The 288,358-nt window shown below is 34.9% G+C and overlaps 1 long non-coding RNA gene across 1 annotated transcript; it reads left to right on the top strand.

Annotated features, from left to right (window-relative positions):
• Positions 1 to 118,880: 118,880 nt before the first annotated feature.
• Positions 118,881 to 254,097, top strand: LOC131394881 (uncharacterized). Its single transcript, XR_009216242.1, has 3 exons — positions 118,881 to 118,944; positions 253,712 to 253,749; positions 253,867 to 254,097. It is a non-coding gene; the product is annotated as an uncharacterized LOC131394881 (long non-coding RNA).
• Positions 254,098 to 288,358: the final 34,261 nt, after the last annotated feature.

The raw sequence follows: 288,358 nt of genomic DNA, 5'->3' as shown, positions 1-288,358 counted from the left end.
GCGAAAAAGTTATATACTATATAGCGTGGGAGATGAGTGAGGAGAAGCAGGCATTCATACACTTTTGGTGGAATTGTAAATTTGTATGATCTCCAAGCTAAGTAGTTATTCAACATTTTTTTAATTAAAAGTACACATAGCCTTTGATTTAGCAACCCACTGATAGGAAATTATCCTAGTAATAAAGTCTTGGATGAACACAGTGATGTATATCGATGTTGACTGAAGGGAAGTTCATGATGATAAAATCCTGGAAACAACCTCAATTGCCTTGAAGAAGAAACTGGCTAAATAAAGCATGCCAAATCTCTGAAGAAGAATGGGGCAGATCAGCCTCAGTTTCCAAAATATAGATACTAGAGAGTATGTATGGGATGATAACATTTGTATAAAACAAAGTTTAGAGAGATAAATAGATAAATTGATAGATGACAGATGATAGTGGAGCAGACTCCTACACAGATATGACATCTATCCCTCTGCACACCTATCCCTCTGCACACCCATCCCTCTGCACACCTATCCCTCTCCACACCCATCCCTCTGCACACTCATCCCTCTGCACACCTAACCCTCTGCGCACCCATCCCTCTGCACACCTATCCCTCTGCACATCTATCCCTCTGCACACCCATCCCTCTGCACACCTATCCCTCTGTACACCTATGATTAAAGTATTTAAAATATATACATCTATATGTATACGCAAAATTAAAGTATTTATAAAAGACATTCAAAAGGCACACAAGAAAGTCGCTAATTATGTCTGTCTTTGGGGAAAACCGAATACCTGGGGAGAAAAGAAAATTAATATGACATTTATCCCTTGTTAAAATATTTACATTTTTCCCACGTACATGTACTACTTTCATAATTTTAAAACAAATATTTTAAGAAAATTTTGAATTGCCTTCTTTCTTTTTTTAACTTTGACTTAGGGGTTCTAGTGAAAGTGCTGGAGGCTGCTGCTGCCTTACCTCGGTGTTTCAGTTTCCCATTGTAGAGTTGCCAGGTAAAATGCAGAAATAACAGTATATCCAGTTCACTTTCAATTTTAGATAAACAATGAATTTTTTAAGTATAAGTATTTGCCAAATATTGCATAGCATATGCCATTTGCTAAATATGGCAATCCTACTTTCAGTTCGGCATATAATGCAAGAAATATGATTGTATAATTAGGGTGATCATATAATTGATTGTACAAATCAAAACACTTCTGAGAGTAAAAGTGTTACTACGTATAATTACATCATTCAACAGACTTAGACCAGAACTCTACCTTGCAAACTGGATTATAAGGGAATCCTAAATATAACTCTTCACTAGAAGAGTTAGGAAGAAGAAAAGAAGGAAGCTTGAAAGAAGCTTGCCAAGGTGAAATATCAAGCATTGACTGTCACACTCTCTTTTGAACAAAGCTACTAGTGGACATTGCCTCCACTGCCCCTACCACTAACTGGAAGGATCAGAGTTTCTCTCTGCTGAAGACAGCTACTCTCTAATAGCTGTGGAGGATGGGAAGAAAACAAGTGACTAATAGCAATTATGTGTGGAAATCAATTTCTTAATGTCACTGTCAAAAAAGGAAAGTAAGAGAATCAAAAGGAAACAACAAAAAAATAACTTTCTCACTGTTTTCAATCTTTAAAAAAAAATGTTGTGATTACATAATCCATGTCCCTATTGCGCAAGTTTGCTGTATACTGGGAGAAGCGCCACGATTTCTACTTATTGTACCACAGGATATACAGCCACATTTTAACAGACTAGACCTAAGACTGTTAAACTATAAAAACAGCATGACAGTTGCAATCCAAGACCGTTTGAAGAGTATTTAAAAGAAGACTTTAAAAAGGCAGGTTCCTGGAGGGAGTTGTACTTTAAATGCAGTGACCTGTGAATAAGTTTCTTCTCTTTAAATCTGTCTGCTTCAAAAGGTTAATAGATTGTGAAGAAGAAAGAGTACAATTTGTGTTTGTTTTATTTCATATTTGAATACCTTACTTAAAGATCTAAAGAGAAAGGAAACACCATGATCTATCACTTTTTTTTTTTTTTTGGTGAAGAAGATTAGCCCTGAGCTAACATCTGTTGCCAATCCTCCTCGTTTTGTTGAGGAAGATTGGCCCTGAGCTAACATCGTGCCCATCTTCCTCTACTTTGTATATGGGATGCCTGCCACAGCATGGCTTGATAAGCGATGCATATGTTCACACCCAGGATCCGAACCCGCGAATCCTGGGCCACCAAAGCCGAGTGTGCGAACTTAACCACTACGCTACCAGGCCGCCGGCGCTGTCTATCATCTTTTTGTTCTGTGTATCACATAGATTAACAGAAGGAAGAAAAATCAGCTGGAGAAGTTATGTTAACAAAGTAAACTGCATTTAGCTAGTATTTAAATGCTGCTTATTTATAGGATATTAAGTTTTATAAATCATTCAGCCCTATAAATGGCCATTAGATGATCTATCAAAGCCCCAATATAAGTGGAGTGCACAAGCACATTAGAACAATATTACAACAGTTATAAAGGACCTGTGTAAAAATGTGTGGCAGGAGGTAGCAAAACCAAAAAAGATAGCATCAATCCCCGAGGATAGTCGCCGAAGCCTGAAGGACAAAAAGTTCTGTGAATGTTCTGAGTTGTTTTTTCTTTTTTTCCAGTAAGATGACTACAACCCTCTGGTGAGGGACAATGCCAGGCTGATGACCTGGAGAAGAGGCAACCAGTGGAATAAATATGCTGACCTCACCCTCTAATCTCTTGCCAGGGCTTCCTGTTGGTCAAACTCTATGGGAATCCAGAGGACAAAGGGTATAAGTGTATTAAGTGATATAAATCAGATCAGTCTTCTGGAATAGAGAAGATGGTGGAGAAGAGCAGAGAGCAGCTGGAAGGGAAACAGAAGAAGATATTTGACATACTAACTCAACCAACAAATAATAAGAGCTCAGTATACACAGGAAATTGTGTGAGGTGCAGGACCAAAATGAACAGAACAGAATTAAGTCTTTCAAAGAAGAAAAGCTTATTACAGAGACTTTAAAATTGATTAAATATGGAAGAGAAGTGGGAAGAACTAAACACGTCACGCATCGTTTCCTTCCACATACCCAACAACCCTTGCTTGTTTCTACACCTTCAATTATCCAGAAACTTTAGTTTGGGGACAACTAAGGTTTATATTTTCTTATTTCTAATATCTATCCACTAGAATTTTTCATATCTCTTACCATATAATGATTCTATGTCATTTCAAGATGATATTCGGTTTCTACCTAGTCATGACATCAAATATTTTAGCAACAAGGACATCCAGATTTCAATATTTGCAAAAGCCCCAGTACTTTGGTAATAAACCATCCTCATCCCATTTCAATTAATTCACAACAGAAAGTTGGTGTCCTGCTAATTGCTTTAAATCTATTTCTACCTCTCTTTCATTTTCATAGTTTGAACGTAAATCTCAATTTTAATCTTTTCCTTATTTCTCCACCATCTCTCTCTGTCTCTCCCCCATCTCTGTGTCTCTCTGTTCAGAAATAAACCTATACATCTATGATCAATTGATTTTTAACAAGGGTTTCAAGTCCACTCGTAGGAAAAGATGAGTCTCTTCAACAGATGAACAGATGGTACTGGGAAAACTGAATTTTCACATGCAGAAGAATGAAGTTGGATCTCTCACTTCAAACCATATATAAAAATTACCTCAAAATGGATCAATAACCTAAATATAAGAATTAAAATCATTAAACTCTTAAACAAAAACGTAAGGGTAAACATTTATCACCCTGGATTTGGTAACAGATTTTTAGACATGACACCAAAAGCATAAGTGACAGAAGAAAAAATAGATACATTGGGATTAATCAAAATTAAAAAAAAAAAACAAAAAACTTGTGGATATCTGATGGTTAATCTTATGTGTCAACTTGGCCATGCCACGGTACATAAATATTTGGTCAAACATTTTTCTAGATATTTCTTTGAAGATATTTTATAGATGAGGATAATATATAAATGAGTAGACTTTGAGTAAAGGAGATTATCCACCATAATGTAAGTGGGCCTCATCCAGTCAGTTGAAGTACTTATTAGAAAAAAAGACCAAACTCTTCAGAGAAAGAAGGAATTCTACCAGCAGAATGTTTTCAAATTGGAATTGCAACTCTCCCCTGAGTCTTCAGCCTGCCAGCCTACTCCATAGATTTTGGACTTTCCAGCCTCCAAAATGGAATGATCCAATTCCTTAAAATAAATCAATCTCTCTCTCTCTCTCTCTCTCTCTATATATATATATAATATAGCATATTAAATATTCAGAAAATATTCATTTTATACATATGCCACATGCACATCCACCACACATATTAAATACGTTTAATACATATATATATTAAGATAGTTAAGATGGTAGTTAAGATGATGGTTAAGATGATGGTTAAGATATACAGATTCAAAACAATCCATACCAAAACTCCAACAGCCTTTTTTGCAAGTTAATAGGATATATATATCCTATTGGTTCTGTTCTCTGGAAAACCCTGACTAATACAGCATCAAAGGACATTATCAAGAAAGTGCAACACAACCCATAGAATGGGAGAAAATACTTGCAAATAATATATCTGATAAGGGTTTAATATCTAGAATATGTGGAATATCTATTCTAAAACTCAACAACAAAAAGACAGGCTAGTTTATAAAATGGGCAAAGAACTTGAATAGACCTGTATCTAAAGAAGATAACACAAATGGCCAAAAAGCAAATGAAAAGATGCTCAACATCATTAGTCATTAGGGAAGTGCAAATCAAAAACACAATTAGATACCACTTCACAACCACTAGAATGACAATGATTAAAAAAAAAAAAAAAACAGAAAATAAGAAGTGTTAGAAAGGATGTAGAAAATTTGCTGGTGGGAACATAAAACGGTGCATCCATTGTTGAAAACAGTTTGGCAGTTCCTCTAAACATAGAATTACTACATGACCCAACAATTCCATTCCAAGGTGTATACACAAAGTAATTGAAAACAGGGACTCAGATACTTGTATGCCAATGTTCACTGTAGTGTTATTCACAACAGCCAAAAGATATAAACAACCTAAGCATTCATCAGATGAGTAGATAAACAAAACTTCCATAGAATGGAGTATTATTCAGCCGTAAAACGAGATGAAGTTCTGATACATGCTACAATACAGATGAACCTTGAAAACACGCTTGGTGAAATAAGCCAGACACTAAAGGACAAATATTTTATGATTCCATTTATATGAATATCTACAGTAGGCAAATTCATTGATCCATAAAGCTGTTTAGAGGTTACCAGAGGCTGAGCGGAGAGGGGAATGGAGAGTTATTGCTTGATGGTTACAAAGTGTCTGTCTGGGCTGATAAAAAAGTTTAAAAGTAGTAGTGATAGTTGCATGGTGTTGTGATTGTAATTAATGCCACTGAATTGCACACTTAAAATGGTTAAAACTTTATGTTTTATATATTAATATATATTATAACATATGGTATACATTTTAGATATATATTTGCCAAAATAAAATGAAGTAATGATTCTTAGCTTGTGATGGAAGGGGGGTTTGGAATTATAATAAATTGGTCGCTAGCCTCATTAAGAACATGATTGTTGACAAAGACATCAAAGAGTTGGAGGTATTATCCTCGTAGAGAGTTATCTGGTAAAATAGTGTCCCTAAAATAGGAGCCTACTCTGTAGCTTCTGGAAGCTCCTATGGTTAAAGTGGAATGAAGGATGAAAGGCAAAAATTAAGGTCAGGGCCTGCCCGGTGGTTTAGCGGTTAAGTGCGCGTGCTCCACTACTGGCGGCCCGGGTTCGGATCCCGGGCGCGCACCGACGCACTGCTTCTCTGGCCATGCTGAGGCCGTGTCCCACATACAGCAGCTAGAAGGATGTGCAACTATGACATACAACTATCTAGTGGGGCTTTGGGGGAAAAAAAAAAAGGAGGAGGATTGGCAATAGAAGTTAGCTCAGAGCTGGTCTTCCTCAGCAAAAAGAGGAGGATTAGTATGGATGATAGCTCAGGGCTGATCTTCCTCACAAAAAAAAAAAAAAATTGAGGTCAAAGAGTTAAGAAAGGCAGATAAAAAGAGCAATCCATGTAATAAGAGCATCCTAATAGAAAAATAAGATATGATACAACTTTATTTAGTATGGCTCATGCAAAAGCAGAAGAGCTTGGTTGTGCTAAATGGGAAGCAAAGCTAAATTTTTCATCATGATCCATTAAAAACACAATGAAAACATCGTGGCCATTCTTCTGGGAAAGCATTCAAAACAGCTCTGCAAGACAGATTCTATTTTTCAATCATTAGTATCATTTCTCATTTACTCCTCTAAGGAAATGAGCAGACAAAATATTTAAAATATTTTTCTGAGGTGTTCAAAGTCTTCCAAATGGACGTAGTAGCCTCCTCTGCCCTGAAGTTGCCCTACAGAGCCTTTGTAGCACCCAAACACTCACATACACTCACACAAACAATGCACAATAATGCATTTGCTCCCAGGGAGTGTATAGATTTACTATTTACATAGTTTCATGTACTTCTTTAGGATACTTTCTGCATGTTTGGGAATTAGGCTCAGCAGAAAAGCCTCTCAAATACTGGGGGGCACAGATAATCAATTAAACAAATTTTTTTCTTAGAGATATTTATCTTGTAAATAATAGTGTTCTATTTTTTCCTGTAACCTCTTACTTAGCAGAAACATTAAAGGTTTTCACTTAGATTGGCTACCACAGTTTTCTTTACAAAGTAAGCTGTGTAAAAAGACTTTCAGATTGAAAAAAAACTATTTTTTTTTGTTTTTAGCATCTATTACTTCTATAAAATTTTCTTTATTGAGGAATAGAAGAAAAAAAAATTATCAAGACACCTTATACATGTCCATAGACCAAGGGAATAATATTTGTAAATCCCCATGACTTCGAGAGTGGCAGTCAATGAGAGGCCACAATTCTACTCTTCCTCTCTAGAGAATAAAAAAAAAAAAGTAATAATAAGAAAAAGCTTCATTTGTTGTCCATTATTCATTGATAAAGTATTTGGTAATATGAAAGTGAGTTGTCCTTTCTTTCAATACGCATTTAGGTTGGCAAAACCTTTTAAACACATGTGTTAACTGTGTAATAGAGACCTAGTGCTTCTAATTTCCCTGCGATTTAGAGCATCTTCTATAGGTGCCCAAGAAAGGTCATTGATTGTGTGTTAGAGAGATCACAGTAAAGTTCAAACAAGTATGGACATGAAAAATAACAACACCTGTCATCCTCACTGAACCCTCAATTTTTTCATTATTTTGAAATAGAGCAATAAATCCAAAAGTGACCTCAGATAATATCCAGTGCAGCTCACTCACTTTACAGATGAAAAGCGGAGCCCCACAGAGATGAAATGCTTCCTCCAGGGAAAAGGCTTGTAAGTAACAAATCTGGTCCTAGAACATTTCAGTGTTCTTCCCAACATACCACACTCTCTCTGACCTGCTTTTTAGTCACTCTGCCTGTAAGGACAAATGCAAATCAAAAATGAGAGGCCTAATTCTCCCTGTTGAAAATGAGGGAGGAGATTCCTCTCCCCTCCCTTTCCTTTAAGCATTTATTTTAGCATTATTTTAAATACTTATTCTTCTCTTTGAAATGTACATAAATACTGTTGAAGACTAGACTGACATTTTGTCAGATTTATGACCTAAAAATGCCTTCCTCAAGAGCCTGGGAGCCGTCTCTGCAATGTAAACATCAAGAGAGATGGCACTCCTATCTCTAATTTCCATGGAAGGGTAGGAGCCCGACATTGGTGGACAGCGCTTTGCTCCAAATTGCAAATCTACTTCCTGTCACAAAGATATGAGAAGTTTGTTTTTCCTCTACATAAAGCCAATTAGCTAACATAACCCACTTACCAGGTAGAGTTAGGATATACTACGGGTGACAAATGGTGCTGTCAAGTCTTCTTACTTGAGAACTAGTTTGTCTCGAAAACATGTATGTAACGGATTGTAGCTGCTTGGCTGTATAAAAGGGTGAGATTTCAATCTCAGCAAGATTGCCTGTGATGGGCATCATGTTCTGGTTTTACTGCTTATTCAAAAATAAAAGTGTTTTCTTTCTCTACTACCTTTGCAGAGAGGATTTCTAGGTTGGGAGAAGATTCTGCTTTTAATTATATTTTCCCAGTACACGAAAATTAGTCTTCCTTTCTTCCCTCCTCCTCTCTTTCTTACTTCTTACCCTTGATTCTTTCCTTTAACCCTTCAAAAAATTGTGAGTATATATGTCAGGAACCCCACAAAAGACAATTAACATTTGTTAAAATTTAATTCAATTCAGCAACCTTTTATATTGCACTGTGGGAAATAACTACTATGATAGGCATTTATTTGCACAGAGATGAGTAAGATGGGCCATTGTCTTCAAGAAACTGACAGAGGAGAAAGACAATGAACAAATAATTGTAACACGATAGGGTTAATGGAGTGATCACAGTGTACCTGAGGTTCCCTATGGTGTAGCGGTTAAGTGCAGAGATCCTGACCCCAAGCACTCTGAATTCAACTCAGTTTTACCACTTATAAGACTGACTTTTGCCAAACCTCTCTGTGCCTCAGTTCTTTATCTATCAATGGAATAATATTACCTACCATGTAGGGCTCTTGTGAAGATTAAGCGACTTTCTGTACATAAAGCCGTTAAAGAGTGCCAGGCACATCAGAAGACCTTTACATGTCCGAGCCATCTGCAGGAGTCTGTAGGAAGAACATTAATAACCCATCCCGGACGGTGGTTTCCTTGAGTTCCGAGGATAAACAAAGTAGAGGCATGAAACAGTACTATGTATGTGGAGAAGCATTTGCAGCTCAGGGTTTTGGGGAGTTAAACTGCAAAGCACAGAGTGGGGTCACCACGAGGACTATCTTTGCCATTCTTAAGAGGTTACTCATTAGTATGGAGTTGCAGAAGAAGTTTAACAAGAAGTACAATAACCAAATTTGCAGTTAGACGTAGCATGATACTAACTTAGAAGATGAATTTGAGTCATTGGTAATAGATGGGGAGATAAGAATAAGGTAGGATACAACAATTTGATTGCCTGATGACCTGAAACTCCTAAATATACTTTTAAATTACACTAATTAATAATATAGCTTATAAGTCCATTTCGGAGAGTTGAGTGGGCAGGGGATCTAATTTCCCTTGTTTAATTCTCCTGTATCTTGACATAAAGAAAAATTATGTTTTTCCTCTTTTACCTGTTTAATTTTTATGTAACACGGTGCTGTTAATGTTAAAGTTAATCATCAAATAGATGTGTCGAATTTTTTTCTTAATCTACTAAAATGGAAGACAGGGCCGCCCCGTGGCTTAGCGGTTAAGTGCATGCGCTCCGAGGCTGGCAGCCCAGGTTCAGATCTCAGGTGCGCACTGACGCGCTGCTTCTCTGGCCATGCTGAGGCCGCGTCCCACATACAGCAACTAAAAGGATGTGCAACTATGACATACAACTATCTACTGGGGCTTTGGGGGAAAAATAAATAAAAAAAAATTATAAAATGGAAGACAATTTGTATAAGGAAAGAGAATCTTGATATCTCATTTCAATTTTAAAATATACTTTTGAAATGGAAAGAGTCTGGACTGCTGACATTGATGCTGGCCCCAATGTCAGTTCCCCTACATTAAACCCAATATATACGGGGTTAAAACAAGAAGCCCTCATCCCCTTTCCCTGCTTCTCTAAGTTGCATTCATATGTAAATATTGGTTTTTAAACCTTTATATCCCTGAACTTCACAAGACACATAGAAGTTACAAATTGTTAAAAGCCCAGGTGACCTAATGCTGGGCTGATGCTGAAGCTTTGGCTAATTACCAGTTCTTGTGGTTTGTTACAGGTAAACGGATGTCCAGAGAATATGAAGAAGATGAAGCTTCCCAGACTCCAACTCCTTGGCTTCCTGGCACTGGAATCCAGCCTCCACCACGGAGGCAGCCAGCCAAGGATGCACACCTGCGGATTCCCTTATCTCTCTACCGCCCCTCCCTCCGGGCAAGCGGCCTCACAGGGCCAAACTCAGGCTGGTGGGGAAGCTCCAACCAGCAAGGCCACAGGCTCCCCTTCCCTACAAGCAGCCACATTCCTCGCAACCTTTAAAACCCCTTATCTCCCATCTTTCAGCGAGACAGGACAAATTTGAGGGCTCACTCTCATCTCCCGGCTGACGTCCGCAGAAATAAAAACCCTTTCCTTGCCATAAGCCTGACGCTCCAGTTTTTATTGGGCCCCTCTTGTGTGGCGGGTAAAGAACCTGTGTGTGTGTCCAATAACAACATCTTTATGCATTAGCATCCATTATAGCCTGAAGGAGAAAAGCATTGTATCCATATGTTTAAGCATGGATATTATTATTAGTGATGATCAAATTTCTGTCTAAGTGATAAGATGACTGATTTAGGAGAACATAAAGAGCATGCACAAGATTCAAATTATTAGGCTTATTTACAAAATTTACACTGCCAAACTGACATATTCTACACTTGGTTCTTGATTTCATAGCAAAGCGGCCTCTTGTGTGTAGCCAGGTCAGAATAAAGAAGAGCTCTGATTCTGTCGTTTGCCACTTGATGGAGTCTTTACTCCTGTATCCAATCAGCCTCTTCATACGCACACGTACAGCTAGTTGATATTAATCATTCACCTGCTGAAATATTACTCGCCATATGTTTCTAAGAATTTTCAGCATGCATAGATCATCTTAGACAAATAGGGACATTTTTTGTAGTCATCTTGTAGATATTATTTGATACCTGTAAAATACTCGGGAGCAGGCTCCATCCACAGCTTCTTTATAGCCAGTCGCATTTCCATGTGTATTTTGCCTACCACCTCTTGGCAGAGGAGAGATTTTCTCTTAAGTATAGCAGACACACACAATATATAGACACCATGCTATTCATAGATAATCAAGAAACCTGGCACAGCAGATGCACATGCTCAAATATCGTATCTGTTCCCATCGCCCTTAGAGCGCTTCAACGTCTAACTACTATTTTATGAATTTCAAAGAACTTTAGGCTGGAAAGATGAATAGCTCCAATATAATTAAAATAATATTTGTATGAAAAATTGTCATGAATTCCCCCAATGTTTTACAATGAATTACTATATTTTAAATTATGTGAATCTGCATGCTATTATCTTTGCACCTTGTCATCTTTTGCCAATTCAAAAATGTCTTCATATCTTTGCTTTGATGTGTTTTCCTTAAAGGGAAAGTAGATAAATGTACATGATGAAAAATTAAGAAATAGGCAGTGTAATAAAAATATAATAGCTTACAGGACCACAAACAGCGAGATACAGAAAAGAAATGAAAATGAACACGGAAAGAACATTACAGTTGAAGAACATTATACAAATACTGAGACAGCAGAAGAAAATAGGTTTTTTTCAAAATGCCCGTGTTATCAGTAAACAAAGAAATGAGAAAATCACATTGAAAATAATACCAGCTACATTCTAAAATACAGATGTGAGGCTACGATAAGTTCAGAAAAGTAAACAGTTTCCCTGGTAGCCAAAGTTAGCATCAGCTTTTCTATTACCTTGCTTGTAAAATTTCCTATGGAAGAGTTGTGGTACATTTTTGCATAAACAAAAATAATCTCAAATTGGTTGAGGAAAGCTAGAAAAAAATATACTATATTGTATTTAAAGTAATGTTATGTTTTAATGTTAGAATTTCATACTTTGGAAGCATATTCCAATTTTTATAGTCTCAGTATTGTAAATAATATATGTTTACGTTAAAACTACTTTTTCTCTACTCACTCAATTCTTAAAAAATGCAAATATATTTGAATGACTAATACTAAGTATATGTCATAAAAGGACTAATTTGCAAATTTCTATACTGTGAACAATAATGAGGTATTCCATGTTATGTGGTGTATTGACAAAGTACTACTTTAGATCAATTTGTCTAAAATTGAATTACTGGTATGTTCCCCAAACCTACCCATTTCACAACCTTCCCTATCTTTGATAGTGACAATTACATTCTCCTATTTGCATAGGGCAAAAATCTGGGTTTCATTCTTAAAGTTTCTCTCTCTCTCACATCCAAAAACAAATCTATAAACCCTGACACATTTACCTTCTAGCACCAGTCTAGTTCAAGCCAACCTCATCTTTTATGTTATTGCAATAGCTTCCTGTGAGGGGAAGGATTCAACAAGTATTTACTGAATGAGTTAATAAATTAATGAATATGAACATTATTGGTCTGAAAACCTCCTGGCCAACTAGCAGTCTTCAGTATAGAAATACCCTAGCCTAATTTGTGCCAAATATTGAAATACCGTGTGTCCACTTATGTGTAGGTCATCTAGCATCATTATCTAGATAGCAGTTACTCTGATTCCGTAGTGCTGCTAAAGATAATGCTGTATTGCTCTGTCACAATCGAGGTTAGTTAAAGCTGACAGCAAATTAAATAACTACTTATCATCGGTTGAATTCAAGCAGCAGGATAATTAAAAGCCTGCAAATTCACTTTCAGTCAAACACGAGGAAGGAAGCAAGAAAAGGAAACTTCAAGAGAGATTCTAATTTTTCCTGAGCTTTGTGAGCAGTATTCATACATCAATTTACAAAAGAGTATGTTTTCTTTAGAGAAAACAGGGAGGTATGGTGTCAGTTGCATTCATGTAATCTGTTAATTATTTTTGAGAAATATGAAAAGCTTTACCCTAAATAGTTTTAAAATGTACAGCATTATATATTTGAAATCATTTGTGGGAAATTTGCGTTAAACAATTTGCTTCATTAAATAATCATCCATTGATTATCAGCTTAATCTGTGGTTCTAGAAATGTGATTTTAATATTCAGAGGGAAGTAAAATCAAATTTGTTTGATTTTATTGACAACTTTACCAAAGTGAAATTTTAAAAAATGCAGTTTGAATTTGGTTGGTAGGGGTAGAGTTTCCAATCTTGCTAATATTTTGCATAATAAAATTCAAAAATCTAGGGGAAAAAATAAAAAAATATGAGAGCAGAAAAGGGTATTCAGATGTTGTGAAATCTTGGCTTCTTATTTCACAGACCCCGAAAGGTTAGTTGTTTAAATAATGTCGTCTTTGGTGCCACTCTACTTCAGCTTTACCCCATGTGGACGGACACTGTGCTGTGCTCCCTAGATCCACTTTGATGAATGTGGGAATTATTTCCCCAGCTACTGGGAGTGCTGCCAGAAGATGGCCCTTAGCTTCCTGCCATTTTTTGGAGATTACTTTGGCTAAAAAAGTAGGTCTTCCCAAGGTCATCCTTCCTTCCATGGGCAGCCTACATCTAAAAACTGATCAATGTGGAAGTTAAAAAGCCTGACCCTTTTCCCCCAATGTGAAACAACTCTGAAGCCCATTCCAGTTCCAGAATTCCCCGTTGAATGAGCGAAGGCCTTCTTTGGGACTGTATTGCAATTCAACTTCTCTTTGACCAATCCTCCTTCCTTCCCTTCTCTTCTTCATTGCTGATCCCAAGAGCGCTCCCAAATAACTTCCACAATCAGCATCTACTTCCAGTGGAATCCAAATAGCAAGACCCTAGAATACCTAGTATGAGGCTTTACTCAAGGTGGTCTCTTTTTGTGGAGATTAAGGAGTAGAGTTGGAGCTGCAGATCCAAAAGAAACTGAGTAATATGGACATTTGGATGATGAGTTCAAACTGCATAAATGTAGCAGGCTATAATAAACATCAAAACATTTGAGGCTATGATAAGTAACAGGCAAACAAGAATTCCTCAATAAATAAAGTTGAATCAATTAGTGCAGGAATAGGCTTTCCCTATCCAGTCTACCACTAACTCTTTGACAGTTGTGATGGTCTCATGATCAATCTCTGTACCTTGAACCCACTCCTGCAGCCTTTTAGAGCCTATTATGAATGATGCATCCACAGATTAGTGAAGGTGACATTTTCATGATATCTCCAATCTTGTGAAACCCTAAATTCCACATCAGTGAGACATCTATCTGACCCTTGCTTCTGACTCCCTCTTGTATTTATTTTTTCTTTGCTAAAGAACATTTGCCCTAAGCTAACATCTGTTGCTAATCGTCCTCTTTTTTTGTTGAGGAAGATTTGTCCTGATCTGTTGCCAATCTTCCTCTGTTTTGTATGTCAGCCACCACCACAGGATGGCCACTGATGGATGAGTGGTGTAGGTCCACACTCAGGAACTGAACCCGGGCTGCTGAAGCAGAGCATGCCAAACTTAACCACTAGGCCTCTGGGCCTAGCCCTCTCTCTTGTATTTTTAAGGACACTGGTGATTAGATTAGGTCCAACTGGATATCCCGGGATAATCTCCCTATCTCAAATGCTGATTATCAGCAATTCTAATTGCACCTGCAACCTTAATGCCCTCTTGCCATGTAATGTAACATATTCACAGATTCCAAGGATTAGGACATCTGTAGAGAGCCATTTCTCTGCCCACTATCTGGGGCTACTACTAAGATTGGCTACTAGGCCAGGTGAAACTCTGACGTAATCCAATACAGCATTTATTATGCATATCTGCTCAGCTGAATTTATCGTTCCTTGGGGCCTATTTGCTCCTGTGAGCCCTGGGCCTACCTCACTTGGTTCTATATGACACCCTGAGTCTTTCCAGAAACACAGGTGCTATTCATACCTGCCCAGATTCTCTTTATTTTCCTTACATTGGTCTTCCTCTGCTCAATCCAAATGGTAGTAGATTTAAAATACCTATAATTTCAATCAATTAATGTTTGATGGAAGACCTAAACTAAAAGCATAGTTTCTGAAATATTTTTCTCCTTTCCCTTTATCCCCTGTATCCCAATGGCATCTATTTACTCTTTTTCTTGTCTTTACCCTGTTCTACCTTAAAATGAACTTATTTATAATTTTATGTTTATATTCCTACGATAAAGAAAATCAATTGGCTGAAATTGTTTTTTGTTTTATTCCTCCCTTTAGTATCCTATGCATAGTAGGTATCCAATAAATATTTCTTAAATGGAAATACCATTGAATGTTAAAACCAACAATTTGAATCTAGTGCTTTTACTTGAGGTAAGTGCTTATTGAATACAGAGTCCTACCTTTGAAAATCTACCTGTCAGCAGGATGTATATCTTAAAAGTTGCAGGCTGCACTTACACAACCTTAATTGCTGAGCCTGCTGTCCTCCCCAACCTATTCAAAGCTTTGAAAGTCAACAGTGGACTTGACTCCCATACATGATCAACAGTTTGATTGCTCAGAGAGGTTCACATTCCTCTGACTTTCCCTTGGCTGATATTTATAGATGTTTCCCTTATCCATTTCCTCTCCAGCAAAAAAAAAAAAAACACACTCAATCCATTGCCATGTATTACTTGCAAGCTTAAAAAACAATAGTGAAGAGGTGTCAGTATGCCATTGTAAAAAAACTAGTCAATGTTGCAAACTTCTCAAATAGCTTGATTATTTAACAAAAAATAGATATGCCACAAGAAAATGCACAATAGACTTGTAATTGCACTGCCAATATAATAAGGCCTAACGTTATTAAGTTCATAAACCAAGTTGTACAAACTTAACATTTAAACAAAAGCTTTTTAGATGTAGTCTCAAGCTGAAATGATAAACAGGAACCATGTTTTCTGAAAAAGGCAGATACTTTAATGATTAGAACACTGAAATAGAGATGCAATATATCTTTTTGGACTTAACAGTAAAATCTTGTTTCTATGTCTTGTGTAAGTAAGATCATAATTAAATCTTTATTAAAAGCTGTCTCTAATATATTGTAAATTTGTATGAGGGGCTATTTTTTTTTTCTAGAAGTAATATTCTATGATAGGGAAATGGTGAGGGGTAATTGTATAATACAAATAAGTGCTTAGCACAGAGTAACATAAGTCGAAGTTGTTACTTGTTATTACTAATCTTTATCTCTTTCTCTGGCCTTAGTACAGAAACTAGAATTAACATATCAGGCAATCCTTTAATGTCTTAGAGGTTTCTGTGAAAATACAATTGTTTTAAGAAAGGATAATTAATGATATACATTTTAACCATTAGTGTTTTATCTCAAGTTAGACTAATTTCTACCTTTAGCAAAATGCCCCCAAAATTAGAATAATATGGGGCTGACCTGAAGCCACAGTGAGCCCTCGAGCATAGAATATGCACTGGATACTGTGAAGGCAGGAGATGGGATAATTAGCATGCACTGGAAGAGACAAGGGATAATTGGGGGGTATTCATATAAATTGTCTTTAGCACACCCAAGCCACTCAAATAAACTGTAATAAATTGTGGTGTGCTGGCTATATATAGAAAGCTTCAAGACAAGTCACCTATGCCATATCTTGTCCATTCAAATTGTCTGTGGCCTCCATTAGAAACACGTTCTAAAACCCTTGCTATCATTCCAATAAAAATTGACTTTAATAATTAATGCTAGATCCTAAAGAGTGCTTTAGAACATGACATGACTCTAAATATTCTTCAAAAGCATGATTTGCTGTGCTGGCAACAAGCCACATTCAAAAAAACTATGATAGTACAATTAGTAAAAATTTGATGATTACAAGATTATGAAATGATGAGGAACAAAAATAGTGCTGATAGAGAACTGTTTTAAATAAATATAAAATATTTAAGAGGACAAAAGTCTCATTGTGGAAAGAACAATATAAAGTATATAAACTCTAACACTCTTTTCAGTGGGTTCAAAACTGTCTACCACAATTAATGAACAAGAGAAATAAAACTATAAGTCTGCATGAAATTATTTTCCTCTTCCACCAATTAAATAAGTAAGACCAACATAAAGGGACGAGTGTTCATAAATTATGCTTTTAAAAAGTACCTTCAGATCTCCTCAAAAATATGTCTCATAAAGCTGACTTTTTGAAGTTTTTCTATTTCTGATACATTCTACTGGTCAAAGCAGCAGGGACACGAAATTGCCGTTAGTTCCAGCTATTAAAGAAAAAAAGAAGCAATAAACTGCCATCTCCATTAGTCACATCTCAACGTCCAATCAGAAAATAGGGATTATCAGAAGGCAATCATCAGTTTAATAGTTTGAGAATTTCAATTTCTTTTAATATCTACCACCAGAGAATTGTTGGAAGCAAATTGGTTGGAGGCAAATATGTTAATTAATATAAAGTGCCCATCAGTCACTAATTTTTGTACAGAAGATCGGAGTCCACATTCAAATCAAAGCCAAATTCAAAATAGCACTCTGCCTGCTGTGAGCACTGAGAGGTGACGTGAAATGGATTTGTGATATGCACACACACAGAAAAACACATTCTGACAAATCTTGTCCATGGCTTTTTTTTCCTACGTGAAAATTTATTTAAACCTCCAACAAATTGAGCAACAAATGACAATTTCTGAAGATTCATAGCTGTTCTAAGACATTTACCCTGAGTTTGAGCAAAGCTCTATCAAAAGATTACCAGAGGGGTAGACTGTGTGGTGTTGATCCTTAATTCTTAGGGAAATGAGGCTCAATTCTGATATTTTTGTTCCACTCCTTTAATTTCAGTTCCTAAAACTGACCCTGTTGTTGTTATAAAGTCACTCAGACTTTCAGGACTCAGTGGGGGAAAATGGAATTTTTAAGTGTCCTATTTATCATCCTCTGAGCCAAAGAATAGAGGGCATCAGGGCAAATCCAAAACTTTTTTTTTTTCTTTTTAAAGCAAATAACCATGTATGTAAGCTGCAGTGGCTAAAAGCACAGACCCTGGAGCCAGAGAGTCATAGTTCAAAATTAAACTCTGTGTATTTGTGTAACCTAGAGCAGGTTACTGAACCTTGTACCTTAATTTCCTCATCTCTAAAATGGGAATGATAATAGTACATAACTGGATTCTGGCAAGAATTGATTATCCTTTTGAGAATTGAGCAATTTATTCCTAATATATTCCATTCATTATGATCGGTGGTAGCACATGTAGAACTGTTCATTAAAATTAATGCCTCCGAGAAATTCAACTATGCCCTTCAAGTCAGTTCATATAACATCACTAAGGATCATTATCTCCCTTACACACGTTTTTTCTGTCTTTATAACCCAACCTGAGTACGTGTCATTACTGAATACTGAAATATTGAGGTCAAGATCGGTTATACTCAAAAGTGATTAGTGGTTCAAAGCGCAGCCCTTTAATCATATTTTTCTATTACATACTGTCCTAACCTTCATTCAAAGTTGAATGAGAGGTTTATTTGCCTTTATCCTAGAAACATACAGCTAATGAAATAGTTTTCTTTTCCTAGGGTTATTGTGAGAAGTAAATGAGCTAATTCATGTAAAGTCTTACCCATAACAAAATAATAGTTCTTACTGTCATCTAGCAATCATATTCCATTGCTTATAATTCATTTCTGTTGGTCTAAAATAAAATACCAACATTCTGAATATTCTGAAGCTAATATTAATTAAGGCCATGAGAAAAAAATATCCACACATGCATGTAAAAAATCCCATAAGAATATGCCCTACACATTTTTATCAATGAACATAGGCACATGGAGAGAAAAGTTATCAGAGAAAACCTCTATTAACAAATCTCTGAAATTGAATGTAAGATTCTGGAGAAAATTGTATTATTGAAAGAATAAGTGAAACTTCTCTTTATATCTACACATTGAAACTTAGAGATAGTTTTCATACGAGTAGATTTTCTCTCAGAAAAGAAAATTTCAACAGGATACTTAAATGATTCCATTGTCATATTATATTGCTCCTTTTTACATTAACAATTTTAAAATTAATAACAAATTTCAGAAGCCATGGAGTGAATTAATATACTGTTTGCTTAAGAAAATATTTGAAACAAAATTCAGCTTTATATTATTGTACATGCCTAACTATAAATTGACAATAAATATAAAATGACCACTATCTTCCCAATGAAAGATCACTACAAAAGTTTTTTGGCCAACTTGAAGATATAAAGTTTTGGATATATGGATAAAATAATATGTCATATATTAAAAATCACACATAATACAAAATAATATATTAATTATACATATCTCTTTTTTCCCATGTATTCTTCATGAAATGACATCATTCAATCTCCACAATGGAGCTTTGACATCACTCTTTGTCAGATTTGGACTCCTTAAGTAATTTAGCATAGTCTTCCAGAGAATGTCATATTAATTTATAAGTTGAGATATAACATATTTTGACTCGACTCATGTATGACACTATTAGCAAATATTGTATCCAACTATTTAAATAGCTATTCCCACAAATTTAGGACATTTGTTTTTGTACTTTGTTGTTTGTTTTGTTTTGTTTACACTGTAGATCATATGTATGCTCTCCATCAATGTGTCAACTGCTTATTAAATTGATTTTAAAGTGATTTTTTTAAAGTCTTGTTTACAAAGGCAGCCAACATCTCACCCAAAGAATTAATGATTACTAAACTAACCAAATTTAATAAATAATTAATACATTAATACATTTATTTAGTACTTTTTTTCAAAAACGCTATCAAGCGAACACTCTCAAAAGTGTCCCAAGTTGAGATCATGTCAGACAAGTGTGTTTTCCCCAAAGATTACACTCATTTTTTGTTTGTTTTTTCAAAATAAAGGAATTGAGATTTTCACTTGCAGGAAGACGGACTAGATGTACTTTTCCCTATTCTTTTTCCAAGTACAATTAAAAACTCTGGACATTATATTTTAAAAAGTATAACTAACAACAACAAAACATAAGAAGACTCTGAAAGGTAGAGAGAAAAAGGTGAATTGGCTAGGGAGCTTGGGATCCAAGGAACAATACAGTGGTGAGTTCTCCGGGTTTCTTTTCTGCTTCATATATCCCAGACTAGTTGCTGTAGAAGTGAGTAATCTGGAAATGCCAAGAGGTAGACACACAAAATGCCCCCAAAAATGTCAGCTCTCTCAGCCAGAGAACCAGGAAAAGGACAGCCTAACAAGACAGAAAAATCTAGATAATTGATAATAATTGCTTCTATATCTAAAAGATATAGAAAAAACTGTGGCCTTACCCAGCTTACATCAAGACTGAGTGGGGAGCCCAGATTTCCACCCTCATCAGGTTCTAATGAAGTGCTTCAACCCCCACACTGGGTGGTGTCAGAGAAGGCCAAGAAGGGAGCCAGGACTTTAGTCCTTGCCAGGCAGTAATGATCCCTCCCTTCTCTAGATGTCAGTGGAGACCACATGAAGATCCTGGACTTCCACTGGCACCTGGAAGTAAAGAGGCATCTGATACATCACTGTTGGGAGGCACAATAACAAGACACTCCTGCCCTTCCAGCCACAGAGGGATCAGCAGGAGCATAGTGATGAGCTGGAACTCCCACTCCTGCCCAGAAGTAACAAGGAGATCCCTCCTTCGGATATCAGTGGAGACCAAGTGGGAACCTAGACTTCCATGCCACCTGGCTATAACAAGTTGGTGATCCCTCCTTTCCCCTGGTGCATATAATGCTGTTTCAGTAATGACCTTTCATCTGAAATCTTTGAATCAGCCAATCAGATGCAGTATAACTAGTGTGACAACATGCCCCAGTTTTACCAGGTCTGTCCCGTATTATGATGCCTGTTGTCCTGAAATAATTATATAATTAATTAATTAAATGTATACTCTTAAAAGTTTTCTGGCTAGATGATAAATTGTATAGTCAACCTAAATATCGCTTATAATTACTACTTTGCTTCTCTATCAAAATAGCCACGACTTTCCTTAGGTGAGCAAAACAGTTTTGAGATCTAGCCATTTTACAATTCATAAGGTTGGAATTTACTGCCTATTTGATCTTGTCCGGCTGAGACAAGCTATACAGGATGGGTATATACCCAACAGCTGTGTCTTATTGGTATACCAAGCCTTCCCCAGCTGCAGCACTCTGACTGCGGCCTTCTTTACATCCTTTAATATAGATTTATGTGGTATATTCACCTTATGCCTGCAATATTATCAGAAAGGAAACATTGATTAGCAAAACAAAGTTATCATCATGTACATACTTGTCCTGTCAACATCACATTTGCAAGACAAATTGGGTCTAGGTCCTGAGTTTAACTTAATTCTATTATTACAATTGAATTTGCCATGTCTTTTGCTTTTTAGATAGAATTATTCTCCTCACCCAGATAGCTCTGCTGTTTTTTTGTCATTTAAAGAACAGTTTCAACTTCACTCCAAAAATCAATCATTAACGTATCTGTAATGAGAAGTGAGCTTTCTGAAGGCAAAGCTGGGGCAGATCAAGTTATTTCAATGGGAAAGGGCAGTGTTAGGGAGATGCTGAAGCTGCAATGGTTCAGTTCTAGCTTTTTAAAGGAAGTTTGGAGTGCCTATAAGATAATTCTGGAGGAAATCTAATAGGCAAGTGTTTGGTCAAAGTAAACTAACTGGAGGTAGTGGTTAAGCTCAACAATCAAAGCTCAGCGATTTCAAAGTCCCACCTGTCGTATCACCAAAATCTAGGACCATGTAGAAGACTCCTTACCTGACGAGAATTAGTGGAAGGACTTAGAATCTGGGGCAAGGGGGACGGGCAGAATGCATGCGTGGTCCAGTCTCTTCAAACATTAGGGCGTGGGATCAATTACAGGGGCAACAACTTGGTTAGCTAGTTGTGAACGTAATAGGGACTGATCTTGATAATAAGATTAAAACCCCATTGTCAGCGGTAAAAATCTTTACATTTGTAACCTTGACTCTGGATGATAAAATAAAAGCCCAGCGTCAGCAGTAAACCTTCCTAAAGTATAGCTTTCATCATTCGAATGTTTCTTTAAAAGTCATACATACACAAATGAACAAATAAATTTTAAAGGCCTTCTAGTTCCTAATTCACTAACTTAAAATCACATTGCTTAGCATTCAGACAAAATATCCCCTGACCTCACCATCTGCATTTTGCCCTAATTTCTAATATCTTTAGTCTGAAGAGTCTCGATATTTTCCCACAGACTGCCACATTCAAGAATAATGACAGCCGTTACCTAGAATGCTTTTCTCTCTGTGATTGTTATCAGCCATCATTCAAAGATTACCTCTGTCTAGTTTCTCTCCATGAGTATTTTCCTTCCATGAAAACTTTTTAAAATGCTGTAATCTCTACTGATCCTAATCCTTCTAAATTCTAATAAAACATATAATGTATATCATATTATTCTGAGCTTTTAAATTTTTAAAAAATTGCTTTATCTCATGCTTTTTATTTATTTATTTTTGTACTTTAAGAGGAAAGAATTTAATAGTTTACAATCATAGAAACACTGACATTTGACTCAAGACTTTATAAAATAATTTATATACATGCTAGCATCTATAGAGAGAAATGATTTGCATTTGTGGATGTGTGCAGTGAATGGCATATTTTAAATTTTTAGGTAATAAAATAATTTACAAGCAGTTCATGCAGTGGTCAAAGCAAGGGATGGCAGGTCCTTCAAGATGTCCTCTATCTTTTTGTTTGTTTGTTTTGTTTTGTAATTTTTTTTTCTTGTGGTAACATTGGTTTATAACATTGTATAAATTTCAGGTGTACATCATTATACTTCTATTTCTGCATAGATTACATCATGTTCACCACCCAAATACTAATTACAATCCATCACCACACACATGTGCCTAATCATCCCTTTCACCCTCCTCCCTCCCCCCTTCCCCTCTGGTTTTTTCCAGATGGAAGCATAAAGTTCTAGGAACACATGACTCATATCTTGTGTTTTATTATCTATATTTATCTATAGCATCTAGCAAAGTTTTGAGAATATACTGTGTATTGCTACAAAAAAATAATGCTGTCTTTCATAAACAGGTTGTAAGTCAATGTATAGTATTGGGCTTTGAGGCTCAAGAAACTCATTCTAATTACCTTTAATAAATTGATATATACAGGCTCTGGAAAGCTAAGCTTTCTGGAGGTAGTGCTGGTGACTCAAGATGTTTTTATCCTTTTATCTTAGTTCAAAAAATATTTTTATCAAGGTATACCTGGTTCACTCTTCTTGTCTTCTCCCAACTAATATGGTTGCCCTCTACATTCCTTGTTATAAAATCTGGAGAGAACCAGCACGACTTGTTCATACCTCTTTTAGGCAAAGCCAATCCCATGAGGCCAATAATCACCTTCATCTAATAAATAGTCTTGTGCCAACTATCTCTTAGCTCTTTATGAGTTGGGGTCTCTAGACTGGTGGTTTCCTCTAGAATATGTTATTGGTAACCGATAGGTCTTGTGCAATGCACCATTATGGAAGCTACTTGATTGGGTGGCAAGGGAAAGATTTGTGGTTCAGTTTTATTCTTGAGAGTAACAAGATTTTTCCTTTAATACGCTAAAAGGGGGAGAAAAAGACTAAACATTTCCGTATCTTACTCTTCTATCATCTACCAATAAGTGACACGACCTACCTGGCTCCACTCTCACCTCCACAAATGTTTGTTACCTAACTTCTGGGCCTCTCCCACTCACATTACTATTAAAGGAATGCACCAAGATTGTATTGGAAAGTTCCCCTCTCCCTCCTCCCATATACTTGTTTACAAATATAGATAGATACATACATACATATATGCATACATACAAACCCATTTCTGAAATATTACATATACTCAGTTAATCATATCAAAAAGAATGCGGAATTTTGGCTAAATTTTTTAAAATTTTGTCCCTTTTTGAGAAAATACAAAATTGAAAGATCTCAGAGAAAGGCTTTATTAATTAGTTGTCATCACATGGCATAACTTCCTAAAATAATTTACTTTGAGTCCAAAAGAGATAATGGTGACTATCTATTTGATGAATTATTTTTTCTATTTGAAACATAACTTTTAGTCTAGAATTCATAAATCTCCAAATGCTTAGTGTTATTCAGTTGTCTGGCCTAGAAAATATTTGATAATGTGCCTATTTTCCCTGTCCCTTACCCCAGCTCCCCACACCACACACAAACATTCCCCTGTTTATCTAGTGCAGAATAATGTAACCATAGCCTAATTTTAGGAGGTCCAAGAACAAACTAGAATTGATTTCATTAGCCACTGTCAAAAAAATAACATACTATATGGTCCAGCAATCTCAATTCTGGGTATATATCCAAAGGAAATGAAAACAGTATATTGTAAAGTTATCTGCACTCCTATGTTCATTGCAGTATTATTCACAATAGCCAAAATACAGAAACAACGTGTCTGTCAACAGATAAATGAATAAAGATGTAGTCTATATGTGTATATATATATACAACAGAATATTATTCAGCCATGAGAAAGAAGGAAATCCTGCTGTTTGCAACAGCATGGATGTAACTTGTGGGCATTGTGCTGAGTGAAATAAGTCAGACAGAGAAAGACAAATGCTGCATAATCACACTTATACATGGAATCTGAAAACACCAAACTCATAGAAACAGTAGAATCGTGGTTACCAGGCGATGGGGTTTGGGGGAAATGGGGAAATGTTGGTCAAAGAGCATAAACTTCCAGTTATAAGACGAACAAGTTCTGGGAAATCTAATGTACAACTTGGTGATTATAGTTAATGATACTGTTTTATATACTTGAAAGTTGCTAAGAGAGTATATCTTAGATGATCTCACCACAAAAAAGAAATGATAATTATGTGAGGAGATGGAGGTGTTAGCTAATGCTATGGCGGTTATCATTTTGCAATATGTGTGTATCGAATCAACATGTTGTACATCATAAACTTACGCAACATTATATGTCACATATCTCATTAAGTTGGAAAAAACAAAAACACCCCATAATTCTCAAGTAATCATTTTTGCTATGATCCTGAAGAAACAAATAATATATTTTATCAATTTTGCAAATCAAATGTCTTCACATTTCATTATATCAGAAATTCGGATGTGTCCTATATTTTACAGCTTGTTTTGGTTTGATGATGGTATTTGTTCCCTCCATTCTTAATGGTATATGCAATAACGGCATGAATCACAGCCAATGGCAACTTGGACTGATCAAAAATACATTATCAAAACCAGGGAGAAATATCATTAATATACTTAATACATAGGCCACATTTAATAAATATTTCACAAGTAATTGTTGAGTGTATTTTGGCAAAAGGGGGAATAGTTATGATAAGTAATAATAACTTGGAAATGTTTCTGGAATGAACTGTTGAGAATAATAACCAGGAGAAGTAAAACAAAGCAGTTTTTCTAAAAATCCGTAAATCAAGAAAATAAGGTGTAACGCAGTGCATAAAGAGCTCAGGGATACTTGTACATGAGATGTATTATATAGAATAGATGAAAGCCATTACCTTCATTACCTCTCCCATGAATATACAGTTGATGTGATGTTCGAGAGCCATTAATCTATCACCTCTAATGGGCATTAAATCCCAGTTTGACTAATAAACAACTATGTTACAATCATCAAAAATTAACACACCATGGACTGTTTATCCTCTGAATGACATGTCATATGTGGAAAAAGCTTTTGATGTATTTTTCATCTACAGAGACTGTTCACTTGTAATTTCTCTCATGAATCAGAATTGTAGCCCATTTAGCCCAGAAGCTTCAAATAAGTAGCAGTGCATAATATCCTTCTTTGTCATTTTTGTAGCTATGGTTTCCCTCCATGTGAGTTTACAATAAATGAACTAGATTGTTAAGTAGATGGGAGATCAAATCGGGAATTTGTGTCTCTGAGCTCTTCTATTCTATCCTACGTAAAAATTTCCAGTGAAAAGCACTAAAGTGAAAATTCTATGCATTGTTTTTGCAAATGAACCCATGAATATGCCATTAAAAACAGGAATTTTAGTAGTGTCAAGTCATGGCTATGTGCCAGATTTAGACATGCCACAGATGACAGTAAATACCGCCTCACTTTATATATTACATTATTTAAAATAAATGATAAGGCAAAACTTACTCTCCTGTAATTGGAATCACTTACATAGAACTTAGTATGTGCAAGGTGCTGTTTCAAGCATGTAACAATTATTTAATCTTTAAATATTTATGTGAGATGGGTAGCATCAAGACCTCCATCTTACAGAACAGAAAAAGATAAACAAGCTAAGTATAACTTGCCCTGGGTATCACAGATAAGGAGTGAAGAGTCAGTTTTCACAGGCAAATGGTCTGACTCTGAGTTCATATGCTTACCAACGATGCTGTATTATCTTTACAGGTATAACAATGCACTTGTTTGGAGATTTCTTTGTTTATGCCCAAAAGTATGAAGTTATCTATTAATTCTTAGCCAGGTATAAGTATACCTATATTATCCAGAATACAACACCCAGGCCAGTTGGTTATAGGATTGTTTTCTTTAAAATATTCTTCTAAAAATATATGCCATTAGAGTATCCTGTTAGTACACGGTTTTCACATTCTCTAATAGCTGATTTAAAGTCTCAGCAGTGAAAAAGAGGGAAACACATTATTGACTATTATCAGACAGTAACCCTTTGAGCACCATGCTACAATCCACTCAACCTCTGAGAGCTGTCACCCACCATCTTGCATTCAGTATCTTGGTAACACGCGGTGTGTGCTATGGGCTCTCCTCTCACCATTTATGCCATGCTCTTGAGAATAATTATAACCTATATTGGATAACAGATTGTGACCAAGTGATATTAGAAACTTGATGTTAGAATGCAGATTTTAGTAGCACAAGAACTTTGGGGGATATGGTAGAGAAAAAGAGGTAAAGATCAGCAAGCGATTGGAGTTTTGGGGAAGCCCGTTGGCATAAAGTGCATTACAAACATTGAATACAACCTGGGAGAAATAAACAATAGTTGTACAAATGAAAGGTGGGAGGAAGTACAACAGAGAAATAGCATCTCTTTGGGGGATTTGAAAATAATAGAAGGGTGTTTTCCATAATTTATAAAATCTACCATTTCTATGAAGATACCTCCCCTGTTACTAACAGAATATGCCTATACTAAATAATAAGAATGAGTCTGAAGTAAGCTAATAGGTCTAGTTAGGGCTAATTTTAGGATTAAACTGGTTCCACAAATTTGGGGAGAAATGGGAATGTAAGTGTGTTTGAAAGAGAGAAACAAGGGAAATAATATGCCAGTGAAATGGAAAGGAATTTGAAAATGAAAATACGCCCCTTTATGGAAAACTGTGATAGAAATAAGTTCTAAGATTCCTGACTCAAATCCATGAGGTGATTTTAGAGACTAGTATTTATAAACTCAGCACGTATTACCCTGCAAGTATTTTCATATTATGGATTATGTGAAGTTTAATTTCAAGTTGCAAATTTGCTCTGCCATAATTCACTTTGGTAATAAGGATTACTTACCCCTCATTCTTTTGCACTGCTACCTATTTACCCATTTTCTGCATTATAGGATGATCTGTCCTTCGATTTATGATGTCTAAACCTGCCATTACTATTTTCCATATGTTAATATCATTTGTGATGCTCTATTGAGCATTAACATTTTGGGGTTAAATAAGGACACTGTGACTAGGCTATTCCTCTCTTACATGAGATGAAGGAAGAGGGTAAGATCACTAAGACCAAGATGAAAAGAAGAAATGGGAATGAAGAAGACTGTATTTTTTTGTCTGCATCTTAAAAATAAATTTCACAAATTATTGTATTTCTCTATCCTTGGTACCCACCTGCTTTTCATCTCTACATTTTGGCTTTTACATGATTTACAGCTTATGATAACACCAGTATTTCTCACTGGAGTTACAATGATATTACATACCATTGGAAACACATAATTCTATTACTATCAATGATAGTCATGCATTGGACCAGAAATACGGTACCATACTCCAGACAGACATATTTGATGTTTGGTGTTTGATACAGTTTTAATGTTACTCTATCACCATTATCTGATATTGTGTAATGCACTTGAGAAAAATACTGTCAAGCAGCTAAGAAAATATAATATGTTTTTAAATGATGACAAGGTTCATCATTTATTGGTATACATGGAAGGAAAAAGTCATATTTTTTACTGGAAGAAAAAGAATACCTATTATTATGAAATCATCTTGGGAGATATGATTTTTTAATGAGGTTAATATAAAAATTCAATAATGTTTGACTATATAAAATAAACATATTTAAGTATATAAACTCACAATCCAAATTTCCAAGTAAAATGCAGAATGTCTTTTGAAAATGTAATTTCCTTTTTAAGAATCTCAATGAAAAAATTTTTTTAAATCCACTTATGTCTCTATATAATTAAAATAAGATTTTCATCCTTACACTTTCATCAAGTTTCTATGTGACAAAAGCAAACTGCTTAACTTGGCATATATAAAGCAATTCACATGTTTTACTATTAGTATTGCAAGTCTAAACAAAATTTTGACAGCTAATATAAGTAGTTTATTTCACTTATGTATTTTTCAGTTGTCAAAATAATTTGTCATATAGAAATACCAGAAAAGAAGATGATGTTAATGCTAATTATCAGAGTCTCTTAAGATAAGAGTAATTATCAGTTTGGGACTATAAAGGTGAATATTAGAAGGATTAATAACAGGTCTTTAATATGTGTAAGTAATATTTTATACTTTTCAAGGATATATACATATACAAGGGAATATATTAGGCATACTAAAGTGTCAGGGATGGGTAACTATATATTTTAAAGGTATACAAATATACAAGGAAATAAATTAAATACACTGAGTATCTGGAGATAAGAAAAGGAGAGAAATGAAGTGGAGTCTTGCATGCATTAATTATTATTTCATACCATTAATAGAGATGATGAACTTATTTCTCTGATCTTAAAAAAATATGTACAGAGAGGTAAGTGTGTGTTACATTTTTTTCACAGTTAAAAGGTAGACCTGTTCTGGGGCTGGCCCGGTGGCGCAAGCGGTTAAGTGCGCGCGCTCCGCTGCGGCGGCCCGGGGTTCGCTGGTTCGGATCCCGGGCGCGCACCGAAGCACTGCTTGGTAAGCCATGCTGTGGCGGCGTCCCATATAAAGTGGAGGAAGATAGGCACCGATGTTAGCCCAGGGCCGTCTTCCTCAGCAAAAAAAGAGGAGGATTGGCGGATGTTAGCTCAGGGCTGATCTCCTCACCAAAAAAAAAAAAAAAAAAGGTAGACCTGTTCTTTTTTAATATATAATTTTTTATATATGTCAAATTGAAATGATTGGTACATTTCCTGAAAACAAATAATTGCTTCCTACAGATTTCAAGTTATTTAAAGAAAATGATGATGGTAATTTTTGGTCCCAGCCATTCTGGAGTATTTGGAATTGGACTTATTCTCCTGTTATGAAGAAATGGAAAATTGGAATAAATACATGAAGGAGTGTTTTCAGCACAGAGATGTGATCCTTGAGGACAGGGAAGTACACGAGCCAAGCACCACAATCACCACAGCTGGAAAAAATTTCCAAAACTTTGTAGGTAAATGGAGTCAAAGCAGAGAGTGATGGACTCATTGGGTACAGGGAAAAAGTTTGAATTTTAGAATGGTGCAGAGGACTGAAATTTGAAGAACTGAGTAATGGAAGAGAGATGGCTGCCAAGAAGTACTAGCAATCTGGGTCATTGAAGAATCTTGAACAACACATGTTCAGAGTAAGACTCTCCAAGGCCCAGCAGAGAACAGCTATTGGGGGATCTGACTCGGGTGAACAAAGACTTCAAGGTTGCTGAGTGCAGGGAAGATGTTGGAGCCTTGACTGATCCAGAGTGGAGAGATCTTGGTGAACACTCTGGATATTCAGTTGACTCCCAAATTGAGACCCAAAAATGTTCATTTGCAAAAATCTTATTTATTAAGATGTTCTCTGCAAACTTATCTGTAGATTTGATGCAATTCCACTCAAAATCCCAGGAGGACTTTTCTGTTGTACAAATTGGCAAGCAGATTGTAAAATTCATATGAAATACTAAAAACCCGGAATACTCAAGAAAATTTTGATGAAAAGTACGTATTTGTAAAAATAACAACATCTGATATTAAGATATTATAAATGAACAAAAATTAAGAATATGTAGTATTGGCATAAGAACAGACAATAGAATCACATATATGGTCTTTTGATCAATAACTGTGCTAAAGGATTGAATAGGAAAAGTAAATAACATCTGAATATTTGTATGGAAATAAATGAACCTTGACACCTTCCTTTAAACAAAGAAAAAAATTCATTCAAGATGGTTCATAGGGCAAAATGTAAAGTCAAAACTATGAAGATGAAGGAAAAAACAATGAATATCTGCCTTGCCTTAAGGGTAGGAAAATATTTTTAGGACTTACAAATCTTAAAAGACCTGTTATTAATCCTTCTAATATTCACCTTTATAGTCTCAAACTGATAAGCGTAGGAAAATATTTTTAGGACAAAAAGCACTAATTAGAAACGGAAAATTTGATAATTTAGACTTCACATAAATTAAAATTTTCATCTTATCAAAAGTCACCATTGAGGAAATGAAAAAAATTTGAGAAGGAATATTTGAAATGTGTTTATCTGTTTGTATCTATAATCTACAAATAACTACTAAAGTTAATAATCAAAAGACAAAAAACCACTTGGAAAAAAAAGGTCAAGTCACTTGAACAGGAACTTTGCAAAATAAGATATTGGAATAAACATAAAAATGTTTCTCAATGTAACTTTCCATCAGAGAGAAATATTAAATATTAAATTATTTTAAAAACAAAATGGGATGCCATTGTATACTCATGAGTATGGTAAAACTCAAAAAGAGTAATAATACTAAATGTTTGTAGAACTCTTGCGAGAGTATAAAATGGCACAACTTTGAAAACTTATTTGGCAGTTTCTAATAAAAATAAACACATCTACCCTATGACATATGATTCACTGTGTAGGTATATGTTCAAGAGAAATGAATACCTATGTCCTCAAAAAGACTTGGGTAATAAAGTTTATAGCAGTTTTATTCATAATAGCTAATAACTGAATGCTTATAAACAGGGGAATGAATAAACAAAGTATGGTTGATTTATACAATGGCATAATACTAATCAATTTTTTAAATAGTACTTGTGCATGCAAGATGGATTAATGCAACAATGTTGAATAAACTTATGATACATTAATTAAAACACTGATACATGCAACAACATGGGTTAATTTCAATAAACTGTATGTTGAGTAAAAGAAGTCAGACACAAATATACTCTTGGATTTCATATATGTTAAGTTCAAAACAAATCTCTGTTTATAGATGTCAATATAGTGGTTATTTTTAGGGATGTTTTCTAGGAAGAGATAAGAAAGAACTTTCTGGAGTATTCAAAACGTCCTATATCTCCATTAAACAGGTGAATATATTTGTCACATTTATTAAGAAGTACATTTAAATTCATATATTTTATTATAAATTAAACCTCTATAAAGTATTATCAAAATAAAAATATACAATAGAAAGTAATGGTATGGATTTAAGTTCAAAGTATTAATGAGTGTATTTAGTTTAGGGTCTAAGAAGGCAGCACGCTATGACTGTTAAGAAAAACAGTCTCTGATGTTAGGTGGCCTAGGTTCATACAGAGACTAGATACTTTAATGACTTTAACGTAATTTATCTTTTATATAAAATATGAATAATTATCAAACTTACCTCATAGGTTTCTGTAAAAAAGAAAATGATTTAATAATAATCATTAGTCCCAACACAAGGCAAATGATGGGAACTCTATGAGTTTTAATTATTTTATTTGGATAAATTGATATGAACATATTGATCATCTTTCTAATGACTTATGAGATCACTAAATTTTTTGGACTTCCCATATAGTAAGATTATTCTTAAAGTAAATTTGATTTTAAACTGCCATTAAATGGCTCATTACCCCCAAATGATGAGGGCCTTTAGCTATATAATTTGCTTAGGGAATATGCATTTTGAAAAAAAACATACCAAAATATTTATCTTTTTTCAAGATATTTATAGTTTTATAAATATGAAGAGATATGTGATTTAAAAATTAATTTGTGAAAACTTTTGTATTATTGATGAAACTTAACAAGGAGAAATAATCAGAAAGGGAGTTATCATGTAAGGGAACTGTTGTCAGCTATTAAAAATTGCCTGTTAGATCACGTCATACTTTTAAATATTTAAGAAAATCTTCTATATGATAAATATAATCCCTTTAAAATGTTATATTTAATAATGCATGTGTTGGAACTTCTGCTTCTGGCCAAATAGAAAAACAGGAACTGGATTTACACTCCTGCCTGAAACAACTAACTGGATAAAACATATGAAACAATATTTTTCAGGCATTGGACAAGAGACAGTGCAGAATAAACATACGGGGTAAGCACTACCATTGCCCCCAGATACTGTCTGAAGAGAATTTCTGGGGCATAACACAGAGAGTCCTGTCTCTCTGATTTGAGGAAAGAGAGCTGAGCATCTTTGGGGTGGATGCAACTACAGTAGAATATTAAAGCAGAGTACCAGATATGAGGGAGCAGAACAAAGGGAGAAAGAGAGAGAGGAAACAGCTGAGAAGAGGGATTCTCTAGAGTCTTCAGCATAGCACATAGTTTTGAGAAACTGCCCAATATCGGGGAAACAGCCACCCCAACAAACATAGGACACAATTCTCAGAGCTCACACAGGGCCAGGAAGTTTATTTCCACCAGTTAGTGTGGAAAAACTACATAATACTGAGGGCATTATACAGAGAACTCAGAAAAAATTGCCTCAAGTGTGGGGAAAAATTAGTCCTCAAGGCTGCTCTGTTCTTGCCTTAAAAAAACTTTATCCTAGGGGCCGGCCCGGTGGCGCAAGCGGTTGGGTGCGCGCGCTCCGCTGCGGTGGCCCGGGGTTCGCTGGTTCGGATCCTGGGCGCGCACCGACGCACTGCTTGGCAAGCCATGCTGTGGCGGCGTCCCATATAAAGTGGAGGAAGATGGGCACAGATGTTAGCCCAGGGCTGTCTTCCTCAGCAAAAAAAGAGGAGGATTGGCGGAGGTTAGCACAGGGCTGATCTCCTCACAAAAAAAAAAAAAAAAAAGCTTTATCCTAGAACAAACTTCAAAATCTTATGTATACATATACACACGTGTGTGTGTATATATACAATCATGCATCACTTAAAGACAGGGATACAATCTGAGAAATGCATTGCTAGGCAATTTCATCCTTGTGCAAACACCATAGTGTGTACTTAGATGGTATAACCTACTACACACCGAGGCTATATGGTACTAATCATATGGGACCACCATCATATATGCAATCTGTCATTGACTGAAAGGTCATTGTCTGGCACATGATTGTATATATGTATAAAGAGAGAGAGAGGGAATATTTTAAAAAGTATAACTATGTTCTTTATGTTCAAAAAGATAAAAAATACTGGTCATGTTAAGCAGATGCATAGATGATATAAGGAAGACCCAAATCACATTTTAAGAGATGAAAAATAAACAGTCTGAGATGAAACATACATGGGTGGCAAGTTCAATAAATTAGACAATGCAGAAAGTAAGGTTAGTGAACTTGATAGTAATTGAAACTTGATTATAGTTAATTTGTGAGTTTAGCAAATTTTCAGTATACAAGTTCCATATCAAAATAACAGTAACCAAATCTATTGCATTTCCATATTCTAGTCATTGAAAAAATGGAAATTGAAATGAAAAAGACCATTAAATATAACATCAAAGAAATGAAATACCAAGAGATAAATTTGGTAATGATGGAAGTTCTGACACTGAGAACTTGAAAATACTGCTAAAAGAAATTGAGAAATAACTAAAAAAAATGACTAGATATATTATGTCATTGCATCAGAATACTCACTATTGTTAGAATATTTATTCCTTAATGTGTGTCTCTAATCTAACAACAGATGCTGTATATAAACAAACAATAGCAACAAAAGTCATGTCATAATAGTACTAAAAATAAAATGTCAAAAGCTTTTCTCAAGAACGGTAAAAAAAAAAGTGTAGTATAACTGCTAATATCTCTCTGTTCAACATTGTAGAGGAGGTCCTAGTCAATGAAATAAACCATGAAAAATTTTAAAAATTTATATAGATTAGCCAGAAAGAGCTAAAACTCTCAGTATTTTAGAGTAATTATAATTATATACAAAGAAAAATGTTCAAAAGAATTGGAAGATAAATTATTATAATTAGGAAATATGCTTATAAAAATTGCTGGTTACAAAGTAAATGTACAAAAATCACTTGTGCAGCACAAAAGTACCTAAGAATAAATCTAAGGATAGGTGAAAAATATAGGAAAATCTAAGATTCTATTAAGAAAGAAAGAGGTCTAAATAATAAATGCAAATGGAAAAAATTTCCAGGGCAATTCTGAGAAGTTGGACGTGTTACTCTATTAGATAAAAAAAGTTAGCATTAAATCATAGTAATTAAGACCATATGTTTCTTGCAGGAATAATTAATCAAATCAAAATCCAGTTACAGACTCCTATGTATAAAAATAGGTTATGACACAAAAATGTCAGCGTAACATTTCAGAAAGAACAGTCTTTTTAAAAAATGGCTTTGGGTCAATTTTGCATAAAAGTAAACATATATAAATTTGAATTCTTTCTCACATATGCATATACAAAAATCCAACTCTAGAGGGATGTATATCTAAATGCGAGAGGCAACTCAATACAGCTTCTAGAAAATAACATAAAGGACTATTTTTTGATGTTGAATTAAAGTAAGTTTATTAAACAAAACAAAAAAATATGCTTACTATAAAGAGAAGACTGACACAATATATTCAATATTCATCAAAAGACATTATTAAGAGAGTAAAAAGATATAACCTAACAGTAAAATAAAATATTTTCACCCAAAAAACCGCACAAAGTGTTCATTTAAAAAACCTCTTACACATTACTAATTAATGTGGTGGCCCACCAAGATACTTGAACAGAAACTTTATAAAAGAGGATATGCAATACCTAATAGACATATGAAAAGTCTCAATTGTATTAGTCTTAGGAAAATGCAAATTAAAGCTACAATAGTATAATACTATATACCCACTCACAATACCACTTGGTGAAAATGTGGAGCAATGAGAACTTTCTAGGTGCTATTGAGACTTTAAACTTATACAACTACTCTGAAAAACTGTTTAGTACTATTATCTTCTGAGATTCAGCATAAGCATAGTCTGGAATCCAACATTTTAATTCCTAGGTTATGTAATCAACAAAATGAGTGCACATGTTTATAACAGCATAATTCGTAATAGCCTTAAATTTGATAAAACTCAAATATCAATTAACACTCTATTTATGTATTGCTATACAGCAATAAAGCCAACCCTGGTGGTCTAGTGGTTAAGATCCAGCACTCTCAACACAGTGGCGCCGGTTCATTACCCCATCAGGGAACCATACCACCTGTCTTTTGGCAGTCATACTGGGTGTTGCTGTGATGCTAAAAGCTATGCCAGTGGTATTTCAAATACCAGCAGCATCACCCATGGCAGACAGGAGTGTCCAGAGCTTCCAGTCTATATAGGCTGGGCAGAAGAACCTGGCCACTGACTTCTGAAAAATTCTGTGAAGAGCAGGGGAGCATTGTCGGTACGAGCGATGTCAGGCGAAAGGATGGCGCAATAAAACCGGGCAGGGTTCTGCTCTGCTGTACACAGGGTTGTTAGGAGTCAGAATCGACTGGACAGCACTAACAACAATAAAAAACATACAGCAGTAAAAAGAATGTATGAACTACAGCTATACAAAAACATAAATGATTGAATCTCAAAACATCATGTTGAGCCAAAGAACAACATATCAAAAAATGAGGAAAAAAGAAAAGAAAGAAAAAACAGACTACATGATTCCATTTTAATAAAATTCAAAATATGGGCAAAACTTGTATTGTTGACAGTCTAAATGGTGGCTAACTTTGAGAAAAATGGGATGTTTTTTGATTAAGAGGGGCACGCACAAGGTGGGCCGGTAATGTTCCATTTCTTCACCAGAGTAGTGGTTTCATGACGGTTTTTACTTTGTTAAAAATCACTAAGATTCATTGTTATAATTGGTCCAGTTTCTCACCATATATTACAATTCCATAAAAAAGCAGAATAAAAGAAAACACCTTCATTTAAAAAATGGTGTTATTTATTTAGTTTCTTCCTAACTCTTAGTTCTTACAGAAAAAAAAATGGTAATTTTATTGATCTAATATTTATTGAGTAACCATTGCAAGAGTATAAGAATGAGGAAAGGGGTAGTGAGAGAGATCTGCCCTGGCCAGGAGTGATAGTTTAACCCTGACATTGCGGAGAACTGCCATGCATAGTAATAGTAGAAAAGCAAACTTTTAGTCACTTTTATTTTTTATTTATTTATTTATTTTAATTTTTTGTTTATTGCAATAACATTGGTTTATAACATTGTAAAAATTTCAGGTGTACATCATTATACTTCTATTTCTGCATAAATTACATCATGTTCACCAATTTGTAAAGGTACATGCACCCCTGTGTTCATTGCAGCGTTATTCACAATAGCCAAGACTTGGTAGCAACCTAAGTGCCCATCAAGGGACGAATGGATAAAGAAGGTGTGGTATATATACACAATGGAATACTACTCAGCCATAAGAAACGATGAAATCTCCCCATTTGTGACAACGTGGATGGACATTGAGGGTATAATGCAAAGTGAAATAAGTCAGAAGGAGAAGGTCAAATGCCGTATGATTTCCTTCATTAAGTAGTAGATAATAACAACAATAAACAAACACATAGAGACAGAGATTGGATTGGTGGTTACCAGAGGGGAAGGGGGGAGGGAGGAGGGTGAAAGGGATAATTGGGTGTGGTGATGGGTTGTAATTAGTATTTTGGTGGTGAACATGATGTAATCTATGTAGTCACTTTTATTTTTGTTTCAAAATTCTCTGCAGATAATTTCCTCAACTCTACCTCACATTCACCACTGGGAAACTATATGTCCAGTGCACGCTGGTATGTGTATCTGGCACTTATCAACATATTGGGCTCACAAAAGTCATTGTCTACTCTGGACGGGCAATAGACCAGAGTTACACAGCATAACTGGGATCTGAATAAGCACCATTTGCTTTCAAATTCTCGTTTCCTGCTGCACCTCTTGTTATCTTGCACTATTTATATTATTTGAACCTTTATATTCATTTAAATTCAAAATTTCAAAGACATTATTTTTATTCTCCTCCCTCAATTCAGTTCACAAGCATTTTGTAGGCATTTATGTTTTGCCAGGTTCTGTCTCGTTACTGGAAATGGAAATATAAAAAGGAAATTATCCTTTGAAAAGAAGCTTATAGTCTAGTGAAATAGTAAAAATGAAAGATGATTGTTTAAATTTAACACGTATAAATGGTAATTTTCATAGTCAGTTAAATATACTTCTTTAATGATTTCTTCTTCATTCTCACTCTCACTATTTATCATTCTGTGTACCTTCTCACTCCAAAAAGAGGCACTATTCACTGAAATGTGAATAACTCTCCTTAAAGTATATTTCTGATTATGTTTTTCTTTGCTCAAGGACCTTCAGGTTATCCCTTCTCCAGCCAAAGAAAAGCTAAATACCTTAGCTTGGCCTTAAAGTTTATCGTACTATTTTTCCAGCAAAATCTTTCACCACTGATAAACTGTATAATAAATAAAAAGTTAACTCTTTGGTGCTCCATATGCTCAGCTTTCTTTGTCCTTCTGTTAGACTATAACCTCTAGACTACAGGACTAAATCATAATTAACTGTTGTATTTCTCAAATATTTGTCATAGTACCTTGTTCATATTAGATGCTTAATAAATAATTTCACCAAAATAATGGAGTGTGACGCTGCAAAGAGTTCCTCAGAGAAAGAGGCCAGAAGTGCAAAAATAAGAATGTAAGTTTCCTGAAAAGTATGTAATAATTTGTAATCAAATTTCTAAATTTTTTGTGGTGACAGATACAAATAAAGCTTGTAGATTAGATAGACACTATGGCAGCTCTGGAAATCCCAACATTGAAATAACAGCACAAGAGGCCTTAAAATTAAATACTTCTCATGTGTAATAGAGATATTATCTGTGTCTTTCTTTTGTGGAAAACTGGATGTCCATCAGATGTAATTGCTAAGAAGTAGAGACTTGGAGAGACAGATAGGGAATGACTTTAGCTATATCAGTCAGTGCTATCCTTTGCCAAATCATCTTGAGCACATACTTGTTTTGGGTCTTGACTTGGAGAAATGAAGTTGTAAAATAGGGAATTAACAAAGCCAATGCTTTTATTCAGCCTGATCATTCTTTCAGAAGTGCCTTATAGTCATAAATATGATGTCAGAAAGCAAATTCAGTAACTGAAAAATGCCCACCAAGTGAACCGTTGAATGCAATGCAGTCAGAGTTCATTATTTTCATAACTCTAAACCTATTATTTTTTCATCTGAACTCAAGCCCAGTACTATATCCGAGGGCACTGGGACGGCTTAGTAATTTAAAATTCAAAACTCTATAGAATAATACTTTAGTGCAATCTTGAATGACATTTTTACATTGAGAATTGGTTATATTTTACTTTATTTTCTTAAATTTAAGCTACATCATAGACAACATTAACAAATGACATCTTTTTAAAGAATGAGACAAAATTTTAATATGGTCTTTAAATATTTAATGCTGAATAAGAAATTCAAGCTTTTCTATCCTCATAGTTCTACATGCCCCCGAGGTGGAGAATGTTAACAAGTATATTTTCCATTTGAATTTATTGAATTATTTTGAAGACTCAGAAACCCCTAATACTTGTCATAAAATAAACAATGTAATTTAGTCAAGATCCTGAATTCTCTCTGAGTATAAAAAGAATATCAAATGTTAAAGGACGTTTTTTTTTTACCTCTAATAACATCATCCTGGTTTCACTAAGTGAACAGAGAGACTAATTTAGAAGTCACACTATATCATTACAATTGGTGTAATCTTTGTTTACCCTCAGTATTGAAAGAGGGATATGTTTTCAAGTTTCTAATTATATGCCACCAAGTATTTTATTCCAGATTTGTAATCAGACAAGCAGACATTTTTTACATACTTGAAAGGATTTTAAAAATTAAATTTAAAATGTATTTTCCAATGCCTAAATTACAGAACATTATAGGGAAATATAAAGAAGAAAAGTGAATAATTCGTAACTCATCCTCCTATCTATCTATCTATCTATCTATCTATCTATCTATCTATCTATCTATCTATATCTCTCGCTCTCTCTTTCCTGTTCTCCCTCTCCCTCTCTCTATCTATCCATTATGCCCTTATTCACCAATCATTGTGAGAGTTTTCTTTGTAAACATCAATTTTTATTCCTCATAATGTCTGACTGCATTTATATATGGAACTTTGCCTATTTACATTTATATATTTTTACTTTTATATATGCAACTACAATATATACACAATATACACATGGCAATGTATATGGAGTCTCATATACTTAGGTCTAAATATTTAAAAGTTTTAAATCACGACATAACTATTGTCCCCACCCCTTCCCCAGCCATGGACCTAGCCTCCAACTCCCCCTAAACACCTCACCTGATACCCCAGAGACTCTCAGGGCACATTTCCCCCACGGGCAGGCCAGGAGCTAGAAGCCTGAGGGGTGGCATGAGTTTAGCTGGGGCTGGAGTGGGCGAAGCTGGAACTATGTCAAGGACTCCTGAACTAGGATGAGACTGACCTGGTGCTAACACCAGAGGGCTGGGTGGGCTCCTTGTCTGTCCCACTGAATAACCTTACCTGCTGTGGTTTTCCAGGCAGTTAGAAGGTCTTTCAAATTAAGACCATCTAAGTAGAGGGAAGAAAGGACACATACTATCTATTTGGTCACACATTTAACTGATTCAGGTGGCCAGCTTAAAACAAAAGCAGCCAAATTTCCCAAGGCCAAGGCTATGCCTTTCTACTTCTTGCCGCGAACACATACACAAACACACACTCACTAACACACTGGTACACCCTCAGACCTATATCCTTTCAACAGGAGAACCTGGTTTAGCTCACACATCCCTTTCCTATATTTAATGTGTACTCAACGGATTGCTAAAAATCCAGAAAACAGTTTTACCAGGACAAAAAATCAAGGATAGAACTACCATATGATCCAGCTGTTCCACTGCTGGGTATTTATCCAAAGAACTTGAAAACACCAATTTGTAAAGGTACATGCACCCCTGTGTTCATTGCAGCATTATTCACAATAGCCAAGACTTGGAAGCAACCTAAGTGCCCATCAAGGGACGAATGGATAAAGAAGATGTGGTATATATACACAATGGAATACTACTCAGCCATAAGAAACGATGAAATCCAGGCATTTGTGACAACATGGATGGACATTGAGGGTATTATGCAAAGTGAAATAAGTGGGAAGGAGAAGGTCAAATACCATATGATCTCACTCATTGAGTGGTAGATAATAACAACAACAAACAAAGACATAGAAACAGAGATTGGATTGGTGGTTACCAGAGGCGAAGGGGGGAGGGAGGAGGGCGAAAGGGATAATTCGGCACATGTGTGTAGTGATGGGTTGTAATTAGTATTTGGGTGGTGAACATGATGTAATCTATGCAGAAATAGAAATATAATGATGTATACCCGAAATTTATACAATGTTATAAATCAATGTTCCTGCAATAAACAAAAAATTAAAAAAATATATATACTTCAATGTTTGTGGTAGCCAGAATCTTCTAAAGCACGTAGCCAAGGACAGCAATCTCTCTTTTCCTAAGCCTAAAGACATTTTTTAATGTAACTATTAAAAATATAAATAATCATAGAGGTTTAATTTAAGTACCGAATTACAATGTATCCTTAGTGTGCGAAAAACGTGAGTTTGCTCTCACCTCTGTTACCTGGTAAGGGTTATAGCCTGTGCATACATTTGCATAACAGATTTCTTATCATTTTCATAATTTTTTAATACATGACTCCATGAATTTTTATGATCCTGTATATGTTTCAGAATCATCAGCACCCCTGTTATATAAAATGTAGTTAACGTGATATCTTCAAAGCATAGCCCTGGGCTTACTGGTTTTATTTTATTTTGTGAAATAGTGAAAGATGTGAAAAATTTCTGGATCAAATAGGATCACAGTCCTCTTCTTCAGCTCCTTTTGTTATATAAGATGTCAAGGCGACTAGAGAAGATAACCTCTTGGAGGACCCTGGAAAATTCACGCAAACTTGTAGTTGAGGAAACACATAAAGCCTTGTGAAGTGTTCCTGTCTCTTAACCAAAGGCATGCTGAAGCCTATGAAAATTTATATCAATACATATTCTCAGTATTCAGAAGTTCTCCTAAGACTTTTAAAGATATGAGTAAGTAGACATTGGAATGTCTAATAAGAAGAGATCTAAGGAGAAGGTTACTGTGGGCATTTTAAGATAGGATTAGAAGTCATAGTGGAAACTTGATATAGCCATGAGACCTCACCTAGTCTAAGGAACTTTGAAGTATGGCTTGACTAAGTGACAATGAAAGTAGTATCTAAAAGATGAGTTAAGCAAAGAGGTAAAAGGAAAAACATTATCCTACGCCAAAATAAATTCAAAGGTCCAGAGTTAAGAGAATGGGTATAATACTCAAGGAAAATGAGGTTCACTCGAAGATGGCTTCACTAGGTTTTAGAATTCCAACTTTTCATTTGCTCAAACGTTTACATATTTCTTCTTTAATTATTTATCTTAAATTGAAGCTAATTTAGACAACCATGCTTATACTCTTCTATGCACTTACCATTTAGTTCAACAGGAACTTTGGGAATCATTGACCCACTGCAAGTGATTCAGTGAGGGCTTTGGTTAATACCAATATACACATCATGCTGGCTGGTATTGTCACTCTGAGGGTAACAGTCCTTTCCACTTGCCTTTCTATACCCTAAAAGGGATTCTAGTTTCATTTTTTATTTCCTCTTCCTCCCCCATCAATTTTTGAAACTTGACATGCAATTTATTTTACTTATGGGAATTGGCATTCGGTCACCAGCCTGCTGCCCTAATGCACTCTTCATCTCTCTCTGCTGACTCCTGATCTACATCATTATTTTTGCTTAGTCTCCAGTGTAATGCAGAAATGAAAAGATAATTAAATGTTCATGATTGCTTTACTTCTGGACTAGAAGTATATAAGCCTATTTTTGAGTTAGCATGGATGAATTTGAGAGTGAAATGTTCATATGTAAAAAAATCATATGATTTATATAAAACCAAGTTAATATTTTGTGGTGATGGCCATGTATCAAAACTTTAATAAGCAAACAGCAGAAAAGTGAATTGAGTCATTTTTTCCAATTAAATTTGTCCATATTTTATGCAAGCAGTCTATTTTCTAACGTGTTACCTATGACCCTCTCCTGGTGCTGTATTTTGTGTAAGTATAGGAGAACACTGCAAAACATAAGGCAGAACTGGCACACATGATAGAAAACTAAAGGCATTAGAAAATCTAGAAACTAAAAAGTTAAGAGTTTGAAATATGTAGGGGCCGGCCCCATGGCGTAGGGGTTAAATTCAGTGCGCTCCACTTCAGCAGCCTGGGTTGGTGGGTTCAGATCCCGGGGGAGGACCTACACCGCTCATCAGCCATGCTGAGGCAGTGACCCACATATAAAGTAGAGGAAGATTGGCACAGATGTTAGCTCAGGGCTAATCTTCCTTAAGTAAAAAAAGAGGAAGATTGGCAACAGATATTAGCTCAGGGCGAATCTTCCTCACTAAAAAACAAAAAGTTTGAAATATGTAAAATTATTACAGACGAGACAAAGCTATCATGGCCTATACAAGATGCCTAAATATATATGCCTATGCAAATGAATATTGTTTCTTATCTGATGTTATTTTTCTGTCTTTCATTATTATGTAATCTGGTTGAAGTTTTGAGTTTTTGAAAAGTTCTTGAATTTAATTCTAAAATAGGATTTATTTACTTTTTCCAAATCAATCTAATATTGCCTTTTTCCCCCTAGTGGTCTGGTATGTAGTTCAGGTAGAACAAAAAAGCTATCTTGACTCTGCAGCTTAGGTATTACTGACCTTGTCAAACACGAACAGGATGACAGAAGAGAGCACACATTTTTCTGGGATATAAGCTGATTATATTCAGTCAAGTTGACATTTAAGAATCATTTCTAATCACATTTAGAGTTGAATCTCATGCTACTCTTGGTAAAGCTTTTCTGAACCTTAGAGCCTTTTGAACTTAGGAAGGAATAGTCTGATCCTTGAGAAAAGTGCTTGTCAATTAGGAAAAATGGACATTGATGAAGGAATGGATCACAAATTCAAATATGAGCAAGAAAAATCTCTATTGGATTTCTGTTTCTGATTTTTTTACTTTAATTTAGAGGGACTTTAATCTACTATGAGAGATGTGATAGGAGATTAGGCATATGCAATTGGCATTTAAAAAAAAATGATTTCTTTTGACTGTCCTCTTTTTATCATTTGTATACAATGGACTTTTCGTTTTATTCGTGGATTAGATTCTAAAGTCATACTCCCAGAAGAAAAATCACAATGTAATCAAAATTACTCTTGATAACCCTACAAATCATCTTTTAATTTTCAAAACCTGGGACCTCGGATCCTGAAAAGAATACGCATTGTATTTATGGCTTTCCCCCTTGAAAGAACGGAAGTCAAGATTTTGTTTGGACTAAAAATTGTTCTACCTCTTCCTTCTTTTTACCTCTCTCCCTCTCCTCTCTCTCTCCTCCAATCTGACCTTTACTTCTACCTTTACCTCTATCTCAGTCTCTTCTCTCTCAGCCATATTGTTGCAAATGAGCAGGTTAAATGTGCATATGATGTGATTCCATTGTACTGAAATGGATGGAGCTGATATAAATCAAATATTATAACAAAGTTATGAATAACTATATATAAATGAAAAAAGTTACAATTCATCTGTGAAGAAGTCTTGCCACATATCTTCCCAGCCTCCAAACTTGAGTAAGATGTGAATGTAAGATATCAGTAAGGACCCTGGAACACTCTGAGTTCTATTATTTGTTCCACACTCAACATCTGAATTAAGCTCTCTGGATTGTTCATTTAACTTTGTAATAGCTACTATTTATTCAGTCAAGCATTTATCCATGTTACCCTTACCCACATACCTGTCATGACTCTGTTTCTTCTTGCAGTGGGAGATTAGATGGTTCATAATACAACATGCATCATACCGTTCTCTCTATAATTGGCTTAGCCTGGAAAGCCAGAGAAGGAGATAAATGAAATTCCTAAACTGAGACAATGCAATCATACTCTTGTGATTATTTAGAGTCTTTAACTCTAAATAAAATTTTAAAATTCTCACTAAAATTTTTGACTTGAGCATCAGTGTGTGAAATTGTAATACATAAGAGTGGGTTGCTATTAAAATAAACCTTTCCAGAAAAAAAAGATATTTCACCAAAGCTAAAGAGTAATTGGCAATGATACTTGGTCTCTACAACTTCAAGATAGTCGAAAGTACAATGAAAATATTCCCCAATCCGCACTCCAAGTTGATTTTTGTTTTTTCGTTCTGCTGCTATTTAATTGCCTACATGATCTGGAATTCAACTGTGAATAGAATAAACACAACGTCTGGTAGATATATTTGATTTCTGCTTAAAAAATTTGCTCAAGAAATGTTGGCAAAAATATTCCTCCTGTAGAATTTGGGTCAACACTTCTTAAATCTGACAAATATTTTCTAAGGTTGAAAAGGAGTAGTTATAAAAAAAGGTAAAACACAAAAGTAGTTATTGGAAAACATCTGTTTTCTAAAAAAGTAATGATAATAAAATTCCTGAATACAATAGTAAAGAACTAAAGGAATCACAGAATGTGAAGTTCATGGTAACTTCTTTAATATGTCTGACCTTCCCTCCTCTCCTTTCCAAAGATATTTTCAAGTTCAACTGTCTGATATAAAATAATCCTCTTCTTGATCTTTTATGGCCATTTTCATTTAGGCTTCATAGTACATTGAAATTAGTTGACATATCTGGTTCAATCTATTAGGCAAAATGGATAGTTTAGAGAAACTAATGAATCCAACTAACATTAGCCTTATTTTTGGTCCATTCTACTCCAACCTAAATTATTAACTAATATATTTTTAAATAAACATGATATTTTTAGGGATCACTTAGCTAAACTTCCTGGTGCCTAGAGTCTTTTTGTTAATATACTGGAATAAGAATTGTGGATTTTTACCTGACAGGATAGTTAACTTTGTGCTAGAATAGACTGATTGCCAAACCAAGTCCTCATCACTCATCCAATAGGATGTTTTCATTGTGTTCTATGTTCCATCCAATATGACAAATCGACCAGAATGGATGAGTTAACAAAAACATTGTCCATTCCTTTTAACCCTATTTGGTTATTGTTAAAATACTCTGGTGAATTCTCAGCAGTTAGTTACAAGGAAATATAATTTTAACTGTGTGGATTAAGTTTTATTTTTTGTTAAGTTATTATTGTCCATAAACTGAGTTCCGTATTTTTTATGCTTGACAACATATTTCAACTATATTAATTTAGTAAACCTGACTTATTAAGTGAAACTTTTTCATTACTTTTACTTTCTAAAGTACATGATGTATAAAGTTAACTCTAGTAAAAAGAAATATGTGTGAGATGGAGAAAGCAAAATATTTTCCTTTTAAATAAAAAATTCCATTAATGTGTACAGCATATTTTTCATTTCTGCAAGACATTTTTTAGCTACTTTCAATGCTCTAAGCCTATTTTCCATTTGAATAGTTATGAATGTTTTATTTTTGTAATTCATTCTTTAAACAATGGCTAAATCATTCACAATGTCTTGACTATAAAAGAGAAAAGCATATTTTCTAGCAGTAAATGACTATATTCATTCCCTTGAAATAAATGTGCATAAATATTCTAATAAAATGCAAGTTTGATATTTATTTTTAACAAAAAATTTTAATAAAAACAAGAAAATTCAAGTTGCTACTTTATTATGTAAATTCTGAAGAAATAGATCCTGTTAACTAGGTCTTGCTCTCTGGATCAAAGAATTCAATTCTTTTGGTAAATGTGTAAGCTGTATTAAAGTGATCTATTATTACAGTAATCTATTATAACAGTTATCCATAGTAATGTTATCTATAGTAATCTATTATCTATTTAGATACAATGATGGAGACTACTTGCTCCCCTCCAAAGGTTCAAGACCCTATTTATAACCCATTTACAATATTAAGATTATGTGCATAAACAAATGTATGTTATTATGGAACTGTGTGATGATTATATTGCTTCATTATTTAATATTAACATTAAAATATTTTAAGTATGATTTTGAATCAGCCATGTATAATGTATGATTTGATTTGATTTGATTTTAATTTGTGTATATTTACTTCAGATGCGAAAATATGTTAAGAGCATAGATGTATCTATCCATAGTCATTTGCCGTAAATTATCATTGAGTTTTTTTAGGCGTGAAATTTTCCCTGGCAGATATATTAAGTATTAGAGTAGCTGCCAATGACAAAACTTCAGCTAGGTGGAAATTCTGTACAAGTGTGGAGGCATGCAGAAAATTACTTATTCCATGCCATTTTATTTCAAATAAACGTTGAAGTTTTATATTCAGAGGAGAGGGGAAACACACAAGGACTTCACAATTATGCCAATCAGTACTTCTCTAACCTTTAATATTATCTATACTGTGTGTGTCTATGTGTGTGTGTTTTGTATAGGTCTTAGTGATTATAGCTTGCTAGTGTGACCATAAAATATTCTAATTTTTTTTTCTAGACTACCATAGAATAAATAGAAAAAGTATTTGCAACAGCAACCTGTTTTGTGGCACGTCTAGTGTTGTATTATCCTGTTTTACAGTTATCTCACCAGTACAAAAAGCTCCTTGAAATCAGGACACGTCTTACAAAACTGTATGTTGCTGAAGTTACCAGCAGAATACCTTGCTTACAGCAGATGCTCAAGAACAGTCTTATGATTGCTTTGAGTTTAGCACCATGAGAAATATAAAAACAGGGGTGATGGAAAGACATCTTTTCCCACAGAATTTGTATAATATACTGTGGAGATGTGGTCATATATGAAAGTTTCAATTATAGCATAAAAATATATGATCCACCATTAATACACTAAGGCAGATACAAGTTTATAGATTGGATTAATGAAAAGCAATTCTAGAATCCTGGTGTAATCCATTTATTTATAGAATGCAAGTTCCCTAGTTTCAAAATACAGAGGCTATTTGGACTAATTTTGCAGAGAAAGACATTGATGAACATATATTTTCCAGCTTACAGAATTGGTGGGAAGCTATAGACAAAGTCAGAAAATTAGCAGAAAGAAAAGGAATCCAGGCAGATGGATTGCAGCCCTGATCTCAGCATGACTTAGTCTTGCTGCCATGGCTAGTGAACATTGGATATTAGCATCTTCACTACCACTAAAACTAGACATTGGACTGAGTTATTGATAGCTACTCTGGTCCCTGAAAATCAGAGGTTGCTGGCATTTCGCTTGACCCTGCAATGCTGCCCTCTCCCTGCTTCACTGCATCAGTAGCCCAAATCCAGAGCCCCTAAAGATATATGACTGCTTGGCCGAGTCAAAGTCCATGTATCCATGACCTGGCTGAAGACAGGGGTCAAAGTGAGTATATAGCATTTGAATGTTTGGCTTCCACTGTGGTAGGTTTGGAATTTCCCAGTAATAGATAGGGGTTCATCTCCTGAGCAGCCAAACATCAAGAGACATCTCAACAACTCTGCTTCTCATTTGCAGGTAACATCTAAGTGCTTGTGTCTCTATCTGTACTTGAGGAGTTTTTTTATAGTTCTATACCCTAACACTCTAAATAAAGGACATTTTTATAGGTTCAAATTAAGAGGTCATGACCCATTTTAATGCCAAGATATGATTCTTTTTTTTTTTTTTTCTTGAACTGGTTCACTTTCAAAAAGCAAGCAGGGATGGGGGGAAGGGGAATCTTACTTAATCAAGAAACAACTAATTATGAAATGCAATTTCTTATATAGCTCCTGTTAGACCATTGGTAATCACCTTTCTACTTCTACAGATTAGTGTAGTGTAAGGCTCAGAAAAAGATGCACCATAAAAGGTTTTTCTGGTGTGGGATTTGGTAGACTGTGGCTGCACAACATCCGATCTATTTTGGAAGTTATTAAGGTTTACTTGTGGTGTGATATCAATTTTATTTTGTAAGTACTCTTGCAAAATTTCAAAAGAGGGTATATTCTCTGAAAGTTTCATATTCAAACATGTAAAATCAAAGCGATTCTTTTTTTATAATATATTTAATTAATTCTATAACTTTTCCTCTAAAGGTTATTTTCACTGCATCACACAAATTTTAATAAGTTGTCTTTCTTTTTCATTTAGTTCAAAATATTTTTTAATTTCTCTTGAGATTCTTCTTAGGACCATGTGTTATTTAACATTGTGTTTTTTAATTGCCAAATATTTGGTGACTTTCCAGCTATTTTTCTATTATTGACATTTGTTTTAAATCCTATGGTGATCTGAGAACAATTATATGACTTATATTCTTTTAAATTTGTATTGATGTGTTTTATGTCCCAAAACGTAGTCTTTCTTTGTGAATCTTCCATGGGAGTTTGAGAAGGATGTGTTCCGCTGTTATTGGTTGAAATAGTTTATAAATGTCAATTAGATCACGTTGATTGTGATTTTCAGGTCATCTACACACTTACTGATTTTCTGTCTGCTTGACCTATCTGTTACTGAAAGACGGGTGTTGATATCTTCAACTATAATAGTGTATTTGTCTATTTCTACTTTCAGGTCTATCAGTCATTGCCTCAGGTGACTTGATGCTTTGTTGTCAGGCACATAGACATTTAGGGTTTTCATGTCTTTTTGTTAGATTGACCCCCTTTATCATTATATAATACCTCTCTTATACTTGTTAATTTTTCTTGCTCTTAAACCTGCTTTGTCTGAAATTAACAGTTACTCCAGCTTTATATTGATTACTGTTAACATGTTATATTTTAAACATTTTACTTTAACCTGAGTCTTCATATTGAGTATGGACTCCTTAATATAACTCAGAGTTGGTTCTTGATTTTTTTTTAACTACTCTGACAGTCTTTGTTTTTTAATGGGTATTTATAGATTATTCATGTTTAACATGATTATTTATATAGTTGAATTAATATTATCATGTTTGTAATTGTTTTATATTTGGCGCATTTGTTCTTTGTTTCTTTCTTCCCATTTTCCTGCTTCATCTAGTTTAACTTAGCATTTTATATAATTCTACTTTATCTCCCCTCTTAGTATATCAATATCCTCCTTTTTAAAAATTTTTATTATGGTTTCCCTAAAGTTTGCAATATACAATTTTAACTAATCTAAGTTTACCTTCAAATAACACTCTATTGCTTCATGTATAGTTCAGGAACCTCACAATAGAGTACTCACAATTCCTCCTTATGCCTTCTGATCCTTATGACATTGCTGTCATTCATTATACTTACCCATAATATCCAATAATTGTTACAATTATTACTTTAAATAAAGTTACCTATTAGATGAATTAAAAATAAAAAAATATTTTATTTTACCTTTATTTATTCTTTATTTGATGATCTTCCTTTCTTTAAATATATCCCAGTTTCTGATAGATATCATTTTCCTTTGCTGTGAAAAATTTCTTTTAACATTTCTTAGCATGCAAGTTCTGTTCTGACAATGAATTTCCTTAGGCTTTTTTTTTTTTTCTTTGTTCTGAGAAACTCTTTATTTCTCCTACACTTTGGAAGGATAATTTTTGCTGGATATAGAAGTCTAGGTTGGTGGTTTTTAAATTTTCTTTCAATACTTTAAATGTTTTGCTCTGCTCTCATCTTTCTTTCATAGTTTCTGATGAGAAGTCTGGTATAATCATTATCCTTGGCATCTTTCGAGATTTTCTCTTTGTGATTAGTTTACTGCAGTTTGATTATTATATGCTTAGGAGAAGAAATTATTTTTGTTTATTGCTTCTCTCTGTAATTCTTCTGTTTGCTATTCTCTGAGCTTCCAGGAATTGTGGTTTGGTGTCTTTAATTAATTTGGAAAGTTCTGAGCCATTATTGCTTTAAATAATTCTTCTGCTTCATTCTCTCTTTCTTCTCCATCGAGTATTCCAATCACAGGTATGTTTCAAGTTTGGTATTTGCCCCACAATTCTTGGGTTTTCTGTTCAATTTTCATTATTATTTTTCTTTTTTTTTTTTCCACTGTGTATTTCAATTATAGAAGTTTTCATTGCCTATCTCCAAGTTCATGGCTTCTTTTCTTGGCCATATCTAGTCTACTGATGAGATAATGAAAGGCTTTCTTCATTTTTGTTATTAGACTTTTAATTTCTAGAATTTTCTTTTGTTTCTTTCTTAAAGTTTCCATTTTTCTGCTTCCATTACCCATCTGTTCTTGCATGTTGTTTACTTTTTCTATTTCAACCTCTAAATATTAATTATAGTTATTTTTAATCCCTTGTCTGATAATTCCAAAATATGTGTTGTATCTAGGTCTAGTTCTGATACTTGCTTTCTCTTCAGACTGTGTTTTATTTTCTCTTTGGTATGTCTTTTAATTTTTGTTGAAAGATGGACATTTGTATTAGGTAGTGGGAAATATGCTGAATAGGACTTCAATGTGTATATTCACATTAATTTGGCTACCAGTTGGAATATGTTTAATATTTTTTGTACCTGTAAGTGCCACAGGCTTAAAATTCATCTAGTATCATTATTTTTTCTCTCCTCTTGACTCTAAGCTACACTAATACTACTCCTCTGAGAGAGTCTGCATCTTGCAGCCCTTTCAGGAGTAATCTGTTATTATAATGGAGCCCTGTTGGTGTGGTGGTAATGTGTGATGTAGGTGAAGATTTCTACAATTTTACAACTAATTTCAGTCTTTTACTGTGCCTGTGCCTCTGGGCTGTGACATTCAAGAGTGTTTCTATTATAGTCTAGCTCCCCTATCCCTGCCACATTAGTTGACATAGGAAGGATAGAGAGAGGTGGACTGGCAGAAATGACTTTCCCTGCCCCATCTGGAATAAGGCTCTGGCTGTGGTGAGTAGACCTTTGTTGTGGAGTACACTCTGGGCATATTTCGCGATAATTAATCTTCCTCTCAACCTGTCAGAGCCATAAGGGAATATTTCTCACATCTTCATTGTAAGAACTTGGTGGGGTTTGGTGTGGTTCCTGTGTGTAAACTGATCAAAATGTGGGGGCGGCCCAGACTGCAACCTCCAGAAGTTTCTCACACATGTTAGTCTACACTCAGCCTCCATCGATTCATCAAAATTACCATTCATGGTTCTGCCAATTGATGGCTATAGCAGCTTCTGCTCCAAACAAGCAGATCTCATATTTTACTCTCTGGATTCAACTGTCTGATGTTTGTCCTCAACCTGTTTTCTGACAGGAGCAAGAAAAGGAAGACATTGATTTTCAGTCTGTTCAGCATTCTTCTTTTTGTGAGGATGAGAGTAATGACTTGAATCTCTTTACATGTTGTAGCTGAAACATGAAATTGGTACTTATTTTTTATCACAGCAACTGGAAAACACAAACTTCTCAAAGAGATTACATCATAAAAATTGTAGCATGATCTAGTATTGAAACTGTGAAGTATCTGGAGCTAGTAGTTTGTGCTGTCTGATAAGTGTTCATTATCATCATATGCACCTCAAAAATTTGAAATATCTCATAGTGACCGTGAGTTCATTGTGTTGCCTCAAGCACCTTCGAAACTGCCAGTCTGATTGGTCTGCAGCACATAATGGTAGACAAGGGTAAAGAGTGCACAGGGAAATCACACACATTCTCAACCACCCAGGCCATGCTCCAATAGCAAGAATTAGTCACATGGTCCCATTGGAAGAAAGAGGACTGGGAAATGTTTTCTAGCAGAATGCAAAGTGGGTGAGAATATAGATATTAGGCTATAAATATTTGCTTAGCTACGTATGGATAGTTTTTTTTCTCTCCTGTAACAAGAAGCTGGATGTTAAGCTGTCAACTTCAGGTTAAGAAGCTCCATCTTCAGAAACTCATATTCCTTAACATTTCTGTTCTGTCATATGGAAGATGGTATTCTTGTCTTACTGGGCCAACCATTAGAACTGCATTCCACACAGGAGGAAGGGGAATGAAGTCAAGGGGGAAAAGAAAGACACTAGTAAGATTTTGTTTTTTAGAAGAATGTTTCTGCTTATATCTCATTGACTAAGACTTGGCCTCCAGAGAAGGTGAAACATGCACATCCTTAGTTGGGCACATTATGAAGAGAGTATGCATGCTGGCTAGAGAATTAACAGTATTTGTCTTAGACTCATTTGCTTAGCCAATAAAAATATATTCAAAAGCACATATTCTGCTATATAATTATGTTGGATTTTTATAGAAATAAACAACATTGCATCCTTGACTGAAAAATACTATCAGAAAAGCTAGTTACTTGATCATCATTTCTAGTCACACTGTGGTTTCTGGTAAAGAAAAATAAATTGATCATTTTTAGAAAGTATAGTGTATGCCATACTATTTTATATATATGATCTTATGCTATCAAAAATAATCTGATATAGCATTGGGATAATTTGGCTAAACTTTCATAGTATAACATAGATTATCAATTTGTTCATCTACGGAAATGTATTTTTAATTTTATTGCATATGTATTGCAATATGAACTTTAGAGAAATAAAAGTCATTTTTAGAAAGCTACGTTACTCTTACAAAGAAATATCTTTTATTCATGTTTTCGTTTTTCTTCTTGCCAGTAGATTCTACAACATAATGTAATCTCAATTACAATTTAATATAATTCACATTATGTCCTGTTAAGGAATAAAACAAATTTGCAGATATACCATTTTTAGTTTTAAGGAGTTTAAAATGAAACTGTTAAAATCACACAGAAAGGTATCTATTTTTGAAAACTTCCATAACCAATCATTATTTGTGTCTTCAGTTGGTGATAAAATTGGAACAATCTTATTAAATGAATGTCCTGTAGATGGTAAAAAAACATTTGCCACTAATGCCAGAAAAGCTATCATATATCTGGAAATATTATATGTTTAAATTATGTGTGTTTGACAGCAAAATCACCCCATTCATTATATTTCTAGGTATATTATATGTGTTTTTTTAATTAAATATATGTTGTATATGTGTACTAAAATGATTTGATAGAATGAGAGACTATGGTTAAATCATCAATATTTACAAGTAATGATAAGGTGAGGGTCCATAATTATATTCATTATCTTAGTCACTAGTGACAATTATGTACAAAATAAAGTTTTAACTTCACTGGGAAAGAACTCAAAATTTATGGTTATTTTTTGACTTATCTCTATCTAAGCTTCACATCTTAGTCCTGTTACTAGACACGTAACAATGAATGAACCACTTAAATTCTTTAAATCGTAGATTCCTATTCTTTAAAATTGGAATGTCAATTTTATTTATCTATATGTTATTTTGAGGATTTATTAAAATCAGCATAAATCAGTTACAGTTCCTGGCACATGATAATTTTTTTATAAATGTTAGTTAGCCATTATCTATTATTTTATACTTTATGTTCTCTTTCTCATTTTTATTTTTGTACTTCTCAGTATTTTATTATTGCTGCAGTCATTAATGTCATTATTTCCATAGTCATTTAAAGCTTCCTGCCCAGCTGTTATTTACCTACAGGCAATAGGAAATATTCATGAAAAAAATCTAGGCTTAGTGGACACCTTCATGATCAGCTATCATAGAAACCAAAATAAAGTCTCATAATCAAAATCTTACAAACCATAATTCATAAATTATAACATAGAAATTTGACTCAAAATTAAAAAAACTTCTTCCTCTCTCTGGTACAAGTCATCTTATGTAATAAAATTGAAATCAATTGAGATAAATATTAAAAACACATGTAGGTTTAACATTCCATAATTTCTATGAAGAGAGATTGTCAAGACTTGACTAGCATTTATAGAAAATTTAACATTTTTATGACCTGAGATATTTATCTCAATGAATATAAAACATGGGAAAAGGACCTAGAAACTATCTTTTATTGTTTCTTTTTTTCTTGTAATCCCAGCAAGCATCAGGTGGACCAATGAATAAATATTGCAGGAAAAGAGATGTGTTTTGAAATAAGAAAAAAATATTTCACACCAATAGAATTGTTTGAAACTGAAATGGCCTAAGACAGTAATTGAAGTCTTATAAAAATGTTCAAGCAAAAACTTGAATGGAAACAATAACTTCTGAATCTGGTGTTTTGAATTCTTTTCAACACAAACTTAGATTCCTTCTTTCTTAAAAGCTACATCTACAGTCTACTTGAAGAGAAAAAGTATCCTTAAAGCAATAGCATAAGTAACATAAAATTTTCTGTCAGAGGAAAACTTTGATTCGGACTTTGGGAGAAAATACAATAACTCACTAATATTGAGCAATTATGATTACCAAGTACTTTTGCTCTGTCACATCCCTTGCATGCATTTTCACTTCACCTTCCCCCAAAACTAATGAGGTAAGTATTATTATTGTGCTATTTTACAGATAGGTAAAAACAGAGTCATGCAGATAAAGACATCCAATTGGTTGCATTACCAGAGACAAAATGAAGACAATGATACTACAAAGTTATGCTTTTGAGGAGTTAAGGGTATTATGGATGAGGGAGTAGCACAGACATTGGCAGAGAAAGATGGGAGTTAGCGTGAAAGGTTGGGGACAGCCAGGAAGTTGCCTAAGAGGGTTTGGCTGTGGTGCAGCCAGATTAAAATGCACAGAGAAGTCAAATTGTGGAACTCCAAGAAAAGTATAAAGAGGAGCTTAAGGTAATAAAATAATTAGTGAAGAGAATTCTAGACCATGACAAGGCAAATTAAAACGTTAGGAAATTGGAAAGAAAATGAAGAATGGATTGAAGTAAAAAGATTATCTAAAGATAATAGCTTTGTTAAACACTTCTAGCAACTAATCAACAAGTGAGAACACAAGAATTATTTTGATTGAATTCTCAGCAAGAACTGAAAATTTAAAATTATTTTCTGTTGAATGATGGGCAATCTTTATCAACAATTTATCTATAGAGAATGAAAGGGAAAAAAAGCATTATTTTAAAAGATACTTTCTGGTTTTAAGTATTAATACAATAAAACTATGCTTCTTTGTAACTTCAAAGGTAATTCCGGGGTTTTATGGAATAAGAAGAGGTGGCACCAATTTTATAGCAGCTCAAAAGTTCACCAGTGTTATGGACAGTTTGATAACTGTAACATCAAGAACACTGTGCTTGTCAGCTAGTTGAAGTTTCTTCTAAAATATAGTTTATATAGAGAAACAGCTAAATAAAATGAAAGAATGGTAGGTCATAAAAGTCAAACAAGATAAGGAATAAAATTTTATAACTCACCTTCAGTCAGTCCAACTAAAAAGTCAAAGAAAGGAAAAGTGAAGATTGCTTACCATGGCTAAAGAATGGCAATGGTTGGTAGTTTATTCTCAGATAATTGAGGATTTATTGTGAAACTGGACAACATACGGAAACATTTTAAAGATTATAAGTTGGTTACTGGTGTAACATGCTTGCATGCAATAGATTCTGTTTATAAAGTACGGATTTATGTGGTTTTTTATATATATATATATATATATATATGAAATAGTGGATATAGGGCCTTATGAACAAGCTAGATAGTTTGGGGGAAAAAACGAATCTTTCATAGTACGGCAAGGACAATTCAGAGTTCACTCAAAATATCCATGAAGAAAGAAAATGAAATAGAAAGTCTAATCCAAGCTGTTCAAGAGAAAAGAAAACTTGCCTGTGTGGGTTCTCCTGTCATGGGAGATGAAGCATATGCGTGACTTGAATAATTAGAATGGGATGATGATAAGACACATTGAAGTAAGTTGTACATTGAAATTAAACGTTGCATGACTGGAACTGAGAAGAGTTAGAGTTTAGGAGATGAGGTCCTGATAAAGAGTTGGAGGCAGGAAAAGGAAAAGGCTACACATAAGAAAAACTTCTCTGTGTCTAAATCTCTGTCTGCCTGCGGTTGGTTATGGCAGTTGAGTTGACCTGAGAGTTGAGTCCTCAGGAGGAATAAAGTAAAATAGTTCTTGCTTTGTTGTCTCTGACCTTTTATGAGAGAAGAAAGCTAACTGTAGAAATACTAGAAAATGCTCCTGATGGTAGAATTTAATTTGGTGCTATGATTTTAGACTTTGTTAAAATGCATTACTTGGTTCGAGACTACCTTTTTTTTTACGAGGTTCCAGTCCCAGAGTCAACTGGAGCATTGCACTATTCTCGATGTTAATGTTTAGGTCCTCCAACCTTCTGGATAGATCTAGAAATTATAATTTTACACTATGAAGATGATGTTCTAAACTCTATCATATTTCTTTTTGAATAAAACTTGAAAAATATATTTAATAATTGTATGCTTTTCATGTAAGATTATGAAGCATATTGATCTGCTTGAAGGTGGCTGTCTCTAAATGGGTCATAATATCCCTGAACCGAAGACCACAGACATTGCTATTTTCTATGCCCTGCAGTTTTGATGGATTGATTAGCAATATTCTTCTCCTGATATAGTTAAGAATAAGAGTTAAAAATCAGGTACTTGGTTGATATTCCTAGTTGATGATTAGTGGATGCAGAATTGTGAAGGGTACTTGTTCATCATTATCAGAAACCTCTTCATAAGATAATTTGAAAATATAAATTTTCAACTTTCTAATTTATTTTAGTCATTTGCTGAGTGAAATATAGCTGCTAAAATATTTCATGAATTTCCGCTGAAAAGAATAAATAAATACAAAAAAGCTCCCTTTATTCCACTATAGGAGTCTGCCTTGGGAAAGCAGTTTGATGGGATGATGAGCAAGCAGTCAAATACGCCAAAAGGAGCAGGAATATGGTTGCTCCCAATATGCAATGGCCGGTTTATTATAGAAATGGACATTGATGAGTGACAGAGATAAAAGAAGGGATAAGATGGAAAGATAAGGTTTATTAAAGAAAGTTTCAAGAATATAGGAACGAGGAGTTGGGGAGCCAACGGATATAGTATTCATTAATATACGAAAAGCAGGAGTATGGAATAGCGAAGGCTGACCCAAAAAATAGTATTTAGTCTAGGGATCACATTCTGGAGTAAGAAGGATTTTCTCAGATTCATCCCAGAGAGGTAAATATATCTTTCCAGGAATCAGAATGGTAAATTTGTGTGTGGAGGCAGGGGGAGAAGTAGATCAACTTTAGATCTTGTATTTCAGGGTGTGATCTTGTAGTCAGTGAGGATGATACTCATGACATACTATTCCTCTACTGATGGGTATGGAGGAGCAGGAGTGAAGGGGCAGAGGCGGAGACACAATGTTTCTGCCTGCCCAAGTTCCAAGTTAACCAGCCAGTGTCCCAAAGCTATAAAAGTGGTGAATTTTATATCATTGTCCTATTCAGTTGTGCAACAGGACAAACAGTTTTTTTTATCATGATAGGAAGAAAATTATAAGAATGGAGACATCTACCATTATTTCCCAAACAAGACAGTGCTCCTTTAATCTCTGCGTCTATATTGTGGGAGGGAGAGTTGGGTTTTGTGATGCACCTCACACCCTCACACTACAAACATGTTTTCCTCAAGGAACGTCTTACTGTTTTTACTACAGTAAAACTGTGTTCTTCATCCACCTACAATTCTTAAAGACAAATAAAGTAAATAAGAGAGCTTGCCTGGGGTAATCTGGGATGATGAGTATTACGTCCATTTAATGGATTTCTTTTTTGTACCTTCCTTTCCCATAAAATATGAGTGTGCTAAGCTTAGCCTTATATCGTCTGTATTAAAATGATTTTTCTTATTTTTGGAGAGATAGGGAATCCTCAAACCCTACATTAAAAGCTAAATTATAATTTTATTGTATCATATGCTCCAGTGATATACTCTTCTAGATATAAGTGGAAAAAGAGATGTTTCTGGATTGTCTTACTGTGATTTGAATAACAGAGAGGGAAAGAATATAAGGGGCATAGGAAGCTATCACAAAACCCTGGGATTACTGCTAGGTTACCATACGTGTGCTGGAACCCACAGAGGAATTTCACACATTTCCAAATATGCAAACTATTTTTAGTTGCTTTACTATTCATCTTCAAAAATGTTTTGAGTCCTCTACTTCTACAAGCCTTGGATATCTTCTTGCCAAAATATTTGTGGAACATACACACACCCACCCATATGTTGCTGATTTCTAGTACTCCCTGCTCCCCTTTGCTGCAGATGTGCCCACCTTGTCCTTGACATTATGTGTTGCCATTTGACCTCTGGTACTCCAAGATCCCCTCTTCTCCATTGAAACGAGGAAGTGTATCTTAATCGCAGCATCCCCTACGTTCACACCTGGGCTACAGAGAAGAGCAACCAGTTAGCAGTTCAAGGATGTAGGTGTCTCTCTCACTAATGAAAGTTTAGAGAAGAGTGTCTTCTGGGCCTTCTCATGGAATGTAGTTGGCAGTGGGTGTACAGGTCACACACGACAAATCCAGTCCAACTTTCCTATGTCCCCAACCCTTTTGTTTCCCTCCTCCTTATCACACTATTGAAGCACTGGAATCTCAGCCCATTAAACGTAGGCCACCACTAAGTCAAGTTTTATTCAATCTGCTAATATTAGAACTACCTCTAGCTGTTCAAGTCATCTCTAGCTGCAAGAGCTAAATTAATTACACTCATATAGGTAAATACGACCCAATCTAGTGTTATATCCTGCCGTGTTTGATCCTTGGAATCCACTCCCACACGTCTCCAGCTTTCTGCTGATACGTATTAGCAAAGACTTGCAATTCTTTTGCTGTGTAAGGTTTTTCTTCCTGTGTCATAGTGTGAGGGAGGCAGTGTGTACCTTTTTCTCTGGTACCTGATGAGATTTGACCCTATTTATGAGCTAATGGCAAAAGGGGGAAAGGAGGTTTATAGTGGTTATTGAAGAGAATTAGCGTCCCCTATTCTGTAATCTAACATACACGAAGTCATCACAGAATTTTCCAACAAAGAAAGGCTAGTCTCAAAGGTACAACAAAACTAATCCCCAAATCCTATCATTGAGGGTCTATCTCTTGGAAACACTCCTGGTACTATTTCAGAATCAGGTTCAATCAAAAGAACCTACTTAATAATTTGAACAAGGAAATTTTAATATAAATAATTATTAAATATAATAGGAAATAGTAATAATGTGGGATTGACTAATAAGAAGTAAGGAGAACTCTAAATAATGTTAGGAATGGCAAGTATAAAGACTTGCCATGCCCCCTAAGGCTGAGATAGAGCATCCCAAGGAAGACGATTTCCTCTTCTGGGCTGAGATCCAACTGTCATTGGAGAGAGTGAGGCTGTGGTTTACCGGATGTGGAAAAGCTGCAGAGGTACCATACAAACAGAACTTGCTAGAAATGTGCTCGTGCTATAGAAGCCAGGTGCTAGAGAAGCTGCACATGGAGCAGAAGTTGTATGTACTGCAAGACTCTGGTGCTGGAGAAGCCACCTGTGCTGCAGGAGCCAGAGGGGCCATGCACAGTCCAGGCACGTTGTGGAAGGAGAACACTGAAACCAGGAAGAGAAGCCCCTTCCTGCCCGAGAGTCCTGGTAGTGCCTTCTACTGTCAAAGCTGCACATTTTGCAGTCTGGCAAAGGAGAAATACTAACATAGTGTAGCTTCATTCGTATAGAGAAGGCAATGAAGGGTGGATTTGGAGCCGAGAGGCAGTACTTTGAAAATGGGTACAATTTATATTATCATAATTAATCTTTAAGTAGAATTAGAGAGTTAGCTTTCAGTCATTGCCCTCATTACCCTGATAACTAGTGGTTGTGTGCTCAGGAAGAAGAACAAACTAGTTATAAAAAAAAAAAGTAATTACATTTTCTGTTCACGTCTAAGTTGTAGTGTGCTGAAGAAAGGAAAAATGTGCCTTATTAACGAAATGTGTTATATATTCTAATCCTAAATTTATAGTTAGATTGATTGAACAAAGGGTCATGTCTTATTTTGTCAACTCAGATTACATATTTTAATGTGGCCTAAGGAAAGGGTTCCATTTGTTTTGTTTACTGTATCCATGAGCATATTTTCCAACCTTTTATTTATGCTGTTACCCTTGAATATGGTTGAAATGAGCAGGCCTATACTTTCAGGAATTTCAAAGCAACAAGTCAGCCACCTTTGACACCACAGTTTCCTTCTACCTTTATAGCTATATGGAAATCAGATAAAAAATATTGTTTCTCTCTATATATGCATATGGCAGCACTGTTCTCAATTATCTTGTTGTTTTAATGTTATTGTTTTGTAATTCTTGTTGATTTCAATAATTCACTATGAGCCATCTGTATAGCTTCTTAGGAGCTTTGAAAACCATGGTGCAATTGAGCATGCTATCCATATAACCTACCCAAATATGACATCTATTGACCTTCTTCTCAAAAATATACCAGGTGACTTCCCCGTATGCTTTTCTATATGTTCATTTTTTCAAAACACATAATACCTATTTATTCATCTCCATTTATGCATCTTATTTTATTTGACTTTTCCCTTTATTCACTTAACTTCTTCCTTCAATTTTTCTTTGTCCGTTTTCTTCACTAGAATAGCCTAAAGCTTAATTTTAATATTTCTCATTATCAATTTCAATGGAACAATTTTTCTCCTCCTTAAGTTTTGTTTTAACTATTACATGGAGTTTCCAGAGAACAGTGTGTCAGCAATTCTTTTGTGACACAGCTTGACACTTTTAACGATACCAATGCCACACTTCACTAAACTATCCCTCTCTTGTCCTTCTGTGCAGAGAATATCTACAAACACAGACAAGCTGACTTCCAATTTGTCCTCGCTAATAAGTAACATCATTAGACCTCAGAAGATGTACTTTGCAAAGCATATTTGAAGTGTGCTCTGAAGACATGACTAATGATATAAAAACTGCATGAGATGTTTAAAATTATTATTATAATGCCCATTAATAACATTATCCACAAAGTGATTTTTTTATGAAGATGAAAACAAAAACATAACCCTGAAAACTTCTCTTTCAATAACGGAAAATCTCAGCTCTGATATTCTAAAACAAAGAATGCAACTTAAAAGAATGTCCACTGGTGTAATAGTGCCCTTCTACTTTTTGTTTATATTATGTATCCCCAGTAAATCTTACTATACATTGATCTTCTAATACCCCCACCAAAATAAAAACAGACAAACCGAGACTAGCTGATGGATTTGGAAAAAGAACAGAAAATTATTGAGACTTAGCATAATTAATGCTTTAACTTTCCTAAATGACTCTGAAAAATCAGAGATATTGAAAATTCCTGTTATAGTTTGATTAGTTGTCTTTTATTATAGAATTTTTAGCTTTATCTTTGAAATCTTATGAATAATTGTACGTGCTGTTGTAGGTCTCAAACATTTTGCTTTGGAATCACATTGTCAATAAATAATTGGGCAATATTGCATGTAACTTTGCAGCTCTTCTATATACAAAGTTTACAAATAAATGTAACATAAACTGAGCAACAAGGTAAGGAAAGTTGGTATGTTTCAGTGATTAACCAACTATTAAATCATTATAAGTTATTTTTGAATTTTTTACATTAAAATAATGTTATTGAAAATTATAATCTTCTATCTTAAAGAAAAATATTAGAAACATGCTGGAAGTTAAACGTGCTGAAACTCAGATTGATTCTGGTAGAAATATGGTGGATGTCAACTTTTTCCCAAAGAAAGATCGACACAAAAAATTTACAAAATATGAACAATGAAGTACATAATTTAGGAGTATACATTTTCTAAATTATGGAATTTTATCTTTATTTTCAGTTTCTGAGGCTCAGTTACATTCTGTAAAAAAAATTCAACGCAAAATATGTAGAAAAGAAGAGAAAAGTTACATTTAGTGAAATATCAAGAGCCATGACAAGTACCTGTCCTATACTGGTTTAGTTATTCTTACAACTACTAATTTAGGATAATGAGAATCATAGAATTAATGTGCGCTCACATCTCACGTTGCTGTGTGTAAGTGGGTAGGTGGAGTTGAACCGAGGCCAGTCTAACTCAATTTTTTGCTGTATCCACTATACATTTAGGTATAATTTGAAGCAAAATCATTTTTAAAAAACAACTTTGAAAATATTTGATGCAATTTAAAGGAAACTGAACTCCTAAAATTTACTATATTTATGCATCAATATGTTAAAGTTTGCAGAAAGTCATTAAATAGAGCAAAGATCTGTCAAGAATACAATCAATAATGGAAAAAACATCTTCTACAGGGAAAAATAAAATAACTCATCCTATCCTTAACTCCATTTCGATATTCAGAGATGATGGATAGTTTATATAGTTTGTTGATTTTATGGATGAAGTGGCTTCTATTTATGCTAGATATTATTTTGCCATCAAATATATGGAGAATTAATCTATGGCAATTAATTGTTCCTAATACAAATTTTCCTTTACCAGTTATTGAGACTGGAATCACAACCATGGAAATGTGACTGAATATTATTCGATTTCTGCACTATCAAATGCCATTATAATAACCAAAGTGGCTATTATAATAATAAAGAAGGAGCTGTGTCAACATTGAAAATAGTATCTCTCCACATCAAGCATTTCAAGGACTTTTTGAATATCCAAAGGAAGTGCTTCTTTTGACAAATGAAAGTAAAAACTTAGAAATGACACCTATGGTTGCTTCCAAGTCTTGGCTATTGTGAATAACGCTGCAATGAACACAGGGGTGAATATATCTTTACGCATTGGTGTTTTCAAGTTCTTTGGATAAATAGCCAACAGTGGAATAGCTGGATCATATGGTAGTTCTATCCTTGATTTTTTGAGGAATCTCCATGCTGTTTTCCATAGTGGGATGGACATTGAGGGTATTATGCAAAGTGAAATAAGTCAGAGGGAGAAGGTCAAATACTGTATGATTTCCTTCATTAAGTAGTAGATAATAACAACAATAAACAAACACATCGAGACAGAGATTGGCTTGGTGGTTACCAGAGGGGAAGGAGGGAGGGAGGAGGGCAAAAGGGGTAATTTGGTACATGTGTGTGGTGATGGGTTGTAATTAGTATTTGGGTGGTGAACATGCTGTAATCTCTGCAGAAATAGAAGTATAATGATGTACACCTGAAATTTTTACAATGTTATAAACCAATGTTACTGCAATGAACAAAAAATTGAAAAAAAAAAAAAAGAAATGACACCTATGTGTCTGCTCTCTATGGCCTACCCCTCAAAAGGGAGAAGCAAGACGAAACTAAAATGAAACTCTTGCAGACTCCACTATCACAACCTGACTAGGCCTGGAGACATTAAGAAGCATCAGGAAGCAACCTAAGTGCCCATCAAGGGACGAATGGATAAAGAAACTGTGGTATATATACACAATGGAATACTACTCAGCCATAAGAAACGACGAAATCCAGCCATTTGTGACAACATGGATGGACATTGAGGGTATAATGCAAAGTGAAATAAGTCAGAGGGAGAAGGTCAAGTACCATATGATTTCCTTCATTAAGTAGTAGATAATAACAACAATAAACAAACACATAGGGACAGAGATTGGATTGGTGGTTACCAGAGGGGAAGGGGGGAGGGAGGAGGGTGAAAGGGCTAATTCGGTACATGTGTGTGGTGATGGGTTGTAATTAGTATTTTGGTGGTGAACATGATGTAGTCCATGCAGAAATAGAAGTACAATGATGTACACCTGAAATTTTTACAATGTTAAAAACCAATGTTACTGCAATAAACAAAAAATTAAAAAAAAAAAAAAAAAAAAAAAAGAAGCATCAGGAAGGATCTCAACCTTATTCCTTTGTACCTTGTGGACCAGCAGAGTTTGTATCCCTGCTTTAAAACTGAAGAGCCCCAAGGTTATCTTCATAATGTAAATAGTTAAATCAAGAAGAGTTGGGGCCAGCCCCATGGCTTAGCAGTTAAGTGCGCATGTTCTGCTACTGGCGGCCCGGGTTCGGATCCCAAGGTGCGCACCGAGGCACCGCTTCTCTGGCCATGCTGAGGCCCCGTCCCACATATAGCAACTAGAAGGATGTGCAACTACGACATAACAACTATCTACTGGGGCTTTGGGGGGAAAAAAAAAAAAAAGGAGGAGGATTGGCAATAGAAGTTAGCTCAGAGTCGGTCTTCCTCAGCAAAAAGAGGAGGATTAGCACGGATGTTAGCTCAGGGCTGATATTCCTCACAAAAAAAAAAAAAGAGTTGGTTTTGCTTCTCGAGTTATTAGCGTACTAAAGAGTGAACGGAGCATGGCTTCTTGACTGGCAATTCATCTACATATAGAGCAGTCCATATACACCTTCTTTTTACTCTGATTGGTTCCTCCCCACTAAATTTCCTTTTAGGCTCTGAGGTCTCTGAATCAAGTATTTAACACTGGGGACTTATTTGTTTCCTCTTTTTTTTGGTCTGAACTTAGGTATTCTTAGCAAAGTTTGAGCATGGAACCCATAACAACCTTTGACTTTTGAGGACTGTAAGAATAGGCATGATAAACATACTACACTTCAAGAGATGGCAGCCATCCTGAGGATTGAGGAATAGATATAACGTAAGAATCATGATATTATATAGAGACTATCTAATTTTCATGATCAACAAAATTCAAGAGACATTGATAACATTTTGAATTGTAATTTGCAATCACAAATATAAAAATTCTGAGATCCTCAAGAATTAGATAGTAATAAGACAGACTACAAAATTTTTTGAATTACAGTGAATCAGAGATAATTAATGAGAAATCATAAAAATTTTGAAATGGAATAAGTAATAGAAATATATAAGAAACATGTATGTTAGGGGCCAGCTGGGTGGCATAGTGGTTAAGTTCACGTGCTCACTTTCCCAGCCTGGGGTTCACAAGTTCAGATCCCAGGTGCAGACCTATGCACCACTTATCAAGCCATGCTGTGGCAGGCATCCCACATATAAAGGAGAGGAAGATGTGCACAGATGTTAGCCCAGGGCCAATCTTCTGCAGCAAAAAGAGGAAGATTGGCAACAGATGTTACCTCAGGGCTAATCTTCGTCATAAAAAAAAAAAAAAGAAGAATGAAATGTGTATGTTAAATATGCATAAAATCTTCAAATAAAACTTACTATTGGGAAGTGAAATGGCAAAAATCAAACTACAGTAGGAAAAATTTCAAACATACTATCAAGTAATTTAATGGGGTTAAAGAAATACAAAATACAAAGATTAATCAGAACCTAAACACGAATATGACACCTTTGAAGAAAGGTATTCTCAAAAATAACCTAAACTTTCAATAATAGAAAAGAAAAAATTAAAAGATAAACCTTCAATTTTATAAACTAAAAGCAGTACAGAAGGAAGAAATATAACAGCAATGATAAAAGGAAAACAATGAATCTTTTGATGTCAGTATTAAAATCTAGTAAGATGTGTCTCAAAAAGTAAAAAGAAAACCTAAGATAAATAAACTTCTGGCAAAAAAAAAAAAATCAATTTATAAAAAGACTGAATTAACTGCTGTTGACAAATATGACCAAAAAACTATACAATATATTGAATAATGTTTATTTTATTATTAATTTAAATAATCTCCATGAAATTTTGGAGCCAAGGAATGAATTAGAGGGTATGAAGAACAGATAAAAGGAAGAAATTTTCATTTTTTTCTATTTTAAACTAGTAACTTTTAAAAAATGCTATAAGAGAGCCTATTTGGGCTTTGGTAAATTTGTGGTAAGCATCAGGTGATCTGATTTGAAGGGACTTTAGGATTTTAAATGCAGAAGCTGTGCCTTTAAATTATGCAAATTGTATTAAATTAAAAATAGACAAATTATATGTTTAATATAAAATTTTTCTTAATAAATTCACCAATTTTCAAAGGAAATCTTATCAAACACAAGTTTTGTTAGTGTTGACCAGGGGTCGGCAATTTTCTTTCTGTAACAGACCAGACAGTAAATACTTAGGCTTTGTGGATCAGATGGTCTCTGTGATAGCTACTCAAACCTGTCATGTAGTCGCAGACAGTAGTAAAGAAATGAATATTGCTGTGTTCCAACAAAACTTTATTTACCAAAACAGGCAGAAGGCTGAATTTATCCAATGGGCTATAGATTGCCAAACCATGGTCCAGAAAATGATTTAATGATATTTACTTTCTTCAATAATTTTTGTTCCAGATTATTACATGGATGGGAAGAAGGACGGCAAGATAGAGCAGTACCAAAATAGGTATACAGAAGCTACCACCTGGGACTCCATCGCCTGGAAACCTAAGCAAAAATCTCCTTTGAATGACTAAGTGAAAAACTCCTAATTAATTCTCTTCAATAGTTTTTAAATTGCTTGAACTTTTTTTACATTCTTGCGATCTTACACACATACGCGCTATGGACTTGAACCTATGTGAACAAATGTCAATCTCCTCCCTGGGTACCCGATAAACCGACAGTCAGGCAAGTTTAAACGCCTCCTCCTATGCATCCTTTTGCTTTCCCATTTCCTCTCCCTTCCTATTTTCCAAATTGTTGCCCTCTCATTCATCTCCTCTATCATACGAATATGAAAGTAGCGGCCCTTGGGCCAATTTACACAAAGAGTGGATATCTACGTCTTTTTCTTTCAAGCATTTATCAGAAAAATCTCCCCAGGACAGAAGAACACAGTGGTTCTGGTAGTAACATTATGAATGTTTCCACCACCCTGATTGAGAGGGATGAATAGATACCTACATGGACAGATGATAGATAGATAGATGTATAGATAGATAGATAGATAAATGGGTAGATAGATAAATAGATGTAAAATGCTTTATCTGACATTCTAGTGTTTGCAACACTTCCTTGAGAACCATTATACCTATGGAACAAGTAATACCTCTCCTTTGCCTGTTCAGACACTACAAACCAAAAAAGTTCATAGCATGTGAGAGTAGCTACTATTTTTGTTTGCAATTAAATTGCCTTTGAAGTGTATCACATGAAAAATTAAACCTAATCCATTTGTAGTTGACATTTTTCTGTTTCTACTTAGTCAGATCTGACATTTTTGGAGAATGATGAAGTCGTATATAGAATTATCTGTGTGCACCTTGGTTATCCTTAGGAAAAAAAGGTAGTGTGGTTGGAAAAAAGGAATCTGCTTTGAAAATTTGACTTTAAATGTTAATTTAGTTATTGCCAGAGAACTAGCTAACACTATAGCTTGGAATAGAATTTCTGAATTTTTTTTTTTTGTGGTGAAGATTGGCCCTGAGCTAACATCTGTTGCCAATCTTCCTCCCCTTTGTATATGGGATGCCACCACAGCATGGCTTGAGGAATGGTGCATAAATCCGCGCCTGGAATCTGAACCTGCCAACCCCAGGCTGCCGAAGCAGAGCACGCAAACCTAACCACCACACCACTGGGGCTGGCCCCTGTGTGTTATTTTTTGAAATCAATATTGTATCTTTTTCCTCTCATGTGTCATGATAATGCATAATATCATATACAGTAAAGTCAGAATTTAAATATTGTTTTTTAAAGTATGTATATTTCTCAGAAAGTCTTAGTAAGTATGAGTAATCAATCATATTTTCTTTTATAACCAAAACCTTCCAGAGGTTTTTAGCTCTAATCCTGAAAGTTCAAATAAGCATCTTAAAGGAACTGCAAGTAGATTAAAAGAAATCTGGTAAATAGCAAGAATAAATTTTGTGAGATGCATTTTCACAATACAGGTAAAAAGATGGCATTTTTATTAGTTTTCAGAACACATAGGTAATAAGAGATCATCTAAGCAAACAAAAAGTGTATATAAATGAAAAGCTTTATGATTAAATATGTATGAAAATAATACAGAGGAGCTGGAAGTACAACTTTAAAACAATCAAAAAAAGGAAAATGTCTTTTGCTTTCTAAAAGAATTAATGATGAAATAATTGATCATTAAACTCTCGTGGGGAACATAAAAGAAACTGTTCTCTGTTGCATTGTACATTTACCTTTTTCATTTTATGTTATTAAATTATTATACAAAGTTTTTGTTATTAAAATTATTGAGAAAGGAAACATTTAAAATATCTTTAAAATAATAAAGTTGATCACATTTAAAAACTAAAATACTTCAAGCAATATATTGCAATTGTAAAACATTTCTAGGGTATATTTCCTGTAAAAGCAAGGAAGGAAACAGCTGTTAATCTAGTTCAACAGGCAATTTAAAATGAATCACACATATTAAACCAACAAATGCAACTGATGAGATTTGCACTTATAATTTCCTATAAAACTCACATTTTTTAATTTACTATAATCTTTGTATGTTGCCCTTCATCTTTGGAGGGGTAAATGAGATTGTCTAAAATAGATCAATGAACTCTTTCTGTTTTGCATGACAATGAGCTGCTGGGAATGAAGTTTTTGTGTGAAACTCTGTGGAAGGGCTGCCCTCAAACTCGATTTCCCGTAGAACCAATGGTGTTCTATCAGAAGTGGAAGGAATTCCAAATTCCCATAGAACCTCCATAGATCCCAGGTGTTGGGCAGCTATCTTTATCCAGAACTCTCTAAAACAGATGATATCTAAACGCAGACTTTTCAGCACCCCCAAACACAAGATTTTTACCCACTTACACTAAGGCCACTCTCAGGTTTATTCTCCATAAAAAGAAGAGCAAAAGGGGAGTGGAGTCTCTCTCCTGTGCAGCACAACCCTGACACACCCAGCACGCCACAGCCTAGGCTTGTCACGGATGAATGCTTGTCACGGATGAATGCTTGTCACGGATGCTAAGTCACCGGGGAATCTTCCTTTTCATCTCTGTGGGATAGTGTCATTCTGCCTCATCCATCTTACCATAATCTATATCTTGTGATTAATACCCACGATCAAACTTTATTGTAATTTTCTAAATAACATTTTCCCTGTATACTCTATCCAAATGCTAATGTACTCAAAATCATAAAAGTAATGGTTCATTTTATTATGAGATTAGTTAATTGAATACAAGTTATCCAACACTAAAGAATCAAGTCACATATGTATTTATGAATGGAAGTAAATTTCAATAACGTTGAACTTGTTTCATTCCTTTACTTTATGTGAAAAACATTTGGCATCTGATTTTGGATTAACTGCAAACTTCTTGGATCAAATATACTCTTTGGCTCTCTAAAGAATTCCATGTAGTTTAATTAGCTAGATTTGTATTATACATGCAAATTAAATTTTCCTTTATTCAATGGATAAGATAGTTTTACTAAAGTAGCATTCAGCTTCTTTTTAAAATTTAAGCAGAAATGTTTTCAACCTCATTTACATGAAAATTATTACCAATGAGTAGGAAGTGGATTCTATGACCATGGAGAACAACTGCCTGTGGTCTACCTAATAATTTATGTCTTGAGTCTTTAAAAAATATAATATCCAGAAAATATATTAATAATAACTGTTGGTAATAATATGGAACAATGCTCGTCCCAACCTTTATATCAGATTATATACCAAATATTATTTGAAAACAAGATAGCACTATGGAAGTATTTATAGAACAATAACAAAAAACATCAAGATGTGAACGGACTTTTATGTAATATTTAGATCTAAAGATATACTGAGATACAAAGGCTAATTTATATTTCAAATAGGAAAATTTCAAATGGGAAAGAAAAAGTCAAAATTGAAACAAATAAGTCAACAAAAATCTTAATGGACCATCTGCTTTATATTTCTACAGCCTGGGGAAATAATAATATCACAAAAGCACTAACTAAACAATATTTCTCATTTGTACACACTACTTACTAAATTATAGAAACTATGGTTATTTACTCCTCTAAGTACCTATAAACGGGTTCTGGAAATATCCAGTAGTTTTGCACAAGTACGTGAAAATGCAAGTATGTGCCCACGCTTTCCGGGTTTTCTGCTCTAGCTGGCTTGGAGAGTGGAATGACTGGTCCTGACTTATTGTCGTGTGCCCTCTACTTCTGGGTTCTATATAAATCAATCATATCATGGAAATTAGAAAAAAAAAAGCAAATGATATATTATTTTTCTGTTTAGTTTAATACTAAGATTTAAGAAGCTCCTTAAGAGCAGGGACCTTGCCCTGCTCGTCTTTGATTGTCTCACATTTTAAAGTTAACCTAAGTATCTTCTACTTCTTTCATTTTCAAAATTGTTTGTAGAGATGCTTGAGTTAAGTAACAGGGAATTAGACATAAATACTATATTTTAATCAAAATTCCCAGTCACTTAAAAAGAAGAAAATGATTGGGCAGGATAATTAGTAGATAATGTAAAGACAGTAAATTTTTGAGGGAAATAGGAAATCTTTATGTCAGGGTGATAAATGAAAGCAAATAGAAAGGAAGTGAAATGGAAAGCAAAAATATTGAAAAAACGTGAAAGCAATAAAATATGATTTTGCAATTAAACAAGCGTTTCACCATTATGTGACATCAATTGTTGCCAAACAATGGGCATATTAAGAAGATATCCCTATTAAAATTGATTTATCAGTCATAAAAGAGAAGTGAACGGGCTGATGTAATTGGCATCAATACCTGAGTTTTAGCGTGCAGTATGCTATTGATTATCCTGCCTCATCCTGCAGGTATTGAGCCCTGATAGCTATAAATGTAAATAGCTGGAAATACAAGGAACATAATTTACTCAGCCTGACAGAAAACCAGCTGGTTGCAACTTCTCTGTTCAGTTTAATGCACTCATTGTCAAGAGATGCAGAACAATATGTAATTAAAATATCTGGAAATCATACCAATGCCAGGCACTAAAACTTTGATGGACCAAAATCTTCCTTTTCTTCAGTGAACTTGAGTTGACTGAACTGTTTATCCGAAATTGGAAAACTTCTGCCACAGCCATGAACTTGGTTGCCTTGTTTGTACAGTCTCGCCCTGAGGGTCTGACAAAAGCAACATAAAATGTTACCAGAAAACTGACTAAAAAATTACAGAAGAGTACACAGATAATGTGACTAAATAGTGATAACTGTGTATTATCAAACTAAACATGAGCAACTTTATACCAGAGCAGCTACAAGGTGAAGATGACAAATGGAGATCCTGACATAGCATTACAGGAACAATAGTCATAACTGAGATGTTCTTGGGGCCAAACTAATACTTATTATAAATTGCATTATTGGGAATTTTTCAAGACATGAGTTACTGTTTATTTAATTACCAATTCAGTATGAAATGTGTGCTTTATAAGACTATGTACACTTAATATAAATACAAAATGGTACTTGAGTCTAAATTATCTACATTGTGCTTTGTCTCATTTGCACTCAATCCATTAAGAACAACCTCTTTTTCACAAAGAAAGTATATTTTCCTTGTACTTTATTGTCTTGGTTCTTTAAAAAATATAGTGTTTTCTTTTTTGATCAAAATACATATCCAAAATATTTGCACCACCCAGTGTCCTCTACTTATTGGAAAGCAGGTGTTGTGACTATGATGCGTGATTTTGCTTTCTGCAGCATGCTCCCGTGATTTCAAGCAATCTTTCCTGGTATAAGTTGAAAGAGGGGTTTTCTGGGACTATAGATGCCTGTGAGAAATTCTTCTGAAATGCCAAATAAACTCCCTTTCTATCAGTGACTCTGGAGTAACCCCTACCTCTAGGCCATATACACAGAGGCAGATTTGATGAGTTTTGGGGAATTACGTATTGCCAAAATGTTCTTCACAGCCTGTGACAATTTATACCCCTATCCCATTAGCAGTAAGAGGCATCTCACCGATATCTTTTGAAATATGTGGTATTGTCAGCCTTTACATTTGCTTTTTCCTTAGTTGATAAGCATGGTATGCTAGTCTCTATTGTGCTTTTAATTTGTATTTTCCTAATTACATGTGAGAGTGAGCATCTTTTATGAATTTATTGGCTCTCCGGCTTCCTTTTTCTTTCAATTTTCTGTGAATATTTTTTACCCATTTTCTATTGTCTTTTCCTTTAGAATTTTGGCATTCTTAAGATTTATACATAGGTATTTTTTCTAAGGTTTTTGCATCACAAATATCTTCTTCCCATCAGTGGTTTAACTATGGCTTTTGTGGAACAAAATTTTGTTTTCCTTTTTTTTCCAAAAGTACTTTCATGTTTTTTTCTGTTGTTGCTGTTTAAGATTGTAGTTGCCTGTAAACGTTATGATTATGATTACTATAAATTGGATTTTTCTATTTCAGTTTTTATTTAATAATTGTAAGTTAATATAAAGGAGCATGGCTATTTGTAGTACATCCATAACTGGCTAAACTTTTTTTCATGAGTTCTAATGGGTTTTTTTAAATTTCCAAATAATGTTGCCTGCTCTTTTCCAATTTTATATCATTGATGTATTTTATAGCCTTTATATTACCTTGTTTAAATCTCTCCATACAATATTAACAAATGAATAAAAGAGACCGCAGTGGATATGCCTATCTTAGCCTGATACTTTAAAAGAACTGCTTTGAGCATTTAACCACTGTTCCTGTTGTTGTTTTTAAGCATGAACGAGTGTCATATTTCATATGTTTTTCTGTATTTCTTTATGATAATCACTATTTTCATCGTATTAGCTAATGTGGTATTCTATGTAAATATAATTTCAGGAAATGAACTGTCTTTGCATTCATGAAATAAACCTGTTTAATCATGGTCCATTTTTAAAAATAAAATTGCTTGATTAAATATGCTGAACTTTTACTGAGGTTTTAGCGTTTGGCTTAAAAAAGTTTTTAGTCCTTGATTTTCTTTATTATAATGTGATTATATTATTTTCACAAAATAAATTATGTAATGTTAATTTTCTCTTCAAAAAAGTATAAATTATCTGTTCCTTGAGAGTTTGGTAAAATTTATTTGGAGTTGGCGTTGTGTTAAGGCAGCAGAAGACATTTTATTACATATTTAATTTCTTAATGATTGCTGGGTATTCAGTTTCTTAATAGCTAATGAGTAAATTTTGAATTACTTTTTTGAGAAAATAAAATTTATCTAAGGTTACATATGAACACTTTTAATGGGAAATCACATAGGAGTTTTATTTCGTGTTTTCAGGAAGAAAGGGGAGGTTAGAGTGCTCCTCTTGCATCTGCTGTTTTTCAAGTGCCTTTTGCTTAAAATAACCCTTATGCCCAGGTAGTGTATTTTAAGGTGGCGTATTCTGCCACCCTTCTCTTTCTATCTAGCTAGCTAGCTATATTTTACTTATAACTTTGTATTTCTAAATCTATCAAGATTTTTAAATTTTCTTATACATGTTCTCTTTTATGAATGTTTGTCAGCTTAAAATTGCTGATTCAGGTCTCTTAAATTGCTGAGGGTGATTAGAGTTTTGTACTCAACTTTTCCTGTTTTGTGCTTTCTTTTACCTATGTATTCAAGTTCTTGAATAATAATCAAATTTTATAACAGTAGGGTGGGGCCCCTACTACGACAGTGATGATTTGGGTTCAGTTACTTGGCCAGTAATTGAAAGAGTGAGAAAACAAATGTATTTGTATTCTTTGTATTATTACACCCTTGACCCAAGTATACAATAAAGTCACAGTCAAATGAAGGATAATGGTAGCACATTTTAGCCTACTTTTGTAAATGAGAATGACCCAGCCTAAGCCCTGGTGTCAAACAGAAATACTGGCCCTGTTACCCCATTACACTTCAGAGGACAAATGCATGGCGATCACTCTTTACCTCAGGACCTAAAGCTAGCATAGACCATTTCACATACACTCACACTTTGGTTTGCACTTTTCCGTTTATGATCTTGGAGCTTGGGTTTTGCTCTATCTAGCACTCAGTGTTTGATTTTCTTGCTTTATACTTTAACTATCATTGCTATGTCTTTAGGTCAGAGACCTAGGTCAAGAAACCAAATGACTATGTCATCTCAAATTCAAATCTCTTAAAGATTTTATAACAATTGCAATTATTTTTGTCAATACCTGTCCATTCTTCTCAAGCAATAGTTATAAAATGTCTTAAAGCATAAGGAATTAATATGTTTTCATACCTCATTACAACTATTTTATTTTCTAGTACATCTGTAAAGAAAGATATTCAGGTAGTAAAAATTGGTTGTGGCAGTTAGAGCCAAGTACACTAAATACCAGAGGTTTTGGTAGAAAGAATTGTGTACAAATAACCAGGCCTATTACTGAGATTAAAACATTATTTAGGTGGTCTGTACAAGTATAATAGAGCTGTAAATGCAGAGTAAAGCTACAAATGGCTCAGACAATTTTTTTTTTTAGTATTTTTATTAAAACTCCTCCATTTTTCACAGATATTTAGTTATGCACAATTAGGCAATGTTTACTTCTACAAAATCAACCAGAATCAAAGGTTCTTGCTCTAAAATATCTACCATAATAACTCGCCCTGGTGTGCAGAATTTTAATATTCTATATTGATTTGTTTTCATTAAGACATTATTTTCTATCAAAATGCAAATACTCTTAAGGTTTATACTTAATTTGTGTGATATCTAATTTGTGTGTCATATACAGCCCAGAGGAAATTTAAGATTCTACAGAGATAATTTTGGTGTTGGTGTGGAAAGGAATGTGCTAAAAGCAGACAGGAGGGCACAAGAAAGCAAATATTATAGGGTGAGTGTAGGATCACATCTCAAATTTTAGGAGGTCTCAAGAACATTAAAATAATTAGTGGAATTAGATAATGCTCTCTAAACGTGCAAGAACTTTTAATTTGTACTTATCTGTCGGGTTGAAAAGATTGCTTAATATATGAATGTTTCTGCCTTCCCACAGTCCTGTCATCTACTGACCACAAAAGGAGAGTCTTTATTCAAATACAGTAAAAAGAGAACAAGAAAAACAAGAAACGGAATTTCGACATGACCAGGGGTTCTAAGTCAGAACAAAATAAATTTTAAAAATCAAAAGTTACATGAAGCTAGATAGCGAAAGAGTAAGGACTTGATATGTGAGTTGGTCAATCTTACAGCAGATTCGGATTTAAGAAAGAGAGAAGGGAGATTCTGAAGATGTTTCTTTGAGTGGTTAAAATGAGCCGCCCTTAATGTGCTTCGAGAAAAGTAAATACAGATTGGATTCCTTTCCAATTAGTATTTGGTGTTAAATGATGCCTCCTTAAATGCAAATTAGAGTGTAATATGAACTTCATGGTGCCATAGCTTAAATCTGGGTCACAGTGTCCATTGCTTTAGTTAATGTACAGTAAAGTGTAAAGTAAACCCTGAATTTGAAAATGAAGCAAGAAAATTTTTTTCTTTGTGCTCATTTATTTTTACTCACAAGCAATGAAAAGAAGTGTCACATATGGAACACGGAGCCCTTGTTTCTGGAATTGAGATGTGTGTTCTGAATTTTATTTATCAAAGAAATATAGCTCAAATGTAAAAGGTTTATGTCTCTTCCAGGGAATGTAACTATCTAATAACTAACACTATCTTGAAAGAACATGATTCAGAACAATAAGTTGATTTAAAAAGTATTATCAGGTTTGGGGCCGGCCCGGTGGCGCAAGCGGTTAAGTGCGCGCGCTCCGCTGCGGCGGCCCGGGGTTCGCTGGTTCGGATCCCGGGCGCGCACCGACGCACTGCTTGGTAAGCCATGCTGTGGCGGCGTCCCATGTAGGGTGGAGGAGGATGGGCACGGATGTTAGCCCAGGGCCGTCTTCCTCAGCAAAAAAAAAAAAAGAGGAGGATTGGCGGATGTTAGCTCAGGGCTGATCTCCGCACAAAAAAAAAAAAAAAAAAAAAAAAAAAAAAAAAAAAAAAGTATTATCAGGTTTATTTGGAAAACATATAAAATAGTATAATTGTGTTGGGATTTTATGAGAAATATCTGAAAGTTAGCACCAGAATGACTTGCTGTCTTCTACATTTAGGGATAAAAAAATACCCTGGCCCTCATTTCATTGCTAGAATTAGAAATAAAATTAGGCCAAAGTGGGAGAAGTTTATATTTGAACATGGACATCAAAGTTAGCCCTTGTAGGTATACATCCCGAAGTCACTCAGTCTTCTAACCTGGAATAATCTCAGAACTGTCCAACTACTAATACAGTCTTCTATACTCTAAACCAAAATAGTTAATTATTAATTTTGATGTTATCCTAATGACTCATTTTTAAACCTCCTAATTTCTTATTTTCAAAATTGATATAAACTTGAATTCTAATGTGTTACTTACAATATAACATTTAGACAGCAATTTTTCAGTAAGTGGATATAAACAAAATATTTCACTATTCATATCACAAAACTATAAAATTAATGTGATGTAAATAGATTTGAATTCTATATGTTAATTTTTGAATAAAAAGGGATACAGTTTGCACTTGCTATTAAGATGTTTGGTCCAAATTTAAGTTTGTATAGCTCTGAATTTACTATAATTTTAATTTATGTTACATAATATAATTATCAAGGCATTTACATTTTATAAGTAAATTTATTATTTAAATTATATTAATATAGGTCAATAGATATTAGCAATTCATTTTGTAAGTTATTGGTCTGGTGTTTTAAAAAATATGCTCTAGAAATTTGTTATTTTCTAAAGAAATTTATGCTTAACAAATCCTTATTATAGGATGCAACCTTTTATATTACTAAAGTTTTTTTTCCACATATAAGATTAACTATAGAGCCAGCCCTGATGGCCTAGCAGTTAAAGTTCAGTGTGCTCCATTTCGGGTTTGGTGCCTGGGCAGGGAACCACACCACTCATCTGTCAGTAGCCATACTGTGGTAACAGGTCACACAGAGGAACTTGCAACTAGACACAACTATGCACTGGGGCTTTGTGGGGGCGAGAGGCAAGGGGAAGGCAAGGAAGGAAGAAAAAGGAGGAAGATTGGCAGCAGATGTTAGCATAGGGCAAATGTTCCCTAAGAAGATTTAAAAAAAAAAAAAATTAATTCTAGAATTCATATTGCTAAATTAAACAAAAAATTGCCTGTTGTGATGACTTTCATTACAGTTCAAAGACATGTGCATGTATTATGTTGGTTCTTTGTTCTTATCAATGATTGATGACAGGTTTTTCATTTAAAGTCTTTAGCAACAATATAAAGAGATAATCTTTTATGTTTCACAATTCTAAGTATATTCTAAATCTAAAAAGATTTAAAGTCTACAAAAGAGGAACAATACCTCCTAAGCCTAACTTTCATGTTGAGATGACACTTCCTTCACAAAGTTAGAGTTAATTAATAATAAACATAAAGCATATTTAAGGTAAATCTGTATTTAATATCCTAAGAATTTATTTACTGATTTACAAGATCAGAGTTATTTTAAATGCTATTTATAGTTAAAATGCAAAGAAATCGTATGCAAGGAGATCTGTATCTGGGGAAAAACAAATCTGTACTTTAGGACAAAAATGTCAATCATTGATATTTTGCTGAAATGAAGTGTTAAAAAAATCTGTTTCTCCTTTAGGCAAAGCTTAGAAGTAAAAAATGTAATGTTCTGTCCACTTGTGGACATAAGGAAAGTATGGAGTTCATGAACTGTGACACCAAGACAATTTCATTCACATTATATACCATGTTTCAGTTAGAAGTGATTCAATTTCTGGTAATATAACCTTGACCTACACTATGATTGTTCCTTATAGCTCTACAATTTGAAAAATATTATATAAAAAATAAACAGGGGCCAGCCCGGTGGCGCAAGCGGTTAAGTGCGCGCGCTCCGCTGCGGCGGCCCGGGGTGCGCTGGTTCGGATCCCGGGCGCGCACCGACTTGCTGCTTGGCAAGCCATGCTGTGGCGGCGTCCCATGTAGAGTGGAGGAGGATGGGCACCGATGTTGGCCCGGGGCCGTCTTCCTCGGCAGGAAGGGGAGGAGGATTGGCGGATGTTAGCTCAGGGCTGATCTCCTCACAAAAAAAAAAATAAAAAAAAAATAAAGTACAAACAAAACACAATGATGTATTGCCATCTTTAAATCACAGGTTTATATGTGTCTTCTTCAGCTGTATAACATTTGTATTGTCCAACAGAATATTTATACTACCACTAGTATCTCCATGTAAGTTATCATTTAGATTACAAATAATAGTTTGTATTCCCTCTTGAGAATCTTCTTTAAGGAATTAAGGACAAAATAGAATTAAAAATAAAGGCATGCATGAATGTCATATATGTTACTTATTGTTTTAGGCAATATTTTTAATATAAATGCTGCTTACTATAAATCCAAATACCCCTCCAATAGTAATTCTTAACTTCTGAATTCAGTAGAGTTTTTTTCAAATATATATTTCTTTGTGAACGTTGGAAGATTTCAAAATAATAACACTCTAAAATATGTTAATTAGTCAGATATGCACATCTTGGTTTATTTCAATATCATGACAGAGAAATATAAAGAAACTCCCTTTGATTATTGAGGTGGTTAGAATTCCCTGACAGTATATTTTAGTCACTGATTTGCTTTTTTTTTTGGTGAGGAAGATTGGCCCTGAGCTAACAACTGCTGCCAGTCTTCCTCTCTTTACTTGAGGAAGATTGTCTCTGAGCTAACATCTGTGCCCACCCCCTTCTATTTTTTGTATGTGGGAGACTGCCACAGCATGGCTTGACAAGCAGTACGTAGGTGCACACCTGGGATCCAAACCCACGAACCCCAGGCCGCGTGGGAACTTAACCACTACACCATGGGGCTGACCCCTCACTGATTTGTTTTTGAGAAAGATAAAGCATCTCTTTAAAATTATAAAGAGTAAATAAGATGAAATATTTTAAGAAGCTTGTTGCAAAGTAGATGTGGTGATTCTTGATCTCATTTCACCCCAGTAGAGTTCATTAAATCATGTTGATAAGCAGATATTTGTTTAGATGTATACAAAGACACATTACTTAAGGCAAAATCTGTGTTTCCAATTTATAACTTCCACAGCACGTATCATAGTTAATTTCCTACAGTACATCCTGCATAGATACATGCTAAATGAGTCAATATATAAGCCAAACAAAGATATTTATTATTGGTCTTCCTTTTGGTATGGAGAATTTTGATTACTGTTGCTGCAGAAAAGACTAATTCTTCAAGACCCATTTTCTTCACACTATAGGCAAATGAAAAATGTTTTTGGTTGAAAACTATCATTTCTCTTTATAAAATGTATGATTGGTTCTTAATCTAGCTTTTTTTCCATGTGTTTCACAATCCTTTCTTATATAACAGTTGCCAATTTAAATCCACAGATTCTTGTTCTGTTGTGCCATTTCTTACTCAAGGCAATGAACATAAGGTGCACTATACACTGGTTGAAAGGAATGCTGGATCATGGGTCATGGGCCTTAAAAAAATAACAGGAACGAAAATATTTATTCATAATTCAAATACATTATCTCCTCACATTTAAAAAATATTTAGTTTTGCTATTCTTTTTGCAACATACTGAAAGGTACTTGTGCTGATGTTTTTTACATTGAAGATCTATGAGTATTGGCCCTGAATTAGGTTTCTTTACGAATTGAATTTAGTCAGTTTCATACTAAATACTCAGCAATGTGCTGGAGATGTTTTGCACCAGTTATTTGCCAGATAGATACCTAAACATAGTCTACACATACACACACACATGCCAACGGGCACACACTAGATTGTGAGATGGGAAGGGGATAAAGAACAGAGGAGTATTGAAACTCCTTTCAGAATGGTGAAGTGTGGTTTTTGTTCCTAACGAGAGTAGCATTATCATCAACTCTGCAACATTTTTGAGTTTCTCCAATCGTTTTGAGTTTTTCTATTCTCCTGTATTGTGGAACTCTCTTCATATGTCTGTATCTTGTTTTGTTAAAGGAAGTATGTACTTTTACTATGTCTGTTGAAAACTTTCCAACAATCACATAGTTGTTTTGCTGTGAAATCCCAAAGATCGATGTTAGATATGATATTAATACAAACAACATAGACATGAATAGCTAATCTATTTGAGAGAGATTTAGAAAAACTTTGGAGGAATTTGATGTTATATTTCCAAGATGTATTCAGACCATATTTATTAAGAACAAAATTATTTGTTCTGAATATCTGAAAATAACTGCTTCAAAGGAGTGGACCCACTGTCCCCTGCATCTGAGTTTGGCTTTCAAAGTGGTAACCAGTTATATGCTCTGTACATATGTACGTGAGTGTTCATTCACTTAAAGACAATAATATGTTTCTGGAAAATCACATTCTTCCCAACAGGAATGAGTTATAATGGCTAATGTAAAATCCAAATCCCCAAACAACTAAGACGTAATAAAGTGCCTGAAAATAAACAATAAACCACCATCACATTAGTTTATAAACCACTTTAGTTTATAAATGTTGTTTCCCAGCTATTAAACAGTTGTTATTCTTGTTTGTGAACAAAAGCTTTGCATGCATAACATCTTCTCTTTTACTGTATTAACTTTACTCACTTTCCTTCATTTGCCACAACTTCCTTTTTAAAAATCTCAATGAGATAGTGTTTGTTGTAAAATTGGGCAAATACAAAAGCCAAATATGGCACATATTATATAAAATGTTCAGAACAATCTGAAAATGGAAGAGAATTGTTCAAACTGACTCTAACAATGTTCAGCCTCTATACTTAGTATTAGCAATTTCCAAGACTGTTCCTTATCTTTAACACTTTTTACGTGTTTCTAATATCTACACATTTGATTCTGATGTTATGTTCAACGAATTGAATTTGGATTGTAAATCAAGACTGTTCACTCATATAATCCTTTAACATTTTGTTTAGTTTTGAGGTCGTACATATAAAATATCCTTCTATAAACACTGGCTAAAAAGCTACACTGTTTTGAAAGATATGTACATGGCGGCTAAACTATGAAATAAAATACGAAAATTAGGCACTAAAATCATAGATCTATTCTACTTACAGTCTAAGAAGGACAGACTTAAAGTTCACTGGCTATGTCTATAATTTAGAACTATAGTGGTATAGAAAACTGAGGCATGATTTGAAGCAATTCAGCTTGAATTAACAAAACTCAAACAACTTGATAACAGTACTGAGGAGAGTGTGGAAAAATCAACACCCATACATATAATTGAGCAGTCAGTCTTTAAATTGAGTTAAACTATGGGGAACGACTTGGCAATGTCTAACAAAGTTAAAAATACATTATCTTTGATTTATAGAAATGTTTTTATGTTCATGAATTGAGTATGTAAACTGCAACATTGCCAAACACTGGTAATGATCTAAAGGTAAAATATCAAGTGATTTTACTAATAATAGGGTATTTATTAAACATAATATCAGGAGCTGTTAAAAATGTACCAACCCTGTATGTTTCATAAGAATAATCCCTAAGATATAATTAAAACTGTAATTAAAAAGGCAAGATTCAGAACAGTGAGTGTACCATTTTATCCTTTGTATGCAAACCATGTTATCATTTGAGTAAAAATGTATTATCTTGAAGTATATGGAGGAATATATGTGGGTTATCCATGGAAGTCCTAAAGCGTACACAAAAATCTACTTCAGTAGAAAGGGAGGTTCTGAATGGCTGAGAGATATGGTGGAAAGGTGATATATATTTCATTGCATGTGTATATATTGCCTGTTTAAAAATAAGTTTTAAAATATTTTTAAAACATATTTCCAACACACTTCCAACTTTATCATCTCTAAGATCGTATTGCATATTGTAAAAAATAAAGCCAATGTTCTGCATTAAATGAATATTTATTAAACTCAGAAGTTGAGATGGATGAATAAAACTCTTGTTAAGCTTTTCAGCATGTAGCTTAACAAAGTTAAAACTGAACCATTCACCAACTATACATAAAAAATTTTATCACCCTCAGCATGTGTTAATTCAGCTGAATGAATTGTGCTTTCTCAGATTGGGCAGTTACATACTCTCTGTATTTGTGTAGCAAGACCTTTTTCTTAACTATTGCAGACTCAAAAGATTTCAACAAAACTTGAACATCGAATTCCAAGATCCTCTGAATTTACTCAAATTGGTTGAATAACAGAGGAAGAGAACTACCCTCCTCCTGGGTATAAATGAATGAATCAATAAATGTGTTTGTATATGTGCTTGTGTATGTGTATGTATGTAAACATTAGATATTTTAATATAATTTTACAGGGCTTAATGACAAATAACTTGTCAATTGCAAGTTAAGGAAATGTAAACTTCTAAATAAAAGAGATAATATGTAAGGAGCCCAAATCCCATTGCTCATTCAATAAGGAGAATGTCTAAATTCCCTCCTGGGGTGGTGCACACACAGTCAGAGGTGTATTTGGCTTGACCACTTGTGGAGCTCTATTAATCTTCCTTCTCTGGCCCATTTTTACATTTTACAACCTAGAAAACATCCCCCCATGATTAAGACCTGTGGACTGTGCCTGTCAGTTATGAATCCTACGGTGTTGAGAACTTTATACCTCTGGTCTCAGGTACCTAGGATTTATTCCTTTGGAAAAGGCAATAACTATGTAGTTAGTGGAGATTTTGCCCTCATAAATTCTTCATAACATCATTCATTGCCATAAAACTCATAAAAGTAGTGGGGGGTATTCTGATTTATGATCTGATTCAGCACAAAAGTTCGAGGACTAGAATTCAAATATACAGCACATAGTAACGTGTTCAAGGAAACATGTATGATAAATTGATTGCTCTTTAATTTTTTTTGTCTGAAATAATGGAAAAATCACATAATTTGATTCAGTAGGCAAACTGTCTTTAGGAGCGAAATAATAAATTCAGTGCCCTGTCACCTCAAATATTTATTATTGTGTCTTATTTGTAAAACTTAAGGGTATGAAATTTATTATTCGTTTGGTGAATGCTTCCTATGGGGTGAAAGTATTTAGATGCCACACACACATAATTCTCATTGCTCTCTTATCTTGGTGATTATAGACTCAGTGAAGATTTGTGTCTCTGTGGTAAGCTTGCACAGCCTACATTAACTGTATAAAGGAAAAAGGACTCAAGAACATTAATTCCAAACAACTTTAAATTTTCGAATTGTGCATGCCATTAAGTACAACGTTTTCTTGGGATGACAGTATTGAATTCTAAAAGCAAAAATATGTGAACTTTCAGAAATTCTGAGAACAGTCAGGAGTGGAAAGATAATACTTGAAAGAAAAGAGAAAGGAATACTATTGAGTATCAATATTATATTTTGAATGCCCTACAAGGTTTTAAAATGATTTAACTATTTGAAGAAGATGTATAATGTGAAACATGACTTTTTCTTAAACTTGAATGATTCACATATTAGTACAATGGTCTCATATAGGATGTACATCCCTAGGAGATGCACGAGATAGCTGTTAGGGTGATGAGAGGAATCATTAGAACTTCTATTCAAATTTTAATTCACCCTTTTTAATCAAAATATTTGTATTTCCAGCATACATAATATTAGTGCAGTAGAATATGTGTATCTTTTCCTTTACTCTTGATTTTTTTTAAAACTAGAAGGCATAGGTGATTAAAACATGTATGGAAGCTGCCAAATTGAGTAACTGGAAGACAAGATTTTAAAAAAGAAAAGCAAAGAAACATAAAACTTAGATTCAGATTTACAATTCTTGATTAGAGGTGAGCAGCAAAATATATGAAGTGATACTCACAAAAATATAAGTATCCCTACACTTCATTTCTTTTTCCAGGTTTTTCCATCTTTATGTAAGAATAATAGGAAGAAAACCTTCTGTGTGTACCACCTCTGGATTATTCTTTTTTGCTTATGTTCTGTATTAGTCAGTTTGGGCTGCTGTAGCAAAATATCATAGACTGGGTGGCATAAACACAGAAATTTATTTTCTCACAGTTCTGGAGGCTAGAAGTCCCAGATCAAGGCACTGGCCTGTTCGGTTCCTAGTGAGAGTTCTCTTCCTGGCTTGCAGGCAGTTGTCATCTTGCTGTGTACTCACATGGCTTCTTCTTGGTGCGTGCACATAAAGAGTGACAGAGAGAGAGAGCTCTGATGTCTCTTCTTATAAGGACACTGATCGTTTAGGATAAGGGCCCCACCCTTACGTCTTCACTTAACCTTAATTAATTCCTAAAGGCCCTATCTCCAAATACAGTCACATTGAGGCTTGGGACTTCTACAGATGCATTTTGGGAGGATTCAATTCAGCCCATAGCATGTTCCAAGAGAGGATTAAAAAACGTTTGCTGGATTTCTTATCCAAATAATTTAAGACAACCATCAAATGCAATTTTTTGGTATATACATTTCATTTTCTTATAAGAAAAAGAAGTTAAAATAAATATATTTATAGTATATAATTTATATGGGATACTAGAATGTTATGAATAAATACATATAAGTAACATATGTTTGAAAAAATAGTCTTTATATATTTGAAAAACAGGTTTAGTTAAATTATAAAATAATTTATAATCCACACAATATCTTAAAACAAAAAGAATATGTACTTCTCTCTGTGAAGAAGCCAAGACTAAATCAATGAATTGTATTTTTGTGCCTTCAGTAGAGACCACTCTATTTCTTACTATCTGAGGACTTCTTGGAAGTGGGGAGAGCAGTAGCTTATACTATGCCTTGAGCTCAAAGGAGAGTAATTTCCCTGTCGCATTCCCATGGCACCCCTCAAGCCTGTCATCTGCCAAAGGAGAGGGGAAAGACAAAGAGCAGCCCAAGGTAGAGGAGTCACCGCATTTTTCTAATGCGTTACCCTTGTGATTTTTAGTGTTGCTGAAACGTACATTTTGATTCTGACATTGATGAAAATAGCCCCACTCCAACTCCCCCCATACAAAAAAGGCAATATCTTATGCATTAAAAAAAAAAACTGTCAGCAATAGTCTGCTTTTTGAATCTGGAAAAAGGACTATAACACAAAATTCTGTCCTAAAGGTGAGAAGATAAGCAGTGCAATCAGCAGGGAAGTTTTTTAAATGTTCGTTTTGCCGCAGACCCAGTGAAATTCCTTCCGTGGAATATAACTGACCTCTGACTAAGTGGCAAAACATTTATAAAAATGTCAACTGTTCCATCTTTCTATTAAACTCCATTGAAGTGACCCATAGATTTAGAAAAAAACACAAAGAATGGTTACTATTATTGCAACTAGTGCTGATCTTGTACAATTTTGAATTTTGTGTGCTCGGGCACTAAAAAATATCTCAGACACATCAGATTCTATCATAATTGTAACCCATCTATTTTATTCTTACGTAATAACACCTTGAAATCTTTAGAGATTTGTTCATGAGAGAAAGCATTAGAAATATACTAACCCAGGCAAATAAAACCTACTCACCCAAAGGAATATCTTTATAATGAATTATACTTACTGTAACGGAATTCTCTGGAGAATTAATAAGGTTATTATTTCCAACTTTGGGCCAGTTGTTACAATACATTTTATAGCACTAGGAAGATTGAATTATCATCAGTAAATAATATCTCATGTGAGTCCTTTTTTGTTCTAAGAGTAGCAACTATACATAATGATAGATTGTCAAAATATGCATCATGCTGCAAAATATATGTCCCGTAAAATTTAGAAAGTGTAATAGGAATATGATGCTTTCCAATTTAAACATCAACTTTCATTTGCAGATCAGAAAATTTTACACAATTAATTGCAAGTAATGGACACTTATAGTAAGTTTTTTATATTTTGAGTATTAAATAATAACAAATAGTAATGGTATCTTATCAAACTTTCTTCCCCTTTGGCAGCTATAGATGCCAGAATGTGAAAAGAGAGCAGAAAACACCGCAGAAAACCCTGCCCTACTCCTTAAATACAGACTAAAGACCCCGATAAGGCTAAGTAAGGAATGTCTTTTGTTTGTTCATTTTGATAAACAACAAAAGCATTATCTGAATCTTACTTTTGGTCACGTCTTATGCTTGGAAATGTACATAAATTATTTGGCTTAATTGTCACAATCATACAAGATGGTGAAATTATGAGGAAGCTGAGGTTGAGAGGCTAAGGACCTTACTAGAGGTTATGTAAGATACCTCTGTTCCCAAGAGGTGTCTTTGGTTGCAAATAAGAAAAGTAACACCAAAATACCCTATGCAGAAAAGAGAAATTAATTATTAAGGCTCAGAGCCATCTTACACAATCCATGAGAATAGACTCAATTGGGCATCAAAACCTGTCTGTTACCTGACATTGTACAGTTCTCTTTGGCCCAAATTGATTCATTCTTCTCTATCTCAAAAATTATTCATTCTTCTCTATCTGCCTTAGCTCCCATATTTTCACGGTTTAATTTGAACAAATTGCACATAATACAGCTTCAGCAACCTGAAATTAATGATTATTTCTCTGTCTCAGCTTAGTTAAGATGTACATTCTTATACCCATCACCTTACAACAGAAGGACATCCCATGATATGAACCTACTCACAGTTGTACCCAGGGAGAATGAGAAATTAATAAGGCCATCTAAAAAGTGACTACTACAGGAGCAGAACTGGCACAGTACTTAGGTCAGGGTTAATTGTTTCAAAACGCTTGAGCTGAACACTACTCGGGTTTCTTAAAAAAGTCTTTCACATTTTGCGCTTGTACATTCCCGTCTACTTTTTCCCCAGACAGCACTAAGTAGTTGCCGTGGTCTATAGCTGTCAGCAGCAACCTAGACTGCACAAACAATTGGGTTTCAGAAATATTACTCTGGTAAGGGAAGTCCTATATTACAAGAGGTTTAGTACTTGGCTTGTAAATGACTTTAATGGATGAAGATTTGATTATTCTTCCTATTCTCACCTAAGGGGACGCTTTTGTGTTATTTCTGCCACCTGGAACTTTGTACAATAAAGACACCTGGAGTTTTAAATAGTGGTTTCTGCAGGCTGGGAGTGGAGGAAATGGGGCAAAGAGTACATATTTCCAGTTATGAGATGAATAAGTTCTGGAGATCTAGTGTACAACATAGTGATTATAGTTAATAATACTGTATTATATACTTGCAAGTTGCTAAGAGACTAGATCTTAAATGTTCTTGCCACACACACCAAAAAATTCAGTAATTATGTGACTTGATGGAGATATTAGCTAATACAGTGACGTTAATCATTTTGCAATACATAAGTGTTTCAAATCAACATATTGTACACAATGTTAAACTTACACAATGTTATATGTCAATTATATCTCAATGCTGAAAAAATATAAAACATTAAAAGGAATCTAACTATAAAATGCAAAAATAAATAGTAGAAGTATGGTTTAGAGGAAAGAATAATGAAAGCGAGATAAGAATGTCCGAGTCTATTCCCAGCTCTGACATGTAGACCTGAGTTATTTCAGGTAAATTTAAAGCCTTGGTTTCAGATGTCTTCATCTATAAAACAAAGGAGTTGGTCTAGATGATTTCTAGTCGTGATGGATAAATTTTAATTTTCAATATTTTAAAACCCATTTGCAATTTTTTTTTTACTTCCTTAATAAAGTTATTTAAGCTCAGCTGCTTTGGTTTGTGAAGCAAGTGAAAAGATTTAGCTGTAAAAGCAAGTGAAAATTCAAGAGCACAGGAAAAGTGTACAAAGCAGGAGACTATCTTTACCAATAGCATATGATTATTAGGTTTCTTAGGGTCCCTTAAAATGTCTATATGTAGATCTTTATCGTAAAATTATGAAGATTTAGCCTAAACCACTGCTGTGACAACTGAACGAAAAATGCCAAAAGTTTATTCCATGTGATAATCTGAGCTAAAATACACTTCTGTGGCTAATGAGCAGTGTAGACCCAAGGCATGTAAAATTTGACAATTGGACATGCCCCATAACAGTCACATTACACAAACTATAGCATTCTGGAAATCTAACATTTTCATCCACATTTTGCAGGTGCCCAAATTGTACTATCTTAAAAAATATTGGCTCATAATATACAAACATGGATTTTATGAGATATGATATCATTTTGCCAACACATTTTTCCCTCTTGGCCCAATGTACATTTCTGTGAACACAGTAGTTCTAAAAAATATATCCACGTCTAGAACATCCCAGTATAATAACAAGAAGGAAAACTGACAGTTTCATGATGACTGACAGCATGAAGATTTTAGAGGTACAAATTTATCTTACAAATCAGTGGAAATTATTAGCACATAATATAGTACATGTGTTTTGCATGAATAAAATCCCAAACTGAAATGAGTCAACCAGCCTGTGCAGATGGATGCCGTTCTAGCTAGACAGATTGCTTTGGAATATGGAGGACGTTGCAAGTTTATGGGAACAGTTTCCTTTGCTAGCGCTTCACAAAAGGCAAAATATAAAACAGTCAAAAGAGCATCTTCAAAATTTTAAAATTCTGAATTATTATGAATAAATAGTATGTTTACAAAAGAAGCATTACAAAAGGACTTTTTAAAAAATTAAGTACAAACAAGTTTGGAAGGGTTTGCTCTATTTTCATCTCTATATGTGCTAATAATTCTAAGTATCTAACTACTTAATACTCTTTCTTATACACCATGGCCTTCCAATGAGATTTTGGGATTCCTAGTATTTCTAATAAGATGTGGTAATGTTGGAAATCTTTACTTGTATGTAGTCAGTTCCCTGCATTGGCTATAACAACATCCCTTCAATATTTCAAGGGGAAAAATAAATCACCCACTGCGGTGGGCAAAGAAACATGCCACCCAAATTGCCAAAAACGAAGGCCATTATGACCTGCTGTGGGGAGTACAGACAGCAGATAGTCCCAGCTGTGGGTTCTGTTACCTCCGCGGAGGAAATGCCTCCTCCAAGGCCACACACCTCCTAAGCAGCCTGCACCTGGTGACTGAGCAAGGTGGAGGTGTAAATGCCTGGCCATTTTAGCCTGACGTAGGAGAACTGACAGACATTATTAGTTCAGGAACTCCTGGCAGGATCGACCAATTCTTTGTCATCATAGTTTGACATCTCCCTCCCCTGGATCTTGTCTTCTATTTCTTTCACTGGTGGTGTTGCCGCATAAACATCTTGCACCCCAAACTCTGTCTCAGCCTCTATGTTGGTGTTTGTAGAACTCAATCTACAGCACACATTCAGAATCAAGTCAAGATAGAAACATAATGGAAGAGTTTGTCCATGCCACTTCAAGGCATGGTGTGTAAATGTGCAGGTAAAGAAAGGAGGCAATTGGAACATTGGTTCAGCATTTGCTAATTCAGTGTTCGTGGAGAATTTATAGTTGATAACTATGACAAATAATGAGAATTGACTGTATATAAATTGTTTATTTTGCAATTCTGTATAGACACACTTTGTTCTCCCTCCTAAAATATTCTGCTAGAAGGCAAAGATGGATATTTAAGGGTAATACATTGTACTAAACTTGTTTTAGAGCTTTATCCTAATTTCCACGAAGCCAACTTTCTTTGATTTTATGTTTATGATTTTTTCCCCAACCACGCTAAGAGTCCATTAATATGTGTCCACTTTTGCAAAATGAATTACCATGCCCTGAATAGACATATAAAAATGTAAGGAATTTCTATATGATCCTATAAAACTTTCATTGCCGGCTGGAGAAACAAAGATGCCCTCTTAGAGAGACAAGTGAGAAAAGGCATGTGCAAATGCTCTGAAAGCTATATATGTGAGCACAAATATAGATGCTGATGATTATTTATATCATAGACATTATTGCCACATTCTCAGAAGCAGTGTTTTGGATCATATACATTTATAAATTAGCAACTTATATAACTATTGATATGAAATTTATTTTATGAAGTCAATGAAAATTATCCATCCTGAACGCTAAGTTCATATATATATATATATATATATATATATATATGTATTTTTTTTTTTTAATCAGCCATCAGTTTAGTTAATGGTCCAAATGTGGTATTCTTATTGAGGGAGCATTCAAAATATGGTGCTAACAATTAAAAATTCCTTTGGTTTGATGTGTTTACCAGTGGGAAAGATTTGAGAGCAGACCCTGTGTAAATTTGACTCTATTACTCTATCACGGCCAACTCAAATACATGTGCATTATTCTGTTTCATTCGGGAAATTGGTAATTAGAAACAATTTCAATAGAGAAATATACAGAAAACCATTTCTACATCCTTGGAATATGTGACAGACCTACAATTTAAACGCTCTGGCTGTATTGGCCTGGAGATATGAGAAGTGAGCCAGTATCTGCAGTGAGTACCGAAGGGCTACCCTTCATTCCAACTGATATGTTTCAGCTACTGTATAACACAGTTTTTCCCTGTAAACATCTGTTAGTTTTTTCTGCTGCACCTTTGGTCTGGTTCCTTAAAATCGAGGAACATGTCCAGACTTTACTCTTTTTTCTAGGCCCCAAGCAAATCCACCTCCACAACACCTCCCTCAAAGTCTTCACCTCAAAGAAATCTCTCTTTTATTTGAATTTTAATTTGGTTTTATCTGTCCCTTGCTAAGGGTACTGATTCCATATTAATAGAATAAAATGTTTTTATAAACGTTTATTATTTTGTGAACATTTATTCCTATACTTCGTGTGTATGTTAGTACCCCACATTGATATAATTATATAATTGCAATTTTAAGCAGTTTTAAATATAAGTAATTTAGTGAATTATCAAGAGAACAATTTCTTTGCTTATGCCAGGTGGATGTCAGATGAAGTGGGACAGTGGATTTCCTGTTAAGGACTCCTAGACAGACCTTCCAATTCCTAATTTTTCATTACCTCTACACGTGGCCCAGAAAGGAAATTAAACTCATTTAACAAACAGTTGTTGGAATAACAATATATAAGCAAAAGTAGAAAGAGAAACTATTTCTCAAATCTCAAATCTCTTGTTACCAAAAACTATACCCCTACCTAGACATTATTTTATATGTAAACAGTAGATGGTTATACAGATAAAAATATAATCTTTTTTATATAATTATAAACATGTATCTACACTTTCTTCCTCTTTAGTTCTCTCAAACCCAGGAGAACAGGAAAAGGGTTGAGTTTGCCCAGCAGTATTACTGTGTTGCATATTAAAACAATTAAATTTGAGACTATAAGCTCAGAGGAAATGTGTCTGTTTTTCCTTCCCATTTAGAAGCGTTCTAACTCTACTGCCCCAAACTCTAATAGGAGGGTCATGTTACCTTAGAATATTTAATATAATAATAACTCTTAGCTTGTTAATGTTTTTCATAAGACAATTTTATACTTGAAAAAAAATTAGTTTTCAAGTGAACCTTGAAAGTATGTCTCGTGATACGGGTAGGTCAGCCTACGTTATTTCTTGCATGACTCAGTGAGTACCTGAAGCGTGGCCTCAAATCCTCAAGCAGCCCTTGGTTGAAACAATTTTAGAATTTTAGGTATTTTTCAAATAGAATAGTCTACTTACAATAGTAGCAATAAGTGACCCACTGGGCCTGGAGTGTTCATTTGAGACAAGCAAATGCTTCTTAATCTTCAATGTTATAATAAGAGTAGAAAATATCCATCTACTTTTAAGTGACTATAATGTATTAGGGTCTATATAAGTAATTTCATGAAACGTGAACGGTGATTACTAGATTAGAGTAGTCAAGCGTGGTAACTCTCTGCTGTCCTTCTCCTGACTGTCCCTGTAGTCACACTCCTACAAAAAAGAGGAATTCATGGCCTGCAGACGTATGCATACAGATTAGTACTGAGTATAATCAGACTGCATCATGACTTACTGAAAGCCATGCCATGATTTAACCAAGTGAATCAAGTAAATCATAATTCCGTGATTTGACCATAGATCTAGACAATTTTTACAATAATTTATTTTCAAGTATCAAAGCCGTAAGATGTTTAAAAATGCATGTTAAAATCTCTGACTTTTAAGAACACTTTGAATTTTCAAATTTTGATGTATCAGTTGAAAATGCACAAAATGCCTACCAAGAACGTTTTATGTTAGGAAGACACTTGACTATTGAGTTAAAATGTGTGAATTTCATAGCTTCACATCCTAGTATCCTTCTATTTGGCAAACTATTGTGTGAAAGAGTTCTCTTCATTCTAGTCACATGGAATATAATGAAAACAATTTAATTTGTATTTTATTCCTTTACATTTTATGATGTTGACAATACTTATTTGGTAACTACACACGATTGGTGTCTTTTGGCCAAAGATATAAATGATTCTTCTTGTGGATATGGAAAATTAAATATGTTGAATATGTAGATGTCAGTGTCTTTGCTATGTATTAAAATGTAAATTATTAAAATGTTAAATGTTCTTAAAATTAAAATGTAAATTATTTTCACTTTTAGTCTTTCAAGAAAGAATCTTCAATTATATTTGAATGTATTGAAATTCATATGAATTCCCTATAGCCAATAATTGACAATTTTAGTCTCCAGATTTTAAATATATTTTTTAAAAATATACTCATATTTTCATTTTGTTACCATTCATAAATAATTTGACCCAATTTATAAGAAATACTTTCTTTAGTGTGGAACTACAGAGTATAAAGAAAATGGTATAAAGATTAATAAATCCTTCCAGTGTTTGTACCAATTTCCTTATAGGTGAAAGTGAGATTAATACATCCCAAACTATATCTCATAGCATTAGTTTCTTGAAAAAGGAAGTTCTCTTGCAATATGAGTTTGAGAAATTTTGGATTAAATGCAGAATATCAGTTTATTTACCAAAGGACTAGAAGGCTTTAATACCCAAATGTGCTTTGACAAACCCCATGGGAGATAAGGAATGGGAGAAGTTGAGGGTAGGGGTGCGGGGAGACAAGGTATGAAACTGAAATCAGTCAGGGCGATTTGTTGCAAATATAAAAAATCTTTGGAAATTTATACAAACCATTAAACACTATTGTGAATTCAGTGGTTCATTATTTTCCTTTTAATGAGACACTCCTCTAGGGTTTAAGATTTGTACCTGTGTCATATATTTGCATTTTTCCAGCATCCATAACAATGACAAGCACACAATAAAGTGTTCACTATATACTTTATTAAATGTTTGAGTGAAAATTTTAATGTAATTGTGGAAAAGAATTTGGGAAAATTCTTATTCCAAACAAACTTTAGAAACTGTGTAGAATGTTTAACTCAAAGGTAATAAAAATTAACACTGAAAACTGGAGGTAACATGAGTATGAGTGATAGAGAACTCTGTCTGTATATTCCTGAGCAGGCATGTAAATACGTAGCAACCATTTTCTTTTTTTGAAATAAAAAATAATAAACTAGATAGCTTCTGCAATAGAGTCTCAAAATCTAGTTTACATTAAAAACTGAATCTTGTTCAGCCTTCACGGTTAAGATGCTGATGCATTTTTCCTTGAGGAGACATTCTACAGGAAACTTTGTTGCTGGCAATGTTTATACCATCTTGAAATAAGTAAACAGTCCATAAACTCTCTACTAGCAGCAGCAGTAAACAATCAATCTCTGAAACAGTCACTAGACCAGAAAAACTTCTGAGATACCAACTAATTTCTTCAAAGCCTGCATTCGACCCATGTGTCTAGCAGAAATTCGTTCAAAATACCTAGGTTAGAGAATATTTGGTATCTTATTAGAGCTGGAGACAATCATTGCAGCAACATTTAGCTTTGGATATAATGTAGCAGTCTACGGCTGCAAAACCAGTTAAAAACAAGTCAATCAAAGTTGACTTGACTTTCAGCAGTGACCTTGCAAATATCTCATCTTGAAATCTTGTTGAATTTAGTCCAACTTAGTTCAACTTGCTCTCATTTTAATGGCCCTAACTATCACTATTCAATAGAAAAATAAGGAAAAATAGCAAAATCCAAGAACTGTAGGGATATCTACATTTACAAGTAAAATTAAAAAAAATAAAAGTTTGAGTAATGTTATTCTGGCTCTATACCTTTCATGGCTGGCTATTTAAATAAGATCTGCATCCTGTTAAGATTTCTGAACTATTTTGAGTAAAAGCACATATTATGTCCAGAGAAACTCATACTTTCCAATACATACTAACCTTTGAACGTAGATATATTCACATTTGCTTAGCTTCAGTCCAAATAGTTTTTTCTCAGTTAAATAGTAAATCCACATCTCAAAGGCAGATATGAAATAACACAATCTGGCTAGTAAATATATAAACAAAACAGTCTAGGTAATTATTTTCAAAAGTTATTTACCAGTTGACTTTTTGATATGTTTCATATTATATGGAGCCATAACAAATCTATTTCATTATTGCTTTCTCTATATTTTATTGAGGTACAATAGACAAACAAGAGACTCAGAATCATAAGTGCTCAGCTCAACAATATCCCACAAATTGAATACACTCATGTGACAGCACCCAGATCAAAACAGACTACTACCAGCAGACCCTCTTCTAGCCACTACGCACCATAATGAGGGTAACCCCTATCCTGACTTCTAACATCATAGACTAGTTTTGCCCATTTTAAGACATTATATAAATAAATTACACAGAATTAATTCTTTTGTGTTTTTGGCTTCTTTGCCTCAAAATCAGGTATGTAAGATTCACCCATGTTTTTGAATACAGTTATAGTTCAATCATTCTCTTTTGCTGTAGAGTAGCCCATTGTGTGAATACACTGCAATTTATTAAAACATTATTCTGTTGATGAGCATTTGGGTTTTTATTGTTTTACGACTTGGAAGAAAAAAAACTGCTATGAACATTCTTTTCATGTCTTTTTGTGAATATGTGTACAGATTTCTTTTGAGTATAGTCCTACAATTGTGTATCTACCTATTGGGTATTCCTATAGGATATGTGTACGGATAGTTTTCCTAGATATTGTCAAATAGTTTTCTCACATGTAAAGTTCATGAGGTTGCTGTTGCTCCACCTTCTCACCAACTAGATATTGTCTGTATCAGACATTTTTATTTCATTCATAAAACTCTTTGGTGTTATATAGCATTGGTTTTTAAGTTGAAGTTCTCAAATGAAACAAAATAAATGCGTTTATTTGCCATTTTAACAAAACGCATGTTTTATGTAAAATACTCAAATAGAAAGGCCGTACTTACAGGAATGTATAGAAAGATAGCAAAAAGACATCTGAATGATGAACAAAATGCAGTATTCACAAAAGGATAGTTAAAGAATAAAAAAATTAGGGTTAGATACTATTATTAGAGTCTCTCTTTTTCTCATCTCTTCTAGTGTGTGGCTATAATTTAAAGGACTGTCTTGAGGGGCCAGCCCTGTGGCTTAGCGGTTAAGTGCGCGCGCTCCGCTGCTGGCGGCCCGGGTTCGGATCCCGGGCGCGCACCGACGCACCGCTTCTCCGGCCTTGCTGAGGCTGCGTCCCACATACAGCAACTAGAAGGATGTGCAGCTATGACATACAGCTATCTACTGGGGCTTTGGGGGGAAAATAAATAAATAAATAAATAAATAAACAAAAATTTATAAAGGACTGTCTTGGTTGGTTCTGTTTCCCCTAAAAGAATACCTTTTTGATCATATGTCTCTAAGGAGATACACTAGGTGTTGGGAAAGGCAGTCCTATGCGCGCAGTTTTTTGACTCCCACTCAGCTACATAGAAATGAGTGTTGGGCCTGGAACACTTTCTTACCAAGAGGTAAAGTGCCCAAACATCCTGTATCATCTTGTTTGGGAACATCTTTCCCTATTTCAGGCACAATGAGGGCTCTTTTGTCTGTGCTTAAAGTATGTGTATCACATGGAACCTAGTCAAACCCACTATAAAATCTGTGCCATGTGGGGAGCAGAGCAGGTTCCTTCCACTGTGGCCCTGAGAGTGGTGTGTGTAGGTCAATTGCCCTGTGTTGGCCTTCCATCACTAAGGGACCCACTGGCTATGGGATACCCACTATTGAAGCAGATCTTGCTCTGTCACTCCTCCATGTGTGTAAAGTGTTGTTCCATATCCAGTGCTTGACTGTGTTATTTTCCTTGGCAACTCAGATACCAAGATCCAAAGGGAAGAAGTGTTTGGAGTCCTCCCCTGGGATTGGTAACAGATGCATGGTTCTCTGCTTGTGACACTAGGACTAGATGAATTAATGCGAGAGCCCATAATTTATTATTGGCATCAAAGTGTCAAAGGCTAAGCCAAAGGTTGTCATACTTTAGTGTACATCTGAATCACCTGGAGGGCTTGTTAATGCAGATTCCTGGGCTCCTCTCTCAGAGTTCCTAAGTCAGGAGGTTTGGGAGGGGCCTGAGAATTTGCATTTCCAGCAAGCTGCCAGGTGATGCTGAGACTGTTGGTCTGGGAGCATCACATTGAGAACCATTGTTGTAAGAAAATAGACCAGAGTGGTTAAGAGTACTATTTATTTTTGTTAAGTTATGCGAAACAGGTTCAAATCTCCACTCTGTTCCTAATCAGCTGTGTGACTGAGTTATTTCACACCTAGGCTTTATTTCTACATTACTATGATATAATCATTTTGTTTTCAAATTCAGCAGAGTAATGTATTTTTTTCCATATAACAACATTATGTGTGGGCTCTCCCACGTGCTAGCTGGTTCCAAAGGAGCATGACATGACTGCCCAAGAAAAGCTGAGTGCAACTGTTCCATCCAGTGATTATTTTGTGTGTGTGTGTGTGTGTGTATGAGAATGTGTGTTGTCTCATTGTATGGGGGCATAAAAATAGCAAAAAATTTCTGGAGCCACTGAGCATGTATAGACATATACTAGCTAATGAATATTTTAATTCCTTCAATGGAAAAATTAAGCTTTGCACATATAAATGGGTATTTTAATTGCTTCCCTGTGAGTTGGTTCTTACATCTTTGATGATTTGATGTGGAAACTTTCAATTTCATCCAAATACTTGGAGTTGTATTTATTTAATGACCTTTTTATGTTTCAGTGTGAAATACATTCTGAATAAACTGATGTCAAAAAAAAACATATACAACTTGTTTCCTTCTGTCTCTTCCTCTTTCCTTCTCTCCCACCATCCCTCTCTCTCTTTCACAATGTCTCCACCTTTCCCCTACAATGGGTTTTACAGTACTCTTTCCTCCATCTGCAGACTGGCGTTTCTTTATATTTTAGCAATTTTGAATAATATTTACAAGCTTTAAATTTTAAGATGAAGTTTCTTTTTATCCACGGTAGTATAAAAAATATTTTCCTTTTGTGGTATTTTTCCTCTCAAATAATTTCTCTCCTGATTAGGGCTTTTAAATATTAAAGATTTACCTGATAAGTCTTTTAAACCTTCAAAATTATCACATATGCAGAAACATTTTGTGGTTCTGAATACTGTAAATATATTTAATAAAAATTTAAGACATTTACTTACTAATCAAGGCATATTGGCAACTATTTATCTTTTAGATCAACATAGCATCTGTTTCTCAAAAAGTATGTTTAAAATATCCCTGTTTGTTATTAGCACAATCCATTTATATCTCTAAATATATTGTGAAATTGTTATATATTTACATTATTGGTTATTTTCATTCCTAATACTATAGGCCAAACTCAAGCTGAAGAAACTTACCATCAGAATAAGCGCTGCAGTTGAATGAGGAGACATTACTCAGTGTGTGTCTTTAATCATTTTTGTCATCACTCTTTTTAGTTTTACTACATATAAACAATATCCTCCACCGTGTTATTTGATATTTTTGTAGTATTTATATTTGTTATTTTTATTTTTTTAAAAGTTAGTAACTTAATTGCACTAAGAATGCAAAAAATTCAAGGTGTGGTTCCATTCCAAGCACACACACAAAAATAAATATTGTTTTATTTACTTTGCATTTCAATTTTCTATTGGACTACACCTTTGGATTTTTGTTTTTGGTATCTGTCAAATGTCTATTAAGAGGCTACCCTTTATTTTAGATGCTCACTTTTAAAGCATTTGCAGCAATAAAATAAATTATGATGGGGCTGGCCTGGGTGCATAGTGGTCAACTCTGCGTGCTCCACTTCGGCAGCTCAGGGTCGGATCTTGGGTGCGGACCTACATACCGCTCATCGAGACATGCTGTGGTGGCATCCCACATACAAAAAATAGAGGAAGATTGGCAGAGATATTAGCTCAGGGACAATCTTCCTCAAGCAAAAAGAGGAAGACTGGCAACAGATGTTAGCTCAGGGCCAATCCTCCTCACCAAAACAAAGAAATAAATAAATAGAAAGGCAGGAAGGAAGGAAGAAAGAAACGTGAAATATAAAGCAGAATAATAATGATTAAAAAACAAAACGGAACATTTTCAGTGCTATTCAGCTGAGAACTCATTTCCTATACCTTCCCTGATTTCCTAAAGAGATAAAACAATACCTAGAATTTTGCTTTCATTAATCACCTGTATTTTTTTTAAAAATATGTCCACGCATCTGGTATCCCTAAAGAATATATCATTTAGTGTTTCTTGGCTTTGAGCTTTAAAAAAACGGCATCATATATATTATCATATTGTATGTAATGTTCTTTCGTTCAACATTATGTTTCTACAACTCATCCATGTTGGTGTTGTAGTAGATTATGCATTCATTTTCACTGCCTTAAATATTCCATTGTGTGCAAACACTATCATTCACTTATCCTTTTCAAATCAATGGATATTTGTCTTGTTTCTAGTTTTTTAATTTTTTATTTTTTGTTCTTATGAAAAGTACAGGTAAATATATTTTGCACATCTCTTAATGCATACAGAATAATTTTTCTAAGCCAGATACGTAAGAGTAAAATAACTGTGCAAGAAGTTTGTAAAGCTGCATATTTACAAGATAATTCCAAATTATTTTTTAAAGAGTTTGTACTGATTTAGACTCTCATTTTCACAAATAAAAATTATCCGTGTTCCAATTTTTTTCCTATACTTGGTATCATTAGACTTTTTAATTGCTGTCAATATGGTGAATATAAAAATGTATGCCTTTGTAGTCTTAATTTGCATGTCCCTGTTTTGTAATAGAACTTAATTTATTTTCTAGCCACAAAAAGCCCTGAGATGATATAGCACAGGCTTGTTGAGGAAGGACTTATACCATTGAATCATGTCAACATTTTAGGAAGTAACTGACTTCTTCTCTCCCTGCCGCCTTCCTTATTCAACTCATTTTCACACCAATGAAAAATGAGTTCAGGCTTGTACAATCAGACTAAAATTAGCATTCTCTTCCTCATTCGTCTGTCATATTTTTACTCCTTTGCATGACCCAGCTCAACCATCTTCTGAGAAGTTTTAAACTGCTCAATACTATGTATTTTCCTATTATTAAATGTATTATATTCTAGTGTAAATCGTGTATGTTTGACAATACAGTATGCATCCTAAAGTCAGAACTGTGTCAAAATAGCATTAAATTACCCATGTACACCAGGGCATTTCTGTCACTGTATGCACTTATTAAAAGATAGTTACTTTTGTATTGACTCTTTAATAGAAGCCCTTTGAATAGCATTCATCAATTCAAGGAGTGACTCTTAACTTATTATACTCCAGTTGGGGAGATGAAGGACAACGTTTAAACAGCTAATTTTACTAGAGGTCAATGAAATACACCCTGAAATAACAAGCCACAGGCTATGGGTTGCAATGGAAAAAGTAAGGGATACGTAAGAGAAAGAATGAAAAGAGTCAACATTCACATTTTTCTTTAAGGGATTTGTATGGATATAAAGTGAGAATAAAACTAAGGTCATTCCACACTGATGAAACAGAAAAATAGTATGGCTTGTTCAGAAATGATAAATCAAACTTTACCTGGACTATAAGATCTATGCAAGTAGTGATGGGTCATTAAGCTGGGAAGTAGAGTGGATAGCTTATCGCATTAAAAGGAATTGATACTTTATTCTGGATTTTTAATTGAATGGCTTAAATTTAATTATTTAGAGGCATCTCTTATTTGGGGAAGATAATTGTAGCACACCAGAGAGAAAATGTTAAAAAAATAATTGTACTACATTGAAGAAGACATGGCAAAGGGACACAGGAGACATATGAAGCATTTCCTGATGGCCAAGGTGGGAAAAACATGAGCAACAAAATAAATAATGTGGTATTAGGTTATAACTCAAAGTACAAAATAAATATCCATCAGTCCATAGTGACATAAATAAATGATTGAATCAATAAATAAATTGAAAAAGTAGCAAATTTCCCATGCAAAGAACTTTAAATAATTTATGTAGATACTATGCCCTAAATAAGGGGGAGCATAATTCCCTACTCCTACAGTGTGGGCTGTGCATAGTGACTGCCTTCTAATGAGCACAGAATGGAAAGATGGAGAAGTAGAAAAACCTGAGAAACACTACCTAATCCAGGTGATCAAGGTCAACATCAACAATGAAAAATTATGTTGCTATCTTGGTATCATATTTATACACTGGATATGATATGATAAAGATGGCACTTTACCTCTGAGGTATTCCTCCGCAAAACCCATAACCCCAGTGAACCATGAAAAAAACCCCAGAAAAATTCCAATAGATATGCACTCTACAAAACACATGACCAGTCCTCAAAATTGTCAAAGTAATCGGGAAAAAGGAAGTCTGAGATACTGTCACAACCAAGAGGAACTTAAGAACACCGGATGACTGAATGTAATGTGGTATCCTAGACATGATAGAGAAACAGCAAAAGGACGTTAGGCGAAAGTAAGGACATTTTAATAAAGTATGGACTTTAGTTAATAATAATGTACGAATAGTGTTTCATTAATTATAACAAATATATCATACTAACATAAGATTTTAAAAAGGGGGGGAGTTAGACACAGAGTATATGGGCACTCTCTCTACTATCTTCTCAATGTAAATCTAAAACTCTTAAAAAAGAATCTGTTAAAAATATCAGCAGAAAATTAAAAATGAAGACTTGGTCATTTTTTTCAGAATATCTACTCCATAGTATGAGTAAAAACTGAATCCTCCTACTACATCTTCTTCATCTCTGTGCATCAGACTTTCAATTTCTGACTTACAATCTGCCACCTTTAAGATTTTACTGATCTGCTGTATTAGTTTGCTATTGTTTCCTAACAATCCATCCCAAAACCTAGTGGCTTAAAACAATGACCATTTATGATTACTCTGAATCTGTGGTTCTTTTGCTCCTGCCTAGGCTCCCTCGTGCATCCACTAACGATCAGCTAAATGGCTCTGCTCTGGGAGGCAGCGTGGTATTGGCTGCTTTGATTCTTTCCCATGTCACCTTATTTTTCAGAAGCCTAGCCGAGTCTTGTTCACATGGTTGCATGGCCAGGTTCTTATAGAGAGTGGAACATGTAAGGCCTAGGCTCAAATAGGTACAAAATCACCTCTGCCGCATTCTATTGGCCAAAGCAATCACTAAGCCAGTACTAATTTGAGGGGTAGAAAAATTAACTCTACCTGTTAATGGGAGAAGCTGCAAAATCACATTGTAAAGGGACATGGATAGAGACAAAGAAATAATTACAGCCATCTGACGATCTACCACACCTGCCCGTGTAGAACTGATCTCTCAGGGTTTGGATTTCTGGAACCCTTCGTAACTGACCTTGTATTATATTTTCTGCTAGATTTGATATCAGAAGACAGATACAATACCTACTTTATTTTATAGGACATGATATTTCTTTGTAAATTAGTAGTTCAATAAATGTTAAATTTAAGTGTTGTCAAATTTTTAAAAATGCAGGATTAAAGTGTATTTTTCTAATTTCCTCAAAAAACTAAAAATATCAAACACTTTTTACTAATAATAGAACCTTAGCATGAAAAAGCTACACTGTGATCCATTCATCCCCGCACAGAGAGACAAAATCCCTGTCTCTTTGAGGTCTTGGTTTACTATCTTCAGTGTGGCAGTAGTTGTTATTGCTATGTGTCCAAACTATATTCTCTAAATGGGGAAAATCCCACACATAACTTTAACAATTTGAATTGAAAAACAGATAAGAATTATATGGATAACTATTTAGGCATCACTCTCTACAATGATTGAATATCTGAATGATTATTCAGCATCCCAATTCCATTTACCAGCATGCAACAACTTGTGATAACATTACACTGGGAGTGAAGTCCCAGAACCATAAATAGGAACATTAGGAATTTCTCCTTGAAACATTTAATCATTTGACTGTCAGTCATGGCAACACACATGTCAATTATTTGTCAATTTATTCCATTTTATAAATTAAGTGGAAATTTAGAAGTCATGGCTGTGTGAGAAATTAAACTACCAGAACATAATAATAATGTTAATGTATGTTTTTAAGGATTTTTCTGATTTTTCTAGGATTAAGACACCTTTTCATTAGATGATCATATTCTTTTAATGCTCAGACTAGTATTCTTGGTTTGCTAGCTCTGCTTCAAGTGATGACTTATTGAACAGATTATTAAATGTCAGCAAATTCTAGTTTCATTAACTATATAATTTTTCTATACCTAGTGGAGACACTGTTGGTTAAATATCTGAAACGCTTGTAGTGGCAGTACAAATGAATGACTAACCCAGTGTCATATCTGTCCCTACATTGCTAACTGATTATACAAAACTTCTTTTGATGACTAAGCTGAGAAACTGTCATTAATATTAAATTAAAATAAAATGTTAGAATCCAAGAAAATTGAATTGGCTGATGAATAGCATTCTGAAAGTCTCTTCAAGTGTTATGAGTAATTATAATAGGAGAACTCTCTGGCACACAGCAGCTTCTTGCAAAATTAGGAATGATTAAGTTTGTTTTGTCATGTAGGAAGATAAAACTGACATTAGTTTAGCTATCATGAAAAGATAGAAATGTTCTTTATTTAAAAATATATTCTGTTTCTCATGATGAAAAGAAAAAATAAAAGGAACTTAAGAGACCTTTATCTAGATTTAAAAGATAAAGGAAAACTTCTGATTCAGTATTTTCTGTCCTATATAATTTGTTTAAAATTTTTCTGTAACCGTATGTCACAAGTTCTAATGCATAGAACATACCATTTGTAATTTAAATTTTCATTTTGCACTCAATTTTCTTTTGGTTTATTAGTCATGATAAATAGTATGTTGGAATAAAAATGGATAATGTTAGAATAAATATTTGCCTGGCCCAAGGAGTTAGAGACCAGGAGACTAGTAACGGCTAACACAGATCAGTCTCAATTTTCTCTCTTGATGAGTGGTATTGATTTGGTGATCCTAAAGTATGATAAAGGCAGTTTTGTTTAATAGAAAAAGACAAATTTTGAGAGGAATGTGTGTTTAAGTCTTGGTATACTGCTTACCTGGGTAAATGACCTTGGACTAGTCATTTAATCTCTGATCCTCAGTATAGACAGCAGTAAAATGTGGATATTGAAAACATTTTCTCACCTAATGCATTTCGGTAGACCTTAATAAGAAATTTGCTGTGGAGAACAGAGGAGATGGTATATGTTAAAGTGCCTTGTAAAATCAAAATCTTTAAATGAATATTAGTTTTCCATGTCTATGTTATTACTATTTATAACCTTTGTATGCTCCATATTTTCTATCTTCATTGTCACCCGATCATACAACTTCTGAACTTATAGACCTTATACAGAGTTTATTAATACAATTATTTTTATTTCAAAAAAATGAAATTAACCCCTAGTTTTTTCTTTGACAACCAATGGTTAATTGATCCCTAAGATCCCACTTGTGAAGTGTCTTCATTTTAATCATGTACTCAGAACTTTGAAAATTATTTCAGTGTCACTGTTGAGATTTTAACTCCTATGGAACTCCAAAGTATACATCAACACAAACACTTGAGTGTCCAAATATTTTTTTAAAGTATATTCTGTTTCTTCTCCTTACATGTCCTGAAACGACATGTAAGTTGAGTACCATTTAAAAAATTTTTTCAAGTAAATTTGACACATTAATGAACATCATTTGATAAATGCTGGCTCAATTTCTCCTTTTCTCTCTTAAATTAATAAGTGAAAAATAAAGTTGTTTTATTTAAAATAGATGCTATTTAGGAGCAAAAAGTTCTAGTCTGTAGTGTAATTTGATTAAATTTCTGTAGCTTGATAGAAAAGAAGTTTTATTTGTTTGTGTTTATTTTATTTATTTATTAATTTATTTGCCCAAAGAAAGGCAAATTAGAAGAAACTATTTGTTATATGTTTTATATTTTTTTATTTGTCTGGGATATGACTATTTAAAAACCTGATGTTTTTGTTTTTTTTAATGATGAAAATTGTCTTTAATGAAAATCACTTCTCTTGTTACCAGTGATACATAACACCCAGAGACAATTGTCTCTCTTTACCATAATGCCTCAAACAAATCACATCAATATCCATGGCATCTCCATTCTGGACTAATAGACATTTCTGACATACTCACCAGTGAGTTGGTTTTTATCAATAAAATTTAGCAAAGTTATAACACTATTTAGATTGTGTTATAAAAGACTGACAAATAAAATGTACTTGAATTATTTTCTATTTGGAAAAATTTAAAGAGCAAAATTTTATTTGTATGAGTACAGCTCTCATTATTTTATTTTATTTTTATACTTCTTCCCATGAGATTGAAAGGTAATATTGTTTTTACCTATATTAAGAGAGTAGTAGCAAGTGTGACAATTGAAATCTGTAACAAACAGCACAGCATAAGGATTTACCAAACTGTTTTGAAAAAAATGATGTCCAAATTTGCTTTTAATCATCCTCACTTTTGCAAGATTTTCTAGAAGTCAATTTTGTTTTTCCAGTTCCATAGTCCTAGAAGAATTGAGGAATGAACTGTGAAATTGTAACTGCATTTCTTCATTTTCCAATACACCAACACACACAATTTAGACAAGCTTCTTAATATTTCTTCTCCAATAAAATCTAAGTTGAAGTTCTGTCTGCAAAATGCTACTATTATAAGAGGCCCTGCTCTATGGAAGGCAGACTAGCATGAAACTAGATTTTTTTTTAGCTTTCATTTATTACTTACTAAAAAAAAAATGCCCAGAGAGGTAAAAAAATCCCCCTGATACTCAAATATCTATTTATCTATCTATCAACAATTTAGATTATTTTCTAAATTGAGAATTGAAGATTTTAATTATATATTATTTAATTTGTTTTAAATATATAACATTTAATTATATGTTTAAATACATATGTACATTTATATACTTTGTGTTCTAATTAGTGCATTGTGTGTTAATCTTCTTTAATGTAAGTTGCATGAAGGATTCTGTAGCTTAATCTTCAATACTTTTGTAAGCAATCAGACACCAGAAGATCATTAAACAATGAATGGTGTCACCCAATGTTTGTCCTGCATAAATGCACTAAGGATGTGTAAATGGCACAACAGAGGTTTGGGCTTTGGCTTCATCTCCTGGAAGGTAATCTCTAAACCCTTGGAACGTCCTGCCTGATAAGGGAGTCCTTGTTTACCTGGAGGCTTTGGGCTATGTCAGATAGTCTATGCCAACAATGTGATTTGTGGTGGAGGGCCTTCAGCCACATGGTATCAGCTCAACTTCTGAAGGGAATGGTGTCTAAGATCAGCCATAGGGGGTCAGCCACCTATGTGACTCAGTTCCAATAAACCTCTGCACACCAAGGCTCAGGTGAGTCTCTCGGATTGGTAATACGCTGTGCACATTGTTACATGTCATTGCTGGGAAAAACAGGTGCTGTTTGCACAGTTCCACTGAGAGAGGACAACTGGAAGCTCCAAGCCTTGGTGTCTCCAGACGCTGCCCTATGTGCATCTTCCCTCTCTGATGTTAACTTATCCTCTTGTTTTAATCAACCATGACCATGGGTATAATGGCTTTTCTGAGTTCTGCGACTACTTCTAATGACTAATTCAACCCACCTATTGCCTTGGAGACTCCCAAACTTGCAGTTGGTATAGGAAGTCAGAGTGGTTTGCTAGACTTTCAGAACTTCACAAAGAAAAACTAGGCAAATTAAAAATGTTTAGACAATTAATTAGTCTCATTTTCATTGAAATATTTGTTATCCTTAGTTTATTTATCCCTTTAAAACATTCAAAATTTTATTTAGATATATTTACTGTTAGTAAGTTAGTAAAGAGAAAAAGCCTTCAAAATGGTACAATCAATCGGAAATTATCCATGTTTGCCCATGGAACAATGATTGCGCTGTGATGATGTCTATGATCCAGGGTCGTGCTTGTCTTGTCCACCGCTGTATCCCTAATACCTAACACAATACTTGGCACGAAAGCCTCATAGAGTGTCTAAGTCTGTTCAGGAGGCTATGACAAAAATACCATAGACTGGGTGGCTTAAAGGGCAAACATTTATTTTTTTCCAGTTCTGGAGGCTTGGAAGTCCAAGATCAAGGTGCCGGCAGATTCAGTGTTTAGTGAGAGTCCACTTCCCAGCTCATAGGCAGCCGTCTTCTCACTGTGTCCTCACAAGGCAGAAGGGGCTAGAGAACTTTCGGAAGTTTCTTTTACAAGCTTACTAATCTCATTCAGGAGGGCTCCACTTTCCCAAAATCTCTGCCTCCTAATACCATCCAAAGGCTAATTACCTCCCAAAGGCTCCACCTCTTAATACCATCACATTAGGGGTTAGGATCTCAACATATGAATTTTGGGGGGACACAAACATTCAGTCCATAATATATAGCTAGAACCAGAACAGAATTATGATAAATTAGTTTTTCAGACATACTAAGTTGGAAGGATCTATGCTACATCCATCTAATTATAATTATGTCTAGAAGACAGTTGTACATATGGACACTGAGATCAGGGCGTAAAAGTTGCAAAAAGGGTAGGGAGATACTTGAACACCCACATGTGAAGGAGGAATGGATATGGATGAGGTTATCCTAGGCAAGTACACAGATGAAAGAGAAGATGGGTAAAAGATGGGACAGGCATTACACTCCATCGTTTGTTGCCATGTTTCCTTGAAATCTGAAAATAAGATGAAAAAAAAAGGCAGCTAGGTCATAACATCTGTCATTTTCATGTACGATGGAATATCAAGTACTCTGCTGAAGCCTCCATTCCTAGTTTTTATTTAGAAGTAACATGACAATATATCTCTGAAGCCAAGAGATCACCTACTGAGAGAGGGGGAGAAGCATTCTTCATCGATCCCTTTCCCAATTCTCTGTTTCATACCTGGATGAATTGTATTAAGGTCTTAGAAATAATTCTTTATGAGAATGGACAGAATTAATAGCCCATTCATCCCTCTCAGTTCAGTGTAAAAATACATAGAGTATTTAACTCTTTGGTGTTACAATCTAGGACTACACCAGGCTGTTCTAACACCGTTTAAAAAAGCAGTGATTCCACACATCTTATGTACATCATCTCTTATAAATAAGGACTCAGTACACTGTCATGTGTTTACATCAATGATCACTTCAGTGAAGCAGGTAAACTCAGTGCTTAGAACTTATGTTGATTATAATCAATGTAATGAATGAAACAAAAGCAAAGAAAATGAGGCTGGATATAACAAACTATATTACCAAGTTAGTATTCTTTTAAAGAAAGTATGATGAAATATTTAGCAGTATTACTTATTCAAGTTATTGAGGTAAAATTTACATGACATAAAATTAACCATTTAATATGGAACAATTCAGTGGCGTGTAGCACACTTCCAACATTCTGCAATGACCACCTCTATCTAGTTCCAAAACAGATCCATCATTCCAAAGCAAAGCCCCTTACCCATTAAGCGTTTTCTCTCATTCCAGACTACCCCCAGCCCATGGTAACCACCAATGTGTATTTTTTCTATCTGGATTTATCTATTTGGATATTTCATATAAATGTAACCATACACCATATGGCATTTCACGTCTAGTTTTCATCACTAGAACAGAACGTTTTGGAGGTTCATCAACATTGTAGCACGTGTCAGTACTTCATTCCTTTTTAAGGCTGAATAATATTCTATTGTAATTATATACCACATTTTGTTCATCCATGTACCCGTTGATAGATACTTGGGCTGTTTCTACCTTTTGGTTATTTTGAACAGTGCTGCTATGAACATGTATGTACACGCACTTGTTTGTGTATCTGTTTTCAACTTTGGAGGGGGATATGTGAATTTAGGGGTGGAATTATGGAGTCACGTGCTAATTCTATGTTTGACTTTTTGAGGAATCATCAAACCGTTTTCCACAGTAGCTGTGACTGCACCATTTTGCATTCCCATCAGCAACGTACTTTTTAATTATTACCATCACAGTGGATATGATATGGTACCTAATTGTAGGTTTAAATTCCATTTCCCTAATGACTAATGATGTTGAACATCTTTTTGTGTGCTTGTTGTCCATTTGTACATCTTTTCTGGAGAAATGTCTATTCTAGTTTTTTGCCTATTTTTTAATTAAGTTGCCTTTTTGTTATTGAGTTGTAAGAGTCATTTATATATTTTGGATAATAGACCCTTATCAGATATATAATTTGCAATGTTTTCTCTCATTCCTAGTTTGTCTTCTCACTTTATCAATAATGTCTTTTGATGCACAAAAGTTTTAATTTTGATGAAGTCCAATTTATCTATTTTTTCTTTTGTTGCAAGTGCTTTTGGTTTCCTATCTAAGACTCCATTTCCATACCCAAGGTCAAGAAGATTTATCTCTATGGTTTCTTCTAAAAGTTGTATGGTTTTAGCTCTTATATTTAGGTCACTGAACTATTTTGAGTTAATTTTTGTATATGCTGTGAGGTAGGGGTATAACTTCACTGTTTTGCATGCGGACATCCATTTGTCCCAGCACCATTTGCTGAAGAGAATATTCTTTACCCATTGAATGGCTTGGTACCCTGGTTGAAAGTCAGTTGTTCAAAGATGTATAGGTTCATTTCTGGAGTCTCACTTCTATTCCATTGATCTGTATGCCCACCCTCATGCCTCATACTGTTCTGATTACTATAACTTTGTAGTAAGTTTTGAAATTGGAAAGTGGAAATATTCTGACAGTTCTTTTTCAAGATTGTTTTGGCTATTCAGGACTCCTTTCAATTTATAGGAATTTGAGGATCAACATTTCCATTTCCGCATACAGGTCATTGGAATTTTCATGGGGATTGCATGGAATCTGTAGATCGCTTTGGGTACTAGTGACATCTTAAAAATATTCTGTCTTTCAATCCCTGAACACAGAATGTCTTTCCATTTATTTAGGTTTCCTTAATTTCTTTCAACAATATTTTGTATTTTCAATGTATGTCTTTCACTATTTTGGTTATATCTATTTCTAGGTATTTTATTCTTTTGGATGCTATTGTAAATGTAACTTTTTTTTACTTTCCTTGTCATATTGTTCATTGATGATGTATACAAACACACTGATTTTTATGTGTTGGTCATGTACTCAGCAAATTTGCTGAATTTATTTATTAACTCTAAAAGATTTTTGTGGGTTTTTGGGGATTTTCTATATATATCATATTACTCTCCTAGTGCTACCGTAACAAGGCACCACAAACTGACTTAAAACAACAGAAATTTATTCTCTAAGAGTTCTTGAGGGCTGAAGTCTGAAATCAAAATTGTCTGCAAGACCATGCCCTCTCGAGGCTTTAGGGAAGGATCTTACCATGCCTCTTTCTAGTTTCTGGTAGTTGCTAACAATTCTTGGTGTTCCTTGTCTTGTGGCAGCACAACTCAAACCTCTGCCTCCATCTTCACATGGCTGATATCCCTCTGTGTCCTTCCTCTATGTCTCTGTTTTCTTTTCTTGTAAGGAAAATAGTCATTGGATTAGGGCCCATGCTAATTCAGTATGACCTCATCTTAACTAATCACATCTGCAAAGGCTGTATTTCCAAATAAGGTCATGTTCTGAGGTTCTGGGTGGACACAGTTTTGAGGTGGACACTATTCAACCCAGTATAGTTTGCTCTCTGGCCTCCAAAATTCACATCTAACCTGTATGAAAAATGCATTCACCTCATCCCAACAAACTGAAAATTCTTAATCCATCCCAGTGTCAAGTCTAAGTCCCAAATCTCATCTAACTATCACCTCAAAAAACCCTCAATCTCATCATCTAAATCAGATATAGCTGAGACTTTGAATATGTTCCTTCCTGGGGCAGATTTCTTCTCCATCCACAGATCTGTGAAACTAGAAAACGAATTACTTGCTTCCAAAGTTAAAGAGCGGGGCAGCATAAGATCAACATTCTCATGCTAAAGTAGAGGAATGGGAAGGAATGAAGGTGTTACAGGTCTCAAGCAAGTTTGCAACACAGAAGGGCTAATTTCCTTAGCTTTCAAAATCTTAGAGGAATCCTCTGTGGTGTAGTACTCCACCCTCTTAGTCCTCTGGGGTGCCAGCCTCACACTTTTGGTCTTCCAGGGCAGAGCCCTGATGTTTTTGTCCTCCTGAATGGCAGCCCCAGTCTCTGAGCCCATGGAGGCTTCACCAGACCAGGCCTCTATGCCCTCATAGAACCCTTCAGCCCTGGCTTCAGGGACCTTGGCTGTGTCTAATCCAGTCTCTGCATCCATGACTATCCTGGGAGTCATTCTTAGTTCATTTTGCTCCATCTCTGTCCCTTTCAGTCCAGGTTGGCAGTGTTTCTTCTGGTACCAAATTCTCAAAAACCTTTTCAGCCTTCAGTGGATGTCAGGGGCATCCTTACGGTTAGACACATGAGTTCTTCATAGATCCTTCCTGACTAATCCCATCACTAGTGCTGGCTTCTGCTGCAATTGTTGATTGGATCCATAAGTCGTGTACCCAATCTCTTTAGCAAACAGTTGTTCAGCCTCATCCTGGGCTCTGTCTTAGACCAGGTGTTCTTGATAGGTTAAAAAATTTTCAGGTTATTAAGCACTAGTTTCTTTTTGCTTAACAGTTCCTTCCTCAATTCATCTCTTTCCTCTCCCATTTCTCATGTTTTACTAAAAGAAGCTGGGAGAAAACAGGTTACATCTTCCACACTTGGTTTGGATATTTCCTCAGGTAAATACTCAAGTTCAAAGCTTGTAAATTCTACCTTCATACAACAGTAACACATAATTCAGCCAAGCTCTCTCACTTCATACGTACCACCTTTCCTCCAGTGTCTAATAACATGTTCCTCATTTCTGTCTGAACCTCACAAGAAGCACCTTTGATGTTCACATTTCTAGCAACATTCCATTCATGGTGATATACGTATTTTCTAAGATGATAGAAGTTTTCTCTCTAGATGTTCTCACTTCTTTCTAAGATCTCACCAGATTTGCTTTGAACATATATATTTCCACCAACAGTCTCTTCCAGGCAATTTAGGGTTTTTCTATTGTGCACTGCAAAATTCTTCCAGCCCATACTCATTACTGAATTCCAAAGCCACTTTGCATTTTTTAGATATTTGTTACAACAGCACCACAATTCCTGGTACCAAAATCCGTATTAGGTGGATATATGACCTGTATATCAAAACGTGTGTGTGTGTATGATGGTTAATTTTATGTGTGAACTTGGAGAATGTTATTAAATGAGATTAACATTTAAGTTGGTGAACTTTGAGTAAGCATATTGCTTTTCATAGTGTGAGTGGGTCTCATCTAATCAGTTGAAGGCCTGAATAGAACAAAAAGACTGGCCTCCTCTAGCAAGGGGGAATTCTCCAGCAGACTACTTTCATATTTACTCTGTACCATCAGGTCTCCTGGGTCTCCTCCTGTTGGCTTTGGCTTGAACTGCACCATTGGCTCTCCTGGGTCTCCAGGCTGCCTGCTTTCAGACTGGAACTGTACCATCAGCTTTCTTGGGTCTTAAGCCTGCCAGTCCACACTGCAGCTTTGGACTTGCCAGTCTCCATAATCATGTGAGCCAATTCCTTAATTCCTTATAGTAAATCTCTTTCTGTATATGTATACATCCTACTGGTTCTATTTCTCTGGAGAACCCTGATCAGTACTTTATTTGTGTGTGTGTATAACAGTAAAGCATAATTCAGACAGATAGATAGATAGATAGATAGATAGATAGATAGATAGATAGATAGATAATCATATATATCTATATCTATCTAGAGAGAGAGAGGTTTATTTTAAGGAATTGGCTCAACTGGTTCATGTGATACTGGGGGCTGACTGCAAGTTTGAAATCTGTTGGGCAGGTCAGCAGGCTGAAAACTCAGGTAGGAGTTAATGCTGACGTCTTGAAGCAGAATTCCTTCTCTTTCAAGAAACCTCAGCATTGACTCTTAAGGCTCTCAATTAATTAGATGAGGCCCACCAACACTACTGATGGTAATCTTTACTTAAAGCCAAATGATTGTAGATATTAACAACATCTACAAAGTACCTTTACAGCAACATCTAGATTAGTGATTGATTAAATAACAGGGTGCTATAGTCTAGTCAAGCTGACACATAAAACTAATCATCCCACGGAGGATCATGTCATCTTCAGATTGAGATAGTTTTACCTTTTCCTTTCTAATTTGGATGCATTTTATTTCTTTTTCTTGCCTAATTGCTCTGGTTAGAACTTCTAGGAAAATGTAGAATAGAAGAGGGGGTGAAAGGGGGTGACCTTGTCTTGTTCCTGATCTTAGGGGGAAAGCTCTCCGTCTTCACCATTGAGCATGATGTTAGCTGTGGGTTTTTCATAAATGTACTATATCATGTTGCAGAAGCTCCCTTTTACTCATGGTTTTCTGAGTCTTTTTAATGTGAAAGGATATTAGGTTTTGTCAAATGATTTTTCTACCTCAGTTGAGATCATCATGTGTTTTTTTTGTCCTTCATTCTCTTAAAATCAAGAATTCTCTTAATTCTCTCTTACATGGATTGATTCCCTTATGTTGAAACACCCTTGCATTCCTGGGATAAATCCCACTTGGTCATGGTGTATAATCCTTTTAATATATTCTTAGATTCAATTTGCTACTATTTTGTTGAGGATATTTGGATCTATATTCATAAGGGATATAGGTCTGTAATTTTCTTTTCTTGTGCTGTCTGTATCAAGCTTTGGTATCTGGCCTCATAGAATGAGTTAGGAAATGTTCCCCCCTCTTCTCTTTTTTGGAAGAGTTTGAGGATTGTAGTTAGTTCTTCTTTAAATACTTGGTAGAATTTGCCAGGGAAGTAATCTTGTCTTGGACTTTTCTTCGCTGAAGTGTAATTTTTTAAAATTATGCAGAAGAATAATTTTGTGTGTGTGTGTGTGAGGAAGATCAGCCCTGAGCTAACATCTGTGCTAATCCTCCTCTTTTTGTTGAGGAAGACCGGCTCTGAGCTAACATCTATTGCCAATCCTCCTCCTTTTTTTCCCCAAAGCCCCAGTAGACGGTTGTATGTCATAGCTGCACATCCTTCTAGTTGCTGCATGTGGGACGCGGCCTCAGCATGGCTGGAGAAGCAGTGCGTCAGTGCGCGCCCGGGATCCGAACCTGGGCTGCCAGCAGCAGAGCGTGTGCACTTAACCGCTAAGCCATGGGGCCGGCCCCAGAAGAATAATTTTTTAAATTATTGATGCAATCTACTTACCTGTTATAGGTCTGTTCAGACTTTTTTTTGAAGAAGAAGATTAGCCCTGAGCTAACATCTGTTGCCAATCCTCCTCTTTTTTGCTGAGGAAGTTTGGCCCTGGGCTAACATCTGTGTCCATCTTCCTCTACTTTATATGGGACACTGCCATAGCATGGCTTGATAAGTGGTGCATAGGGTCACGCCCGGGATCCGAGCCTGCAAACCCTGGGCCACCGAAGCGGAGTACATCAACTTAACTGCTACACCACTGGGCTGGCCCCTAGATTTTTTATTTCTTCTTGAGTCATTTTTGGTAGTTTGTGTGTTTCTAGGAAATTGTTTATTCCATCCAAGTTATCTAATTTATGGCAGACAATTGCTCATAGTCTTTCTTTGTAATCCTTTTCATTTCTATAAAGCCAGTAGCAATGTCCTCAGTTTTATTTCTGACTTTGGTTATTTATGTCTTCACTTTTTTTCTTTTTCTTTCTAGCTAAAGTTTTACCAATTTTATTTGTCTTTTCAAGGAAACAACTTTTGGTTTTGTTGATTCTCTCTATTGTGTCTTTGTTTTTTTTTTAACCTCTGCTCTAATCTTATCATTTATTTCCTCTGTAAGCTTTGGGTTCAGTTTGCTCTTGTTTTCCTCCAGTTCTTTAAAGTATAGAGTCAGGTTATTGATTTGAGATTTTTATTCTCTTTGAATGTAGTATTTACTACTATACATTTTCTTCTGAGCACTGCTTTCAATGCATCACATAAGTTTTAGTATGTTTGTTTTCATTTCATTCCTCTCTAAGTATTTTCTAATTTCCACTGAGATTTCTCCTTTGACTCATTGATGTTTTGTGTTATTTTACTCATATTTGTGAATCTTCCAGTTTTTCTTCTGATATTAATTTCTAGTTTTGGTTAAATGTGGTTGGCGAGGATACTTTGTATGCTTTCAGTCTTTTAAAGTTTAAGGAGAATTGTCTATCTTGGAGACTGTTCCATTTGCACTTGGGAAGAATGTCTATTCTGCTGTTGTTGGGTAGAGTGTTGTCTATGTGTGTTAGGTCTAGTTGGTTTATAACGTTTGTGTCCTCTATTTTCGTATCAATCTTCTATCTAGATATTCTACCCTTCACTGAAAGTGGGGTATTGATGTCTCCACTACTATTGTGTTTGCTTCTTATATTTTGGGGCTCTGTTATTTGGTGTGTATATTTATAATGATTATATATATATTTTAATGAATTCCTCTTTTAATGTCCTTCTTTGTCTCTTGTAAAGGATTTATATTTTGTCTATTCTATCTGATATTATTATATCTATCTTGGATTTTTTGTAACTATTTTCATGGAATATGTTTTTCCATTCTTTCACTTGCAACCTATCTGTGTCCTTAGATCTAACATGAGTCTCTTGAAGGCAGTATATAATTGGATCATGTTTTTTCTTTTTTAATCCACTCTGATAATCTCAGCCTTTTGATTGGAGAGTTTACATTAAAAGCAATAAATGATAAGGAAGGACTGACTTTGGCCATTTTGCTATTTGTGTTCCATATGTCTTATACCTTTCTTTCCCCTCATTTTCTCTATTACAGCATTCTTTTATGTTTAGTGTTTTTTTTTTTTTTTTGCAGTTTTCTGTTTTAATTCCCTTCTAAAGCCTTTTAAATCATGTAGGAAATAAAAAGTGGAGTTGCAAACTAAAAATACATGATAGCAACTTTTATATTTACCTACATAGTCACCTTCACCAGACATCTTTATTCCTTTGTATGGCTTTGAATTCTGTCTGGTGTCCTTTCATTTCAACCTGAAGGACTTTCTGTGGCATTTCTTATGGGTCCTCTGGTAACAAACTCCACTTTTATTAATCTGGGAACATCTTAATTTCTCCTTAGGCTCTGTTCACTTTTCTTTATTCTTTTTTTCTTCTGCAAGTCAGACTGATTAATTTCAATTGTGTTGTTTTTGAGTTCACTGAGTTCACTTTCTTTTACCTGCTCAGAGCTGCTGTCGAGCCCCTCTAATAAAATTTTCTTTTCAGTTATCCTACACTTCCTGCTAGCACTGAGTCTAGAAATCAGGCAGAGGTATAAGCTTAGAGACTCGCAGGTCTTTTCTGAGCTAATGCATCCAGATATGGACATGCATGTGGTTTTCTAAATTCTCCAGTATACATAGGCACTTTTGAATGCCCTAATTTCCCAAAGAATATCTCTTCCCAGCTTTTCCTACCATGTTTGGACAGTCTATTTTATGTTTCAACTGTAATCTTTTGCCCCTGGTGGCTAGAGGTTTTTCATTCACCATACAATGGTTTCTAACAATGCCCACCACTTTTCTGCCATTAGTGAGTTCTGAGTTAGGTGGAACAGAGATGAGCGCCTGGCATCAGTTCTTCAGGTAGCCCCCATAGAGCTTAGAACAAGGTAACACAAAAATTTGCAAATAAGGCTGCTCTGCTCCCTCTGCAAGGACTTTTTTTGCCATTATTCTCTGAACTAACAGAGTGTTAATAATTAGAAATAAACATCTTTCAATCCCTGCTGATTAAATATGAAATGATTTTCCAAGATGCAGATATTTTAAGTACCGTGTGCCATTAAATTCTGTAATGATTAATCCTCCCAAGAGCTTTTTTTATTATACCATTTTACTGATGCACAAAGAAAGGTGTTAGATTTAATTTATTCTAGCACTGGTTCAATTTTCAATTAGTCACGTGCACTAATTAGATACGACACTGGATTTATTTCTGTTGCTTGTGCTTTCACCTGTTTCTTTTCCTTTCACTCTTAATAGTATCTGCAATCTAGCAGAAAAAGTCAACCTATTTTATCTACTCTTTTTGTTTAAATTTCCTTGATTGAGAGACAGGATGTAAATTCACCGTAACTAACATCTCTCTATATTTCTAGCAAGACATTCTGCAATTAGTTCTAAAAGATAAAGATAAAGTTCACTTCCAGATGAAATCTATTATCCATTTCAGACAGCTTGCTTATTAGTCAACATCTAGACTCCCTCTCTCTCAAGCTTTTGTTTTATCCCCAATGTCTGTGTCATTTAGCCATTAAAGGAGAAAGCAAAATTTTCTACATGGATTGGTCTAGAAGGTTTATAGCTGGTATTAGGGACTTAACTACCCCCCACCCCCACCCCAACAACCTTCCTTCACTCCACCAGACTTACATAAGAATTAAGCAAAAGGGGAAAAAAAGCACATTTACTTTTTCTCAATATTATCTTCTTGTAGGCTATCCTGCTATGCTTCAGAAGTCCCTATTAAACTCACCTAATGGGCAGCTAAGCACAGTTATCATAACAAAAATAAACTGTCAATTGTTTCAGTGTATATAAGGAATACAGAGATTCCTTATTTAAATGGTTCATTGTGATGGGGCCATTATCCTTTAGGAAGTCATGAAACTCAGTCCTACACCAAGCCCAATGCAAACACTTAGCTGGAGACTGACTATTTGCACAGCACAATCTAATCTCTGCATTTTTATTTGAATACCTGAGCCAGGCAAGTGGACCCAGGAGAGCTACCCTGCCGATTCAGCCAATGATTCCCAACCAGATCACCCACCTGTATAACAGCATGGCCACTTTTACAACGGCTCAACTGCATTGCCCCTCTGTGCACATCAGGAACTTCCTTCCAAAAATGCTTCTATAACTGCAGGAAGGAAACAGGCTATAGTGGCCTACTTGCAACTCCTTCAGTCAATCTACTCTTTTATAGAGCATAATAAATTAACTGTAATTAGGTACCAACTGTCCCAAAGGTCTTTTCCGAGAATAACTTTTAAAAGTTTCCTCTGTCTTTACCAGGATGGGATTTTCTGCCAGTCTCTCTTCTTCCACTTCCTTCCTTAGGAAGGCTATCTTAGCATTCTGCCTCCTGTAGTCCTGGTCAGTACTAAGTGAGAGAAAGCAAAACAAAATGTCAGGTTCTGTAGTCATAATAACAATGGATGTTATACTATGAAGGAGGGACACTGTAAGAATTAGCAAAACAAGAGTGTCTTAGTCCTATAGACTTTCATTCTCTGAGTGAAGTTGCATCATAAGAAAGCCTCTCTTTTAACCCATCTTGCTTTTTTTCCTCCCAAAGACTACGGGGTCTGTGTAAAGGAAAAGCTACATCTTCACCTCACCCCCACACCCCTATGACCAGATCCATGTAGTTGAGAATATGATGTAAATAATTGCCTGAAAGCCAGAACTAGAGGCTAAAAGGAAAATGAGTCAGAATCATGAGCAGAAGAAAAAAGGTAAATGGTAGCAATGAAGGCGAATCTTAAGGGAGGAGGTACAGATGGAAGAAGGCTAGGAGAGTCGTATTTTTGATCTTGTTGCTTTTGTAAAGCAAGTGTGCATTTGTGATTTCTCAATGAACAATCCAATTCAAACTCACATGGTACAGCATGTTTAAAGCATCTCTTCAGAAATCTCCAGCACCTTAGTTGTGATCTCATGAAAGCCTCAAGTCATTCAGTGAGTATTTCTAAACTTGCAACTTTGTTTAGTGCCATCCTTGTGGAAATCACTCTAAGATTGTACTATAGGACCTATAATTATGAACGTTCTGCCTTTTTTACCAATGGAAACGTCAAGGCTACCTGCTGCTTAGAGGAAAAGATGTACCACTTGCTGGAGCCCCTGAGCATCAGATGCACCTTTTCCCCAGAAACTAGAATATCAATAAATGTTCGTGGATTGGATGGATAAATGAATGAATGTTGCATCGTTTACTCTTCCACTGAGAATTTCCTGGATTAATTTAGACAACATATTTCAGCCTTATCCAAAATGTAGACGGTCCTCAGAAGTAATTAATATAGGATTTCAGCACAACCACCTTGGAGGAACAGTGTGAAAACTAGTAATTGCTCCAGTTTACTTAACAGAAGAAATTTGAATATTTATATTGATATGACTTCTTTATATCTTTCATTTTATTCTTGAAACAACTGATTGCTATTATTCCAGTATTAGCCTTCTAATGAAAAGAAAGTGTCAATACATCAAACTGTGCTAGATTAATTGAGTGATAAAATGCTAATTTTCTTCTGCTCAATATTTATCCCCTTTCAGGTGTATGCTTGTGATATAGAAAAACAGCTAATTGAAATGAGTCTTTCTAAAACTGAAAATATTTCTAAATGAGGTCTTTTAACACTAAAATTTCATATCTCGAACAGATTTGCCTCATGATGAGAACCTGCTGTGTATCCCGTACACAAGGCTCTTACGGATGGACTTCAACTCATGGTGAGTAGTGATTTATATAAGTTTAATGCACACAACCTGAGTCCAAACATTAATATTATATTTTTTTGAGAAAAACACAGTACATATCTGGTAGCATATTGATTTTATTTTTTTATTTAGATGTGATTATTTAATGCATTATTTTTTTATCTTCTTTCTCCAACTAAGTTATTGTAAAGTGCCAAATGATTAGTCAAGGGATAGAACAACATTTGATGAAGTGATCTAGTAAGGCTCATGAAGAATATGAGCGTGAAGCCAGTCCTTGAAGAGGAGGGTTTAGATAGGCAAAGATGGCATTGTTTAGACTTTCAGGCAGAGGACAACATTCTATGCCACTTTGCAGAGTTTTATACGAAAATCAGCTGAGTTTTTTTCCTATATTTTTATTTCATTCATCCATTTACATATTCACCCATTCAATAAGCATTCATAGAATGCAACTGTTCCAGACACCACTCTAAGCCTTTGGGATACAGAATAAAATAATGCACAGTTATCTACAGTTGTCTCCAAACAATTCCATTGTGGTCATGACATATGTGGAACAGACTTAATATACACCTGCATTGTGCATTAAATCCTCACAATCTATTGAAGCTCAACCATAAAGCAGGCTGTTGTTGAGCAGATGCTGTAAACAAATGATGTAAAGCTAAGTGAGGAAGCACTGACAACTCTTGTGACTTACTGAGCCATTTAAAATGAGCAATGAGCCAAAGCAGGAGTCCTACAGAGAAGGAATCAATAACGAATACATTATCATGCATATTTCCCTAAGACAAGGGTAATAATCATGTGGCATTCACTTCTGTTACTAAATAATTTTAAGGAGCCTTCCTTCCCCTCCCCATGGACTCTAACATACCTATTTCCGATACAAAATAGAGAGATCCCAACTGCTGTTAACACCATAACTCGGTTAGACTTTAGCTGCCAGTGCATTTTTCAAAATCCATCGGCTCATTTAAACCTTCAGAGAGAAAATGGCAATTGAGCATGAGTTTTATATTAAAGCAATACTGCAATGACTAGAAGCAATGTGGCATTCCACCATTTCATCAACTGTGCTGTAGCCTGAAAACTTACAAAGGATAAATAAGTCAATTCCTTGTCTTCTCTCTCACCTTACTTTCCAATCCTAAATGGAACACTAACCTTATTTTTATTATATTATTGAAAGGATTATTTTCATATCCTTTTAAATTACATCCTTTAGAAAAATGTTAAGTTTTATCTTTATCCTACTACCTACCCATGATTTTTATTACTCACTATTGTCCTGCTCTAGTATTTCCTTAATATAGTACTATTCAGTAGGAAAGTTGTATATATTCAATAAATGGTAGTGTTTTAAAATTCAACGACATTCACCAGGGGAAAAAATTAAAAGAGAAAGAAAACAATAGTGCAGGTTGTTCTGGCTACCTTTTTACTCACAAGGTTTATCCCCTGGGTTGAAATTAAAAACAATATTGCTATAACCTTAGTCAGTTTAAGTTCCCTCATGCCTTTCATAGGTTGAGAATCAAATCTAGGCAAGAGTACATCCTAGTATATGTATTTTAGATTGACAAAATGTTGATAATTGTTGAAGCTGGATGATGTGTACATTGGCCTTCATTGTATTATTCTCTGCATTATGGTATATGTTTTCAATTTTCCGTAATACAAATTAAAACTTAAAATAAAAATGCATGCACACTCAGATGGTCCTCCAAAGAATAAACGATTATTACAAAAAAATCTGGAGAAAATCAAAATATGGTTTTCATCCTACATGGTCTCTAAAATAAGCCGTCCATATCATTAAGTTGTTTCTTGGAAAAAATATAATCTGTTCTATTGTTGAAGGAAATAACAATTGTGATGATTAGATTTATGTGTCACCTTGGCTAGGCTATAGTCTCCAGTTCTTCAATCAAACACTAATCTAGGTGTTGCTGTGGAGGTATTTTGTAGATGTGATTAATATCTATAATCGATTGGCTTAATAAAGGAGATTATGTTAGATAATCTGGGGAGGAGGGTTGATTCAGTCAGTTGAAAGGCCTTAAGAACAGAATTGAGGCTTCCCTAAAAGAGAAAGGAATTCCACCTGCATACTCCTTCAGCTCATGCCACAGACTTCCGGCTGCACTTTTCCATGGCCTGCCATATGGATTTTGAAGTTTCCTAGGCACCTCTTACAATCGCGTAAGCCAATTCTCTAGTTTCTAGGATTGCAAAAGTGAGGAAGCATTATAAAGCTTTAGAGATTTTATGAAGTTCTTACATTTTTGTTTGCAGATTCACACAGCTTGGACTGTATTTTAGATGGAGTTAGGCTGGAAAGTCTGTGTATGGGCCCAAATCAAGTATTTTCAAATCATGCAGAGTACACATTTTGTATACAAAAATAACTCCCATAGTTTAAATGCATGCTGAAGTTTAAGAATAATGATCTAGGAAAGGAGAATTAAAAAAATGTTTATTGACAGAGGTCTGAATTTTCAAAACATTTTGCCTTTAAGATAACTTTTATTAAATCCCCAATAGTGACTAGATGATATATACAGAACTATCAACTTGCATACAGGGTTCAAACAGTTCTTTTTAACATTAAGTCTCTTTTACCTTAAGGTAAGGTACATTACTTCTACCTAATAATACATATTAATAGAATTTGATATTATGAGGATTAAGCAGAGATGCATCTTACTGAGACAGAAGGAGGGATAATTTCTAATGTTACCAACAGAAGATGAAAATATTTATGACTTGACCTCATAGTACCTCCTGATTTAGCTGATGACAAGAAATGAAACAGAGACCTCATTTTACTTTGGCACTTTAATTCCTGAGGATGAAACTCATCACAATGCACTCCTCACCACCCAGCTTCAAAGAGAAAAGAAAAACTTCACACATTTATGTAAATCTTTCTTCAGCATTAGCAGGCATTAAAATAAAATTTAACAGAATAAACTGCCCCCTTATCACATATGGCGATTGGCATCTCTTAGGGCCTATAAACCAACACATTCTCTTCTACTAACTTGGCATCTGGTTATTGTAGGCTCAAGAAATAAATGTCATTCTTTCCTATTAGCCATTGATTTTACTCGATCTAGGCAATTTTCCATCCTTCTCTCTTGGGACTAACTCCTCAACATGCCTCCAAACTCTGGACAAGATGAGGATAAGTCGCATTACCTTTTACACCTCATTAGCTTTAACAAATACGTAGCTGGCTCTTACACAAACACCATCTCACCTGCTGTTCTGTTCCTCACTATATTGCTTTCCTGCTGTTTTTACAGGTGGCATTTAGGCAGTGCTATTCTGAGATATATCATCATTACTACATCGTTGTCACAGACTTGCAAACACAAACCTCGGGACAAAAGTTAACTTAGAAAAAATTGCAATCAGAATATCAGAAGTTCACATAGCACAACATGGAAAATAAGTATGTATTTAAGACTACCAACACCTACCAAAATCATTGGAAAGGTATCACCTTTGCCTTCTTTCTACCCAAATTATTGTTTTGCTCTTAAACAGTTTAATGTGAATTTGGCATATTTGTTAATGCACTGAAGTTCTCTCTCTTTTTTAATAAGCGTAGAGTATGCTATCATCAGTACTAAAAGAGTACACTTTGCTCCACTTTCACATATCATTTTGATGTAGGTGTTTGGATTTCTGCCACTGCTTAGTGTTAACCTCTAATGGTTATCAATAGTTGAAAACAAATTTTAAGGTGTCTCTTTTTAGGGTTAGAGTGAAAATTTAAAACCAGGCATTTAATTTGAAAAAAGATGAAGCGAGATGCAAAGTTAAATGGAGATCAACCCTTTCCAAAACAAACAAGCAACAAAATGAGTAAAATAAACTCCCTTCTCTTTCCTTTGATCAATTAACTAATTCATTCATTAAGTAAATAATTATTCCTATCATGTGCCTGGCCCTGGGAATCCAATAAGGCAGATATGACCCATTCCATATGAAACTAACTCCTTGAAGCAGTGGGTTGAAACTGTGGAAGTGAGATTAGTGAAGTTAGGTCAAGCTTCCATTGTTAAGGGAAGGACAGTAGTAAAAACAAGCTGTGCCATAGGCATATAGATTACGTTGTCGTGGTCTTGCTGGTAAGATAGCCATCATTTCCATAGTTAAGTTCAGAGTTGAGTGTAGGTCTCGCTCTGGCCAGCAGTCTGACATAGAAATAGACAAGGATCTGAATAGAGACTGAGGCTCTGAAGAACTATCCCCCACCTCCCATCCTTTCTCTTTCTTCTCCTAAACACTCTCCTCTGGGACTCTCTGTCGTTAGCACATAGGGAGAATTTTCTGGGAAAATATTGCATGGCCAGCAGCATCTCACCCCTGACAGAGGGTTTCTGGACAGATATCATGCAACCCAGTATAACTTAACCAACTCAGCTGCCCCAGTGTGTGAAACCCGTTAGTATTGTCTGCTGTAATTAGAACTTTAGATTATATCCCTTGCATTCTGCATGATCTCTCAGCTTTCCTTTTGTGCCACATGCTAAATATGACACTACTCACTTGCCCTCATCAGGGAAAATACCCATTTCTCCTTTATTTTAAATGCTTCTCTGACAACGAAATAGGAAACAAAAAAGGAATGAGTGAAAAGTGCCCAAAACTTGTCCTTGTTAAATTGGCCCAAGAAAAAATCAACATGATGGAACTTGAAAACAACTGGAGTCAAATGACCATATTAAAAATTCCAGTTTCTTCATTTCCAATGATTCCATGCAAGTCTAGCTGAAGGTAAATTCTAATTTGAGAAAAACAAACAAACAAAACAAAAAAACACTGCTGTCACAGCTAGTTAATGCATGCCATTCCATTGAATATTATTTTGTGTGTTAGCTAGAAATTAACTTTTTGTCTTTGAGTGTATAAAAACAAAAAACCCAAAATGTTCCTGCTGCCCTTCTGCCACTTGAGATTAGGTGGTCTCCATAGGAGTTGTCAAACTTACCACCCCCCTCACCCCCTCCAGCGCCATTATCTCCAAAAAATCAAGCACATGTCTTCGTCCTTTTCTGGAAGGAAGGAACATGCCATTTTCAGTGTCTGTGAATTGCTTCTTCCAAAGAGCAATCAATTATTGATTGTGTGAGATTTCATAAATAAAGCCAAATGTAAGCAGGAGATTAATCATTCATTTCTAGTTCACCTTGAGAGAACAGTACAATGATAACAGAAGCAAAACATTGACTGTGTTTCCTGTTCATTCCGTGCAAGTTCAGCAGGTGCATGCTCTATTCGGTTCATGAGGATTCTTGCACTGTCAGCTGAGACATTTGGTGTGGAAAATCACTCAGGTAGGGAAAAAAGGACAGCTTGAGAGTCCCTACTATGGATCAGCAGCTTTGTATACTTATATGGGTTACTGTGTCAAACATCAGTTCCTCCTTCTGTTTTTAAAAAATAAGGCTTACCTGACTGCTTCTGATTCTGATCACATTACGTCCTTGCCATGTGACCTTGGGCAAATTTTTTACCCTCCAAAATGGGGATATTACAGGAAATTATTTCATAAGATTGTTGTGAGAACACACAACACATATACTTTATCACTCAGGGCTCAACTAGAGAAGCAGAACCAGTAGGAGATATAAACATACATATATATTAATGCATTTGTTACAATGAATTGGTCTTACATAATTGTAGGAGTTAGTTAAGCAGTCCCTGTAAGACTGTTGTCTCCACATCTGATGCCAGAGCTCACAGACAACAGGGCAGGCAGTCAGAAAAGAAGATGGATGCAAAGTGGGGAAGATCAAGGGCAGGCTGGAACCCACAAGCACAAGTTGGAGCCCCACTGGGGCCCGAGTCTAGTCTTATTGCCCGGACCTTGGTGACAAGGGTGTCTTGCATATGCTGGGGCCCTTTGTCACAGAGATAAACACACACACCTGGTCTAAGAGTGAGAGAAGCTGATGGCTGATCCCGAGAAGGGAGAGCGATTGCACGCCCAGCTGCTGCTTCACAACAATGAGGCGCATCCGCTGACCAGCAACACTGTGTTCCTGTGCTACGGAATGGCCGCTCTTCTCTTTTGCTTTCCAGATCTCCCAAGAACCTCCTTGTGGCCTCCCTGAACCAGAAATATACAAGAATGTGAATTCCAGGAAATGCAGTTCATCCTAGCCAAGTTGACACATTATAACAGCATCTCACACATGTGCACATACACTACATTTACAAGTATGTTCTGGTATTTGGGATTTTTTTGACTAACCCGTAGTGTCTGTTGCATTATTGTTTTTTTAAATTTAGTTATTTTCACCCAGGAATTTAGTAAGATTCAGAACAGATTTTACGAGTAAGAGGTGATGGAGAAGGGGGCTTGTCAAATTAAGCAACAAGGTAGTCAGACTTAGGACAACTATCAGTTGCCGTAAAGTCACTACTTATAATGGATTTGTTATTTAAAAGAAACTTCAAAGTTACCAAAAATCCATTAAAAGTTGAAATTTCTAATATTTGTAAATCAGAGGCAGTTTCTGCCTCTCTACCAATTAAGAGAAAGTGTACCCAAGAAATCCCACTTTTAGCTCTCTTACATAGCAAGTCCAGGAATGTAGTTCCAACTTCTGAGTGCTTATTTTCTCAATCATTTTCCAAGTGGATAGATTTTATTTTGAGACAGAGATTCATTTTACTCATGGATTCTGTACAGAGCCACTTTATTCTTGCTGAGGGGAAGAGTCCTTTGCTGTTAGAGACAGAGTAAACTTATCGTTAACTGCTCAATTAAGTTTATCTTCAGTTGAACAAGTGTAAATTCAGGTACTCTGACATCGTGTTAAACCGTTTAACCTTTCATGACTGTTAGTTTTATTCCTCAATGAACAGTGTTAGCTCTTGTTCTTTAATAGTAATATAGTGACTCTTTAGTTCAATTCTTCTAATTTACTCTTAAAATAATATCTGCTGCATTTTGGCCCATTGTGCTTGGGGATCCTCATGGACTTGAGGAAACTTCACAGTCAAAAGCCCTGAATGCTTAGAACAGAGTTTCAATATAGTCTCTATAACAGCAGCTGAGATACTTTTTAAAAAAAAAATATTCAGATCCTATAGGATGGGCTTAAGATTTACAATACATTCTATTATGGAGACCAGGGTCTGCATTTTTAACAAACCCGAGGTTTTTTACGACTACATTCTGAGAATATTATTTTAGAAAATAGTGTGTTGTCAAGTTAGGGCTGGCCACAGAAAGAGAGAGAGATATGTAGATGTGTATAGATGCAGCAGCAGAAGGGAATTCCCAAAGAGAGTGTGAGGAATGTCCAGGAAATATCTTTCTCTATCACGAATTTTTGCCTAACAACCTTTGACATCTGCTTGCTTAGTGCATTTTGAGTTGCAGAATCAATTGGTAGTAGACCAGGCTTGGTTTCTGGGAGTCTACTAAGAATAATAACTCAGACAGTATTTGTTACTGAACAATATTTGCTCTTAGCAATTTACAGAAAATATATTCTTGCAGAGGCCAGAGCTGTTGAACTATTGCACAAGAAATGAGTAATCGTCGTGTTTAGATAGTCAGGGGTCATTTAGGTCAAAACTGGAAGTTACTCAAGGGCTTCGGTTTTGTTTACTTCTTGAATGTAGCAATTTACAATGTAATCTTTGTGTACTTTTCCAAACTTTTTCTTAAGGCCTATCATTTTCTTAACTGTTAAGTTTAGATATATTTACCATCTCTCATTTTCAATTGTTCATTATACTTACTATAATGGTTTCAGGAGAAATATGGTATGAAAATATAAAGCAAAGCCATTTGAAAATACAAACTCCTGTTTATAGTGATTTAGGAGAAAAGAAAAACAAAATAAAAAAAAAAAACATGCAAGCAAATATCCATCAAATTATACCACTGCTTAAAAAATTCACTAGATATATTGTTTAAAGATCTGATTTTTATGCAGCATATTATGACTCAGAGAATAGAGATAACAGTTTCCACTAAATGAGAACCAATGAACACATATGGGACATTTCATTCTTAAATAGTTTCTGTTATGCCCTTGCTTATAGAGGTTTGTCTATTGGAACTAGTCAGACACTTAAATTGTAAAATAAAGGTTAAGATGTTATATTATGTATGATTTGAAGCAATTTTTTGAAAAAGTTTAATTTAACTGCTTTCTACTGTTTTAATATCTTTTATTATTCCATTTTATACGTATCCAATATTTTTGAATGCTCATTATTCTAGATAATTGCTGTGTCATATGTTTATTACTTTATTTAATCTTCACAGCACCCCAGAAACTTATGTAAAGAGGTACGTTCACCCATAGCCACGGTATAAATAAGAAATAATAAAATAAACTGAAATAAAATTATTAAATACCATATAAGCTTTCAAAGTTTTACTAATATGTATTTTCATCCTGTTTGCTTAAAAATAAGGCTTTGAGTAATCACTTAGTCAAAGTAATGAATATCTTTGCTCTTTTTTTTAATTCTTTTTTTATTCTTCGATCTCTAGTGCACAAAATTAAATTAATCCTACTCCTGGAATCAGTGCTTATTATGAACAGTGGTCTGAGCAAGGCCATGCTCTTACTTCGTTTTTCTGTGCCTGTTTGTCTCTACTCCCATTCTAATTTTTTTTCTGTTTCTTTAGGCAGTTATTCTAGTATACTTATTATGTATCTTTTAGTTTATATATATTCTTGTAAATTGTATCTTATTTCCTATTCATATGCATTTATTCTGGTAAATGATATGTTACTGATCTCCTTTTCCACTTTTTCTCCACTTAGTATTATGTTAAAAAATTCTATCCACCTATATTGCTATGCCTAAAGTGAATCCATTGCTTGTAACTGTTCCTAATACTCCATGTGTTTGTCTATAGTATTTTACCTTTCTGCTATCTCATTGGTGAACACTGAGCTTTTTTTAACTCATCAATACTACAAATAATTCTGCGTTGAATATTGCTGAGTATATTTGCCTTTGGGGCATATACTCTAAAGCCAAATGCTGGGTTGCAGGCTATCTTACAAGATGGTACTAGATGGCTCTCCAGATGACCAGCCTATATTCCCACCTACAATCCATGCTAGTTTCAGTATTCCCACTTCTCCTCAATAAATAATATTTTCAGCTTTTTAATCTTTACCAGTTTAAGAAATCTAAGGTGATTCCTCATTTTTGTTTTGATTTGCAGGTTTATTATTAAAATTATAAGCACTCCTTCATATTCTCATAAGCCTTTTGTGTATCTTCCTCAGTAAATGTCTTGATCATACCTTTCACCTGATTTTCAGTTGTGTTTGCTATTTTATTCATGTTGATTGGCAGGAGTTCATGTATATTCTAGATGTTAATCTTTATTTTATATTTGACAAATATTCTCACCCATTCTCAATTAACTTTCTTATTAAGAGGTTTAGAATTTTCTATTTGTAATCAATGTACAAAAATTTTGCTAGGGGCAGGCCCTGTGGCTTAGCGGTTAAGTGCGTGCCCTCCGTTGCTGGCAGCTTGGGTTCGGATCCCGGGTGCGCACCGAAGCACCGCTTGTCAGGCCATGTTGTAGCGGCGTCCCATACAAAATGGAGGAAGATGGGCATGGATGTTAGCTCAGGGCCAGTCTTCCTCAGCAAAAAGAGGAGGATTGGCATGGACGTTAGCTCAGGGCTGATCTTCCTCACAAAAAAAAATATAAATAAAAACAAAAATTTTGCTATATATTTAGGTTTTTCCTTCTCTAGCCCAACAGGGGGGTCTATGAACAATTTAGTCTAAGATCTTCAAATTTATCTAAATCTGGCAAATTTTTACTCCATAATTGCACTATTTCTTCATTTCTATTGTTATTTTTCTCTTTAAGATTTCCATATTATTTGGATATTTATGCTTCTGTTCTCTATATTTTTAAATTTTTCTTTTGTTTTCTATATCTCTTTACTCTATCCCAACGTCTTCTGTGAAATTTACCCCATATGATCATTAAACTCACAAATTCATTTTTCAACTATATCCATCCCACAATTTATCTTTTCTATTGTTATTCATTTCATTAGCATTTAACATGCTAATATCTTCCTTTTCCTCATTACATATACTTATCATGTTTATTTTAAATTATTTGTTCACTGCTTCTGGAATTCTTCTTCAAGTGATATATATTGTCCGGTTTCTGTTTTTCTTTTGAAGTACTTGTATTCTTCACTTGTCTTGTATTTTGTCCTGTGAGTTGCTATTCTCCTGGAGATAGCAGCTTTTCTCTTTTGGTAATGTGTGTTGGGAAAGGGCTAATGACACACTTTGTTCATTTGTGCAAAAACGTTTAATGTTAATATGTGTTATAAAGGAAAACTAAATTTTAATATATTCTAGGTGTTTTTATTTTGTTTGGCAGTTTTAATTTTCTGAACTGGTAGATGTCTTCATAGTAATATCTGCTAAAGAAGGTCAGAGTATCTGTAACAGGCCTTGTGCTAAGGATTTAATCTACAATATCAACTAGGATTGTATTTAATGGCAACAATCAAATAACTGGCTAGTCCAGACATAAATAAGTAAGATAGTTATTTATTTAATACAAAAAATTCTGCAGGTAGGCTGTTTGGGGCTTGTGCAAGCCACAAAAGTTTCAAAAAGGGACTTTGTTCCTTCTGTCTTCTTATTCCAATTTAGCTTTTAGCTTTCATCCACAGGATGATAAGATAGCCTCTGAACTTCTGTTAGTCAAACCCATTTTTGATATTTCACATGGGAATCATGGAACAGGGCTAATGATAAAGGGCCAAATGAGATACCAGGTGAGTCTGTGCATTATATAAACTTTCCTGGCAATGTTACTGAATATCTTTATCTTATATCATGTTGGCTAAACTTGAGTCACATAGCTACTCATACTTGTAAAAGAAACTTGGAGGACCAAGGCAGCAAGGGAGTATCCCTACTTTTGTTACCAATGAAAACACAAGAGACTGGGGCTTTGCAAGACTCCATAAATGTTACCTCACTGGATCCTTATACAAACTTGGTGAAGTATGCATGTAGCATCTACATTGGTGCTATGGATTTTTGAGTGTTAGAATACTATTCTTTCCCATTATTTTATTATCCTACAAAGACCAGCATCAGGAATAATATCATAAATATTGAATTTTTACTTGTGCGTGGGTCTAAGAAGCGCAGAATGGAAGTGGGAGAGACTGCTTTACCACAGGAACCGTGGAGGAGATTCTCTTTGATTTTACTTTGAAAAGCCGATATGAGAGGAACTGAATAAGGTGTGATGACTAAATGCAATGTACTATCCTGGATTGCATCCTGGAACAGAAAAAGGACATTAGGTGAAAACCAAGGAAATCGAAATAAAGTGTTGGTGCTTTGGTTAATAATAACGTATCAATATTGGTCTATTAATTGTAACCAACGTACCATACTAATGTGAGCTGTACCATACTAATGTAAGATGTTAACTCTCTGTACTATCTTTTCAATTTTTCTGTAAATCTAAAATTGTTCTAAAACTAAAGTTTATTTAAAAGGAAAAGTAGATCTAGAGGGAGCTGAGGTTGAACTGTGGCAGCCATAAGATGTGCCTTGAATTCTTCCACCCAGGCTGAATCACCCTGAAACCCATTGCTCATTTGCTCCCAGCCAGTGCCTGGGCATGGCAGGGATACTAAGCAGTCTAGGAGACATGGGACTCTTCCAATGGGAGACATTCATCTGAGAACTCTCTGATGGCCCAACTCAACTTTCTTTAGACTCTACTACATTCTAGGACATTTCTACTTAATCTTCTATCCATCTCTTTTGCACACAGTGTCAGACTTGTGTTGCCTGATGGTTCTTTAGATCCCAGCCTTCTCTCAGTTTTCTCTCACTCATAGGTATCTTAATAAAATCTTTGCGTACTTAATCCTATCTTAGCATCTGCTTCTCAGAAGACCTGTCCTAGCACACAGAATAAACCACAAAAATCACGCGATCGCTTCATGAGATGAAAAACAACAAAAATCTACAAAATTCAACACATGTTAATAAGAAAAACTCTCAGAAAACTAGGATTTTAAAGAAACTACTTCAACCTGATAAAGGGCAGCTGTAGAAACTTAAAAGTTAGCATCTTATTTAATGGCGAAATATTGAACATTTTCCCCCTTTGATTAGGACTAAGGCAAGGGATATCTACTCTCGCTATTTTTATTCAGTGTTGTAATAGAGATCCTAGTTATTGTAATAAGGAAAGAAAGAAAAGGATTAACATCAAAAAAGAATAAGCAACTTTTTCTCTATTTGCAGACAGCATGATTGTTTGCATAGAATATCCTTAAGAGTGTACAAAACTAGTACGAGAACTAATATTTGAATTTAGTGAGTCACAGGATACAAGGTTAATGTAAAATACATCAGTTGTGCCTTTAAATACTAGCAGCAAAACATTGGAAAATATAATTTTAAAATATTTACAATTTTACCAAAATCACAAAATAATTAGGAATAAATTCGAAAAATATTTTCAGGACCTTTATACTGAAAATTACAGAATAGTACTGAGATAAGTTGTAAAAGGCCTAAAGAAATAATGTGCAAAGGTATGTAGAAATGCAAATAAATTAGAATAGCAAAATTAATTTTCCAAAAAACAAAGTTGGAAGATTTACTTAGTTTCAAGACTTACTATAAAGGCATAGTAATCAATACGGTGTAGTGTAGGTGAAAGAATAAGTGTATAGATAAATGAAATAAAATGAATATTCCAGAAATAGATCCAAACATTTGTGGTCAAGTGATTCTTGACAGTTACTAAGGCAATTCCATGGGGAAAGAAAAATCTTTTCAACATATGGTGTTAAAATAATGAGATATTCATTATAGAAAAAATATATTATCGGCCATTGTTGTAGGCAGAATAATGCTCTCCCAAAGAAGTCCATATGCGTATCCCTGGAACTTGTATGTTACCCTGCATGACAAAAGAGACTTAGTGGGTGTGATCAAGGTTAAAGACCTTGAAATGGAGAAATAATCCTGGACTGTCCAAGTGGCTCAGTCTAATCACATGAATCCTCAAAAGTGAAAAACTTTCCCTGCCTGAGTTGGAAAGAGATGTGACATGCAAAGGACTCCACTTGCCATTGCTGGCATTGAAATTGGAGAAAAGGTGCCATAAGTCAAGGAATGTGGACATCCTCTGGAAGTTGGGGATAGTCCTCAGCTGAAAGCCAGCAGAGAGACAGGGACGTCAATCCTATAACTACAAGGAACTGAATTTGACCAACAATTCAAGTGAGTAAGAAAACATTTTCACCCAGAGCCTCCAGAAAGGAATGCAGCTGTGCCAAAACCTTGGTTTCTACCCAGTGAGATCCATGTCAGATTTCTGACATTCAGAACTTTAAGATAATAATTTTATATTGTTTAAGCCACAAAATGTGTAATATTTTATTATGACAGCAATAGAAAATTAATGTAACCATACTAAAAAAGTTAATTTGGAATGTATCAGAGAACTAAATACAAAATAAAAAACACTAAAACTCTTAGAAGAAGGCATAAAGGAAAATCTTGACATATTTGGATAGGCAAAAGATTTCATAGACAACAACAAATGCATGAAACCTAAAAGAACCAAAATAACAAAATTCAGATTTATCCAAATTAGAAGTGTTTGCTCTTCAGTAGTTAACATTAAGAAATCAATAACTCTCAGATTTGTAGAAAATATTTACAATACATATATCTGACAAAGGATATAAAAGATACTCAATAACAAGCCAAAAATCAATTAAAATAGTAAATTATTTGATCAAAAGACGTACAAGATGGCCAGCAATTGCAAGACAATATGCTTAATCTCATTTAAATTTCATGGATTTGAAAATTAAAACCATGATGAAATACCACTACACATCTGTTAGAATGGCTACAATTAAAGAGAGTGACCATGGCAAATGTTGGTGAGATGTAGTGGAGCTGGACTGTAATGCATTGCTGGTGAAAGGTAAAATGGTACAACCACTTTGGAAAACCCTTTGTCAGTTTCTTAGAAAAGTTAAGCATACATCTACCACAGGACCCAGCCATTCTCCTTTCTAGGTATTTCCCCAAGAGAAATAAAAACATATCCACACAAACACTTGTACAGAAATGTGTACAGAAGCTTTATTTAGAATATACAAAACCAAAAACAATCTAAATGTCCATCAATAATTGAATGGAAAAATAGAATATGATATCTCCATACAACTGAATTCTCCATACAACTGAATACTCCTCAGCAATAAAAAGGAAACAGCTATGACACAACATGGATGAATCTCAAAATCATTATGCTGACTGAAAGAAGACAAAACATGAAAATATATACTATACAATTCCATTTATATAAAACAAAAGCTAATATATAGTGATAGAAGCAGATCAGTGTTTCTTGCTGCTGAGGGTGAGGTGGGAGTTATGAACCGAAAAGGACTATGAGGAACCTTTCGAGGAAGATGGAAAGGTCTGTATCTTTATGGTATATGGCTGTAAGAACCCCTCAAATTGTACATTTTAACTGGATACAGTTATGGTTCCCTCAGTAAAGTTGATATGGAAAAAAAGAATAGACTGAGCTAGAAAGAAGGTAAATTCTGGGCAAAAGAGTTTGCTGTAGTGGAAAAGCATGAACTTTAGAATCCGGTAGGCCTGAGCACAGAACTTACCTCTAAAACCTATTCATTTTGAAACTTTAGAGTTACTTAACTCTCTGATTTTCAGCTTAATCATTTCCAAGTAACATTGGAAAAATAATCTAGCAGTGTTGTTTTAAAATTTAAATAAGAACACATGTTAAAATACCTAACAAAGAATCATGTATATACGGGTACTTATAACATTTTTGTAAACTTGCCTTATTTTTACTAGGTGGGTGACACAAATTGTATATGATTTCAGATATGAATTTGCTTAATTTATAGTTTTATATAATTTAAATCATTTAAAAATTAAAAGAGCTAATTCACTTTCATTATAAACCTCACTAACATTTTATCTATGTTTAAATGAACTTGTAATTCATTCCTCTCATCTTCCAGTACACTTATTCCTAATTTTCTTATATTCAGCTGCCAAGATCTTATTTGTTTCTATTAGAATGAAATAAACTTAGTCACCTTGATCACTACCATGATCAATGTCAACCTTGTATTATTTATCTCATATATTGGCATCTGCTAAGAATTGGAATTACAAGATTATTTAAATATAAGAAAGGGTTGGATATTGTAAGCAATCTGTTAAGCAAGCATTGCATTACCATCTGAGCTGCTGTATTCAATAAACATGTTTCTGCTCTAAGAATATGATTGTCCTATGAACTCAATTTATTCTACCCTATGTAGATTATTAGAGGACACCAGGAGATTTGTACTTTTATTCTATGATTGGGATCTCACAGGGACATCCATTAAATTATCTTTCAAGGCCCAATTTAAATAACAACTTCTCTTGAAACTTCCTCTGGCCTTCTCTACAAAAAGAAGAAAACACTGTAATTTAAGTACTAAGACTTTAAAGATGTCTAATCCATTTCCTTTATTTAGGAAATATCTTTAGAGAAGTAAAATTATTTGTCCAAAGGAAAACAGCCATATTACGTCAAAGCTAGGACTGGGATACAAATTCATTATGCCCAGTACAATCCAGTATAATATTAACTCACTACACCATACTGACATTTTTACATCTTCTGAAGTAATATAGCCATTTGCTTTTCCATTTATTTTTCTACTTAGCATGTACCTTATTTAGAATACATAATTTGATGTTGTAAATAAGAAATGCTCCAAATAGTGACTTAAGATAGCTGTTTATTTCACTGTTTATTGAAACTCATGTTTCAAAACAGAGGTGAGATATCTGGGGCTTGTTAGCTGATGACCCTGACCTCGCTCACATGTGTTTTCAATTTTGGAGTCCAAGATGACTATTTGACCACTGTCGTAGCCCAAAGAGTTTGAAAGGATAAAGATGAAGTGACAGACAAGCAATTGCCTATAGGGTGACCATGCAGAAGTTGCACACGCCACTTTGTCTCATATTCTGTTGGTTGCATGGTCACAACTAGATGGAAGAGAAGGGACAAATGAAATCTCCAGCTCAGTGATTGATCTTTAATAAAACCAGGAATTATATCATGACAAGAAAGAAGAATGCAAAGTGACAAATAAATTAGCAATGTCTATCACAGAATTCTGTATATCAGTGACCTTCAATCTTTTTTTGTGGCAAAACTCTGAAAGAATTTTGAAAAAAAAAGAGTACCTTTATCACATTTCTAAGTTAGCATAGAAAAATATATCATAAATTTACAGTGTTGCGACGGTTATAAATTCCAGCATATTAGAAATACTGACATTTAAATAATGTTTTGATATTCAGTATCATCCATTTAAAAATACTTGTCAAAGTTCTCCTTTAACAATCAACATTTTATATCATTTTTCTCCTTGAATTTATATGTCTATTCTACCTTTACCATAAAATCATATTCTAATATATTTATATTTTCAAGCCTTTTACTAATCACACTTTATAGTTTATTATCAAAAAACTATATACAAACTTTGAATTTTTTTTCTGTGCTCATGTGGTTCAAAGTTCAGTTTTTTCCTAGGATATCCTAATCGTTATTATAAGTACATAACTGATTAAATTATGCATTGCTATAATTATTAGTTATAAAAAAGATTTTAAAAATTTCTCAGTTGAATGGAGTTATTTTCCTTTCTAAAATTATCTGTGGATTAATGTCACTTATTGCTCAATTGAGACATAATTCAGGATCGATATAAATCCTATTTTTACATTGTGTATATATTAATAATTATAAACCATTTTAGCAAAAATGTAGATGAAGGTGGAAAGAATGTTGTTCAAAAGCAATGTCACTCAATTCTTTGGACACCTCAGTTATATGCCAAAAAATCCACATTGTGACATATTATCACATATTTTGAATAATCTATCAATTGAAAAGTCTATGAGGTACTTTCTTAATTCATTGAAAGCAAAGAATCTGGAAACCACATGATATATAAAAGTATTTGTTACCAGTCATTACTATCATTTACTTCCTGAACACTACGCTGAAATGTCGTATCCCTTTTTATTTCTACCCTGGATAGATTTTATGTAATAAGGCAATTTATGATTGTGATATTAATTATCTTTTGAAAAATGGATGAAGGAGACTGCTTAAGGTGAGAAGGGAAAGAAGAAACACTGGCTTGTTCTCATGAAGGTTAAGTTTATGAAAGCATACATGTGAGAATCAATGGTCTGGCAATGATTTTTTGTTCCCTCAGAAAGTCTTCATGTAACCCCAGGTTACAGGTACACTAATTTGAAGATTATTACTTCATAGTATATTATTTATTTACTATTTTTTTAGTGGTCTGTTTCAAAAGCTTTGCACATGCGCATGCTTCTAGTCACAAAATGCTTGCCATTTGACACTTTATATACCTGATACAGCATGTCCAACCAGGATTTCCCGCTAGCAAGTGAGCCATTATGTCAAGGAAATGGCTCTTTATCTCAGCCTAAAGAAGTTGAAGAGCGACTGCAGCGTGAAAAGTAATGGACAAGAATATAAAGTTTTCAGGATCCCTTGCTTTTCTCTGGATGGCACATTGAATTCCATATTATCTCTCTTTTTTTCTTGTAACCCAAACATTGTTAAAATGGGAGCAGCCAAACCCACACTTGGCCTGCTGCCTGCAATTCTAGCCAAAACCAGACTTGTTACTATATTTATCAGAATTATGATGTCCTTTGTTTTGACTGAAAAAATAAAGAGTAATCAGGAGTCATTTTGAATGGCATATTTCAAACTCTTCAAGAACTACAATATTTACATGCGCCAGGAAACTGTTGGGGTTTTCAGAGTCAAGATCTATAAGTATGTCATCTCACTATCAAATAACCAGCCTCTGAGATTCCCTCATGGCCATACTGCAAGGCCAGATGCTAGCCCCTTGATATTTCTCCAAGTGAGATAAGAAGAGAGGGTTGCTCAGTGAGACCCTGCTAATCTATCAAGGCCACTGGTATCTTATCTTTGCTTTACCTATTGGTTATCTCGTAACACGTGTTCTTTTAACTAAAAGTAATACATCTTCTCTTGTTTAACTGACAAATATATCCACCCACAGGGAATAGAGGGTAGGGGAATAAGTAGACTTTAAGAGAAGAGCCTTAATTCCTTAACAGAAAGTCCTCTACAGGCCATAAAATGACATAAAACTTTATTTGCTCCAAAAGGTTTAAAAATGCTTGAGGAAAGAAACAATTTTATGCCTTTGGTTAGTTAGTTTTCTTTTTTTTGTTTGTAAATTTTTTTATGCTCAACAAATACGTATTGACCCAGGCCTTTTCAGAAACTAAGAATATAACATTAAACAAATCAGACAAAATCCCTGACCCATGGGGCTTAGCTCTAGTGAGTTTGTGGAGACATCAGAGAGCTAAATGAATGGATCCATGGATTCATAGACATATATTTATTAAAAGCCAAATGTTTTGTATATGGAGTTGTTTAATGGTAAAGAGAATACTGTTTTACAGGGACAAAAGAGAAGAGAGATACATAAGGAGAGTTTTCCAGGCAGTCCTAATTTCAAATATTTAATCACTTCTATAAACATGTTTAAGATCATGTAATTTATTTGAAAAATAATGAATATGTATATATGTATGTGCATATATAAAGTATAAAGATTACCCTAGTTATCTCAGTTATATATTGAGATCTGCCAATTTCCACCTATGATGGTCTTGTGTAAATCTCTTCTAAGCTTTGTTTTTCTCATTATGTGAAATTAAAATATTAAGTCAACACTATATACCGGTATCATATATACATCTGTATGTATATATATAAATAGTCATATATTGCTTAACGACAGGGATATGTTCTGAGAAATGCATCCTTAGGCAATTTTGTTGTGTGAACATCACAGAGTGTACTGAAGGAGAACAAAATTTGCTACCCCAAAATGTGTCTCTTTAACATCTTCATGTTATTTAGGCTGATTATTTTTAAAAAACAAAAGACTCAGAAACTTTTTCTTGTTACCTCTTCTTTAACTGCCTAAAAGAATTCAGATAAAAAAATCCTGTCTCAGGAAGAGAGCTATCAGCTTAGCATAACATGAACCAGGTGGTAGACAGTGAAGAACCTAGAAAAGCCTCTTTGTTGGGCTTCCCTCTGTGTTCTTCTGTTTCTGTGTGGCCAAACACTTGTTTTCCAAATCTTTGCTCCTTTTCACCTACCTGTGAATTGCCTTCCTTCCCTTTGAAGTCCCTGACTCTCTCCACCCCCAACATCTTCTTTTGTCTTTAGCTGAGGATGGTATGTAATGTGAGGGCCTTGGTCATTCTGGTGAGTTACTCAGTTTTCCTGGGTTTCTCCCATGTGTACATGTTATTAAACTTTTGTTTTTCTCCTGTTAATCTATCTCATGTCCATTTAATTCTTAGACCAGCCAGAAGAACCTAGAAGGATAAAGGAAAGGTTCTTCCTCCTCTACAGTACTTACACAAACCCAGATGGTTTAGCCTACTACATACCTAGGCTATATGGTACTAATCTTATGCGAGCACCTTCGTATATGTGGTTCATTGTTGACTGAAAGATCATTATGTGGTGCATGACTGTATCTCCAAATACAGTTACATTGGGGGTTGAGGCTTCAACACATGAATTTTGGAGGAACACAAACATTCAGTCCATAACAACTGGCACTAAATAGTACCATTGAAATGTCAACTTGTGGTCATCGAAGTGATGTGTATCCACAGATACCATAGCTCCTGATGAGAGGCTTCCAATGAAAAAAGTCAAACAAAGCTTAGATTTAAAATACAGATGTAAATAACTGGTATCAGAATGGTATTAGATTTTTTTTTTAATTTGGGAGAGGAAAATATTAAGAAAAGTAGGCAGGGAAGCAATGGTAAAAGCATTGTAAATCTCTTACCACATAGCTCTGTTGGATTCTCCCTCACCACTGGTTAGTGCTTCTAGTTTCATGGTTGGGTTTCTCATCAGGCCAGCAGAGTTTTGAAAAAAGAAGATAGTGGTTTATTACAAAACCATGGTAAGTAATCTAAATATTTACCAACCTGCATGCTTAAAATAATTACAATAATTTCTACTACCACACAGGCACACCAAAAACCCAAAAATGTAATACTTCAACCTAATGGGAATATAGTTTTGTAGACATTGAAAATAATTTTAAATATATTTAAGAACACAAAAAATACTTCTGAGAAAGCGCTAAGTGACATAGTAGGTTATTATGAAATATGTTTATATCGTCTCAATTTAGTTAATCATGTGGCATGAGGCATGACTTGTCTCATCCAGAGTTACTTTATTTCAATATATTAGACCTTATTTAAATTTAAACCTGTGGACATGGTTATAGTTTTGAATTGATACAGACATAGATAAATAGATACATTTTACAAAGAATGTATTTGATTATTGGTTTTACTACTCTAGCACCTCTCACCGGAGTATAAACAAGTTGATGGAATGGAGTTAGAGAAGAGGGTGGTGAGGATTTAAAGAGATTCTTTTAGAGAGGGAAGAAGGAGAGGTTGAAGCTACCTCTTTCACAAGCTTGGTGATGAAAACTCCCAAGGATTCCTAAAAGTGTTTGGGATACTTTGTCCTCAATAAGAGGACACAGAGGTCTTTTTCTTGACTTGTGCCATGGAAAGCTAAAGCTGCAAATGGAAACAGGACAGAGGTGGCTGGATTGGGAATGGCTTCTCAAATATTTTCTTTTCTTTTTTTTTTTTTTGTGAGGAAGATCAGCCTTGAGCTAACATCCATGCTAATCCTACTCTCTTTGCTGAGGAAGACCGGCTCTGAGGTAACATCTATTGCCAATCCTCCTCCTTTTTTTTTTTCCCCAAAACCCCAGTAGATAGTTGTATGTCATAGTTGCACATCCTTCTAGTTGCTGTATGTGGGACGTGGCCTCAGCATGGCCAGAGAAGCGGTGCGTCGGTGCGCGCCCGGGATCCGAACCTGGGCCGCCAGTAGCGGAGCACACGCACTTAACCGCTAAGCCACTGGGCGGGCCCCTCAAATGTTTTCAAGACAAAGATTACATGAGTGTTTCTCATAGACCAAATGTGAACCTCATTTGAGGGACAAAGCCTGCACGAAACCGTTTATGTCCTGCCCAGAGGAGTGTGAGCATGGGTGAAGAGGATGGCCACACAAACCAAGATATCAAGGTGGACTCACAAAAGTATGTATTGTCTAAGCCAAGGTGGTTTGAGAGCGAACACAGAAATACCTATGGTTAAAAAAAAGGAAAAGAAAAAATGCCTCAGCTGAAATATTTTGCACGCTGAAAGAGTGAAATGTTAAACAGTCAAGTAAAAATTTTCTTGTTCCCCTACCACTCCTTCCTTTTACTATTTTGAAAATGTTAGAATGGTAAGCAGTAAATATGGAAAAGACAAAAAGGTGAAAGGAAAGGGAGAGTGGAATCTGACTATATCCCGTTTCTCCAAACTGGGGAACTGCTTGTTATAAGTCGTAGTCAGGGAAATGATAAGAGAAATATTTCCTTTGAATGAAGTTTGGGGTTTTCAATAAAGTTTTTTTTTTTTTTTGATTGCTTTGTGCAGGTGTTCCATTTTCCTTTTTCATTGATGTGAAATTTACATAAAATGCAAAAATCTTAAGTGGTTTAACGATTATTTGATCAGTTTTGAAAATTTTTTAAATAAGTGTAACTACCATGCAAAACAAAATATAAACCACTTCTGTTACCCCATAAAGTTCTCTCATGTCACTGTTTAATCAATTCCCTCTCCCTGTCCCCAGAGGCAATCACACTCTGTTTTTTAACTTCCCTGTGGTTGAACTTCATATATATAGAACCATGCAGAACCTTTGTGCCTGGCTTCTTTTGATCAACATAGTATTTTTGGGAATTTATTCATATCCATAATTATCTGTAGTCCATTCCTGTTGATAGTTGAACATATAACTATGTAATCTTTTCTTCTGCTTATGGACATTTGCATTGCTTCAAATTTGCTTCCACTATGAATAAGACATATACACTCTTGTGTAAATCATTTTGTGGACATGATTTCATTTGCCTTTGATGAGCAGAGAATTTTTTTATCGTCAAATTACAGATACCAAGTGTTTCTTTATGTTAGCATTTTTTGTTTTGTCTTTTAATTTTTGCCTCACTCAAAATCAAGAAAATATCTTCCTATGTTTTCTTCTAGAAGCTTTATATTTCTAGCTTTTTCATTTATGTGTACAATTCATCTCAAATTAATTTCTGTGTCTATACCAAGATTGAAATTGAGGTTTATTTTAATCCATACAGTTGTCCAGTTTTTCCAGCATCATTGTTAAAAAGCTTTTCTATCCCTGTTGAATTGATGCTGTCCTTCATTATAAAACATTATAAAACAATTGATTCTGTATATGTAAGTCTATTTCTGAATTCTCTGTCCTATTCCAATTATCTCTTTTTCTTGGTTATTGTAGCTTTATAGTAAGTCTTGAAATTAAGTCGTATAATTCTCCCATTTTTTTTCTTTTTTAAGATTGTTTTCACTATTATAAATCCTTCCATTTTCATATAAAGTTTGAATTCAGTCTGGGAAAATTTCTATAAAAATTCTACTGAGATTGCATTGGGTTGCAGTAAATGTATCAGCTGATTTGGAGCGAATTGACATTTCAAAAGTATTGAACAATTCTTAGCCATTACTTTTTCAAATATATCTTTTACAAAATTCTTTCTCTCTTGTCATTTAGAAAATCAAATAATCCGTATGACCGTTTGATCTGATCCCGCAGATCTCAGATGTTTTTGTATTTTCTCCACTCTTTCATTTGTTTGTTCATTTCAGTATAGACAATTTTTATTGACTTGTCTTCAAGTTCTACTTGTGTTCAAGTAGAAACTTGATTCTACTTTCTCAAGGCCTCTGTTAAGTCTATTGAATAAATTCTTTATTTGTGATATCAGATTTTTTTTAATTTTTAGAATTTCCATATGGTTTTGAAAAATACTTTCTATATTACATCTGGCATTCTCTATCGTTATATACATAGTTTCTAACTTTTCATCATTTTATTTAATGCATTTATCCTAGTTATTTTAAAGTTTCTGTTACTTAATTTCAACATATATACCAACTTTGGGTCTGCTTCTGGGCCAGTGACCAATTTTTGCCTCTCTGCTCCAAATCCACCCTTTATTGTTCTGCTTGCGATGTGGAAGCTAGAACCTATAAACATTTCTCTTTTGCCAACTGACATGATGGTTGGGCAGCATACTGAGCACCCAGCAGTGTTCACCTGGGTAAGTAAGTTTCACTGCACTACCACAAGCATCTTCCCAATGAGTTCTGCAAGCATTGCAACTATCTTCCCCTTAGCTCAGCCGCAACGCTGTGGGCAGCTTCCTAGAGAGTTTCATTGACACCTCGGCAGGGAATTTCCTGCTTGCCTGCTTCTGCCTGCAGTACCACAGGGAACTTTTCTGCCATCCAGTGGCTACAGCTGCGCCACCTCCAATGAGATCTGAATCTAAACCACGTGTAGAAGAGCTTCCTTCAAAAACTTTCCTTCCTTGAGTATTCTGCCTCACCCATATTGGTAGTGGCTATTCCCTATATCTGATATTTCTTTCTTCTTTAGAGTTCTATTTACACCTTACTAGTTAACCTCTGTTACCAGTTAATAAATCTCTATAATAAACTCTTCCTATTGAAATGTACTGTGTGGTTTCTATGTCTTGACAGGACCCTGACTGATACAGAATTCGTAGTAATAGTGGTCCCAGGAGGTAGACCCACAGTGGTGGGATTTGGGGATTGGTTTTGTTTAGGCTTTACCACACTGCTAAATTCCTTGATAATTATAAATGGAATGCTAATAATCCAGGACATTCAGTGGCATCATAGTTAATTAAGCTATCATCAGTGTTTATTTCTGGTGAATTGCCAATTAAAGCAAGTGCCTTGGGGGTCCAATAACTGTTCATTTGACTATTATGGCAGTAGTGATGACTACAAGAACCTATGAGGACAGTGGTATCAGATAGATTTTTCTGTATGCACCGTGGGACTTGTGGAAATCAAATGACATGCTCAGGTCCCTTAACTCTCAGCTCAAGTCACGGTATGAAAAAATAGAGCACTTCTTTGAGAGGGTACAGATCTCATTTTGCCCAAAAATCAAAGACAAAATGTAGATATGGAAATCAAAGACAAAAAATGAATTGTGTGGCATGCTGAGTTACACAGTTAGTTGAACTCAGTCTCACCAATTTTCTGTGTTAAAGTTAGGGCATAGATTGGGAAAGACTAAAACTGGGAATGGGAACATCCAGTAGACCTAGATGAAGTGGACACTCTTCATCCCCTTTGTCGCTCTGAGCCTTACTTGTCAGTGGAAGTAGATTGCCCTCCTGTGTCTGAGGAGACTGGACTTACTTTACTTGCAAATCCAGTGTCCTTAAGAGGGAATGGATGACAGTTCTACTCAGAACATATCACAATCACTCCCTGTTACCATTAGACCCATACCTAGTGTCAAATCGAACAATGTTCCAGGAGGCAAGATACACACTATGACCCAGAAGGATATAGCTTAAACACCAATAGAATTTCAGGACTTTGCTCTTATATCTGCAGAAACCTGGAGAACATGTTAGATAAATAAAGGAGGTAACAGATACTATTTATGTAAGCGAACTTACTGGAGATTCTGAATTTAACGTATTGCCTTGTGTACTGGAGGCAACTCAAGTGGCTTAATATTTGATTGACTGAAACTTGGACTCAGTGTGGCCTACACTTAATGAACTTGAGATGCTAGAACTTACTGGGTATGATGTGAACAAGGGAATCCAAAGACTTAGGCATATGAGAATGTGGGAGTCATGATGTATGACCTGTTCTATAAGAAAGAACAGAAGACACTCCCTTCACTAAAGTATTAAAAATTCATCAATTAGCGGAGCACCTACATCCTTGAAAAACCCTCTAGTTGCTGTATTTTGTAGGCCAGATATGATCATTTGGGATGCTGGCTATTTGGGATGCTGGCTAGATATGGGTTTTCTGATTTTATTGTCGTCATGGGTTCCTAGAACAGCAGAGGCCAAGTGGCAACATTTAATTGTTGAAATTAAGGTGGCCTTATCTACTGCAGAAGCTTACTGGTGATAAGAATGCCTCAACTGGAAGTATATTTTCCAGTGTCTAATTAATCATTACATCAATAGGAATGAATTAGATGGTAGCCTAGTAGTGTATCAATAATATATAGATAGATATATCAGACGTTTTAAAGGATATCTTAAAATCTGTTTATAACCATGAGAAGATGAAACTAAAGCATATTTGGGATAGACATGGGCTGTATGTGAAACTAATTGATTTTGTTGCTCAATATCATAACAAGAAACTGTAGCAATAATATCTTGTTCAAATTAAACAGATACTCACTGAGTATGATGCATTTAGCACTAAGGCGCATGATATCCAGTGTATATAAACAACAAAATCCATAGATTCTGCCCTCAAGAATTGTGCATTGTATTCGAGAAGATAAATCTAACCAATAAAGTACTGTCATTGCATATATATTATATTTTACACATTATATATACACATTTACATATATTTGTAATACAATCATGACATATATACTATATACGTACACACATTACGTGTCATTACATACATGAGTATATATGTATGTACTTTCATCTCTGCTACAGCCTCACACTATATTAACAAATTACACAGCAGATTATTATCTAAGGGAGAAGGGAGAAATTAAAGGTGATAGTAAAACAAAACAAAACAAAAAAGCCATAAAAAAGTATTTTAAACAATATACACTTGGAAATTAATTGAAAAAAAAGTATAGAATTAACTTGATACCAGAGATTCATCATCACTTGCACGACAGTTACTGGAAAAAACAGTGAAACAGCTCAGCTTCTGTCTGGAATAATAAAAGACTATTGTATCATTTACTGTAGTCAAATTTGTATAGGAAGCTATGTTGATTGAAGAAAAAAGTTGCTAAGGTATTTATAACCTTAAGACAGTAACTCTCACTCTATGTGTGTTGTTTCATATTTATCATATAACATTGAGAATTACTGGTTAATTTTGTATTTATTTTTCTTCCCATTCAGATGTTATGTGATAGTGGAGACCACATTTCATAAATATTTGCTTACTGTAGTAGCACTCTGCACAGTGACTTGCTTTCAACATATTCAATACATTTTCTTCATTTATTGTGTATATGTATTTGGCAATGAAATAGATACACTAGCTGTATTGTGGGAGTTAAAAACTGTATAAGCTTTTAGTTATTGGAATTAAGAAAGCTTGATTTCTAAATACAAAAATATTAATTTAATGATAATAATTACTGTTGGACTTCACGGTTAACCACAAAAGCAAACTCAAGACCAAATATTTTATAGCCTGTCACCATGCTTTCTTTTTATGAAAGATTTCCCATCATAGGAGGCCTTTCTTTCTATTGGAGATTTTTAGGTAAAAGGAATGAATACATGAATATCAACAATCTCTTATAAGTAATAAAAAATACTTATTAGCTTTATAGAAAGTTTGAATTCATTCTTAAAACAGCACTGTGTGTTCTTTGAAATTTTCTAGTTTTCGGAAAGAACTCCTCAAGACCTGAGATTTTCTCTAAAGTAATTCAGTGAAGTGACCAAATACCCCTCATTTTAATGGACTGTGTCAGCCTCTTAGGAATTTTCGTTGGAACATTAACTCGTCCCTTTATATCCCTATTCTCAAATAGTAATTCTTGTCCTCTTTCAAAAAGTCAGCAATTGTGAAAGCATTTTCTTATTAGGAGTTTTTTCCAGTTTTGTAGAGACAATATTTTTAAAGCAATATTCATTGTTTTTGAGGATTTAGCTTGTTGAGATAAAACAAAACTATTTTTAGAGTAATTGTTACACATAACACTCCCATTAGTAGATAGTCAATAATTTTCCAAATAACTGTTTTTCTTGTAATTAATAATTTTATGGATATTGATTGACTATCTGATATATCTCAGAGTGCTAGCTACTGGCATTGTGGAGATAGATTAAAATAAATGTCCTGAAAATACAAAGAAATGAAAATAGAACACATCGTGGATAAAGAAGTATAGAATATACGCAGCCAAATCACAATAAAAGGAGTGAAAACTAACTGCCTGAGAATTGAGTAAAGCGTGACAGGACTGTAAGAAGAGATATCTGAAATACGTCGTGAAAAATGAGTGAGAATCATAAATCGTATAAAGAGAAAAAGAACCATATTCTAAGCCAAGGTGAATGTGTAAAATATCAAAGAAGACTCAAACAAAGACCAGTGAGAAACCCTGGGCACAATTCAATAATAGTGTCATGTGGGAGAAGGGAAACCAGAACACACAATTGAGTAAGATTTTGTTTGTTAAGAGAAGATATTGGAATGCTCTTGGCTCTAAGTAACAGAAAATCTCAATTCAAACTTACTTTAAAAATAGTAAATTTATTGTATTTCTTAAAAAGAAATTCAGTTTCAGAAGTAAGAGCGTGTCTTCAAGGATCAGTGTCATCATCAGACAGATTCTGGCGTCACTTCCAGACACAATAACATACAGAGATAGGAAAATGTAGAATATTTGTGGTAGTCCTTTAAGACAGACGGCATGTGGAAACAATGAATAAAAATTAATTTTCAAATAGTTACTTAAAAAATAAAACAATACATAGAAATATACAAAAATGAAATTAAAGGGTATTGTTCCAACCTACTGTGGGAATATATATATATATTATTGTGATTCAGCTGCATACATATACAAATATATGGACAGAGAAAGAGAAGGGAGAGACTGTATAGAATCGACTTATACAAAATCCCGTTATGTAATACATAAAGCAGTTAAGTGAAAATACAATCATATCCAGAGATAGAAGAGGTCTTCTCTGCTTCAGTATCTTTCTTAGCAGTAAAGAATCTTTCTCAAGGATTTCTTAGCAGGTTTTCCCAATTCCTTAGCCAGAATTGGGCATATACCTTTGGTAATTCCAATCTTGAGGAAAGAATAGGACCACCAGGACTGATTGAGATTAATCGGAGAAAATACCTAGAATCTTATTGGCAGTCATCTTGCATGTTTTGTTTTGTTTTGGTTTTGTTTAAGGAAGGAAGATGGGGAGAGGACTGTATGGGTGACCAACTTATTCTTTACCGAGAACAAAGGAAAATACCTATATCTTTAATGACGCTAATAATGTTTGTTAAATCAGTGAGATTTTCTCAGGTTTATAGCATCAAATGAGCATAAAATGTGGGCATTAGGTTCCAGAGTGATGTCCTGAGTGAAGCTCATATGGTTTACAAAAGATTAGACAAATACCTCTATATTCTTCTTTTCTTTAATATTATACTATAAGTTTGAATTTAATAAATGAGAAGCCAGCAGAGGTTCAATGTAAGAGTGTGTGATGAATTTTTCTTTTGAGAAGCTAATGGTAAAAAGGATAATGGATAATATAAGACCTCATAGGTTAGAAGCAAGAAAACCATATTTAAAACATTGGAACGTATCAGGAGAAACACTATGTAGGGCTTAGTTAAGAAAGCGGTAATGATATTAGAGAAGAGTGAATATTTTCTACATGTGTCTGTGGTTAATATTTATAGGATTTATGGAAAATGAAATGTTGAAATAGGGAGAGAAAAGCTTTAAAAATGATACCCAGATTATTCTAGGACAACCCTAAATAATAGCAAAACTGAATAAGGTAAGACGTTCAGGGAGGGAACATTTCGATACACTATTTTGAGGTTGTTGATGAGCTATCCTAGAGGCCACCTTCAGTATGTAAGTGGAAATATGCATCTGAAGCACAAGAATCATGAAATCAAGAGCTGTACCCAAACAGTCATAATGAAGATATGGGAGATCATCTGGAGAAAGTATAAGGGATGGAAATAAATCCACTGGTACCTGGGCAGGTCTTTACAGCTTTTCTCTTTTTTAATCTTCCCTCATGCCAGTCAACACATAAGAATGACCTTAGTGTGTTGGATTCTAGAAATCACATCTTTTCCAGGCTTCAAGATCTTTGCAGAGAAAAGAAGTATATTGCAACATTAACAATATTAATCCATACTGTCTAGAAAATAGGAGACAGTAGTCTCCAAGGTAGATGAATGAATCCTTTTTGTTGCAAGAACTCTGTAATATCTATTTTATCTGCTTGAATGTTACATACCCTTTGTTCTCAAGTTCTAAAAAGTTGCTCAATAAATGATATTACTTCACGTGATGCATTTTTAGATCTTTATTTGGGAATTATCCATTGTGTGATAATGTTATCTATTTATTTTTAAGGACAAACCTCTCCAAAGCTATTGTTTTATTAAGCATTGAATACAGATATAGTGTGGTAAAGGAAAGTCAAAATGCCAAATGTTTAGTACATTATGCTTTATAGATCCTTTGCCAAATATATTTGCTTATGCTACAGAATGTTATAGTATTCTTTTACGACGGATAACTTCTGAAACAAAATTTTGCAGTAGTTACCTTATAAAATTTGTACCTAGAAATATATGAAAATAAAATACAGGCAATGTTGTTCTAACCCCAGCATGAATAAACGTATAAAAACCATATCAATAAAATCCCATATGTATAAAAATATTTTATATAGTATATAAAGCAAATAAAGTAAAAATACAGTCTATCTTCATAATTTTCTATGCCACTGCTAAGTAAAATGACTGGATGCAGGTCTAATCTATCTAAAAAAATATAAAAATTGGGCTGGCCCATGGCTTAGTGGTTAAGTGCACGCGCTCCGCTACTGGCGGCCCAGATTCGGACCCGGGCGCGCACAGACGCACCGCTTCTCCGGCCATGCTGAGGCGGCGGCCCACGTACAGCAACTAGAAGGATGTGCAACTGTGACATACAACTATCTACTGGGGCTTTGGGGGGAAAAAAAAGGAGGAGGATTGGCAATAGATGTTAGCTCAGTGCCGGTCTTCCTCAGCAAAAAGAGGAGGATTAGCACAGATGTTAGCTCAGGGCTGATGTTCCTCAAAAAAAAAAAAAAAAAAAAATATATATATATATAAATTATTCAAATGGTCTGAATAAGGAAAAATTTTTACTTTGTAAATACCTCTTGATTCACTATCATTTTGAGATTGAGCAGAGACCCAGAGAAAGTATAGTGAGTAGCTAGGGAAGAGGTATTGTTGCATTCCAGAGATGACTGTGAGGAAAGACCCTATAATACAGGTAGAATGGTGAGTTCATGAAGCTGAAATAGAGACAGTATTGTTGAAATTCAGAGAATGTAAGAAGCAGAGAACAAGAAAGGACTGTAAGGGAAGTAGGGGCCAGACCATGGTAAAGTAAGACATTATCATAATAATGGATTTTGGTCTTTATTTGAAGAGCAATAGGAAGTCATTGAAATGTTTTAAGCCAAAGGATGACATAGTAAGATGTGCACTTGGAAGACATGACCTGTTGGATTCTGGAGAAATAATTGGAGAGTCTTCATAAGAGAACCAGATAGAATGCCTTTGCTGTCGTCCATATAAGTCATGGCACTAGCTTGCATGAGATTGATGACAGTAGACTTGAAGAAAGGGAATAGGTTTGAGAAATATTCCATTCATACAGCCCAGATGTTAGTAATGAATAATCTCTGGGGAGCGTTGGATAGCCAGGTAAAGCGATGACACCTAGGTCTCTGACTGCTGCAAGAGAATAACTAGTGCCGTTTTCAAAGATAGAGGAATAAAACTAGGAAAGAGCTAAATTTGGGAGGAAATATTATAAATTTGCTTTTGAGCATTTGATTTTGAACTGCCTAGGTTCCAAAATTGAGCATCTGAGTTTAGAACAGAGAGTCCACCAAAGAAAATTATGGGTTCATTTTCCTCTACCCAGCCACTCAATTTGGGAGTTTTTCACTTTGGCATCCATAGGATTCTTCCCTTCTCATTGTTTAAATCTGTGCAGTCTCATAAACACGTAGCTGCAATTACCACAAACATGCAGATGACTCACAAATTTATAGTTCAAGTTAATAGTCTTCTATCTCACTCTGTATTTCCTCTTTAGGCAATCTCACACATATATAGCCTCAATTACCAACAAATTTGCAAATGACTCACAAAGTTATAATTATAGTTGGGACTGCTCTGTTGATAATAAGACCCAAATATGTCCTATAGCATCTTGATGTTTTTTTTCAAGTGTCTCAAAGTCATCAAAAAATTTTAAAAATGAAAGATAAGAAGATTTCAGAAAGAAGGAACAAGCAACTATTGACAGGATAATTTAAAAAACTAAAAATTACGCTGGTACTGATGTGAGCCTTGTGAGATTCAAGAACAATTTTAGTGCTTGATAAGGATCGAAGACAGACTTTATTGGGTTGAAAAATGAATAAGAGATGAAAAAAATAGAGACAATGAGTATTGAAGTTCGCTTGTAAAAGGAGGGTACTTATTACTTTTTAATAAAAGAAAAGAGAAAATGTGCAAAAGCCAATAGCCAATATACTGCTGTAAGGGGAGAGGTTGAAAATAAAAGAGAAAAAAAGAATACTCAAAAGGATATGTAAATTTCCTGAGAGAGTAGAAGGGAATAAAAATGAAAGCAAACACGGAGGGATTAAAACACAGATTGCTGGGCTCCAGGCCCAGAATTTGTGATTTAGTAGGCCTGGGTGAGGCCAGTAATTTGCATTTGTAATGTGTCCCAAGTTGATGCAGATGTTGCTGGTCCATAGACCACACTTTGCAAATCACTGCAGTAGAGAATGGGAGATTAAAATGAGCAAAAAATGCAGCAGTATTACTGGGCACTGTTGAAGGTTAATTTGAAATCGTGATCATGAGCTTATAGTGTTACCAATCTACCCTAATATTTGAGTATTTCTCTAGCAGCCCTTGCTGCTAGGGTGCTTACTCATCGAAAGCATGTACGCCTTGGGTACAGTCAGAGTTAGGGTGCAATGAAAAGGTAGAGGGAAAGATGTTCGTGGATGGGTGAATATATTTTTAAAATGATAGACTTTAAAATCTTAACTAAAGATTTTAAAAATTGTTCTGTAATAATATAATGGGTGAACACAATTTATTTCCTTTACATTTGTACATTATTCAGTATATTCAGGAGATAGTACCTTAAGTCAAAGATACCAGAGCAGACCACAAGAGAGCGAATTCCATAAAAGGAAGGTTTTGCATTATTTCATACGGGGCTTACAATCCTATTTTAGTCAGATTTTTTCAGAAACTGCTTTATAAACTGTTTTCAAACCTATTAGGAAATTACAGCTTTTTATTTATTTTATTGACACATCACATCTTCAAGAGATTTTTGAATATTTAAGGCTATTTTATAATCATTTTTATCTTAAATTAATCAAAATACAAACAGTAAAGTCAATACATTTAAATTAAATAATTTCTGTAGCGATATTTAAAGAAAAAGAAATAAAGGAAGACTTTAGATTTTCTTAGCCATGGGGTCTCCTAAAGCCAACTAGTTTGGCTGTCTGAAAGTTGAGTGAATCATTGAAGAAATATCTGTAGTTAATTTGTATGCACTATTCTATTTATATCTATTAGCAGAATTTTAAAGTTGTTTTCAGCAGAAAAACTTCTTTACTTTTTTAAGAGAGAATTCACTGGAGTCCTTTCTTGGAATTAATGTAGTTCATTTTTCAAAAATTTCATCTCCAAGCCATCAAACAGGGGCCACTAGAATAGGCAAGGGAAAGTTGAATTTTGTTAGAGCTGTTCCACTTTTTTCTATCCTATTCATTCAAGTCCACATAAAATTATTATATATGACATAAAAATAGGTTTAGACACTTTAAAACAAAGCTTGAAGAATGGTGTGTGGGAGACTAGCTTCAAGGTCACTGAGGAGTGGCTAATGGTAGGGTTTGTCAGAGTTGTTTAAAAGAAATACTCATGCGGCTACAAAAGTACACACACACTTAATATATATGCATTACGGTAGGATTATTATTTTAACTTTCCTCAGTTTCTTCATCTATAATGTGCAAATACTAATAGACTCCTGTCAGTATAATGACTGGCACATAGTATACTCACAATTATATTAGATATAGAAGACTTTTTGAATGAGGCATTCTTCCAACAAATTTTTGCATTCAAAAGGAAGTTTTTCTTTTTTTTTTTTTAATTTTTTGTTTATTGCAGTAACATTGGTTTATAACTTTGTAAAAATTTCAGGTGTACATCATTGTACTTCTATTTCTGCATAGATTGCATCATGTTCACCACCAAAATACTAATTACAACCCATCACCACACACATGTACCGAATTATCCCTTTCACCCTCCTCCCTCCCCACTTCCCCTCTGGTAACCACCAATCCAATCTCTGTCCTTATGTGTTTGTATATTTTTGTTATTATCTACTACTTAATGTAGGAAATCATACGGTATTTGACCTTCTCCCTCTGACTTATTTCACTTTGCATTATACCCTCAATGTCCATCCATGTTGTCACAAATGGCTGGATTTCATCATTTCTTATGGCTGAGTAGTATTCCGTTGTGTATATATAACACAGCTTCTTCATCCATTCGTCCCTTCATGGGCACTTAGGTTGCTTCCAAGTCTTGGCTATTGTGAATAACGATGCAATGAACACAGGGGTGCATGTACCTATACAAATGGGTGTTTTCAAGTTCTTTGGATAAATACCCAACAGTGGAATAGCTGGATCATATGGTAGTTCTATCCTTGATTTTTTGAGGAATCTCCATACTGTTTTCAATAGTGGCTGCACCAGTTTGCACTCCCACCAGCAGTGTATGAGAGTTCCCTTTTCTCCACATCCTCTCCAACACATGTTGTTTCCTGTCTTGTTAATTATAGCCATTCTGATGGGCGTGAGGTGATATCTCATTGTAGTTTTGATTTGCGTTTCCCTGATAGTTAGTGATTTTGAAGATCTTTTCATGTGTCTGTTGGCCATCTGCATATCTTCTTTGGAGAAATGTCTGTTCAGGTCTTTTGCCCATTTTTTAATTGGGTTGGTGTTTTTTTGTTGTTGAGATGCATGAGTTCTATATATATTTTGGAGACTAAGCCCTTATCAGAAGTATGGTTTGCAAATATCTTCTCCCAATTGTTAGGTTGTCTTTTCGTTTTGTGGATGGTTTCCTTTGCTGTGCAGAAGCTTTTTAGTTTGATGTAGTCCCATTTGTTTATTTTTTCTATTGTTTCTCTTGCCCGGTCAGACGTGGTGTTTGAAAAGATGTTTCTAAGAGTGATGTCGAAGAACGTACTGCCTATGTTTTCTTCTAGAAGTTTCACAGTTTCAGGTCTTACATTCAAGTCTTTAATCCATTTGGAGTTCATTTTTGTGTATGGTGTAAGGTAAGGGTCTACTTTCATTTTTTTGCATATGGCTATCCAGTTTTCCCAACACCATTTGTTGAAGAGACTTTCTTGTCCCCATTGTATATTCTTGGCTCCTTTGTCAAAGATTAGCTGTCCATAGATGTGTGGGTTTATTTCTGGGCTTTGGATTCTATTCCATTGATCTGTGTGTCTGTTTTTGTGCCAGTACCATGCTGTTCTGGTTACTAAAGTTTTGTAGTATATTTTGAAATCAGGGAGTGTGATACCTCCAGCTTTGTTCTTTTTTCTCAGGATTCCTTTAGCTATTCGAGGTCTTTTGTTGTTCCATATAAATTTTAGGATTCTTTGTTCTATTTCTGTGAAAAATGTTGTTGGAACTTTGATAGGGATTGCACTGAATCTATAGATGGCTTTAGGAAGTATGGACATCTTAACTATGTTAATTCTTCCAATCCAAGAGCACTGAATATCTTTCCATTTCTTTGTGTCTTCTTCGATTTCTTTCAGCAATGTTTTATAGTTTTCGGTGTACAGATCTTTCACCTCTTTGGTTAAGTTTATTCCTAGGTATTTTATTCTTTTTGTTGCAATTGTAAATGGGATGGTATTCTTAATTTCTCTTTCTGCTACTTCGTTGTTAGTGTACAGAAATGCAACTGATTTTTGTATGTTGATTTTGTATCCTGCAACTTTACCATATTCGTTTATTACTTCTAAAAGTTTTCTGGTGGATTCTTTAGGGTTTTCTATATATAAAATCATGTCATCTGCAAATAGTGACAGTTTCACTTCTTCCTTTCCAATTTGGGTCCCTTTTATTTCTTTCTCTTGTCTGATTGCTCTGGCTAGGACTTCCAATACTATGTTAAATAGGAGTGGTGACAGTGGGCATCGTTTTCTGGTTCCTGTTCTTAGAGGGATAGCTTTCAGTTTTTCACCATTGAGGATGATATTAGCTGTGGGTTTCTCATATATGGTCTTTATTATGTTGAGGTACTTTCCTTCTATACCCATTTTATTCAGAGTTTTTATCATAAATGGATGCTGTATCTTGTCAAATGCTTTCTCTGCATCTATTGAGATGATCATGTGATTTTTATTCTTCATTTTATTAATGTGGTGTATCACGTTGATTGATTTGCGAATGTTAAACCATCCCTGCATCCCTGGAATAAATCCCACTTGATCATGGTGTATAATCTTTTTAACGTATTGTTGTATGTGATTTGCCAGTATTTTGTTGAGGATTTTTGCATCGATGTTCATCAGTGATATTGGCCTGTAATTTTCTTTTTTGTGTGTTGTCCTTGTCTGGTTTTGGTATCAGGGTAATGTCAGCTTCGTAGAATGAGTTAGGGAGCTTCCCCCCTCCTCAATTTTTTGGAAGAGTTTGAGAAGGGTAGGTATTATGTCTTCTTTGAATGTTTGGTAGAATTCACCAGGGAAGCCGTCTGGTCCTGGACTTTTATTTTTGGGGAGGTTTCTGATTACTGTTTTGATCTCCTTACTGGTGATTGGTCTATTCAAATTCTCTACTTCTTCTTGATCCAGTTTTGGAAGGTTGTATGATTCTAAGAATTTATCCATTTCTTCCAATTGTCGAATTGGTTGACATATAGCTTTTCATAGTATTCTCTTATAATCTTTTGTATTTCTGAGGTGTCTGTTGTAACCTCTCCTCTTTCATTTCTGATTTTACTTATTTGTGCCTTCTCTCTTTTTTTCTTGGTGAGTCTAGCTAAAGGTTTGTCACTTTTGTTGATCTTTTCAAAGAACCAGCTCTTGGTTTTATAAATTTTTTCTGTTGTTTTTTTGGTCTCTATTTCATTTATTTCTGCTCTGATTTTTATTATTTCCCTTCTTCTACTGATTTTGGGCTTGGTTTATTCTTCTTTTTCCAGTTCCTTTAGATGCATTGTTAGATTGTTTATTTGAGATTTTTCTTGTTTGTTGAGATAGGCCTGTATCGCTATAAACTTCCCTCTTAGAACCGCTTTTGCTGTATCCCATAAATTCTGGCGTGTCGTATTTTCATTTTCATTTGTCTCCAGGTATTTTTTGATTTCTTCTTTGATTTCTTCGTTAACCCAGTCGTTGTTCAGTAGCATTTTGTTTAATCTCCACGTATTTGTGGCTTTTCTGATTTTCCTCCTATAGTTGATTTCTAGTTTCATACCGTTGTGGTCAGAAAAGATGCTTGGTATTATTTCAAATTTCTTAAATTTATGGAGACTTGTTTTGTGGCCTAATATGTGATCAATCCTGGAGAATGCTCCATGTGCATTTGAAAAGAACGTGTATTCTTCGGTTTTTGGATGGAATGCTCTGTATATATGTACTAGGTCCATCTGTTCTAGTGTGTCGTTTAAGGCCAATGTTTCCTTATTGATCTTCTGTTTGGATGATCTATCCATTGGTGTAAGTGGAGTGTTAAAGTCCGCTACTATTATTGTGTTACTGTCTATTTCTCTTTTTATGTCTGTTAATAATTGCTTTATATATTTCGGTGCACCTACATTGGGTGCGTAGATATTTACAAGTGTTATATCCTCTTGTTGGATTGTTCCCTTGATCATTATGTAATGCCCTTCTTTGTCCCTTTTTATAGCTTTTGTTTTAAAGTCTATTTTGTCTGATATGAGTACTGCTACCCCAGCTTTCTTTTCATTGCCATTTGCATGGAATATCTTTTTCCATCCCTTCACTTTCAGTTTGTGAGTGTCTTTAGGTCTGAAGTGGGTCTCTTGTATGCAGCATATATATGGGTCTTGTTTTTTTATCCAGTCAGCCACCCTATGCCTTTTAATTGGAGCATTTAGTCCATTGACGTTTAAAGTAGCTATTGATAAGTATGTACTTACTGCCATTTTTTAACTTTTTTTTTTTTGTTCTCAGTGTTTTTGTAGTCCTTCTCGGTTCCTTTCTTCTTCTATACAGAATTGATGGTCACTTTAGTTTGACCTCTGTCTGAAAGCTGTACTCTTTAACTCCCCTCCTCCCTCCTTTTATGTTTTTGATATCATATCTAACCTCTTTTTTGTGCATTTGTATCCATTACGTTCTAATCATGGAAATAGATAATTTTTCCTATTTGTGGTCTTCTCTTTTCCCCTTATATCAGTCCCTTTAACATTTCTTGTAGCACTGGTTTCTTGGTGACAAACTCCTTTAATTTTTGCTTATCTGGGAAAATTTTGATCTCTCCTTCCATTTTGAATGATAACCTTGCTGTGTAGAGTATTCTTGGCTGTAAGTTTTTTCCTTTTAGCACTTTAAATATATCATGCCATTCTCTTCTAGCCTGTAAGGTTTCTGCTGAGAAGTCAGCTGATAGTCTTATGGGGTTTCCTTTGTATGTAACTTGACATTCTCTTGCGGCTTTTAGGATTCTTTGTCTTTAATTCTGGACATTTTGATTATGATGTGTCTTGGTGTGGGCCTCTTTGGGTTTATCTTGTTTGGGGCTCTCTGTGCTTCCTGTACCTGGATGTCTGTTTCCTTCCTTAGGTTAGGGAAGTTTTCATTTATTATTTCTTGAAATAGATTCTCTGCCCCCTTGTCTCACTCTTCTCCTTCCGGGACACCTATAACACGGATATCACTGCGCTTGATGTTGTCCCAGAGGTCCCTTAGACTGTCCTCACTCTTTTTAATTCTTTTCTCTTTTACCTGTTCACCTTGGGTAATTTCTTCTAGTCTTTTGTCCAGCTCACAGATCCATTCTTCTGTATCTTCTACTCTGCTTTTGAGTCCCTCTATTGAATTTTTCATTTCCAGTATTGTATTCTTCATTTCTGAATGGTTCTTTTTTATATCTTCCATTTCTTTGTTGACATTCTCGCTGAGTTCATCCATTCTTCTCCCCAGATCAGTGAGCATCCTTAACACTCTTAGTTTGAACTCTCTGTCAGGTAGGTTGCTCATTTCTGTTTCACTTAGTTCCTTTTCTGGGGTTTTGTCCTGTTCCCTTACTTGGAATGTATTCTTTTGCCTCCTCATTTTGCCTCTTTCCCTGTGCTTGTGTCTATGTATTAGGTAAGTCAGCTACGTCTCCTGCTCTTGGATAGGTGACCTTATGTAAGTGATGGCTTAGGAGGTTTCCAGTGTGCTTCCCTCAGTTCTCAATGCTCCAGGGGTGACCCCTATGTGGGCTACGTGTGTCCTTCTGTTGTGGCCTGTTTGCTCTCCCTGTAGGCACGCAGGGAGGCCGAGTTATGCTCCTGGCCAGCTGTTATAATGCTCAGCTGCTTGTAGTTGTCATGGGCCCTTCAGTCTCTTTATCAGGTGTGGGGAGCCCCAGCACAGTTGGCTGCAAGTTCTAATACCACACTTGTGTTGCAGTATTTCTTTTAAGTGAGTAGGCCCCCAGTGTGGCAGGTTGTTAGGCTCTGGGCCTTAGAATTACTGTAAGCCCCTAGCCTATTAGGTCACTTGTCAGCTCTCTGAGGATTGCAGCTGGGTGGGGCTGGCCTCAGGCACAGGAGCACCCAATTGTTTCAGTCTCTGGAAGGTGGGGCAAAGCTCCTATGTGGGTCTTTGAGAAGCACAAGTCTTCTGCAGCTGACAAGCCCTGCCGCCCACAGGTCCACACACACAGTCAACACAGTCCTGCCCCGTGTGAGTGCCCCGACCTCCCCAAGTGGACCCAGTGTCTCCATGGCAGGAGCCCCACACACCTGCCACCGCCCCACACTCTCCACCCGCTCCTTGTGCACACTCTGCCCCACTCAAGTGGGCTCAGTTGCCAGGTTGCAGAGAATCCAGTCACCAATCTATGCAGGCCCACAAGTTGCCTGAGGGCTTGTTGTTGGGTGGGGCCAGTCTCTAGGGTGGGCTGCCTGCCCTGGCTGAGCTGGATTAAATTGGTGCTCTAGCGGGTGGGGCAGACCCTGGGCTAGCAGGCCTCAGGGAGACCTCCAATGGCGTCTGTGTCATCACGCTCGCACCAGGCCACAACAATGGCCGCCGCCAATGTCCCAGTCCCGGAGAGGTCTCACCCCTCACCAAGATGCACTCAGGGCCTATTAGGTGAGTCTCTTGTCACCAAAGCACTGTGCACCTTTCTTTCTGTTGATTTTAGGTTGCTTTCTGAAAGGGGTGAGTTTGTGCATGGGCCCTTTAAGAGCCAGTTTTAGTTTCTTTGTGAACTGGGTTTTCTGGGGGTGCTCCCCAATGTTTTAGTAGCAGGGAAAGTCAGATATTATGCCACTTGTCTCGATTGTGCTGGGTCCACAAAATACCCACAGCGGGGGCGCTCCGCGACTCAGGGCCCCGCTCCTCCAGGGAGGCTGCATACCTGTGAGCTGCTCCCGGAGGCCGTGAACTTGGCGGCTTGTGAAGGCGGCGTTTTTCCTCTCCAGAAGGGAGTCTCTGCCTCTTCCATCTCAGTTAGGATTGTCCGTTGTTGCAGGAGTTCCTTTTATCCAGTTTTCAGTTCTGTCTCAGGGGTAATTTTTCCACGAGTAGTTGTAAATTGGCTGTGTCCACGGGAGGAGGTGAGTTCAGAGTCTGTTTACGCCGCCATCTTGACTCCGCCTCGCAGGAAGTTCTTCTTCTAGGTAGTACTTCTTGCACTCAAATTTTTATTGCTCTCTGCCTGGAACATATTAATATATATGTGAAAATATATATCTTATATAATTACATATGAGTGGCACTTGCCTGATGCCTGGTATAGACTTTAATAGATGCTTTAAGAAGAATGAAAAACAGTTTAAAAAAACAGTAAGGAGACTAGCTTACATTCACTGTAAAAGCATAATTCCCATTAACATATTTCATATGCTTTCTATGGACTTGAAATTCACTAATGGAAAATCTGCACCTCTGTACTAAGCATAGAAAGAAGGCCAGAGGAAAATTTAGGCATTTTTACTGGCAAGCTGTAATAAAATAGGCTTCTAAGGCCACATAAATAAAATTATTCTTTAATATTTTCTGTATCCCTAATGTAATATGTGAAAATAATTACTCACTTTTCTTTAAGGATAACCAAATTTGGTTCCCAGTTGATTATTTCCTGATAAATAATGCCAAGTTTTAGGTAGAAATATGTTGTCAAGATCAGATGGATGAAATTATTTTCAGAAATAAATTTTGTAAATATATGAATAATTTATGAACATTGACCTTGAGGATTCTATAACACCATTCTCTGTACAGCATATCATACTGCTGTTGAATTCATAGGCAAGTAAGCAAGAGAACTGTTGGGTAAATGAATTAACACTCAAAGAGTCTCATATAGTAAGGCAGTTATGCTAAACTCCAGCCTCTAGTCCTTAGATTTGAACATTTTTTTGTTCCCCCCGCACAAGTGTGTGTAGAGTTGATTGGTGACTACGGGATAATTCACATTAACCAACCAGTTTTTTTCAAAACTGCACTTCGTAATAATAGTAGTAATATAATAACAACATCTGTGACAGAGACCATTAGTGGTCATTGAATATCCATGTGCTAATTGACATCCAAGCCACCCTTGCAATTAATCTGGAGCCGTGTTATTTGTTCTTTCAATGCAATCTGAGCAGAAGTGCCGTATGTGCCTGCAGGACCGAGTCAAAAAGGCAGAAATGTGCCTCCTCCATACATCTCTTCCTTCTTGGAAGCAAATGTGGAGGTACAGCCACAACACCAGTTGCCCTGGATAGCTGTTAGGCCCACATTTCATTTCGTGTGAGTGAGATAAAAATTTTACTGTTTGAAGCTTCTGAGATTTGAGGATTATTTTATCTCAACATATCCTAGCATTACCTTGATTCGTTAGTATTTCAAACAGCATGATGTGCTTGATCCTTCTCTAACTGCAGTTTTATAATATTGACGTATTTCCCTCCCAGTACTCTAGTAACCTTTATAAAAATTGGAGAATTCACAAATATTTTGTCACCAGTTTGTTTATGGTGTGCTATTTCCATCGTTGCTAAATCCCACCTGTTGTATGTTGTTGATTAAAAGAAAAAATTTTTACTCTTGTAGGGTAAGCTTTCTTTCAAGAATTTGCTTCCTTGTTGTTATTTCCATATTCATACCATATCTACTAAAAGAAAAAAGTTTACATGTTTGTTTTAATGCTGTATTAAGTATTCAATGTTACTTAAGGGAATATTCCAAATAATATCTATCTGTGTGGAATTTAGGTAGGGATTGTGTTCACAGGATTAGAACACTGGAGTCATGCCTATGCTATAGCAAATATGGTTAAGGGCAATAACCACTACATTGAATTGTGGGTGCTTATTTCTATCAAGTAAAATGATTTTTTGCCTTAAGAAATATTTTATTTGATTATTTTGATCAAAATGAGTATTGTTGCTAGATATCAGTCACAGTGACTTACTGAAAGTCACCGAATGTATAAGCCTAATATTTAACATTTTTTCCTCAATATAAAAAACTATTTTTAGAATTAGCACTTTCCAAAACTAGAAAAACTTGGATCATAAACATTTTGCCCAAAATATCAACATATTAAACAATCACTGGACATGAGAGATGATTTATGAATATAATTTTTATTGTTTAAAAATTTATACGTATAAGAATATTTATAGTTTATAACAGCATAAATCATAAGATGACATACTTCCTAGAATGTTGTTTTCTTCTTGCAGAGCATATTTTATACCAATATCTCAATATTTGCCTATATGTACATATTGTATATATATACACACATACATAATTAAAAGACCTTTTTGAAATATATAAAGACATAAATTCAAGTGAAATATACAGATATATACATACATATTTCAATAAAGTCTTCTTTATGTTGGTATATAAATTTCTAGTTATTAAGAACAATGGAAAGATAAGTAAAAAAAGAGGTCATATTTTATAGATTTTAAGTAGGTCTGCCATGTCAATTTAGGGGGAAGAATTAACTCTTTCTAGTTATTAAATTAATTGCTATAGTAACGTGAATCTCTAAAGGCCAGAGAACAAATAAATTAACTATTGTCACCCTTCTGCTCTGGAAGCTTCAGTTTCTCTACTTTTCAGGAAATGATAAATGTCAGTGGCACAGTTTGTTTCAGTGGGTTGCAAATGTTCACATAAATTAGTTATCTGGGACAGTGATAGATATCCTTTCAAAATTTTAGTTAGAGAATAAATGTCTAAAATAACATAAATTTCAATGAGAAAAGAATTACTATGTTCTTCATTATTTATGACCTAAGGACTTTCACATGTGTTGCTTCATGTAATCTTTAAAATATTATATGAGGAAAGTTCCATTACTTCTATTTTAGAAAAAATAACTGAAATGTTACATATGTCAACCAAGACAACATATTAATAAATATCAAGGTCAGTATTTGTCTTCTTTTTCGAGTTTCAATAAAATGTTCTTATAAATGTACCTCTTGACACCTTACCTTTTTATTTTATCCCTGCCGTATAGCCCAAGGAAGCAACTGTTAGTACTGGGAATGCAGCATTAGTGTGTCAGCACATAGAATATGAACAGGAAATTGGGAGGATCTTAGCATAGATATGTAACACAGAATAGGATGATCATGGGTGACTATATATAGCCATTGAACTTATACCAGAACCATTATGAATATGGATATTTTGGGGGCCTAGAGACTTTTCAGAGTAGTCTGTGATCCAAATAATTACTGAGTGACGAACTGTTCTTGGTGCAAATCAAACCATTTATTAAGTTTGTAATCAATTTTTATTCTTGTCCACACCTGTATAGTCAATAGAGCTCTGGACCATCAGAGATGTTGTGTAATGCTGGAGACATAAAGCCATGATTGTCTGTTGAGGGGAATAATTCTTTAATCCATATGAAAACATTTCAGTTAGTCATCATCTCTGTTAACTTTTAGAGACACCCACCTCCAACAGGCCATTTTTATAGAAATGCACAATTAACTATATGTTAAGTGATTTTTAAAATTTTGGTAGGAATAAATAGACAAGAGTACATCTGTTTTATTTTCAAAAATTTTTCTTAAATTACTCAAAAAGACATCAAGTTGAAAAAGGAAAAAGAAGAAATGTAGTGTCAATATTAATAACGGCATATCACCAGACTTCTTGAAAGAGTGTGCTTAATATTTATTATTTCTGTTTTCTTTATTATAGTCAAATTTCACTCATTTCTATGCAGCTTTCAATTTTCCTTGTCTACAGAAATGATCTCACAAAGGTGATCCACAATCCCAAAATTAGATGACACATCTTTTTTCTTAGCATTGCTGCTGCTTCTCTATTCAAGAGCTCATGGAATGTTCATCAAGATGGTCTGTATGGTGAACAATAAAACAAATGTCAAAGCATTTTAAAATTATTGAACTTGAACATACTATGTTCTCTGATAATAGTGGAATTATATTAGAAATCAATAAAAAATAACACATCTAGAAGAAAAATAACAATCTGTGAAAGACCTCTACACTGAAAGCTACCAAATACTTTTATGACCTTAAAGAAGACCAAAATATATTCAGAGGTATGCCAAGTTAATGGACTGGAAAAATCAACAGTGTTAAGATGTCAGTTTCTCCCGTGTTTAATTATAGATTCAACATAATTTTAATCACATTCCAGTAGACATTTTTTCATAGAAATTGACAAGTTAATTCTAAAATATATGTGGACATGCCAAACCAATCTTGTAAAAAATGAACAAAGTTGTAGGACTTATATTACATGATGTCAGGATTTACTATAAAGCTGCAATAATCAAGACAACATGGTGTTGGCATAGGATCTATAATTAGATCAATTGAACAGGGTGGAGATCCTAGAAATAAACCCCAAATTATATGTTCGTTTGATTTTAGATAACAGTGCCAAAGCAATCTAGTAGAGATAGGCAAGTATTTTCAACAGATACTGTTGGAATAAATTAGTATCCATTTGAGAAATAAAATAAACCTCACTTCCTATATCATACTGTGAAGAGGCATGAGGGTAGATTTTGGGATGAGTGCAATGTTCTATATTCTGATACATTTGGTGTTTCATAGATGTACATTTGTCATAACTTAGAAAACAGACATAAGATTTATGCATTTCATTATACATAAATTTTACCACAAAAGAAAATAAAATCTCAAAAGAAATACTTGCCTCTAAACAATATGAATGTTACTATAATCAAAAAACATCAAAATTATCATGGATTATTAGGATATAGAAATAGATTATTGATAGATATGTGATAATGCAGATACAGGAAAACTTTTTACTTTTCTTTTTTTGTGTGTGTGTGAGGAAGATTGGCCCTGAGCTAACATCTGTTGCCAATCTTCTTCTTTTTGCTTGAGGAAGATTGTTCCTGAGCTAACATTTGTGCCACTCTTCCTCTATTTTGTATGTGGGATGCCTCCATAGCATGGCTTGATGAGCGGTCTGTAGGTCCACACCTGGGATCCAAACCCATGAACCCTGGGCCACTGAAGTGGAGCACGCAAACTTAACCACTATGTCACTGGGCCGGCCCCATGGAAAACTTTTAGTGATATAATCTAAGCTGTGTTTATTTGAGTACTCATTGAAAAATTCTTTCAATTTCTCCATATATTGAAAATTTTCATAATAAGGGGTTGAAAATAAAGAATACTCATGCCAGGAATGGCTTAGCCCTCTTTTAAAATATATTCTTGAAAATGTGGACCAAGAAACACATAAATTTTAAAATCATACCTAGAAGAGGATAAAGATTTTACTTTATTCTTATAAAATATCCTTAGAGAGATTGTATATTTTGCTTACAGTTTTGGGGATATAGAAAATAAAGTGTTTGAAATCATCCTCAATAAATGTTACATAAATCAGACAAAAACTTATTTTAAAAATCAGAAATTAAAACTTATTTATAGGTAATTACAAAAACTGGGCAAAATAATTTTCTACTTTTTCTCCTGGAAGCACAGTGGAGGCAAAATATTTTCTTAGGAATAATCGTTGTGAAAGACTAACATACAATTATGGAAACATTTTTTTCTTTCTTTCTCTCTCTTTTTTTTTTGTGTGCAACAAAAGAGATATAACCAATATTTTAAACAGCAAACAAAACAATAGTGATAGTATAAATAAGATGAATAAAACTGAAAATATCATATTTCCATATATTAAAATTCAAATCTCATTTTCACAAAAATCCACAGAAAGGAAAAACTAAGAAAAAGTTATAGACTATTTTTACTTTCCACAGATAGCTTATAATTTATCAATTCTGTATAATATTATATATAATTTTAATAATGTTGTATTCTGAACTTCCCCAAAGTTGGAACAATAACACACACAGAAATATACATATATATATACATACATATATATAGCTTTGAATTCTATTCTACTTATTAGCTTGTGACCTAAAGCAATGTACTCCTGCCTTCTTAGCCTCAATTTCTTAACAGAGTTCTTCTTTTTTCATTTATTCAATTGATATCTCTATTACAATGAAAAATACAGTCATATTTCATCCTTTCAAGACTATATATTGTCCAAATCTAAGAGTTGGTTGTGATTCTCCATGGAGCTCAGGGAAGCCGGGCAGGTACTTCTTCCACCTTCTCCCTGCATCTCGCTCCAGATAAAACTAATTCACTAGTATCTCCATGGAAGGAGCTGGTCCACACATCTAGTGCCCCAACTTTTACAGCTGCCTTCTAAAGGATGGATCCTCATATTATCTAACTCTGATGGCCAACAGAATTTGCATTCATGAGACCCACAGGACTATAGCAAACAAAGAAGCAGTTTGTAAACAGGTGCAGGAGCACCATGCCTGCAGCTATAAACAAAGAACAGAGCAGAAATAAATGAAACAACAACTAAAAAGACAATAGAAAAGATCAATTAAACTAATAGCTGATTTTTTGAAAAGATAAGCAAAATTGACAAATCCTAAGCTAGGTTAACTAATAGAAAAGAGACTCATAAAGATAAAATCAGAAACACAAGAGGAAACATTATAACTGATAACACAGAAATACTAATGATCATAAGAAACTGCTATAAATAATTATATACCAACAAATTAGATAACTTAGAATAAATGTATAAATTCCTAGAAACATAAAAGCTAACAAGACTGAATCATGAAGAAATAGAAAACCTGAACAGATAAATTACAAGTAAGAAGATTGAATCAGAACTCAAAAACATCCAAACAAAAAAAAAAATGTCCAGGAACAATGGTTTCATTGGTGAATTCTACCAAACATTTAAAGAATAATTAATGTCAGTGCTTCTCAAACTCTTCCAAAAAATTAAAGAGGAGGGAATACTTCCTGAGTCATTTTAGGAGGCCATCATTACCCTGATTCCAAAGTCAGACAAGGTCACTAAAAGAAAAGAAAATTTCAGGCCAATATATCTGATGAAGATAGATGCAAAAATCCCCAACAAAATATTAACAAACTGCATTCAACAGCACCATGATCAATTCTTGGAATGTAAAGATGGTTCAACATCTGCAAATCAATCAATCAATCAAGTTGACTCATCTAACTAACTGTCAAAAAAAATTCTTGAAAAGCTAGATATAGAAAGAAAATACCTCAACATAATAAAGATCATATATAACAAGCCCACAGCTAACATCATACTCGATGGTAAAAAGTGAAAGCTTTTCATCTAGGATCAGAAATAAGACAAAGATGCCCCATTCTTGACATTTTTATTCAACATAGTACTAAAAGTCCTAGGCAGAGCAATTAGGCAAGAAAAAGAAATAAAGGGCATCCAAGACAGAAAGAAGTAAAATTGTCTTTGCTTGCAGATGACATACTGTGTAGAGAAAACCCTAAAGACCACAAAAAACTGTTAGAACTAGTAAATGAATTCAGTCAAATTACAGGATATAAAATCAGTGTACAAAAATCAGTTGCATTTCTATACACTAACAATGAACTCTTATAAAGAGAAATAAAGAAACCAATTCCATTTATAATAGCATCAAAAATAACATACTTAGGAATAAATTTAACCATACTTAAGAATAAATTTAACCAGTAAATGTAACCAATAAATTTAACCGAGGTGAAAGAACTGTACACTGTTCTTTGTACAATATACACTGTTCAGTGTACGCTGTACATTGATGAAAGAAATTGAAGAAGACAAAAATAAATGGAAATATATTCCATGTTCATGGATTGGAAGAATTAATATTGTTAAAATGTCCATACTACCCAAAGTGAGCTACACATTCAATGCAGGCCGTTATTGAAATTCCAATGGCATTTTTAACAGAAATAGAAAAAAACAGTCCTAAAATTGCATTGGACCACAAAAGACCCCAAATAGCCAAAGTCATCTTGAGAAAGAACAAAGCTGCAGGCATCACACTACCTGATTTTGAACTACGTTACAGAGTTATAGTAATCAAAACATTGTTTTGGCATGAAAACAGACACATAGCTCAATGAAACAGAATAGACAGCCCAGGGCCAGCCCCGCGTCTTAGCGGTTAAGTGCGCACGCTGGGCTACTGGCGGCCCGGGTTCAGATGCGGGCGGGCACCGACACACTGCTTCTCTGGCCATGCTGAGGCCGCGTCCCACATACAGCAACTAGAAGGATGTGCAGCTATGACATACAACTATCTACTGGGGCTTTGGGGGAAAAAAAAAAGAGGAGGATGGGCAATAGATGTTAGCTCAGAGCCGGTCTTCCTCAGAAAAAAAGAGGAGGGTTAGCATGGATGTTAGCTCAGGGCTGATCTTCCTCACACACACACAAAAAAGAATAGACAGCCCAGAAATTAACCCATGCCTGTATGTTCAATTAATTTTCAACAAAGGAACCAGGAGTGTACATTGGGGAAAGGATAGTCTCTACAATAAGTAATGTTAGAAAAACTGGATAACCACATGCAGAAAAATAAACTGGATCCCAATCTTACACCATACATAAAAATCAACTTAAAATGGGTTAAAGACTTGAACCTAAGATCCCAAACCATAAAACTCCTGGAAGAAAACATAGAGGTAAGCCTCTTGACAATGGTCTTGGCAATGATTTTTTGGATTTGACAATTAAAAACAAAGGTATCAAGGGCCGGCCCCATGGCTTAGTGGTTAAGAGCGCGTGCTCCGCTACTCGCGGCCCCGGATCCCTGACGCGCACTGACGTACCGCTTCTCTAGCTATGCTGAGGCCGCATCCCACATACAGCAACTAGAAGGATGTGCAGCTATGACATACAACTATCTACTGGGGCTTTGGGGGGTAAAAAAAAGGAGGAGGATTGACAATAGATGTTAGCTCAGAGCTGGTCTTCCTCAGCAAACAGAGGAGGATTAGCATGGATGTTAGCTCAGGGCTGATCTTCCTCACAAAAAAAAAAAAAAAGGTAACAAAATAAAAATAAACAACTGGGACTATATCAAATTAAAAAGTTTCTTCATAGCAAAGGAAATTATCAACAAAAAGAAAAGTCAACCTACAGAACGGGAGAAAACATTTGCAAACCACATACCCAATAAGAGGTTATTATCTAAAATATACAAGAAACTCATACAACTCAATAGCAAAAAACAAAAAAACTCCAATTAAAAATATGGGCAAAGAACCTGAATAGACCTTTTCCCAAGTAAGACATATAAACAGCCAACAGGTACATGAAAAGGCGCTTGACATCACTAATCATGGAAATACAAATTAAAACCACAATGAGATATCACCTCACACCTGTTATGTTGTCTATTCTCAAAAAGACAAGAGGCAAAAAATGCTGGCAAGGATCTGGAAAAAAGGAAAATCTTGTACACTGTAGCTGGGAATGTAAACTGGTATAGCTACTATAGAAAACAACATGGAGTTTCCTAAAGAAATTAAAAATAAAACTGCCATATATTCCAGCTGTCCCACTTCTGGTTATATATGCAAAGGAAACGAAAACAGGGCATGACAGACATAGCTGCACTCCCACGCTCATTGCAGCGTTATTCACAATAGCCAATCTATGGAAACAACCTAAGCGTCCGTCAGTGGATCAATGGATAAGAAAACATGATGTATCTATAAATATCTATATCTACATATAAAATATCATGATATATACATATATTTATAATGGAATATTATTCAGCATTAAAAATGGGGGAAATCCTGCCATTTGCAACAACATAGATGAACCTGGAGAGCAATATGCCAAGTGAAATATGACAGACAGAAAAAGATAAAAACTGCATGGTATCACTCGTATGTGGAACCCCCCAAAAAAAAGACGAACTCATACTCAAACAAAGAATGGGAGTTACCAGATCTGGGAAATGTGGGAAATAGGGAGAAGCTGTTAAAAGGATACAAACTTTGAGTTATAACGTAAATAAAGTCTGGGCATCTAATATATAACATGGTGAATATAGTTGATAATGCTGTATTGTATATTTGAAACTTGCTAAGACAATAGAACTTAGTGTTCTCACCAAAAAAAGAAAAAAAAAAGCAAATATGTGAAGTGATGGATATGTTAATTAACTTACTGGTGGGAATCCTTTCTCAATGCATACATATATCAAATCATCACATTGTACACTTTGAATATCTTACAATTTTATTTGTCATTTAAACTCGGTAAAGCTGGGGAAAAAAGATTATGTATTGCCAACTTACCATCACAGTGACTGGCACATAGTAAGAGCTCAATGGTTTTACTTAGCAATTAACTCCTTTTAACAAAAGTATAAGAAGCTTCAAAATTTACAGTTATTTTTAAGACTCTATAAAATATGTTATATTAAACATTAAAAAAATGTTTGAACTTGGTAAGGGTCAGAGCAAACGTTCTTAAAAATTCCAATGGAAATCTTCCTTCCTTCTAAAATAGAATAATCCGGAAATGTAAAGAATGTAAATTATTTATTAGGATTAAACTTTGAAATTAAAGATACAAGGAAACATAAATAGGAAGCTGGATACTTGAATCAAGTGTATACATAATTAAGCAAATAAAAATAATAATTTAAGGTTATGCTTTCAGTATTGCTCGTTTTTATCTTAGCTGAATTTTTGTTTTTAATATTCAAAAATAATCAAGTTCAACATTTGAACTTTTCATATTTTTCTTTTTATACGCAAGCCATTTTCCATAAAACTATTTATTCTTATAAAACAGGTTACCAAGTGTCATTGACTCTGTAGTGATCATGAGAAGGAGTCAGTTGGCTTATCTGAGTGGCTTACTGAGTACCCACATTAGCAGGGAGTAGATGTTTTATTTTGAACCAGAAGACAATATTGTACAGGGAACATTAGAACAATACTTGTAGAGGGGTAAATCAAAGGTAGAGCTACATAGAAGTAATATGTCAAGACCAAAGACACAAAACCAGTTCCAGGTACGTGGACCAGTCCCAACTTGAGGGTTATACAAATAGCAAAAGGATCAAAATAATTTCTGTAGGGGCTGTAAAGAATACAGCTGAGGTTCAAACATTAAAAAGTGCATGGTTGTAGTTTCTCAGAAATTTTAAGTATTCAGAACCATCTTTCAATTGAGAGTTCATGTATAGTCGTACGTAGCAGGAGGGAGTCAGATGAAATGATCCCATGTGGAAATTGCCATTTCTATATTTCAGTCCGAGTATTCACATAAACTAGAAACAATCTATTCAGTCTCAATGATCTGTGAAAAGGATATGTAAAGCAGGGAAAAAGGACTTAAACCAGATGGATGGGTTAACAATAGAACGTTTTACAAATTGCCAAGAAAATAAAAACAAGAGGTAGGAAACCACAGCCTTGACAAGAACATTTCCTCTGATCTGATAGAAGCCGAGATAAGTATGATGCTACATTTCTAGCAAACATAATCGTTGTGTTCACTATAAGAACCAATTGTTCCTAGCCATGTGGAACCAAAATTAATTTCTAAATTATGAACCAACAGATTGCAATGAGCTTCCCCATCATTTAGGAGTAGAAAGACCCAGATAATTGAATTTATTGTTACAGTGTTTAGTGAAAATGCTTAAGGAATATAAATTTTGCATATTATAATAGGATGACAGGTTTCAATGATGATTTTTCAAGAGTAAAGAAAAAATAGGGAAGGTGATGTCAGCATCATGGCAACATGAGGGTATCCTTGTTTTGTCCCCACCTCAGCAAAAAAAACTAAGCATCCATCCATGGACAAAAATTGTCTTTGAGGAAACCATATGATCAGCTCCATACACCAAAGGACCCGAGGAGGAGTCTCAACCACCTGTGCTTCAGGTAATAGACAGACAGACCTTGGCCCTGGCTATAGAACTACAGGCCTGTGAACCCGCTTCAGCCTTTCTCACCTGTGGTCCAGGAGCCCCTGGAAAACACTGTCTTAGATAATTACACATGGACAAGGGAGCTTTTGAGGATATCTAGTTTTCCAAAGAAGTTCCAGCACCTCATTGGAGCAAACAAAATGAGTTTAGACTCATTGGTGTGGGTAAGAGAAACAGTTTGATTTTATGTGCATCATCCCTCCCCCAAATCAGCATAGCTTAGGGCCATGAAGGATCCTCCTCAGCCTGTGCTTTCTCCTATGGAGGAAAGGAAAAACAGGTAAGTGATCACCCAGCTTCTCCAGCTCTGTGGGACACTGCCAAATGGGTTCATTTCTCTCTTGCTCCATCAAGAGTATTGAATCATGAACTATATGATTGGGGTCAGCAAGAGGCTGGGAGAGCAGCAGATAGGATCCTCAGAGAGCATTAAACAGATGTGGATACTACTAACTGTGTTGCAGACTCCATCAAGAAGATTGCCCATGAGCCACTGGGAATGCTTCACCTTCAGATCCCCCTCCAACTGGTCCACAGGCACCTCCAGTGCTCCATGTGCCTCACCCACACACAATTCCACCTCTGACTGGCTCCCTGTACATATGCAAGACTGTGGCAGTGAGAGTGAGCTTTGGCACATAGCTAGTGAGCATGTGCAGAAAGCTGGCCCAAATCTACAGGCCAAGGAGAGGCCACAAACTTAGCTTTAGTGCCACCTTTGGGAAAGCAAAAGAGATGCTGTCAGCGCTCAGCCTGGTGTGTTGCAGGATCAAGAGAAGTCACAAAAGTTTAAGAATTCTGCCACAAGAAAAAGCAAGAAGCATGGCACAGGTGTATCTATAGACAGGCTCAGAATCTCTAGTAGGGCTAGTGGAAGGTATTTCTCTCCTGAAGGCAGTGAGTAAAGACTGCTACTTCAGTAGCAGAAGGAGGAGGAGATGACTCAGGAGGAGATGTCTGCTACTTCAAATGTGAAGACAGCATTGCAAAACTTTAAGGAGCATTAAAAAATCAAGGAAACATGACACCACCAAAGGATCATAATAATCTTCCAGCAACTGAATCCAAAGACATGGAGATCTGAAATTCACCCAGTAAAGAAATCAAAACAGTTTTTTTGTTTTTGCTGAGAAAGATTCACCTCAGCTAACATCCGTTGCCAGTCTTCCTTTTTTTGTATATGAGCCACTGTGACAGCATAGCCACTGACAGACAAGTCATGTAAGTCCATGCCTGGGAATCAAACCCAGGCTGCTGAAGCAGAGTATGCTGAACTTAACCACTAGGCCACCAGGGCTGGCCCAAAACAGTTGTTTTAAGGAAACTCAATGAGCTACAAAAAAACACAGAAAGACAATTCAGCAAAATTGGGAAAACGATATGTGAACAAAATGAGAAACCTAACAAAGAGAAAGAAATCATAAAAAAAAACAAACAGAAATTTGGAAGCTAAAGAATACAATAATGAAGGGAGAAATAGACAACATTAAAATAATAGTAAGGGACCTCAATACCCCTCTTTCAACAGTGGATAGATTATCCAGACAGAAAGTCAATAAGGACACTTTGGAAATGAACTACACTTTAGACCAAATGGACCTAACAGATATAGACAGAAAATTCAATACAACAGTAGCACAATACACATTCTTCTCAAGTGCACTCAGAACATTCTCCAGCATAGAACATAGGATAGGTCACAAAATAAGTCTTAGCAAATTTAAGAAGAGTGAAATCATACTGAATATCTTTTCCAATGATAATCATATAAAACTAGAAATCAAAACAGGTGGAAGGCTAGAAATTTTTTAAAATATATGGAGATTAAACAACACATTCCTAAACAACAAATGTGTCAAAGAGGAAAACAAAAGGGAAATCAAAAAATATCTTGAAACAAATGAAAATGGAACCACAACATACCAAAACCTATGGTATGCTACAAAAGCAGTTCTAAGAGCAATTTATAGCAAAATACCTGTATTAAGAAGGAAGAAAGTTCTCAAACAACCTAACTTTACACCTCAAGGAACTAGAAAAAGAAGAAGAACTTAAGCCCAAAATTAGCGGAAGAAGGAAATAACAAAGATCAGAGGAAAAATAAATGAAATAGATATCAGAAAAGATCATGTTTTGAAAATACAAGCAAAATTAACAAACCTTTAGCTAGACCAAGAAAAATAGAGAGGACTCAAATAAATAAAATCAGAAATGAAAGAGAAGACATTACAACTGATTCCACAGATAAGCAAAAGATCATGAGACTACTAAGAAGAATTATATGCCAACAAATTGGACAACCTAGAATAAATTCCTAGAAATAGACAATGCACCAAGATTGAATCATAAAGAAATAGAAATTTTGAACAGATTAATAACTAATAAGGAGATTGAATCAGTAATCAAAATTATCCCAACAAAGAAAACCACAGGACCAGATTGTTCTCTGGTGCATTCTACTAAACATTTATAGAAAAATTAACACCAATCCTTCTCAAACTCTTCCAAAAAGTTGAAGAGGAGGGAACACTTCCCAACTCATTTTCTGAGGCTGGCATTATTTTGCCACCAAAGCTAGATAAGGTCACAACAAAAAAGAAAACTACAGACCAATATTCAGGTGCATACAGATGCAGAAATTCTCAACACAATATTAGCAAACCAAATGCAACAGTACATGTGGGATTCATCCCTGGAATGCAAGGATGGTTCAACATACAAAAATCTATAAATATGATACATCACATTAATAGAATGAAAGATAAAAATCATATGATAATCTCAACAGATGCAGAAAAATCATTTGACAAAATATAACATCCTTTCATGACAAAAATTATCAACAAATGGGGTATAGAAGGAACATACCTTAACATGATAAAGGCCATATATGACAAGCCCACAGGTAACATCATACTCAATGGTGAAAGGTTGAAAGCTTTTCTTCTAAGATCAGGGACAAGCCAATGGTATCCACTCTCACCAATTCTATTCAGCATACTACTGGAAGTCCTAGCCAGAGCAATCAGTAAGAAAAAGAAATAAAAGGTATCCAAATAAGAAATGAATAAACAAAATTGCCTTTGTAAATGACATGATCTTATATATTGAAAATCCTAAACTCCACCAAAAAACTGTTAGAACTAATCAATGAATTCAGTAAAATTGCCAGATGCAAAATCAATATACAATCAGTGTATTTCTATACACTAACAATGAATTATCCAAAAAAGAAATAAATAAAATAATCCCATTCAAATTAACATCAAAAACAATAAAATACTTAGGAATACATTTAACCAAGTAGGTGAAAGAAAACTACAAGACTTTGATGAAAGAAATTTGGGAAGGCACAAACAAATGGAAAGATATTCTATGTTTATGGATTAGAAGAATTAATATATTAAACCGTCCATACTACCCAAAGCCATCAATAAATTAAATGCAATCTCTGTAAAAATTCTAATAGTATTTGTTACAAAAATAGAAAAAAACAATCCTAAAATTGTGTGGGAATAGCCAAAGCAATCCCGAGAAAGAAAACAAAGCTAGAGGCATCACACTCTTGATTTCAAACTATATTAAAAAGCTGTAGTAATCAAAACAGCGTGGAGTATCATAAAAATAGACACATAGACCAATGGAACAGAATCAAGAGCCCAGAAATAAGTTCTTTCATTTACAGTCAACTAATATTTAATGAGGCAGCCAAGAATGCTCAAGGAGAAAAAAAAGACAGTCTCTTCAACAATTGGTGTTTGGAAAACTGGATAACCACATGAAGAAGAATGAATTTGGACTCCTAGCTTACAACAATCACAAAAATTAACTAAAAATAGATTAAAGACTTAAATATAAAATCTGAAACCTTAAAACTAGAAGAAAACATAGGGATGTAGTTGGTTGACATTGGTCTTGGCAATGATTTTTGGATATGACACCAAAAGCATAAGCAACAAAAACAAAAATTAATAAATGGGACTATATCAAACTAAAAAGCTTTTGCACAGCAAAAGATACAATCAACAAAATGAAAATTCAGCCTACTGAATGGGAGAAGATATTTGCGAATCATATATCTGATAAGGGGTTGACACCTAAAATATATTTTAAAAAACTCATATGACTCAATAGCAAAAAAATACAAACAATCCAATTTAAAAAATGAGCAGAAGAACTGAATAGACATTTTTCCAAGTCAGGCATACAAATGGCCAACATGTACACAAAAAGATGCTCAACATCAGTAATCAGCAGGGAAATGCAAATCAAAACCACAATGAGGTATCACTTCATTACCTGTTAGGTTGTCTATTATCAAGAAGATAAGAGATAACAAATGCTGACAAGGATGTGGAAGGGGAACTCTTGTTAACTGTTGATGGGAATGTAAATTGGTACAGCTACTATGGAAAGCAGTATGGAGTTTCTTCAAAAAATTAAAACTAGAACTACCATATGTTCCACCAAACCTACTTCAGGTATTTACTTAAAGGAAATGAAAATAAGATCTCAAAGAGATATCTGCACTTCTATGTTCATTGAGGCATTATTCACAATAGCCCAAATATGGAAACAAACTGTCCAAAAAATGAATGAATAAAGAAGATGTGGTATATATATATATATACAATGGAATGTTATTCAGCCATGAGAAAGAAGGAAATCCTGTCATTTGCAACAACATGGATGGACCTTGATGGTGTTATGTTAAGTGAAAAAAGTCAGAGAAAGACAAATACTGTATGATATTACTTACATGTGGAATCTAAGGAAGCTAAACTCATAGAAACAGAGACTAGAATGGTAGTTACCCGGAGCTGTGGGTTAGAGAAATGGGGAGATGTTGGTTAAAGAACATTAACTTCCAGTTATAAGATGAGTAAGTTCTGAGGATCTAATGTACAACATGATGATTTTGGTTAATAAGACTGTATTAATATGCTTGAAAGTTCTTAAGAGAGTAAATCTTATATTTACTTTCCCACCACAAAAAAGCTATGTGATGAGATGGAGGTGTTAGCTAACAGTATGGTGATAATCATTTTGCATTGTGTAAGTGTATCAAATCAACACGTTGTACATGTTAAACTTAAACAATGTTGTATGTCAATTATAGCTCAATAAAGCTGGAAAAATATATAATAAATGTGATGCTTATAAACAAAAACAAGAAAACTTCTGGAAAAAGAAAATTTCATTAAATTTAACAAGTATTATTCTTGACCAAAATTGGCCATTGTAAACATAGATTTTTTTATCTGCCTATTGATGAAGGAATTCTCCCATCTTTCCAACTTATTTTTTTCCACTATATTTGTCAAATTGTAATGGCAAAGTGTCTGGAAGAAATTATTATTATACATGAAATCTTATAATACATGGATATAATGAACAGAGATTAGTTAAATGGACTTTGGCATACTAGAATTAGGAAACACTCTAAACATAAGGGAGCTAAGTTTAAGATAAATAAAGATATACTAAGTATTGCTATGAAACATGGTGACCCAAGTAAACCATTGGGTCAAGTGTTTTAGAAATTTTAGAAGTATTTTTCTGTCTTAGAAATAAACATCATTTAAGAAAATTTGGATATGTGAGAAATATATTTCTATCTTGAAGGGGTTATCAAAACGAAACAAAAAAAGGACTAATGTGAGCTTAATTAATACATAGGCCAAAATTGATGGGTTAGGGTATTTTCATAGTGTCACATTTATTTTGTTAATCCCCAGGGCTGGATCACTACAAATTTCTTTTCTTTTCTTTTCTTTTTTTTTGTGAGGAAGACCAGTCCTGAGCTAACATCCAATGCCAATCCTCCTCTTTTTGCTGAGGAATATTGGCCCTGGCCTAACATCCATGCCCATCTTCCTCTACTTTATATGGGATGCCGCCACAGCATGGCTTGACAAGTGGTGCGTGGGTGCATGCTTGGGATCTGAACCTGGGAACCCCAGGCTGCCACAGTGGAGCACACCCACATAACCGCTGGGCAACCAGGCTGGCCCCTACAAATTTCTTAATATGTTGTTACATGATATACATCATCACAAAATTCAGAACATATTTATAGCAATCTCATATGGCTAGTTTATGTTGATTTAAAATTTAGCACTAGAATCAGAAGAATTGCTTTCAAAGTTAACTACACACGCCAAGGAAATAGCAGCAATCTCTAAATGTTGGTTAGACACCTCTCAGGTAGAAATATAGAATGCACACTGAAATATAAGAGTCTCTAGTCCAGGGGAGAGGTCTCACTGGAGATAGATAGGAGATGATGACTTCTGAGAACCAAGCCTTGGGCATGCCAATAATTACAACATAGTAATTATTGCTGTGTTTTGCATTTTTTCTTTGTTAATTGCTCTATTTATATTCAGTTCACTTTTAGTATGAAAATTTGAATAGTTCGTTATACATATTGTATCTCATTGCTGTTCTTTTCTGGAAAACCACTTTTGTTGATGAAATGAGTCTCTTTATTTGTAGTTTTAACTTTTTAAATCAAAAAACATGTTATGATGTGTTCATATTAATGACAAAATTAAAGTAAAATTACAACATTCATTTTGAAATTATCAAGGAGTAAAAAAAATGTCTTCATAGTTCGTCATTTATAGTTTGCTTCATTAGGCCCTGCAGCATAGACATGAACTTTAAAACCCTTATTATATTCATTATGTGACTTAAATAATAGGTGACTATATCCATGAAGCTATTACCAGTTTCCAGCATCCTGAAGGATTTTTCGTCTCATGTAAGTGATCAGAAGTTAAATGTTTTTAATTGAACGTTGGTATTTAGTTTGCGTTCTTTTTTTGTCCCTGTGGAATGACTTTTAATTCTCTCTACCTGTGCTAATGCAACCTGTAACAACAAATCCAAAAGACAGGAAGCCGACCCTACAGGAGGAAAACAAAGTCTTTTGAAATCTGCTTCCTTGGAAGGGATGTGCCCCTTACAAAAAGAGTTACTTTTGGAAGTTTGGCCTATGGTTTTGGAATGCAAGAGAAAAGAAAAATCTCAGCAAATTAACAATCAGTTTTGCAAGATTTTTTAGAAATAGCATTTTAAATAAAAGCAGCTAATTTTGCGAAGCCCTTACAGGTACTAATCATTGTGCTAAACCCTTCATGGAAATGATTTCATTTATCTTTACAACACCCTATAGTGTGGATATGTGGAAATAGGCCAATAATCCAGAGATATTCTTGTGAAGAAATTCAAAGTAATTTATTTAAAATACAGACACTAGCACTGTATATTTAATTTTCATCATGGTAATTGGTTAGTGTTATTGTCTATAAGAAATATATTGTTTAAATATGTTGAAATAAGTATTTTTAAAAGGAGCCTAAATTTATTCTTTGAGAATTCAGGTCATACATTTTATTAGAAGTAGATTTAAGATATACTTTAATTAAAAAAAATGAAAACTTAAAGATTGAACTATTTGGCATAAGTGATATACATAAGGTCTCCAACTTATAATCATTCAATTTACAATTTTTTTATTTTACCGTAGTTCAAAAGTGATACACATTCAGTAGAAACCCTACTTTGAATTTTCAAATTTGATCTTTTCCCAGGCTAGCGATATATGGTACAATACTCTTTGTTGATGCTGGGCACTGGCAGCACAGCTCACAGTCAGCCACATGATTGTAAGGATAAACAACCAATATACTTAAAACAATTCTGTACCCGGCAGCCATTCTGTTGTTCACTTTCAGTACAGTATTCAGTACATTACAGGAGATATTCAACACTTTGTTATAAAATAGGCTTTGTGTTAGATGATTTTGCCCAACTGTAGACTAATGTAACTGTTCTGAGCACCTTTAAGGTAGGCTAGGCTAAGCTATGATGTTCAGTAGGTTAAGTGTATTAAATACATTTCTGATTTATGAAATTTTCAACTTATGATGAGTTTATTGGGATGTAGTCAAGGAAGATCTGTATACCTATTTATATAGATATTTCCAAAAAAAATTCATGATTCTTAATCATTACCAAATTAAATGCTTTTCACATCTAACTAAAATATTTTATTCTCCAGCATTAGATACTCATCGCTTTAGGTTTAGAAAGATATATTTTGTAAGTATAAGTAAATAGACTAGGGAGTTGCATCAGAGAAATTAATGGAATCAATGAGAGAGATATAGAGTTATCAGATATGATGGTATTGCTTATCTATCCTGCATCCAACTAGGATAGTATGGTCCTAAGAAATAGGACTCACGTGAAAGGACTGCGGAGTTTTCTCAAATTGAAAAGCTCCTAGAATTAAACAAGGAAAGTCATTAACATATCTAAGGACTAAATGAATTAGAAATCTGATTAGCTAATATAGAACTCCAGGTTATTGCTGCAAATTTTATTTGGCGAATGAAGAATTGGGTAAGGTATAACTTGACTATAAGAATTTGGGACTACAGGACCATCTCCTTTGGGTTATGAAGTCATTGGTATAGAATGGAAAACAGCAGGGTTCAGTTACCCGATCAGAATAGCCTAAAAAATCCAGGCAGCAGCATAGATTTTTAGGCAATCTCAATCAATATCCACCAAGCCCAAATTGTTTGCAAGGATGTAACTATTACCTTAGTGTGCTAACATCTTTGCAGCCTAGGAAGATACAGAACTAGGTACAGGAATACATAAGAGAGTCACAACTCCCTGTTAATATTACCGTTAAGAAATCTTTGCATTTTCAAAATTTTCGATTTTAATTTAAAAAATTTTAGCAGTATATACTCTTTTGTGACTATTTCTTTCACGTAACATCCAAGAGAAATTAGTGCACACAAATATCCATAGCAGTTTTATTAACAATGGGAAAAAACTAGAAGGATGTCGATCAAGATAAAAATTTAAAAAGTTGCGGTAAATTCATGTAGGATACTCAGAGAAATAAGAAAGAAAACTAGTAGGCAACATCTTGGAGTAATTTTATTGATTGGTTCTTTTATGTTGAAATTTACTAATTTATATACTATACAGACATATTTAAAAGACTTTATATTTATCATATCTATAAGTTTAGTTTATAATATTTATCAAAGTACTTGAGAAAGATGTTAATTTAAATATTCAAAAGAAATTAAATATTTTAAATATGTAAAGATTGTTGAAAATTGTTGAAAGCATATGAATTTTCTAATGACCCCAAACATTTACCAAAGGCTACCTAAAACGTGGTTGCTAAATTTTATAGTCCTCATAACCTAGAATAAATTTTACACATCTAGACTTTAAAATTTGTAACTTCAGTAAATTGAAAATTAATTAAACTAAACTCCCCAGTGCTCATTTCTGTGAGCAAAACTGCCCTCCATAGCATCAAAACAACAAAAACCAAAAACTCTTAAATGTAGCAGCAAGCAGTTAGCACAAATTCAGCTTCAAGATGAAAAGAGATCACACTAATGGTCCCTTGGATTTTAAAAAGATTTTATGAGAGAGCACTTTGATCTGAAATATTTCGTAATGGTCTGTGGGTGCTAGTTTAGAGTTCTGCCTCTTCTGGTTAACTGTTTTGTGCCTTTTGTAAATGTGCTCATAAATGCACAGATAATGATGCGCTCCTTATTGGCATGGATTCTGTACAGTTTAACAATTTTTAAGGAAATATACTTTGTAATTTCTTCTGCCTTATAGTTGTATACTGAGATTTCTTTTTCAAGTTATTCTTTTATCCCCTCCAGTTTGTTTCTCTTCTTTTCTATTCTTGTATGTAATATAGTAAATAAATACAAATCTCAAGGGGATAATTTATTTCCCTTAATTATTACTGCCTTTTTGTTAATTTTTACAAAAGCACATACTGCACCATAATAATGGTAATAATAAAGTAACCTTAATTATTCACCTGGCATTCAGCTTGAAAAGAAAGGGTATGAAGAAGGAGAGTCTGAAAGATAAGTTAATGAGATCATTATCAGTATGTCTCTGTGTGTTTTTACATACTTCCCACCTCCAGGCTTTATAATTTCATAATACTTCATCATGAACATGAGTTTCTGTATTCTCCTGAAAAAAAGTTGTTTCTCCTAGCAATTATAATAAAATAAAATTTTAAAAAAGAAGAAGCTTTTAATGGAATTGCTTTAACATTCCTAAGGCTCCCTCGACTCCTGTTAGCAGATCTTATTCTTAGTATCTGTAGTAAAAGCACATTTCTCTCTTTTTGTTATACATTTCTAAATTTTCATTACTTCCTTGTAAACAATTAAATCACAAAGTAAGCAAAGCCACTTGAATGGTGGCTGAACAGCCATCACTACTACACAGCATTCAAAATTGAAAATGAACACAGTTTAGTTTTACCAGCTAATTTAGTTAGGTATCACCCTAAGGCATCAACACAATTTATCACTATCACTGCAGCCTGGCATGAAGGCACAATCACCAGTAGCTTTTACAAAGCAAATTAAGAACTTTCTAAGTCCTCTTTGCTCAGAAAAGGAAAACAAACATTTAATATTCTTTATGTATAAATCCTTGGTGTTCAACTCCAGTGTCAGGATTAGCCTTAACATTTGGAAGTAAGAAGTCCTAATACAAAAATACTCTGCTGTGTGTAATTATTTATGGTTCTCAGATTCCTAAAAATTATAGCCTTCAAAAGGCTATGTTTATGTTGAAAAATAAATTTTGTTCAAAATAGACAGGAAACTCTACTATCATTCTTGCTAATAATTAAAATGTAATTACCTTTATTCATTATTTATCTTTTCAAACTGTTTAATTCTTATAAAATCATGTATTGAATGCTGCAAATTTCATTTATTTTTTTAATAGACTTCAATTTTTAAGAGCAGTTTTGGGTTCATAACAAAATTGAGAGAAAGATACAGAGATTCCCCATATACCCCCAGCCCTTTCTCATGCATAGTCTCCTCATTATCAAATTCCCCCAAAAGAGTGGTACGTTTATTAAAATTGATGAATCTACATTGATGCATCATTATTACCCAAAGGCAATAGTTTACATTAGGATTCCTTTTAGTGTTTTACATTGTGTAGGTTTGGACAAATGCATGATGACATATATTTACCATTATAGTATCATACAGTGTAGTTCCACTGCCCTAGAAATCCTCAATGCTCCACCAATTCAGCCTTCCTTCTCCTCATAGCTCTGGCAACCACTAGTCTTTTTACTATCTCCATGGTTTTGCCTTTTCCAGGGTGTCATATAGCTGTAATCATGCAGTATGTAGCATGCTCAGATTGGCTTCTTTCCCTTAGTAATACGCATTTACGGTTTTTTTAAATTTTACATGGCTTGATAGCTCATTTCTTTCTAGTGCTGAGTAATATTCTATTTTCTGAATGTGCTGCAGTTTATTTATCCATTCACCTACTGAGGACAGCATTACTGTAGCATTACAGTAAGTACCGAAGCAAGGCAGTGTTAGTACTCTAAATTTGCTCTCCCCTTTCAATATGGTAGGGGAGGAAGACAAATCCTCTACCCACTCTAGGTCCTTCTGGCTGGGCTATGAATTAAATGGACATGAGACAGAGTAACAGGAGAAAATCAAACAAAGATTTATAACCTCTATACGTGGGAGAGACTCAGGAAAAGTGAGCAACTTGCCAAAATGGCTGAGCTGCCAGCTTAAATATCATCTTCAGCTAAAGACAAAGGAGGGTGTCAGGGGTAGTGATTTGGGACTTCAAAGGGGAGCAAGGCAATTAACATGGAAATGGAAAAGCAAATGTTTGGTACATAGAACTTGGATAAGAATGGGCTTAGCAAGGACCCTTCCAGTCTACCGATACCCAGAGTTATTTATCATGATGGCCCATCCTGGGGACAAGTGTTTTATCTTAAATTCTTTTAGGCTGTTAGGGGGAAGGTCAAAGTTTCTTTCAGAGTCTTTTGTTCTTAAAAATAATCAAGCCAGGGGGCCGGCCCGGTGGCGCAAGCAGTTAAATGCACGTGCTCCGCTGTGGCGGCCTGGGGTTCACTGGTTCGGATCCCAGGCGCGCACTGATGCACTGCTTGGCAAGCCATGCTGTGGCGGTGTCCCATATGAAGTGGAGGAAGATGGGCATGGATGTTAGCCCAGAGCCTGTCTTCCTCAGCAAATAAAGAGGAGGATTGGCAGATGTTAGCATAGGGCTGATCTCATCACCAAAAAAAAAAAAAAAATCAAGCCAAAGAGATACATTTTGGGATGGCCAATTCTGATCTCCCATAGTCCCACCTTTGAAATTTAAAAAAATTTCATAGGGCCAGCCCAGTGGCTTAGCAGTTAAGTGTGCATGCTCCGCTACTGGCAGACGGGGTTTGGATCCCGGGCGCGAACCTACGCACTGCTTCTCCGGCCATCCTGTGCCCATATCCCACATACAGCAACTAGAAGGATGTGCAACTATGACATACAACTATCTGCTGGGGCTTTGGGGAAAAAAAAGGAGGAGGATTGGCAATAGATGTTAGCTGATAGCCGGTCATCCTCAGCAAAAAGAGGAGGATTAGCATGGATGTTAGCTCAGGGCTGATCTTCCTCACACAAAAAAAAAAAAGATAAAAAATGTCATAGTCCAAAAGCTGAGTTGGTAGATTGTTCCATCTCAATGATCACATTTCTTAGTCTTGATAATAGATTAGTCCGCTTCAATTCATTCCAGAAGGCCATGATGTAAGTGGGCTCCCAAAGCGAAGCCTATATTGTGTAAGTAAGGCATCGAGTATTTAATAAGAAGTATTTCTGGGAAGGTTGCTGGAAACCTTGTAAACAAGGTATCAGGCCAATATTTCCAAGTGGCTTTATTCCATAAAGTATGATTTTTGTTCCTCAAAAGCTGTCTGGTCATATCTGAGTTTATGCCTGTTTCTCTCAAATATGACATTCCAGTCAAAGCTTTGGTAATATAACCATTGTTTCCAACTGTGTCCTGTTATAAGGAGAACAGATTCTTATTGAACTTATGCAAATAACTATATTGCCATGAAATAAGAATATTCAATTACTAAGAGTTTCCAAATTCTGGAGAGATCAGGTAGAGAGAAAAAGATAAATGTTTCAATTCTATTTACAAAAGTATAACTTAACAAATTGCTATAAGTTAAAGTTAGCTTAAGAGAAATGAGAAAAAGTTTTCAGTAAATCTGAAAAAAAATTTTTAAAAATCAGCAATATTTCCAACAAAAGTCATAAAAATTTATGATCATCTTCATCAGTTCATTCAGTCCCATGTAATCAACTTCTGATCTTGATCTTTTGTCATCAGTTTCTCCATTAAAGTTCTGTAATTTCTTACCAAGTTCAGTTTTATAATCTGAAAATTTGTCAGTGTTGGGGAAGAGGGAGAATCCCCTTCTGCCTGTTCCCTTAAGGTTCTTATGGCTGGCCAAATAATTAAAAGACAGGTTAGCAGGAGAAAATAATACCATGTTTAATAACATGTATACATGGGAGAAACCAGGGAAATTGAGTTTCTCAACAAATGGCCAAAGCCACCACCTTGAATACCATCTTCAGCTAAAGACAAAGGAGGATGTTGGGGGTGGGGCGAGTCAGTTATGGGAGATTACCAGAAAAGCACAATAAACAAGAGTAAGGTTATTATGCAGATTTAAGGTCTCACCTTCCACATTGATAAGTTTCTAGAAATGAGGTCATCCTCCCTCTTCCCAGTACCTTTACAAATGAAGATTTCCCTTATAAATGTAAATGCTTTTCTGACAACCCTTTGCAGGGCCACCTAGAGAATGTGGCCTGGGAGAGACAGAATTTTTGATAAGATGGGCTTGGTGGTGCCTTTCCTATTGTAACATCTATTTTACATTATATTACTGCCATCATATGATAGTGGCTCCTTCCTGAAACAGGTCTTTTATGTTAAATTTTTTAGGCAGTTTGGGGGAGGTCAAATGTCCATCAGAGAAAATAATCAAGATAAAGAGACATATTTCAGGGTGGCCAATTTTGATCTCCCACACCAGAAACCTGTATTTTAGAATAAGTGTCAGAGTCCTTTTCATGAATCTCTCTCTAAAGATGAAAACATTTTAAAAGTAGAATAAAACATAACTGTAAATGCCAAAAGACTTAAAAATGACAATTGACAAAGAAACTTGGCTATTTCTGAGATATACAACTCTTCAAGATAGTAACAAGAGTATTGCTGATAACCAGGACAGATCAGAATTTTAGGAATGTCATATAATTTTTAAAACACTATGTCAATATATTTACCCACACAATATCATAGGTCACCATGAAACAGTGCTTAGTTATCCATTTAACCATGGTGACAATTAAAGATGTTTAGCCGGATGCAGAAGATTAAATAGCTGTAAGAAAAACCTTACCACCTGTGATTAAAACCTGATAAAAATGATACAGGAAATTTATTTTGATAAAACACAAAATGCCTACCCTTCTGTTAGACTGCTCAAAGAAAAATATCTTTTCAATCTCTATCAAAAGCAAACTAAAAGTTCAAGAAAATTATCATTTTAAGAGAGAGAGAAGACCAAATTCTAATTATGCACCAGCTTACTTTTGACATGAAATCTCATTTACTTAATTAGATTTATTTTAATCTTAGCTAACTTGACCACATATAAAACTCTTTCCTCAGGATTCCTCCTCCACAAACCTTCTATATAACTTTCTTTTTTTCACATTTAGAATTTGTCCCATGCCTTCTTTTTCTTTTCCTTCTTTTAGTACTTTAGGACAAATTTATCTTTTTTTTAATCAAACAAAAATATTTCCATTCATATCATCTTTACTGACAACATATATCTTACTTTCCTTGAATACAAACATATTTTCCTTATTAATTTCAAGTAGCTTTTATCACATATTAGAAGTTTTAACACTTAGAGACCCCAAATTCTAAGTAAAAACTAAATAACCAGTTATAAACTTTCTTTACCGTTAGCATTCTGTGGCTTGACAAATTTATAAACAATTTTCATAATTTTTAGAAACATTACTTTATAGTGCAATCTTTTAATAAAATATAAAACGTGTTTGCCTATAGACCCCAAAACCTTTTAGTTTCTTTGTAATAAGAAGCCAAAAGTAGATAAGCTTATATTTAGTAATTAATGTCTAACATTTTATCTTACTTGAAAATGATCTAAATACTCAATGAATTTTTATCATTCAGATTAACCTAGCAAAAATTCAAAGTTTCAAGTTACCAAAGAGATTAGGAACTTATCTTAAGTACACATGTCATAACACATAATTATTGTTAAAAAGGTCATCTAACACTCTTATCTTTTCCACATCTACTTAGTTTACCTGTTTCCAATGATTACTTAGGTTGCCTATAAAGACTTTGAGGCATCAGACAAAATCAGCTATCATTTTAAGTTATTATTTTAGTTAACCACTTTTGTAATAAAGATAACATCAGCTTATTTGGCCAATAAGTATAGAATAAAGGCTGCGTGTCTGCATCATATCGAATGTGGATAACTCTGAGGACATGTCCATCTTAATCAAACCAATAATCTTAAATAAGCTTTCATTTACCAAAGATTATTTCATATCACTTTAACTTGAAAGACATGTAAGCACTTACTTTAAGTCAATTAAACAGAGCTCTTAATTTCGGCCATACCATCCAGAGATAAAAATATCACACTTATACAATGTACATAGAGACACATATAAACACAAATGTAGACACGGAGACTTTAAGTTTTTGTTGTGAATCAGGTACAATACAAAACTCACTAGTTTCTGAGAAACATTTGCATTTCAAAGAACGGCTCTTAGCTTCCAGAGAAGATGTGAGCAGAAAATCTACATCATAATGGCACAGAGAAAGCAGTCAAATTTTCTGAAGGATGGAGTATCTGGGCTTATTTGCCTTATCTGTTTCTAATGTCTCAATCAATATCTAGGAGCATTTTGAGGAACAGGTGAGACTTGGGGATTGGCAAAAGACCAGTGAACTTTGAACTGATTTCTAGAGTCATACCTCCAGCATTGCAGAAATTTGCAAGACAAAGATGGTTGCTTCCAGTTCCCTAAAGAACTGGATTGCAGCCTGACAAAAGAGGCTGATCTACCCCTTCAGCTACACCCTTCCAATTGCTTCTTTATATCAGGGAAATTTTTAGCTTAAGAGGTGAATCAAAAGATTTGTATGTTCTAAAACTTCAGGACAATGTATCATACCTTTAAAAGTCTGCACAAAGCATTTAAGAAAGACCCTCTTTCTAAGTGTACCATTTAACCCTAGACCGATTTACCTTGGGGGGAGGGGCTTTTATTATGCTTCTTTATTAGCACTTGATGTTAGCCTCTAGTTATTATCTCATACTGTGTGGGCTCAGGCAACCCTACTGACTTCCCTTTAGTAAATTTAATTAACACTGTCTGAAGAGTAGATTTATATGCTGTCTTACAATCTGGCAGGGGAAGTGTTCCGTTTCCCCACTGAGACACAATGTTTATCCCCACAATACAGTCTATAATACAATCAGGCAAAAAGAGACACAATAACTTCACATAAAGCCCTTAAATATATCAATTTTTCTACAGAATTTCATCTGAATTCCATCACGTCTTACACCTCTAATCATAGCCTTCATTAGTACTTTATCAATAGGTCTTGGTCTTATAATTTTGGATAGTGGAAGCATTTCCAGTCTGACATTTTAAAACGTACTCAGGCAAAGTTGATATAACCTCTTCATATAAAATTAGCTCAAGCATTCCAACCTTTATAATCTTATCAACACTTACAGTTTTACATTATCTCAATTTAGTTGTAACATGAGTCAGGGTCTTAAGGCTAGTCATTCATTCTTTTTAATTTAGCCTTTTCATAGGTACCAATAAAACAGTTATGATGGGAGCTCTCAAAAAAAAATTTTTTTTTCCAATTTAGAAGTTTTTCCAATTTAATTGATCCGTCATCTGGCCACATTGATGAGTAGAATCTTAACAGCAACTCATACCAATAAGCTTAACCAAGGATGCAAGAGGCATCCCCAAAAGAGATACAGAAAATTCACTACCAAAAATAGTCTAAGAAAGCGAAGGCCATCATTGCACAACAAGCAACGGAAGTTGAAATGACAAAGGCCCATTATGAAAGAAATTGGAACCCCACATGACAAACTATCCTGTGAGCTGATACAGCTGGACAAAGAAAGTGCTTTTCCCAGAACCCCAGTCTATTCGACTGGCCCCCAACATGCATGCTGGTAGATGCATCCTCCAGATGGCAGACACCAGAAAAGTCACAAAGCCAACCTCTGAAGACATAGAACAAGACAAAAGAAAAAATATACACATTAACAACTTCAGCTGTGCCTTGGGTCTCTTAGAGCAAGGATAAATATCTAGAAGGGAGATATTTGCTGCGGGGGTTGGGGATCATGTGTGCTTTACAGAGTACCTCGTTGTTGCACAGACATTTTCTTGAAGTTGGCGGGGGGACTTGTGTCATCTACCCCATTCCGTGGCCCAACTTATCCTTCCATGGGAGACTTCCTGAGGTGGTGAGTGCCCTAATGGATTTTAACTGCTTGACCCCTACCCACCAAATTTGTGGTCTTTTTGGCTTTTAAGATGCCCTTAGCAGCAGCTTTCACCTCATGTGCATATTCCCAGACAATAGGCTTATAGAGATGCCTGTGTCTTATGACAAATGACAAAAAAAGACAGAGACAAGGAAAAAGAGTGACTATTTCTGGGAGGAAAAAGATCAATAACCAATGAGTAGTCAACCAAATCAGAGTCACTGAGTCCAAGAAGCTGGCTTCACCAACATTTTCTCCTGCTAATCTAAATTTAGAAAAGCAGAAAAACTCACCACTCTCACTTCCATTGGACCCTGCAGATAGAGATCCAGGAAATTGATATGGTAAGAACTCTTACATCCTGCCAGCTCTTGTCAGGGGTCCAGGATCTCTCGGCTGCAGCAGTCCAGGAGTGAGCAGGGTCCAGCCAGTGAAGTTTTATCCCATCCAAGTCACCAAACTGTAGGGGAGGAAGACAAATCCTCTACCTACTCTAGGTCCTTCTGGCTGGGCTATGAATTAAATTAACATGAGACAGAATAACAGGAGAAAATCAAGCAAAGCTTTATAACCTGTATACACAGGAGAGACTCAGGAAAACTGATCAACTTTCAAAATGGCTGAGCTGCCAGCTTAAATATCATCTTCAGCTAAAGAAAAAGGAGGGTGTCAGGGGTAGTGGTTTGGGACTTCAAAGGGAGGGAAGAAAATTAACATGGAAATGGAAAAGCAAATGTTTGGTAGATAGAACTTTGATAAGAATGGATTTAGCAAGGACCCTCCTAGTCTACTGATACCCAGAGTTATCTATGGTGATGGCCTGTCCTGGTGATAGGCCTTTTATCTTAAATTCTTTTAGGCAGTTGGAGGAAGGACAAAGTTTTTTTCAGAGTCTTTTGTTCTTAAAAATAATCAAGCCAAAGTGATACATTTTGGGATGGCCAATTCTGATCCCGCATAATATTAACTTGACTATTTTGGGTCTTTTGCCTTTCCATATAAACTTTAGAATCATTTTGTCAATATCCACAAAATAACTTGCTGCAATTTTGATTGATATTGCATTGAATCTGTAGATCAAATTGGGAAGAGCTGATATCTTGACAATATTGTTTTCCTATCCATGAACAGAGAATACTTCTCTATTTCTTTCATTCTTCTTGGATATGTTTCATCCAAATTTTGTAGTTTTCCTCATATAAACTGTGTACATATTTTGTTAAATTTATACCTAAATATTTTATTTTTGGAGTCCTAATATAATGGTGTTATATCTTTAATTTCAGATACCACATGTTTGTGGAGGTATATAGGAAAGCAATTGGCTTTTGTTTATTAATCTTATATCCTTCAACTTTGCTATAATTGCTTATTATTAGTTCTTGGATTTTTTTGTTTGTTCTTTTAGATTTTCTATAATAGATAGACAATTATGTCATCTGCAAACAAAGACAATTTGATTTCTTCATTCTTAATCTGTATACCTCTATTTCCTTGTCTTGTCTTATTGCATTAGCTAGGACTTCCAGTATGTTATTGAAAAGCAGTGGTGAGAGAGGATATCCTTGCCTCATTCCTGAACTTAGTGGGAAAGAATAGAGCTTCTCACTATTAAGTATGATGTTAGCTGAAGGTTTTTTGTATATCTTCTTTATCAAATTGAGGAATTCCCCTCTATTCCTAGTTGACTAGTTTTCTGTCATGAATGGATGTTGGATTTGGTCAAGTGCTTTTTCTGCATCTATTAATATGATCATGTGATTTTTTTCTTCCTTAGCCTGTTGATTTGATGTATTAATTACTTGATTTTTGAAAATTGAACCATCCTTGCATTCTTGAGGTAAATAGCACTTGGTCATGCTGTATAATTCTTTTTATACAGTGCTGGATTTTCTTTGCTAATATTTTATTGAGGATTTTTGCATCTATGTTCATGAGAGATATTGGTCTGTAGTTTTCTTTTACATTTAGTATTAGAATACTGTTTGTTTTGGTATTAGAGTAACGCTGGCCTAATAGAATGAGTTAGGAAGTATTCCCTCTGCTTCTATCTTCTGAAAGTGCTTGCAGAGAATTGGTATAATGTCTTCCTTAAATAATTGTAGAATTTACCACTGAACCCATCTGGGTCTAGTACTTTCTGTTTTGGAAGGTTATTAATTGTTGGTCAATTTATTTAATAGATATTGGTCTATTGATCTTCTCTGTTTCTTCTTGTGTGAGTTTTGGTAGATTGTGTCTTTCAAAGAATCAGTCCATTTCACTTAGGTTATAAAATTTATGGGCATAGAGATTTTCATAGTATTCCTTTTTATCCTTTTAATGTCCATGGGATCTGTAGTAATGCCCCTCTTTTATTTGTGATATTGGTAATTTGTGGACTCTCTCTTTATTTCTTTGTTATCCTTGCTAGAGGCTTATCAATTTTATTGATCTTTTCTAAAAAGCAGCTTTTGGTTTTATTGATATTCTCTATTGATTTTTTGTGTACTATTTCATAGATTTCTCCTCTTATTTTTACTAATATTTTCTTTTCTTCTCCTTATTTTGGATTTATTTGATCTCCTTTTTTCTAATTTCCTAAGGTGGAAGTTTAGATGATTGATTTTAGACCTTTTTCCTAATATATGCATTCAATGTTATAAATTTCCCTCTAAGAACTGCTTTTACTGCATCCTCTACAAATTTTGATGTTTTGTTTTCATTTTATTTAGTTCAAAATATTATTAAATTTCTCTTGAAATTTCTTCTTTGACGCATGTATTATTTAGAAATGTGTTGTTTAATCTCCAGGTATTTGGGATTTTTCAGATATCTTTCTGTTATTAATTTCTAGTTTAATTCCATTGTAGTCTGAGAACAAAGGTTATTTGATGTCTATTCTTTTAAATTTGTTAAGATGTGTTTTATGGCTCAGAATGTGGGCTCTCTTGATAATATTCCATGTGAGCTTGAGAAGAAAGTGTATTCTGCTGCTGTTGGATTAAGTAGTCTTTAGTTGTTCATTATATCCAGTTAGTGTTGCTGGGTTCATCTACGTCTTTAATCATTTTCTGCCTGTTTAATCTGTCCATTTCTGAGAGAGGGGAGTTGAAGTGTCCAACTATAATATTGAGTTCATCTATTTCTCTTTGCAGTTCTATCAGTTTTTGCCTCATGTGTTTTGACACTCTATTTTTGGGCATGTGCACATTAAGGATCATAATGTCTTCTTGAAGAATTGAACCCTTTATCATTGTGTAATAACATTCTTTATCCCTGATAAGTTTCCTTACTCTGAAGCCTACTCTCTCTGACATTAATATAGGTACTCCTGCTTTCTTTTGATTAATGTTATCATGGTATATCTGTCTCTACTCATTTACTTTTAATCCATATTTATCTTTATATTTAAAGTGAGTTTCTTGTAGACTGCATATATTTGGGTCTTGTTTTTTGATCCACTCTGATAATCTCTGTCTTTTCATTGGTGCATTTAGATTATTGCCATTTAGTGATTATGGATATAGTTGGAATAATATCTACCATATTTTTTTACTGTTTTCTATTTGTTGCCCTTGTTCTTTTTTCCTATTTTTGTCTTCCTCTCTTTTTCTGCCTTTTTTAGTTTTAATGAACATTTTGTATGATTCCATTTTCTCTCCTTTCTTCCCCTATGTTTTACTTCAAGGCATGTCTACTGACAACAAATTCCATTAACTTTTTTTTGTCTGAGAGATTCTGTATATCTCCTTCACCTTTGAAGGACAATTTCTCAAGTACAGAATTCTGGATTGGTGGGTATTTTTCTCTGCACACTTTAAATATTTCACTTTTCTCTCTTCTTGCTTGCGTGGTTTCAAAGTAGAAGTTAATGTAATTCTTATCTTTGCTCCTCTATAGGTAAGATGGTTTTTCCTCTGACTTCCTTCAAAATTTTTTTCTTTATCTTTGATTTTTCATAGTTTGAAAATGATGTACCTAGGTTCAGTTTTGTGTCATTTATCCTGCTTCGTGTTCTCTGAGATTCCTGGATGTGTTTTGTGTCTGTCATTATTTGGGGAAAATTGTCAGTCATTACTGTTTTAGATATTTACTCTCCCTTCCTTCCTTTCTCCTTCCCTCCCTCCTTCCCTCCATCTCTTTCTTTCTTTCTTCTCTTTCTCTCTCTCTCTCTGTACCCCTTCCTCCCTCCCTTTCTTCTCTCCTTGCTGCCTTCTCTTCCCTTTGCTATTTCCATTGTATGTTACACTTGTTGTTACATAGTTCTTTCACAGTTCTTGAATATTTTGCTCTGTTTATTTTGGTCTTCTTTCTCTTTGCTCTTGAGTTTTGGAGGTTTCTATTCAGATATCCTCAAACTCAGAGATTCTTTCCTTAGCTGTATCCAGTCTACTAATGAGCCCATCAAAGACATTCTTCATTTCTGTTACAGTATTTTTTATCTCTAGCACTTCTTTTTGTTTCTTTCTTAGAATTTTCATCTCAGTGCTTACATTGCCCATTTGTTCTCACATTCTGTCTACTTTATCCATTAGAACCCTTATTATATTATTCATAGTTGTTTTAAACGTTCAGGCTGATAATTCCAACATTCCCACCATATCTGAATCTGATTCTGTTGCTTGTCTATCTATTCCAACTGTGATTTCTGCTTTTTAGTGTATTTTGTAATTTTTTCTTTTTTTTTTGATAGCTGAGTGTGATGCATTGGGTAAAAGGAATTGTCATAAATAGGCTTTTAGTAATGTGATTCTAAGGTGTGGGAAGAAGGGAGGTGTTTTATAGTAATGAATAGGTCTCAGACTTTTTGTGAATCTGTGCCTCTGGACTGTGACCTGCACATGATTACCAGTCCTCCCCTAACCCCACTTTAGGTTGGACAATATGGCTAGGGTGGGCTGGAGTTGAGTACTGTATTTTCCTTCTCCCGTGTGAAAGGTAAGAGCCAGCTGGAGCTGGACATTTCCCTTCCCCCAGGTCACTTAGGTTCTGATAAAACCCAGGCAGGCTAGACTCTGGTTAAATAGTTTCTCCTGAAGGCAGACCTTGTTAAGAAGGCAGACCTTCTTCTGTTAAGAACAGAATGCCCAGGTGTATTTCTAAATGTTTCTTTTTCCCTTCCCCCTACTGGAAGCACGAGGCGATTTTTCTCTGATATTTACTGTGAGAACCTGGTAAAGATTCAGGAATTAAAACTCACAAATTATGGGGGCCCCTAGACAACTGGATCCCCCTAGTGTTTTTAACTCTCAGAGTTGTCCACGTTGCGTCTCCAGCAATTCATCAATTATAGTTCAGATTTCCTCACACTGGCACTGGTTCCTGTGGCAGCTGCTGCTCCAGTAAGTTCTGCTTCTCTATGTGCCCCTGTCTTTCTCTCCAATTTTGGGGGCAGTGATTTGGCCTGTGACCTCACTTCTCTGACAAATATAAGAGGGGTTGTTAATTTTTTATTTTTTTCAGCTTTTTGTTGGTAGGATGGAACGGAAGCTTCTTACGTGCTAGAACAGAAACCACAAGTCCTCATTCATAGGTCATAAACATGTTACATTCAAGTTGGCGATGCAATACTCAATCCAGCCTCATAGTGAAGATTTCACAACAGATTTAGAGATAGTAGAAGCAGTTCTTGATTTTTACAAACCATTTACAATAATCAGAACTGAATGATTAAAGCCAAGTTTGGAAAAACAAAATTGTCTAGTTTAGTGCTCTTAGTTTTCAATAAGGAACATGAAAGACAAAAGAATTAAGATATTTGCCCAAAGTCTGTAACAGAGTTTAAATTGCATAAGTCTGATATGGTGCTCCTAATTTTGTGTTCATCCTATTGCAAAACATATACTTTGTAAAGTTTGTAAAATAAAATCTTGACTACTTTCAAAACCCTTTGACATTATCAGTCAGGATTTGATATGCCTTGGAACTACAGAAAATGGAAAACCTCAAAGGCAAATAGTAACAGTTACCATACAGGCATTATCTTGAGAAATTTAAGCTTTTGGTCAACCAATTTTAACTCTTTTATTGGCATCCTTAACTTCTAGATGGACGTCAGGTTAGATAGCCAATGGGCGTGTAGTCTGCAGGTACTGTTTACAAGATCATTGCTAATGAAAAGTGGATGCACCCCACTATCATCTAGCCTGTACTTTATACATTTAACTTATCTAACTCCATTGTTCTGATTCCATGTTCATTCAACATACTTCCACTTGCCCTAGATTAGCTGCAGGAAGGGCATAGGAAGATTGTATAGGCATCCAGTCCTCTGGCAGTTATTTCTACTGTAAATGAATAAATTGTTAGTTTGCTAGGTAAGAATTGTTTAGATATTAATTTTTGGAATACTTCTGTGAGTTTCCAAAGTTGGGTTGGTTCCCGCATAAGCACTATCATAACACATTGCACATACTCCATCATAGCCCCTCCTATACTTTGATATTTATTTGTTTACTTTTCTGTCACCTCCGCTATGCTGTGTCTTCCTTGAAGACAATAAATATGTAATATTTGTTGTTTTATTACCAGTACATAGAACATGGTGGCATTATCAGTTCATAGCTTGGCACATAACAGTTTCTCAATAAATATTTTAGATGAATGAATGAGTTATTGGCTGAATTCTAGATTCCAGAAGTATGAAGTTTCCAGAAGACTAATATGAAATAGCCAATATCTCAGTTTAAGTGTTTTGAGTATAGCAGTTTTTGCATAGTACCAATTTGCAAATTTCAAAGTCGTAAATAAGCTTTATTGTAGTTAATAGGTAAAAATAATATTGGCTAATGCAATGTTTAATTTCAAATAGTATACATTATATTTTAAATACTTTTTATGTAATGTGATCAATTTTTATAGGCCATGTACTTCAGAAATGGAAAGCTTTCTTCCCAGAAAAGTAGGAACTGTATGCAATCATTTATCTGTCAGATCCTTGGTTATCTTTGATATGCAGATTTATAGCCATTATTTTTTTCCATAAATATATAGTAATTCAAAATATCAAGCCAGGCAAATCCCTGGTTGTTGCACAAATTAGAGGTATGTACACGATGACATCCTGCTACTGAAAACAGCAACCTATTCTTGTGAATCCAACACTACACTTAATAGTTCCTATTTTAACCTTCTGTCCTTACTTTACTAACTGTACTGCGCAGTGAAAGCTAGGCATCACAAAACGTGAAAATGAACAGAGATACGCACTTTCACACATACATACACACCAAATCCTGTACGTGTGTCTCATTTCTCCTATTTATTTTGTCTTCCACTTGTAGAATTTAATCTCTTACTGGATGGCAACTTTTTCTGTTTTATTATCCTTTATTTTCTCTGTCATCAAATAAGGACCTTCTTTTCATTGAATTTAAATTCCTCCATCACAGACATTCATAAACTTGTGAATACACCATAACTGTTACTGTCTAGTGAGAACTATTCAGGATGATACATAAATAATGGTTACCAACAGTGGGAGAATAAGGGGAAGAATATCTAATCAATGTGTCAGGTACCTTGTCAGTATGTACTTGTATGTCAATAACTAAACCCCTAATGCCTGATTAGGAAATGAAGCAGATCACTCAGCATGGTTGACATTGTCATTGTTATCATCAAATAATTTGCAAGCTTTTTCTAGTTCTAAGCTAGTCCCTGAATGCTATATTAATTCGTAAAGTCTATCAGAGCCCTATTCAGTAAATAATTGCTTCACTATTCTAAATTTGTCCCAGTGGCCTGAACTCTGGGATGAATCTATACAGTAAACATTGGTTAATGACTTTGAGTTCATGCTGTTCTTGTGTAAGATTTATTGAGCTCAGATGCAAAATATGATTTTATGAGTTCACTCTTTGAGATTGATTTGTTCGTGATTTCAGTGTGATCCTGTTTCTTCCTAACCTTATTACCTAACTCTTCAGTATACAAGACATTTACTGATGGATCCCATAAGCTCATGATGCCTTGAAACACACTTTACTAATCACAATAATGAGTCCAACAACTAAAATAGCAAAAATTTCTGTTATTAGCTTTTAAAATAAAGTGCTCTTGGCTTATATGGAACTTTCCTAAAGTTCCAGGACACAAGTTATGCCCTTTAGCACTTCTGTAATAGCTATGTAGAATATTAAGAAACATTATAAAATGAAATATTTTGCACACAATAGAATCCTTTCTCCTACTAAATAACTCATTAGCTCATCATTGCTCGTGTAGCTTGTTTCCTAGGAAAGCACGCAGCCTTTGTGTGAGGAACACAGACAGACTGAGAAAACACACAACTGTCACATTATTGTTTGAGTGCAATGTCTGCAGTAGGCCTCATTCATCTTCTCTATGCCATGCTGCTCTCTACCTAAGAGGTACATAAAAACTCAGCTGTGTCTATTAACCCAGAGACCTGATAAAAAACAACTCCGATCTCATAGCTTCTAAATTTTGATGACTGCCAATTCTTCAGGTACATTGGTGAGGAGACAAATATATCAAACAAGTAATTTATAAACTTATTTGTTTAAATACATTTGAATAAAATAAGAATCCAATGTTTACATAAACTCTGAAATTCTTAGAAAATCGGTCTACCAATTCATATTAAAAGTGCCATGTTTTGGGAGAGCTTCATTTAAAACGTCTACCAATCTAAAAATAGCTATTATTTATATTTATTATATAACATCATTTTCTCTCTCAGCTAAGAGTAACATGTATATATTCGCATTTCATTAATCAAGGTAGTTATATACTATAACGTTGCTGCAAACAATGAATTAGTGAATGGGGATCACTGCTCCTAGGGTAAATACAGGCTTAGGTTCCTGAGAGACTGGTCACATTTTCATCAGCCACCCAATACATAGGTTTGTTTTATATGTTTCTGTTTAAAGACACCTTATTTAATATATATTTGTTACAGTAATTAATTGCATGGTCTTTAAATGATTCAAAGCCAGGGGCTTTGGAGGCCATTTGCATTACATGGGTTCATTTGGCGATGTCTTCATAAAACAAGCCAGTCTTCTCAGTGTTGAAAAACCTTCTCTTCCCTATTAACCTTTTCCTCTATAACATATAGCAAGTATTTTAAAAATTATTCCACAGCCTCTTGATCTGCAGAACCTGCCTTGCATGCAAACGTAAAATTTTTATGCTGTATCACCTTTTAAAATGTGCAAACCAACTATCACTAGTCAAGAAGAGTTCAACATTTTCCTGATTCTGGGCAATATGACTATAAATTTCTTTGACTTTCAACCTCACAACAATGCTGTCCACTACACTTTTTTAAATTGATCATCATCTCCTGAATTCACAAATTTAGCTGCTTTCCCATCTTTTCCATAGCTTCATCAGGCACTGTAGATGTTACACTAGCACTTTCTGTGATGGCCGCATGCACAGACCAGTGAACTTCCTCTTCCTTTTCCTGGGTGTGCAGATTGTTGATTCATTAACATTGAGCTCACGGCCAACATCACTACAGGGCATGCCTGAATGAAGATTATCTAAACATGTATTTTCTCCATAAGGCACATCACAGTCTTCTCATGGTTAGGAACACTAGACAGTACTTCAGCACTACACTAGAGGGCCATTTTAAACAATGAAATCACCAACAAAAAGCACCAAAATGTGAAAAAAAATGGCCCTAAGTAGTCAGCAAAATCCTCTCTTGTCTAAAAAATCCTCTCTGTCTATAGTATGAAGGCTGAGACAGAGTGCGGCCCTGTTCAACCTAAACTGGGATGGTGTGTGTCAGGTGCCCTCTGCACATGTCTGTGAATGACCACAAAAGCACTGGGAGTACTGATTTTGGAATTATAAATAAATTTCAGCAAGTAGCAAAATTCACAAATATAGAATGCATAATGAATTTCTGTTTGAAATATTCCACTGTGAGTAATTTTACAGATTTTAACTTTAATGGCTATTTCTTAACTTCAATTTATCTTGGTGAACTCCTTATGGGAGAGTCAGAGAAAACAAACTCATTCCTTCTCCTCTTCAATGTTTACTCAACTGTGTTCTCCTCAATGGAAATATCCCTTTCCACTTTTATCATTAAAGTCCAATGAGACAAACAGATCCACTATCTTGGACCTTGGTTTTCATAGTTGGTGCTGGAGCTTGAAGGCTGCTGTGCAGGCAGTTAGAAAAGAAAGACAGATAAGGAAGGAAAGATGGATAAAAGAGAGAGCAAAGATAAACCAACACTTGTGCAAGAACTGGAACCCACAGGATTAACTGGAATCCTTTTCAGTTCTCATTGCTTCTGACCATGACGAGACTGGTGTCCTACATGAGAAGCTGCTGCCACTCTTCATGGACCTAAACACACATCTGGCCCAGGATCCACAGACACTGAAGGAAGATCTAGAGGAATGTATATTCCTTGCAGACCTGCTGCAGCCACACCTGTACAAGTTCAGCCAGCAAAAAGCATCATGTGTGAGCTACAAAAGTGCCCAACGACCTTGCTGTAGCCTTCTGCACATAAAGATGAATAGAGTTGCTGCTTCATTTCTGCCCCCCCCAAATCTTTGCAAAAATGTCTCTTATGGCCTATTCTCATCACAAACATACAAGTAAGAATATCCCAAGAAAAGTAGTTCAGCTTAGCTAAATTAACACGTTACAAAGCCAAGGCAGTCCACCTTTTGTCACTTAGTATCCATATATATTTCTTTAAACATACTGATTTCCAGTAAAAACAATAATAAAGTCATACTTCCCCCTAACACAGTACAACTTTTCCATTGTCTTTAATTACAGGACTTGAGGGTATTAAGAGACCTCCCCAGGGTTTCACCTGTCTTCCAGACATTTTATTCTGAGTCTGCATTGTGTAGCAACAACCCGCTATTCCCTTAATTGTCAGAGTCAGTTACCCAGCTAGAACAGTATTCCCCTTCTTTGTCTGTTGATTTGATTTGTTTGTTTGATTGAGGAGCTAAAAGTGGTTAGGTTGGCGTCTCAAATTCCAGTTCAATAAAATCATTATTTTTTCACTGATATAAGCATTTCTCCTTTTGGATTTAAGACTTCTAGACCATTAGAACCTAAAGTCATAGGGAAATGAAATATTTTTTTTCCCCTAATGGATCACTCGTGGTAATAGCGAAAGGAAGTACTTCTCATTTCTCCCCTTTGATTCACAGATCCATGAATCTTGGCTATGGGAGAAACATCTCCATGTATAGACTGCTTATTTAGAACATATATCACATCCTGGAAAAAATTGCCTCACATCTACAAGGGTTTGCAACCAAGATATAACAATAAGTAAGAATTCAAAAGGTCATTGCACTGTTTTATCATCCAGCTATTTCAAGGTAATGTGGAATATGCACATTCAGTGAATTTCATGGACCTGAGCTCATTGCCAAACTTCATTGGCTAGGAAATTAATTTGGCTGGTCAGAAATGATGTTGTGTGTAATAACAACATGGTGAGTATGGCATTCTGTAAGTCCATGGATAGTTACTTTGACGGAAGCAGTGTAGACAGGGAAGGAAAATCCATATCCAGGGTAAAAGTCTACTCCAGTGAGAAAAAAATATTGCCTCTTCCACCAGTTGAGTTGGCTGCTAATCCCAAGGAATGGTGCCAAAACAGGGGCTGAGTGTTGGTTTCTGCTGTGGACATATTGGCACTCAGCAGTGGCTGTAGCCAGCTCTGCCCTGGTGAGTGGAAATCCTATATTCTGATCCCATGTATAACCTCTATCATTGCTGCCATGGTCACTTTGTTCATGAGCCAATTTGGCAATGACAGGATTGGCTGGGAGCAGGATGATTGACACTCAGAGCAATGGTCACCTGATTTTTCTCCATACCACCTACAATTGTCCAACATTCCGTATTTATTTGTCTATTTGTATTTATTGGCTGTTTTGCCACATTAGAATGTAAACTCCGTTGATGGCAGGGTTTATTGACTATTTTGTTCACTGATGTATTCCCACGACATAAAAAGTATCTGAAATGTAGTGTATATACTCAAAAAAATAGTTGTCAAATGAAAAAATAATTAAACTTTATAAATAGCTTATGTATCACTACTATTTTTATTCCTAATTTATAGATAAGAAAACTGAGTGTCAGAGATGTTGTCACTTGCCAAATGCCATTCATCTATTAAGTGGTAGAGCTGGGATTCACACCCTATTTGTCTGACTTACAAACTGTACATTTTAATGAGGATGATATATTGCCTCTTGTTTTGAAATATTGGATTTTTTGATGAAGTAAAAGTGTCAGAAAGAGTTTTCTATTTTGAAATTTTGGTGTGATTTTGTAGAAGCCCTGCATTAAGTCAATCAAAACTGTGACCACTTTTGGTATCATATGAGCTTTAAGAAAAAAGATGCAAGTATTTTGGATCCATCTGTGGATTTTTCCAGGGTCTGACAGTATTAAAGAGACAAAGTTTGCATTTCAAGACCTGCCAAGGCTAGAAGATATTAGCAAACACCTTGTACTATCATTTAGGGCTCTTGTAAAGTTATTGTCCAGTAGGGACAATAAACCACAATTAGGCAAGTTTTTCTTTTTTTTCTTTTTTAAATGCAACTCAGCCACCAGTCAGCTTGGTGTGATTGGATAAAGATGAGGTGCTACCTGTGGAGAAAGAAAGATAACATATAGAACCTCTATATTTTTCATTTAAAGTGTTTTTCATTCAGTCAGAAATCAAGTGAAATATTAAGAAAATATAGCCAAGAGGAAAAAATCAGATAATAGAAACAGACATAGGGATGACCAAGTTATTACCATTTTCAAATATGGACTTTAAGTTAACTGTGATTAACATGTCTAAGAAAATTGAAGAGAATGATTTTGCCAGAGGACAGTAAATTATGAAAAGAATCAACTGGAAATTATGTTTCTGACAAATGCAGTAACTGAAATTAAGAAATCAATATAAAGTATTAACTAAATTGAACAGAAAAGAAGAGAGGATTCATGGACTAGAAGACAGGTCTTTAGAAAATATTCAATCTGAAGTACATAGGTGAAAGACACGGCACATGCAGAAGGGAGAGGCGAGACAGAAATCAGGGCAGAAAAAATCTCCAGAGAGTTAATGGCTGAGAATTTTCTTTTATCAACAAAAGCACATCAATTTACATATTCAGAAAACATTATGGAACCCAAGCAGGATGAATGCAAGGTAAAACACATTTACACATATTATAGAAAAAGTGCTGAAACCAAAGAAAAAGAAAAAATATCACAAGCAACAGACAAAAAAGACAACGTTCAAAGGGGCAACGATAATATGGACAGTAGAATTCTCAACAGATCAGTAGTACCCAGAAGAGGAATAAAGCTGGATGACTACTGATGAATACTTTATAAAGCTACCATAACTATAAATATGTAAAGATACAATAATAGATAAATAAACCAAGGAAACAGACTTGTTATACAAGAAAGACCCATACACGTACAATCATTTGATGTATGACAAATGTGTCATTACTGTGCATCTGGGAAAAATAACCTTTCCAATAAATAACAAAGTCAATTTTATATCCATGTGGAAATTTAAAAGAATAAAAAAATCACAGATGAATTTCACATCAAAATGTGGAACATGAAACTATAAAACTTCCAGAAGAAAATGTAGGAGAATGTCTTTATGAGTTGGGATAGTCAAAAATTTCTTTAAAAGACACAGAAGGTACAGAAAATTTGATGAATTGTACTACTTTAATGTTAATAACTTCTGGTCTGTCAAATGACCCACTGCTATGAGTGAAAAGCAAGTCTCTGAGTTAGAAAAGACAATTGCAATATATGTACCCAAAATACAGGACTTACATTCATAATTTAAAATGAATAAATAAAAGTCCAGACAAAGCAATAGACAAAAAAAATTAAATAACTACTTCACACACACACACACACACACACACACATACACATGGATATCTATGTCTGTATCACTATCTCTATCTCTATATGTATATCTTCATTGGGGATGTGAAAGATAAAATGATGATGAGGTACCATTATTCACACTAAAGTGGCTGCTGTGGTGTGAATGTTTGTGTTCCCCCCCAAATTCATATGTTGAAATCCTACCCTCAAAAGGTGATGATATTAGTAGGTAGGATGTTTGGGAGGTAAATAGATCGTGACGGTGGAACCCACATGAATGGGATTAGTACTCTTATAAAAGAGATCCCACAGAGCTCCCTGGCCCCTTCTTCCAGGTGAGGACACAGGGAGAACGGTGCTGGCTGTGAACCAGGAAAAGGACCCTCACCTGACCATGCTGGTGCCTCTATCTTGGACTTACCAGTCTCTAGAACAGTGAGCAATAAATTTCAGTTGTTTATAAGCTACCCTGTCTGTGGTGTTTTCTTCTAGCAGCCCAAACAAAGTAAGACAATGGCTAACATTAAAAAGTATTGCCTGAGATACAGAGGAACTGATCCTCTCATACACTGTTTTAGGGAGGTTAAATTGGTACAATTACATTGGAAAATATTTGCCAATGTCAACCAAAGCTGAATGAATGAGCTCATATCCTATGACCTAGAAATTCAACTTACAGGCACATACCTAGCAGAAGTGCATATATTTGTTCACCAAAAGACATGTATAAGAATATTCACAGCAGCATTATTCATTGTAGCGCCAAACTGGATATAACCCAAATATCCATCAATGCTAGGATGGGTAAATCATGGTAGATTCACTCAGTAGATTACTGATAATGAACATTCGATTCCACACATCACAATGTAGATAGATCTCATAAATATGATAAGTGAAAGAAACCAGGCATAAGAGAGTAAGTTCTTTATATTCCATTTATATAAATTTCAAAAATTGGCACAACAAGTCTATGGTTATAGAACTTAGGATACTTTTGGTGAAGTGTAGTGAGTGGAAACGTGTGAAGGGAGCCTCTGGTAATGTTTTATCCTGTACTAGTTTCATCAGTGTTAACTTTGTAAACATTCATTGATCAATCCGATTATTATTTGTGCATATATTTTATACTTTAAATATTAAATATAAAATTTTATTATTTTTTACATTTAATTTTTTTAAATTAAGAATAAAAATGGGACATCCTATGCCATAGGAAACTCTGATATACAGCTTAGAGAGATATTTTTAAATTATGTATTAAAATGGATTATTGACAAAAGACCACAATAACAAATTGGAAAAGTCAAGTCTATTTCAACGATTACCCTAAAGTAAATTTTCTAAAGTTAATTTTGCCTGGGAGCTTAAAATATGGGAAGAATAAAAGATGCCTTTCTTTTTTTCTTATAATTAAAAATATAGTGAACTACTGTTAGTTCTTAAATTAATGCATTGGCTAGGAAAGTTTGTACACACACACTGTAAAGCCAAATCCAAATTAAAAATAAGAAACTTAATTCTCCCTGCTGAAAATAAGGGAAGAGACTTCTCCTAGCTCCCTTTTCTTTCTCCCTTTTCTTAGTGCATTCACTTTAGAACACTTGTCTTTATAACTTCTTTCTGTCTCTTTGAAATGTATGTAAATCCTTTTAAAAGCTAAGTAAAGATTTATGTCTGTTATAACTTAGGAATGCTTTTCTCAAGAGACTGGGAACCAGCTTATTGCAATGTAATCATTAAGGAAGTTAGAGTCCCTATTACCCAGTTTCTATGGGAGGATAGCAGCTTATCAGCAGGCCACCTGGCTCCAAAATGACCTCCTGTCATAAAGATGTGAGAAATTTATTTTTTCTTTGGATAAAGCCAATTAGCTAACACAGATGACGCCTCAGTGAATCTAGGATGAACTATGTAAGACAAATGGTGTTGTCAAGTCCTCTTACTTGAGGACCAGTTACTGTCCTTGACAACATGTATGTAGTGAGTTGTATCTATTTGGCTATATGAGAGGGTGGGATTTCTTTCTGTCTTTGCAATCTCTTAGCAGATTGCCCGTGATGCACATCACATTCTGGTTTAATTCTAATTTAACAATAAAATTGTTTTCTTTCCCTTATACCTTTGTGGAGAGGTTTTCTGTGTTGGTAGAAATTTTTTTTTTTTAATTATATCTCTCCAACAACACACATATGTGAAATAAGTATATAAGTATTTGAAATAAATATCTCTCAAAAAAGTCTTTCAAACTTCAGCCCTTTTCAGCAGCCTTTATAGAAAATAAATCTACATCCCCTACAAAGATGCCTTTTTTCTTCATTAAATATTGCATTACAGTTTTTATTTTTATGAAACTTCATCTAAGTAAGTAATGAAAACAATTTTGAGTGCAAAAACGTTCCTTAGAAGAAAAGTAGCCATACATGAAATTTCATTTGTTAATTTTAATGACAGAGTATATGGCTTCAGAGCCATCATTGATGAGAGATTCATGAATATTGGGAATAGAAAATTATCATGTAACAAATGAGAGGACGGAGAAATAGTATATTATAATGAATTTTGAAAATAATAAAAGAAGGTTAATTAAAGAAAATTAGAGTTAACATTGACACCTGAGAGGAGAAAATGAATCAAGGTTGTTTTAAGGAATGTGATTGACATGTGCTTTACTGTGAAATCTATCCATGATAAGTGACATGGAGACCCAGACGTTCCTAGGCATCATCTCAACACATTCATCCTTGATTACTGAAGAGGTGGTGAATAAAATGTGGTGAATCATAATCAGTCTATTAAACCTTCTGCCCATACCATTATATATTTTTTGGCCAAAGCACACTGTGGGGAAGATAGGGAGCCAAAATATTTGGTGAACAGCACTAATGACTACAGTAATATTACTAAATTTTATCTTCCTAAACAAGAAAACGCAGATGAGCCGATGATTATTAGACTTCTAATGACCCGGCATTGAGAGTACAAAAGCCATTGAATAAGCTTGTGATGGAAACAATCTTAAAAAGCAGTCTTATTTTCACATATTAAAATGCACCATCCAATCTAATGTTAAATTTTATTCTCTCATTAAATTAAAAATGTTAGCCTCCCCTCTTTCTCCACTCCCCCTCCCCACTAAACCCAGTTAGTGCTTTCATGCCTAATCCATGGCTCACTGAGAGCCACAGGAAAGTGATGGCATGATCTACTCTTTCACACACCTCTTACCACTTCTAGGACCTAACCCTCATCTGTTGACTTTAGCTCCTCCAGGATTGAGCAGAATGGAGAAATTTCAGAACCAGGACAAGGGTCTATTAATTTAGGTTTTTTTTTCTTTTTTTCTTTTTTTGTAGTTCTCTCTTGGCTGAGTCAAATACATTTCTCAAATGCTGGTTATTTTGAGGAACATATAGGTTGTTCTTTCAGAGAAAATTAATGGAGATCTCTCTGGACTTTCTAACCACTTTCTAACACAGGCGATGTATTCTCCAACTGACTTTTGTCATCTTCCTTCAGTTTTGACACAGTGGTGATCTCTTTTCTCCTGCTGTCCCCTTCTCTGGAAGATAGTTCTCTTGAGCAATAACTCAAACTCACTTACCTTTCATTGCATAGAAATGGAGCGTGGAAACTCATACACCCTTACTCACTACCTCAGAAAGCAGCTGGTCCTCTTTCTAATTTCCTTACTATTTAGGGATACTCAAGTCAGCCTCTGCCTTCAGACTTCCATCAGTCAGGTACCAATCTCTGTGACTCACCCCTAAACATCAGAGGGTTCTTATTAATTCTCCCAAGAATCTCTTTCATTCTCCTTTCCAGTAGCTGAATGGCTTATGCCTCTCTGCCACTCATTCACCATTCAAGTAGACAGTGAGATGTTTATTTCTCCTCTTGTAAACCATCAGAATCTCTATAACTGCTTCTTTTGAGTACCCCTGCAATTGGCTTGAATTATAGGAGATGCAGTCTTTTTCTATCCTCCATAATTTAGAGAGAGAGGAAAAAAGAAACACACCAGAGTAGTCATGGGTTCTGAAATTCCCTTTAAAGAAGCTCTTCCTCTACTGAATTGCTATTCTTCTCTCATATACACATCTCTCTCATGAGGTTGATGATCACTGGACAATTTGGCTATCTCTTTGTCCTTTGAATACGTGACTATATTTGTTTTTAGAATGTAGGGACATATATCATTAATAATTTCTGACTTTGAGTCTTTAACTGAAATTCTTAGAGAATAGGAAATGTCCCATTTTACATTCCATTCCATTTGAAAAAAACAGCACAGTCAAGAAGTGTCAGTTACACCAGCCACATCCATCTCCAGGAAGAAGGTTCGGCCATGAAAACGCCCTGCCTTCCAACAGGAAGTAGGATATAGGAGAAGACGGACCTTGATGCTACTCTGCCACTTTCTTTTGTGATTATTCTGTGTTTGTGTGTATACATGTATGTGTATATGATTGTTAGATAATCTCTTAAAATACTAGTAACAGCATTAAAACTTAATTCATTAATGTCCATTAATGTGCCTCTCAAACAATATGGACTCACTGTTCAAGAATTTCTCTTGTTCTGAACAATATTAGAAATGAAATGAGAGTAGTCAAGATGGCGGCGTAGGCAGACTCGGAACTCACCTCCTCCCGTGGACACAACCAATTTACAACTACTCATTGAAAAATTACCCCTGAGACAGAACTGAAAACTGGATAAGAGGTACTCCTGCAACAACGGTCAATCCTAACTGAGGTGGAAGAGGCAGAGACTCCCTTCTGGAGAGGAAAAACGCCGCCTTCACAAGCCGCCAGCGTCACGGCCACCGGGAGCAGCCCACAGGTACGCAGCCTCCCTGGAGGAGCGGGGCCCTGAGCCGGGGAGCGCCCCCGCTGTGGGCATTTTGTGGACCCAGCACAATCGAGACAAGTGGCATAATATCTGACTGTGCCTGCTACTAAAGCACTGGGGAGCACCCCCAGAAAACCCGGTTCACAAAGAAACTAAAACCGGCTCTTAAAGGGCCCGTACACAAACTCACCCGTTTCAGAAAGCACCCTAAAATCACCAGAAAGAAAGGTGCACGGTGCTGTGGTGAAAAGAGACTCACCTAACAGGCCCTGAGTGCATCTTGGTGAGAGGTGAGACCTCTCCAGGGACTGGGACATTGGCGGTGGCCATTGTTGTGGCCTGGTGTGAGCGTGCTGACGCAGACGCCATTGGAGTTCTCCCTGAGGCCTGTTAGCCCAGGGTCTGCCTCACCCACTAGAGCACCGATTTAATCCAGCTCAGCCAGGGCAGGCAGCCCACCCTAAAGACTGGCCCCTCCCAACAACAAGCCCTCAGGCAACTTGTGGGCCTGCATAGATTGGTGACTGGATTCTCTGCAGCCTGGCAACTGAGCTGACTTTAGCAGGGCAGGGTGTGCACAAGGAGCGGGTGGAGAGTGTGGAGCGGTGGCAGAGTGTGTGGGGCTCCCACCGTGGAGAGACTGGGTCCACTTGGGGAGGTCGGGGCACACACACGGGGCAGGACTGTGATGACTGTGTGTGTGGACCTGTGGGCGGCAGGGCTTGTCAGCTGCAGAAGACTTGTGCTTCTCAAAGACCCACATAGGGGGTTTGCCCCACCTTCCAAAGCCTGAAACAATTGGGTGCTCCCGTGCCTGAGGCCAGCCCCACCCAGCTGCAATCCTCAGAGAGCTGACAAGAAACCTAATAGGCTAAAGGCTTACAGGAATTGTAAGGCCCTGAGCCTAACAACCTGCCACGCTGGGGGCCTACTCACTTAAAAGAAATACTGCAACACAAATGTGGTATTAGAACTTGCAGCCAACTGTGCTGGGGCTCCCCATACCTGATAAAGAGACTGAAGGGCCCATGACAACTACAAGCAGCTGAGCATTACAACAGCTGGCCAGGAGCATAACTCGGCCTCCCTGGGCGCCTACAGGGAGAGCAAACAGGCCACAACAGAAGGACACACGTAGCCCACATAGGGGTCACCCCTGGAGCATTGAGAACTGAGGGAAGCACACTGGAAGCCTCCTAAGCCATCACTTACATAAGGTCACCTATCCAAGAGCAGGAGACGTAGCTGACCTACCTAATACATAGACACAAGCACAGGGAAAGAGGCAAAATGAGGAGGCAAAAGAATACACTCCAAGTAAGGGAACAGGAATAACTCCAGAAAAGGAACTAAGTGAAACAGAAATGAGCAACCTACCTGACAGAGAGTTCAAACTAAGAGTGTTAAGGATGCTCACTGATGTAGGGAGAAGAATAGATGAACTCAGTGAGAATGTCAACAAAGAAATGGAAGATATAAAAAAGAACCAATCAGAAATGAAGAATACAATACTGGAAATGAAAACTTCATTAGGGGGACTCAGAAGCAGAGTAGAGGATACAGAAGAACGGATCTGTGAGCTGGACAAAAGACTAGAAGAAATTACCCAAGGTGAACAGGTAAAAGAGAAAAGAATTCAAAAGACTGAGGACAGTCTAAGGGACCTCTGGGACAACATCAAGCGCAGTGATATCCGTGTTATAGGTGTCCCGGAAGGAGCAGAACGAGACAAGGGGGCAGAGAATCTATTTCAAGAAATAATAGATGAAAACTTCCCTAACCTAAGGAAGGAAACAGACATCCAGGTACAGGAAGCACAGAGAGCCCCAAACAAGATAAACCCAAAGAGACCCACACCAAGACACGTCATAATCAAAATGTCCAGAATTAAAGATAAAGAGAGAATACTAAAGCCGCAAGAGAATGTCAAGTTACATACAAAGGAAACCCCATAAGGCTATCAGCTGACTTCTCAGCAGAAACCTTACAGGCTAGAAGAGAATGGCACGATATACTTAAAGTGCTTAAAGGAAAAAACTTATAGCCAAGAATACTCTACCCAGCAAGGTTATCATTCAAAATGGAAGGAGAGATCAAAAATTTCCCAGACAAGCAAAAATTAAAGGAGTTTGTCACCAAGAAACTAGTGCTACAAGAAATGTTAAAGGGACTGATTTAAGGGGAAAAGAGAAGACCACAAATAGGAAAAATTATCTATTTCCATGATAAGAACGTAAGGGATACAAATGCACAAAAAGGGGTTAGATATGATATCAAAAACATAAAAGGAGGGAGGAGGGGAGTTAAAGGGTACAGCTTTCAGATAGAGGTCAAATTAAAGTAACCATCTATTCTGTATAGCAGAAGAAAGGAACAGAGAAGGACTACTAAAACACTGAAAAAAAAAAGTTAAAAAATGGCAGTAAGTACATACTTATCAATAGCTACTTTAAACGTCAATGGACTAAATGCTCCAATTAAAAGGCATAGGGTGGCGGACTGGATAAAAAAGCAAGACCCATATATATGCTGCATACCAGAGACACACTTCAGACCTAAAGATACTCACAAACTGAAAGTGAAGGGATGGAAAAAGATACTCCACGCAAATGGCAATGAAAAGAAAGCTGGGGTAGTAGTACTCATATCAGACAAAATAGACTTTAAAACAAAAACTGTAAAAAGAGACAAAGAAGGGCATTACATAATGATCAAGGGAACAATCCCACAAGAGGATATAACACTTGTAAATATCTATGCACCCAATGTAGGTGCACCTAAATATATAAAGCAATTATTAACAGACATAAAAAGAGAAATAGACAGTAACACAATAATAGTAGGAGACTTTAACACTCCACTTACACCAACGGATAGATCATCCAAACAGAAGATCAATAAGGAAAGATTGGCCTTAAACGACTCACTAGAACAGATGGACCTAGTAGATATATACAGAGCATTCCATCCAAAAACCAAAGAATACACGTTCTTTTCAATTGCACATGGAACATTCTCCAGGAGTGATCACATATTAGGCCACAAAACAAGTCTCCATAAATTTAAGAAGATTGAAATAATACCAAGCACCTTTCTGACCACAACGGTATGAAACTAGAAATCAACTATAGGAATAAAATCAGAAAAACCGCAAATACGTGGAGATTAAACAAAATGCTACTGAACAACGACTGGGATAAGGAAGAAATCAAAGAAGAAATCAAAAAATACCTGGAGACAAATGAAAATGAAAATACGACATGCCAGAATTTATGGGATACAGCAAAAGCAGTTCTAAGAGGGAAGTTTATAGCGATACAGGCCTATCTCAACAAACAAGAAAAATCTCAAATAAACAATCTAATAATGCAACTAAAGGAACTGGAAAAAGAAGAACAAACAAAGCCCAAAATCAGTAGAAGAATGGAAATAATGAAAATCAGAGCAGAAATAAATGAAATAGAGACCAAAAAAACAATAGAAATAAATTAATAAAACCAAGAGCTGGTTCTTTGCAAAGATCAACAAAATTGACAAACCTTTAGCTAGACTCACCAAGAAAAAAAGAGAGAAGGCACAAATAAGTAAAATCAGAAATGAAAGAGGAGAGGTTGCAATAGACACCTCAGAAATACAAAAGATTATAAGAGAATACTATGAAAAGCTATATGCCAACCAATTCGACAATCTGGAAGAAATGGATAAATTCTTAGAATCATACAACCTTCCAAAACTGGATCAAGAAGAAGTAGAGAATTTGAATAGACCAATCACCAGTAAGGAGATCGAAACAGTAATCAGAAACCTCCCCCAAAATAAAAGTCCAGGACCAGACGGCTTCCCTGGTGAATTCTACCAAACATTCAAAGAAGACTTAATACCTATCCTTCTCAAACTCTTCCAAAAAATTGAGGAGTGGGGGAAGCTCCCTAACTCATTCTACGAAGCTGACATTACCCTGATACCAAAACCAGACAAGGACAACACACAAAAAAAAGAAAATTACAGGCCAATATCACTGATGAACATCGATGCAAAAATCCTCAACAAAATACTAGCAAATCACATACAACAATACGTTAAAAAGATTATACACCATGATCAAGTGGGATTTATTCCAAGGATGCAGGGATGGTTTAACATTCGCAAATCAATCAACGTAATACACCACATTAATAAAATGAAGAATAAAAATCACGTGATCATCTCAATAGATGCAGAGAAAGCATTTGACAAGATACAGCATCCATTTATGATTAAAAACTCTGAATAAAATGGGTATAGAAGGAAAGTACCTCAACATAATAAAGACCATATATGACAAACCCACAGCTAATGTCATCCTCAATGGTGAAAAACTGAAAGCTATCCCTCTAAGAACAGGAACCAGACAAGGAAGCCCACTGTCACCACTCCTATTTAACATAGTACTGGAAGTCCTAGCCAGAGCAATCAGGCAAGAGAAAGAAATAAAAGGGACCCAAATTGGAAAAGAAGAAGTGAAACTGTCACTATTTGCAGATGACATGATTTTATATATAGAAAACCCTAAAGAATCCACCAGAAAACTTTTAGAAGTAATAAACAAATATGGTAAAGTTGCAGGATACAAAATCAACATACGAAAATCAGTTGCATTTCTGTACACTAACAACGAAGTAGCAGAAAGAGAAATTAAGAATACAATCCCATTTACAATTGCAACAAAAAGAATAAAATACCTAGGAATAAACTTAACCAAAGAGGTGAAAGATCTGTACACTGAAAACTATAAAACATTTCTGAAAGAAATCGAAGAAAACACAAAGAAATGGAAAGATATTCCGTGCTCTTGGATTGGAAGAATTAACATAGTTAAGATGGCCATACTTCCTAAAGCCATCTATAGATTCAATGCAATCCCTATCAAAGTTCCAACAACATTTTTCAGAGAAATAGAACAAAGAATCCTAAAATTTATATGGAACAAGAGACCCCGAATAGCTAAAGGAATCCTGAGAAAAAAGAACAAAGCTGGAGGTATCACACTCCCTGATTTCAAAATATACTACAAAGCTGTAGTAACCAAAACAGCATGGTACTGGCACAAAAACAGACACACAGATCAATGGAATAGAACTGAAAGCCCAGAAATAAACCCACACATCTATGGACAGCTAATCTTTGACAAAGGAGCCAAGAACATACAATGGGGAAAAGAAAGTCTCTTCAACAAATGGTGTTGGGAAAACTGGATAGCCACATGCAAAAAAATGAAAGTAGACCCTTACCTTACACCATACACAAAAATGAACTCCCAATGGATTAAAGACTTGAATGTAAGACCTGAAACTGTGAAACTTCTAGAAGAAAACATAGGCAGTACACTCTTCGACATCGGTCTTAGCAACATCTTTTCAAACACCATGTCTGACCGGGCAAGAGAAACAATAGAAAAAATAAACGAATGGGACTACATCAAACTAAAAAGCTTCTGCACAGCAAAGGAAACCATCAACAAAACGAAAAGACAATCTAACAATTGGGAGAAGATATTTGCAAACCATACATCTGATAAGGGCTTAATCTCCAAAATATATAAAGAACTCATGCATCTCAACAACAAAAAAACTACCAACCCAATTAAAAAATGGGCAAAAGACCTGAACAGACATTTCTTCAAAGAAGATATACAGATGGCCAACAGACACATGAAAAGATGTTTAAAATCACTAACTATCAGGGAAATGCAAATCAAAACTACAATAAGATATCACCTCACGCCCATCAGAATGGCTATAATTAACAAGACAGGAAACAACATGTGTTGGAGAGGATGTGGAGAGAAGGGAACTCTCATACACTGCTGGTGGGAGTGCAAACTGGTGCAGCCACTATGGAAAACAGTATGGAGATTCCTCAAAAAATCAAGGATAGAACAACCATATGATCCAGCTATTCCACTGCTGGGTATTTATCCAAAGAACGTGAAAACACCAATTTGTATAGGTACATGCACCCCTGTGTTCATTACAGCATTATTCACAATAGCCAAGACTTGGAAGCAACATAAATGCCCATCAAGGGATGAATGGATAAAGATGATGTGATATATATACACAATGGAATACTACTCAGCCATAAGAAACGATGAAATCCAGCCATTTGTGACAACATGGATGGACATTGAGGATATAATGCAAAGTGAAATAAGTCAGAGGGAGAAGGTCAAATACTGTATGATTTCCTTCATTAAGTAGTAGATAATAACAATAATAAACAAACACATAAGGACAGAGATTGGATTGGTGGGTACCAGAGGGGAAGGGGGGAGGGAGGAGGGTGAAAGGGACAATTCGGTACATGTGTGTGGTGATGGGTTGTAATTAGTATTTGGGTGGTGAACATGATGTAATCTATGCAGAAATAGAAGTATAATGATGTACACCTGAAATTTTTACAATGTTATAAACCAATGTTACTGCAATAAACAAAAAATTTAAAAAAAAAGAGTGAGAGGAGACAATTCCAAGAAGGTAGATTTGAATTTGGCAGGAAGAATATCATGAGTGATCTTTGAGAGTGCAGTTTTATAGAATTTCAGTAGGACTCTAAGAAGCACTCAGGCTGGCCAGCAGAGAAGGCTGACGGTGAGGGAGGAGAGAAGGAAGAGCTGTCATGCACGCCTGGGCGATTGAGCATTGCACGAGGGTGCCACCTCTAAGGGACGTGATTCACATCATAGGCAACATAGACTTGATATTTGTTATGACAATTTTGCTTGCAGATGCAGTGAAGTGTCTTGTTCAAACAAAATCAGTATGTTATCACAATTTTCTGTCATAACGAAATAAAGTTTCTTGGGGAAAAAAAAAAGAAATAAAATGAAAATATTTGCAACGCCACCTTTACATTAAGCTGTTGAGTTTAAGAAGAAAGGGAGGTAATTCTCATAAAATAAATGCTCATTTTATTTGCCATGTAAAGTAGTAATGATAAAGAATGTAATAACAGTGACATGACCTGCCATCACCAAATGATTGTTATTTTTAAGGGATTTTTTTATGTCTATGCTCATAGAATTGTCTTGATCTCAGATAATCAGCATTAGATGTGTTATAAATCCAAATGGAAATTGTTTTCAGTTTTATGTTGAGGATAATCTTTAGATTATAAATCTTGACCCCAACGTTAACCATGTTAACTCAGCCCATTAGACCTCAGTTTCCTGGTCTACCTTTACTTCTTCTTTGTGCTGTTTCAATTGAGAATTCAGATTACATATGTGGCCATGATTTGAAAACTGAAGAATGCCATAGCAATGAGAGATATCAGTCAATTGAATATGTGAGACAAAAAACTTCTTTTAATACTGTTTTTACAAGTAGCTTTTATTTTCTCATGGGGTTATCATATACTTTATATACTTGTGTAATCATAGTGTACTCTTTATTCCTAACTTACTGACTGAGGTTTCCAAATGTTTTGTATACAGTAGATAGAAAATGGGAATTTAGCCCAGCCTCTATATGAAAAATATTCTCTTCATTTTTCTTGTCACCTCTAAAAAATGTCTTTTTAAAAAACTATCAGTTTTCCCCTTTGCTACTTCTACATAGTTGATGTAGCAATTAATTCTTCTACTTAGTGAGGAGTAAGAATCAGTGGCCTATAATCACCAGGTTAGCAGAGGAAAGGAGAGAACTGATTTAACTTAATTTGAACTTAATCTAGAATTTATTATATATGATATATGTATAATATTTCTATGGTAATGGAATCTCATACAACTATCCAAATGGCTGATATGTATGAAATATTGTTATAGTAAATTGGATATAACGACTTTAACTTTTTCTTGGGAATTCCTTACTTTTCCCCATTTTCATTGTTTTAATAGCATGCACTTAAATGTCTATTATCATTTCCATTCTCCACACTTAAGTTTTAGTGAATTCATATTACATCTACTCCATTAAGTTTCATTTCACACTAAGCTTAAGTTTTCCATACAGAAATTTAGTTCTCAACTATTATATTTCAATTTGGCTACAGTAAACTCTAAATGTTAAAAAGAATAGCTGGGTCTTTATTTTATGGTTCCATGCTCCCAATTCTTGCTCTTAGATCTTCTGAACTGCTTAGATTTCACAGGTCGTTAGCACCATCATGAGAGCCCCTACCACTGGCTATATCAGAGAGACATTTAATTAGTTAGAAATATTGACGTTTTAAAACTGTCTAATGCACATGTCTACGACTACTTGGAATGATTTTTCATAGGAAGTATTTCTTCTGTAGATGAGTAGAACAAATATGGACACGAAATTCATTGTTCAAATAGAGAAAATGCCATAGAAAAGATTGATTATTGTTTCCATAGAAATCCAGTATCGTATGTCGTGTTGAGTTTTCTCTAACATTGTGAAGTGTATATTGTCTGGTTGGAAGATATATAAATTTTAGCAATCCATTCTCTATACCTTTTGAAATAATCTCATCATTTCTGTGTGTACTAGACTTAGAGTGTTTTCTCAGTCCACACCTTCCAAACTTTTAACAGAAATCTCTGCCCTATGAACAGGTTTGCACTGTGGTAGTTAGTCTGGTCTATGAGATTTTCCCCCTGTCACAGTTGACTTGCTCAGACACCTGGTTGAAGTTAGATCAATCCTAAACTTCTTCCCGTGAATTTGGAATTGAGACAGAGCAATTTCGGTTAGTCTTTGTTAGGCACTTAAAGTGGTAAGTGTGACAAAGCTTGGATGAGATGACTTATTTGGTTGTGAGTGTGCTAAAATTCAAAATAGTTCATGTGTCAAGGGAGAAGAATAAAGCACATACGTGGAGAAATGCAGAGCAAAGAGACCTTGTGGCCCAGATTTAAAAGAGAACAATCTCCTTTTCTGATTTAAGATTTCCTGATTCCTGTTGCTAGTGAGATGTAACTCTGCTTCCTGCTGTTGGGTTTCACGTGGATATGCTAATATGCTAGCAATAAATCCCCCCCACCCCCACCCACTCTTTCCTTAAGCTAATTGGAGTGAGTTTCTAATATTTCCACGCAAATGAGCCTTGACTTTATCCTCATGGCTCAGCATGGAATGGCCACTTTCTTAATCAGGGTCAATACCACAAGAACAGAATACTTGTAATAACAAAGTCAGGGTTTACTTAGAATTATAGAATATTAGAGCTGAAATGGGCTGAGAGGTCATCTAATGAAATTATCTCATTTTCCATCTTCTCACACACAAACAAGGAAACTAAATCACAGAGCTACTAAATTCATTTTTTTTCTTTCTTTGTGTGATTACTTTTTATTTCCCTATAGCTATAGATTAGTATTTAACAATTTCCATAGAATAAGATATAATATTTACCTTCTTTGAGAACAAATAGAAATAATTTTTTCATCTTGGCTGCATAGCTAATTTACAATTTGACTTTATACATGTTATTTACCTCTTTTGAATAACCACTCTCTTGTTTATAAAATGAAATTTTTAATATCATTTCACCAATTGGAGGAGGCTGTGGTGAAGACTGAATCAGAATTGCTTATCAATGGGTAATGAATAATATGATTACATAGATATGACCAGTGGAGTGACAGGAGGCAAGTAGAAATGAGAATTATTGAGTCCTTGCACAATTCAAGGAAGGAAAGCAAAGGACAATCAGAGCTCAGTTTGAACCCAGCTAGGTGAAAATTGACAGAAATAACTGTGAATATACTACACATACTAGAAGGATAATATCAGGCTAGCCACATCTGTAGAGATTTGAAAAAAAAATATATATATATACATATTTAATTTCCCCACGTACTGCTTTGAATCTCTGAATCCTGGCACCCACTGGATTCAACAGAGTTCATGGAAAGTGTTGCTGTTCTTCTTAAATGAGAATAAAGAAAAACAATGAAAGTTAGAACCACATGAAATAAGGAAAAAGGAAAACAAAATTTGAAAGAAGGAGAGAGAAAGAGTTGCTACTGGTGTTTCCTGATGTCCTCCATAAGGGAAAAAGGAGGAGAGAATCAAGAGAATAAGATGACCCAGACCCAACATTTCTCACATGTCACACAAATCTTTAGGGTGCTACCTGGGATCCCAGCCGGTTCTATGTTCACTTTGACTGAATTCACATAGGTGCAATCTGACATTCATAGCTCATGTTGACTGCATTTAAGCCTTTTTGATATGTTAGCATGGAATGTCTGAGGGACCATTTCTTCCTCAGGCATGAGCAGTCGAGAGTTAGTGAATTAATGCTACCCGTGAAAAGCAGGATGAGAGCAAATGGATGAGCATTTCTTTTTGTTCCCCTGGCAGATAGTTCTGAGAACCATTGCATAAGGCTCCTAAAAGAAGTCCCAGGGGATTGAGCCCCAGTAACAGGCAGTAAGGGACAATTTAATAATGCACATTTTTATTGGTTTTCCTTCCTCTGTGTTACTACCTTGATAGCTCACTTGGGCTTATGGGATAACTGCCAAATAAAGTGTTTTCAATAAGCTGCAGTTTCAGGTTAGACTTTCAGGGAAACTGAGACTGAGAAAGTTAGTACCTAGGAGTAGGCCTAGAAAGCAGACACTCACAATGGAATTGTGGGGCTGGATCATGCATCCATCAGATGAAAATCATGACCTCATTGCTGATTATAATAGGGATGGGGGGACAACCCCTAGTAAACGGTATAATCATCACAATTAGCAGGAATCTTACCTGAAAGATTGTGATAGATGGAAGGTAAGGAGCAGGTTATGAGGTGGTTATAGCACTTGAACAGAGTGAAGAAATACTACTTATAAAAATTATTTAATTAGCAGACTTTTGTTAACTGCTTAATAAGTTTTGGAAAAGAGTGACAAGTTCAAATCAACCAACTATCAAGTCAAGGCATGCTGTGAAACACACAGGGCCTCGAAGGAAGCATTTAAGGAGACTGACATGGAAAATCAGGGCCAGAGTCTAATCGTAAAAGCAGAAAGATGTGAAGATGCTGGAATTACAGCTTTGGCAGGTCATTTATGCCAGACTTAGGATTTAAAAATGGGACACTGAGGACTGGGGTGAGGCAGAGAGCTTGGTGCGCCTCCGCACTTACACCACCTACCACTAAGAGAATAAATCTTGGAGGCAGCATATCCTACGCTTAAGAATATTACTCTGATCCATTATTAGAGGACTCTACAGGCTGCAAGTATTGATTGGACCTTAGATTATAAGAGGATTTGGAGCAAATCCAGATTGTGGTACAAGTTTCTTGACAACTCAGGCCATGTGACCCAGCAAATCTGATGAGGCTGAGAGTGTAAGTGGCAAATAAGAAGGGAGTATGGAATCTCTGGTAGCCCGGTAGGAAATTCTCAGCACAATTTGCTAGAGGTCTGGAATAGGGCCATCATCCTGCCCAAAAACTTCTTTCTGTTTGAAAAAATTACTCTTGACATGCTCTAGAGCCCTCATAGTTACTGAGTGTCTGAACAAAGAATACAGGACTGTTCATCATGAGCTTGGTATTATCAGATCTGTTGAGGCATAAGGTTAGGCAGACACAGCCGCTAACCGTTCCCGAGTGAAAATCTATACTCAGGTACAGGCAAGAGCAGGACCACAAGGCACAAGTAAATTACATGAATTTGTGGCACTTCCATGGCACCTTCTTCTATTGTACCACCACCTCTCCCTTAGCCCATACCTACGTTGTGAAGGGGAGTACTCTATGATCAACTGACAGAGGGAGAAAAACTTTAATGTCAGGTTACAGGTAGACAATGTAATATATTGGTATCGGCTATAAGCTTGCAGGTGATGTTAAAGCTCTGAAGTGAAGGAAGGGAATGGGTAGACCTCCAAAATATTTCGAAGGGAAAAGCACCCTGAAGAATAGGTATACACAAATACATGGTCCTGGTGAATGGCTTAGTTGGTTGGGCAGGTATCTGGAAAGGGCAATCCTGGTAGATCAGAGACAAACTAGACTGGGGTAGATGCCTGTGCATGGACCGATTGGAGTGGGCCAGAGTATGCAGATATTTGTGTCTCATGTTAATGCCCACCACAAATTATCCACACAAGAGAAATCACTCCATAACCAAGGAGATGTCAACCATCCTCCTTTCTCAGCAACTCCAGTCCAGGCAAAATGAGCCCTGACCAGAATGGCCATGTGACCATGTATGGAAGTGCTTTTGGCGATGAACATCATGAATACTCTACTCTCCAGCTCTGATTCTACTTCAGCTGCTGTTGAATGCCCAACCTCCTCAAAGCAGAAATCAACTCTGTGCACTTGATATGTTATCATCATTTAAGGAGACCAGCCAGCCATGTGATGATCTGATTTCACTAGATCTCTTCCACGCTATAGGTCAACAATGCATCCTTACTGAAATTGACATATACTCTTGTCTGCAATGCTTTTACCTGCACCATCATCCAAAGACTTAAGGCATGTATAGTGTGTTGCACAACATTGCCTCAGAAAAAAGGACCAGTTTTATGGCACCTGAATATCAGATCCACTGATATTATATTTATGATAGAAAATAAATACTCAAAAGTAATATATTTGTCACTGGAAAAGGGGAAACAGGCATAATTGGTCCAAATTTTTTATTCTCTTTGTTTTGGCTGATGTAATTTGCTTGTTTTTTCTTAAATGTTTAGAATATGATGACCATTATATCACAAAGTCTTCAGCGGAGAAGGAAACAGAAAGGAGAAAACCTATCAAAGGAGCTTGGTAAAGAAGACTCTAGAGGGGCGATAAATAATGTGTTTCACTAGGCTAAATATGAAAAGATTTTCCAGAGAAACATCAAAGAACATCAATAGCTATATAACCTGGGGTTAATAGTGGTGTTGATTTTATAATTAGTTCAGTAAATTATTGATAATTAAGGTTGTTCTGAGACTAGATATACAGAGAGGTTTCTTGACCTCATGAAGGAATGTAAAGGAACAGCGTTTAGACTTCTGTCACAATTCGTGCAGGTGAGTTAGTATACTCCTCAAGAGGAGGAAAAAGAAGGCTCTATACTCTAGTATTTTATAAAGACTCTTTAAAGAAGTAAGCAAGCATCTTAACTAAAAATTATTAGTTGTTTGAGCTCTACTTTCCTGTTTGTGGAAACAGATCTGTGATATTAATTAAGCACTAGTCCGTTAGGGGCCAGCCTTTCTTTCTGGGAATAACTGTGAAGACATTTTTAGTTTATTTCTTCAAGAATCTATTGTTTCAAATAATTCTGTTATACTATTACCAGCACTGAATTGCTGTCTGAGTTTAGAAGAGAAGCCCTAAACTGCCTAAATTCCAACTGATCTGGTTAGTTTGATAATCCTGAGAGGCAAAAGGAGTAGGGCATCGGTAACGGAAGATGTGAGAGAAATTATAACAGATAGGAGCACAAAACAAGAGATTTAAGAAATAAGGAGCAAGTACATAAGTCAAGAGAATCAAGAACTAAAACACCATCAAAGATACAGATATTGGGATTCTGGGCACCATCAATGAATTAAGGAGATAATCCAGAAAATTGGTTGAATGCAGGCTCTAGTGTGAAATGACCTGGGTTCAAATCTAAGCTCTTCCTGTGTGTCCACGGGAAAGCTTCTTAACTGTTTGAGTCTTGGTCTGCTTATTTTCAAAATTATGATTAAGAGTAGTACTTAGCTCAAGAAACTATTTTAAAGATTAAAAAAAAAATGCGTGATGCTCGGCATAGTTAATGGTCAATAAATACTAGCTGCTTTTAAAGATTTGTTTGGATAGTTCATCCAACTAAGATAAATCTTACTACCTGAAGGCCCCTGTTCAGGCCTCTTTTAGTATGAATTACTCGTGATAGAGAGAGGTCCAAGGCTAAAGAATAGTACTTCTCTCTTAGGTTAGAATCTCAGAAATTGTAATTGGACACTGATTCTCAAAAAATAAAACTTAACCTGTACTCAAATATCTTTTGCATGTCCTCATAATGAATTAAACTGTATTTTAGGACACATTTCTATAAAAAAGCTAATCTATTTCTGGAAATAAAAGAGTGAAAGTAAAGCAAAGGTAAAGTTTCAATTATTTGATTAAATTTCAGTTGCAGTAATAAGGTCTCAGGAAAAAGGAGAGTAGGTAGTCCATATAAATGTTTGATAAATTAATGGGTAGGTGAATGAATGAGCGAATGATGAAATGAATTGAATTGAGTGGACATGGGAGAAAGCAATTCAGTGTGCATGCATCCTAACTAAATTGTATTAGAATGAGAGAAGAATAGTGATTAATGTTTTCTTACAAATATATGGTTTATGAGGTCTTATTAAAAGTGGAATAAGGAATAGCTAAAGATTAAGATCTTTTAGAAAATTTATGGGATATTGAAAGTATTAAGGTGTCAAATGCTTAAGAGTGAATAAGGATGGGTTACAAAATTTTAAAAAATAGAAAAAAGGGGGCAATTACATAAAGAAAAATAAGGGAAAGATGACTTCCACAGTTTTATTTGAGCACGTTGCTCTGTAGAATTAGATTTGAACTCTTAAGCCTATTAGCATAATATACATGGCTCTAATAATTTACAATTTGACAATGAAATATAATCGTTAATGACCAAATGCCATTTACATTTTAGTGAGTTAAACTATTGATCAACTCTAAGATTTAGTGATGTACAGTAATACCTGCTCTGACTGTGAAAAAAAGTATGTGCCACACAATCATGAAGTTCATCCTCTACCATAGTGTAGTGACTATTTCTCCAGAAACAACCAAATACTTTTTTAAAATTGCCTTCTCTATTTCTTTCAAATATTTTCTCTTTAAAAAATTCATCTATTTACCCTTATGCCTGATATATGTTATTAAGCTAGGCAAAGAAATTAATTAATGCAAAAACATAAGACTGCTATGACATAAAGTTTCTGTTTTAAATCAAAATGAATACAGTTTCTCTTAAACGTAAAACAAAGTTTTATTGAAATATATTTCATAAACACAGAACATCTTCTAGACTATTATCTAAGCGTTTGTAGCTACTATTGATGTTATAGCATCTTACAATGGGCCTTACAATGCCTAAATGCATTAATTTTTTAAATCCTGAGACGAGAGACAAAATGTCATATAAATGTATAATATATGTAGAATATATATTTTATATATATATAAAATCAATAAGATAAAGATTATAGTTATTAGCATTATGTTGTTTAAAGAAAACAATGAATATTTGTGAATATTACACTCAAGTATTTACCTATTATGGGGAAAAAAAGGTACCAAAGATTACAATAAACAAAAATATCAAAATTTAACATAATTATTTCTTCCTAAGTATCACATTAGGCTTTAAAATTCCAATGTCAAGGAAAAAAATCACTTTTTAGCTGAAGGTGTTTTTACCTTACTCACTTAAGTATTATCATGACTAGTGATGTGGCAGCAGAATATTTTACGTTTTAATAATAGTTATTTAATATTTATATTGGAATTAACATCAAGTTTTTTTTAATGTGCAAAATTTTATATAGGAAATCATTTTGGAAAACAAAGCTTCAAACTAGGAGCAAAGAAAATCATAGAAATTCACTGCATATTTTATAGTTCAATTCAAAACTATCAAAACCAGTTTTTGGCTTTGTAGTATTACCAAATTATTATTAAAAGACTGCATATAAAGCATGGAAAAAAGTACCTGCTTTAGGCAAGCTGTAATACTTATGAAGTAGCCTCAGGAAATCCAGGCTCTATGTTAAGCTGAGCAAAGATACAGCAGATGTATATAGATTCTTTGCTTCTGCAAGAAGTTTGCAGAACCTCAAAGGCTTCCTGCTTTCAAAACAACAAAAGGTTTCCTCACACAGTCCAAAGGTGCCCAACTTGGTGATGAGGTCATGGGCCTAACTCACTGAGCCACAAAATCTGGAAAAGAAATTTCTTAACAGTAATGTTTTCAATGTCCTTTTGAGTCAATGGCTGATATAACATGATATGATGGGAAATGTCACATTGTTGAGACCATCTATTTACTTTGTCACCTCTCAAATATTAGTTGACCTGTGGTCACACTGGATTAACTCAGATGAGAAGTTTTTTTTTCCTTTCTTTTCTTTAAAGCATGCGATATCATCGGTAATAAAATGGGTAAACCTGCAGAGGATTTTCAAAGAGAAGTTATCTTATAGAATTTCTTTCAGCCACTTTTCAAAGGCAACCATATATTTCATACCCTAATTTTTCTGTTTGGGAAAGGAACAGTGTGATGTTCCCAATATTTTTTTCTGTTAGATTGCTTCCTCTAAAATACATTTTTTTTTTTTTTTTTGTGAGGAGATCAGCCCTGAGCTAACATCCACCAATCCTCCTCCTTTTTTGCTGAGGAAGACGGCCCTGGGCTAACATCGGTGCCTATCTTCCTCCACTTTATATGGGACGCCGCCACAGCATGGCTTACCAAGCAGTGCGTCGGTGCGCGCCCGGGATCCGAACCAGCGAACCCCAGGCCGCCGCAGCGGAGCGCGCGCACCTAACCGCTTGCGCCACGGGGCCGGCCCCCTAAAATACATTTTTAATAGGCTATTACACTCAGTGTATGTTCTAACTCCTAAGTGGAACAAGATTTATAAGTACTCAACCAATTTGTGCATCACCAATTTAAAGGTTTAGGCAGTATCTTCTGGATCAAATCGTTTTCCTCGTCCTTTTGTTACTAGTGCAGCCTCAGGCCCTAGATGAGCTCTTCTCAGATCCTTAGGTCCCTAGGAAAGCCAGACTTTTCTCCCTGTGCCTCAGACTCATCTGATTCAGCATTAAGGTAAACTCAGACTGGGACTTCTGTTCTTGGTAAAGATGGGGACTAGGGACTGGATATATCCTTCCACCTGAGAAAACAAAAAACTTGAAAGATATGCAAGACAATGGACATCTCACAGTAAAGGTAAGTGGTCTCTGAGGCATAGGGAACAAAGTATAAGCCCTACGATTGTCACAGCTCTCTACTGAGAGAGAGTTTCCAGGATGTGGTACAAGGATGGGGACTCTGGAAGATCCTGACAAATGCCCTGATTTGAAGAGTCACATGTGAGGATCTAAGGAAGCTAAGGCTAGAGTTCTCAAGGCAGAGTATCACAGAGAAGAGATCTGCATGGTGAGAGAATTCCAGAGATCTGCAGAGAGGCCACTAATGTTTTCATATGGGTACAGACCAGTAGCTGTACCTAAAGGAAACTACTTGAAGCCTGGGGAGGCCTGAAAGGATTAGAGCTGACAAGGACGGGAGTTTACACCAGGCCTGAAATACATCATAATCCTATCAGTGAGAGTGGAAGACTCCACAATTCGCTGGACATGCAGAGTAGGGTTTTACCTTAGTAGTGGGACAAAACTAACCCTAGATCAAATGTTATTCTGGCCCTATTTAACAAAGCTTAAAAGCAAGAACCAAAATAATCAAACTGTTTACAAGTAACTTAAATACTTCCCAGAACAAAGTTCAAGAATAGGCATAGTAATAAAAACTATCCAGCACATAAAAAAGTAAAATTTACAATGTTTGACATCATATTAAAAAACTATCAATTTCCAGAGAGTCAGGAAAATAATGAGGAGAATAATCAATCAACCAAAACTGACTCAAATAACACAGATGGTAGAATTAGTTGACCAGAACATTAAAACAATTATCATAACTGTATTTCACATGTGCAAAAAGATAGAGGAAATAATGAAGATTTTAAGTAGGGACATGGAAGATATTAAAACAGATATAAATTGAACTTTTAGAGAAGAAAACTACAATATCTGAGAAGATAAATACCATAGATGACATTAATAGCAGATTATACTTTGGGGAACAACAGAGTAGTGAAAATGAAGATATGGAAATGGAAATTACTCAAAAGGAAACAAGAGAAAGGTAACTGAAAAATAAATAAATAGAGCAAAAATGAAGTGTGAGATAAATCCAAGCAACATAATGTTATCAGATTCCCCAAAGTAGGGGGATAAAAAATACTTGAAGAAATAATGATGTAGCATTTCCCATATTTGACAAAACCCATAAAGCCACAGATACAAGCAGCTTAACAGGTCCCAACCACAAGAAACATGAATAAATGTCTAGCAAGGCAAATCAAATCACCTAAAATCAGTGACAATGATTTGATGCCCCTAGCTTTATTTTTTTTCCTCAAGATTGCTTTGGCTCTTTGGGGTCTTTTGTGGTCTCATACAAATTTTAGGAATGTTTGTTCTATTTCTATGAAAAATATCATTGGAATTTTGATAGAAATTTCATTGAATCTGTAGATTACTTTGAGTAGTATGAACATTTTAACAATATAAATTCTTCCAATCCTTGAGCATGGAATATCTTTCCATTTATATGTGTCTTTCTTAATTTGTTTAATTAATGTCTTACAGTTTTCAGTCTACAGATCTTTTACCTCCTTGGTTAAATTTATTCCTAGGTATTTTATTCTTTTTGGTGAAATTGTAAAAGGGATCTTTTTTTAAATTTCTCTTTCTATTTAATTATTAGTGAACAGAAATGCAATAGATTTTTGTATGTTGATTTTGTATCCTGCAACTTTACTGAATTTATTTATTAGTTCTAACATTTTTGGTGGAGTCTTTAGGGTTCTCTATATATAAAACATGTCATCTGCAAATAGTGACAGTTTTACTTCCTTTCCAATTTGGATGCTTTTAATTTCTTTTTTTTTGCCTAATTTCTCTGGCTAGGTTTTCCAATACTATGTTGAATAAAAGTGGTGAGAGTGAGCATCCTTGTCTTATTCCTGATCTTAGAGGAAAAACTTTCATCTTTTCATTATTGAGTACGATGTTAGCTGCGGGCTAAAAAGTATTTTTAAGTAAATAAAAAAGAAAATCATAATATATCACAATTTTTGGAATGATGCTAAATCAGTTAGAGGGAAATGCATAACATTTTGATATTTCTCTTAGACATCTATAAGTAAACATTTAAAAAAGTAATTTGATATAGGAATCTAGAGTTCTGTTAACAAGTCAGGACTGTAGAAAACCATCTGGGAAATATGAGACTATATTATATATCTAAATTTATAGGATTTGATGAGATGACTTAGAAAGCTAAGGAGTGAGAGAAGAAGAGAGAATGGGTGGAGGAGAAGAATTAGTCAATAAAGAAGACTAAGGAGCAGACTCTAAAGCAGGAGGCAGATAAGGAGGGGGTTCTTTCTCAGAATTGAGAAAGGATCTATTTCAAGGGGTAATGGAATAATAGTTGCTAAAACTTCAAGTAAAATGAGGATAAAGAAGTTGCTAGTGGCTGTGGCTACAAAGAGATTGTCGAAGACCATGATGTAACATTTTTGACGAAGGGGTTGAGAATGGGGTTGAGATTAAGTTGGGTTCTAAAGAAAATAGGTACTGCGGAAGTGCAAACATCAGTTTTAGAGCTTGTTTGAAGAAGTTTTGCCATGGATTTTTTTAAAAAAATAGAAACAGAGCAATAGCTTGATGGAACACAGGATCTCGGAAGTGCTTTGATTTTGTTTTTGCTTAAAATTGTGGGTGTCCCTATAGTGTGGTTATATCTTGATGAGTATAATCTAGGAGAGATGGAAATATTGGTGATGCAAAAGAGGAAAAGGTGAATAACCACAAGAGCTAAGTCTCAAAAAGTCAAGGTGGAGCAAGATTCCAACTGTGAATTACAAGTTTAACCTTTGATTGACTCAGGAACTTTTATTCCTCTGTTAACAAGAGAAAAGACAAAGAATATGGGTAATGATGCAGGTAGTTTGTAAATTGGTACAGGGAAAAAAGGACATTTCTACTTTCTTTTATTTTCTCAAATAAATATGAGATAAAGCCATCAAATTAAAGTGATAATGGAAGTGGTAGAGGTGTACAGCAAGATATGAAGATAAGAAATAGTCAGCTCAGGGAGAAGAAAGGTCAATTAGTAGATCACCCAGGCAGTTTTGAGTGCCTGATGTTTGAGGTCATTATTTCAAAGTAAAAACAGTCTGAGTTCTTTTTTTTTTTTCCGGTAAACTTTCTCCCATATATCTTGTGCTGATGCCAGAGAAGGAAAGTAGTCTGGTATAATCAGTGTTAAAGTGTTGCCAGACATACAATAGAGCTAAGAGAATTTCCAAAGAAGTGAGTATTGAATGTACTATGAAGTTATAGTTGTTAAAGGAAAAACAAAGACGCGAGAAAAGTTGATGGGTACTGGGGAGAATGGTGGTCAATGAATAGGAAACCTAACTTTTGTTGAAGAAGTTTTGGAGTTCAGAGTCCAGAAGAAGGAGGAAAGATAGAAGATGGTTGTAAGATAATGAGCTAATTGGATTTGAGATTTAACAGGTAAAAGAACGGGTTTAGGATGTGCCTGAGTGGGCTACAGCAAGGAGTAAATGAGTAGGTCAAAAAACCTGTTTGTTGGATAATCCAGCCACATGGGTATTGAAATCCCAGAGAATGATGACAGAAATATATAAAGGAAAACAGTAAGCCTCTGGAGATGAAGTCATAAATGAACCTTGTTGATAAACCCAAATGATCCTAATAGATGAGAGAACCAGAGAGAGCAACATGGAAGTGATTAGCTGGGAGCAATGTCTAAGCAATGGTATATGGTGTCAGGGTATGACCATACTCTGGGTCAATTTTACTCCGAGCTTGTATGAGTGTTTTTATTTTTTCATTTCTGGGCCTTTTTTATCTTTCTCCTGTGAGAGCTCAGTAGCTTTGCTTCATCTCTCATACCTAATTCCTGCCTTGTTCTCTACTCCTACCTAGTTCCTAGGGAAGGTGTGTGTGTGTTATTATTCATGCAATGTATAATTACTTAGTACCTACTCTGTGCCAACTATATAATGCTAGGTTTGTGATTTGGACAACTGTGATTTGGACACTTAGCAAAAAATTCTTGCCCTTTAGCATTTAAAGTGTAGTTATCATATGTATCAATGGATCATCTCTGCAAATCAGTTGAGTATTGAGTTATGTCTTTCTCAAATCTATTCCCAGGCCAGAATCTTATGAATATATAAGAAATTTAGAGAGAGTAGGTGACACAATAAGAGGCACAATACTTCTGTTTTGTATGTTTAGTATTATACACAATTAAGACCCCAAGAATTATGAACAATACTCAGGTCTCATTTCAAACATTGAAAATAGCATCTATTGATTTACTCACTTTTTTACATTTACCACACTTGTTCCAGTATATATAAGGTTGGTGCAACCATTGCTTTGTTGGATTTTTATCAAGTTTCATGTTGATTACTTAGTGTCTTTCTATAGATCTCATTTTGAGTTGTTAGGGAACCTCCATTAAAAAAATCATAAATACCTGTTTTAAAGATTATGAAAAGTCCACATTGTACAGAGCACATGCCTTTAATGTCTCCAGAAGAAAAAAACCTTAATGTTGGCACTTGGGGGCACGATTCAATAGAGAGGGCTTAAAACGAATGAGATGGAGGCTTATAAATACGTTGAGTAAAATGTTGCCTTTGTCTTGTGCAGGATGCATAGAATATGTCCTTTACCCTAGTAAATAGTTCTTAAAAGATAGAGATGTTTTGTTATTGTCGATAAAACAATCATCATTAAATTTCTGAAAATCCTGTATTTTTCTCCGTTCTTAGTGTATGCTACTTACCAAATATTTTTATGTGAAGTGTGATTTTTTTTCCATTTCTTCCAAATCTCTTTTTTAGAAAAGAGCAGTGGATAACAAACCTTTAATATTTTATATGCCTTTGAACTGTGTGACAATATTTGAATACTTGATACTTTGCTTTAATACATAACTGATACAATGGTGATGAGTATTAATGTAGTCATATATTTATATTGTCTGGGAATGTGTGGTTATAGTTTTGTGAAAGAAATAGTTTGTCAGTGTCTGCCAGTTTGTAATAACTTAGTTTGAGACCTTAGAAATATAAATAATGAAATGCCATAAAGAAAACCTGAAAACAAACAAACAAAAGAAATAGACCAGGGTACCAATCATTGAAATCATTTGTAGTAATGAAAAAGGATGAGTTAAACTTAGTAATTTTTAGGGCAAATGTTCATGGTAAATTAAAAGAGAAAAGAAAATAAAACTAGCAGGATCATATTTGGGAACTGATATGTTGTAGTATATTTACACAAGGATTACTATACTTCAGGAAGACTAAAATAAGTATTGTTACATACAAAAAAAAATAGATGATTCTCACAAAGAAAATATCAAGCAAACACACAACAATACACAAAAAAGCACATATGATTCCATGTATGTCAAGTTCAAAAACAAGCAACACATTTTAAGCCTACATAACTGGTGATTGAAGAACATCGAGAATTTGTTTAACCTAATTCTGATTACATAAACACACACGTCTGTCTCACTCACATATACATGTACACACATTCATATATATATATGTACATACATACATATACAACACGTTACATTGATTTAAGAATTAATTTGGTACTTGAAGAATATTTTTGTTTGATTTGGCAATGTTTAAATTATAATGACAAAAATATATATCTTTAAGATAATTTTCACTTTCAAATAAAGAACTTTAATGTCTTCAGATATTAAAAGTAAAGATAACTACATTGACCTTGATTTTCTAATTTCTTCAACCTCAGAAATATATTCAAAATAATAAAACATTATTATAGCCTGTTTTATGCAAGTTTTAATGTTCACTATTTTATAGCCAGAGAAGAAAGTTATCAAGGACTTATACTCTTTTACTATAAAAGCTGTAAGAATTATGTACTGTGTGATTAGAGATAAATTCACAAGGAATTAAAAATGTAGTAATAAATCTGTTGAAATATATTAGTTTAGAATTGTTGATATTGTTTGACATGCAGCATATTTCCCAAATACTGTGTGTGTGCATGTGTATATGGGGTGTGGGTTTGTGGATGTGTTATGAATAGAATCCACTATGATGGTAACTATGATAATTTTGTGGTTTTTGTAAAGTTTGATACAAGCTTTTTATTAAAAACTGAAAGAATACATAAAAATTTTAAAGAATAATTTTACACTATTATCAAGAATACATCTTATAACCAACCACTTTACAATTGTCTGATGGAACAATATATTTACGCAGAGAAAGAAAAACATAATAAAAAATACTAATTTTGAAAAAAATTTGATAAATGTAAACACAATTCTATTTCTTTGAAAGTAAATATTTTAATGACTTATAACCTACCTATAGAAATCTATGTATTTTTCCATGAATTTTCACAAAGTGAACACCCTTGTGTAACCAGTACTTAAATAAAGACAGAGAACAGAATATAACTCACAAGCTTCCCTCATGACCCCTCCTAGTCACTATCTATCCAAGGATAATCACTCTCCTGGTTTCTAGTAAGATGCGTTTGCGTGTTTGAGGAGTTGATATACATAGAATCATGTCTTTTGTGAAAAGCTTTGTTTGCTTCGTATTTTGTTTGTGAGAATCATCCAAAGTTTTATGTGTAGGAAGATTTGATTCAGTCTTGTTTCTGAATAGCACTCCTTTATACGAATATACACAACTAATATATGACAAATTGTCAATTCTACAAATTGATAAATATGTCAATCTCGTTGGGCATTTTTTTTTGGTTGTTCCCATTTTTATCTATTAAAAACAGGTACATTTATTTTGGTGGATATTTGTATATATTTCTATTGGATATATTATAAGTGGGAGTATAATGGCTAGGTCATAATGCTTGTGTATATTCAGCATTAATATATACTGGCAAGATAGGTTTTCAAAGAAGTTTTACCATTTTACATATGGACAGTTTGTGAATTCTAGATGCTTCATAGCCTCACCAGAATTTGATATTGTCTTTTTCACTTTATCCATTCTCATGTGTCTGTAGTGGTATAGTATTTTGGTTTAAATTGGAACTTCCCTGATGACTGATATAGTTGAGTGTTCTGCTGTGCCCCTCTTACGCATTTGGATATCTACTTTCGTGAAGTGCTGTTCAAGTTTTGCCTTTTAAAACAATTCTCTGGAGAGTTTGTGTGAGCTAATTTATTTGTCTGTCTTTAATGTTTTTGTTTTCTCTTAAATGTTTTGAAAATATCCTTTTTTAAAGACAATTAGACCTGCTTTTTGGGAGGTTAGTAATTAATTAAATTTAGTTAATATATATAGGAGTATTTAGATTTTTCTATTTGATTTTGTATAAATGTTTTTTATTTTACAATGCCAGAAAATAAAACAGTCTACCCTCAACACTTGCTTTGTTGTTGCCATGTATTTAAATTAAAATAAATAAAGACCACAGTCAAAATTTATTTATATTTTCACATTGCTCTTTATTTATGTCTGGATTCTCATGGTTTTATTCAGGAAGATTTTTCTTCTATCTGTAGTCTATTGGCAACAAGATCTCCAGTTTTTGTTTATCTGATTTTTATTTTAATTTCATACAGATTTTAAAGTATTTCACTTGTTTTAGAACTGTAGCTGACTATTTTCTTTCAGCACTTTAAGCTTGTCAGTTACATGACTTTTGGTTTCCATCATTTCTGTTAAAACTTCATTTATTAGTCTTACAGTTCTTACTTTGAAGATAATACTCCTTTTCTTCTCTGCCTGCTTTTGAGATTTTTCCTTTGTCTGTGGCTTTATGTTTATCATCATTTTTTTGAAATTTCTCAGACATTTTCTGTTTTATTCTTCTTTTGAAATTTTCTTTTTTATGCAGTGGTGTTGCACAAATCTTATGTGCACATTCGGATCAATTTTGATACATTTTTTCAACTATGTAAAGACTTGCCAAGGTATAGAGTATTTCCATCAATTCAAGCAGTTTCTTTCCCGTTCCAGCCTCATCCAAAGAGGAATCACTGTTCTTACTGTGCCTGTTTTACAACTATGCAATAGTTTTGCATCTGTGTCTGTGTGTCTGTATGTGTGTGTCTCTGTACGCTATTGATGTATATAAATCTATCAGTATGTTCGCTTTTTGTCTGGCGTTTGTCATTTAACCTGTTACTGAGATATCTGTATTATTGTTTGTATCAGCGGTCCATTCATTTTATTGAAGTGTGGCATTCAACTGTATGACTCTAACACAATTTGACTTTTTCACTCTTTTGACTAATGTTTGGTTGTCGGCTAATATGAATAATTTTGTACATACCTTTTAGAGATACATGATTTCATTTCTCTCAGATAATGTCCTATGAATGTAACTGTCGGTCATAAGAGTAGGTGGATGTTTAACTACAAAGAAGTTGCCAAATTGTTTTTCAAAGTAGTTGTAGTGTTTTATACTCTCACCATCCATAAGCAAGAGTTCCAGATGCTCCTCATTCTTGACATAAATCGATATTATCAGTCTTTTGAATTTTAGCCATTTTTGTAGTTATGATGTAGCATTTCATTGTACTATTACTTTTATTTCCCTGAAAGCTAAGATGCTGATGCATTCCAACATTAAGTGGATAGAGAGATGAGAAGCAGCTAGCAAAGAAGAAGAAGAGTAGCCTGAGTTAGAAAGTAGACAAGACTAGTGTGTTTCTATAAAATTAAGTGAAGAAAAGATTTCCAGGATGAAAAACTCGTCTTGTGTGTCAAGTGACAGAAGTGAAGTGGAATGAGGCCTGAGTCTTCACCATCATACTTAGCAATGTGGAGACCACTGGCGCCCAGGACAAGAGTAATATCAGTGGCACGATGGGGAGATAATCCTGTTTGCAATTGGGTCACAAAAAATAATGGGAAAAAAATTGGAGAAAGTAAGTATAGTTTAATATTTGAAATAATTTTGTTGTACTAGAAAGCAGAAAAAATGGGGTGCTAGCTGAAAGGATTTCAATTGAGAAAGACTGATTTTTACAATATGAGAGAAATAGTAGCATGTTTATATACTGATAAGAATAAGCTAATAGAGAGAGAAATATTGACAAGGAAGTACAGAAAGAATGGAAATGCTGAAGTCTTAAAGAAGTGATGGCATGGAATTTGGTGCACAAATAAAGAGCGAGACTTAGTTTAAGTCATGGAGGGTTCATCTATAGGAGGTAAAGAAAAGACATAATATGTGTATAGGTGGGTACATGTGATGGTGAAATCTTGGACCCTTTTGTTTTCATTGCTTCTAATTCCTCATTTGTTTCAATAATTCTTTTAATAAAGGTCTGTGAGTGGTTCACATGTCTCACCTTTTCATACATGAAAGTCTATTTACTGTGTCCTCACTATTTCAGCCGGACATACAATTTCAAGTTGAGAAAGATTATTTCTTTTTGCCCCATTGCTCATTCTGAGAACTTTAGTTTTCGTGGAGGTAAACTTCTTTTCTCTCTGAAGAATAAAGTATATTTTCATTATCCTTAATATTCTGTAGTTTCACTCTACTGTGCCTGTTTAAGGATTTATTTTATATTTACTGCTCATTATTCAGGATACTCTTTTAATATGATAAATCATGATATTCTGGAAAATTCTCAGTGATTACCTCTTTTAATATAGCATCTCCATGATTTCTTTCATTCACTTATAGAACTTTTATTCGAATTCTTATGAGACTATCATTCATCTTCTATGTGTCTTTATTTTTGTCATATTTGTTATTTCTTTGTCTCTTGGACTATTTTCTGTACGTTATTGCTAAGTCACGAATTATCAGTTATCCTGTGTATATTCTAGAATTTGTCCTGTTCATTTACGCGATATCTAATTACTTCTTTTATTTCTTTTACCTATCATTTATGCTTATTTTTACAGTATTTTTATATTTATTTAACAATTATTTTTAGGTTAAATGTCAATTTGAATACCTTAAAAATTATTTGAAATATTTCCCATTCTTAAAAATTAATTTTATCTCTAGTGAATGTTCTAATTTTTTATTTTGAATATTGTGTTTGTTTTCTCTTAATGTTTTTATATGTTTGGTTTTGGTGTTTAGACTGGGTTTGAAAGGGATGATTTAGTTTAGTTTTGCTTTTTTCTTTCTCTCTCTCCATGTTTACCAGTTCTGTTGTTTTGTTATTTCTCCCACAAAGCCTACCTTCCCCATCACCACTACAGAATACCAAAATAGAACTGCATCTTATATGAGTTTTTGGAGATAACTATTTTTGAAGGTATTGGAAAGGTTGGAGCACCCACACCCCCAGGAACTGGCCTTAATCAGGGAGCCTATCTTAACTTGCAACCTCATGTGGAGAACTTTTAGTCCCTCGCACCTTGCAAGAGCAGCGCACATAATAACCACCGCCTAGCTTCCTCCCTGGAGCACATCAGGCTTATGAGTTTGGTTCAAGTCCCGGTGAAGGAAATTTTGCTCATATTTGAAGACTTCCTCTGTCTTATTTTTCTTCTCTTATATTTTATTTGTGATTTCTAGATGTTTGGACAGAGAAATATTGAAACATCTTCACCAAAATTATCTTAACCAAAAATTTCATGTCTTTTTATTTATGCTTGTGAATTGACCTTGAAGTTCACACTACAGATTAAGTTTAAATGTGTCTATATGAAAACAGATAATTATTTACCCAACACAAAAATTAATCCTTCCTTAAAAATTTAATTAATTATCATCAGTTTAGTTATTACCATTGAAATAATCAGTGTTTTCTACAGTAAAAAATAATGTTCCTAATGGTAAGATGGAGGATTTAGCAATAAAAACAGCTATAAACCAACAATATTTAATTCATTAACTTCAATGTTAAATTTTACTAACATTGATTTATATGTATAAACTGATACTTTTATCTTTTAATCCATACTCTCATGTATTATTGTTATATTACAGTAATACTAATCCCTAGTTTGAAAAATAATAGTTCATAGTTTAATAATTATTGTTTTTTTCTTGTTTTCACTTATGTAGCACTAAATTCTTATTTCTTTATTCATTTATATGTCGCTTATATTTCTTTTATTTTATATATTTCATTTATATTTCAATTAATCTAAGAAAAGACAGAAAAAGAAAAAAGAAAAAAAATTGAGCACCTACAATGTGCCAAGGACTATTCTAGATACTGGGCTAGAATAGTAACCCAGAGAGACATAGAACCTGCTCCCATGTACAATGCAATATGATGGAATATAATACACATTAAATGAATAATCACACAAGTATATAATTACAAAATGTGATAAACTCTACATGACAAAAATGTAGCAAGCTGTAAAGACATTCACCAGTGAGGTCTAATGTAGACAAGATATTCAGATTCCCCTGGGTAAATTCTTAATAGCTTTCCACATTTTTCTTAGGTATCTGTTATGACATTTTGTATTTATATACCGAGGTGATGTAATTACTAGAGGCAGGAGCCTCAAGAAGGGCTTCTTCTTATAAAATTATTATTAAGAACATTTTTCTTCAATATTCATTTTTCAGAAACATTGATTATCCTGTCTGTAATGCTATTTCTTCCCTTAAGTGTTATTATATTCCTGATGTCTATGTTACCCTCTTTTATATTGTCATAGCCCATTTTGAGTTGCATTAAAATTCCATAAGTTTGGCATAGTTTAGGATCATACAAACAGTATATCCTCAAATATATTGCCTATAGTATGTTTTAATTAGATAATTCACCTGGTGAAAGTCTTCTCCCCCATATAACTGGTCAATGCCTTTAACAGGTCAATTATGATTTTTAACAAAGATGTTAATGAATATTATCTCATCAAGATAAACCCAAAGAATTCTAAAACATCAGTTTTTTTTGTTTTTATTTGTTTTTTGTTTTTTTTGTGAGGAAGATCAGCCCTGAGCTAACATCCATGTTAATCCTCCTCTTTTTTTTTTTTTTTTTTGCTGAGGAAGACCAGCCCTGAGCTAACATCTATTGCCAGTCCTCCTCCTTTTTCTCCCCAAAGCCCCCATAGATAGGTGTATGTCATAGTTGCACATCCTTCTAGTTGCCGTATGTAGGACGCCACCTCAGCATGGCCAGACAAGCAGGTGCATCCGTGCGCGCCTGGGATCCAAACCTGGGCTGCCAGTAGCGGAGCACGCACACTTAACCGCTAAGCCACGGGGCCAGCCCCTAAAACATCAGTTTTTAAGACCAGTTATTTACTCCTCAAAATCAGAAATATTTTGGATTGCTATAGATACGTTCACCATTTGACTCAACTTTCCTTCTTATCAAAATTATCAAGTAGATTTTACTTTCCGAGTCAATATTTAAATCTAGAACAAGCAGCCTTCAGGTCAAATTGATTCTTCATGGATATTCAATGCAAATGTCATCCTGAGGATAAATTCACCAAGAATAACATTTAGTGTGGGGATTTATAGCATGAAAAGTCTTTAAATAGGAGAGGGTATTTATAGCATGAAAAGACTATATTAGAAAAAATGAGGGCCGGCCCCGTGGCTTAGCGGTTGGGTGCGCACGTTCCGCTGCTGGCGGCCCGGTTCGGAACCCCGGGTGCGCGCCGACGCACTGCTTCTCCGGCCATGCTGAGGCCGAGTCCCACATACAGCGACTAGAAGGATGTGCAACTATGACGCACAACTATCTACTGGGGCTTTGGGGGAAAAAGTAAATAAATAAAATTATAAGAAAAAATGTCTCAATTTAGTGACCTCGGTTTAATCTTAAGCAAGTACAAAAAGAGCAAATAAAATAGATATAGAATAAAATAAGTAGAAGAAAATAAGTAAATAAGTAGAAATCAATGAAATAGAAAACAAAAATAATAAGTCAATAATATTTAAAGCATTATTTGGATAAGATCAATAATAAATGATAAACCTTTAACCAGACTAATAAAAAATGAAAACAGACAAGTCAAATATTCCAATATCAGATGTAAAAGAGGTAGAATTTTAAAAAATTTATAGACTTTAAACGGTCATAACAGAATATTATGAACTACTCTATGCCAATGAATTCAACAACTCAGATGAGATGGACAAATTTATTTGACACAAATTATTGACATTCATTCAAGAAGAAATAGATAACCTAAAGAGTCCTATGTATATTAAATAATTTAATTTGGAGTTAAAATCCTTTCCACAAATAAAGGCTTCACGAGTGAATTCTATAAAATTTTTAAGGAAGAAATTATGCCAGTTGTACACAATTGCTTCCACAAAATTAAAAAGAGAGGAAGACTTTCTAATTCATTTGATGAGGCTAATATTACTCTGATACTAAAGCCAAACAAAAATACTACAACAAAAGTACAGACCGATATCTGCCATAAACATAGATACAACATTTCTAAACAAAATTTTAGCAAATTGAATCCACAATATATTAAGTGAATAATATGTTAAGAGTTTGGATTGGTGGTTACCAGAGGGGAAGGGGGGAGGGAGGAGGGGGAAGGGGATAATTCATCCCATGTGTCTGGCGATGAGTTGTAATTAGTATTTGGGTGGTGAACATGATGTAATCTATGCAGAAATAGAAGTATAATGATGTACACCTGAAATTTATACAATGTTATAAACCAATGTTACTGCAATAAACAAAAAATTTAAAAAAAAAAGAGTAATGGAGTTTATCATCAAAGAAGTCATTGTAATTCACAATAATAACAAAATAGCAAACACAAACTAAAAAAGGAGATACTTTTGAACATCTCAATAGATGCAGAAAAAGCGTTTAACAAAATCCAAGATGTATCCTCATAAAAACTCTCAGCAAACAAAAAACAGAAAGAAACTTCCTCACTATGATATAAAAGGCATCCATGAAGAATATAGAGCTAATATCTTACATAATAGTCAAAGACTATATCCTTTCTCCTTACAATAGGAAAAAGACAGGGATGTCTGCTTATACCACTTTTATTGAACATTTTATAGGAGTTTCTAGCCAATAAAATAAAGCAAGAAATATAAATAAAAGGCATTCATATCAGAAAGGAAAAAAGTAAAACTCTCTTTATTTCCCGTAAACAGGATTATCCCTGTAGAAAATCTGATGGAATCTACAAAAGAGCTACTAGGAGTAATAAATTAGTTGAGTGAGGCTGCAGGATGCAAGATCAATATATAATGTCAACTGAATTTCTGTGCATTAGCAAAACAATTGGAAATTAAAATTAATATTGTTTGAAATAGTGAAATATGAAAATCAACAAAAGATGTCAAAGAACTGTACATTGAAAACTATAAAATGCTTCTAGAAGAAACTAAGTAAAACATACATAAATAGAGAGGTGTATACTGTTTGTGGCTCAAAAACTCGGACCCATATACTACTGGTATTATTTAGATGTTAGTTCTTCCCAAATTGATTTATAGATTCAACATAATCCATATCAAAATTCCAGCAGGCTTATATTTTGTAGAAATAGCGAAAATAATTTGAGAACAAAGAGAACAAATTTAGAGGTCTAATACCAACTGATATCAAGACTTATTTAAAATTAGAATAATCAAGAAAATGTGGTATTGTCAAAATAAAGACAGATAAATGAAACAGAATGGAGTCCAGAAATATACCCACCATATATGAACTACTGATTTTTGATGAAGGTCAAGGGAATTCGGTAAAGAAAGGAGAATTTTCACAAACGGTGCTGGAACAACTGAATATCCATATGAACAAACAAACACAAAAGCTTCCATCTATACCTTGCAGCATATACAAAATTAGAAATGCACCAAGGTTTTAAATGTAAGATCTAAAATTACAAAATTCCTAGAATAACATATAAGAGGAAACCTTTGAGAGCCTGGCAAATTTTTTTAGATAGGATACCAAAAGCATAATTCATGAAAAAACAAATAGATAAATTAATCTTCATAAAAATTTTTAAAAACTCTTTGCTTTTCTAAACATACTCAAGGAATGAAAAAAATGAATGACTGGAAGAAAATATTTGCTAACTAGATGCATGATAAAGAACTTTTATCCAAGACATAAAAAATTCTCTCCAAATTCAAAAATAATAAAAATGGGCAAAAGATTTGAACATTTAACCAAGAAGATATGTAAATGGAAAATTAACACATGAAAATATGCTCAGCATAACCAGCCATTAGAGTAATACAAATTAGTTCATAATGAGATATCCCTACAGACGTTTTAGGATGGCTGAAACTAACAAGACTGGCCCTACCTAGTGTTAATGAGGATGTGAAAGGGCTGAAATTCTCATATACTACTGGTGAGAATGTAAATTGGTACATCCACTTTGGAAAACAAATTGGCAAATTCTTAAAAATTTGAACATACTCCTACTATATGATCCAGCCATTTCACTCCCAAGTATTTACTCAACAGAAAAGATAAGATATGCCCATATAAAGACTTGCACATAAACATTCATAGTAGCTTTATTTGCAATAACTCAAAACTAGAATCAACTCAAAAGTCCCTCAGTAAGTAAACAGAAAAATAATTTCTGGAATATCAATACAATAGACTACAACTCAGCAATAATAAGGAATGAACTATAACAAAATGGATCAATCTCAAAGGCACCATGTTGAGTGAAAGTTGTTATTCCATTCTTAAAGAGACAAAACTGTAACGAAGGAGAAGAAATCAGTGGTTGCCAGGGTTGGAGGATGCGGATGGAGGGAGGATGTGGCTCCTCCCACAAAGTGAATAGCACAAGGAGGTGTTGGGAGTGACGGAACCATTCTGTATCTTGATTGTGGAAGTGATTATGTGACTCTATTCAGGTGTTAAAATTCATAAAACTGTACAGCAAAAAAAAGTAAATTTTAGAGTATATTAATTTAAAAAATAAAATAAAATTTAAGGATTTAGGGATATGGCTATGAATGTCTTTGTGTTTCTGCTGAGTAAACATAACTCTGGAAAGCTAAAATGTAACTCTTTAAGAATGTGAATGGGAATGTAGGGGAAGGGTGGAGGGGACAGAGATAGAAACTAGACTTCTCTGTGAATATCTTGTTTTATAGATTTTATGTTGTAACCATATGAATATTTTACGTAAAACAAAGGAAATAAAATCAAAAATGGAAAAAAAAAAGTAAAGTAGAAAGAAAAAAACTGATGTTAACTATATTAATTTTCTATTGCTGCCATAGCAAATTACCACTAACTTAGTGGCTTAAAACAACACATATTGGTCCGGCCCAGTGGCTTAGCGGTTAATTGCGCGTGCTCTGCTGCTGGCGGCCTGGGGTTCGGATCCCGGGTGAGCACCGACGTACCGCTTCCCCGAACATGCTGAGGCCGCGTCCCACATGCAGCAACTAGAAGGATGTGCAGCTATGACGTACAACTATCTGCTGGGGCTTTGGGGGGGGGGGAACACATATTTGTTATGCTGACTGTAAACTGAGGGATGCTCACAGATTTTAGAGGCTGCTGCATGCCTTGGCTCGTGCCCTACTTTCTCTATCTTCAGAGACAATAATAGTGGGTCAAGTCCTTGTCATGCGTCATCTCTCTACCTCTCTTCTTCTGTCTCATCACTCTGACCCAACTGGAAAGGTTGGTCTACTTTTAAGGGCTCATTTGATTAGATTGGGCCCATCTGGATGATCCAGAATGCTCTCTGTACCCTTAACCACATTTGCAACATCTTTTTTGTCATGGAAAGTAATATCGTCAAAGGTTTTAGGGAAGAGGGCATGGACATCTTTGGGGTCTATTATTCTGTCTACCCCATTAACTTTCAACATAACCTTACACACACACACACACACACACACACACACACACAAAGTATTGCAAGTAACTGTATATTAGGATAACACAAATAATTATGTTAATGTTGATAATACCCAAAATTACCAGCATAACAAAAAATATCACAAAATTTAAGTAAAATAGCTGAAATATAATTCTTTTTGGAAAGGTAAGTACAGTGGTACCTTGGTATCTGTGGGGTGTTGTTTCCAGGACCCCCTGCAGATACCAAAATCCGTGCCCTTGGTATCTGCAGTTGCAGAGGGCCAACTGTATGAGCCCATAATGTATTTTATCTTAAAAAAAAGGGACTAGTTATTCTAGTTCTATTCAGTGAAAAGAACTAGAAACAAAGACTGAAAAGTTCACAATGAGCACTTGTAGCATCAGATGTAACTTGTAACTAAAAGGAAACAAAACTCGTTGAGAGGGACGTGATCGATCTCAAATTTGGGACAGGAGTTTCATAAGATGAGCCTGGAATAACTTGTCATGCAGAAACTAATACAGATAAAAAAGACTACGAGGATCATGTCAAAATGACCTAAATTCCAACCTGAAATGTTTCTTAGTAGCCAAAGACAGGATACTTGGGCATCAATAAAAATAATAACTTCAGTGATATGAAGTATATCAAATATGTCAAAATTCATTAATTGTTTCTCTTTGTAAGATGCCTGGGAAGATGAGAAAAGGGAGTATTTTCAGTCTCATGGGGCTAAAGAAAAATAAACTGGAATTCAGGACTCCCAAGGCAGCAAGTACTTAAGAATTTAACATCTTCTAATTCTGAAAGGCACTGAATAACAAAGATACTCTTTTTTTAAACCTCCAGTTCCTACATGAATAGTACCTCATGTAAACCAAATAATTGATGAGGGAAAGTTTAAGTTTCTCTAAAGATATGTTCCAACTAAATGTGAAGTATAAATGATTCCGAATATCACTATTTTGCCAACATCTAATAGAATAATTAATCTAGGTAATGATTATCAAGGTCCATCAATATCAAAAAAGGGAGATATGTAGATGTTATGTGTCACCTTGTAGAAATACATGACTCTGCCAATAAACATTCTTTTTCCAAAATGGAAGCTGAGCAATATCAAGATGCTAGTTGATTCCCAAACGGCCAATAAACAGATGAGAAATGTCTCAATCTTAATAGTCAGAAAAATTTAAAATAAACCCAAATTAGATAGCAGTACAGACACTCAAGGTTGGGTAACAGTAAAAAGGCTGATAATCTGATAATGCCGTCTTTTGGCAAGAATGAGAATTAATTTGAACTCTCAATATACTGCTGGTAGGAATGAAAATATGTATAACTACTTTGGAAAATGTGTGGAGCTATCTGCTAAAGTTGAAAATGCAAATACTTTATGACCAACACTTTCACTCTTCGGAAGAAAGCCAACATAAATATGGAAATATTTGGACCAAAGGATATATTCATGTATTTTCTTAGTAGGAATAGTTATAATAGCCAAATCCTGGAAACAACTAAAAGATCTATCAATATTAGAATAATAGATAAATTATAATACAAAGTTTTCAGTGGAGTACTGTTTAGAAAAGAGACTCAACAGACTATACTGTGCACAACAATGTGCATAAATCTCATGACGAACCTGGTTTTGAGTGAAATAAACAAGACACAAAACAATATATATTTTGTGATGCTATAAAGATAAATTTAAAATTAAAAAACAGGGGGTACACATCTCTGGCATTAGAAGTCAGGAGGGTGGTTACCTTTGGGGAGGAGAAGAGATGTCACTAAGAGAGCTATGAGGGGGCTTCTAGGGATGTGGTAATGTGTTTCTTGAACAGAATGGCGGTTTCATAGATGTATTCAATTTGTATAAAGTAATCAACCTATACTCTTCTGATCTATCTTCTTTTCCGAATTAATTTTATATTACAATAACAAAATTTATTTTAAAAACCACTTCAAATCAGCGCTCGTCTTGTAGAATTCTTAGAGTTTTCAAGACAGTTTCTGTGATTGCAAAAGCTTCAGGATGTAGGGCCAGAATAAAAAATAAGAAACATACCTAAATTCAATGTTTGTTCCTTATTTTGATTCTGATTCAAATAAGCAAACTATTTAATTAAAATCTAAGAAATTTTCAATTTTATATTTATGATAAGTGTACTATGATATGTGTTAATAAATGAGTTTTTATGTTTTAGAGATTTATATTGACATATTTATGTTTGAAATTATATGATGCACAGAATTTGCTTCCAAATAATCCAGTGTGTGTGGGCAACAGAGGTGAGGGGAAAGCTGTGTGGTTATAGATGAAACAAGTTTGGCCACGAGTTGATAATTGTTGAATTTGTGGGTTCATTATACTAATAATGATATGTTTTAAAGTATAATTAAGCACAATTATAATTTTCACTTCAAAGTTTTTTAAAAACTTGTAAAATGTTAAAATATAATAGGAAAAATATTAAATATAGTTCATAAAAATAGGCTTATAAAGTATGAATACAGTATTCATAAGTAATATAAATAATTTCTTTGTTTAAAAAGACATCACTTTAAGGTATTGCTAAAATTTTTTTTTTTGAATGTACCTATATTTTTCAGGAAAATAGAGACTTCCAAATAACTTATTTTTAGAATAGCTACAATATTTCTAACTTTACACGTTCAGAAAGATTGAAGCCTTTGGATACTAAAAATCTACTATAGCTTGAGGACAAATTAGTTACTTGAAGCAGGCTTTTTAATTCATATTAATTCTTTTACATACATATCCTCCTACATATCCTTTCACATTAACTGAGAAATATCAGCATCCTAAATAGTGAAGCTTTTATGAGGCTTCTAGTTTAATGTTACTGAAATCTCAGTAGTTGCACTGGTCATGCATTGAAGTAAAGTAGAAAGATATCAGTAACCTTTCAATGACAGTTTCATGGAAGGATATGAAGACAGCTGTAGGTTACTTTACTAATAAAAAAGCTTCCTCATTTAATCTGAATTCATAAAGGATCATCAGGAAAATTTCAATAAAACATTTAATGTCAAACTATTTGGAGTAACATATTTTACCAATGTTTTATAACTTTTTATTGCATTTTGCCACCAAAGTTCTTGAGGCTTGCTTCCACTTTTTGTAAAGGAACCTAAAATCCTTTATGTTAAGATTAACACATTTATAATCATTCTATTAAATTGTTTTACAAGTGAAGCAAGGCTATAAAGCTTGCTCCAGAAGACAGAAGATTGTCAGAAGGCAGTAATGTGACATTTAACAACTACGTTTTCTAGTCATCAACTTTTTTGATAGAGTCCGTGGCACAGTTTTAAATTTCCCATCAGTTCAAATACAACTTCAAAGTTGAAGGGGAAAAAAGACACTGTTGCAAAAAAGTGCTCTCTCTTTTCCATTTTGAATGATTCTCTGAAAGATATCAAGCAATGATAGCATCATTTCAAGTTAAAATTGGATATATATATGAATTATCCAAGCATTTGTTTTCTAGTCAATTAACTCTAGATCTAATACACTTTCTTTTGCTCTTTTTTTTTCTTACAACCACCTTGGTTTTCTATGTTATCTGAAGTTAAATAGGGTAAGCATGCCTGTTCATTACATGGATAGATCCTTTTGCTAGAGAGGTAAAACTATTTGCTTTATAATAAACATTCAAGCAAAGTTAATACTATATTGCTATCACAATGAGACTCAAATATATGATATCTTAAAAATTCAATTATTTTTTATTTAACAATTTGAAAGGGACCAGAATAGTCAGCAATACATCTTTGCTTCTTGGTCATTTGTAGCCCTGGTTCTGCCTACCCCAAGGGAAGAAAGGGGTTCAAGATCATGCAGAGAAATTCCAAAAGTATTAAGTACCAGGCCTGAAACCCGTAGATGTTAATACTGATCACATTCCATTCATAAAAATATAATCAGATCTGACCGCAAGGGAGGCTGAGAAATGTGGACCCACTGGGTAGTAGCCTGCTATATTTCTGTTATTATGATAAAGAGAAGAGCAGATGTTTTTTGGAGAGCTCCACTAAAGTTCATAACGATAAGTAGAGGTTGGGTATATTTAATTAAGAGAAATGGGGAAGTTTGAGAAAGTAGAGAGCCAAAGGAACCTACGAGAATATCTTTTTACATAGGGGTTTTAGTTCAGTCCCTGACACAGACTAAATGAATGGCCTTAATTAAGTCACTTTTTGTAGCTTTAAAATAAACAATTTGGGTTAGCCAAGATTTCTCAAACTTTAGTAACCAAAAGGAAAATAAAAGAGTGTGTGTGTGTGTGTGTGTGTGTGTGTGTGTGTGTGTGTCTGGGAACATAGAGATTCTAATAGACTTAGGTGGGTGGGAGAATCTGAGAGTTCATATTTTAACAATATCCTTAAATGTTTCAAATGCATGTAAACCGTTAAGTGACACTTGGAGAAACTCTAAATTTAATGTTCTCTCAAATCCTATTCAACTCCAAAATTTTGAATCCAAATATCCATGAAACTGAGAAACATGATATGTGAAACACACAAAGGATAGACTTTGGAAGTCATGAAGAATGTAAAGAGCAAGCATATTGGAGTTGGGCAAATATTATACCGATATGTGAAAATGAAGAAAGGTAGTTTCCAGAAATAACTACTAACTATAAAGGCTAAGTTGTTAAATTTGTCCATAGTAAAATTATAAACTTTGCTTTATCAAAAGACACAATAAAAATAAAAGACATATATAACAGACGTATAGTGCATAACCAACACGTATAACCAACAAAGGACTAATGTTCTAGATCAATAGATAAATAGATGGATAATAGATAGATAAATAGATATATAGATATATAGATATATAGATAGATAGATAGATGGCCAAAATTTTAATAAGAAAAAAATGTATAATCAAATTGAAAATGGGCAAAATACTTATACCAGCCCCTTAAGAAGAAATCCTTTATGACAAATAGTCAATAAATAATCTCTGATTTCTGGAAGCCATTCTGCCTGGCATCAGTATGCTGCCTCATTTCATTCTCTGTTATTTCCAAATGACCAATAAACCTGTGGAAAGGGACTAAACATTATCAAAAATCAAGGAAATGCAAAATAAAACCAAAGTAAGTTACAATTACATATTCACTAGATTGGCAAAGATTTTAAAGTTTGACAACACCGAATGTTGGCAAAGGGGTAAACCAATAAAACACTTTATACAATGCTGTTGGGAGTATAATATAATATTTAAAAAACTGTTTGGGATTATCCAGAAAAGGTGAAGCTTTGCATTATATGTGACCTAGATATATACCCTAGAGAAATTCTTGCACATTTACACTGAAAGACAAGTACAAAATGTTTATAACAACATTGCTCTAAATAGTCAAAAGTTGGAAGCTTTGCAAAAGTCTATAACACATCCCATTTCTGCCAAAGACATTAACAAACAGATAATAGCCATCCCTATCAATGTAATTTTGGCTGGCACGGTACTAAAAAGAAAGAAAATAATTGAGAGTTGAGAAAATTAATTTTTATATGATTTAGATGATTTGAAATCATGAAAATATTATTGATTAAAAAGAAGAAAAGAGAAATATAAAGTACCACATTTAGATGCAAAATCTATTACATAGTCATAGCATGATCTTGACTTATACACACCTACTGTGAAAAAGGCCTGAAAGTTTTGGCGGGCTACGAGTGTCCATGTAATATAAGCCAACAGTGTATATGATGACAAAAAAGACCTGACTAATAACATTTCAGAATCTCTTAATACAAGCAGAAATTCTCAGATCAAGCAAAATAACAGTCCCATTTTTGTCTCCACTGACTAGTTTATATTTGGAATAGGGGCTTCAGTTAAAAGGACATATTTAATGTTGGGTTGAACTAGAGGTTGAGGACTCTGGAAATGATGACAAACAGGAAATGTCTGAAGGAAAAGAGGATATTTCAGCTAAGGTTAGACACTCAGAAGTCTCCAGAGGCTAGATCACTAAATCTGCTTTCTTGAGGTAGACCAGACAAGTCAGATAAATATGTGAAGTGACTAAATTTAAAACTTACCTATGCTATCTCATGAAAGCAGAGACTTTTTTTTTTTCAATAAGAGAGATGGAACAATTGTTCGGTTGTTACCTAAGAAAACAGAGTTTGGCTTTTATTTTTTCTTTTTACCACTGGAATTATTCAAATGAGAATGAGGTGATCAGATCTGATGCAGGTTTCAGCACTGAAGAAAACGTTTGATTGAATCTTGTATGAGTTACCTTTGCTTATAAAATTCTATGATTTGATTTTCCAAGAAACAAGGTTTTATAAAACTCTTCTTTTTTGGTATAATATCAACTTTTAAAAAAGTCTATGATTATGATTGTGTTGCAAAGAAATGGCATTTTTGAAAAGAGAAAGAATTTTATCTTCCAGTGTTAATTAGAATTATAGCTCCCAGGCTGGCCCGTGGCTTAGCGGTAAAGTGCAGGCGCTCTGCTGCTGGCGGCCCGGGTTCGGATCCTGGGCGCGCACTGACGCACCGCTTCTCCGGCCATGCTGAGGCCGTGTCCCACACACAGCAACTAGAAGGATGTGCAGCTATGACATACAACTATCTACTGGGGCTTTGGGGAGAAAAGGGGAAAAAAAGGAGGAGTGGCAATAGATGTTAGCTCAGAGCCGGTCTTCCTCAGAAAAAAGAGGAGGATTTAGCACGGATGTTAGCTCAGGGCTGATTTTCCTCACAAAAAAAAAAAAAGAATTAAAAAGAAAAAAAGAATTATAGCTCCCATATTAGAAAGATAACAAATGGATGTTGTTAAGCTCTTAAATTTGTTCCAACGTTCCAGACAAAATCTCTACACGTGTATATTCATTTCCTGTCTACATTATGGACTATAGGAACGTAATATCTTCTGCCTGCGTGGGAAGTACAAAAGTACTCATCTAAATTTTGATTTTTAGATTTCAGTTGCTATTTTGCCTGTGGTTAGGGCAATTGCTAAGGCTTGATCCCAAGTGATTCAAATTGTATGCTATTGATAATTGTATCTAAGTGCTCTTAATTTGATTTAAGTGGAGTCTTTAGATGCTTTACTTCTAAACCAAATATAATTGTGATTTAATGTTATTGAATTGAAATTTAGAATCACGTCCTTAGGGATGTGGTCATTTCATCTCTACATTTTGAAGTACTGATTTTAATTTATCTGGAAGGGTTACTTTCCTACTGGAGATGTAGACCATGTCGTTTGTAAGCAGAAACAACTACGTGAGAGAAAAATAACACAATACATAATTACATAGACTTTTTCAACCTTCAACCCTTGTTTCCTATTTATTTTTAAAATGTATAATAATTTTTATTATACTCAGTGAGCACTTACCAATTGCCAGGCATGCATCTAAGGAGTTTGCATGTATTTTGAAGATTTACTTCAAAAATTATTTTGTTCTATTCTTGGACTTTATTTCACCAAGATTTGTTTCTTAAACCTTAGTTATAGATCCAGGTTTGTTTGTTTGTTTATTCTGGCCGCAAAAGCCACAGTCAAGTTTCAGGTTTCTGGTGGAGTTGGACAATGTTACAATGTTATAATGTCGTAAAAGCTTCTTAGTTTACCCAGATGGAGGGGTGGATGTAGAAGGTAGAAAGAGAGTGCTCCTCCTTCTGCTAGATGCAGGCTGTGGGGCCACACTCTCTTAGGGGCCAGGTGGCCAAGGAAGAAACATTCGGGCCCATTGCAGCTTTATTATTAAATGGGTGAGCCTCTATTGCTACTGCAACGCCTTGGATATTCTGGGCACACATATGTAAACATGCTCTAAACAGATTGCCCTTCATTATGAGACAGTTTTATGCCCTAAGAAGAAGGTACGTAAATTCAGGACTGCAGAGGTGAGTAGAGAACGGAAAGTATGAAGATATCAAGATTTAAGGGCCTGGATAATACCCAAGAATGCAACTGCAAGTAAATTAATGTACACATTTGTCAAAATAAGAGTGAACGGTTAGCCTACAATCTCAATTTTTCTGTAAAATAAAAACTTGAGTGAATTCTGACAGCACTCTAACTTAACGTGGTTTCCTCTCAGCGTTGTTTTTAGTAAATCCTGTGCCTATTAAGCAAAGATTTACAGGTGATCTGTGAAGGGGAATTTGTACTGCCACTCGTTAACAGAAAGTGGAGAGTAAAACAGCGCAAGTCTTAACTTCTTGCATTTATGGTATTGAAACTCTTTTAATGCCATTTTAAATTTGCTTAATTTAATCCCCTGTTAATTTAAAACAACATAAAAGCCAATAGTTTTATTGTCATACTTTCTTTTGTTCTCTGTGGACCTCTCTTTGAATTCATTTCATGGTAGTTTTAAGCAGGCAACACCAGGCTCATCACACTGCACCTCGAGGATCCTACCAATCACTGTGTCACTGGCTGAAATAGGGGCACCTTCCCTTCCCTTATTTTACTTGTGTTCTCTCTTCTTTAAAGGCATAATGAGCACAAAATCAAGTTCTTTTCAAGGCAAGTTACGAAATGCAGTTTGTTGGTGTTCTTCCGCTTTGAGGCATATTATGACTGATCTATGCCCGCTGCCTCGTGGTGAGGTTTGGATTAGGGAGAGGACTGGTAGAGGAAGGGACAAGTCATATGGTCCTCCGTTGCTTCTCCCCGTTCCAAGTGGAAACGTGATTTACAGTTAATCTCCAAGGAGACTTTCCTTGCTAAGGAATGAGTGGCTTCTGTGGAATCTTGGCTGTTTGTAAGCAGTATTCTAAGCAGCATCCCCTGAAGACATAAAACTCTCTGGAATTCATTCCTTATTGTAGGATCCTGATTGCTGCAGGGTCATGTCTACTGAGAATTAATCTGATACAATTAGTTATTTTCTTTTCTAACACTGTTCCTTAAAAGGTATCTTGCAAAAGTGGCCATACTTTTATTCAATCTAGGAGGTGTCTAGTCCTTCAATCAACAATATGTATCTATTAAAATTATAGTAATATTCACAATTCTTATAGATTGCATATTGAGACAGTAAAGAAATTTACATGTATTTTCATATTAATTCATCATAGTAAATGTGTTATTTTTTCATTTTAAAGAATAGGAAAACAGCATGCAGGATTTTTGGCTCTCAGAGATTTTCTTATGTGATCCCTTGACAACAGGCAATCTATCCTACTAATAAACCCAAGACTACTCTATTACCTTCTTCAACAGTGACCTTACAAGGGAAGGCTATCCCTGAGTTAAACTAGGTTTGTAGCTACCTATTCGTCGTAGGATGCAATTTCTAATCTTCTGGAATTCTGTCTGCAATACTTTACGTAGACAGTATTTAAATCTGATGATAAAATATAAGGAAATGATTTACTGTAGGTCACAGATAAAGCTCCTTAATTATGCTAATTCATTCTGCACTTGAACCATCCCTGCAATGTGCACATAGTTAATGGACTCCTCTGCAGAAATATCAGCTCATAAGCTTATTTAAGGGAAAATATAATTAATGCCAAATGAATAACAATAAATAACTGATAAGCTTGGATTCTTTTCTTTTACATTGCATGTCTTTTTGAAAAGTTTTAAACATGGCTTTATATGGGCCAATGATCAGAGTGTGCCATGAGGCAAAAATTATGATTAATCTAATTATTTGTACCTGACATCTTGACAAAAAAATAACTACACAAATGTAGACATAAAATTGAATTCTAGCTCAGCCGTTTGCTGGCTGGATCTTCTTGGGCAAGTTACTTAAAACTTCTGACCCTAATTTATGTCATCTATAAACATTTGTGTTGAGCAATAATACTTAAGTTTCCACGTGAGGATTAAATGATGCAATTATCCTACTTCCTGGTTAGAGTAACAGAGGTTATTTTATTTTCCTCTTAAAGCATTTAATTTACTAAAATGTGAATTAAAATTACCTAAGAGATCTATATGACTAAAATTTAAAAGTGTTAAAAATTCTCCCATAGTTCTATTTACTCTATTTCTATAAATTCTTCTTATAGTGGGTTCTCTGCATAAATTTACAAAGGAGAGCATAAAAATTATTTATCACATAAAATAATAGATGAAAAATCATTATTAAATAGAAATCTGACACAATGTGCTAAGAAGTTAAAAGAAATCACTTGCCATTCTTTGGTGAACCTCAGTCCTTTTAAATATCATACCTCGTGATACCCACATGACTAATTAGCTCACTTACATTAATCCCCAAATGTGCCTACCTTTCCTGGGAAGATTTCCGTGTTCTGGAAATGTGCTTTTTATTAAATATTTTTTGAAGGTTTCTCAGGGGAAGTCATTGACCTCAGTACTTGAGTGTGCTTGTAGCAAAGATTCAACGCAGTCTCTGACCTCAAAGGTGTTCTATAACTTTAGGGAGGAAATCTCTACGTCAAATATATCATATCTAAGTATGATAGAATTTATTGCCCACCTGCTTCAAGCTTTTTTCTAAGTGTTTTACAGAGAGTATCACATTTAATGTTTTAAAAGTCTTTGAAATAGTTACTATTTTTTTTCACTCTCACGTTACAGATGATGTAATTAAGGCATAGAGAGTTTAAACCATTTGTCTGAGGTCACAGTTTGACAGTAGCTGGGATTTGAACCCAGCTGCTAACACTAAGCTCTTGATCTTAACCACTATGTTATCTACTTATCTGTTTCTCCAATGTTACTATAACGTGGTACATGGAAAATGATAAATGAGGACTTCTGACACAGCTCTAAAATTGTAGAGATGACACTCCTGTTGGCTGTACTGAGAAGGTTTGATTTGAAGCAAAATTAGGATATAGATAAATTGCCAGAGCAGCAAAAATACGATGAAATTACCCACAAGAGAGCAGTGCTGCGTGACTAGTTACCATTCATTCATTTATTTGTTTATTCATTCAACAAAGCATTAGTGAACATTTACCATGTGCAAAAGCAGTATATGGTACTAGAGATACAAAATGTTTTAATATAAGACCACTCCCCAATGAAGTTAATACGTAGTAGGGAAGAAAGCGATATAAAGCATAAATTACACATCTAACAAGTGGCAGAGGCTACCCGATCTCAAACAGACACCATCGCTTATGAAAATAAGAGTTGGATGATGAGGAAGACGTTATTAGTAAGTCATTACAAGTATTCAACCATCATCTACTTTTCTTCTTCCTGGGCACAGGAATGATTATTTTCCAGTATCCTTGTAGTTATATGGGGTAATAAGATTAATTCTGTTTTATGGACTATAATCAGAAGTGATGCATATAACATCTGCACCAAAGCACAGAAGAATAGCTGTGAACTCTTGATGGTCCTTCTCCTCTGGCCATGGTGACAAAGACTCAGGTTGTGATGGTAGAGCCTACAAGACCAAAGGAGGCTTGATGGCAGTTGGAGGGCAGTTACCCAGGAAAGTTACACGTCATGAAAATTCCATGAGAATAAAATTACTATACTGAATTGGATTTGGGGGCTGTCTTTTACTGCAGCATAGTTTAGTCAAACCAGACTAATGCAAATGATTACCCTTGTCTTTTTGAAAATTATGCCTGAGTAGAAGCAAAGTGTTGTAAAAAAGACTATAGGACTAAGTGCAACGAGCAAAGGGTCCTAGTCTTCATTTTGCAATAATGATTTGCATATATTTGGGAAAATCTTTTTGGCTCAACTGGTCATCCCTAAAATTAGAATAGGTATTCATTAGATAGGTAAGTTCTCTTTCAGCTCTAATATAATTCATGACTATATTAGATAAATCTTTGAAAATTTTACAATGGTAGGGGTATGAAAAATGTTTTAGAGAGAATGGGCATGAACTTTTCTCTTCAAGATAGTGAAGGACATAAAAGAGAATGATCTAACTTTGATAGTTTCATGCTTTGACAAAAGGAAGTAGATCAAACGGCTTCTTGTATGTGGTGTATCCCTACTCCTTGGTTCAAATGCAACATTAATAGTTGGCTTGAAGTATAAATACTTTTTCTTAAAGCTGTGGAAACTTTTTTCCCTTTAAGATAAATCAAATATACTAAATTAGTTGCTATTCAAAGTATTTGGTAATAGTTTACATTCACTTATTAAACATATGCATAATAGCTTATCATGATCTTCCAGTTAAGCCTTCTTACAACGTGCTTTATAATTTACTTTATAATTTATTAATATGAATAGCTACATTCATTAGATTTTGTTATATTATGAATAGAATTTTATAGATGATACTATACTATGAGTCACCAAAATATTTTATATACTTTAATTCCACAAAGTTCTGTTCAATAACAACCATTATCTTTTCACAAGTATAAAGAATACAGTAAATGTCAAGTAAAATATTTTTCCATAAATGAATTAGCCAAGCTGTGTTCCTCTCCTGGGAAAAGAGAAGACTCACATGTTTCTACTTAGAGAAAAAGACACAATATTCTGTGTGTATCAAAAAGATACGAGTGTAATGGCCATAGAGGAACAAAATTGCAGAGTGACAGGGCTGAGCCCAAGAATGTGGATACAGAGAAAGAAAAATGTCCAGAACTGTGATCTCTTTCCAGCTTCTGGCAGAGATCACCACAAAGCCCCCATCCCCATTTACTCTTCTTCTGTATAAAATGTCTTCAGATCACATCTATAAAGAAATAAATACAGTACATTTATTAAAAGTTTTCTTTATTGTAAGCTGTAACAGAAAGTGTTGTTAGGCATTTCCATAAATAGCCTTGAAGCAATTTAGCTCCTTCTCAAAGACACCAAGGACACCAAGGTTAGCCAGAAATTTTTCCGTCAGGTCTGTAAATGAGTCCTTGCTGTTTGTAATATTTTTTTCAAAGCCTCAAAATAGGAAAGAAAATATTTTGTTCATTACCTAGACATGTCAGTAAATATTATTTCTAACTCACTTATTTTTTATTTTACATTTGACTGTAAATGACAAGTAGTAAGAACTGCATTGCTGTATTCTCACCACGGAATCTTTAAAGGTCATATTTAAAGATTTTCTCTCATGTTCTTCAAGTTGAAAAGTGCTACAAATGATGAGAAATTCTCCATCTGTGTCTCTCTTCATTGAAACAGGCATCCGTCTTCATTCATAGGAAACTGAACCATTGCACGTAAGTTGTGGTGGTAGTGGCGGTGGTGTGTGTGTGTGTGTGTGTGTGTGTGTGTGTGCATGTGGTGCAGGTGGGGCTGTACCAATACAGCTAAATGACTTTTTCTGTTGCTTTCAGAAAGCCAGACAAGGAAAGGACCTGATACTCCACCCAGTTTATATTCTCAAACAGAGACAGCAACCAGACACCTGTCACTCTGCCCGTTCTCAGAAAGCTGAGTGACAAGCCTTTCCAAAAACTAGCTTAATAATAGGTTAACATGTGTCATACCAATCTAACCAATAAATGTTGTTTACATTGCAAACCAATTTAAGCCACAAAGTATCTCCTCTCCTCTCCTGATTTAGAAAGCTTACTTATGAGAGACTCTGATAAGTAGAATTTGAATGACCTTAATGCTGTTGTCATAAATTATATGGATTTGTCAGTGTAATAATTTGAAGGACACACCTAAAGCAACGCATTATTTAAATAAACAAAGACCTGAAGTGAAAGCCAAAGGCTTGAATGTGTTCAGCAAATTTTGAGATTGTTGTTAGGCATCTACATGGCTAGCTGTATTTGTAGACTTTACTCTAGTTTCTAGGGAAGTTGATGAAGTTGTGTGTGAGAACTGATGCTTTATGAGAAGATAACTATTTTATTTTGTTAGCATTTTTCTAGTAGTATTTAGGTTCAGTTTCTGCATTTGAGGAATATAAAAATGATTAAAAATGTTACATCATCGTGATGGATTTCAAAATGTTAAAATATTATTCTGTGGCCCCACCTTATTAAAGTTTAATCTAGATTTAGATATATCAAATCTAAACAACAAAATTGGTAATGCTTTTTTTTTTTGCTTTTTCACCAAGTCGGCAACATTTTTCCTATAACCAAATTTTGTGTTTTTAATTGCTATAAACCTTCAAGAAAATTAGCAGAAAGGCTGACTTCTAAATATTTTGTAAATTGATTTATTCATATTCTAATTCCCTTATCTGTGAATTGCCGGGCACTTCTGTATCTGACTGAGATGAGCATCTATTGCAGGCAGAGAATTGATGAGGGTTGGGGAAGAGGATTGTGGGGGATTAGGTTGACTCAGTATCTTTGTGTCCTGTCTAAATTAAAGTAGAACTGGGCAGTGGGCTACATGTATGAAAGAGAGGGAGGGCAAAGACATCACATTATTTCAATCTCTAGGGCAAGTATGTTAAAATATGTTATTTTTCCAGTTAACACAAATTAGCATATTTTTAAAGTGAGCCACATGTTGCTTCCTTGACTCCTTCCCTTCCCTTTCCTTGTGAGTGTACTAAATTTTCAATAAAAAGTGGACAAATGGTGTTGCCTCATGGGTCCCTTGTCTTGTCCTGACAACTTGGTAGTAAGAATGTAAGATGCATTGGCCCCTCTAGCTAAAAGAGCAGCTTGAGTTAGAGCTGACACTGAAGAACACAAAGAGAAGGCTCCCTGGGCTCAAGAGGAGGATGCACAAAGTACCTGAAAGTACTGTTCAGAGAAGATAGCCAGAAGGTAGTAAAAGGCAGAAAAAAGTTCTGTTTGAAAATGTTTAGCTTTGCAAAGCAGAAAATTTCCTTCTGCTCTTCCTTTTTTCCCATCGCACTTAGAACAGTACAGACCTCCAGAGAACTAGAGAACATTCATTGATACAATTTGGTATATAATTTCAAATAGCCCTTGAACCAGTCCTACAGTGTGAAATGTTTCAAATTTAGAAAAAAAAGAATAGGTGATGCATATATTCAGAACACTATCACATAAATTGACTTCTAACATGTCCTCATTTTCAAAAATAGCCTATTTTGAGGAAAGAAATTTACACACGTTATGAATTCTTTCCTCTCTTTAAGCAAAAGTCATTCCCCAGTTTCTACCAGGCACTAATCACGCTTCTCAATCTTGGGAATGAATATGTTTGGTGATGGCCGAGAACTTCCCAGGTGATGTAAAGAACCCATATGAAAAGATATCTAGCACTGCTTTATCCAGAAGACAAGCATATTTTTTCTTTATCAATCCAGGTTATGTGTTTTTATTTAATATCCTGGGTCCCCTCCCAACATACATAACTGAGTGTAATTACAAATGAGAGTTAAATGTTGAGGCGATCCAAAGGGAGTTGAGGCTGACTTCAGTGGTGCGTAGACAAGTCAGTTTAAAGAAGCACATACTTAATCTACTCTTATGCATAAATCAAAAAGTAGACAAAAATTAATGTAACCTCTTGATGGAGCTTGATAATTCAATGGAAATAGAATTATATATAAATATACACAAACATTTTAAGTTTTCTAAATTTTTTTTAAATATCCAAATTATTTTAAGGTCATTTTAACAAAAGGAAAGTAAGAAATTACTGTATTCAGTAAGTTACATATGATTCCAGTTAAATTTAATGTCAGTGCTTTGTACCACCTTTTCTTGCCCCAAGACCTTTGAGAAATAATATACCCTCCCCTCAGCTATGAGGGGTGGCTCACTGAAGTGTAGTTCTCAGAGATGAAGAGTGATATCTCAAGTGTAGATGGAAATGGGGGACATGCAACATATTAAAAAGAAAGGAAAGACCCAGAGATAATTTTGTTTCATCTAGAGTCTTGCCAATGAAGCTAAACCTTCACTAAAGTATTTAAATCTTCTACGATTCTTTGACAAAAGAGAATACAGTAATGTGTGCTTTTGAAACAAACAAAAGAAAAAATAATAAAATCAAATTAATTATTTGCAAAAGGAGACTCAAGAAATCTTTAAAATTTCACATTCAATCAATTTAAATTTCATAAGAGTAAGTGTACCAGGCACATTACTATCTAGAATGTTTTTTTTATTTGTTTAGGTCTAGTTGTCTGATATACTATTTTTCTTTTGCTATCTGAGTTAGCACAGCTTAAAGAGTTAGCAGCTTAAAACAACATAACTGTATTGTCTTACAGCTTCTGTGGGTCAGTAATGTGGGTATAGGTCAGCTGGGTCCTGGGCTTAGGATTTTACCAGACTGAATGAGGTGTTTGTAGCTGGGGCTGAGATTCTCATCTGTTGCTCCGGGTCCTCTCTCAAGATCACTGGTTGTTGGCAGAGTGAATCTTCTTTCCCCAAACCTTCACTTAAAGATTCTCTCTTCTCTGGTGATCAAGCCTGCCCTTTTCCAGCAATGAAGATCAGCAGATCTGGGTTCCTCTTTGCTATATCTTCTAAGTAGAACGTATGCTCTAATATTTCAATCAGCCTATTTTCCAATGTCCTTACTCCAAATTTCCTCCCCTTGTGTCTACACACTTGCCCAGAAGGTGGGAAAAAGATAACAAAAATGTCTATGTCTTTATTTCTTAGCTCTTTCTTTTAAATTTTACTTTCTTTGATTCATATCATCACTCCCTAGACTCTTTGATTTTTTTTCCTCCTATTCAATACTTTTCTCAATTTTTTTGTTGTTGTTGTTTCCCAATAGTCTGCATTTAGGGAAATGTGTTATTTGCCACAACTAACCTGCAAAGTAATAGTAGCTTAAACAAAACAGAAGATTTTCTATTTTCCACAGAAAAAAAATCTAGAGATTGGTTATTCATCACTGAGATTGTGGATCTCCACACCTTAGGGACCTGGACTCCTTTTATCTTTCTCTTTTGCTGTTCCAAGTGCTCACCTCCTTATCTTAGAATCCTGGGAGTAAACACAGACTCCACGGGAGTTCCTAGCACAATGGCATAGCAAGTTCTCAACAACTCCTTTCCGAATGAATGACCACATGAATGAATGAACAGAAAGATTGAAAAAATTAATAGTTTTATTGAACTATTTAACCAAATGTTAATATCAGATGGTGTTGGCACTGGAAAGTATCTGATTTGATTAAATAAAGTAGCCTTAATATATTAGTAAATATATTTAAAGTGTATAACTGTCATGGTTTGCAGAGTAAAAGAGAAAATATTCGTATTTTTTGTTCAATTTGTAGTTATAGTTCCAAAGTAATGATTATTCCCTGAATTTGCATTTTATTTCAAGATTCTGATGAGTATATCATATCAGATAAAGGTATTCTCATTAAAAGTAGATGAGAGAATATAAATTATGCATGCCTTATTTTTAGCTATTGTCTTTCATTGTCCTGATTTGTACTCACCACCATTATTCGTGATACCAATAATATATATGTAAGTAAAATAGTCATAGCTAGTAGACATTGATTTTTAAATTGTTCTTTATTTTCTGGCTTGAATTTTACATTAGCACCTTACGTTCTATAAACCAAAGAGGAATAATTTTGATTGTTGAAAGGTTTATAGGTTAATATAATCATTTTAAGGAAATGAAGGAAAAATCACCTTCAAATCAGATATGTTTTATGTCAACTTAAATTTATGTATGCTCGTACAATACATAGTGACCTTTTGATTTTCCAAGATAATGTGTTAAAATTCCTACTATTTCATCTGGAATTGCATAATATTAACAAAGTGGAAAAATATCAGGCCTGAATGTTTTGCATTTCAAACTATGATGCCATTTAGAAAATATTTGCAAGAAAGGTTTAAAAAATTCTATCTTTTATCTAGAAATCCTGTAAGTTCTGTAGGGCACCAGCACACATGACAGTGAGATTTGTTTTGTTACTGCAAGTATTTCAGGCAGTTCACTTAGTATTTTGCTGCACTGTGTGCATCTTGAGAATCTGTGCTTGAAATGCCTATAGTTGAGTCTTATATCTCTTCCTTTCTAATCCGAGAATCAGAAATAAAATAGTCAGAGGAAAACAAAGAAAAGAGAGAACAGACAATAAAAGACATTTTGTTTGACAAAATAATCTGTTTTTTTATGAAAAACTAAGAATATACATAAGATGCTTATTTTCTATATCCGTTATATGAAAACTTTCTTAGTTTCATAAAGAATTTGCATGATTAGAAACATTTCTTTATTCTAATGGAAGAACTCAATTCATTAAAAATGAGACATTCCTGTACTAATAAATACATTTTCTTTTATTGCTCTCTTCCAATACACCCATATGGTACACAGGAACTCAGTGATTACAAGTGTAACGCGTGACTAGTGTATGGGTACAATTTGAGAGAAATTTTGATAAGGTGACATTTGAGGAAAATTTTTTGTCAGTACAAAAACTAAACGTATTGCATATGTTAAATAAATTTTTGAAAGAAAAATTCTTTTAAATTTTCAAAATTATATAATACACACTAAAAGATAGACATTACCTTTATTTTAGAACATACTTTTAGGCATATTCCATAAAATATAAAACATTGTTCCAAATTTATAGAAACCTAAAATAAAATATAACAAATTAAGTCTTAAGAAAATATCAGTTTTTAAATAGAAAATTCTTGGACAAGACAAGCACTTTAAAAGTGCTAAAAAGTAATTGAAATCACCATAGCTACATACCAAGAATGGCATGAGAAACTCGTGTTTATGTCAAATAAAGCCCTCATGGTGCTCATTTTCTGAAATCTGCTTTGTATTCTCTAGCTGCCAAAATATTATTTCCACAGCCAATTGGTTCTAATTGAAAGATGTCCTTAGCTTTCCATCTTAGCCTATGGGTTAATTTAGTTTGTTATGAATCTATACAGAGCTGTCCTATTCATAATCCTTTATATTCAGAATTTTGATTTGTGATTTGAATTAGAATCTGAAATGGGAAAGGCTTCCACGCAAATTCAGTGCCTGAATGCTGGAGGAATAGCTCAGTGGAGCACTAGAACTTTCACTTTCAACATAGTCATCAAAATGCCAATTATTTGATCCAATAAACAGCAAGCAGAGACAGAAAAATTATTCACATGAGAAGTAAGTCTAATGAAAGTCAATTTACAGAGCGGAACAATAAAAAATTTGCAATAGACCTTTATACCAAATCCTCAGTAAATTAATATATTCTGTAGTCATACAAACATGAATTTTTCAGCATTCAGAAATTGCTGTGTTAACAAAACCAATCAAGCCTTTTGAAGGTTTTTATTCTCTTCTTTGGCTTTAAGACTCTTTCCTATCCACTCAGCTATTTTCGTTTTCCATCCTGTACTCTTTTATATAATTACCTTTTTGAATGCTTTCTAGAATACTCATTTCCTCATTTCTCCTGCCCTGTCTTGACAGCCATTTTGCCACATTTCTGCTTGCCACTGTTCCTTGATTTGCTTATGTGCATCATTGTACCTTTGTACATAGCACAAAGCATACAAAAGTTTGCTAATGAATAATTCTAAAGGAAATGAATGTCCTGTTAGCACTATAAAATTTTGGTCAGAAGCCATTTTTTGTTGGAAGACGTTCTTCATGTCTTTCATAACTTTTATTTCCCAACCAAATACATCTTCATTGCTATATACATATTAATACAGGGATTTTGTAATCAGTAAAGAATTCAGGTTGTTTTTAATGATGAAGAGTATTTTTGTAGTTCCAATCCCTACCAGAGAATTCACTGGAAGTCTTCATTTCTCTTTGAAGCCCCACTCTCCTTCATCCCCAAATATTGCAGAGATTTACCAGGATCGCAAACAAGTTCTCTTAACTACCATTGACTTTGGGCAATTTCCTTTCCTGCTCTAGCTGTGCATGTTTTGGTAGTCAGAGAAAGGTGCCTTCAGTGCTGCTAGCACCTGTCAAAACAAGGGGACCATCTCCCTTTGCCTTCAAAGCCTCCACTATTGCCCGTCACCTTTGGTGTCAATTCATGCTAGATTCCCTAAAACCACTTAGAGCAAAAGGCACTCACTGAAACTACCACAGCTGCTAAAATGTACAATCTGAAACTGCAAGCATTGCTGTGCCAAATTCTAGTATATTGTGGCCACTACTTTTAGAATCGATGTGGGCATTAATACCGCTAGCTGCCTCTAGTTTCTATTGAGTCAGAGTAAATTGTTAGAGGAGACTTTAACATTAGCTTATTCTAAGCAGCTGCTGAGATGCATTCAGTCTCAATTCTTCCTGCTTCCCAAGCCCCCACGAGAGGGATTATTGGCCGTATATAGACAGTAAGAACAAATAAGGAAGAGAATTCATTATTAACAACCAGCTCAACTTATCAGCTATATTCCATGAAATTTAGGGGTTGCTGTGCGAAAACAATTTGACATTTCAGAGTGTTTATCTTCTTTGTATTGAAAATGAAGGAGCATAGGATAAGAATCTGCAACTTAGGATAAAGAAGGGAGCACAGTCATTACATTTAATCTTACTGAGCACCTTGGCCCCAGCCAGACTAGTCAGTTAACAGGGATCTTTATTTAGCTCACTTGGTTGTAAATATTCCTTGTCTATCTTAGTCTTATGCTATAAAGAACAGCAATTTATAAACACAGAGCTAGAACTAAAAGAGTTTCATGATACCATTTCCTTGCATTTGAAGTTCCTTGCCTATCCCAAATTTTAATCACGTAGATTATTTTCTCAAAATGGGACCTATAGGGCCGGGCCCAGTGGTATAGTGGTTAAGCTCACGTGCTCTGCTCCAGGGGCCCAGGTTTGCAGGTTCAGATCCTGGGCACAGACCTACACACCACTTATCAAGCCATGCTGTGGCAGGCATCCCATGTATAAAGTAGAGGAAGATGAGAACAGATGTTAGCTCAGGGCCAATCTTCCTCAGCAAAAAGAGGAGGATTGGCAACTGATGTTAGCTCAGGGCTAATCTTCCTCACAAAAAATGGAACCTATATTCAACAACTGCTGAACTTTACCTCATCTTCACAGGTTAGGAGTAAAAGTAGCAAGATCAATTGTACAGCAGGACTAAAAGGGGTTGGAAAACTTAAATCTAAAATAGTTTCTTGTATATTTGAGAGGATACTGTTTAAGGAAGGAAGTGGAAACCCAAAGTAATATTATAGAAAACACAGGCACTGGAGAAATTTTTCAGAGGGCGTCACTTAGAATGCAGGTCAGCAGAAGTTCTGTACACTCTCCTAAGAGCGTAGCATACCACTCCTGAGGAGTGTATTTGTTTCCCTACCTTTAGGAAGGTCCTTCAGGAATCCATTGCACCATGAGGTGTATCCTATGAGAGATATTGCCCTGAGGATCCCAGTCTCTGAACACCTTCTTCAAGGAACATCCAAAGGAGAAGTCAATTTTTGGTGCAGATGCCTAGATCTCCTGGGATAGCTACATGTCTGAATGTCATGGTGGTCTCTAACTTTTGCAGACCCTAAAGCAAGAGTACGAATAGAAGTTCCTAAACCATGAATCTAAGTTTAACAGTCATAAATCAATTTAATAAAATGTTATATTTTATCTCCTACTTTGAAAAAATGTAATTCCATAAAGACCTTGAAATCCAGTTTCCAGCTTGAAATATTTGGACTGTTAGGGTTCCACAACAGATAACGGGGAGTGCCTACACCCCTTCTCTTCCCACTCCTGACTCTATCCTGCTCCTGCTGCAGGCATGTCTGTCCGCCAGGCAACTCCCTGTGGAGCAGGGAATGGCAGGTCCCGGACATCTGAAGGACGGTGTGGAAGCGCGATACTGCAGGTCCCGCGGTAAATGTGTGGAGGCAGGTGTGGTGGAGGGCCAAAGTGGGGCCTTCCAAAGTGTGGGGCCCAGGACAGGGGGCCATTCCTGAGTGTAAGGACAATATTACTGAACATGAGATGACTCTCTGCTAGAGATGACAAAGATGTGACTTAACTGAAGGAAGATCACTATTTGGTTTATACTCTTAAAAATATCGCGAGGACAGAATACCTGTGAAGCTAGAACAAACAGAAAAGGAGAAAAGTGAGATTAAAACATATATCGAAATAAGGTAACTGTTAAATGAAAGGTTGTAAGGGAAGCACTGAATAGCATATTGATAATAGAGAAAATAGAATTAGTTCAATAGAGAACACTTGAGAAATTATCCTGGAATTCTGAGGAAACATAAAAATAAAAGATGAATGAAAGCATGAGAGACACGGGGAACTAAGAGGTGCTTGAGAATATTAAGTATGTACAGGTAAGTAGAGTTATCCAAATAATTAGCATTTTACCTGTTGTGGAAAACTGGGCAAATAAAGGTAATAGAATCATTGTTTCTTTGAATAAGGTTTTATTTTAATTAAATATATCTACTTCATAAATCTTCAGTTATGGTAAAGCCATGATGTTAGAAGTAAGGTGACAGCGTGTACTTTAGAAAAAAGTCAGGATGGTGCCTTGAGCAATATTTCTACAGGATATAGAGGACATTGCAGGGGATTTTTTCATGCTATATCCACCACACATCAGCATTATCTTCTTGAGACAACCTGGACATTGAACTTAGATTTTTTTTTAAAAAAGTTTGACAGTTATATAAGAGTAAGTAAAATCAACCCAGCATACAAAATCAACCTTTTAGAAACTACTCATTTTTCCTTCGGAATAGCTTCCTCTTTCTTTACTTAATCAAGACGACTACCCACGGCCATTTTTGTATGTGTTCAGGAAATAAAAAATCTTTCAATATTTGTTAAACCAAATATAGGTCAGCTGAAAACCTTACAGCAGAAAATTTTGTTTTCACAAAATAAAACCAAATTTTTTGGCTTTTCCTTGCTGTTTGTATTCTTTATAACATTGTTTTTACTTCACAGGCACTTCGTTTTGAGAATTAAAAGTTTTGTAGTATATCAACAAACTAACAAGCAAAATTCGCCAGTTGAGACACAAAGAACAAATAGTTGTATGTGGTCATCATGAATAGAAAACAGCACAAAGAGAGAATTACTAATGTCTAAAGGCAGAAAAACTGATGTTTAATTTGAGAACTTGGTGTTAAAATCACAGAACTGTAAACAAAATACATATCTAGATTTAGATATAATAATGATATAGGTTGCATATATGGATGGATAAATTGTTCTAGATGAGCTCAATAATGCAGATGGTAAAGTACAATTTTACTTTAATGAAAATAAACATTAAAGCATTCATCTTTTTAATGCCAACTACTTTCTTGAATAGGAATTTTCAGTTACCTAGTTTGTTATATCTTTCCAACACATTAGGAAAACAAACATTCATATCGCCACTCTTTTGATCTCTAATGCTGTTTTCACGGTTTCAAAATAGAATTTTCAATAACACAAAAGCAATTTTATGTTTTAAATAATTGAAAAAATTGCTGTCTTAGAGAAAACTGAATACCTAAATAAAAGAATGAATCTTCTTTTCTGGAAAGAAACCAAGTATAGTATCAATGATGTCCCAGTGGTATTTGTATACACAGAGTATGTTTTTGGAGTGACATTCTTAGGAGAACTCTTCATGGTCAACAACAAATAAGAAAAAAAGCAAGCATTAAATTTCTTTTAAAAATGTGAGTTACGTAAATACAATTCTGCTGCTGAGAGAAGAAAAAATTGTTTTGGCAGATCCTAAATCTAGGCTTTCTGAATATATAATCCCCTCCTTTTCTAACTCAGCATGCATTGTACTGTCACTTTACAATCATTTTCCCTTTCCAAGATACTGGTTTGTTTAACATCACTCTGCCACAGCTGCAAATTCTGGAAGATTCATAGAGCTATTAGAACAGTATTCCAAGGTTCCTAAGTTATATATTTGACATGAGTGAATCTAACAGTGTATGAACTAGATGGTAGTTGGAATGTATGAACTAAAGTTGTCCAATGTTGAATTATAAGAACTAATTCTCAGTAGGACATTTTATTTCTTTTTTAGGAGGTGGAGGGAGTCACCATTGTTCAGCATGTTTAAAGAGCACAATAATAAATCCTGATTACAAATTTGCATGTGATTATATATACATTCATTACATGTGAAAAAACATCAAGCAATGTGGCAAAAAACAATATAAATTTTGTTTTCTGAATTTAGGAATCTTTTAAGAATTTGACATAGGTCTGATTTTGAGCTTTGCAATGTCTTATTCAGGTTCCATCTATAAAATGCAAGTACCATCACCTGTGTCGGGTCAATAACCATGAGTGTTAATTAGCTTTAGTCAACTGAATTATGGGAAATAAGAGATGGCAACCAAGCCTAATAGTTCCTATTAGTACAAAATTCCAGCACAGGATTCCCAGCTGCTGTCTTGTGATATCAAGATATGGAAGGAACATTGCCCCACTCTCCCAATGAAAAATGATTTTTTTTAACCCATCAGATTGCTGAAGTTGCAGAGCAATCAACTGATCAAAAATTTAAAGAGCAGTGGTACTGGCAGGCAGAGAGGAGATGTGAGAAGTGGTTCCTTTGGGGTAGACTCAACCGGATAGCAGTAAGAAAAGATCAGCTAGAAAGACCGACAAATGATCCAAGACAAAGTGTGAGTTAGTAGGACATTATTAACCTTTCTATGAAGAAGTTCATTTCAGAGAACTGAGACAGTCATTATATTCTCCTTTGTTTCTTGTTTTATTTATTAAATGTTTTATGTGGTGAAGTGATTTATAAAAAGAAAAAATAGTAAAAAAATATCAATAGTATTTTGAAAGTGGTAAGAAATAACACAACGGAAATGCTGAAAATTAAAAAGAATAGCAACAGAAATTGAGAATGTCTTCAATGGGCAGACTCAAGGCAGACAAAGAGAGAATCAGTGAACTTGAACATGGGTCTATAGAAAATACCTAAACATGAATACAAAGAGAAAACAAGAGTTAAAAAAAAAAAAATAAGAACAAGATATACCAAATCTGTGAGGCAATATCAACTATTGTAAAATAAGTGTAATAATCCCAGAAGGAGAAGAGAGAACTGGAAAAAAAGAAACACTTGAAGAAATATTGGCTGAGAATTTTCCAAAATTAATACTAAACACCAATTATCAGTTGCAAGGAATTCAGAGAACATCAGACAGGACAAAAAATGTGAAACAAAACAAAACAAACTTAATCATATCATATTTAAACTTCTGAAAAAAAAAGACAGGAAGAAAATCATGAAGGCAACCAGAGAAAAACAGAAACATTAAATTCTTATGAACAAAGGCAAGAATTAGAGCAGACTTCTTCTCTGGACCATGTAAAACAGAAGATAATGGAGTGACATCTCTAAAGTGTTGAAAGCAAAAGAAAAAACAACCCAGAATTACATGCAGTGAAAATATCTTTCCAAAATAAAGGTGAAATAAAGACTTTCCCAGACAAACAAAAATTTAAGGATTTAGTTGCTGCAGGTAAACTCTACAAGACATTTTAAAAGAACGTATTTAGGCATAAAGAATATAATAGAAGATTGAAATTTAGATCTATACATAGAAATCATAAACACTGGAAATAAAGTAAAATTTCTGGATTTTTAAAGTTTTCTATCACAATAAGATAATTGAGTGTCTTAAACAAAAATAGAAGAATGTATGGTGTGTGTATAATATATGTAAAAGTATTTTACATACTTTTTATCATAAAAAATGATAAAAACAGTAGTGCAAAGATGTGAATGAGAAATTGAGAATGTGCTGCTGTAAAGTCCTTAAACTACATATATAGCAGTGAAAAATTATTTGAAAGTGGACTCAGATTCACTAAAGATATATAGTATCAACTAGCGCCACCATTTAACAATTGGAAAAAAATATATAAACAATAAGTGAATAGGTGAGATAAAATGAAATCATAAAAAATTTTCCTTAACACAAGAGAAGGCAGAAATAAAGGAAAAGGAAAAAAAAAGATGAAACAAATAGAGAATGGCTAGCAGGATAGCAGATTTAATTCAATCATAGCAATAACAAATTTAAATGTGAATCATCAAACACCAATGACAAGACAGAGATTGTCAGATTACATTTTTTAAGAAAGCAAGACCCAACTTGTTTCTTATTTATAAGAAAGCTCCTTTAAATATAATGACATAGATAAGCTGACAGTAAAAGGATAGAGAAAGATATTATATCAGAATATTAATATCAGATAAAAAACTTTATAAAAAGAAATATGATCAAGAATAAAGAGATATTATGTAATAATAAAGTTGTCAATTCATCGGGAGACTATAATAACCTTAAATGTATGTGCTCCTAATTACAGAACTTGAAAAATTCAAGAAGCAAAAATGATGAAATTGAAAGGTAAAATAAACAAATCCATAATTATAGATGGAGAATTCAACAATTCTCTCTCTGTAATTGATGAAACAAGTAGACAGCATATCAGAAAGTATATATAAGACCTGAACAACACTGTTAAACTAGTCGACTTAATGACATGTGTAGAACACTCAACACACCAAGGGAAGCCTCACTCTCTTTTCAAGTGCACATGAAACATTCAGCAAGATAGATTCTATTCTGGGCCATACACACACACACACACACACACACCCCTCAAATTCAAAAGAATTGAAATCACACAGAGTACTTAAACTAGAAATCAATGGCAGAAGTATATTGAGAGAGTTACAAATATTTAGAATTTTCTTTTGAGCACTGTTTAATCTGTATGTCACAAATTTTGATATGTTGTGTTGTTTTTATTTACTTACAATATTTTTTGAAAATTTTACTTGATACCTTCTTTTTGCCTCTTCTAAATATAATATATGGGAAATTTATAGCATTAAGTGATTATATTTGAAAAGAAGATATTTATCAAATCAATTATCTAGGCTTCTACCTTGAGGACCTAGGAAAAAAGAATAGTTAACTAAACACAAACAAGCAGAAAGGAGGACATAATAAACATAAAGCAGGGAATAACTGAAACCACAAACTAATAGAGAAAATCAATGTCTAAAATCTGGTTCTTTGAAAAGATCAATAAAATTGATAACTTCTAAATAAGTTAACCAAGAAAGAAAGACACAAATTATTAATATTAAGCATGAGAGGGGATATCACTACAAATACTACATACCTTGAAAAGAGAGTAAGGAAATATTGGGCCCATCAATTGGACAATGGAGAGGAAAGAGACATATTTCTTGAAAGACACATATTTCCAAAACTCACTTAAGAAGAAATAGATAACCAGAATGGTCCTATATCAAATAAAGAAACTAAATTTGCAGTTAAAACTTGCCTAAAAAGAAATCTCCGGGACAAGATGGATTAAATGTTGATTTCTACGAAATATTTAAGGATAAAATAATACTAATTCTACATAATCTTTTCCAGAAAATTGAGGAAGAGGAATTATTTCCCAACACATTATATGAGCCTAGCATTACTCTAATACCAAAATGAGACAAAGATGTTACAAGAAAAGAAAAAAACAGAGCAACCTCTAATGTCTCTCATGAACATAGATGCAAATATCTTTAACAAAATTCTAGCAAATTTAATCCAACAATATATAAAACTAAAAACATCCGACAAGTGGAGTTTATCCCAGGAAAACAAGGCTCATTCAACACTCGATAATCAATGTTATTCATCCTATTTAGAACTTTAAAGAGAAAAAAACGTATGATAATCTCAAAAGTTGCAGAAAAACCATCTGACAGAATTCTAAACTATTTATGATAAAAGCTTTCAGTTAACTAGTTATAAAAGGAAACTCTCTTAATCAGATAAGTGTATCTACAAAAAACTTTCAGCTAATACCACACTTGATGAAAGACTGAATGACTTTCTCTCAAGATTGGGAACAAGCTAAAGATGTCTCCTCACCCCTACTATGTGACATTGTACTGGAAATCCAAGCCAGCACATTAAGACAAGAAAAAGAGATAAAATGCATACAGATCAGGGCCCGCCCCGTGGCTTAGCGGTTAAATGCATGAGCTCCGCTGCTGGCGGCCTGGGTTCGGATCCCGGGTGCGCACCAACGCACCGCTTCTCCGGCCATGCTGAGGCTGTGTCCCACATGCAGCAACTAGAAGGATGTGCAGCTATGACATACAACTGTCTACTGGGGCTTTGGGGGAATAAATAAATAAATAAAATTATTAAAAAAATGCATACAGATCAGAAAAAGAAGAAATAAATCAACCTCTCTTCATAAATGACGTAATTTCCTATGTAAAATATCCCAAAGAATTCACAAAGAAACCTCTCCAAACACATTAGTTGAGCAAGGCCCAGTGTAAACATAGAAAAATCAATTGTATTTCTATGTACTTGTAATGAACAAGTGAAATTCACAATGGAAGAAACAACATTTATAATGGCACCAGAAAAAAATGAAATAGGTAAAAATCTAACAAAGCATGTGCAGGGTCTGTATATTGAAAACTACAAAATACATGTAGAATCTTTGTATTGGAAACTGTAAATCACCAATATAAATTAAAAAAAATTGGAGATATACCATGTTCATGTACTGGACACAACAGAAAAGAACAAACTACTGATTCGTGCAACAGTGTGCATGAAACTTAAATGTATTTTGCTAAGTTAAAGTAGCCTGACACAAAAGGCTATGTACTGCATGATTCTATTTACATGACACTCTGGAAATTGGTAAAACTACAGGAGGGAAAAGAAATCAGTGGTTGCCAGGAATTGGTTGGTGGTGAGGAGGGGTAGCATGGAGGAATTTTTGGCGGAAACTCTTCTGTATGGAACTGTTGTGGTAGATACATGGCTCTTTGTGGTTGACACAATCTGCAGAACTGTGTAGCACAAAATATGAATTTTGTTGTACGAAATGTCTTTAAAATCTCAACCAGTGGCCAGACCTGTGGCTTAGTGATTAAGTGCACATGCTCCGCTACTGGCAGCCCGGGTTCGGATCCAGACGCACATCAACGCACTGCTTGTCCCGCCATGCTGAGGCGGCATCCTACATACAGCAACTAGAAGGATGTGCAACTATGACATACAGCTATCTACTGGGGCTTTGGGGAGAAAAAGTGAAAAAAAGGAGGAGGATTGTCAATAGATGTTAGCTCAGGGCCAGTCTTCCTCAGCAAAAAGAGGAGGATTGGCCTGGATGTTAGCTCAGGGCTGATCTTCCTCACACACACACACACAAAATCTCAACCAGGTAGTTGGAGGATTTTAGGATTGCTATAGACTAAATTGTGTACCACCAAAATTCATATGCTGAAGCCTCACCCCCAATATGACTATATTTGGAGTACTGAAATAATTAAGGTTAAATGAAGTCACAAGGATAGGGCCCTAATCTGATAGGATTAGTGTCCTTATAAGAAGAGACACCAGAGAGCTCTCTCTTTCTCCACCATGTGAGGACACAGCAAGAAGTGTGCCATCTGCAAGCCAGGCAGAGAGCTCTCCTCAGAAACTGAATAGACTAGCACCTTGGTCTTGGGCTTCTCAGTCCCCACAACTGTGAGAAAATAAACTTCTGTTGTTTATGCCACCCAGTCTGTGGTATTTTGTTATGGCAGCCAGAGCTGACTAATATGAGAACTAGGCAAGTGAATCTAACTGTATTACAAATGAACTAAATAACTTCAGGGAAGGAGATGGCAAAGAAAGGAGTTGACTTAAGTAACATAGGTAAACAGTGTTTTGACTGGGTACCACATGGCTAAAGTCAAAAAGAACTTTACACAAACAATTTACTCTAGTTGGTAATTATTTTTCTCCATGGATATATAGCTTCAGAATTCTGAAACTACTTTATTTGTATATTAGGATTGAACAAATAGTAAATATATTATAGATAATGAGAATTACATTTCTTACCGTAAGAAGATGAAATTAACAAATAATGAAATGGAGAAGGCTAGAATGAACACACTGCTCCTGCTTTGGAGTAGAGTTATTTACATGGATTCATTTAAAAAATATATTTAGAGAAAAACAGAAATACAGATGTGTGTTTATGCATAGTTAGTATGTATATATACATTGCCTAGCTTATTCACTCAGAGGGGTTAGAAGCAATAACCCCACTTGGCACTCAGATAATATTTCTAAATACCATTTTCTTTTTTTTTATTTTATCATTTTTTTAATTGAGGTAACATTGGTTTATAACATATAAATTTCATATATGTATAAATTTCATATAACATATAAATTTCAGGTGTACGTCATTATACTTTGGTTTTCATGTAGACTACATCATGTTTACTACCCAAAGACTAATTACCATCCATTGCCACACATATGTGCCCTATTACCCCTTACCCCTCCTCCCTACCCCATTCCCCTCCAATAACCACAAATCTAATCTCTGTATCCATATGTTTATTATTGTTGTTTGATCTTCCACTTATGAGTGAAATCATATGGTATTTGACTTTCTTTGTATGACTTACCTTAAGGTCTGTCCATGTTGTCACAAAAGGCAAGATTTCATCTTTTTTATGGCTGAGTAGTATTCCACTGTGTATATATACCATATCTTCTTTATCCATTCATCCATTGATGGGCACTTAGGTTGTTTCCAAGTCTTGGCTATTGTGAATAATACTGAAGTGAACATAGTGGTACCAATATCTTTCTGACTTAGTGTTTCCTTGTTCTTTGGATAAGTACCCTGAAGTGGAATAGCTGGATCATATGATAGTTCTAGTCTTAATTTTTTGAGGAATCTCCATACTATTTTCCATAGTGGCTGCACCAGTATACATTCCCACCAGCAGTGAATGAAGATTCTCTTTTCTCCACAACCTCTCCAACATTTGTTATTTCTTGTTTGTTAATTATAGCCATTCTGAGGGGCATGAGGTGATATCTCATTATAGTTTTGATTTGCATTTCCCTAATAATGAGTGATGTTGAACGTCTTTTCATGTGCCTGTTGGCCATCTGTACATCTTCTTTGGAAAAATGTCTGTTCAGATCTTTTGCCCATTTTTTGATTGGGTTGTTTGTTGTTCAGTTGTATGAGTTCTTTAGGTATTTTGGATATTAACCCCTTATCAGATATATGATGTGCAAACATCTTTTCCCAATTGTTAGGCTGTCTTTTCATTTTCTGATGGTTTCCTTTGCTGTGCAGAAGCTTTTTAGTTTGATGTAGTCCCATTTGTTTATTTTTTCTCTTATTTCCTCATAGTAGTAAGTTTTGAAATTGGGAAGTGGAAGTCCTCTAACTTTGTTCTCCTTTTTCAAGATTGTTTTGGCTATTCAGGTATCCTTCCAATTCTATAGAAATTTGAGGATCAATATTTCCATTTATGCATACAGGTCATTGGAATTTTCATGCGGATTACATAGAATCTGTAATTCACTTTGGGTATTATTGACATCTTAAAAATATTATATCTTTCAATCCATGAACACAGGATGTCTTTTCATCTATTTAGGTCTACCTTAATTTCTCTCAGCAATATTTTGTAGTTTTCAGTGTATAAGTCTTTCATTATTTTGGTTATATTTATTTCTAGGTATTTTATTCCTTTGGATGCTATTGTAAACGGAATACCATTTTCTAAAAAAAGGAACCAGAGCTTCTTGAAGAGCTGATCAGTCCAGGGCTGGTGTAGGGGAGATATAAACCTGGAACATTTTGTGCATTCCATACAGTAAAGAAGTGCTACATAAGAAAGGGGGAGGCAACGAAGGCGAAAAGGAAGGAGGGAGGAAAGGAGGAAAGGAAAGAAAAAAGGAAGAAGAAAGGAAAAAGAGAAAGAGAGAAGGGAGGAATGGGCTTATTCAAAGGGCATGATAGACAATCAGAAAGACTTCCCAATGGCCACAAAATAAAAAATTAAATAGACGTAGTATTGGACTATAACCCAAAGGAAATAATAAATATCCATGTGTCCATATTGCTATAAATAAGTGAGGGAAAATAAGCATTCCAATCAATAGTGTAGAAACAATAGGGAATAGAAAATCATTATTAAAATACAAGAGTAATAATTCCCAGAGACAAGATGCACCAATGGATGTTAAAATTAGAGGATGATTGTGCAAATATATCACCACCAAAAAAAGAAAGAAAAGAAAAGGAAGAAAAGAAAAAAAAAAAGTGACCCCACAGAGCCAATCTGGAAGAATATCCATGATCAGAGAATTTGATAGCTAATAAAAAAGGCACAATTGCAGCCATCTCAGTTAGCTAATTGCAGTCCAAAAGATGAAAACACATTAATCCCATTTTCTGTAACTCCAAGTTGTCTACTGAAGTGAGAGGTGCCCTCAGAGGAGATTCAAAACATATTTTAGATTCCTACTCTTAATATTTTAAAATTAAATTGTATTAACATGCAGCCATAGTTCATTTAGCTCAGTATAATGAATAATAACATTGTGCCTGCATAAGTTAATGCAATAACAGAAAGAGTAGCTGTTTTATGCTGTTTCAATTATGACTATTCAACAAATCTGCAAGGCAATAGCTAGAATCTTCATTCATTAGGGTTTTTTTTTTTTTTGTCAATGATTATCTCTGAGATAATCATGACATTTTATCACAGTAAGACAACCATTATATCAATTTGTTTTACAAAATAAAGTCAGGTGATAGAATTATTCTAGAAAAAGGCAAAAGAAATGCCCTAATCCTTGTTTCCAAATTCAGCATTAACATAGATTTGTTGGAACTAAATATTATTTGTTGTAAAATTCACTATAGAAAAGAGAATGCTTATATTTTATACAACAGATTGTTCACTAATAATTAGGATATGTTTGAAATTATTTGACAAAATAACTATTATCAAACTAATAAATGATTAAATTCCTGAAGCTACTTCCTTTGCTCGTTAATTCTGTCAACAGATCACTTTATGGGTCTATATAATGTGAAGCATATCCAGACATGAATAGATTTCTCTAGGATTGAAGAATTCTAAAAGTGCTTCTAATTAACTGGATATTCTGTGCCCTGTATCTTGACAGAAATTGTCAGTTACATTCATCTGGTTGAGGGTTATTTTAAAATAATACACAAACTCATGAAAATATATAACATATTTATCAACAGAAATAATATAAGATTATAAATTTTCAAATTAAACCATAAATGAATGGAATTCAATAAATTTCTACTAGTATTCTTTGAGGAATTTGACAGATTCTAAAATTAATTTTGAAAATAAATACATAAATTGGTAACGACATTTGTAAAACAACAGAAAAGACTGTGTTTGGTACAGAATGATTCAATTTACCAAATATTTAGACATAGTTCAAAACTAAGATAATGGAAAGCTAAATTATTATAATAATAGTTTTTAAATTAATATAAGAAAAAATAGAGGAATATCTTTATGACCATAGAATAGGATTGAATTAGATAAAATCTTAAGGGCACCAAAAATTATAGTTTTTTTAATCAACATTTAGGATTTCTCATCAATAAAATGGGTTTTCCAAATCCAAAAACACAAAGAGAATGTCTAGAATATAGCTAGTTTGGACAAATCAAAATAGAAAACCAATAACAACAAAAATCTTAATAGAAAAATAGAGGGCTCGAATTCAAGTATAAGAAGATATACTTGATTCTCTAGTAATAAAAAGATGTTAATTAAAACCACCTTGAGATACCATTTGATATTTATCATATTTGCAAATTTTGCGTTTCTGCAATACAATCACAATTTTTCCTATGGCAATGTGAATGCCTCTGGTTTACTAATGGAAGGATCACTTCATAGAAAGAGTAAAAAAGGAAAGCATACAAATTAATACTTCCATATGCTATCACACACCATGTATCTGAAAATATTTCCATACCTCCCTCACATTTGATTGTGGGTAGGGAATTCTAAATTCAATTCTGAAGGCATTGATCCTTCGCCTTTATGATCAGTGTTCCGATGAGTGCATTGCTAATCTCTACTGTTTCTTTGTTGATAAACTTTTTCTCCTAGTCATTGGAAATTTTAAAATCTCTATTTTTTATTCTCAGCACTTTGAAATTTCAGAAAGAGGTATTGACTGTCATTTCTTTCTCCTATAAGAACCAGGTGGGCTCTACTAAACTCTTATGATTTTCTTTCTTTAACTCTGTGAATTATTATTACTTTTTTAAATAATTACTCTCTTCTGTTTTCTTTGCTCTCCCATAATGCAGTAGTTTTTAACTTTTTAAATTTTGTAACTCCAAGATCGATCCATTATCTATCTCTCTTATATGCTTTCATATTTCCTGCCGTTTTGCTGGATATTTGGGAAGATATTCTTGACTTTATTATCCATCCTTAGTATTCAATTTCTTATTTTGGCAATAATATTTTTAATTTCCAATAGCTACTTTCAAAATCTCTATATTTTTAATTTTAAGTGTCCTGTTCTTATGTGAACTGTCGGAATTTACTTTACATTGATGTGGTAGGCTCCCCCAATGCCAAAGTGAGAAGCATGTTAAAACGCTCACGTGGAAAATTCTCACATGTAGTTTGTTCAATATCTTTAAAGAAAGTGGTCTGGCTTTATACCTTGGAGTACACAGTGGGCTGTCAGCTACTCTGCAGTAGAGGGCGGAGAAGGGAGGTGTGGAGAAGGATCTTCAGTTAATTTCCATTTTAAGTGTTTCAGTTCTCACTGACACATTTAGTACTTGCCACCTTTGTTTCTACAACATATCTAGGTTTCCACTGAGGAAACCTACTTGCAATGGAATAGCAGATCCCTCTTGCAGATATTCTGACCTACAGTTTCCTCTGTTCCTTTTTACCATCTACATAATCCCATTGCTTTCCTAACTCCCAGAGAATTTTAAAGTTTTGTTCCCAAGATGTCCTGTTGTGCTCTTTGTTGTTTTGGGTCTCCTCTATGTTTGATTTTTCCACCTAATTTCAAAAATATATTTTTCTCCATTTGTGTATTGAAAACAACCTATTAAAAAGTCAAATAATAATGTGTACGTGTGTGTATATATAAACATATATAGTTCACGTCAATTAAATTTTATTCTAGACATATTTTTTCTCTTAATCCTCATGTTTCTAAATAGTATTACATCATTCCAATGCCAAATTTACCACTTCTGTATAGATAGTAAAATAATAATTTATGATTTAAACTCAATTTTCTTCAGACTCATTTTATATAACTCTAACATCTTTTATACTTGGACCATGTACATCCTGTACAACGATGAATCATAATCAAATAATCTCTGTGAAATTGATATTTTGTGCCTTCTATTAAAAAGTAATTTTCTAGAGTTAAGGGAATATGTGTATGTATTTGTTGAGTGCCCCCTGAAAACCTTCCCCCAAATGCAGAAGTTACTCATTCTACTTCTTAAGGCTAATAATAATACCTATCACTGATTACCTAATAGTCCCATTGGACAAGGCTTCACTTGAACTTGCTCTAGGTAAACTTGTTGTTATGGGCTGAACTGTGTGCCTCAAAATTTATATGTTGAAGTCCTAACCCCAGTACCTGAGAATGTGACTGTATTTGGAGATAGGGCCTTTAAAAGTGTGATTAAGTTAAAATGAGAACCTGGGGGTCTGTCCTAATCCAATCTGAGTGGTGTTCTTATAAGAAGAGGACATTTGGACATTTGGAAAGAGACACCAAGGATGGGCATGCTCAGAAGAAAGACCATGTGAGGACACCGCGAGGAGACAGCCAGCTGTAAGCCCAAGAGAGGGACCTCAGAAGAAACCAAACTTGCTGACACCTAGACCTTGGACTTTTAGCCTGCAGAACAATGAGAAAATAAATTTTTGTTGTTTAAGCCACCTAGTCTGTGGTATTTTGTTATTACAGCCCTATAAAACTAATATACTTGCCCCAAATTAGTTTATTAAAGCCAGTTCACAGAAAGCAAATTCACCAAGTAACTTTTCGAAAAACCACATTACCAAAACATTTTGCCAAAAATCTATACTTCCAATTGTTATTTGGCTGATAGACAAATCTGACAGCAGTTCCTTAACCCAGTTTTAGAAACTGAGGCTCAAAATTCAGTATTTTGACTAAGGCCATGGAACTAATAACATTTCCAAGATTCAAAACCAAGCTCTTTAACTCTGAATCCCAAGCTTTTTATCATCACACTATACCACCTTTGTGTTAAAGGCCATAAAATTGTACCAAGCTTTCTAAAGTTCATAGTAGAAAGCAGTATCTTTTTTGGAGTTATTAAGGTAGGTTTACTGAAAGATGAATTATATCTTAAAAGACGTAGAAGAATTTTACATACACAAAAAAGGAGGGAAATTCATATTTTGTTAAAACAAAAATAGAGGAAAAGCATCACAAACTTCACACAGGGAATTGCAATCCATCCACTTTGTGTGAAATATATCAATAAAGATATATATATATATATTTAAAGAAATATAAACAAAGAGCTTCTGGGATAGTCACATAGTAAGACAGATTATAACCTGATTATGACAAGTATTTCTTACATGTCTAAAGTTTGGAACTAATTTGTTAGGGAGTGGGAAGCCAATGAAGTTTGCATTATTTAAGATTCTTTTCGTTATAAAAAGATATATTAATTCTACTTCTGGCAAGAGAGAGACGGGAAACTGGGCAATACCCAATAAGATGATTTAAAACTTGGGTACATTAGGATTCCATTTAACCAAAACATACGAGTGAGGAGAAGCTGATCTGTTAGGGAAAGGGAAAGGCCTCTATATGTCACAAATATCTTTTATATTAGATCGTTAACCTCTGTGATAAAATTATCTGTTTGTATCACTTGGAAAACTGAGTGACTGAGAAATCAAGCTATATTATTTTGGTTGAACCAAATAGTCCATTTTCCAAGGGTTGTCTTTTTTTTTTTTTTTTTTTTTTTTGTGAGGAGATCAGCCCTGAGCTAACATCCGCCAATCCTCCTCTTTTTTTGCTGAGGAAGACGGCCCTGGGCTAACATCGGTGCCCATCTTCCTCCACTTTATATGGGACGCCGCCACAGCATGGCTTACCAAGCAGTACTTCGGTGCGCGCCCGGGATCCGAACCAGCGAACCCCGGGCCGCCGCAGCGGAGCGCGCGCACTTAACCGCTTGCGCCACCGGGCCGGCCCCGTTTTTTTTTTTTTTTTTTTTGTAATTATCTAAGAAAATAGTGGATATGAGAGATGTTGAAAAAGAGAGGCAGAGAGAAACAGGGAGGCAGAGAGAGACACTTTTAAATAAGAGATTCCATACTATTTCCCATAAGTTATTTTGCTTTTTACTACACTGTCTTACTTAAATCACTCCTGCTACTGTGAAAGATTATTCTATCTATTATCAATGAAAGCCCTTGACTAATGTTCTTTTTTTTCACCCAACAGCAATCTTAACATCAGGTTTAAGTATAGTTTAAGAAAGTAGAAGGTTCCCTTCAGGAATGTAGAAGCTCCAGAATGAAAGTTTCCCAGGTCACTGACAAACGGCACTTATTTCTAGTTTCAACAACCTAAGAAGAATATTAAACACTTAAATACTTTAGGAGGAAATAAAAAGTATATTCCCATAAGCAAAAAGTTGGTAAGACCACATTTATAGAATTTATAATGCTACAAAAATTGTCTTAGGAATCACTTAACACTTGCATTTTGGTATGTAAAAATTAATAGAAATTATTTTGTCACAAATCAAAGAGTTTTATTGTTTTCTTCTATAATATCCACTATTCATCCCTCTTCATGTTTATTTTATAGACTCCTGCTATTTCTTCATCACATCACACTCATTCTGGCTCGAGGGCCATTCTATGTGCTTTTCTCATTCCCTGGACTCTCTTCCTCCAGATCTTCACGTTGCTGATGCTCCACACAATTCTGGTTTCTATTAGCATAGCATTGCTTTGAAGAGCTTTTCCTTCATCATCTAATCTATGAAAGTACTCCCCTCCCCATTCAGTCTATCTCTTGCTCTCATTTTTCTTCTCAGTACTGTCTTTACTTGGCATTATATTAATTGTTTCTTTATTACTGTAGTTGCTTGGTGTCAGTTTCCCCCACTAGAAGGTAAGCTCCAGGGGAGCAGGAATTTTCTCCAGGAGACTGGAGGTCGAGTTCATAATGCACTTCCCCCGATGTGTTCCCTGATCTCTCCATTGTCCAGGGACCTGTGTAGCACTGCTTGGCACAGAGAAGGTCCTCAGCCACTAATTTCTGAATGAATAAACGAAAGAATGAAGCAGGTTTTGTCAAACAATTTGGAATTCCAATTTCCACTGACTTTTTTTTTTTTGCATTAGCAATACATTTTACTGCCTCTCCAATCTTACCTTTGCCAGACTAGTTAAGATCCTATTGACATCATACCTATACTATAAAACTCACCTCCTAATAGATGTTACACATCAATAATTACACCATGCCCTTGATCCCTATTACTTACATAATGAATGGCAAACTTCCTATTCTGACACTCGAATCTAGCACTGAACTGCTTTTCCCATGCCATTGCCCACCACTCCCTACTACCCTTTATTATTGCTTTATTAATTGTTGGCCTTGCTATATCTCACCTTTATGTGTTTTAGTTTCTTTTCGCTGTGCGTAACCTATTTTTTTCTCTTCCACTTCATCTATCATTCCTCCAGTACTCAACTTATGATGTACTTCCACTGATGTTTTCCCTCTTCACTCCATTTCCCAATGTTCTCTCTTGAAATACAATATTTTACACTGATAATATCTCGCCAATGTAGGTGATGGTAGAACATACTTTTATTGATTGATTAGTGTTCACCTTACTCTAAATCCTTACCCTTACCCCATAGAAATATAAATGCATGCATAGAAACTTACTCTAAACCCTGATGTTTAAAACTTAATAATTTGATTATCCTGCTATTGCTCTGGAGATAAGATCTGACTTTTTTTTTTTGAAACACACAAATCTCCGAGAGTTGACAACGAGATATTTATCTTTAAATACAATTTTCTGACATGGTACAAATGTGGTATTGGGATGATCATACCAAGATCCCTTTATTGTGTGATAAGTAAAAATTAGCAAAGCATAAGAGTAAGATTAAGGAAGAGACTTGTCAAATAGAGAGGAGAATGGGTCTATATATTGTAAATATTTTAGTTCTAAGCAACTTAAAAGATAGCCATATAAATGGATAGAAGAAGCTAAAAGTTTGTAAGATTAATGTTTTCTTCCTGAATGCTTATCTGACTGGAGCAGATATTCAATTTATATCTGGGTGAAACCATTGCTGTCAAATTCTGGTATAACTTGTTCAACACCAACTGTTATTAGGTTATCTCTAAAGCATTCTGGAATAATTGATTTCTGTGTAATGTAAAATTCTAATGAGTAGAGTTCACTTGAACAGTCTAAACAAATTGACTAAAAAGAGCCATAAAACTGGATTAAAGACGGTAAACAGGCAAAGTAAAATTTATTTTGGGAAAGTAGACTCTCTGGCTGATTTTTGTTGTTTTTGATGTGCCATACATAAGTCTTGGTCATAATTATCAACTTAAAACTATTTTATTTAAGGGGGAACACTGAATGAGTGTGATTGAAATCATGAGGTGAGTAACAAAAGTGCACATTTAGTGCAATGCTGCCGTGATACAACAAACTAACCATCAGAGTTTTTATCACAAAGATAGGTAATCACATATCTTTTAAAGGTTAGAATTTAGTATTCTGGCAGTGGAAAAGTTCTGAAAAAGGAAGATGACTAAATTTTTAAAATATGTTATGGCTCCTATAGTATTACATATACATTTTTTAGTAAAGATTATACAATCATAATAGTTAGTTAAAACCAATGAAATACCAGAACAAATAAAAAGTTACATAGTAATAAAAAAAAAGACTAAGAGTACTGGAAAGTGATGGTTGTTTTTTCATATATTCAGTTATATAGGCACAGATACTTTAACAATTTACAAAGAGATTGGTTTAACTGTCAAACTAAATATACTTTTTATTTGCTTTTGAAATGAGCTTTCACTTTTTAATTTTGGAAACAACTGAGTTATTTAGAAAAACATGGGTTTGGTAATTTGTCACCTGAAATGTAGAATAATTGTCTTTTGTTCTTTTTACCCCCTGCAACCATACTTCTCCTTGTCCTTGTAAAACAACTAACATCTGGTTAGTATCTGATATATTCTGAGTAGAGATAACATATTGTAATGTTTTGACCTTTTCAATATTCTGCGCTTTAATTGGCTGTCCATTCTATATGATCCCTACAGGTTAGTGGGACAGCGAGCAAGGGAAAAATGCAGTGAGTAGCCAATCAAATCATAGAACACTGAAAAGGTCAAAGCTGTATAGTAAAATCCTCTAACTGACAGAATGTATGAGACATTAAAATTCTACCACATCCTTCTTATGACAAAGATTATAATGAAACAGAAAATGGCACCATATAAATCTATTCATATGACAATCGTTGTTCTGAGAATTGAGAACATAATTTAACACATTCCAATTATGATTTTAAAAATTGCATTATTTTGGTATCCCACAGATTTTGTAGTGGAATTAAATTACACATAGTCAACAGAACTATTTGTCGAACAGTGAATATCCAGTCCAACACAGAATGACATATCAATCTTAAATTTAAATAGGTCTACATTTATAAAAATCCAGAGAGACATCATTAGCATAAAGAACACTTTTCTCTTATGCAAGACTCACTAAACTTACCAAAAGAACTTAGGGAAACTTTTTTTTTAAAGGGAGAGCTAGCAAACTAATATAAGAGATTTTTCCCCATTTTCGCAGAAGCTATCTTCGTTGATGATAAAAACCAGACTCAGAGTCCCCTAAGATAAAGCTGCAGTGCCTGAAGCTGGAAAGATATTCTATATCTGGTTCTTAGATTATAATCAAGGAAGACAGTTTCAGTCAGAGCATTGACCCAGAAGCCACATTTTAAGTGTCTCTTAGAATTTTTACTCCCTTGACCACACACATCTAGAGGAGATCAACTGGAAAAAAGAGAGGAAGAGATAAAAAGCAACTTTCCAGAATTTCAACAAATGATATTGTAATGAATGTTGACAAAATTCAGAGCAAATAAATGCAAAGCTTACAATTAACTTTTATAGAACATGAGATTTGAGACCCATATTTGCCGTCGCATTTTTGAGAATGGTCATGCTTATCGCACATAGTCATGAATAATAACTAACATATAGATACGTATAGAAAGGGGTTAGCGTGTTATAATTTATTTTCAGCTGCTATTTTATTTATTTGTTAGTAAGGTTAATTGGAAGAGAGTTTAGAAGAAAAATAGAAAACTACATGTAGACATTTTAAATTTCCTAAGAATGTCTTCTTATTTTAACCCTATAGATTTATGAGAAAGTTCAGAAATTGTTTCCCTTTTTCTGGAAAATAATATAGTTACTTCCAAGTTTTTAGTCCCTCAACCAGAATAATATCAGATATTTGGCTTATTTGTATTAAAGAACCTTCATCTCAACTTCTTGTGGAAAATGTATATATGAATTTAGAAAATCTTAGGCATCAGCATCTCCCTCCCTAGGCAAATACGTATGATTTAACATTAAATTTGCGAGGCATTAAATATACTTAATTTTAGACATAAAAAATCAGACATATTTTCTAATAATGTTAATCATTTTTTTGTTTTTCTTATTTTGGCAATCACAAAGTTGGACTTTCTATAAGGAAACTCATTGTATTTCTCCATAGTTGGAATTCACTTAGCTTTTGAGATACTGTTTTCATTGATTTGGGAGTTCTGGGAAACTCAGTCAATTTCTTTGTTTTAGGATTGCCAATCATTGTTTTAGGATTGCATCCATTTGCCATTGCATTCACATAATTCAAAGTACCAGTATAGAAGTGACAGTCACTTATTGTCCCAACTTTGGGGAAGTAGAATCTTATCCAAGTATCATCCTCTGTCCTCCTGAGCATCCCTGCAACACACCTTGTTGGAATAGTACTTCGAGTTGAGTTTATCGGCTTTTGTAACATATACAAGTAGACACCTGTCATGGTTCCTGTTCATGAAGTCTAAATACTTTGCTTGTTTCTTCTCTTAATCCTGTGCTCCTTGGATCCAACATCATGCTTTTGGCTAAATGGGTCCTGGGAGATTTTGGAAAATCTTCTCTAATACAGAGTGACAGTCTCTACAAGGCTCTTCTTCTGCTCATCAACCAATATACTCTCGTGAAAAGCATTTGTTAACCCATGACCCAGGCACTATATTTTTGTGAAATACCTAACAGGCTTATGGCTTTCCTTGGCCAAACCTGGGTATCAATACACAGATATGTTCTTAGATTCCAATTTATCACCTCAAATCAACGTTTTATGTCACCATTTATTCTCCTCTACATCAGTGTTCAGCATAAAAACTTCATATTCTTCATTCTCCAGACCTGCTCTTGCTATAAAAAGCTCAGCATCAAAATTAAAAATTATTGCTCTCTTTTAGAAGCCTGGCTTTTACAAATTAAAAGCATTTTGGCATTCAGATTATTGTCTCTGATATTTGAAAGTTATCTTTCAAAACTGAAAGCTAAAACACAATTTACCTGGTTTATTCAACAACCACATCAAACATGATATGTATAAAAGGAGGGAGGTGAATAATGGATAGGTTAAAAATGACATGAGACATATCAATCAAATTAATGCATATTTGATCTTGTTCAGATTCTGATTCAAATAAATAAAGCAGCTTTAAAAAATTGTTGAGACATTTCAGCAAATGTCAACATGAACTGGATATTATATGATGTTAAAATAATTTTTTCAATAGGATTATTATATTGTTAGCTTAAGAAAAAAGTGTCTTTATAGTTTAGAAATATATGTTAAGTATTTTTAGATTAAATGATGTGATATATGAAAGATTTCTTTAAGAAAATCTAAAAAACATTAAAAGTAAAAATGTGTGTATGGTAGATGGAGGGGTAGATGAAACAAGATTGGCCAAAAGATTGATAATTATTGTAACTTGATGGTAAGTACATGGGAATTCATTATTTTATCTACTTTGATATTAATATTTATAATAATTTTTCTTAAATTCTACTTCTGGTCATGGTAGAGTAGCTTATATCAGACTAAACATCCTCATGAGAATAATAAACCTGTACACTCTTTCCAAAAAATACTACTTGTCGGCACTGAAAGTTGATGAAAAGCAGGAAGAAACTGGAGATATAAACTTTGACCGAAAGGAAACATGTCTTATGAGATCTATATTTAATTGACTTTTCCATTGAGGGGTGACCCAAGACAGTGAAGCACATTGGGATATTCATTCAAGTAGTAAATGCCAATCTTATGGGCTCAGAGTTCAGGGATCCCAATACAGCTGATATTTGAAAGGAGGATGCTGGAAAGTAGGGAGACTAAGAGGGAAACCCTAACCTGAATACAAACTGCCATCTATCCTTGGCTGACCACTAAACTGCTCATGTGCAGGGTGTGACTCCAAGAAGCTTAGCAGGTAACAACACATGTAAGGCAAAAAAAGATAGATAGAAAATTTCAGCCCCTGTGTGGTGCATGGGATGAATGTTTAGTATTCAAGTCTTGCAAAGTTGGATACATTGGGCTTTCCATTAAAATGTCAGATAGGCCATGATTTAGGAATAAGGACCGTATTTCAGAAATGAGATCTGAAAACCAGTTCTAAGGGAAATATCAAAAAAGACTTGCCCTAACAAAGACTAAAAACAAGCATTTAATAAACTAAGGTGATCTACTTATAAATTAACTGCCTGCCTAGACAAATTTCAACATTCTTTCATCAACAATAACAGAATATAATAACAAAATTAATAGAAATGGAAATAAACTGGAAATGTGATTCATAATAAAGAGATAAAACTATCAATAGAAGCAGAGCCATACATAACCCAGATGTTGGAACTAGCAGATAAGGTCTATACAATAACCATGATGAAATATGCTAAAGATTTTATAGGAAAATTGTATATAATAGGTGAAGACATAGTGAATTTCAGGAAAAATATAAACACTCTAAGAGAAAGAAATTCTAGAAACAAAATTGCAATTTCTGAAATGAAGCATTTATTATACGACACTTACAGCCAGAGGGACAATGCAGAAGGAAGGATAAGTAAATTTTAAGAAGATAATAAAAATGATCTAAACTGAAAGATAAAGAAAAAAATAAAATATGAATAAAAGAACATAACCTCAGTGAGATGTAGAACAATATCAAGCAATCTAACAGTGTGTAATTCAAGTCCCAGAAAGAAAGGAGGGACAGGATATGGAAAGATGCTTAAAGTACAGTTGGCAGAAAATTTGTCAATTTTGGTTAAAATATCAACTCATGGATTTAGGAAGATTAGTAATCCTCAATCAGGAGAAATACGAAGAAAGCAGTATTTAGACATCCTTTAGTCAAACTGTTGAAAACCAACAATAAATGCAGAAAGTTAAAAGTAGCCAGAAAAAAAAAGACATTATGTTGGAAATACAATAAAGATGGTAACTGATTTTTCGTAAAAGAAACTACTGAGGGAATGAAGCAACCAAAAAAGTCTGGCAAGAATTTGATAGCTCACAAAACTATTCTTCAAGAATAAGGCAAAATTGGAAAACTATTAGAAATAATCAACTACAGCAAAGTTGCAGGGTACAAAATCAACCTACAAAAATCAGTTGCATTTCTGTATGCTAATAATGAACTAACAGAAAGAGAGCTCAAAATGATAATACCATTTACAATTGCCTCAGAAAGAATAAAATATCTATGAATAAATCTTACAAAGGAGGTGAAAACCCTATACAATGAAAACTACAAGACGTTATTGAAAGAAATCAATAATGACATAGAGAAATGTAAAGATATCCATGCACATGGATTGGAAGAATAAACATAGTTAAAATGTCTGTATTACCTAAAGCAATCTACAGATTCAACACAATCTCAATCAGAATCCCAATGACATTCTTCATGGAAATAGAAAAAAGAATACTAAAATTCATATGGGGCAACAAAAGACCCCGAATATCTGAAGCAATCCTAAGAAAAAAGAACAAAGCTGGAGGCATCACAATCCTTGACTTCAAAACATACTACAAAGCAATAGTAATCAAAACAGCATGATACTGGTACAAAAACAGACACACAGATCAATGGAACAGAATTGAAAGCCCAGAAATAAAACCACATATATACGGACAGCTAATTTTCGACAAAGGAGCTAAGAACATACAATGGAGAAAAGAAAGTCTCTTCCATAAATGGTGTTGGGAAAACTGGACAGCCACATGCAAAAGACTGAAAGTGGACCATCTGCTATCGCCATTCACAAAAATTAACTCAAAATGGATCAAAGGCCTGAAGGTGAGACCTGAAACTGTAAAACTCATAGAAGAAAATATAGGCAACACACTATTTGACATTAGTCATAAAGGAATCTTTTCAGATGACATGCCTACCCTGACTAGGGAAACTAAAGAAAAGATAAGCCAGTGGGACTTCATTAGATTAAAGAGCTTCTACAAGACAAATGAAACCAGGATCAAAATGAGTAGACAACCCACCAGCCGGGAGAAAATATTTGCAAAACATATATCTGACAACAGGTTAATCTCTGTAATATATAAAGAATTCACACAACTGAACGACAAAAAAAAAAAAAACAATCAAACAATCAAAAAATGGGCAGAGGAAACAAACAGACACTTCTCCAAAGAAGATATACAGATGGCCAATAGGTGCATGAAAAGATGTTCAACATCACTAATCATCAGGGAAATGCAAATCAAAACAACACTAAGATATCACCTCATGCCCGATAGAATAGCTATAATCACCAAGACAAAAAACAACAAATGTTAGAGAGGATGTGGAGAAATGGGAACCCTCATACACAGCTGGTGGGAATGCAAACTGGTGCAGCCTCTATGGAAAACGGTATTAAAAATTAAAAATTAAAAATAGAAATACCCTATGATCCAGCTATCCCACTACTGGAAGTCTATCCAACGAACATGAAATCAATAATCCAAAGAGGCTTATGCACCCTTGTGTTCATTGCAGCATTACTCACTATAGCCAAGAAGTGGAAGCAACTCGAATGTCCCTCGACTGACGATTGGATCAAGAAAATGTGGTATATATATATATGTACAATGGAATACTACTCAGCAGAAAAAAAAGACAAAATTGGAGGGCCGGCCCCCATGGCGTAGTGGTTGAGTGCATGTGCTCCACTGCTGGTGGCCTGGGTTCAGATCCCGGGCACGCACCGACACACAGCTTGTCAGGCCATTCTGTGGCAGCATCCCACATAAAGTGGAGGAAGATGAGCAGGGATGTTAGCTCAGGACCAGTCTTCCTCAGCAAAAAGAGGAGGATTGGCACGGATGTTAGCTCAGGGCCGATCTCCCTCACCAAAAAAAAAAAAAAAAGAAAGAAAAAGAAAAAGACAAAATTGTCCCATTTGCAACAACAGGGATGGACCTGGAGAGTATTATGTTAAGTGAAATAAGCCAGAAGGAGAAAGACAAACACTGCATGATTTCACTCATATGTGGAATATAAACCAACACACAGTGGGAGAGAACTATATTGCAGTTACCAGGGGCAAAGGGGGTGGGGGGTGGGCACAAGGGGTGAAGGGAGACATGTATATGGTGATGGACAAAAAAAAATGTGCAACCAAAATTTCACAATGTTATAAACTATTAAGACATCAATAAAAAAATAATTATTGGGGGGGCGGAGTCAAGATGGCGGCGTAGGCAGACTGTGAACTCACCTCCTCCCGTGGACACAGCCAATTTACAACTACTCGTGGAAAAATTACCCCTGAGACAGAACTGAAAACTGGATAAGAGGAACTCCTGCAACAACGGACAATCCTAACTGGGGTAGAAGAGGCAGAGACCCCCTTCCGGAAGGGAAAAACGCCACCTTCACAAGCCGCCAGCTTCACGGCCGCGGGGAGCAGCTCACAGGTACGCAGCCCTCCCTGGAGGAGCGGGGCCCTGAGCCGGGGAGCGCCCCCGCTGTGGGCATTTTGTGGACCCAGCAAAATCGAGACCAGCGGCATAATATCTGACTTTGCCTGCTATTAAAGCATTGGGGAGGACCCCCGGAAAACCCGGTTCACAAAGAAACTAAAACTGACTCTTAAAGGGCCTGCACACAAACTCACCCGTTCCAGAAAGCATCCTAAAATCACCAGAAAGAAAGGTGCACAGTGCTTTGGTGACAAGAGACTCACCTAATAGGCCCTGAGTGCATTTCAGTGAGGGGTGAGACATCTCCAGGGACTGGGACATTGGCGGCGGCCATTGTTGTGGCCTGGTGTGAGCGTGCTGACACAGACGCCATTGGAGTTCTCCCTGAGGCCTGCTAGCCCAGGGTCTGCTCCACCCACTAGAGCACCAATTTAATCCAGCTCAGCCAGGGCAGGCAGCCCACCCTAGAGACTGGCCCCACCCAACAACAAGCCCTCAGGCAACGTGTGGGCCTGCATAGATTGGTGACTGGATTCTCTGCAGCCTGGCAACTGAGCCGACTTGAGCGGGCAGGGTGTGCACAAGGAGCGGGTGGAGAGTGTGGGGTGGTGGCAGAGTGTGTGGGTCTCCCACCATGGTGAGACTGGGTCCGCTTGGGGAGGTCGGGGAGCTCACACGGGGCAGGCCTGTGTTGGCAGTGGTGTGGACCTGTGGGCAACAGGGCTTGTCAGCTGCAGAAGACTTGTGCTTCTCAAAGACCCACATAGGAGCTTTGCCCCACCTTCCAAAGCCTGAAACAATTGGGTGCTCCTGTGCCTGAGGCCAGCCCCACCCAGCTGCGATCCTCAGAGAGCTGACCAGAGACCTAATAGGCTAGAGGCTTACAGGAATTGTAAGGCCCTGAGCCTAACAACCTGCCACGCTGGGGGCCTACTCAGTTAAA

The sequence above is a fragment of the Diceros bicornis genome, chromosome 1 (assembly GCF_020826845.1).
Source record: "Diceros bicornis minor isolate mBicDic1 chromosome 1, mDicBic1.mat.cur, whole genome shotgun sequence".
Taxonomy (NCBI): domain Eukaryota; kingdom Metazoa; phylum Chordata; class Mammalia; order Perissodactyla; family Rhinocerotidae; genus Diceros; species Diceros bicornis.
Note: the sequence above shows the minus strand (reverse complement) of the source record. Positions and strands in the feature narration are given on the sequence as shown.